Source organism: Equus przewalskii, chromosome 3 (genome assembly GCF_037783145.1).
Source record: "Equus przewalskii isolate Varuska chromosome 3, EquPr2, whole genome shotgun sequence".
NCBI classification, from domain to species: Eukaryota; Metazoa; Chordata; class Mammalia; order Perissodactyla; family Equidae; genus Equus; species Equus przewalskii.
The window spans coordinates 98351770-98611688 of record NC_091833.1 but is presented as its reverse complement, the minus strand read 5'-3'; the positions used below and the strand labels follow the sequence as shown (position 1 = coordinate 98611688).

General features: G+C 39.4%; 2 protein-coding genes and 3 long non-coding RNA genes across 12 annotated transcripts; 2 read left to right on the top strand and 3 right to left on the bottom strand.

The window, feature by feature from the left end:
- Positions 1 to 17474: 17474 nt before the first annotated feature.
- CCKAR (cholecystokinin A receptor) lies at positions 17475 to 28462 on the bottom strand. Its single transcript, XM_008513790.2, has 5 exons — positions 28129 to 28462; positions 27200 to 27451; positions 23785 to 24046; positions 21794 to 21921; positions 17475 to 21040 (listed from the first exon to the last, which is right to left on the bottom strand). Exons 1-5 carry the CDS (start codon positions 28238 to 28240, stop codon positions 20508 to 20510), a joined length of 1287 nt encoding a protein of 428 aa, XP_008512012.1. The 5' UTR covers positions 28241 to 28462; the 3' UTR covers positions 17475 to 20507.
- A 31184-nt stretch (positions 28463 to 59646) lies between these two features.
- LOC139082331 (uncharacterized) lies at positions 59647 to 66212 on the bottom strand. The gene is made up of 3 exons (XR_011538231.1): positions 66176 to 66212; positions 65837 to 65995; positions 59647 to 61619 (listed from the first exon to the last, which is right to left on the bottom strand). It is a non-coding gene; the product is annotated as an uncharacterized lncRNA (long non-coding RNA).
- Positions 66213 to 72370: 6158 nt separating this feature from the next.
- On the top strand, positions 72371 to 74021 carry LOC139082334 (uncharacterized). Its single transcript, XR_011538234.1, has 3 exons — positions 72371 to 72494; positions 73400 to 73518; positions 73899 to 74021. It is a non-coding gene; the product is annotated as an uncharacterized lncRNA (long non-coding RNA).
- Positions 74022 to 94009: 19988 nt separating this feature from the next.
- TBC1D19 (TBC1 domain family member 19) lies at positions 94010 to 234270 on the top strand. 8 transcript variants are annotated; one of them, XM_070613022.1, is made up of 21 exons: positions 94010 to 94412; positions 119409 to 119481; positions 120704 to 120749; positions 126436 to 126511; positions 137320 to 137394; positions 138596 to 138659; positions 139639 to 139685; positions 142580 to 142690; positions 150716 to 150788; positions 161909 to 161947; positions 163526 to 163638; positions 177275 to 177349; positions 180914 to 180976; positions 198170 to 198254; positions 200709 to 200753; positions 214433 to 214465; positions 218950 to 219059; positions 221351 to 221442; positions 228105 to 228220; positions 232985 to 233055; positions 234062 to 234270. In XM_070613022.1, exons 1-21 carry the CDS (start codon positions 94314 to 94316, stop codon positions 234134 to 234136), a joined length of 1581 nt encoding a protein of 526 aa, XP_070469123.1. In that variant the 5' UTR covers positions 94010 to 94313; the 3' UTR covers positions 234137 to 234270. The 8 variants fall into 8 exon arrangements, with proteins under 8 accessions (XP_070469123.1, XP_070469126.1, XP_070469129.1 ...); XM_070613026.1 differs by lacking the exon at positions 94010 to 94412 and adding an exon at positions 94517 to 94677; XM_070613024.1 differs by lacking the exon at positions 94010 to 94412 and adding an exon at positions 94739 to 94927.
- Positions 155595 to 157247, bottom strand: LOC139082333 (uncharacterized). Its single transcript, XR_011538233.1, has 2 exons — positions 157091 to 157247; positions 155595 to 155792 (listed from the first exon to the last, which is right to left on the bottom strand). It is a non-coding gene; the product is annotated as an uncharacterized lncRNA (long non-coding RNA).
- Positions 234271 to 259919: the final 25649 nt, after the last annotated feature.

Below are 259919 nucleotides of genomic sequence, written 5' to 3'. Positions count from 1 at the left end.
AGAAATAAATGAAAGCACAGGTCTGTGCACAGCCCTGTGGGTGTTTAGAGCAGTTGTATTTACAATGTCCTCACCCTAGAAACAACCCAAACATCCATCAACTGACTGAAGAGTGAGCTGTGGTCTATCCGTATGAACGCATTGAATGGTGGCCCCCCAGGAGTTCTATCAACATGCTGATCCCTGGAGCCTGTGAAGGTGAGCTTTTTTAGAAAAGAGTCTTTGCAGATATAATTAAGGATCTCGAGATGAGATCATCCTGGGTTATCCAAGTGGGACCCAAATCCAATGACAAGTGTCCTTGTAAGTGACATACGGAGGGAAGAAGAGAAGGCCATGTGAGAAGGGAGGCAGAGACTGCAGTGATGCAGCCACAAGCCCCAGATCGCCTGGAGCCACCAGAAGCTGGAAGAGATAAGGAGCTGAATCCTCTGGAAGGACTGTAGTCCTGCCAACACCGAGATTTCTAACTCCTGGGCCTCCAGAATTGTGAGAGAATAAATTTCTGTGAATAAATTCTGTTAGCAAACTTACAAGAAATAGACAAGTTCATGGTAATCCTTAATATAATGTAATGCTACTTAGCAAAAAGGGAAAAACTACTGAAACATGTCACGATTGGATTGATCTCAAGTGCACTGTGCTCCAGGGGACTGTTGGAGTGAGGGGAACATTCCACATCTTGATTGTGGTCATGGTCACACAAGGGTACGTATTGGTCACACCCATAGAACTACATAAAAAGACTGAATATCGCTAGATGTAAATGGTACCTCAATAAATCTAATTTATTAAAAAGTAAAGAAATGCCAAAACAGGGTTCTCAAAATTGCGATATATTTCATCTTTACCTCGAACAAATCAACGCTTTTGTAACACTCAGAATAAAAACAATGGCAGGGTATAGTCTTAGGTGGAGGTCATGTCAAGGGCCTAAATTTGTGGCCAAGTGTAAAGGGGAGACTTAGCGTGAATAGTCCTGTGACCCCTGCCCTGTCACAGGCCCTTGCTAGAGGGCCTGCTGGTCATGGCCATAGCCTCCTGTTGGATGCTCCCTTCCGTGGAGACCCTGCCTCCATGTCCAGCCTTAGGAGCCTCCCCCGGAAGGTACCTAAAAACCAGGACAACAGGCAGGAGGCCTTGGCCCGGGTGCCCTCCTGGCCTGGCTGTGGAGCCCACGTGTGTCTTAGACTGCCGTCTTCACGCTCCGAGTTTCTTCCCAAGCAGTTCCCTCAAGCCTCAGTGTTGCCCCGACTCTGGGCCTGGCATGTATGTGTGGCCTTTTCTTATGTGTGATGTTGTGATTTATAATAAGAAATGTATATTGGTCTTTATCCCTCTTTCTGGCACAGAGCCCCTAAAACCCTTGAAATTTCCTGTGATGAGATGGCTAAAAAGTCTTTTGTTATGTTAATGTGGTGACTTCTGAAACCCACCTAAGGATGGGGGCTTGTTGCCAGGGGAACCAAACGTGTGATTAGAGGATGGGGCCTTTTCAGTCCCATCTGCCTGGGACTGGAGATTGAGTTCAGTCGTCAGTGGCCAATAATTTAACCAATCATGCTTATGTAAAGAAGCCTCCACTAAAACCCCAAAAGGAGGGGGTTCCGGGTTGGTGAAAATGTGGAGATTCAGGGAGAGTAGAGCACCTGGACAGGGCCTGGGAGCTCTGTGCCTTTTCCCCACGCCTTGCCCTGTGCTTCTCTCCCATCTGGTTGTTCCTGAGTTATATCCTCTTATAATAAACTGGTGATCTAATAAGTAAAATGTTTTTGAGTCCTGTGAGCTGCTCTAGCAAGTTAACCAAACCCAAAGAGGGGCTCATGGGAACTTCCGATCTATAGCCGGTCAGTCAAAAGCACAGGTGACAGGGGGCCAGCCCTGTGGCCGAGTGTTTGGGTTTGCGCACTCTGCTTTGGTGGCCCAGGGTTTCACCATTTCGAATCCTGAGCGCGGACATGGCACCACTCGTCAAGCCATGCTGGGGTGGCGTCCCACATGCCACAACTAGAAGGACCCACAACTAAAAATACACAACTGTGTGCCGGGGAGCTTTGGGAGAAAAAGGAAAAATAAAAAATCTTAACAACACCAACAACAAAAGCACAGGTGCCAAACTGGACTTCTGATTGGCATCTGAAGGAGGAGAGCAGTCTCGTAGGACTGAGCCCTCAACCAGTGGGATCTGATGCTACCTCCAAGTAGTTATGTCAGAATTGAATTGAATTGTAGGACACCCAGCTGGTGTCCCAGAATTACTTGGTGTGAGGGGGAAACCCACACATGGAAATTGGGCGCAGAATCTCATTATGCCTGCACCCGCTTTCTCTGGGTCTCTGACTTCCACCTGTATGACCAGTAGCTACAACTCACAACTCACAGATACCTCCAGGAGATATTTCTCCTTCTCTCTCTCCCTATTTTGCCAGCCCTGGATCTGCCATCTTTCCAAAAAAACATAAACGTCGGGTTTTCTGGATTCACCAGTTGCTAACTGACACTTTTCAGGCTTGGAGCAAAGCCTCAAGCTTGAGGAACGGGGATCAAAATTCTGCAAGTGGGTTCCTGGGAGTGATGGTGAGAGGGGAAAATCCTACTTCCATCCTTTGGTTCCTGAACCTGAGGGTCCTGTCTCTAGGGAACACAGTAGCATATTTTGGTCTTTGATTCAGTGCATGTACTACATCCTGATGGACAGCACCCCATCCTCACAGAGTCTGCTTTGAGCTGGCATCTTAGCTAAGCCATTAATAGTCCTTTTTATTGTTCTATTCGTTGCTTCTGGGTGACACACTGTTATGGGTGGACCAGTGGATCTCATGGTCATGCACCCACTGCCGCACCTCTTTGCCATAAATTGGTCCCTTAATCTGAAGCAATGACATGCTGGATGGTGGTGCTAGCAGGGAAGGCAAGCTTCCATCTTGTGTAGTTGTCACTTCCAGAAAGGACTAATAGCTCCCCCTTCCAGGATAAAGGGAATCTGAGGAAACCCACCTGTCACTAAGGTTCCCTAGTCTCATCTGCAGCATCTACTTTTTAGAACCACTTCTGGGACCGATTGTCTTAGCCTGGGTTCCCTCCAAAACCAGTGCTCTAGACAGCAACTTGCAGGCAGATAGTTTATTTTGGGAAAAGATCCCAAGAAACAGTAATGGGAGCTGAGACTAGTGTGAAAAGGAAGGGGAAAAGCTATGTTAAGGTGCATTATCAAGATGATCACTGCTGTGGGCAACTGAGGTTCATTCCACCAGAAGCCAGCTTGAGAGCCATATAGAATGCAGCTAGAATTGTCCCTTTGAGGGAGGGAAGGGAATAACATTTCTGCCCTGGATCCCTGCCCTATTGGTCAAGGATTTCCCCAGGGTGTTAGCACCCTCCCATTTCTAGTTTTGTAAAAATGTCACAATGGCTGAGTGTGTCCCCTTAGGCGGAGGAGCCTGAGGACAGAAATTGCAGCTGAGGTGGGGCACTGTCAGGTGGCACCTGTGCCAGCTGGCTGTTCCAACAATGGCCACAGTAAAGAGCAGAGCGGGTACAGAGGAAGTGGGACCAAGCATGCGAGGCTGCTAATGCAAAATGGCTACAAAATGTGATGTTGTCGACCTAATTAATTGTCCAGTGTAACACTCAAACCTTTTTACTATATTTGGAAACAATCTGTAGGTTAGATTTTCTCACTTGGCTAGGATTTTGGGGTATGCCTGATGATTGCCAAGAAACTGTGACCATTTGTAAATTAAATATATTAAACACAGATGTAGCTAAATAATTTGAAAGGCAAAATTATAAACCTTTCCATTTTTTTTTAATTAGAAAACCATATGGAATGTAGGATGTGGATATTTTATATGAATGTGGGGAGTGGCCTCCAAGAAGAACCAGCGTCTAGGGCCTGGGTGGGAGGAGGTTGGTAGAAAACACATTTCTGGATCTGCTCTGGTCACATAGCTGCCTTGTTGACTTGCATCCTAAACAGTTCTTGACTGTTCATTGCTACGCTTTTCCCCAGCCATCGCTCTTGTCCAGACCTCCATCATCTCTTCAATGGATTTCTCCAGGAGCCTCTTAATGATTCTCCCTCACCCACTCTAGTTTTCTACACAACAGCCAGTGGGACCTTCTAAAATTGAAGATGGAGCACATCTCTTTCTCTTAAACCCAGTAGCCATTACTGGATTGTCAGTGTCCTGGTGTGAAAAACAACATTTCCAACAATTCCTACAAAGTCCTGTGGGGTCAGGCCCCTGCTTATCTCTCCCTCTCTGCTCTGCCCATACTGCCTCTGTCAATCCATGTCTGCCTTGTCTCTTCCTTCTGCCTGAATGCCTTTCCCCTCAACCCACTTCACCTTGAACTCCCACTCACTCTACTGAGCTGGGCTGGAATATCACTTCTTCTGGGAGCTGTTCACTGTCACTCCCTCCCCGCTGCCAGCCCTAACTCTACCAGCTCCCTCATTTCATGCTCTCTTAGGTCCCTATCCTCTCAGTTATGTGCACAATTATTTGGTTAATGACCGATCCCCCAAGAGAGTCTCAGCTTCATAGGGGATGAGCAGATGTGTTGTGGGAGAAAGGTATGGGAGAAGAAATCTCGTTAAACCCCCGGCACCTGAAAGAGTGACTAACAATTGGCAAGTACTCAAAGAAGTATCATTGCAATGGATAAGGGAATGAGTGGACGACTGAATGGATGATGCTGTGTGTACTACCCTCACCCCGGCGGTCCAGCTCAGACCCAAGCACAGGGCTGACTTAGGAGAAGCACCAACCAGTAGAGCTGCTAATTCCAAGCTTGGGCAATGCCCTTCTGGTGCCCAACAGACACCCTGGACAGGAGAGGGACTAGCTCCAGACCTCGGGCTTTCTCTGTCCCCACCACCCTCAGAATCCAGGGCCCTCACCTGCACTCTGTTGGGCAGGTGCCTGCTTAGATCTGGGAGTCTACAGCATGTGGGTCCTGGCACCCTTGTGCACTGTTTGGCGAGTGGCATAGATATGGTCTCTGAAGAAAGCTTTCCTAGAAGAGCAGAGCTGGGAAACGTTATCAAGATCACCCAGAAAAGTAGTTTCTGGAATTGCTGCCCAGAGTAAAAATTTAAGGTGGATAAAGGAGTAAGAATCCTCCCTAAGGTGAGGAGGAGAAGACGTTTCTCCCAACCATGATCACTGTCATTTTCCCCTAAAAATAAAAATGTCAGCACCCACTATGTACTTCCAGCCCAGGAGGATATAGAAGCAGTATAAAATATTTTCCCAGAAATCAAGTCACTTGCAGTCTGAGGATATTAAATACACATGGGTGACACCAGGGCACCATTTATTCAACTGACAAATAGTGAACACCTATTGTGTGTCAGGACTCCGCTTGGCACTGGCTGTCAGCTGCAATGCTACCCCCCAACTTGTCCCCTTTCTGAGCTTTCTCAGCAGTTTTTACATATGTTGCAGTTAAGTGCACGAACTTCGTAGCTGGAAGCCTGGATCTGAGTCCCGTTTCTGCCATTTTTTGGCTGTGTAAACTTGGGCTAGTTGCTTAACCTCTGCATGCTTCTTCATCTGTGAAGTGGGGACTAAGGATACGATCGATCCATAGGATTGTCAGGGGGTGATCGCATTAGTATTTGCAAAGTGCTTAGAATGGTCCCTCATAGAAGTTAGCCCTCTATGAATGTTCCTCATTATTATGGCTATTAGTACCATCTCCCTGTCTCTGACAGTACAAATCATTTGTATTTCCACCCCTGCATCCCTTCCCCCTTCTTAATTTATATAACAGGTTTTCATACGGGGTTGTCCCCCTTCTCTGCTCATCCTTGTGGTCAGTGTGCGGCTGCATTTCAGGGATAGGGATGGAGCGCATGACCCACGTCTAAGCCAATCAAAACACAGCATTCTCCCCCTCCCCCAGTGATTGGCTCAGGGCTGGTAACGTGATCTAAGCTGGGCCAATCAGAGTGAGTCCCAGGACCTGGCTTTCTCTTGGGAGGCTCTGTCGGGGCTGCAGCTGCTGCGAGCGTCTTACCTGAGAATGAAACAAATATGGTGAAAGCCAGAGCTCGGAAGCGGAGAGCCCGGACTTCTGGGTTCTCCACAGAAGTCCCGTGTCCTCTGGGCGGAAAGCCAAATCCAGTTCCCAGTCCTGCCATTACCAGGTCAAGTTTTCTTTTGGCTTAAACCAGAAATTTTCTGCCCATTGCGACAGAAGGTCCGAATAGACACATCACATATCCATGTAACAGCCATTTATGGAGAACTTGCTACCTGCCGGGACCTGAGCTGGGCGCTGGGAGGTCAGCATGTGAGACGGACCACTGTTCTCAGGAACCTCTAGTTCTGGGATAAGACAGACCATGAGAGCCAGGCACCGTCTGTCCGCCTCACCCTGCCCGCAAGGGCTATGTGCTCTCAGGACATTTGGGAAAGAAAGCCTTTGTCTTGCATTTGGGATCAGCTCAGCTGTGGGCCATGGGGCTCTGTTCACCCTCTGGAACCCCAAAATCACATGCCCACCCCCTGACTTACGCGGCCACCTGCTCAGGGGAGGCAGGGACGTGGGGAGGTTCCCCTCCCCCATGCCAATGCCCCATGGGGCTGCACAAAGCCCTCAGACTCTAAAGGGGCCCGGGTAATTAGGACACATGGGTCTAAGTTGAGAGGGATTGAAAATGATACACTAAGAGTGACTGTCCGCATAGTCAGACAAGAGAAAACACTTCACTGGAGACCCACACAGGCACACTCTGGGTCTTCACCTTCCTTTCCTATTAGCTGATACACTGTCTTCTGAAAGATTCTCTTTTGCGAGTCTCCACAATAGGAAGGAAAAGTCACCATTTATCCACAAAGGCTGGTTTGGTCCTGGGATCCATCTTCCAGCCCTACTCACTGCCGCCTCCCACACATCGCTCTTCCAGGTAATACACAGCACTTGCTTCTTCCCATAACGATTCGACTTCTTGAAGAGCCAGGACTCCACAGTCACACAGCCTGGCTCCACCATTTGCCAGCTGGATGACCTTGGGCAAGTCGCTTAACCTCCCTGGGCCTCAGTTTCTTTATCTGTAAAATGGGGGTAATAATAGTAGTTACTTCTTGGGGTCTTTGGGAAGCTTAGTTGAGATAATGTGTGTTACATGTGTCCCTTTGGTTCCTCAAACATGCCAAAATGTTCCTACCCCTGGACCTTTGCATCTGCTGTTCCTTCTGCCTGGATTTCTCTTCCCAGATCTTCGCATGGCTGTCTCCATCACTTCATTCAGGTGTCTGCTCAATAGCACTCTCAGAGGTGACCACCCTAATGAACCTCTCTCCTCCAGCCCTCTAGCTAGGTCACTTGTTATCTCATTCCCTGTTTTACTTTCTGTGTAGCCCTTATCGCTCCCATGTTTACATACTTGTGGATTGCCTCTGTCTCCCTCTAGAAGGCAAGCTCCAAGGGAAGGGAAACGGCGCCTGTCTCATTCATCACTGTAGCTCCGGAGCCTAGAACAGCGTCTGTAAAGGCTACGTAGAGATTTATTGGAGGAAGTTGTGGATGAATGAGCTCTGCGGGCCCTGCCCGGTAGGTCACTGGGTGGGGGGGACTGTGCCATCCCTGCCCATGAGAAGCTGTCCAAGAGGCAACTCTTAACTCAAACACACACACACAAGCACACCTGTTCTCAAGGATAAACATTAATTCTCAGAGGCACTAAATCTGTTTTCAAGGAGGGAGAACATTTCCTGGACTGCAGTGTAGTCTTCCTCCCTGCCTCTGGCCCTGCTTTTTGTGGTTCTGTGGGGCAGTGGCAGCTCTGATCGGTATGAAAAATCAGCAGCAGGACTTTGGGTCTATCGGTGTTTAAAATGAGGGCCCATTCCAGAACCGTCAGCTTCTTAATGGCCATTCCTGAGCTACCCCATTCTCGGAAGAATCTTTGAAATTAAGGGTGTGTGTGTGCATATGTGTGCATGTGTGTGTGTGTGTATGTATGTGTGTGTACGCATTTTCTTTCTGGGGCAGTTTTACTTATTGTGCCAGACTTCCCTCTGATATGCATTGGGGGGTAGTGTGAAGGGACCTATTGTTCTCCTTTCAAGGACCCCTCCATGACAGTTCAGATATTTTTTTTTTTAAGTATAGAAAATACACACACACACACAGTTTTTTGGTGGGGAACAGGGAAGACGGACTTCCTAGAATATTTTACTGGGTGGGCAGCTGCACCTGCCAGACTTTCCTGACTCTGTATGTTCTGGGCCTGAGTGTCTTCAGGAGACATTCTCTAAATTTCAGGCCTAATTTGCATTTCCCTAAACTCATGGACTTTGAAGGAGTAGCCATAAAACCCAGCGGAAGCAGCACATCTATCAAATGAGGGTATATATAATTTATTGATTGGAAATTCATTGAGCTCTAATTTATAATCTAAGCTTTTAAAACACTATTAATCCAAAACGTAGTTTATGTTCATTCTTTTGAAAATGGAATATTGCTGCCAAGTCTTTATAATAGATCGTGTTTCCATAATTTTCTGCAAATGTTTTACATTTCACACAGGCTTAAAGTTTAAATATATGCAAGTAAAGATAATGTTAAAGATTGGCCAGTAGATGGCAGCAAGTTTGAGCTTGGCCTGGGAAAGATTTTCTCCAGTTGGATGTAACAGATCAGGCAAGTCAGCCCTCTCACAGGCAAGGCTTCGAGGCAAACAGCCCTGGATGAAAACAGGAGCCGTAGGTGACCTCCAACCGTTGTTGCAATGAGCATCTTCCTAAACGCCGTTCACATCTCTGTGCTTTATGGCGTTTATTAAGAGATACAAATCGAACTCCCACTTTGCCCCCGGTTGGGAAGGTCACGGAAGCCAGGGTCTCCGCCATTGTGAAGTTACGTTTTAGCGCGATCAGTTGGGTTATCATCCCAATACAGGTGGTCTCTAAACGATGTTTAAAGGCAGGTGTATTGAGGTGCAAAACAAGGGGTTCCAGGGTGGTGTGCACGGCGTTCTCATTTCAGCTCACTTAACAAGCCCAAATGGGTCCAGTCCCCAAGAGTGAAAAGGCAGCCTCCACATCTCACTAAAGTGAGTTCCGCACCAACTAAGAGAAGAACATTTAGTTTCCGGAAGGTTCAATCGTGTCTTAGAAACGAAAAAACAAATTTTTATGACATCCTGGGCTCAGAGTTCATTAATGAGCCCTGAGCGTAGAGGGGCCTAGAAAATGTTTGATGGGCTGGTAAGAGTTTGTCCTCTCTTGTACCTCTGCCGTTGGGGTTTCTTTTTGTGGTTGATGATTCAGAAAGGAGGCCACCTTCCATGGTCAGTCAGAATCCTGCTCTGTTTCCTCAGGAGCAGCAGGTGAGCAGGAGGATGGTGAGCGGAGAAGGCACATCTCACAGGGAGCTGTGACACTGGTCAGCCAGCCGGCCGGGCTCGGGCGCCTGTTGTGCATGATGCTACTGAATCCTCCAAGCCCGGCTGATTGGTCCAGTGTGGACATCTAATCCAGTGGCTGTCAATTCACCAAGGGCCCAGCTAGGAGTGGCAGGAGTCTGAGGCGTGGCAGCCAGGAAGAAAGTCAGCAGTGAGATGCAGAGGCCCAGGCAGCCGGTACCACAGCAGTGGTTGGGGTCCATGCATTTGGAGCAGTGTAAGGGAGGTGGGAGCCTGGACTGGAGCACGTGCAACCTGACCCCACTTTGTCTTTGATGATAAGAATCACCCGGGATGGGGGGTGCTTATTAAATATACGGATAACCAGGCCTCTTCTCCAGAAATTCTGATACAGTGGTTCTGGGGCGGGGCTTGAGTTTCTTTATGTCTAACAAGCTCCCACGGGATACGGATGGGCTAGTCCTTGAGCCACACTTCAGGTAACAAGGGCTTCGAGTCCCTTCCAATTCTAGCTTCTGCAGCGCGTTCCTGTCCCTGGAACCACTCTGGCGGTGTGTGTAGTAGGGAAAGAAAGTTGGACACTGACGTTTCTGCAGGACCTGCCCTACAGCGGCCTTGCTCTGGCTCTTTACAAACACTCTTTCAACACGCAACCTTGTGATTGTCTTATAGTCCTGTTGTACAGAGAATGAAAGTGAGGATCAGAAAGGTCAAGTAACTTGTCCAAGGTTGAACAGTTAACAGGTGAAGGATTTGGGATTCAAACCAACATCAGATTGGTCCAATGCTCATTAATTAGCTAACTAATTCATTAGTCCAGAAAGAATTATTAAATATATCTGTGAATTAAGCACTGTATGAGGCATGAGGACATAAGGTGAGCAGAATAGATGGGGCACTGGCCCTCCTGGAGCCTTAGCAGGAAAGGTGACATTTAAATGAGAAGTAAGACCGCAGAGTGGAAACAGATCCCAAAGCGGCCCCTTCTCACTGCGTCCATTGCTGCCTCGCTTGTCCGCGCCTCCCTCATCTCCTGCCTAGAGGACTGCGAGGATCTTCCTGTCCCCTTGTGTGGGACACTCTTCCCCATCTCTTTACATGGCCATCCCCTTCCTATAACTCAGGCTTCTGCTCTAAGATCACCTGCTCCGTGAGGCAGTGTGTCACATAGCGGGTAAGAGTGCAGACCATGGCGCAAATACCTGGGTGTGCGTTCCAGCTCCTCTACCTATCAGCTGTGTGATATAGGGCAAGTTACTTCACTTCTTTGTGCGAGAGTTTCCTGATCTGTAAAGGGTGGTGACAGTACCTACCCCATAGGGTTGCCGAGAGGATGAAATGGGCTCACGTTCATGAAGTCCCTAGCGTGGTGTCTGTCATGGGGTAGGCGGCATGGAAGCTCCTGCTTGTGTGACTCCCTGAGCACCCACCTAATGTGATGCACCTCTACGTATTCTCATGTAGCTCATCACCTGATTTATTTTCTTCATAGTCCTTGGTACCCACCCACTATGTTTACTTGTGCTGTCTGTCTCTCCACCTCCACAGTCTAACCAGGGGACCTGGGCATTGTCTGTACTCCATGTGTCTCCAGGTCCTGCAGGTGGGCCTGGTACACAGCACGTTCTCAGTGACTCTTTATTAAAGGAATGAACGGTTGCACATGAAGTCTGGGTTCTATGGAGAACAGAGTGGTGTCCTCTAGCCAGGCCAGGTCAGGAACGGTTGCCTTCTGCGGAGCATGATTTTGACCCAACTAAGTGCTATTAGCCCAAGAGGAAAGCCACAGCATCTGGTGTTAAGAACAGATGATAGAAAGAAGTAGATGGGCCTTGTTGGCCTCTGTTGAACTCTTCCTTGAGTAGTTTAAGCCTTCCCAGAAAATCTTTATTTGTTTGTTTATTTATTTATTTGTTTGTGAGGAAAGTTGGCCCTGAGCTAACATCTGTTGCCAATCATCCTCTTTTTGCTTGAGGAAGATAGTCGCTGAGCTGATGTCTGTGCCTATCTTCCTCTATTTTATGTGGGATGCCACCACAGCATGGCTCGATGAGCAGTTCGTAGGTCCACACCTGGGATCTGAACCTGGGAACCCCAGGCTGCCAAAGCAGAGCATGTGAACTTAACCATTACGCCACTGGGCTGGCCCCTTCCTGGAAAATCTTTAGCAGCTTGAAGCCCAGATGTGACAACTTGAAGAACATCTAGCTGTTGAAGGTCAGAGCCGGCTGTCTGTCTCGGATCGTGTTGGTCTGTGTCACACCCTTGACATTATATTTAAACACGAGTTTTTATATTTAATAAACAAAAGGGCCCTGAGAGACTCTCCGGGGCCTTCTGCTAACATTAGTCATCTTCCCAAACACATGCTGCCATTTGGACAGGGGATCTGGCCAGACTGTAGGGGAGGGTTGGAGAGGAGAAGTCCTCAGACACCCAGCTAAAATTGCCAACCCATGCTTCAACTTTTTCAGAGCAAATGACAGGATGAAACAGATGCGTGGCTTTTGCTGAGCTCTTCTTTGAGTATTTTAGAGACTTCTCGAAAAATCAGCTATATGTTGGGGTCTATCTCACCCAAGGCTGCTAGGAATATGAAATCAGATCAAGAAAGGTGTCCCCAGTCTGTAAATGCCTTTCTGACCTGCTGCTGATTCCTGAAATCCTAATAGCAAAGTCTTTCTTTCTGCAAAGAGACAGTGATATGAAAAGCACTTATATTTGGGAGGGGAAAGTCTATGATTGAAGTTTAGTCTGTGAGGTCAGGGGTTGACCTCAGACCTTTTGGGTTGAAAGGTTTTGATAGGGATAAGGCAGAGGAGAAAGGGTGGGAGTCACAGAGAGAGAGAGGTAGTCAGAAACAAGGAAAAGGTGGTACATCAGCCAGCCATTGCTACAGTAATGCTGCGTAACAAATCGCCCACAACTCAGTGGCATATATGAAGCATTTATTTCCTGTTCAAATGTCTGTCAGTCAACGTGGGTTCAGCCAACCTGTGCTAGGCTCTGCTGGCTTGGTTCCAAGTTTCAGGTAAGGTCCTGATCTGCTCCATGTGTCTCTCATCCTTCTCGTACCAGCTACAAACTAAGGAGTGAATAGAAACATTCAACGCCTCTTCAATCATAGGCTCAAACTTGCTCACAATCACTTCCACCCTCCACCCGCTCAAATTCTGTTGGCCAAAGCAAGTCACATGGTCAATCCCAATGTCCAGGGGGCATGGAAGTGTATGCCTCCCATGGAGGAGGTGGTGGTGTCAAGAGAAGGGTATTTGCCGAACAATGATTTACTCTTCCACTGGTAGCCTGGGTGTTGAAGACCACCTTTACCAACCTCACAATGTACCTTGTATTGCGCTAGTCCTGTCTGGTTTTACTGGGTCCTCACAGAATTAGGAGAATGAATCTCAGTGAGGCTCAGGGTCTTTAGGTCATGTTACCCTCTCATGCACCATAATTTATTTCTCCAAACACTCCCCTCTCCTCAATTCTCCTCCCTTTCCACCACTCACCTCAAACTCCAGGAACTCCAGATCCCACTTACTTTACTTCTTTGGGTCAAAAGTGATCCGATTCCATTTCCTTCTCTGGACCTTTATATTCTTGCTTCAGATACTAGGGGGCCAACACCACCCTCCCCAATAACAAACCAGCTGTTGTCCAGCATACCTAAACTTCTCAAAATTCCCCTTGTGAAAACAAGAGGTAAGGGGGCCAGGAGCTAGAGTTTCAGACTCACCTTAATGAGATTATCTTTCCCACAGGAAATTCAATAAAAAAGGTTATTTTCATAGTTTTGTTATTGCCAAGCTAAAATTTAAAAATTGACAGACCAAAACTAACAACAACAGACCTAAACACACTTACCCTGCAGTGCACGTGCCCAGAGTCTCTTGCCTTTGGCTTTGATCTTGCAATTTGCTGGCAGCTCAGTTCGGAAGCATCCATGTGGGGAAACAAGAGGAATGGAACCAGCAAGGGCTGCGAGACACAGCAGCAGCATTTTTCTTCCTCTGTGGGCTGGTTCCTGATTACAGTGGGCAGGAGCAGTGGCCTGCTTCTGTTTCAAGCCTCTAATTTGTTAAGCAGCAATAGGAAACTAACATAACTGGGTTTCTTTGACTTGACTCCTAATGAGGGGCTGCAGGGCTGGGGTGGTGACAGTCTCCAGCCCCTCCTGCCCCAGCCAGAGACGCGTCACCTGGAGTCACTCCTTTCCTTCTTCCCAAATTGGTTCAGCCTATTAGAGGCCAGTACCTGTCATCCCCTCTGTGTGTGCACCGCTCGATCGTATGTGATTTCTCACCTCTCGGTCAGTTTCTGCCCTTCCTTCCCCACCCCTGGCACCCACCTCACTGACAGCTCCCAGATGAGGTTGCCGGATTAGCAAATAAATATACAACATTGCACTGGACATGCTTATACTAAAACATTGTTCATTGCTTACTGAAATTCAAATGTGAGTGGCATCTTGGATTTCATCTGGTAACCCCACACCTGGAAGGCACCCAGGAGAACACCTGCTGCAGTAAGTCTTTCCACCCTGGGGGAGTTTCCAGCTGAGCTGAAACCCCCTTAGACGCCATTCGCATTCTCGCTTGCCCATTTGGTTATTTTCCCCATGAATGCTTGTTTTCGTATTGCAGCTGCTGCTTCTGTGCTTAAGGGATGTGACTGAAATAAGAGCCTGAGAGGGAAAGACAGGGCAGTTGAGGGAGAAGAGACCTAGCAGCAGCTGTGAGGACTTAGCTTGAGCTCTCAGAGTTCTGGCGGGTGCCAGATCAGGGGCATTTCTGAGCCTCTGTCTTCTCTGACTGGCTTGGGCTGGTTCTGGGCCTTAGGAATGAGAGTGGCCCTCAGAGCCCTTCAGAAAGAGGAGGTGTATCAGTCAGCTAGGACTGCATAACAAAATACCACAGACTGGGGGCTTAAACAACAGGTATTTTCCTACAGTTGGAGGCTGGAGGTCCAAGATCAGCAGAGTTGGCTCCCTCTGAGGCCTCTCCTCGGCTGGCAGATGCCACCTCTTGCTGCCTCTTTACATGGTTGCCCTCTGTACACCGGTATCCCTGGGTCTCTCTGTGTGTCCAAGTTCCTCCTATGAGGACACCAATCAGATAGGATTAAAGCCTGCCCTCACAGTCTCATTTTTTTCTTAATTACCTCTTTAAAGGTGCTATCTATAAATACGGTCACATTCTGAGGTACTGGGGGTTAGGATTTCAACATAAGAATTTCAGGGGGACGCAATTCAGCCCATCACAGGAGGCATGTTGGACCTACGATCCTGGGGTCTCCTCACAGCTGACTGTGGTCCATAGGGAGGGGTTCATGTATTTCTCACTGCGGGACCTCCGCCAAACCACGCGGCTCCTTCCACTCCGGGCAAGAAATGTGAGTTGTATTAACTAGTGATTGAGGTTCTGGCTGCACAAAACCTGGGAAAGGCACTCGGGTTGTTGCTGATGGGCTGAGCTGCTGTCATAACATGCCCAGTGGGAGGGGCCTTCTGAAAACTTCCATCAGGGCTGAGGAGTCCCAATGGTGGGAGGTTGGGATAGACCTTCGGTCAGAGGCAGTTAATCCTCCCAGAGGGGAGTTGGAAACTATGAAATCACAGTCCTTTAATGCAGGCATACAGCCCAGTTGGGACCTTTATTTTTCAACTGGAAAGACTGGAAAATTCTGGTCATCCCAGCTGGCTTGAAGAATCCTGTGGTGACTGCTTGGATGGGCCAGTCTGGGAAAGACTGACTGTTAGGATGGGGTAGGGAGTTGTTCTGGTCACTGGAGAGACCACTCCCAGGCCCCAGCTGGCTGTCACTGGGCCAGTGCATCCCTGGCAGGAAACTACACAGGAAGAGTCTGGTAGGATGGGCCTGATGGGCCTGAGTGATACATGAAGGCGCTTGTAGTTGAGAGCTTAATGGAAAGTGGTCTGCTCACTTGACAAAGACAAGGGCACAGCAAGGCTGGAAGTGAAGGCGCTGAACTCATGAGGCCAAGCTTATTTGAAGTTACTGGCTAGTCCTCATGGAAGACAGGCTGATATTATAGGTTCTAGAATCACAGATTAGTAGTCCTGGAATGAAGCTAAATTAGCGGTTTTCAAATCGTGTTCCGTGGAATCCAAGGGGTTCCACTAGGATTTCAAGGAAGTGTCTCAAAGCCCCCATTCCTTCAACTAGAACAGCTATGCTATTATCTCTTTCCCATTTGGACTTCCGTACTGAATTGCTTTGGCAGAGGGTTGGGGTGGGGGATGGGGGCAGGGTGAGGTGGGGGTATGGAGTGGCAGAAAGAGGTTTCTCTGTGTTAAAAATTTAAAGCTACCAGTCTAGTCCAAACATTTTATTTTATGGGTGAGGGATTCATTCATCAAACATGTTTGGAAGAGTTTCATGCGTGATAATCTGTGCTAGATTTTGGGGTTGTTTGTTATTAAAACACAATGTGCCAAAAACTAACAGGGCTAAGATTGGGACACAGATTTCTAGAGCTGAGGCCCAGAGTATATCCTCTTTACCCACACTGCAGGTGTTTATGGTCAGCGCCGTCGAAAGCGGGCTTTGCTGGACTTCGTGTACAGTGTGGCGGACTGGACCCAGAGTGTGGCTGCCCAGGCAGCTTCCCCCTTTGTCAAGCACTCCTGCACACTCTGTTAGGATGGCATGCCCTCCACAAAGCCAGGAAAGGACTGGCGTGGAAGAACAGCTCCATTCAAATGTATCCGTTCTTTCACTCATTGATTCATCCCCCAGACGCCCACTGAGCACGTGCTGTGTGCGATGAACAAGGGTGGGTGCTGGATACTTTTTATTTGCCTGATCTCTCCTCTTGGGCAAGAAGGAGGACCTGAAATTCCACCCAGGCTGGGCTTCTAAGAACTGGGGAGGGGTGTGGAGTTGTGGGGCTGGCTGTGGGAGCAGGGTTAGGAACCTGCAATCTATGTTCCACTTGGGGGTGGCTAGGAAGCCAGAGGGGCCAGAGATATCCAACGCAAGGAAGCCAAAGGAGGGAGCAGCTCCACTGGAGCTGAGACACTCCAGGGGTCCTGCTGGAGAGCAATGGGTGGGAGGGAAGAGCTGAGGGGCCCTGTGGGCTTCAGTAAGGTTTATCAGCCCTAGGGAGTGAGTAGAGCATTTAGCATGGATTAAGATGTGGTGATGGTTTTTGACTGTTCTCCTTAAAGGGTAGGGAGGAGCCTGTGAAGGGATACCACAGACCAGTGGTTCCCAACCTTGCCCCCCGTTTTTATTGTTAAAAAACACATAACATTGGGGCCAGCCCAGTGGCTCAACACTTAAGTGCGCATGTTCCACTTTGGTGGCCCGGGGTCCACCGGTTCAGATCCCGGGTGCAGACCTTCGCACCGCTTGGCAAGCCATGCTGTAAAAGGTGTCCCACGTATAAAGTAGAGGAAGATGGGCAGGGATGTTAACTCAGGGCTAGTCTTCCTCAGCAAAAAGAGGAGGATTGGTGGCAGATGTTAACTCAGGGCTAAACTTCCTCGCACACACAAAAAAATTTTAAAAATAAATTTAAAAAACCATGTAATGTGAAACTTACCATTTTTACCATTTTTAATTATACAATTCAGTAGTGTCAAGTATATTCACATTGTTGTGCAACAGATCTCTAGAACTTTTTCATCTTGTAACACTGAAACTCTGTATAATGCTAATTCTCCGTCCTCCCTTCTCTAGCCCTTGGTAACCACCTTTCCACTTTCTGTTTTGATGAGTTTGACTACTTTAGAGACTTCATATGAGTGGAATCATACAGTATTTGTCTGCTTCAAGGCTTGTTTATCGGTATCTTCACACTGTTCACAGGCACAACACCCTCCCATTAGTAACATCTCCAATCACGCACACACACACACACACACACACACACAGGAGGAGACAAAAAGGGGAGGGAGAGACACCAGCAAATGCTCACACGGCTGAATTTTGGGTGGGGATACATATAGAGTTGGAAAAAGCCCTCTAGAAATTCTGATACCTTCCCCGACTCCCAAGATTGCCCCCCTTGTTGAGAATCACTGCTGTGGATGGAAAGAGAGTCCCCGAAAGCACAGGAGGCAGAGGAGAAGTCAGTCACAACATTTATTGAGCACTCACAGCGTGCAGACTATGGGGCAAAACTACAGCGGAGGTTCAACAGCTATTGTCACTTGCCTCGTGAAGATTACATTTTAACTGAATGGAGGGGATAGCTGTTAAGCGGATGTGAACACGTGTAACCAACCACATGGGTACATGCACTGCTCATTCACTGCTGCAAGTTTATTATGGGCGATCACCACAGTCACTAGGGCCCGAGAAGCCGTGGGGACACGTGGTTTAAATACAGATCGAAGACACATTCCTGTACTCTGTGGTGAGTAGAAGCTACCAGAAGGCACTCAAAAATACCAGAAACTTGGTAAATCTGCTTTTTTAACTCAACTGGCCGCTTGATTTTGAATTCAGATGAATAACCCTCTTTAACATGAAATAAACACAGTTGACTCAACACAGCACTAGAACAGCTTTATGTTAAAAAAAATTTTTTTTAAGTAAACTCAGCCTGTTGATAGTACCAATCCCAAAGTTCAGGCATAGATTCTGAAAATTAATAGTGTTTTTCTTCTTTTTTAACAAAGCTTCCATTATGTGAAAGAGCGTCCAATAAATTTAGTGAACAGCGGCATTTTACTGCTCTATATCTGGGAAATCTTGTTTATATTTTTATATGCTTTTTGAACTATTTTAAAGTATGGGGCTGCTGGATAAAATACAGGACATATTTTAGTGCATGGGATATACTCATACTAAAAACATTATTTGTTGTTTAGCTGAAATTAGAATTTAATGGGACATCCTGTATTTTATTTGCTAAAGCTGCCAACCTTATTTTTAGATTAATGCACCTTTGAAACTTCCAGAGGTTCCAATAATGGGGGGCCTAATTTATTTTCATTTTTATGCTACCTCTGTCAGAGGCAAAGTCTTCTTCTGGCAAGAAAATTGTAGATTTTGTAGCATTTTTTCAAATATTGGAGAAGCTTTTATTTCTGACACCTTTCTCATTACCATTTTGGCAGTGTGTGTTTTAGTTGAATTTTTACCTTGAAATCTTTGGCCGAGATGACTGGTTATAAATATTAACACTACATTGCAGTCTGAGCAATAGAAAAACTAACATCTAGATGGAAAAGTCCCCCGTCGTAAATGGCCACGTCCTCAATAATTTCTTGTCTGTTTCTACATGACCATTTTCCCCCTAAAAATCAAACGGGGACATTCACATCTTGTTAAATTACATGACGTCCCTCCCCTATTCTTGATCACTTCTTGCCACTGCCCTCCCTGTCCCCCTTCCACATTGATTTGTTTCGATAATTGAAATCACTGGCCCTGGTACACCACCAAGAGTGTCAGGCCTGGGTCAACGGGTGGTCACAGCCCCACAAAAACAAGAAAAAGAAAAGCTCACCTGTCAGATACTTGGAGGCAAACAAGCTATGAACTTTGTTTGTTTTTACTTCCTACGCTTGCATGAAACTGCTTCTGGGGCCTGCCTCATGGCTGAGTGTGTTAAGTTTGTGCACTCCACTTCGGCAGCCTGGGATTCACCAGTTTGGATCCTGGGTGCAGACCTACACACTGCTCATCAGGCCATGCTGTGGTGGTGTCCCACACAGAAGAACTAGAATGACCTACAACAATGATATACAACTATGTACTGGGGCTTTGAGGAGGGAAAAAAAAAAAGGAAGTTTGGCAACAGATGTTAGCTCAGGGCCACTCTTCCTCAATAAAAAAAAAAGAAAGAAAATAAGACAAAAAAAGAAAGAAATGTACTTCCTGGTATCTAAATGTACAACTCATGTCCTATTTTAAATTGTGATTTCTAAATTAGAAGAGAGAGATTTCAAGACTGATTTTGCAAAGAAAATAAGTTCATATGAAACTCCAGGTGCTGTGAAGGAATGTAACATGGTAAGATCTGCTGAATTCCAACATCAATTCACTATCCTCTTTTTCTTTTTTAAAACACACCAAAGACCATACTTATATGTAATGAACATACTTATATGTTCGGTTTACATATATAAATAAAATCAATACAATTATTAACAAATCCATAGATTATATTTAATGCATAGACAGCTTTGACATCCAAAAGTTATTTGTTAATTGAGTCTGCATCTGCCAGTTTTCATTCTGGGCCTGACTACACACATTCCCACCCTTGGCTAGGTGCACACAGGTTACAACTCTCCTTTGTACCTAGAGATCTTTCTGGAAAACAGAAAGTGCCAGATGAGTATGAGAAATTAAGTTGAGGCAAAGAAGCCAAGGGATTTCATATCACCCCATAAAGGTGGAGTTAAGCAATACATATTAAAGTAGGAAAACATATGTCTATGCACATTCTGGCACTTAACGTTCCTTGTAGTAAGACAGCATTGCATCCAGCTATTTGCCTTGTAATCTTTGTTATGCTTAAAAATGTAAGTGCCAAATTCCATCTTTGAGACAACCTTCCTTACGCTATTCTGATGACGACATAAACGATGTCTCTGAATGTCCTTGACTGACCTCAAGAAGAAAAAGTCAAGCTGTTCTCTTACTACAGAAAATGGCCAGAAGAGGGTTTGCTTTGTTTTCCCTCTTGTGGTCATGATGAGGGGGGTGGCTCCAGAATGTACACGGCAGAGTGATAGAGTCCCCAGGGACAAAGCAGTGTCCACAATTCTGCATCAGCAGAAGAAGCAGAGCATAGACGTGTGTCATTATGGGGAGTGAGAGCTCACCTTGGATGTTCTAGAAGCTTCTAAAGCTCAGTAAGTTCCACATACCCATTTGAACATGTGCTTGGCGATTACATTTACAGCATGGTGAATGTTCTTGAAAATTTCCTGCCTTTAACTGCCTGGAAACCAAGTCATGGCCCCACCCTCATAGTGTTTCACAGGAACATGAAGGATGAAAGGCAGACAGTGAGTAGTTCTCACTGGAAATGGAGACTTCCTTCTCCTTCACTTCCTGCCTCCTCCTACTCCTGCTTTCTTCTTCTTTTCCTCCTCCCACAGTCCCCTTCCTTCCTTCTGCACTGGAGGGCAGGGGACAGCTCACAGGGGTGGGGCAGAGGTACTCATATGGCTGTATGAGTACCTGGACAGAGAGGCCCTTGTGGTCCTGCCTTCCTCCTCCTCGCCCACCTCTCCTCTCACCCCTGGAGGGCCAGGGTTGGGGCAGCAGGGGAAGGTGGCCATGAAGCCGAGGCGGAACCGTTTGTTCATGAAGCAGTAGATGATGGGGTTGACGCAGGAGGAGGTGTAAGAGAGCAGGAGGATGAAGGAAATGGGGGTCCCTGAGAGGCGGCGCTCGGCAGAGGCGGGGTCATAGGCCCGCCAGGCATTGGCGCTGAAGATGGGCATCCAGCACAGGAAGAAGAGGACCACGATGACCATGAGCATGCGGATCACCCGCTTCTTGGCCATCAGGTTGGCTGCTGAGCTGCTGCTCCTGATGCGGTTGACCCTGCTGCTGCTGCTGGCGGTGGACAGCTGCTGAAGCTCCAGCTTCCTTGGGTGCTTGGACTTCTGCAGGTAGCACCCGTCACTGTCCTCGTATCTGCTGCTGCTGGTGCTCAGTTTCCTTTCTGGGTGGGCAAGTGACATCACTTATTGGTGGGGATGGGTCATGCCAGGCAGAAGGCATGGAACCCCTGCGCCCCTCCATCGAGTGGGCCAAACCAAACTTGAACTGGAGAACTGGGCGGGGAACCTTGGCCCTGCACTGATATGAAGAAGTCCTTTCCTTCAAATAAAAAGCTACTTAAAACCAATAAAATAACGTATAATATATGATATACATAATGTATTATAATAAAAGAATATTTTATGTATGTAGATTATAAGGATAAAAACTGAATGAAGGGGTGGAGTGAGGTGGGAAAAGAGTTATGTCCACGAGGGTGTTGGGGCCAATTTTAGCAGCTAGTGGATTGTCATGAATGGACAAAGAGGGAGTCTTTGCAGCGACTGCAATGTGACAATGAAAGGGAGGAGGAAGGATGCGCACTGGGATTACAATTAGCTTTGGTTGCTGGAGGAGGTCTATTTGAATGCAACATTACAGAAAGTCTGGGGCACATGGGCCCTCAGCTTGTAATTGGGTTATGTGTGTATTATCTCATTTTATTCCACTCAGCGCCCCTTAGAGAGGAATGATTTCTCCATTTTACAGATGAGGCAATAGAGACACTAAGTCTCATGATGGTGCCTTATGACACAGAGTCTCCTAAGAATACTTTTGAGAATTTCCAGTGTACGCTCTGGGTGTATCTATGTAAGTTTTAGGAAACAAGCTGTTGTGACATCCTGGCATAAACATACAGCCAAAAGATACTCACCTCGAGCAGACTTCTTCTGGCTGGCGTCAAATCTTATTCCTTGGTAAAGTTCCACAGAGATCAACCCATAGGCCACCATCATCACGATTCCAGGAATAAGAAAGAGGATGAGTAACAGGAACGTGTGCCTAATAAGATGAAAACAAATCCATAACCAGCAACTCCGGTATTTCAGACTCACATGAGGTGGAATAAATAGGGTTCATCTCCATTTTAACTGATCAGAGCAAACACGTTAATTACTGGTATTTAACATCTTTGGGAAGTCTACGTCTGGAGATTCATCATTAGAAGTTGTTTACTTCTTTTCTTTTTTCCAGATAAGGTCTCTTATGAGGGACTAGTTAAATTGGAAAAGTTCGATGTAATTCAGTGTCTAAAACAAGTCTACATGTAAAACTAATGAGAACTTAAAAAAACCGAAACAGTAAGAGTATGTGAATTATATCTCAATAAAGCTGTCACCAAAATAATGATAAGAATAATAAATACAAGACCTTACATTCATTGAAGATTTATTAAATATGCTACACAATAGGCTAAGAATTTCACATATATATATATATATATATATATATTTATATATCTGACTACATTTAACTCCCATAATAACCTTTGAGGAAGGTACTAGTATCACAATACCTATTTTACAGAAGAGGAAACTGAGAATGAAAGAGATTAAATAATTTGTTCAGAGTCACACAGCTAGGGACAATGGTGGGATTTGAACCCAAGCAATATGATTCTAGAACCTATGATCTTAAGCATCACACTACACCGTTTGTTGGCTTTATAACAACAGAATCATCAAATGCGTAGGTAGGAATGATGGAGAAACCTCCTTGGTTTTGCAAACTATGGCATTCGGGCTGTTTCTGACCCACTGGCACAGTGGCACGCTCGTTTTAGTGCCTGGCAGGGCAGAGCTATGCTCTCTCTAAACATGCCAAGTTCCTGAAGTCGCGCAGCCTTCTCCTTTATGAGCCTGGCCCCTGAAGTCACTCTTGCAGTCTGGCACGTGTAAGGTTACACAATTAGACCATAAAATTGTCAGAGGTTCATGGTGGCTGGGCCATTGTTCATTTCAGTTGGATGTGTTTTGATAAGATTTCAAGTCTTGGATATGTCCCTCTCATTTGCAGCATAATTCTTTTTTTGTCTGTGTTGCTTGGTTGAAATAAAAAAGGAAGGCAAAGAAAGCAGTGATTATCTCAGTTCGGAGTCTTCTTGAATGTCTAGCTTCCTGCTTTTCAAACATGCTTGGAATTAGTAAACATAATACCCTGCATTTGTGTAGCCTTTTTTAGATGCTTAATGACATTTTCTTACATGTACTCTCATTTGAATCTGACAGCTACCCAATGAGGCAGGTGAAAGATATCCATACTATTAAAATCCTTGTACAGACAAAGAACCTGAACCCCAGAAGGGTTACATGAACTTGTCCAACGTCCCCCAGCGAGGAAGCAAAGAAACAGCTGTTAGAATCTTGCCTTGTTATTTCTCGCCAAGTGCTCTGTGCAAATATCATAGCTGCAGCTCTAAGAAAAACCACAGGGATTTGGGACTCAGCCTCTGCTGTCTTCAATTCTTAGGAAATCGTAGCCCTCCAAATCATCTGGCCGAGGCCCCCACTAGACCATCCAGAAGCATCAGAGGCCCTGTCTCTTCTAGGTTTGTGACCCTGAGCAACTCACTTAACCTCGGCATGTCTCAGTTTCCTCATCTGGAAGATGGGGACAATAACAGTCCCTGCCCTATAGGGTTTTGAGAGGATGAGCTGGATTAACATACGGATGACATTTAACGCAGAGCTCTCTAAGTGTTTCCTGTCACTGTGGTCCTAGAAAGAGGTGATCCTTGTCAAAGTGATCCTTGTCAAAGTCTCCAGAAAACTGGTCTCTCAGCCACTCTGGACCATACGTTCCAGTTTTTATCAAAACTGCAAAGTTATATCAAGTTGTGTTAAACAAATGAACAGCACCCCTTACCAGGACTGCCGCAGAACATCATTTGGCAGTAGGAAGCGGCACATATTCGCGGTCTGGTTGTTACTTTTGGTAAAAGGCACCAAGTTGCTGTAAATGGGGTACGGAGTCATGATGGTGAAGGAGAGGCACCAGGTTGCGGCAATCACCTTCAGAGCGTGGGATTTTGTCTGCCAGACCCGGGACTGCAAGGGTTTGCAGATCGCACTGTATCTCTCCAGAGATATGGCGACCAGATTAAAGGTGGATACACTCACAGAGGTGCCTGGGAAAGGAACAAAGAAGGCGGTTATGTCGGCTCTGAGATCCAGCGTTTATTTGCACATGAGCTTAAGCACATCTGACCTGCATGGGCTTCATATCAAAGGAAAACACTCAAGAGGGCAAAGAAATATTGTGTATGTATATTTTTTAAAAAGGGGTTAGCTCCAGCTTTCTTCCCAAAAGGATTTCAGGCAGTTAAAGGAATGTATTTGCAAATACATGTTATTGCCAATTTTTTGATAAGCTTGTTGAACTTTGATTACAACCTAATTCCTTCTTAGGTTGCAGGTGCTTGTTAATTAATGACCAAGGGGATGAAATATGTTCCTACTCCACAGCAGACGAGTTTGAGTAACCCCTAGAAAAGCTCTAATTTTGAACATGGTGTGCATAGTTAGGCTGACCTTATAACCTAAGTCGCAAGGGCTGTGGCCCCGGAAGGTCACTGGGGTCTGAGCTGAGGGCATTCAAACTTCCTGAAAATTTCTAGTACAGACTGTTTTCTTAAGAGTGAAACATTCTAACTTTCGAAATACAGTTTATTGAAAAAACACACAGTCAAACGATGAAGGGGGAAATGTCCACACTGTGACTAACGGTTTCTCTGGGTCGGAGGACCAGGCTCTTCCTTCTCATTCTCTTCGCTTTTCTGTATTTTGTAGAATGAGCAGGCATTATCAGTGAGAAAGACATCAAAACACCTCACTTAAAACGATGGACTTAGGCATAGCCAGACAAGCTTAATTCTCCTTAATTCTTGTATTTTGTGTGTGTATACTTGTTATAATGTCTTTTTCCCTTAACATTCCCTTTAATTCTTCGTCCATGAATTCTGTCAATTCTTCTGATTCTCTCTTGCCATGATTTCTTAAACCTTAGAATTAATCTAAGTTTGGGAGTAGAAGTTCTTAGCCTGAGGTCTTTCATGGATATAAATTAATTCTCTGAACTGATGTATAAAATCCTTCTTTTTCTAGGGAGAATATCCATAGTATTCCTTACAGACTTAAAGAAATCTATAATCCCAAAACCACTAAGTAAAAACTCATGTTCTGAGACAGGGTTTGCTGCGTTTTACTGGACTTTAAGGAGTTGATGACATTTAGATTAGAGAGTCTAGCCCCAAACTCCTCAGAGTCAAGTCTATGTAACGGGTCTGTAATTATCAACCCACCATCAGGCAAACACTGCTTTTTTTTTCCTTTTTTGAGTGTATGTTAGGAATTTAATGAATGTTAACTTAAGAATAGCATCAAGGAGAACACAAAATGAGGGAAGAATTGAAATCACTGGAATCAGAAATCCACCGAGCGGCTGCCCGATGGCGCAGTGGTTAAGTAGACACATTCTGCTTTGGTGGCCCGGGGTTTGCCGGTTCAGATCCCGGGTGCGGACCTACGCACCGCTTAGCAAGCCATGCTGTGGCAGGCATCCCACATACAAAGTAGGGGAAGATGAGCAAGGATGTTAGCCCAGGGCTAGTCTTCCTCAAAAAAAGAGAAAGAAATCCACTGAAGCCATTGTGGTCTTGCAAACACTTTTCAGAATTCTCTTGCTTTTCATTTTAGCCATTTTTAAAACTATTTTTCTATTGAAGTGAAATTCACATAACATAAAGTTAACCATTTTAAAGCAAACAATTCTGTGATGTTTAGCACATGCACAATGTTGTGCAACCGCACAAGCAGTCGTTTTACGTCTCCTTTTGCAGACCCTGGTTAAGATTCTGAAATCACATTATTGTAAGATACACGCGGATGGGTCTCGAAAGCCTAAAGCACTATGAAATGCTATTATTATGATGTTATTAAATACTAAGTGTTATTAATATTGCTTCGTTGTTTAACAATGATCCTTTTCATCTGTGAGTCCATCTTTATTTTCAGAGGACTGGGACACGGGCTGACACCTTCTGGGTTATTTGTGGGTGGCATGCAGACCAGTCATACCTCATCACTTTGTCAGAGCTGGATCCCGCTTCCTCCGTCGGGAGAAATAAAGGCTTTTAAAGCTTTCCGGACACTGAGGACTGCCCTAGCCCAGCTCAGCTCTGCATATTTTGCAAGGCTTAAGTCAGAACAAAAAACAGCTCCCCTTCATTTCCCTCCTCTCCTTCTCCCCGCAGCTAGCTCTCAGAACCGGCGAGGGACAAGGCAATTTGGCAGACAGAGGGGACCAAACGACATGTCTGTTCAGCTCAGGAGAGCCGAAGCAGTTGGCAAACTGAGGCAGTGTACTCACTCACCACTGAGGTGACTACCGACCTGGGTTCAGATCTCAGCTCTGTGGCTTACCACCTGTGTGTCCTTGGGCACATTATTAACCTCTCTGTGCCTCTGTTCTCTCCTGGGTGAGATAGGGAAGAATAACTGTATATACTTCATAGGGTGGTTGGGAGATAAATAAGATCATGGAAGTAAGAGCACTTATACAACATCTGGTACATAAAAAGTACGCCAAAATATTAGCTCTTGTGATTTTTATCACTGTCATTATCACTTTGATCGGGAAAGGCAGAGAACTACATATCTCAGTCAATCAGGGTCAGCTCAGCGAGTCACGGGCTCCAGGAGCAAATTCGGCTCCTCATCCAGCAGCAGAGGCCTCGCTCGCTCTCTGCCTGACTCGGTCCCAGCTCCTGGGGGAACAGGCTGGGAAGTGAATCCTGAGAAGGGAATCTAGAGCTGTAGTGAAACTGATTTTCTCAGAAACACACTTTTCCCTTGAAAAGCAAGAGCAACAACGGAAAGGCCCCTCTTCACCACCCTCGTGATCCCCCAAAACCATGACTTGAGTGGGTAGAGCTCAGAATACAATCAACAGCTTCCAGGGGGGGACAGAGCAGCTTTACCCCTCTTTCTTTCTAACAGAAGCAAGCAAAACCAACTGCTTCTGTGGTTTCTCATCAACTTATTCCACACTGAGAAACTGACCTGAGCAATGTATGACCGGGGTCCGACTTCTGGGAAGTTCTGAGGACTGACATACCGGAAAGCCAGCACTTGTGTCCTTGCACAGAGCGCTACACAGCCAGACGTTTTGGTTTTTTACACTCAGCAGGGGTCCTCCACTGAGGCTGTCAGGGGTTTGGGAAGGTCTGGGGCTGAGTGGGGTCTGGGGCAAGCTCCAGAAATAGTTACCAGCGGCAACTCACCCATGAAGTAGGTGGTGGTCTTGCAAACAGCACTCCCGAAGATGAAATCCTTGAGCAGGTTGGGGATGAGATTGAACGGCATGCAGAAGAGACAGAGCATGAGGTCGCTGACAGCCAGGGAGAGCAGGAAGATGTTGGTGACAGTTCTCATTCTCTTGTTCCGAATCAGCACCGTAATGACCAGTGTGTTTCCCAGCACGCTGAGCAGGAAGATCAAGGAATACAGGAGGATCTGTACCGCCGGCTGCCACTCTGCAAAGAGGAACAGGGACGAGACGGAGGCACGGAGGGTATGAGAGCAGAATGCTAAAACCTCAGCACATGAAGCGAGCAGTTATTTCCTGCCGATCGTTTTTTCAGGGGTGCACATCATGGAGCCCAACTACTCCCGTACTTACAATATTTTGCAGAAACAAACCGAGGAGAGCACGGAGTGATTCCGCGGCTCCTAAAAGATTGGTTTGTTAAAGGACCTCTCAGGGAGCCACTTTTTCTTAGGAACAAAGCTTCTCCAGTCAATAGTGATTGCTTGCTTTCTTAGCTGCCAAACATCATTGCACTTTAATCACTTCTTCACGCCGGATTTCCCCCGAGAAAAGGCAACAGCTAGACTGTGACAGTACGTTTTCTGCGATGCTTGTAAGTTCAAGCTTCGACACTTGTACTCCCTTCTTGTTACACCTCAGGTCCTCATCCCTGCTTTTGTCCCCCCAAGTCCTATGCATTAATCCCCACTCTCCCAGGAGAACAAGAAGAACATTTGACTCAGTTGTGCTTTTTGTTCTCTTATCCAAACTTCTGAACATATGACTTTTTCCAGCCCGGTCTCGTGAGAACTTTGTTCTATTTTCTCTATCAGCCTTGCCTTTGCTGACTTCTCCCTCAACTTAATAGTCGGCTGAACTGAAAGAGCAGTCTCTGACACCTACCTCTGGAAGGACGGGGCTCATTCAAGCAGGAGAGCGTCTCATTTTCCACCCCTAGTTCGCAAGGAGGAGGGATGTTGCTTCCATTCACAAGAAGGCTGTCATCTACGTCCATCCTTGCCTGCTGCTCTCACCCAGTGCTGGAGAGCTGGTGAGTGGCTCACTCTCGGCTCAGTCCTCTAACGACCAGAGAAGCTCCCAAATGCAACCTGTCGTGGAGGGGCAGGGCGGGAGCGAATCCCACGTGTGGGCTTTTTCAGCCATTCCTAAAGGCGACTGGTGTTCCCCCCACTCAGGCCAGCTGGGCAAGCCTTTGCACTCCTGTCTTGGAAAAGGCAGTGAATGCAAGCCAAGTCCACTCCACCTTCTAGGCCCACCCCTCCCACTCCTGTGCCAGCCTCAGGGCCCCGAGCACAGGCCGCCTGACTGCGAGTTAACCCTTCCCGGAGTGTCGCTGCTTTTACACACACGTGTGCACACGTAGTCACACACGTGCACAGACACAAACACACACGCTTCCCCAGTACCTCTCTTCTCTGTGTAGGAACCTGTCCCCATCCCAGACATACGGAGAATAAAGCCCCAACTGGCTGCGTGAGACAGGAACAATGAACACGGTAACAGATACGATAATGCAGACCATCAGGACTAAAGGACACGGAGCAACTGTGTTTCTACCTCCTTATATAAAAGCAATTAGTGCCTTTTTAGCTTTGGAACCATGCCCAGCAGTGTGTGTGGATACAACTGCTGGCTGGTTGTTAAGTTGTTACCAACCACGGTGTTATTTCTTGTGGTCTCTGCCCTTCTTCCCTGAAAGAAGGGGATACTTTTGAATATAGGTTCCTGGATCCTCATTACAAAAACAGTTAGTATGATTTTCCATTCATTCATTGACTCATTTGTTCACTCATTCAGCACATAGTCCTCGAGAGTCAGTCATTTCTCAGGCGCTTTTCTAGACACATAAGCAAATAATGAGCAAGATTTTGGATAGTGTTAAGCACCACGGAGGGGATAAAGCAGGGAAATGTGATGGAGAGGAACGGACTGGGGACGCTAATTTAGACGAGGTGGTCAAGAAAGGCTTCCCTGAGGAGGGGACCGTGATCTGAGACCTGGATGACAAGGAGGAAGAAGGCTTGTGAAGATCTGGGAAAAGTTTCTTCTAGGCAGGAGGCACAGTATTTTTGGCAGAAGTCACAGCAAGTGCAAAGGCCCTGAGGTGGGAATGAGCTTGGCCTGTTTGAGGAATGGATAGAAGTAGGAGTGAGTGAGGGACAAATGGTGGGTGGTGAGGTTAAAGAAGGGGATTAGCCCCGGGGTTTGGGTCTTCTGTGAAGCTCGGGGGTGCCGGAAATCCCCTCAATGCCCATTGCACAGATGGTCTCCTCAGTTCAGATCTCTGGGAAAGCAGATGACACAAGGGGACCTATGTTTGTGACATGCTTGGCTGGGCTGAGACTTGGTCTACTTGCCAGATACCTCTGGGGCCCCTTGTGTATGGACAACTCTCTCCGTTGACAGAGCTGCAGGCTGTATCTTTGCTGAATACAGATCAACTAACTGGCATTTTAACCTTGGGGGCTCAGGAGGGGTTGCTGAGAAGACTGACTGGTGCCTCTTTATTGTGAAATCATGAGCATCTCATGTTTGAGGCAGGTCATCATAGAGACAAGAAGTAGAAGGGACATTGGAGAAGCTACTAAGAGGACGGGCTTTGGCATCAGACAGACCTGGGATCAAATCCTGGCCTTGATTACCTGCGGGGCAATACTTGGCAAGTTTCTTAACCTCTCTGGGCCTCATTTCCTTCTTCTGTCAAATGGAGATCAAAATGACTTCATAGATATTTGTTATAAAGATTGGCTGATTGCCTCAAGACAGTGCCTGACACACAAAAAGTGTTCACTAAATTACAGAAGACAGTTTCAATAGACGTCTAATAAAATTATTATTTTCCTTTTATGTACAAGGAAACCGAGACTCAGAGAGGCCCCACCCTCACACCACTTTCTTCATCATCCTGCTCTTGTGGAGCCCGTTTGGAGCTGGGACCCATGTCTCTGCTCCTCCTTCCTGCCACATGTCCTGTTGCTGAATCTTCCCAGTCTGCAGACAGAGAGGGACCCTGTCCACCATGAGGGGACCCAGGGCAGCACTGTCCTGATTTGGGGAGGGATAAACATCCAGGTTTTGAGCCCTGGGTACAGCCGAATTTCACCTCACTGCTGTTCCCAGCAGCTGGCTGCCTTCACTGGGCGCACCCAGCCATCCATCCAGGGTGCCGCCTACGGAGCTTCAGCAGGCCCGCTGGCAGCCGCTTCAGCAGCTGGGGGCACGTGCGGCTGCAGGTGCAAGAGCAGAAGAGCGGCTGGCTCCGGCCGACCCGCCCTGAACCGAAAAGGAGCCCAATCTGGGGCAAGTTTCTTCCTTCCTTCCTTCCTACTGTTCCTCCCTCCCTGCCTCCCTCCTCCCCTCTCCCCTTCTTTCTGTTCTGTTCCCGGTTGGCAGGAAGGTGGAGTGTCGGAGGGTGGGTGCCAGGGAATTTGTGAACTCCCCAGGAGCAAGTGTGGCACGTTTGAGAGCTGTGCTTTACAAACTGTAGTGCACATCAGAATCACCCAAGTTAGTGGTTAAAAACTGAGAATTTCCAGGCCCCCCCCTCCCCACCGCCCCCGGCTCCTGGGAAAGCTGATCCTGCACTTCGGGCCTGGGAATCTGCATTTTTATCCAGCATCCCTGGTGATTTGCAGGCCAGTGATGTCAGGATAACCTCTCAGGAAGCTCCCTGGAAGCCATGAGGGCAGGCGTCAGGCTGTAGGAACCTAAGCCTGGCTGTCACCATTGGTCAGCTATGGACCTGAACAAACTATTTCACCTTTCTGAGTCTCAGCTTGCACATTTGTAAAGTGGGCACAACATAACACGGCCTGTAAACAAAGCAATACATGGAAAGCACTTAGAACAACGCCTGAACCACAGTGTTGAACTCTAATTGTTGTTATGAACAGAGAAGTTTAATTGCAGGGATGCTCTCTTTATCCCCATCATCATGGCCAGGTTAAGGATTTGTATCTCCGGTCCCCTAGCACAGTGTGTGTTTGGGAATGTGAATGCATAAGGAGTGAACAACTAGGAGGGCTAATATTTCACTGATTACTATACCCTTTTATAACTCTATTGCACTGATGCTTTTTCTGGCCAACACTGGAGTTTTCACTCTGAGTGTCTGAGCCAGTGTTCCCTAAGAGTTAAACTAAAAAAGAGAGAATTCCAACTAGAGATGTTAGAGCTTTCAAGGGAAGAGCTGATGCATTCTCCAGGGCCTTAGCCCTTCTTTCATTCCGAACACATGTTTATGGAATGCCTCCGAAGAGCCAGGCACTGTGCTAGGTGCTGGGGATAAGCAATGAGCAAAGCTGGTGGAAATCCTGCCCTCGTGAAATTCTCACTCCACTGCAGAGACAGGCGACAAATAGACTGGGCAAAATGGGAGTGCCCTTCTCGCCTCGGAGCCCTGTTCTCTGATCGGGCACAGCTCCAGGCAACTTGATAAAAATTTATAAAATTGAGTTGAAAATGGTTTAAGTGCCTCTCCTCTCTCTGAGATGCACAGCACGGGGCAGCGCGCAAGCCTGGCGCCTCCTGCAGTCCACTAAGCCCTTGGGTACTGGGGACTCTGATGAATACGGCCCTAGACAGAGCAGGGGCAATCTCAGGGGGTTCCTGGGTTAGGGAATTGTGAGCCACTCCCCAAACCCTTCTCCACCTTAAGAAACAATTGTTCTAAAACACCTGCAAGATTTATATGTATATTTTCCTCATTATAACATTAATCACATGCTCATTGCAAAATTCTTTTTAAAAAAAGAAAAAGACAAGTATAATAGAACACGAATAAATTTCAGAGCCCCACATGGTCTGTTCTCAATATGGTGCCCCTTTCAGAGAAACACAGTCCAGAAGCCAGAGGTTGTTAACAAGCAACTGCATATTGTGGGATATGATACCCAATTCGTAGGGCGGCCTGACATTTCTTAAAATTAGCTTGCCTCTCTTCCGCAATTCCCCTGCGCTCTGCTGCTCAGAATGTCACTCTCTCAATTCCTTGTTCCTCATTCTCTTCCCAAACTCACCCAGACAGCTGCCTACTAGGGTTTTCCTCTTTTCCTTCCTCTAATCATCTCAGACTTCTGGAAGTGACTGCCTGGGACTTCCCTCCCTCCCTGCCCCTGCTGCACTGGCCGTACTGGATCACTCCTGGGGTCCCAGGTTCTGGTGCACCTCTGATCCCCACAGAGGGCTGCGTGCAACTAACTGCCCCTGAGGTTCTCCTCCCTGGCTGTCCTTCCTGGAGAAACCACAGTGGATCCTTCTGATGAATAAAGCCCCTTTTCACCGTGAAGGAAGGAGCCCCACATCCATCTATCACTTAGCAAGCCACAGCTGGGGTTGCACAAACAGCTTTGTCTTGCTCCGTCTCCATTTCCTCACCTGGAAAATGGGTTAACAGAGGCAACACCTGCCTCCATGGGCTGCTGGGACATTGCATGTCCCAATGTGTGTAAAGCACGCAGCAGAGTGTTTGACATGTCATAAGGGCTCAGTAAGTGATAATAATAATTTACGATGTTCCGTGTTGATGGGAAATTAAAATCCTTCTTGATGCCAGTGCCTCAAGACACGCTTGTTAACGGTTTAGTTGGATATCCTTCCAGCCTTTTCCTCTAAATACATTCTTTAAAAAGAAAATCTGGAATCATACCATATATACATTCATTCTACTTACCACTTTTTGAAAATGTAATTTAACGAAAATATTCAAAACGAGAAATATGGCTTTTGTAGGGTTCTGAAAAAAAATGTGTGGCTTTTTTAAAGTTAGATAAGAAAGTAAAAGAATCTATAACCCCAGCATCCAGGGAATTTAAAAGTGTTTCACATACATGCTATTTTGTATATTCTTTTTTTTTTACTTAGCATTATTTTATCCTCACATTTTAGTACTTCTCCACAGTGTTTTTTTAGTGATGTCTATTATTTCATTAAGAATATGTACTCCAATTTACTAAAATATTTCTGTACAGATGGATATTTAGTTATTATTTTTAGTCTTCTGCTGCTATAAGTGACACTGTAGTGAACACTTATGCACACACTTTGTGGCATTTTGTGTACATGGGTGACATCAGGGCTGCCATCACCCCAACTCCAAAGGCAGCATTCACGTTGAGCACAGTCAGTGCCAACCCCAGAGCTGCCAGTGCCACGCACACGACCTCCTGGGCCGGTCGCCGGAGGCCTGGGGAAATCGCTTTCCAAAAGATCAGACTCATTTGTGAGGCTGCTATTTATTAATACTGGTTTATTATACTTTTATCAGCATTTGATATTATTAGTTAACATTTTCATTTCATTTAATAATTGAAAAAGGTACCTCATTGTTGTTTTGCTTTGCATGCCTTTTATTACCAAAGATGCCCCATATTTTCCATGGGTTTGTTTACCAGTCATATTTCTTCTTTTGTCACTTATATAAATCGAAGATAAGCCGGAGCATCTTTTATGAATTGTTTATGTGCTTTGCCCATTTCTTTATCCAATCAACAGATATTTCTGGAACATCTACTGTGTGGCAGGAGCTGATGTAGGTACTGCTCACAGCAGTGAATGAAACAAGGTCCCCCCCTCTCCCGAGCTCTCATTCTAGTGAGGGACGCACAGTGAACAATAGCTGAGCAGAGTCCAAGCGTCAGAGAGCGACAAGTGCTCTGGAGGGAAACTAAGCCAGACGAAGGGATGGAGAGTGAGGGTGATCAGAGGAAGCCTTGCTGGGGAGGCGACATCTGAGCAGAGTCTGAATGAAGTGAGGGAATGAGTCTCATGACTATTTGGGAGAAGAACATTTCAGACAGAGTATTTATTCTGGTCTTAATGTTTTTCTCATCACTTGATAGGAACTCTACTTAAAGAGATAATGATGATGTTTAATTTAAAATGACTGTCATAAACTGCGTAGCAGGGACTGCTTCCCCTTTCCCCTTCTTATATAGTGATTAGACTCCCAATTTCTAATTGAGTACATGGCCGCCTAGAATTAATGCTATGTTTTCCCGCCTCCTCTGCAGCTAGATATGACAAGGTTCTGGCCAATGGACTGTAGGCAGAAATGAATGTGCAGCTCTTGGGAAGGGTCTATACAGAGAGCGAGCCTACTCTTTTCATCCTTCCTCAGCTAGAATGAAGATGTGATCACTGGAGCTGGAGCAGCCATCTTGTACCCCAAGGTGGGTGCCATGTGTTGAATGTAGCAGAATAAGATACTAACAGGAATCTAGATCCCTAATGGTCTTAGAATTTATGTACCAGCCAACTCTAGATTGCTTACTTTCAGACTTCATTTATGTGAGAAAGAAAAATTTATCTTGTTAAGCCAGTTTTATTTTGGATTTTTTGCCACTTCAAACATAATCCTAACTAAAACATCATGAATTCAAGTCTGCATATTTTAGTTTGTGATCTTTTCACACACTGCTCCTTAACTGTATTCAGGATACATCATGGTAGCTTTCATCTCACTGCCTCTGATCATACTTACCAGCCACTAGTGCACCTGTCGGATCCCTTACCACCTATCAGGATCTACCATTCTTTACGGTCCAGCTTCATCCCATCTCCAAGAAGCCTTCTCCCCTTTATGGCCCTCATTGCTCTGCATTTTCTCTTTAGTCACAGCTGCTGCCACTGCTCCCACTCACTGGGACTTAATCAAATTGTCTTCTTCTTTCTCGAGTTGAAGATAGGTTTCCGTCCAATTTTTCCATTTCTCTCCATCTCCACTGCTATACACCCAATCCATGTGACCCTCATCCCTCACATGGAGACTTGTAGCCCCCTTAACTCAGCTCCCTACCTTTCCTCTGACTTCTCCAATCCCTTCTCATGAAATAACTTGAGAGGTGTTTTTAAAATGTAGACCAGAATGTCCTTGCCGACATAAAACTCTGAATGGATGGCCCCCATCTCTCTCCATGGCTTCATCCCACACTCTTCCTCTTCCTCCCCCCATCTGTGTGTGCCAGACGTATTTTCTTCTCCCTCCGGTGCCGTGCTCCTGGCCCACTCCCTTCCCCAAAACCCAGAGTCTCTGCACACCTTGTTTTCTCTGCTTGGACTGTTCTGCTTGCTATCTTACTCTTATTAACTCCCAGCCACCGATGCCACCTCCTCAGGGAAATCTCCCCTTGGACTCAAACTAGAACAAGTGTCCCTGATGGATGTTTGCATGGCTCCCAGGTCTCTTCTTGCACTTACTGTGCACTTGCATAGCACTTGGTATGGTTTGTAATATTACATTTGTGTGATTGCCAGAGCATCATCTATCTCCCTACTAGCCTGAAGCTCCACGAAGACAAGGGCCATGTCTGTTTTGCACATCACTGTAGTAAACTCCCCAGTGTCAGTGTCCAGCAGCATTCCTCGTAAGTTATAATTATATATTATTATAATTTCTTTTGCATGGCGATGACAAGTCTCAAAGAGATTGTAAATGTGGCCTCAGTATTCGGACCCAAGTAGGATGGGTGCCAACATCTATGCTCATTTCATTACACGGCTACAGCATAAATCCCACCATAACAATTCTCAGAGTCTGATGGGAACAGAGACCAACAATTGACTTACTCCCACTCCTGTCTGCTCCTCAGCACAGTTTTGGAGGAGCTTGTAAGTCTTTAAGACCCAAGGGCGTGAATCTCAGAATGGAATTTCACAGTGTATGACACAGGCTGGGGGAGACATTTGCGGGCAGAGGCTCCGGTAACTTGAGAGTCAGAAGGAAGACAAAATAGAATTATCTTAGGATTGTCTCAGTCTTTCTTGGGATTTCCAAGGACCACTCAGAGAAGGACTCTAAGAGGCGACTGCTGTGAGGTGAACACAAGAGGACCCTAGAGTGTGTCCTTATTGTGCCATCTCCATGGTCTGACCCCAATCGTGCTCCACCCTTGACCTTTATCCTCTGAGTTTCCAGTTCCTCATCCATAAAGTACAGATCATGCTATGAACCTCATAGGGCCACGTGAGGATCCTGCAAGATGGGATATGTGTGTGAAAGTCCTGTCTGAACTCTAGAGAGACATGTAGTGATAAAAACACCGTTTACGGAGCACAAACACTCCCATAGGTGCTTTATTCTGTGTTTCTATTCCTCACACAATGTCGTGAGGTGGCTTTTATTATCCCATTTCCCAAGGAGGAAACTCAGAGTCTCAGGAATTAGACCTGCCGCCCCACCAAGGAGCATCCTCCAGTCACGTATGGGAGTCGTTAAAGCGGGTCTCAAGTGCACTTGGATCCCACCGTGGACATCCACTACTCTTGCAACCACTGGAATACCAGCATGAGAATGCCACAGTGCTTGGAAAGGACACTGTCTTCACATGTCCCAGCAACGGCCAGTCCTTGGGCACCAGCATGCAGAGGTGGGAACCAAGCACCCAAATGAGTCCACATGGGCCAGAGCCTCAGTAAGCCTCCTGTGAAAACAGTTTCTTCAACTCTGGTCCTCAGATCCCATCTAAAGGCCCACCTTGGCCCTCCATCTCCCTGCTCTCCTGCTGCGCTGCCCCATCCGAATGCCCTTCCCCTCCCTGAGTTAAAAGACAAAAGCCTCCAGCAATACCAGTGGATGCAAAGAACTGGGTGTGCCTCTCCGGGAGTGGTGGGGAGGTCTGTGTCCCAGCTTCGCCAGCCAAATGTCCTACTGCATTATTGTTATCATCCTTCTGTAATACGTTCCAATTATACCAGGGCGAGGCTGCGGCACACTTTTAGGTCACTAAAAACTCGAGGTTCACATGCCTCAGAGGTGTGGGGAGCCAGCCACATGGCTCTTACGGGAACCTTTTAGAGTTGTGCCGGCTGCCACCTGATTCCCCCACGTGTCCACTTGCTATTTTGGGATTGCAACTTCTATCAAATCCATTAACCAGACTAAAAGCGAAGGCCATTGGAAGCACAAGTGCCTTGAAATGTTTAAGCACCATAATGCTGATCTGGCCTCATTACTGCTGAAAGTGGGGTCAGAACAGAAGTCTTGATCTCAGCCCCCATCATGGCCCAATAAATCAAAGGAGAAATGTCACATTTAAGGACTGAAAAATATAATTTCTATGCCTGTGAAATTTAGTTATCTTAGAAAGGCACTAAGAAGTCACAGAGTGATGATGGAGCGTGCAGCATCAGAGCCCCCTCCACAGTGACATGGTCCCCGTCACTCTGTCTCCGTCAGCCATGTTCGCTGCAATTATATCTCCAGCTGTTCCTACAATGCCTAGCGCGTTGTAAGCATTCACTAAATGTTTGTTGGGCCTAAGGATGAACAGATGGGAGGAATGATGTCATTTAATGTCATTTTATGATTCTCATAGATGGCAGAAAATTTAGGAGTCTGAGATTGTGGGATTTTCCAGACTGGATGGAATCATCTCCCTTATTTTACTTGTGATGTAACTGTTTTAAGACCTCAAGTCTCTTGAATGAAATGCTCTTTCTAAGTCATTAGTAATAGCAGCAACAACTAAAGTAACAGTAATAGCCAGAATTTTTGACTTCTGTTTCAAGAGCTTTATCCACACTGACTCCTGGAAACCTCACTCAACCCAGTGAGCTAGGAACTACCATGATCCCCATCATCCAGAGAGGTTGAGTAACCTTCCCAAGGCCACAACAGAACAGGAACACATTCCCCTAAAGTTATTCTTGACCTTCATTGAGTCTTGAATCCCTCTTAGGAATCTGATATTGTGAATCCCCACTTAAGGAAAAATGTGCGCTCCTCAAGACACACTCAGTTGTGTGTGCACAGTTCATGAACTTTCTGAAATCCAGCTATAAACCACAGGTTAGGAACCAATGTGATCATATCCTTAGGCTCTGGAGTCAAACACACCTGGTTTCTTTTTCTAAAGTATTAATTGCTAAGGGGTAGTGCAGAAGTACATGTTCTTTAGTGAAAATCCAAACATTGGAGGTAATGTCTAAGTTTCCTTTGACCAGTGAATTCCAGGACCCTTCCTAGAAGTAACCGTTGTTATTGGTTCATTTTGTATCTTTTTTCTATACATTAAATACCTATCCATGTCCCCATGGAAATTGCTTGGCACGGTTGTGTGTTACTGGGGAGTTTATGCAAATGATATTGCATTGCATCCATTTTTCCTCAACTTGTTTTTTTTTTTTTTCACTTTCAGCCTATGTAGATCTACCATACCCTTTTAAACTATTGTGTAGTATTCCGCATATTGGATGTGCCACACTGTTACCTATTCTCTTACTAAATGCTTTTAGATTGTTTGGAGATTTTTGCTCTTTCAGATGAAGCCTCAGTTCACAGTTTTATACACACTCCTCAAGCACATGAGCAGGTGTTGGTCTCGAAGAATACCAAAACTCTGGGATTCCTGAGTCATAAAATATGTTCATTTTTAAGATATAAAAGATATAACCAACTTTCCCTGAAATATGATGGTGCCCATTTGCACTTCCTCCAACAATGAAAAGATCCGTATTTACTCACATTCAACCATTACTTTTATCAGTCTTTTCAATTTTCCCCAATCTTATGGATGAATAAAAGTATGTTGTTTTTATTTTGAATTTTTGATTTCTAGTGATGTTGAACATCTTTTTTCATCTTATGGATCATCTGTATTTTTTCTTTTGTGAATTACCTGCCCATTTCTTTTGCTCCTTTTTCTATGTATTTTCTTTTTTTCATTGATTTATGAGCTCTCTAGTATATTCTGATACTAAACATTTATTAACTATGTTACAAATATTTTCTCTCAATCTATCTCTTGTGCTCGTAATTTACTCACCTGGACTGGAATTCTGGCATTAGTGTCGACTTTCTGGATGACTTGGATAAATACTTACCCTTCTGAGCTTTAGAGTCCTCAGCTGTAAGAGGAAAGCAGCATTTACCTTTAGGGTTGTTTTGGGATTAAATGAAATAATGGCTATAAAATGCTTGACCCAGCGCCTAGCAGATAATAAGTGCTCAAAAGTAATTATTATTATTATCCACTGCTAATCTTTAAAAGATTCTTCCATCTGTGACCCAACTAATGCCTACCTTCAACTTTTACTCATTGGTTTTGATCTATTTTCTACAAAAAAGCAAAAACGAAAGTCTGAAAGATCTTTTAGGGTGAATAGCAGAAGAAACATCGCATCTGATTTTAGTTTTTATCTTCTACAATAGGTCTGTTTTATTTTCACTTCCAGCCAATGTTGTAGAAATGATATAGTTAGCACAGCAGGGAAAGCCTGAATAGAAGTAACATTCAATTTTCATTGAAAAAACTTTTAAAGAAAATTTATAAAAACATTGTTCACGACAGTCTGGGAAGACGCAGAGACATTCTGTCTTTTTCTTTCCCCTGTAACATTACCTGTAAAATCATCGTTCTTAGAACCACTCATTTGTTTTGAGAGAACAAATAGATCCTTTTGAGTCTGAATGATCGTAAGACTCACCGTCTGACCGTGCTCTACAGGTCACAGACCTTCTTACGGTTCTCTCCCAACAATCCTCTAGAATAGGTGGGGCAGGAAGAAATATTTCCTCCAAAGTTCCAAATGAGGAAAGAGAGACTCTGAGGGCAAAGTCATCTTTGATCTTCGCAGTCTGACTTGGGGTCCCCTCCTGGGTGCCTCCAACCCTCCATGTACATATCTCTATCAAACCACATTCAAGTCATGTCTCCTCCATTAGACAAGTTCCTTGTGAGCAGAAACTCTGCCTTCTACCTGTGCATCCTTATTACCTGCCTAGCATGAATGCATGCATGGATGGGTGGATAGATGGATGGATGGATGGATGGGCAAATGATGGGTGAATGGATGGATGTCATACCTGCTAAGAAGTGGTACCCAGGTCTTCATAAGCCATATCAAGCACTCCTTTGTTTAGATGTATTCAAAACAATGTTTTAATGTCTTAAATGATTATGCAATACAGTTGACTTTTTGGGGAGTGTATATAGAGTTCTATAAATTTTAGGACATGTATAGAATCATGAACTCACTGCCACAATCAAATGACAGAACAGTTCATCATCACAAAAGCTCCTTCACGTTGCCCTTTATAGTCACACCCTCCCCTACCCCAACCCCTGGCAACCACTGATGTGTTCTCCATCTCTATCATTTTCTTTCGAGAATGTCATATAAACGGAATCATACAGTATTGACCTTTTGAAACTGGTTTCTTTCACTCAGTATAATGCATTTGAGGTCCATTCAAGTTGTGTGTATCAATAGTTTGTTTCTTTCTACTGGTCTTTTGTGTGGCTGTGCTACAGAACATTTGTCCATTCACCTATAGGAGACAATTTAAGTTGTTTCCAGTTTGGGGCAACTATGAGTAGAACTACTATGAACTCTCATGTACAAGTTTTTATGTGAACTTAAGTTTTAATTTCTCCAGGGTGAATTCCCTGGAATGGTATTGCTGAGTCTTATGGTAAGTGTATGTTTAACTTTTTAAGAAATTGCCAAACCGTCTTCCAGAGTGGCTATATCAAGCATTCTTACCGTCATACCATACAATGTCTTAAAGAAACTTTCTCCCTTTTTTTCTCTATTGGAATAGGATCCCTTTCCCAGGCTTCCCTTCCTTTAACTTGCCCTCCCTGCACCCTTTAGAAAGCCAGGCACCTCCCTGAACTCCAGGGCCGAGGAGGCAGTCATCCATCGTGGTGTGCAGTAAGGGGCATTGGAAGGGGCACCCCCTCCGAGCTTCTCCCTCTTGGCTTTCCAATGCCCTCCCTCCCACAGCACCAGATTCTATCTTTCTTCTTTGTTAAAAAGCAGATGGTCTGGACTGGGACACAGTGGGCTCTTATCAGTCATACGTATTCTCCCTTAGAACAAACTACATTCAGGGCTCTCCCGAGTATGGACTTGGTCTGGGAAATGGAGCAACCAGGAGGGGTTGGGCATCTGGAGGGATGTAACGGAAGGCAGAGGATGCCCAGCCCTGCTTGTCTGTCACGTGGCAGCTTTGCTCACTTCACTCTGACTCTGATGATGGACTAAGGTGACCCACACCCAACCCTTCTTTTTCCTACAATCTTCTATCCCTTCTCCCCTCTCACTTCACCATGATGAATGCAGTACCACTGGTTCCTTTCACTCAGTCTTTCATATTGTGTGATTAGCAGAGAGAACCAAGTTAGACATTTCTGGATTAAAGGATTATAAAGTCCCAAATACAATGGCATCTCACATTATGGCTTCCTTCCTTGGGTCCGATGATGTATCCCTCCTAATTTGACACCAGGGAGGCAGTGAGGAGACAGGGGCATCCTGACATGACAGGCTATAAGATGGAAGATGGTCCTGACCCCAACACTTGGGAAGAGGCACCACTGCCTCTCAAAATAATCTCTGTGTGTGTTTCAAGCCTCATGCTCTTTATTTTATCTGTGATTTTAAACATACCCCTGGCAATGAAGTCTGATTATGTCAGACCTCATAGTTACAAATCATGATGTTATTTGAGTTGCTTCATTCTTGACAAACTTCACAAACACAGGGGATAGAAAGAAGAGGCTCTTTTTGTCTTTCTTTCTTTGTGAAATCTTGACACAATGCAGATCCCATTCCTCTAACGGGTCTGTGGCCAGCCCAGTGGTGGTGTAGTCTGTCTGTGAATCTCACACTCGTGTCAGTCTGTGGGAAGCTGGGAGGGCCGCGTGGGCCCAGGCCTTCTCACTGGGGATGGTGTTTCAGGTAGACCCGCCATGCTGATCCCCTCTGACCCTCCTCCCCTGCTGGCTGGAGTGCTCCTCCCTGACTGGCCTGCTGTGATTTCTTCACTTCAGGAAGCAAATCTCTCATAGGCTTCAGAGCTCAGAGTCCTTCCTGTTATTGCCTCTCCTACACTGACTGGGCAATAGGCACCTGGAGCTCTTTGCCCCGCAGCTGGGCCTCATGACATTTCCTCTGGGGCGTATAGACTAGAGAGCAGTAAGGAGGGAGGACCAGGGTGTGGGATGAGGGTGTTTCTGGAGATGGTGAGTCTCATGGGGTCACAACACAAACATGCCATTAAGGGAAGGAGGGGAGAAGGGGCATGGGGGCACAGAATCTGCTGTGTGCTCTTGATCACTAGCCATTCTGGATGACCTCCACAAGGAGGGCCAGAGAAATGGCCCAGGACTCTCTCTGTTGGGTCTTTCCTGCTTCAGTGAAGCTAACTGCTTTCCAGGGGGAAAGATGACTCTTAAAATGTATTCTCCAAACAATAAGCTAAAGCAGGGAGCAGCAAACATTTTCGGTAACGGGGTAGATAGTAAATATTTGTGGCTTTGTGGGCCATGTGTTCTCTGCCACAACTACTCAGCTCTACTTGGAGCATGAAGGAAGCAAGATGATATGTAAATGAACAGACGTGGCTGTGTTCCAATAAAACCTTACTGACAAAAAGAGACAGTGGACTGGGTTTGGCCACTGAGTGGGCCATAGTTTGCTGACTCCTGCTCTAGGGGTGGCAGACAGGCCAGAGAAAGATTCCAGGTCCCCATCACATCAGCTCTGGATGACTTATATTTAGTCTGTTAGGTGAGAGAGAAATATCTATCTTATTTAGGCAGCTATATCGTGGGGTCTCTTTGTTACAGCAGCCTATCCCGTACTTGCTTGGCTTACACTTTTACTTTACCTAAAACTTGTGCTTGAATGCCACCTTCTCAGAGAGATCTTCCCTGACCACCTCATACAAAATAGCCTCTCCAGTTGTCTCTAGCCCCTCGACCTGCTTAAGTTTTTAATTGTACCTATTACTATGTAACATTAAATATTTTAAATAATTTTTTTACTGTCTATATCTCTCAGTCAGTTCTATAAGGACTAGGAAATTTTCCACCTTAATGTTGTATGTCCACACCTGGAACAGGGGCAGCATAGTAGGCACTCAATAAATATTTGATGAATGAAAGGTTGAAAAAAATGAATAACCTTAAAAGATCTGGAAACTTCGAAATATGAGAGACTAAAGCTGGTATCCAACTTCTTTCATCTATCCCCCATCAGCCCCAAATTTTTGCGTGTGTACTCCCACTATAGGTCTATTTATTTATTTATACCTTGTATAGGAAGGTTTAAAGGATACCATATGAAAAAAAAAGAAACAAAATTTCTTAGCCATCAAGGAATTGTCTCATGCACCCACTGTGGAGGCCACCGAATTAGAGGTGGTGGTCAGAGAAGCAGACCTAGATAAACGTTGACAATAGGGCTGGAGGGAAAGTATAGGCACCTGAGCAAATGCAGGAGGGAGTTACTGGATCACTCAAGAGATCTCTGAGGGCATTGTCTTTCCTCACATCTTTGCCAACGCTGCCTCTCACCCAGACGGATGGTTCAAGGAACCGAGGGTTCTTAATAACCAGTGTAGAATCTGGGAGATGAACCCAGCCACAAACCAACAAAAGCGTAAGCACAGGCTTTAGGACCCACAGGAAACATGCTGTACTTTTCTTTGGTGGAGGAGCTGGAGGGTGGGGGTGATCTCTTCTTTCCTTTAATTTTCAAATTGTCGAGAGTGCACATGTGCTTTTACTTTAAATGGACTAGCTCTCGTTCATTTATTAAACTCAGTCCCCATGGCAAGCACTGTGCTAAGTTGGGGGTTAAATTCAAACAAGGCTCTCAAAACCTTGGAAGCACCTTTTGAATGAGAAAACAAAAAAGCAAGAAGAAAGCACAGATCTGCAATGATCCTTGTCACTTAGAGAGCATACAGAGCATTTTCAAGGGAAGTGAACATTCTAGAGCCTAAGCTTGGTGGTGTTAGCACCACAGGAGGGCTGAGCAGCTGCTCCCTCCAGCTGCTGTCTTATTGGCAATTTACGTCTCTTGCAGGACTGACTACTCAGGCCATCCCAGCCTGCCCTCGTTTCAGGCTGCACTGAGAGGGGCTTCATTTGTGATAAACATTTTCCACGCTGTTTCTGTGCTCTGGATGTCTTTCTTCTTTGCTTTATTAAAATTGGATATGCTGGGGCCAGCCCAGTGGCCGAGTGGTTAAGTTCGTGCGCTCTGCTTCGGTGGCCCAGGGTTTCACCGGTTCTGATCCTGGGCGCGGACATGGGACCACTCATCAGGCCATGCTGAGGCAGCATCCCACATGCCACAACTAGAAGGACCCACAGCTAAAAAATATACAACTGTGTACCGGGGGACTTTGGGGAGAAAAAGGAAAAATAAAATCTTTAAAAAAAAAATCTTTCAAATTGCATATGCTAACATTGAGTGTTTTCATCTTTATCAATATATTGAAAAACAGCTTGTTATTATAATTCCTTCTTTCTGGGACTCAGGTATGAGTCCCTGGGGGCTGAGTCGGAAGGCAGACTGTGGGGGTGACTATGAGACCCCATGCTGGACTCAAGCCCTCCCTCCATGCTAATACTGCTGAATTTGGATCCTATTTGCTCACTTGACACTCCCCCAGGATGAGTGTTTTCTCGGGAGGATCCTCAGTTCCTCATGCAAATAGGGTCTTGATAGGATTCTCTCCACTGCTCCTCCCAATGCAACTGGATGCTAGAATAAACGCCCATGGGGGTCTCCACAAATAGACTTTCACGCACAGAGTGTACACGGTTTGGTTGAAATGGCATGGGCTTTGCCGTTGGCAAGATCTGGAATTCAGAGTGATTTCATCATGTGCTTATGTGTGACCTTGGCCAAGTTACTCAACCTTCCTGAGCCTTGGCTTCCTTATCTTCACGTGACAGAGGAAGAAGGAAAGATATCAGATTATGAACATTTGCCCTCTTCTACACACACACACACATACACACACACACTCCACAATGCAAACATCTGAAGTGAGCAAGGATCTTTGCCTTCTTAATCAGCTATTGGGCTTTGGATGGGTTCCATCAGGGTAGAGGTGGAGAAGAGAATTAAAGAAACCAAGTGAGGCCAGCTTACACTATTTAAGAGAGATATGAAGGGGCAGTGGTGAGACAGAAGGGAGCAAATGGAAGCCTTTTTCATGGCTAACTACAAGGACACAGGAGCTTTGGAGCTGAGCCTTAGATGATGTGTCATTTTGGATCTTCCAAGAAGCAGACACCAAGACGGGATTAGAAGTACAGAAATTTATTGGGGGAAAATGTGTGTAGGGTAGAGGAGAGAGGGAACAGGAGGAGCGGATGGGAAGCTTGACATCTGTGAAGAAAGAAAAGGAAGGAAGGAGGATTGATTAAGAAGAGTTTCAGTCTGCAGTGCAGCTCTGAGGAAGTCTTGGCCAGGCGGACAGGAGCCCCAGATCAAAGGTGGCCCATTAGAGAAGTGCCCTGTTGGGCAGGAATGGCCCGGCTCTAGTGCCCCCGCAGTGCTCAGTCATTGGCTGGGTGTAACCCAGGCAGGAAGTGTCCTTGCTGTAGATGTTGTGCCGGATCCTGAACGTGCAGTACTGGAGGCTTTCAGCTACCACAGTCCTCACAGCAGGTTCTCTCTTGAAGAGAGATTAGAGATCCATGCTCCCAGATGGGCTTACCCTATAAACCATCATGGCTGCAGGGTTGATGGTCACTGATGCTATGTTAGTGTTCTGTTGCTGCTATAACAATTACCACAAACAGTGGCTTAAAACAAAAAAAATTTTCATCTTAACAGTCCTGTAGGTGAGAAGTCCAACAAAAGTCTCACTAGGCTAAAGGCAAGTGTCAGCAGGACTGTGTTTCTTTCTGGAGGCGCTAGATGAGAATCTGTTTGTCCTTCCCAAGTTTTCGAGGCTCATGGCCCCCTTCCTTCATCTTCAAAGCCAGCACAGCAGACGGAGCCCTTCTTAAGTCCCATCACTCTGACCTCTCTTCTGTAGTCACATCTCCCTCCCTCTCTCCTCTTCTGCTTCCCCCTTCAACTTTTAAGGACCCATGTGGTGATGACATTGGATCCAACTGGATGATTCAGGATAACTCCCCATCTCAAGGTCCTTGATCACATGTGCAAAATCTGGCTTGCCGTATAAGGTAACATTTCCATGGGTTCCCGGGGTTAGGACATGGACATCTTTGGGGAGCCATTATTCTGTCTGCCATAACGGCTGTGAGTTTTCAGTTCTGACTATGTGCCCCATTGGAATCACATGCTACATTCTACGGAGCCAGCCATCAATAGAGAGAGGAGGAGTTTGGTTTTGTGGCAAAGAGGTAAACTGTAAAGTTGGGTTTGTATCAAGAATTATGCAGGAAGTTAATGAGGGAAAAGTCTTACAAGCTATATCCTTAAGATAGTTTTGTTCAGGCAAAAATGGGAAGGGGATAATCAATTTGAGGGCAGAGTTAGCTGGAACAAAATTCCTTCTGTGAAAAGAACACAAATGTAACAAGTTTGGGGGATGTTTTCATCTGAAGTTAATTCTTTTTGCCCAACAGGCTTTTCCCACAAGAACACATAAATATCATCCATACGATCAGCATTTCGAAAGAAACATAGTCACAATAAAGCATAAATTGTCTATGCGAGAAGGAAAATCTTGAAATGCAGTGAATTTGTAAAACAGTTAATTCTTTTGCTTAAGAGCAGTAATTTCATCCTGTGGGGAAATTCGATGAGAATAAAGATTATGGGATGGCCTTCATTAACATTCAAAGTTTTATCATCATCACAGAATTCATAATGGAATAAAGCTCTGAATGTAATGACTGTGGGCTCTTTAGCCATGGCTCTCGTCTTACTCAACATCAAGGAATAATGCTAGAGAAAAATGCTAGGCATATAATAAATGTGGAAGGTTTTTAGCCAATTTTCACACAATGAGCACTGGCTCACATAAAATTTGGGATTATGTTATTATTTCACTTGAAAGTAATTTAATATGTTGTATAAATAAAGATACTTTTTTTGGAAAAAAAAGAAGAAAGATATTGGACTACAACTGGGGGAAAAACACTTGCGAATGGAGAGGAGAGAGGGATAGGGAATGTCAGGTGGCTGAGAAAGTTTGGTGTTGGGAAGACGGAGAAGAGAAGATGAGATGAGCAGATCCTTGGTGAGCTGGATTTTGAGTTATGGAGGGTCCGCAGTGGGTGCGCGTGCAACAAAGTCCCTTCTTCTCCATCACGTACTTCCCCATCCTGCTCCCACCTTGATATAACTTTCAGTAAAGATTTATGTTGCTTTCAGTGACATCAGGTCAGATTTGCACTTCTTTTAAAGTGGCCTTGTTTTATTTGGGTTATGTGTAAAATGGCGATAGCATCTACTTTTCAGTATTATAAGGAATAAATAAAGCAATGCACCTGGAATTGCTTGGCAGACAACATATTGAACACCTAATGCGTACCTCTCACTATTCTGCGGTAGGAATGAAGCAATAAACAGGACAGATAGAGTCCTGGCCCTTATGGATCTTAGTAAGTGGGAATTTTTATCTTCCTTTTCTTAACCTCAGGGACCGTTTCAGTTTAGAAGAGAATGAATGAAAAGGAAATTTTTGATCTCATTGCAATCCTGATTTCACACCTACATAGAGGAGTAATCCCCTTGATTGATATGACATTGTTATGATACTAATAATCTTAGCTAATATTTGTTGCTTGTACTTTAGTAGTTTTCATGTGTTAATGCATTGAATCCTCACATCATACCTATAAACCAAATGTCTGTGTTACCCTCATTCGAAAGATAAGGAAAATGGAGCACAGGGGTCTTCACACGCTTCACAAGGTCTTGGCAGAGCTGAGATTTAAAGCAGATGTTGGCCTTCAAAGCTGCTACCATACGGAGACTCCATTCTCCGCTGGAGTGAAAAGGCCTACCACCTGCGGAGAAATAAGCACTATCTAATGACCCTGCTAACGCAGCCCTTAACAAGCTAAATGTTGGGCAAATGTTTGCCTTTCATAAAACAAACCTTAATGCCTTTATCTTTCCAAATGTGTGTAGTGCCGACCCAAGGCCATTCAGGGAGCCAGGGAACAGAGGCAGGCCGAGGAAGCCTTTATTTACATTTTGAGAAGAGAGTTCAGCATTTTTCTTGTCTACAGAAGAATGCTAACATCTGTCTTTGGAGCTCAGTTTGGGTCCCCACCGCTGTTTGCTCTTGCTGTCCCCAGTCCCCAGCTGCCAAGACTGAGCGCTCCCTTCGCCCTCAGGATGCTGAGACTTCCTTGTTCCCACTTATAGACAGATATCTCAATATGCCAATGTAAGGAATAATTCTTCAATACCTTATCATTTTAAAATTTGTGGCCCAGATTAATTTTTTCCCCTGCCGTATTCATTTCCCTTGTGAACGACATACTTTTTTTTTCTGGATTCTTCTCTCTACTTTTTTTTTTCTTTGCTCATTTAGTGTTTTCTTCCTGTTATTCAAGGTCAATAATGATATTAATTTTTTATGTTCCAATAGTGCTCTCTGAATTACAAGTACTTTAGGTTACATTACTTTAATCCTCTCAATGGTTTCATGAGATGGGTATTTTACATCCATTAACAGATAAGAAAACTGAGACTCAGGTATTTTTGGTGATCTGTCCAACGTGACGGTAGTGGACACTTGTTGTTTGCCTAGATTCCATTCCCCTTTTTTCTAATATCATCCCAATTTTTATTGGAATCAACTTCCCCAGTCTTTTACTGAACACGAACCTTGAGGAGGGGCCACAGGAGAAAAGAGGTGACTGAAAATAGAGTTGATACAGAAAAATGCAGAGCTGAAGACCGTCAGCCTCTTTATAACCTGCATCCAGCTGGAAGTTTCGGTTGAGAGAGCCAAGACACTCGCCCTCTGGCTTAAGCCAGGGGAGCTGGGTTTCTGTGGCTGAGTCCTGATCATACCCACATGCTCAAAAGTGACACAGCCAATGTGACCAGCTCACCTGGTTCACGACTGCTCTGTTTGCCCCTGCTCAGAGCAACTTTCAGAGGACCGGCAGTCCCACCCATCTGAGTGTGCCTGGAAAGCCAAAGGGGCCGCTTCCTTATGATATCATCCTCTCTCTTGTCCCCGAGAACTTCACATTCATCCTAACAGCTGCATTTCTACTTGCTTGAGGATCTTCTCTAATATCTTTCCAGTGACAAAAACAGAATTAAAAATGTCCGGGGTAGTATCCAAGGTCATCCTTTTTTCCATTTTGAGTAGAAGAGTGACATTTTCTCATTTTTTGAGAGCTTCCTTTATTCTTCTGAACTAAAAAATAATAGTTAATGGCTTTGCAGTAATATTTTCCCACTCCCTGAGTCCCTTAGAATAAATGCCCTCAGGCTTGGAGAGTGAGAATGTTCAGCTTCTAAACACTCTCGTTCATTTTCTCTATTTGTAGAGGAGAGATTAAAGAGAAAACAGTAAAAGCTCCCGACCTTCGTGATGATATTTTCCGTTTCTTTAGCTTTTTATTTTGCTTTTTGTTTTCTCTCTGATTTTTACTACAAAATTAATACATATTTCCTACACAAATTTCAAACAGTAAGGAACATAAAATTAAAAACATCCTCCCACCCTCCATTAACCCACCCTTCCCAGCCCAACTCTTCAGAAATAGTCACTGTTAACAAACTATATTTGAATCTTTCCTAATATTTTTTGTGCATTTCAAACATATTTTTTGGTTTTGGGGATTTTTTTTTTTAGGAAGATTAGCCCCGAGCTAACTACTGCCAATCTTCCTCTTTTTGCTGAGGAAGTCTGGCCCTGAGCTAACATCCATGCCCATCTTCCTCTACTTTATATGTGGGACACCTGCCACAGCATGGCGTGACAAGCGGTGCGATGTCTGCACCCAGGATCCAAATCAGTGAATACCTGGGCTGCCAAGAAGCAGCACGTGTGAACTTAACCACTGCACCACCAGGCCAGCCCCCTCAAACACATTTTTTGAAAAAAAGTACATATATGTATAAAAAAATATTCCTTTGCCCCATTCTCAATTTTCGCTCTCTTAGGGTAGCCATTGGGACTATTTTATACTTTTCTGCAATTGTTTTTATTTTTACTTAAGAATATACGATGGATACTTTCCAGATCAACATATATAGTTCTACCTCATTCTTTCTAAAGGGTGCCTAATAGTTCACAGTCTATTGATGCCATAATTTATTTAACCATTCACTAATTGGTGAGCACTTAAATTGTGTCTATTTTCTGTGATTACAAACAATAAAGCAATAAATATCCTTATACACATTTATTTACACACTGAGCACAAGTACTTCTGAAGGTTCAACTTCTAAAAGTGGAATTTCTGGGTCATAGATTAAACACATATATATTTTTGATAGATATTGTCAAATAATGCTTCAAAACGGCTTTATCAGCTTATACTGTCATCAGAGTATCTGGAAGTGCCTGTTTTTCAACATCCTTGCCAACACCGGAGATAAGCAATTTTTCGTATTTTTGCTAGGCAACAAGTAGAAAACGGAATCTATATTAAATTTATTTCTTTAAATTTAGTTTTATTCAGTAAGAGTTTGCTCCTTTTTAATATTTACTAACCATTAGTATTTCTTCAGTGAATTTTCTTAATGTATCATTTGACCATATTTACTTCTATTGAGTTGTTCAACTTTATTTTATTGATTTTGTGGGAACTCTTTAGATTATGATCTATGATAATTCCTTTACTCTAATTTGCCAAATAGAAAATCTCCCCCTATCTTTATGTAGTTAAGTTTGTCAGTTTTTCCTGATATAGTGGTCTTCTCGTCTCATTTCATCACTAGGAAAATCTATCTTAATCAATAACTGATTTTTCTCCAATATTCTTTTAGCATTTTTTAGTTTATTTTCATACTGTATGGTGTGAAATAGGAACTTAATTTTAATTTAATAAATTGGCCGCCAATTATTCCAACACAATCTACTGAATAGCACTTCATTCTTTCTCTTCTGATTCAAAATGCCACCTTTATCATATTTCCTAAACCTGTCTTTATTCTATTTTTGGGTTTCCTGTTATTACAAAATTAATACGTATTTCCCACAAAAATTTCAAACAAGATAGAGAACATAAAATTGAGGACACACTGCCACCCTCCATTCACCCATCTTCCCAGTGCAACTCTCCAGAAATAATCATTGTTAACAAACTATATTTGAATCTTTCCTGATAAATTTTTATGCATTTCAAACATATTCTTTGACAAAAAATAAAAAGTATATATATGTATAAAAAATTGCCCCAGCAATATATTTGTGAACATCATTTTTAAAATTCAGTGTAATTAAAATAATTTTAAATCTTGGGCCAAAGTCTATGCCGAATATTCAAACATATTTGTGTATTCTGAACTAGCACTGCAGTATATCTGGGCTCTAAATTATTCATTATACATACTATATAATTTAAAGTACAGGCTCTGGAATCAGCTTGCCTGGGTTCAAATCGCAACTATGCCACTTACTAGCTGTGTGACTTTGGGCAAGTTATTAATGTTTCTTGACCACTTTCCTCATCTGGAAAACGGGACCAATAATGGTATCAGTTTCATAATATTGTTGTGATGATTAAACGAGATAAGATATGCCATTTAGTTAAATGTAGTGCATTCCTAGGGAACTTCAACTTTGAGACCTACCATGTGCCCCTTTTGTCGGTATGTTTTTAAAATCTCCATTCAAAAAAATAATAAATATTATTTAGAAATATTAAAAAACTGTCCGGCTGTGTGATATGGTGGAACCATGGTTCTAAACTGTCTCATTATGAGATGTGCTCTTTCTGCTATATTATCCTCCTTTTAAACGCCAGGCCCCATGCAACGTGGTAATTTGTGACTCAACTTCTTACATTTTCTAACCATCATATTCTTGCTACAAGTCCCCTATGTCCGAAATCAGAACCATTGCTTTTTGCCCTCTCTTGACCCCCTGTTTTCCATGCTAAGGAAGGATGGATGCCCGAGTCAAAGTTAGTTCTCTTAAGGGACTTCCCATGGGAACAAAACAGCAAATCCTAAAACATAGTAATACATTTCCTATTCTAGTAATTTTCATAGCCATGTTACCAAAAAGAATATTCAGCATAGGCTTTGCCCAAGGCATAAAATTACTTTGATTCCACCAAATTTTTTAAATGATATTCCTGATAATAGATTTGGTCAGTATGTTCTTGGTCTGCCCTCTGCTCTGAGTTCCAGGTCATCCTACACCCTGCCACCCACTGCTGTCCTTGGCAATTTGTTAGACACCCTACCTACTTGGTTCCAACACTTCTGGGAGTGGTTCCTTCCCAGATCAAGGATTCTTTATGTTGAAAATCCACTGTGGCAGAGACTAGATGTTCATCAATCCAGTTTCCTCTTCCTAGACACATGGGAAAAATATGTTCCAGGCTTCCCTTGTGGATAGATTGGGGCCTGATGTTGAGTTACGGCCTTTGGAATGTGGTTGGAGTGATACACGCTGCTTCCAGGACTGACAATAAAGCATACTGTGCGTGATGGTTAATTTTATGCGTCAACTTGATTGGGCCACAGTGCCCAGATATGTGGTCAAACATTATTCTGAATGATTCTGTGAGGGTATTTTTAGATGAGATTAACAGAGAAATCTGTGGACTTCGAGGAAAACGGATTGCCCTCCACAATGTGGGTGGGCCTCATTCAATTAGTTGAAGGCCTGAATAGAACAAAAATCTGACCTCTGCCAAGCAAGAAGGAATTCTGCCAGCAGATAGCCTTCGGACTGTTTCTGCAGCATTGGCTCGTCCCTTCTCCCCGCTGCCCACGCGTCCTGCAAATTTTGGAATTGCCAGCCTCCATAACTGCATGAGCCAATTCCTTAAAATAAATCTTTTTCTCTGTTTATACACACATGTTATTGGTTATATTTCTCTGGAGAACCCTGACTAAAACACTGTCCTATTATCTAAGCTATTTTGTTCCCCAGCTGCGTGGCTAGAAGCAAAGTTCTCCGAAGATGATGGAGCCACGCAATGGAAGGAGCTTGAATCCCTGAGTCACCACTGAAGACATCTGCCCAGTAGCATCATCTGACTCACATCAGATTTTGTATGAACTCGAAATTAATGTTCTGTTGTTAAGTCACTGAGATGTCTTGCAGTAGATTTGAGTTATTTGTGCTAGCTAATATAAATACATATATCACTGTTGCTTAGAAAACTCAGTGCAAAGGCCTGGCTCTTTTGATGCCCTTCCTCACAATTAGGGATTTTGCTTGGAAGCTGTCCTGACCCTGGAAGTCTAACATACTTGAGTGATAATCCTGAGGCTGAAATCCTGGGTCCTCATAGTCTTGTCATAATAATAGCCATATTCTATAGTGGGCTAATTAAGTGATTTACAAATATTTTGTTAATTTACTCAAGAAGTATCTACAGAGTGCCTACCAAGTTCTAGACACAACAGTGAACAAGATAGACATGATGCCTGTTCCATGAATACACAGTCTAGTGGGGCATTTAGGTCTCGGAATCCTCGCAGGGTTCACATTATTATCTCTACTTTACAGATGAGGAAAATGAAGCTCACAGAGGTTAGGTAGCTGTGTTAAGCTCTTTCTTGCTTAGGAGACCTCTCTCGTTGACTCACTGAGCCATCCTAGATGTGGGCCTCCAGTGAGCAATACAGATTTCTGGATTCAGCTTCAAGTAGCAGTTGATTCAGGAGGAAAGCATTGTTCACCACTGCCTTTGCTTGCTTCTTCCTGAGCTCCTCCATTTTCTGTACAAAATTTAGTATCCAGGAGGCCATGGTAACCACGGGCTTCATTTGCACTGGTGTGCACGTCTAAGTGTACCATCAGCGTTCTGGATTATAAGCAATGGAAACTAACTTTGGTAAAGTGGGGCAGCAAAGGGAGTTGTCAGAAGGATATTATGTTTCTAATAGAAATGATGGAAAATTTAGAGAGCCTGTTGGAAAAAGTGGCAGGAACCTAGGTTAGCAGAAACAGCTATGACCACATCTCAGGCACTTTCTGGCTAGGCTATCATTGCCACTGCATTCAAAACTGCCATTTCTGCTCTGAATACTGTCCCTGCACCTTTGTATCATTTTCTGGATAGAATCATTGATTCTCAAAATCCGGGTCAGGTATTCATGCTGTAGTAGCCAGGAATCAGGGAGAGGGAACCCTTTGAATAGAAAAGATGGGGTGCACAGATTCTGGGTAGCCAAACGTCATGAATGCCTATCCCATTAACACAGTCCCAAGTGATTCTGGGGTACAGAGGAAAGGCACAATCACAAGAAACTTTAGGCATTGGTGACCCCGGAAACCAGGCATTGGCAGCATTTTAATTCTGAAGTGGAGGGGATCCATCAAGTTTAGAGCAGGTATTAACCAGGATTCTGGGTTTCAAGAAATAAAAACAAACTCAAATTACCTTAAGCAAGGGGCCAGCCCATTGGTGTAGTGGTTAAGTTTGCACGCTCTGCTTCTGTGGCCCAGGGTTCACAGGTTCAGATCCCAGGCATGGACCTACATACCACTCATCAAGCCATGCTGTGGTGGTGTCCCACATACAAAATAAGGAAGATTGGTACAGATGTTAGCTCAGGGACAATATTCCTTAAGCAAAAAAAAAAAGAGGAAGACTGGCAACAGATGTTAGCTCAGGGCCGATCTCCCTCACCAACAACAACAAAAAAATTATCTTAAGCAAAATAAGGAATTTATTGCCTGATGAAATTGAAACGTCCAAGAATATTTTGGCTTTAAATATAGTTTGATCCAGAAATTCAAATGATGTCACTAGAATCCAGTCTCTCCATCTCTGAGCAATACTCTCCTTTATGTTTGCTCTATTCTTGGGCTTTACTTGGTGGCAAGATGGCTACCAGATGCTCCAGGCTTACATTCTCCCAGTTCATAATAAGCAGAAAAGAGTGAGTGGCTCTCTCCAGAAAGTCCCAGCAAAGGCCTAATTATGTCCTATTGGCTTTTATTAGGTGACATGCCCAACCTGTAACTTGTCACTATGGTCAGGGAAATATGATATCTAATTGGCCAACCCCATGTCACATGCTCACCCAGAGCTGGAGAAAAGTCCCCTCGTGGCATAGGACAGAAAGTGGGGGAGGAATTGGTCCTTCAGAGAAAAACCAGAAGGGGAAAAATGTATGTTAGCAGCAAAAACAAGATGCCCAATCTGGAGCAGGACCCCAGACAGTGTTGGAGCATATAGGCCAGAAGGTCTAACCTCACAGATGAGTAGGGGTTTAGTCTAAGACGGGTGAAAACTAAGGAGTTGACACAGAAGGGACCTGGGAATAGAGCAAGCACAGAGACGGCTTATGGACCAGAAGCTGGCCTGGTTGGCCAGAGGTTTCCCAGGCCAAACACACTTGTCCTGCAAAACAGATCTCAGACTCCAGCTGCTGGCGGACGTGAGCTGACTGTCTGGTCAGCATCAACTCAGGAACTGCATGGGAATGAGAGATTTGGCTCCTGGGCAGCCAGAGAGGCTGGGACCCAACCCAGTTCACTCAGAATTAATTCTCATGGAAGGAGGAGGGCAGTGTAGGTAGCTAGAGCAGCAGCAGTAGCAACCCGGCTCCTCTGCCCCGCCTCCCTCGGTCCCTCGGTTTTGGTCTGACTTCTGCACGTAACCCTGCTCTCCTTGGTTAGTCTTGCTGACATCCCTGTTTCTCCCTCTTGCCTTACTTCTCAGTAATGAGCTGGGTTTCTTGCTCCCCTCCTTTAGCTAGGGGCTCTGATCCATAGCTTGTTTTGGCTCCCAGGCAACCAGATCAGAATGCAAGAATCAAGCACTGACCTCAGCCAAATTCTAGTCATCGATCTCTCCTTGTTCCTTGTAATGGATTGAATAACGTCCCCTCGAAAACCATGTGCACCCAGAACCTCAGAATATGACCTTATTTGAAAACAAGGTCTTGGCAGATTCAATCAAGTTAAGGATCTCAGAATGAGATCGTCTTGGATTTGGCGTAGGCCCTCTATCCAATGACTGGTGTCCTTATAAGAACTGGAGAGGACACAGAAACACAGCTAAGAAGGCGATGTGAAGATGATGGCAGAGCGTGGACTGATGCATCTGCCAGCCAAGCAATGCCCCAAATTGCCAGCCACTACTAGAAGCTAGGAGAGAGGCATGGAACAGATTTTCCCTTAGAATCTCTAGAAGGAACCAACCCTGCTGATACCTTGATTTTAGATTTCTGACCTCCAGAACTCTGAGAGAATAAGTTTCTGCTGTTTACAGCCATCCAGTTTGCCGTAATTTGTTGACAGCCCTAGAAAACGAACACATGCCTTCAGACCCTGCCGTGGCTGTTGTCCCCATATAGAGAAGGCTACATCCAGTTAGTGGTAGAATGGGATTCGAACCTGTTTCTTATGATGCCCTAATTAAGGCTCTTTCCTTTGGCTTGTAGGAGGATTTTAGATGGGAGCACCTGATTAAAGTGGGGAATGAGGCAGCAGGGAGCACGGAGCCCCTGATCTCATCAACCCTGACCATCATCCACTTTAACATAGAGTTGCTGCTTCAATACTCTTGTTGCTTTGTCTCCACCCTTCCTACAAGGAAAAGAGGAGAGCAAACTGACTGCACAATGAAATGAAAAAATTCTGTTCATCGCCTGGATTTTAATTTGCTAGTCTCAAACAGCTAAATAACAGAATTCTCTAATTGCCATTTTTTGCTTGACACAGGTCTGGAGACGGTTAGACATTTCCACAATTGGCTTTGTTGAGGAAAATAATTAGAGTGGTGACTCAGAATGTAAAAATCACATTACTTTAAACAATATGAATAGCAGTCAAGGCAAGAGCACAATTATGTGTAAGCGGAATCAGAAAGCGGAGATTCACCGTCACAGTCCAGAACAAGGTTTGTGGTCGTCTGCTTTCCTTCCTTTTAGAGACGATTTAACTGACCGTTGATCAATCAAACGCAATTGGGAGCTCAGAAACCAAGCCTGGGGTATTAAGAAAATATGTTGGTGTCTTTCACAGTCTGTTTGGGCTGCTATAACAAATATCAGAGACTGGGTGGCTTATAAACAACAGAAATTTATTTCTCGCAGTTCTGGAGGCTGGAAGTCTGAGATCACGGTGCTGGCAGATGGAGTGCCTGGTAAGGACCCACTTCCAGAATCACAGGCAGCCATCTTCTCCCTGTGTCCTCATGTGGTGAAGGGGCTAGGGAGCTCTCTGGGCTCTCTTTTATAAGGGCGCTAATCCTATTCATGAGGGCTCCACCCTCATGCCCTAATCACCCCCCAAAGGCCCCACCTCCTAATACCGTCACACTGGGGATTAGGATTTCAACAAGTGAATTTTGGGGGATCACAAATAATTCAGTCTATAGCAGATGGTATTTCAGGTTAGTCGGGGGAAAATAGATTATTATTATTATTATGCAATTTATATAGGAACAATATGAATATCTATTTGAAAAAAAATTAAGTTCTATTCTTGCCTCACAGCATACTTGAATTAGTCAGTGTTCTTGGTTGCAGACAACAGAAGCCTCTCTAGCTAGTTAAGCAGAAAAGGAAATTGCTAAATTATTAAAGGATATTAATTGGCCCTGAGGCTCTCTAAGAAGGCCGGGAGTCAGGCCTGAGCACTATGCGCCCAGGAATAGCCCAAATTACTGCACAGGCCAGCTCTAATGGACAGCCTGCTGCTTCCTTCCTAAGGATTGACCTCCAGACCCCGCTGCTGGCGCCACCATCACTGCCTCTGAGACCTGGAGGCCTGTCCACCACCCTCCCCAGAATGGATGTTGGAGGCCACTACTCTGCTCATCACTGGTTTCTAAATTTCACATGGATCGGCAGAACCTTGGTCACGTGCCTGTGCCCTATTTGCTAAGCTGGCTGGAACACTGAGTTTCCAGCTTCTGCCATGGGGCAAGGACAAACAGATAAAGTGAGAACACCCCCTACACACACATCACACACACACACACACACACACGCAGGCAAGCATGCATGCACACAGGAGGTCTCCAAGTTGCTGATCAGCCAAAACATAACATATGTTCACTATATGCTTTAGAATAAATTCTAGGAATTAAAGAGTTAACTGGAAAAAAGGAAGCCCTAAAGGGGCTGGAAGGTATAGGCAAATATTGAACTGATCTTGGGACTTTCTGAACATATAAGCAATGGAAGAAATCACAAAGGAACAGACCAACAGATTCAACTACTTAAAAATCCAATCCTTCTTACATCAAGCCAACCGTGGACAGTTTGACCGGTCACCCCTTGGTGGTGTTTGCCCCGTTTAAAATCTGCACATGCATTAGGATAGTCAAGTGGATAAAATAAATTTGGAAGGTCATCGGAGATCACACAATTTGAGTCCAACTGAAACTATTTCAGTCCTCTCAGAAGTGCCTAAAACCCAGCTCTGTTCTACTCCAGAAGATTGTTTGTATTTCTGAATTTCCAAATTTCTGAATTTCTGTATTTTGTTTTTCCCAGTCTCTTGAGAATTGCTCTTACATATTTGGAAAGTTTAATTATTTTATTGTCCAAATTACTTTCTGTCTTTTAGAGGAATTTAAGTTAATCCATGTCTAGACTTAAGAGATTCTTTTAATTAGGAAGAGGAATGACTTTGGTCGCAATGTGGATTTTTCCTCCAGTTCCCTCAGCCCTGTTTACAAGGTTATTGCTGAATGTATTATTGCTGAAGTGGAGGCTGACGCGGGGCAGTTAAGAAGAATCCTCTTTATTCCTTTTCATTACGGCTCCTGGAGAATGTTTGGACTTGGCTCTCATGGCTAGCTAGGGTCTGACAATTGCTTTTTACTGGCAACATAAAATATATTGCCTTTTGATTTCCTGCCAGCTTTAAAAAGTATTACTCAGATGATGATAAACTTAATCTGCAAAGCAAATGAAGAAAACAAGAGAGCAAATCAGAGTTTTGGTGCAGAGATGTGCTGACGGGTGCAATGCTGGTGGCCTGAGCCTGAGAGCGATGCAGAAGCAGGGGCACAGCCCCCACCTACTGTGGCCCACTCTCGGATGGGTGAGGGGATGAACAGTGTCCCACAGATGGCGAGGAGATCCAGAAGGGCTATCTGATCAACGAGATTTTTGTTTGTTTGTTTGGGTTTTTTTTTGGAGGAAGATTAGCCCTCAGCTAACTACTGCCAGTCCTCCTCTTTTTGCTGAGGAAGCCTGGCTCTGAGCTAACATCAGTGCCCATCTTCCTCTAGTTTATACGTGGGACGCCTACCACAGCATGGCTGCCAAGCAGCGCCATGTCCGCACCCGGGATCCGAACCAGCGAACCCCGGGCCGCCGAGAAGCGGAACGTGCGAACTTAACCGCTGCGCCACCGGGCCGGCCCCTATCTGATCAACGAGATATTAATTGTTTTGGAATTTGTGATCTGAGATTAAGCAAAAGAGAGCACTTGTAAGCAGATATGAAAATTAGGATCTGTTCTAGCCACTACTTTCCATCCTTTGCATTCCTACCCCTGTAAACCTACCAACGTACCCATTTCATCGCAAGAAATAGAAAAAGTCAGGAAACTTCATTCTGGCGTTTATATGCCAAGTACTTTGAATAGGTCACAGAAAAATAATTTTGCTACTGACAGCTTTTTTCAAGATGATGGGTGTGGCGGATTAAAGATGGTGCAAATTCTTGACTGCTTGTCCTCTTATTCGGAGCTGGCTCTAGCTTTGACCATAGAAAGTGGTGGAAATTTTTACTGTAGAACTTCCAAGGCTGTGCCTTAAGAGAGCTGCAGCTTCTGCTTCCAAGTGCTGGGAATGGTCCTTCTTGGAACCCACTTGGCTCCTTGTGAGAAGCACGAGCAGGTGGAGTGGCCACGTGGAAGAGAACTAAGTTCCTCCAGTTCAGCTCCCAGCAGGGGGCCACCACCAACCTCCCGGCCATGTGAGTGAACCATCTTGAACATTCCAGCCTTGGATGACTGTCAGGCCAGCTAACACCATGTGGGGCAGAGAAACCATCAGGCCAAGCCCAGTCAACCCAGAGAACCATAAGAGAGAGAATAAATGCTTGCTGTTACGTTAAGCCACTAAGTTTTTGGGTGGCTTTTTGCACAGGAATAGGTAACCAAAACAATGGGTCTTGAGAAAATACCTGGAGGGCCATTTTGGTTGAGCAGTGTGTCAAGTTTGCATGTGTGAGTGTAGAATTCAGAGCTGGCTTAGAGCCAAAGTCATATGGTAATAAAAGTTTGACGGAGTTGCTTGGGGCAAAAGATCTTGGAGGGAGGAGTCTAAAGCTGAGAGTGTATGTAGTTGGGGCAAAAAAGAGGAGACAAAAGGAGAAAGAGAAAGGGAGAGAGAGATTGACTGAGAGAGTACCTTAAACCACCACCCTACCCTGCCCCATCACCTCGGTGGCAGGTTAGCAGAGAAGAAAGCTGGGAAATGAAACCCTAAGTCATTTACTGCTACGATAAGTGATATGTAAAGCTCTTCCTCATGGCCCTACACGGTCTTCAGGACAGTCTATGTTATGCGTCTGTGCAAGTGCACTCTTTGGGGAAAACTAAAAAGTGATTTTAATTCTGCACATGAGAGAGTGGGGAGCAATCAGACACAGTGGCTGCTCACTGTTACTCAGGAGTCAGAGGACAAGAAGGCAGAGCACAGGGCACGGACATCACGCAGCATCTCATCTAGTCAGCAACCCTGTGAGATGGGTATCCTTCAATCGAGGCTTCGAGATGGGAGGTAACGTTTCCGAGGTAGTGCAGCCTAGAAGTGGTGGCACCGGGATTCTTACCCAGTTCTCTCTAATCCCATTGCTTGAATTCTTTCCACTTCGCCCTGTTTTCTGTGCTTCTTTTCATCTTTTACTGTTCAGGTAAGTGATCTTCAAGACCTAAACACGTGTTTCATATGTCTTTTATACCTAGGTTTCTCAAGCCTTTTATTCTCTATAAATGCAATCCCCAAAGAGTATTTAAAAGCTTTTTGAGAGGCTATTAGTCTAATGGTCACGTGCATAGATGCTGGAGCCAAATTACCTTGGTTCAAAGCTCAGCTCACTCCCTACCGGCTTTGTGATATTGGGCAAGTTCCTTAACCTTTATGTGCCTCTGTTTCCTCATCTGTAAAATGCAGATGATGTTTTCTATCTCTTTAGTTTGTTGGGAGGTTTCAATAAGTTAATGCCTAAAGTGCTTACGGCAGCACCTAGCACATAGTACAGGCTACACAAGTATTAGCCATTGTGATTACGTTTCCTGCACTGTTTCAGTCCCTTCTGGTGGATGGGACTTTTTTTTCAATTGTCCTGGAGTTTGGTGCTGGTTTGTATTGGAGATAAGGGGTGGGATGGCTTCTCCTTGCAGTGAGCCAACACCACCCGCTCCCTGAAGTGATCAGATTGTCCCCAGCAAGGCAATAGGGAATTCTGTCCCAGGGCAGCAACTGTGGACCAATGAAGAATCCCACTTAAAATGTCCTTTTTCTTTATTTGGGATGAAGAGAATAAGTTTCTCTGTAATTTCAGGAGATGAACACCTGTCGGGAGATCAAACAAATGAACTTACTAAACAAGATACACAAGGTCTTGTTAAACAAGAACTCTAAACTAGAGATTTCTGGATGACACTAATTTCCCTTCATTAAGGGAAAAGAGACAGTTACTTTGGTTGCCATACCTTGCTTAAGAACCTCATTTGTTTGCCTGAGAAGGAAACAGCATTATAATCTCATGCCAAAGGTGTCAGATACAGTTTGGGGATTTGTCTGTAGGATTCTCCCGTAAGAGGAAATATACAGAAAAAAATTCTGGAAGACTATTCATCAAAATATTAACAGTGTTGGGGCTGGCCTGGTGGTGCAGCAGTTAAGTTTGCACGCTACGCTTCAGCGGCCCAGGGTTTGCAGGTTCTGATCCCGGGTGCGGACCCATGCACTGCTCATCAAGCCATGCTGTGGCAGGCGTCCCACATATAAAGTAGAGGAAGATAGTCACGGACATTAGCTCAGGGCCAGTCATCCTCAGAAAAAAGAGGAGAATTGGCAGCAGATGTTAGCTCAGGGCTAATCTTGCTCAAAAAAAAAAATTAACAGTGAGAACTTTGAAGCTTTCCCATTATGATCAGGTACAAGACAAGGATGCATAGGCAGAGCACAGAGGATTTTTAGGCAGTGAAAATACTTGTATGATATTATAATGATGGATATATGTTATTATGCTTTTGTCTAAACCCAGAGAACATACAACACCAAGAGTGACCCCTAAGGTAAACTATGGACTTCAGGTGATTATGATGTATCAACGTAGGTTCACTATTGGTAAGAAATGTACCACTCTGGTGAGTGACGTTGATAATGGGAAAGGCTATGGGTGTGCGGGGCCAGGAGGTACATCTCTGCTCTACATCTTTCTCTCAATTTTGTTGTGGATCTAAAACCGCACTGAAAAATAGTCTTAAAAAAAATTAGCAGTGCCCGTCTCTTGTCGATGGGGTTATAGGGAAACTTATCTTTTTCCTTTATACTTTTCTTTATTTTCTGATTTCTTTTTAAAGAATATGTTTTGCTCTTATTGTCAATAGAAACAAGAAAGCCACTGCAAAGAGAAAAAAATAGTTCAGAACTCATTATTGACTTGGGATTTATGGATTCATCAAGAAGTCTCATTCCAGTAACAATCTTTGCTATACTCCCAGCTCAACCCATCTGTGCTTAGCTGACAGAGAGAATACCCACTCAGAGCCCTTAATGACAGTCTTTCTGCCTATTGGAAGGCTATTATGCAGTTTCTTCCTCTTTCTTGGAGGAAAATGACACGAATTTTGTTAGTCTTTTCTCCTAGAGCCAATTTTCCAAACCCTTTCATCTTGATAACACTTCCCAGTGGCAACTCCACCAACTACGAGAAAAAAATTACATTTCACTGGCCTCCATCAAAGCAAGTTGACCACATTCTGCAACAGACATTGGAGAGTCTGAAATAAAAGCTTACCAGTTCACTTGTATCTGAGAAAAGGCTAAATAAAGCATAGTGACTAAATTGGCCCCTGGTGGCCTCCAGCAGTGCCATCACTACCACACCTGTCAGCTGTTACTGCAACCCCAAGGGCAGGCTTTAATTTCTGTTATCATGAGACCAGGGGACCAGAATGCTCTATTGCCAATTTTTCTCCCTTAATAATACTAATAGTTCTGATTATTATATGATTAATAATAACAAAATAACTATATTGATATATTATTATTATTGCTATTGTTTCAGTTGGTTCTTATTATTTGCAGTAGTTATGTTCTATAGAGTTGCCAAGAACTTTAAATTAGTTGATACTGAAACATGATTCATGGGGGAAATTCAAGGTCAGGTACCTACAAGCCTCTACTCCCAACATTTTCATCAATCCATCAATACATCCCTTATTTCATGTGTATTTCTGTTTAAAGACGCCTTAGTTAGCATGTGCTGTTGACTGAACTCACAGCCAACAGCGCTAGAACTGAAGCCCAACGTACCTATCTAACACATGTTTTCTCTATAAGGCATATGGCAGCCTTCTTGCACTTAGAACACTGAACAGCACTTCACCATTACACATGGGGACTATTTTAAGTAGAGGAATCACAAAAATGCAAAAATCCTGCCACTAAATAGATTGCAAAAAGGACACATTTACAGCCTGAGAGCTGAAACAAGACGGCAGAGCATCGCCTTGTTTGAACTCAGCTGGGAATGTGTGCATTGAGCTCCTCCCTAATTTAAAGAGACAAATACACGGCAGAAGAGCAAATACATGCTTGCTAGAAAAGAATTCGTTTGTCTTATTTCTCAATTAGTTCGGAACTTATTGGGCCCTGGCACACACCCCAAAACTTGGTAGGAGCTTAGTCAAAGCCCCTGGAATCTGAAACAAGGAACATTTCCATCTCTGACTCCTGAAATTATCTGAGCGACCCATTTCTCAAACACATCCAGTTTCCCAGAAAAAGTAGATGCTTTATACGGCAAACTGTGAGAGAAACCACCCAGCAGATTATGGTAACCCTTCAGGCCGGGCTTATAATTTCCTTGTACTCTCTGCACACGCCAGGGGTTGGCTTAACACATCAAGACCACCCGTTTCACTGTCCTTGTGTGTGCAAACTTGACAGGGCTCCCTGGTTATGTCAGGACTAAATATTATCCAAACTCTGACCAGGAACCGGATTGCCCATTGCAAGCCGGATATATTTTCTTTGTATTGTTTCAGAGTATATTATCAGTCTCCTCAGGGCACTTTATATTCAGAAAAGATCTCCCCAGGGAGCAGAAGATAGCTTTGACAACTTGACAATGTTTATACAGGACCGGGTTTGGGGGTGGCTGAAATGGAGTAAAATCTAAACCTCGTTTTGTTCCAAGCTCTTGGTTTACGTTAAACAAGCGGCACGCTCCCTACAAAATAAGACCATCCAACCCAGAGAAGCGAGAAAGCTCAGTTAGATTTCTAGCAAATTCAGTCTCTTATTAGGGCCTCTCTTCAAAGCCACTGGTTAATTACAAATGTAAGTCTAAAACCGTTATTTATTTATGTACAGTTTAGAAGCAGCTTGGACATCTCCTAGAACAGACTGAAAGCAGAAGATCCTTGTTGCTGAACATTTAGTCTCTCTAAGCATGGTGGTAGATGCTTTCAAAGATAATGTTCCATTTAACCTCCACAATGACTCTGTGAATTGCATTTTATTGCTGAATTTTACTGGTAAAAAAAAAACACCAAGGTTCAAACCTTTAATGTAATTTGCCCACAGTAGCTCAGAAGAACTGGAAGGAATGTCAAAGTTTCTAAGACCAGAAATAGGATAAGAAATATTTTTTTACCCAGGGTCAAAAGAATGACTCATTTGACTACATTAAACAAACAAACAAACAAACAAACAACAAAAACCTTTTGCATGGCAAAAACACCAGAAACAACACAACATGTCAAGAACCTCTACATTCCAAAGTGAGATGCTAGATGTTCTATGCATGACTGGCAAAAGATATTTTGAAAAACCTATTTTGTGACGTCAAAATAAATGATCTGGAGAGTCAAAATTGAGGAGAGAGAGTTACACGTGCTGTGCATTCTGTCTTCCTTCGATGAGAATGAGGAGGACAGCGCTGCCTTCCCGCCGTAAGCCACATTCTTTAGGTTGCAAGAGAGCTTGGCGGGTGTCCCCTAGAGTTGAAGGAGCACAGGGATTTGTATATGACTCACTTTTGAAAAATTCTACCGGCAGATGGCTGAGTGATGCAGCCTGAGGTGGCTGAGTAGAAAGGTGGACACTGAGAACAGATTGTAGTTCACTGATGAGGAGCACAGACGCTTCCTGGAGGACCAGCTGGGGGGATTCAGCTTGAAGTCATCTTGGAATCTCCCACAGAGAACTTTTCTGGAAGGGTAATGTGACCCCAACAGAGGGAATGGGCAGTCAGATGTCCATGGCTTAGAGGGAATTATAAATAGCCAGTGAGAGGGGGGAATTCTCCACGTTAAGAAAGCTGTGATCACATGGGGCATCTCTGGGGAATCCATGAAAGCATCCCACTAGGAAAGACTCAGCTTTGGGAACTCGCATACAGCAGAGACAATGCCATGCTTTTCTTTTCAACCCCTCCAGGCACACAGCTAGACCCAGCTGCCCTTGCAGTTCGGTGGGATCATGTGACTGAGTCGCAGCCAATGGAGTGTGGGCAGGAGTATTATGACAGACACCTTCCCAAAGAAAGTACATACCACAGGATCCTCTGGGCTTTTTCTCTTTTTCACCAACAGCCGAGCAGGATGGAGTCCTGGAAAATGGAGAAGCCACAGCCTGGAAGAAGTGGGGCTTTGAGTGACTGTGTGGAGTGGAGTCCTGCCTCCCCACTCTGCTCAAACACTGACCCAGGTTTCCTGTGACATCGGTGAGAAGAAAACATTCGCAGTTAAGACACTCTAATTTGGGGTTTTCTGTTATTACGGTTAGTATAAATTCAACTAGCACACTCTGACACCTAGAGGACACTATTGCCAGATTGTGTCTGTGACAGACAACCAAGGCTTCTTCTGTCCATTTTCTTTCCTGTCTCTTACCCTCTCCTCAGCCCTCCAACCCTGGAGAAGTCCGAGGCTGACTCAGGGAGGAGAGGAGCCAGGAAGGAAAACAAGCAGCAGCCAGGCATGTCCCCTCCCCCATCACAGACTTCTGCCGTGTGGTTGGGGGAAGGGAATGCCCTTAAATAGGATAAGAAAATGACAATTTCAAATTTACTCTAGACTGGATATTTAGGCTAATACCATAAGGCCAGACTTGTAATTAAAATTACCAAAGGCATTTTTATGAAGTGTCTGGGGAAAAAGAAAAAAAAGAGAACAGCTTGTGATTTCATCCACTGACAGAAAAGAGCTAGCCCCACACTGAGAGAAAAAAGAAAATTAGATTTTATTGTATAGAATCAAGCTCATTTAACACAAAGGTCAACACACTTAGATTGTTTCCGGTTTATTGCTACAAACAAAACTTCAATGAATAACCTCGCACATACATAATTTTATAGGCATGTGAGTATAGCTAGATGATAAATTCCTGAAATTGGAATTGCTGGTTCAGATGATGTGTGTGTTTGAAATTACCAAATTGCCTTCCATAAAAGTTGCTCTCCAGCTTACTGCCCGTCGATAATGTGTGAGTGAACTGCGGTCCCCACACCCTCAATCATAGAGTTTTATATTAGTTTTCTGAAGCTGCTGTGACAAATTACCACAAACTTGGTGCCTTAAAACAAAAGAAACTTATTCTCTCACAGTTCTAGAGGCCAGAAGTCTAAAATCAAGGCATCCACATGGCTGTGCTCCCTCCAGAGGCTCTGGGGGTGGGGGTGGGAGTGGGGGTGCCTTTCTTCTTCCAGCTTCTGCTGGCTCCAGGCATTCTCTGGCTTCCTTGGCTTGTGGCTGCATCACTCCAGTCTCTGTCTCCATCTTCACATGGCCTCATCCTCTCCTGGCTGTGTTATGTCCCTCTACCTCACTCTCATAAGGACACTTGTCACTGGATTTAGGGCCCACCTGGATAATTCACGTTGATCTCCTCATCTCAAGATTCTTAACCTAATTATATCTGCAAAGATCCTTTTCCCAAATAAGATCCCATTCACAGGCTTCAGGGATTGGGACGTGGAAATATCTTTTTGGGGAGCCACCATTCAACCCGCTAGAGGTTTAGTAAAACTTATAAAAATCTTTGCCAATCTTATAGACAAAAAAATAGTATTTCTGTATAGTTTTATACTCCCTCCTTAAAATGCTCTTGTTTCTTGATCTCTGCGACATCACTCTCTCGAGTCCTCTCCTGGCTGCTCCTTTTAGTCACCTTTGCTGGTCTGCCCTCACTTCCTCATGTCTCACCCCTAAATGAAGGGTTTACTCAGATCTCTTATCTCCTCTGTCTTCATGCTTTTCCTCTGACTTCGACCAGTGCATGGTTTAAATGCCATGTTTATGTGCCCATGCTCCTGTGTATCTCCTACTCCAACTTTTCCCCTGTACTCCAGACTCTATGTCCAGACTCAACATTTCCGCTGGGATGCAGTACCATGCTGAGCAAATTGGAGCCTAAGGCAAAAGAAAACACGACAGCCCTGAAATACACTCATCAGAATGTACTCCAGCATTTTGAACCAAGTGGGAAAAGGCAAGAAAAGTTCTACATTTAAAAAAAATGACTATGGGGCCAGCCCAGCGGCATATTGGTTAAGTTTGCATGCTCTCCTTTGGCAGCCCAGGGTTTGTGGGTTTGGATCCTGGGAATGGACCTACACACTGCTCATCAAGCCACGCTGTGGCAGTGTCCCACATACAAAATAGAGGAAGATTGGCACAGATGTTAGCTCAACCAGTCTTCCTCAGGCAAAAAGAGGAAAATTGGCAACAGAAGTTAACTCAGGGCTAAACTTCCTCACCAAAAAAAAGAAAAGGGGGCTAGTCCCGTGGCCAAGTGATTAAGTTCGTGTGCTCCACCTCAGTGGCCCAGGGTTTCACCAGTTTGGATCTGGGCGTGAACATGGCACTCATCAGGCCATGCTGAAGCAGCATCCCACATACCACAACCCGAGGCACTCACAACTAGAATATACAACTACATCCTGGGGAGCTCTGGGGAGAAGAAGAAGAGAAAAAAGTAAAAGAAGATTGGCAACAGATGTTAGCTCAAGAGCCAATCCTTAAAAAAAAAAAAAAGACTATATGTAAATCCTTGTGTTGCCTGATCTGTTCAAATGCCATTGCCAGCCCTCATTAAGGGGGGCAGGAGGTGCCATCAGGAACCACCAGCTGATGGAAATGATTTCTCCTGTTGCATAATAATGCAGCGTCATAAAACAACAAAGATCAACAGCCTATCTTTATTTAAAATTTTGATATTTTGTTCAACATCAATTTTTTGCATTAACTTTGATTTTAAAAAAATATTTATTAAAATTTATCTTGATTACTAAGTTTTTTGATGCCCCTTATATTTTCTGCCCAAGGCAAGTGCCACACTTTGCTTCACTCTGATCCTGGCCCTGCCTGAACTGGTGAAACCAAACTCTTGATTCTCCACCCCATCCCACCCCCAGTCTCAAACTTGTTCCTTGTTCAACGCAGTAAATGGTGGCTCATTCTCCCAGTTGCTCAGGCCAAAACCCTTTGAACCACCCTTCATTCCTTGCTTTCTCTTTTCCTCCATATCTAATCCATCAGTAAATCTCATCAGTTCTATCTCCAAAACTACCCACAGTCTGACCATTTCTTTCTACTTCAAGCACTACCCAGAGTCTAAGCTACCGTTGTCTTTCAACTGTAATACTGCAAAAGCCTCCTAAATGGGCTTTCTGCCATTGCCCTCTAGTGACTTCCTGGCTCACTCAGAACAAGATCCAAAGCCCTTCCATGTCCTACAAGACCCTACATGATCCAGGCACCCACACCCCACCCCACCAACTCTCTGACTTCATCTCCTCCTCCTTCCTTCTCCCCTCTCCTGCCCCATGCTCTAGCCATACTGGTCTCTTTACTGTTCCTTCAATATGTCAAGCCGCTCCTGCCTAAGGGCCTTTGCACTTGCTGTCCTCTGCCTGAGAAGTGTTCCTACAGAGATCTGCATGGCCAGATATCTCACTCCATTAGCAACTTTGCTCAAATATCACTTTATAAAAATGGTCTTCTTGACCATTATTTCTAAAATAACACAATCCCCTCACCTCCCCTCTCATTGTTCTCTACCCTATCACCTGGTTTTATTTTCTTCAAAATGACCAATAACCACCTAATGTCATATATACAACTCATATGTTTATTTTTTTGTCTGTCGCCTCCCACTAAATTGTAAATCCATGAAGGCAGAAGGTTTCTATTACTCAGTCATAAATCCCCAGTGCCTAGAAGTGGATCTGGTTGGAGTAATTTCTCGGAGCTAATATACTCAAAGTTGACTCCCACCCCTAAGAGGAAGTTAAATATATTATCCTCTGTTTTATTTCTAGCTACCTACATGGGCTGTTCAAGTTTGGGTATTCTGGATGTCACTCTCTCTCCCCCCAGCACTGCTTCAGGCAGTTTATAAAAATCTGATGATGATAATGATTTTCCTCATTAAATCAGGAAGATGTGGCACAAGTAGACTGACAGGTGGCTGAAAGTCACCCTGGAGAATCCCGCTGATTGGTACCCTGTGAGACAGAGGTCGAAATGATTTAGTTCTCATTACGTGAATGAAAACATTTTAAAGCTTGTTTATATTGCTTGTTGATTACTCCACGGAGCCTGGTTGTTAACACATTGGGGAAAATAAATGATTCAAAGTCACCTTTATTTGGTAAATAAAGAGAAAAATGATCCATCAAGAATAAAAATAAACTTCAAAAGGAACAAGTGGGACAGTTTTTTGGGAAAATGAATGACAGTGACCCAGGTTGTGAAAGAGTTGACTGTACACAGGACAGATGGACACTTGGCATCTTAGTGCAGCTCACGCTGGACCTTGCACTGTAGAAGGATAGTAGCTGGGACTCGCTGGATCCTTTTTAAGAGAACTATGTGAAGAAAGCACACAAGCCAGTCTATTCCTGGCAGAGGAGGGGAGGGTTGAAACGATGTTTCCTAAACCCTCCTGCTCTACAATGATTTCTGACTTTGCAACAGAAAAAGGCATGGGACTGGCTGCTTGACTTAAACTTGAAAATAGGCGTACCATAGAATAGGAAAGGTTAATTGTAATATTTTAAAAACTGCATTGCATTTTAAAATAATTTGTCTGCTACACTCCTGGGGGTAGTCACAGGACAGGGACAAATGCCATTTCAATATCAATTTTCCATAAATTTTAAATGACAAGATGAAATTGGAATTCTAATGCAGTAGTAGGATTATTGTCTCCTGTATGTATTCTGTCAGTGCTCTTGTCATGCTGTTTTATAACTATTTGTCGAGCGTTTCCCCTCTTGACTGTGAGCATCATAACAGTTGCATCCACCTCTTTTTCATATCTGTAGTTCCAGGGCTACATCCTTTGATTTTATTTATAATCAACAATGACCACCAATTTTCATATTAATTAAAAACAAATTAGACCCCCCTAAAATCTGTTTGTGCATTGGGGTTGAGCCAGCTTGTCAGGACTCCGTCAGTGGTAAGGGGTGGAATTTTAACTCAGATTGACTGAAGTTAATTGTGTATCCTATAACGGATAGTTCAAAGATGAAAACAAGTCTTGTGGAAATCCTGGCAGGTCCAGGGGCATCCGGAGTTGCAACTGGACCCCGGTGCTCCAGGACTCTACGTCATCTGTCTGTCACATTTTCTGGTCTCTGTTTATTCTCACCTGTTGAAGATGAACTCTCTCCATCAGCAGCTCCAGTGTCATATTTTTTTTATCTCTTTGTCCCTTCAACTCCAAATGCAAAAATCCTAGCGAAAGGCCACGTTTGGCCCACCCTCGTTGCTTTCTCACCCTTGCACCATTCTCCATGGCCAGGGGAATGGGAGACTGTGCCTTCCACAGAGGAGTGGCTGAGGGACCAGGAAGGGTGTAGGAGAGAGGTGTCACTTGATTGGAGGAGCAAGATGCATTCCTCTACTTGGAGGGGATGGGCTGAGTGGGCAAAAACAACAGACAGTCACCTCAGAAATGTTTTGCTATTTGGAATAAGTCTTATATCAATACATATTTATTGAACTTCTGAAGTTCGACGCTGAAGGTTGGGTACAGCAAAAGTTTGAGACCCAATGTCTCTTTAAAGAGTTCCCAAATGAGTTGGGGAGGCCCCAGGCCACTGCACACGCTGATTTCACCCTCTCTTCCTTTAGATTACAGCTCAAATGTCAGTTTCCCTAACCTCTAAAACTAGGCACATCCTTTTGTTATAGCTCTTATAGAGTTCTGTCCCTTTCCTTATGGCAACTTGCATTTATACATTTGCTTGTGTGCCTTTTTTGAATAGGTGGGTGTCCTCCCACTAGAGGGTAAACCCTATGAAGTAGGGGCCATGTTGATTTAAGCTCTCCATTGTAAACCCAGCGTAGCACACAATACTTAGAACAAAGGATGGATGTAATTGCTGACGACATCATCATGAATAACCTGTTCGAGGAAGTGTGAAGAGAAAGCAAAGCTGAGAGCCAAGGACTGAGGCTTGGGGAGAGCCCAAATTCAACTGAGTAGGAGGAGGAAGAGGCGGATGATCAACCAAACAGAGATGAGCCAGAGGATGGAGATTTGGCTTATCAAGCATCTCTCTAGCCAAAATAAGATAAAGTTTCAATGAAAATGGAGAGATGGCAGTGTTTGCCACAGCGAATCACAAAAGGGTAAAAATTTAAAAAAACAAGAACTCTAGTTTCGTTTTAGAAGAGAGATGAGACTCAACTCATCACCACAACCCCTCCTGACCCAAATTGGGATTGGTCTCCGCATGGGTTAGGGAAAGCTCTCCCACTTAGAAAAAGCCCGAGCACGTCGCCTTGCGCCCAGCCAAGATTTTTGTCTGGGGTCTTTGCAGCCTTTAAGGAAAATGAATAATTTCAAAGATTCGCTTGTTATTCATTTTGTTAAATGTCACAAGTGGTAAAGGTCATTCACTTCTGGTGAGAAGGGAGTGATTAGGTCTGTAGCTATGCGAAAGAGAATGCCAACGCTTACAGCGGAATTGAGAAGCTGAAACAGGGAGCGGAGCACCTGGGACTTCTTTACTCCGGCTGCGCGTTAAACCACGTGGGCGCTTTTACGACACAACCTCGCCCTGACTGCAGTTCAGAACGGGTGAATCAGAATCTCTGCAGGCACGGTCCAAGCGCTGGAACTTTAAAAAGCTCCCCGGGTGACTCTAGTGTGTAGCCTGGATTGAGAACCACTGAACTAAATTGTTTACGTGATAAGGTGAAAGCAAGGCCTTCCCTGGGGGCGGAGATTGTACGAGACTTTGGGAAGTTTCGCTTCCTCTGCATGGAGCTGGAGATAGGGATGTGGAACTTGGGAGAGAGAGAGAGGTGAGAGGGAGGTATCCGATCTGATCGAGGAGTGGACCCTCTGCAATATGGCGACTCACCTAGAGCTAAGGAGGTAGACAGCCAATATTGGATGTTCCCTCAGTCCCGGTTCTACCTCTGCTCCCCATGAAAGGGCACAGTCAGTGAATTTTAGGATTTGTGGATTTGACTTACGACTGATATATATATATTTTCCCTCTGTGATAATTTCTCACAGTAACTTGTGTTAGCAAGGCCATGGGGAATGAAAGAGGAGGCTGTGTCCACAGGTGGGCAAGAGTGACAAGATGGCAAGAGGTACCTAACAGAGCAGCCTGGTACAACCACCTTGGCGGAGGTGACGAGCGTCTCTCACTCAGTAAACTTCAGCTTATATTTGACGAGACAGTGGATTTCCCACAATAATGCAGAATGAGGGCAAAAGATTTTATCTGAATATAGTTTTTAAAAGTAACATGGAAGGGCAATAAAGTTGATTGGGTACAAGGAGGTCAAGGACCAAGGAAAGATTTTTAGAATTGGCATTAAGATCTGTGGGAATACACAAGCCACCAGTTTCCTAGGCATGAAGTCACATTTGTAGGGTCTTACAAACTGGGTCTGTATGTGTATGTGTGTGCTGGGGGTGGTGGTCAGGACAAAAAGAAGCAATGGAGGGGCAATTATTGAAGCAACAGAGGCATCACTGATGCCCACTTAGTCCAGAAATTTGGCAATAAAAAGGAGAGAAACAGAATCTCAGCTAGAGGAGGTTACAGGATGAAACGATGATGCTCTTGTGTGTTTGATTTCAAGGCAGGATGGAAGTGTGCATGCTTGAGTAGAAAGCAAGTGGCACCAAGAGGAGCTAAACATGCCGGAGAGGAAGAGCATAGGTGTGAGCCCACAGACTGAGAAAAATGAACATCTTTTAGGTGAGTGGTCTTGAAACTTCTGATTGTGCCATTCCTAGTGGTAAAATATTTTTGAGGGTTTACTTTGGATACAAGTATGTTTACTTATTCATAAATTGCTTACATGTATCATTATTACATTATAAAATAGGGCAAAACGGACATGTAAAATGATATAAAAATAAAACAGTTTATTTATACATGAATTTTCACGCAAAATATTATTTATTTCCATTGCTACATATTATTAATAGTAATAATAGTATTTTTAGTGGCAGCAAAATGATTGAATATGCTTCACTATTTTTGAAAACCTTGATTTAAGGTTTTATATAATAGCAATTCAAAGGTCTGGTTCTAATTTCAGCTTATTTTGATACTTGATTTTGTGTCTATCACAGCTGAAAAAAGATACCTCAGAAAGATACGTAGATCTGACTGGAAATAGTGTATCTGCCTTGTGATGCTCATTTTTCATTCCTACCCGTCAATTATGCAAGGGCTGATATTGAAATTCAGTTGGTAAGTTTAATCTTTCCTGATGTCAGTCATTTGTTTTGTGAACCAACTGTACAATATCCTGTATCTATATTTTTAACAAATGGGTTTAAAATCTATTGAAATTATTTGCTTAGAAAAAAATTTTCCTAGCCAGCCCTGGTCTAGTGGTTAAGATTCGGCACTCTCACCCCCACAGCCCGGGTTCGTTTCCCGGTCAGGGAACCACACCACCCGTCTGTCAGTGGTCACAGTGTGGCGGCTCACACAGAGAACTAAACCAACAGCTAGGATACGCAACCATGCACTGAAGCTCTAAAAAAAGAAAAAGGAGAAAACTTTCCTTGATGTTGGGTGATACGCAGTAAAATACACTGATATTAAGCTCAATAGAAGATTTTTAAGCAGTAGAAAATTCAGTTTCCACGTTTTTCAAGTGTGCAGATATGGCTGCTTTTACATAAATAACATAAATCAACAAACATAAAGTTACAAACATAAGTTGTTTGGAGCACCAACATGAAATAATTGTGAAAACTCTCAACACCAGTTTCTAAACTGATCCCTCCATAGCATAAATATATTTTTAAAAGCGATGACTTTTTTTTCATCATCATTAAAAATCACGTTTACCTTGAAGGGATAGATTAAACATATTTATTTGTTTCAAAAATATCTACTAGATAGCATTCTAGTGACATTTACTTATCACAGAAAAGGTCAGCAGATTCATAACATGTTTTTTGTAAAGAAAAATTAGTATCATCTTTAAGCTTGACAGTGATTTTACTTTGAGATAACTGCATTGTCTGTGGGACACCTTATTAATCTACTGTAGCTGCAATGATGCTGTGTCATAAACAACCACAGGACCTCAGTGGCCTGTGGCATAAGCATTATTTCTTGCTCACAGGTCTGGGGAGACTCTGCTTCTGGCTGTGGGTGACGGACGTGCCTTGCCTCTGGGCTGTTCCATGCATCTCATTCCAGGCTGACAGGCAGCAGCAACTCAGGGCATATTCTTCTCCTGGCTACAGCAAGTGAGCAGGGAATGGCTCATTTTAAACCTCTGCTCATGCAACAGGCTCTGACATCCCATTGGCCAAAATGAGTCATACGCTAAGTCCAAAGTCAAGGGTGGAAAGAACACGCTGCCCACCATGAGTCCATGTCAAGGGTATTGAAGTGTAATTTTCTAGCAGGAGAATGAAGAATTGAGGCCAATGATTCAGTTCACCACAGGTTTCCAAGATTTTTGTAGTCACTTTTCATCTCACTAAAACCTATCATACAAACCCCACCACAGGCAGTGGTATCTTTGTCATCTTTCCCCAGAATATGTTTTGTTTACTCCCATCAGAGCTCCCGCTTCATCAGGAGTTACACTAACACAGCTTTTAACTCAAACATCCTTTTTTTTTTTTCTTTTTTTAAGTGGAAATCATTCCTTATTGAATTCACTATTGAATTCTTCTCCTGGATGCCTTTCCTTAGAGATTCTCACGCACACACAAAAGTAGTCCTCCTCTGTTCTTTAGGGAAACAGAACCCAGAAAACTCTGTCAAGTGAAGCATGCTGGCCACGTATGTGTTTTCCTCCGACAGAATAGCACACTTCCCAAACCACTTCACTTGTACTAATACAAATTTACTTAATTTTGCAGCAGTTTTATTTTTGTTTATTTATTTATTTATTTATTAAAGATTAGCACCTGAGCTAACATCTATTGCCAATCTTCTTTTTTTCTTTTTTGTCGTCTCCTCCCCAAAGCCCCCCTGTACACACTTGTATATTCTAGTTGGTTGTGCTATGTGGGACGCCACCTCAGCATGGCTTGATGAGCAGTGCCAGGTCCGTGCCCAGGATCCGAACCGGTGAAACCCTGGGCCGCAAAGTAGAACACAAGAAGTTAACAACCACTTGGCCACGGGGCTGGCCCCCAGCGATTTTATTTTTTTGTACATCTTCCAAAATATTTTCTGACAGATGAATGTGTATTTGTTTGTAGCCATATTGTTTTCAATGTATTGTCTCAGCCATTTTCACCACCATGGGAGGAAAAATGTTTCCACTAGTGGTGTGTGGCTTGTTTCGTTTCAGTTGTAAGACATCTCATATGAGCATTCTAAATATTTATCATTCAATTTAATGAAATGTTGTAAAGTACTAGAGTGGTAGCATGCGATTTTAATTTTTTTTTTTTTGAGGAAGATTAGCCCTGAGCTAACTGCTGCCAACCCAGTGGCGCAGCGGTTAAGTTCCCACGTTCTGCTTCGGTGGCCTGGGGTTTGCCAGTTTGGATCCCGGGTGTGGACCTACGCACTGCTTGTCAAGCCATGCTGTGGCAGGCGTCCCACATAAAATAGGGGAAGACGGGCACGGATGTTAGCTCAGGGCAGATGAGGAGATATTGTTTAGAGGGTGTAGAGTTTCAGTCTGCAAGAGGAAAAGAGCTCTGGATGTAATGGTGGTGACAGTTGGACAACAATATGAATGTTTATTAAATCACTGGACTGTACACTCCCTCACTTCCTGCATACCCATGTTTATTTGATTTTTCATGTTTAGTTGATTTTTGTAGTGAAATGTTTTAATTCCCTTCTCATTTCTTATTGTGTATATATTCTGTAGCTATTTTCTTTGTGGTTACCATGGGGGTTACATTTAACATCCTAAGGTTATAACACTGTAATTTGAATTTATGCCAGCTTAACTTCAATAACATACAAAAACTCTGCTTCTTTACAACTCCATCCCCACCACTTTCAGTTGTTGATGTCACAAAATTACATCTTTGTACATTGTGTTTCCAAAAACTTGAACTAATAATTGGGCCTTTTGAATGAATTGGTCTCTTAAGTTATATAGAAAATAAAATACGGAGTTACAAACCAAAGTTATAATAACACTAGCTTTTATACTTACCCATGTATTTACCTTTACTGCAATCTTTATTTCTTCTTACAACTTTGAGTTACTGTCTCGTGTCCTTTCCTTTCAACTAGCAAGACTCCCTTTAACATTTCTTGCAGGGAAGGTCTAGAGATAATGAACTCCCTCAGCTTTTGTTTATCTGGGAATGTCTTAAGGTCTCCTTTGCTTCTGAAGGGCAGTTTTGCCAGATATAGGATTCTTGATTGACAGGGTTTTTTTCTTTTAGTATTTTAAGTATACCAGCCCACTGCCTTCTGGCTTCCAACGTTTCTGATGAGACATTTGCTGATAATCTTATTGAGAATCCCTTGCATGTGACAACTTACTTCTCTTTCTACTTTCAAGATTCTTTCTTTGTCTTTCAACAGTTTGATTATAATGTGTCTCAGTCTGGATCTCTTTGGGTTCATCCTGCTTGAAGTTTCCTGTGTTTCTGGGATGTTTTTATTCATGTCTTTCATCATATTTGGGAAGTTTTTGGCTGTTGTTTCTTCAAAAAAATCTCCCTGCCTCTTTTTTCTCTCTTCTCCTTGATGGTGTCCCGTAGTTCCCTTAGGCTCTGTTCCCTTTCTTAATATCTTTTTTCTTTATATACTATAGATATGATAATTTCCATTGTCCTATCTTCAAGTTGGCTATTTCTTTCTTCTGCCTGCTCAAAGTTGTCTTTGAATCCCTCTAGTGAATTTTTTATTTCAGTTATTTTACTTTATAGCTTCAGAATTTCTTTTTTGGTTTTCTGTCCCTTTTTTGGTATTTACATTTTGTTCATACATCATTTTTTTGACTTTCTCCATGTCTGTCTTTAGTCTTTGAACATCTTTAAGACAATCATTTTAAAGTCTTTGTATAATAGGTCTGTCATCAGGTCTTTCTTGGAAACAGTTTTTTTTTGTTTTTTGTTTTTTCCTTTGAATGGACAATATTTTCCTATTCCTGTGTATGTCTTGTGATTTTTTGTTGAAAACTGGACATTGGAATTACATAATGTGGTAACTCTGGGAATCAGATTCTTCCCCTTCCCTAGGTTTTGCTGGGTTTTGTTTTGTTTTGATTGCTGTAGGCTGCGTCTGTGCCAAGGATCAGCCTGAGGTGTAAATTTGAGGCCTTTTTAGGTCTTTTCTAAGCATACGCCTTTCCCTGGGCGTGCATGGTGACTTTCTAATTTTCCCCATGTATGTGGCTGCTTTTGAATGTCCTAGTCTTTAATGTCTGGCTCCCAAAAAGAGGAGAAAGAGAGAAAGAGAGAGAGAAAACAAAGGCTCTAGTTCTTTAAATTCCCTGGAAGTCACTTCAGCTACAGAGGGAGACGGCTTGCAACAATAGAGGGAGGAGCAACAATAGTGACTACCTCTGTGTCTGCACCTTTGTCATCAGAAGCAGCAATCAGAATCAGAATACAGATCCCTAGTCTTTGGAGAACATGGTCCTTATTGCCCACCCTGGCTCCTACAAGCTGCATGCAAGCAGCTGCAGGAACACGTGCACAGCTGCCTGCCCAGAGTGGGTAATGAGTAGGGGCCGCTGAGCTAAGAGCTGAAACTGACTGAAATTTACCATGCAAGTACTCCCCTGGAAGTTGCAAGACTTCAATAGATGCCACAGTTCCAAAATACTTTCATCAGACAGATTCTGCTGGAGTAATTGTTGTCTGAGCGAGTCACAGATTCCTGGTGCTTCCTACTCTGCCATCTTTCCAGAGTCCTCCTTGCCTGCTTGATTTTTAAGGGTCTTGCACATTGTGATGCCTCAAGACTACCAATAACTATATACAAACGACAAGATACATTTAAGGTGAGGGTCATCATTTATAAGAGCGGATGTTAACCTATATTTCAAATAGACATTGATATTTTCGAGGAAGATGGCCAACTTCTAGTCATATCGTTGTTTTTTATAATGTTCTACATTATCATGTGGTTGACAAAGGTTTGTACTAGTGAGTCAAAAAATAACAGCTTTGCCATTTTGTGTGTGTCCTTAACATTATTAATACCATGTGGTTTGTCTATGATTTCTTTAAAGGTATCTTTTTGTTGTCATTGTTGTCATTGGCCCATTTGTGAGGGTTGATTTAGTTGAAACATGAGCACACAATTTGTAGATCCACTTCCCCCAGCTCAAGTCCATGTGTCCAAAACCACTGAAAGTGAAATGCCCAAGTCTCCCATGGTCAGCCCTTCTTGAAACCCTTCCCCCGGGACACCTCTCACGCTGAGGGTGCAACGTGGCCAGAGAACACATAGACCAAATATGCACAATCCTTATACTAAATAACACTGAGACTTTAATTTTATTTTCATAAGATAAATGCATACAAATAGAACTTTCAATATTGATTCCACAATCCTGTTTTCGAGACTGAAAATTCAAGCCAATAGTAACATAATGGTAAAACGGTTTCTTAACAGAATATTTTAATTACTTGTTCAAGATTAGTTTCTACTGGCTGGGTCCAAAAGGCCACCTCAAGAGGTCTGCTTCTCATTCTGGCTCTCTAACTCAGTAGGAGATCTCCTTCTTGGGCTGGTGTCTTCAGTAAGGTGAGATATTTTCAGTCTAATTCTCAGGGTTTAAAGTTTTCTTTTTCTTTTTCTTTATCAAGGTTATGCTAGCTTTGTGACCTAAACAAAATATAAGCTGTACAGTACAATTTAGAAGTTTCTTGAGTTTTTGTGCTTGACTAAATTTGTTCTTTTGAAAACAGGCTATGATTTTTCTTTGCTGTTTTATGGCAGAACAATCCACTTTCCTACAATCAGCTCTGGCCACATTGAGAGAACCATTTGAAATTAGCCATTTTTTTCCTTCCTGAGCTTAATAGACACCTATTTATGCAAAAACAGAGAAAAGATCTTTGCTTTTCCAGGAAATAGGGCAGATCATGAGACTGTGCAAATAGTGGTCCCAGACAGCAAAGTGCCTAACAGAATTTTATGCCATTCAGGAAATTGGAAAGCAACATGAGCAAGGTAAACAGCATATTATGAAGGATTTCTTTTTCTAACAAAGTGTCCAAAGAATTAGACAAGGAACATTAAGCTCCATAAGAAGAATGAAGAATAATTTGACCAGTTGAAGTAGCAGACTGAGTCATTGGAAATGAGCAAGGTTGGTCTTTAACCATCCAGCTTCCCCTGTTATTAATACCAATCTCTAATATTTTTACAGCACTTTGCAATTTACATAGAGCTTTTCTTGTTGGTGGCACCCTCCTTCTCATGTTCTCACCTGGCCCCTATGGGGTTTTACCAAATCTGATCTCAGAAATGCATTTGCTCAACCCATTCCCAGTAAGCAGCTTCAAATCCTTTATGAAATAAAGCAGGGTCAAAGTGAAAAAAATATTCATCTCAAAAAAGGTAAAAGTGACTGATAATGTTTAATGTGTGACCTTTCCAGAGGCATTTGTATTTCACCAGAAGATAAAGTCTTAAGTTAAACAGATGAATCAGTAATTCTATAGGTCAGACAGCGAGAGAGGTTTTCTGGGGGAAGGGAGGGCACAGGACTTGAAGTGTCCTTTTTGATATCCCTGAAATGAAACTATTTAGGAAGCCATTTTGCTTTCTGGCAGGATATTCTTCTCTCTGGATCTGCATAGGTGATAGCATACATTTCTCAGATTGGTTGAATTTAATTAATTAGAACCCAGTTGTCAAACTGTCTAAATGTGGACTCCTAGAATTTTAGAGATTGGGAAAATCTTAGAGTTATTTTGGCCAAACCCCTTATTTTATTGATGAGAAAATTGTGGACAAGAAAGTCTAAATCATTCTGATTAAAGCAACAAGATCCAAATGCTTTAATAATCAAGAAAGCTGATAAGGTGAGGACTAAACATTGAGCTGATCAAGAAAGTTTCTTGAGGTGTTTGTTGTTATTTAGACACAGGCCAGGTGCAGTATGCTTTTGTTGTTGTTTCTGTTGTTCCATAAATCCAGCTGAACTACATCTGAGCAGTAGGAGATGTTACTATTCCAGTGCCCGTCAATGTGTTGTTTTGGTCTAGCATAATCATTATCTCTTGTCTCTAGATTCATCATTAATTGCATTAATCTTTTATAATTCTCTGTATATTCATGAAATTGAATATATAGCAGAATACTAGAAAAGTCAGCAGGTTCTCTTTAACACTGTGTTCTTTCATCACATTGTCAAAGATGTCCTTCCTTATAATACAGTATTGTTGAGCCGCCAGACTCCTTGTTAGCCTTGCACCATCATAGATTTTTGATAGATCCTTAAAGATCATCTTGTTTAGCCATATCATCTTTTTAGATGGTGGACTGAGACCCCAATTGCCACACACCTACTTTGGAGAAGAAGCAGAATGAAAGCCTGGATACCCCGAATCCATGTCTACGTCTCTGTCCACTATACCACACGGCACCATTTTAAAACAAACTTAGAAGCCTCTGGTGGCTCCAGAAAGACATTTATCCCTTATACTTCAAACCTAGAGAATGTTGACTGGCATGGTTCCTTTGGAGTAAATCCAATTCTGGAAGAGGAGAGGAGACTAAGTTATTTTTTCCCAGCCTTCATGAGATCGCTGGAAATGCTCTCAGAAGATGTGTTAGACTCTAAGAGCTGGATTTTTCCATTCAGTTCCCTTTTGTTTTGCTTGGCCTTACAAGGAAGAAAAATGCTTAACTGAGTGATCAAGCCAATGAAACCTGAATCAGCTGTTTGTTTTATGTTTTCCTCATTAAGTATTTCCATTTTGTGTTTAAAATTCAGAAGCTTATCTTAAAGAGCAAAGGTTACATTCAAGATTAATGTCAAAGAATCCCTAAGAAAACTGCCTGAGAAACCAGGATCCTGGTCTTTAGAGGAACTGTTCTTTCTGAGAAGCCTGATGACTCATGCTGGTGGTAGAAGCTTGTAATCTGCCATGAAAATTAAAGCATTTACAATTCAAAAATTTCCTTGGTTGCATCTACACTGAATCTTCTGGAAGAAAATTGGGAAAAAACTCAAAAACCCAAAAACCAAACCAAACAGTCAGTTGTCTGGCTGTTTTGGCTACATCACGACAAACATATTGCTGTTTGCAAGTATCTCGTAATTGCCTGAATTTTTTGTCATCCAGATTAACAGTCATGGGCATAGTCGAAGAACAATTTATTTCCACCTGGAATATAATTGGAAATTTAAAGCACAGATTTTGATGATTACTAGCTTAATGAAAGAACATAGCTTAGTTGGATAGGAAACAGCATAACTCATACAATCAAAAATTAGTTGAAAGGAAAATATCACGTAAGAGAAAGGACTGAAGCAATCCAGCCACAATTTGTAATCAGAAGCCAGCATACAGTCGGCATAATGAGGTGTCTTTTAAAGGTAAATGCTCATTAGGACAGTCATTTGAAACATTTCGATACAAGGGCAGGGTCTCTGGAACACTGAGTCCTGAGTTCTACCAATTACTAACAGGAAGGGGCATCCGCACATAACTTTCATTTTCAAGGAGTCACACTCATCTGTCCCCAGGGTTCAGCAAAGAAATCACTGGTGCCCAGAAAACAGGAGGGAAAAAACACACGAAGCCGGCGATTGTGCTAAATGAGAAAGGTCAGCTCTTACCCACATCTATTCATCAGTCTTCAGAACCTTTGCCAAACTTCCAACCACTGGCAGCTTGGGCCGTGTTTCCTTTGTTCACACAAGCAACAGTTACCTTTAAGTTTGTATTCATTATTTGGATGATGAATATAATTTGATGTCAATGATTAAATAACCTGGGTCAGCCTTGTCAAATGTCCCTGCCTTGGGTGCCTTCCTGACCACCCAATCTACATGTCAGTCACCTTCCCCCCTCACAATGTTTTGTTTTCTTCCAAAGAACTATGATTATCTAAAATTACCCTTTGTAAAAAAAGAATTTGCTTATGTCTTTCCGGTGCATTTTCTCCATGGGGTGTCAGCACTGTAGGATCAGATTCCTTGATGATCCCGTTCACTGCCGGATCTCCAGCGTCTCAGAGGGAGCCTGGCACATAAGAGACGCTGAATAAATATTTGTTAAATGAATATCTGAAAGCCTAAAACACATGGCCTTCATCATCTCTCTTTCCTTTGGAATGAAAACTAAGTTCCAAGTTGCCATGCAAAGGAGAAAGGTCCTGTAAGACAAAAAGTGAAATTGGAAAAAGAATGACTAAAAAACAAGACTGAATAAAACATGCAGAGCCAGATGATTGAAAAATAAAGAAGAAAACTGAATGATTATTAATTAATTACTAAATGATTTAATTTAAATAATTTTACAGGTAAAAATTCAAAAGAAAGCAAAAATTGAAAACCAGAAATAGACGAGTGGGGAACCAAACCTGGGCTGCCAAAGCTCAGTATGGTGAAAACCACTAGGCTACCGGGGCTGGCCCTGGGCAGAAGGTTTGAACCACAGTGTTGGAATGCTCCCTGAAGTGATCCCCAGGAACTAGAATCCTGGATGGGTCAGAAGGCAGAGGATCTGGATCTTCCTGTGACCATAAATAAAAGCCCAATCATTGGAAACAGCTTAGATTCAAATTCTGGGAAGTGTAGATAATTCTGAGATGAGGTTTAAAGGAGCTAAACGTGTAAAAGTCTTAGGACTGTACCTGCTTCTTAGTAAGTGTTCAAAATTGTCACCTTTTATTATGTATTTTTAAATCAATCAGCAAAGTGTTGTTGAGCACAGCTGTCTTGCCTCCCTTCCTGCAGCCCATCAGCCACCAGGTTGCTCCTGAAGTTGAAGGAGTGGAGATTTGTGCAGAATGCAGCAATCTCCCACAGGCAACATTTTATACCATCTCCTTTCCTCCCTATTGGGCACTTGAGTTTGCACTAGAACTCTACATCAGGAATGGGGAAGAAGAATTAATAAGGATAAGGATTTCACTTGCAAGGTCTATACAGACACATGTAACTCATTGTCCAAGGTTCACTTACATCCTGTGCTATATCTTTGTCATAACCTCTACCTACTTCTGCTATGGCACTTAGTACCTGCAGCTGTGTTTATAACCTTTGCTCCTGGAGCAAATTCTTCCAGGGCAAAAGCCTGTCTTACTCATTGTTTTGGACTGAATTGTGTCTCCCCCAAATTCGAATGTTGAAGCCCTAACTCCTAGTGTGACTGTATTTGGAAACAGGGCTTTTAAAGAGGTAATTAAGATTAAATAAAGTCACAAGAGTAAAGCTATAATCCAGTAGGACTGATGTCCTTATAAGAAGAGGAAGAGACACCAGGGGTGGGCACCTGCACAGATGAAAGGCCAAGGGAGGAAATGGCAAGAAAGAGCCATCTGCAGGCCAAGGAGAGAGGCCTCAGGAGAAACCAAACCTGTCAACACCTTGATCTCAGACTTCCAGCCTCCAGAACAGTGAGACGTAGATTTCTGCCATTTAAACCACCTGGTGTGGGTATTTTGTTATGGCAGCCTTAGCTGCCTAATACATTCGTCCATAGTGGAAATGGTAGGTTGGCACACAGCATCCCTTCCAACCTCCTTCTGGTGTGTCCTCCTGTACTATAGAGGCCAGAGATCTTAAAATGTTCTTTTCTGGTCTCGAATGTAAATTAGTTTCCCCAATTAGATGCCCTCAAGGGAGATTTGGAAGGTGGAAGTGAGGCAGGGGCCGTCTTCGGGCTGCTGTGGTGTGGCTGGGACAAGCACAGTCATAAAGGTGCTGGGTTGCTCTGCAGCAGCATCCTCATCTCCAGTGCCTAGCTTTGAGGGTGTTGAGAGACAGTTGTGGTCGTGGTCGAGGGAGACTCTTGATTGCTAGATGGCAGCCAAGGCAGCATAGCCTCAAATTCAACAGTTCCTGAGGTAGCAGCCGCCTTAGTGGGCCACGTTGAAAATGTTCTGAGAGTCATTTCTGGAGCCCTGATCTAGGACTTGTTCCTCAAGTCTTTCCTACTATTCAATGGTCTGTATAAAATCTCTTTCTGCTTAAGAAAGCTAGAGTGGTTTCTGTTTTTTGCAACTGAAGCCAGACTTATGCATTCTTCTCTCTGTCTTTGGCATTGAGTACAACGCCTGGTATATGTAAAAGATGAACAAAGGTTTATTGTTGTTGTCTAAACCAGTGGTTCTTAATCTTTGATGTGTAGCATAATCACCTGGAAAGTTAATGAACACAAAGGCCCAGGGTCCTTGAGGTAGAATAGGGCTCTGGTCTTTGCATGTTTATCAAGTTCCTTAGGAGAGTCTAATATCCACCAAAGTTTGAAAAGCTCTGGTTGAAACATTCCTTGAGGCCCACCAGGGACCACGCATGCTTCTATGCGCTTGATACTCAGTGACTTGTTTAATTCTCATAATAACCTTATGAAGTCGGAAGTAGTATTTTCCCTATTTTATAGATGAGAAACTGAGGCATAGAGAGCCTTAGAAAAGTGCCCAAGATCTCACAGCTAGTAAGTAGTAGATCCTAGTATCTGTATTTAACCACAAGCACTAAGGGGCTTAGACTACAAGCCCCAAGATCAAGATCACTATACTTTTCTGCACAGATGATCTCCTCCCTTTGCAGAGCCTAAAGATGAATCTCATTTAAATTTAAATCAGATTCCTCCAAATAATTTTTTTTTTAACTTAGCAATATCCCAGTCTCTCTGATCAGGTCATTTAGTTGCTAAAGAAAAATACTGGGCTAACAAAAATCTTTCTAGCGAAACAATAGTCTCTTTCATAAATGCCAACACACTTCAAAGTCTAATAAAACCTATTTAAATCAAAGAATAGCTTGAAGGAATAATTGCTCTCAGATACAAAACTAATAATTCCCTGAATTTTGTTATTACCTCTGAAGTGAAGAATAGCAAAACTGACCCTTAGGTCCATCCATTCATTAAGAAAACATTGTACATTTTCAAGAAGAATAGATCAAAATAGTATTACATAGCTGCAGAGTCCCACACTCCTTTTTTCCTACTAATGATGTTTCTTACATTTTCAAAATTGCATCTCTGAGATTTAATAAAATCTTATTATCTTTCTAATGCCTAGAAAGTATTAATGTAGAGGAAGATATTAGAAGATGTCCAGAGGAACTTCTTATGGAGATGTGCAGAAATGCACAATGAATAGAAGGAAATATTCTCCCCTTTTATGCTTTGTAACCTCTTTAGTCAATAGAAGTTCTCAAATTCAAATTTATCATTATTAAAAGGGAGGATTACTGAAAACTTCTGGAGTTGTCATTTTTATCACTAGCTAGGCTTATAAGACAAAAATGGGACCAGAATATCTTCGAGGCAAAAATTATGCTCAGTTGTCCCAGAGGGGAAATGTGATGCTAAACAAGCGGGGTTCAAATCCCAGCTATGTTTATTGTTTATTGAACAACCTTATATTGACTTTTAACAAGTTATCCAACTTTCAAGTTTTGGTCTACTAATCTGTAAAATTTAGAGAAAATAATCCCTACCTTATGAGGTGTTACAAGGGTTAAATGAGATGATATTAGTTTCTTTCCCTCCATGTTGAATCTCTGCAGCTCTGGAGCTAGGAAGAAAGACAGAAAAGAAAAAGAAAGAAAAAAGACAATGACAACACATACACCAAAAATTAACATTCTGGAATCATGGGCACGCAAGGGATGCATTGTCAGAAAAATTGGGTGAGAACTTGGAGCTCTGTCTTCATATTATTGTGTGATTTAAAGCAATTCTCTTAACCGTACTCTTGGAAAGAGCAAATTTCACTCTTGTCAAAAGGAAATGAAGCTTTTGACTTCCCCAGTTTGTTCTAATTCTGATAGTCCATGTTGCAGGAATAGAAAAAGTAATTCTTAAAATTTATAAAACATTTACACCTTTACTCATATCCTGAAAACCTTAAAATGTGCTTTTCAACCATCCACATTTGCTGTCCCCTTTCTTTATTTGTATTGTCAAGTGAACTTGTTCCAGCAAATGAGTCAGCTGAGATGGAAACATTTATTTATCTGATGTAATGTGTCAATGATACTCTTCTAAAGTGTTTCCAGTATGTTTTGATGTTGAGTAACATCAAACACACACACACACACACTCAAAAATGGTCTGACTAAAATCCTAGTGGTGAATCGCAGCCACCCCTCCCCACTAGGGGCTGCAATTTGATTTTGCCACCTTCCCTTTCTCTTAACAAAAGTGCTGTTTGACATATATTTCATGTTTAGTTCCATGAATTAAACTTTGTTTTGTTTGGAGAATCTGGAGAGACTCTCACACCTCATTTGAGACCCAGTACAGTGGACCACTGGACCCAGATGCCTGCCAAGGGGCACCCTGGAAGGGGCTCTGGACCCAGCTCAAGAGGTCAGTCCCCAAGAATGGAGTCCAATTCAGCAGGGACAAACCAGGAACAGAACAATGCAGCAGGGTAAAGAGCCAAAGAGCCCCGTAAAACAGAAATTCACAATGGAAGGGCTATATGGACAGTCAGGATGTTAGGGAGACAAAGAGGTCAAAGTAGAATGGGACCCTGTGGAGGGAGGTGTGGCTAGGACAAGGGCTGTTACAGAACTGTGTTAAGAAGATGGATACCTCTTGTGATGATTAATTTTATGTGTTAATCTGTCTAGACTATGGTACCCAGTCATCCTGTCAAACACTAATCCAGATGTGAAGGACTTTGGTGGGTATGGTTAGCATCAATCACCAGTCAACTTTAAGTAAAGCAGATTACCCTCCACAATGTGGGTGAGTCTCATCCAATCAGTTGAAGACTGTAAGTGCAAAAATTGAGGTTTCCTGGAGAAGAAGGAATTCTGCCTCAAGACTGTAACCAAGAAATCCGGCCTGAGTTTCCAGCCTCCTGCTCTATGGATTTTTGGCTCAAGACTGCAACATCAACTCTTATTGAACTTCCAGCCTGCTCACCCGCCCTACAGATTTCAGATTTTCCAGTCCCCACAATCATGTGAATCAATTTCTTAAAATAAATATATCCATATATTTATATCTATGTTTATCTAATCTCCTATTGGTTCTGGTCCTCTGGAGAATCCTACTCATAATACCTCTGTTGTCATTCTTCTTCTCTAGTGCAAAGAGGTAAAGTTTGGAAGACTCTGGTGGGCTGGAAGGATGGGCTTAAAGTTGCAAGATTCCAGCCAACCAGCCCCACCTGGAGAAAATTGGACATGGTCATTCTTTCCTTTGACCAGCACTTAAGAAGTACCTGCTACCTTCCAGGCACCATATTAAGTACTAGATTTAGGTTAGGTTCCCCTAGAAGAAGACTCTGAAATAAGAATTTGAGTGAAAATAGTGTAATTGGGGATGATCTCAGTAGGGGAGTGGGGAAGTTGGACAGGGAAGGAAAGGAATGAGAAACAATGTACGTTAATGAATAAGGAACAGCTGTGGGCTATTAGGTTCAATGCCACCTTGACCTCTGGGACACTGTATGCTATGGGGGCATTCAGCTGTGTGCCAGGGAGTGTGCTGAAAACCAAGGATACAAATGGTGCATTAATTTTCTAGATACTGCATTTTAAAAACATTTCTATATTAAAATAAATGCAGGCCAGTTTAGGAATACCTGCATAGTGTTGTGAATTTTTGAGATAAAGCATGAGAACTCAAGGATATTTTGAGCTGTCTGAGAACCATTGTTTTAGTGTAGCCTGTCTTTTTCCTCTCTTCTGCTCTGTATCAAACATTTAATTCAATTTCCCATTTGAAAGGTTTATCCTTGTCAGGACACCCACTTTGTTCCAGTCCATGGCTTTGCTCCTTCCACTGCACAGAGCTTGTCTCAAGCTTAAGTCCTGGCAACAGACCCATTGGCCTCTTCCCCAGGCCCACTCCTGTTAACAGCATCTGCAGTGGGTCTGCAGGCTATGCCCTTGAGTGCTGCTCCTCACTGGCTCTGCTCCCAGATGACAGGGCCTCTGACATTTGGGTTTTGATATTCTTTCTAGGTCCATAACTTAATCATAGTCCCCCATCTGCATCCTTATGGATGACTTTTACCTTCCATGATGGTTAGGGACAGACCCCACTGCAACCTTCAATTTGATCTGAAGCACTTAATATTGTAGTTGTCTTATTCTCATATATATGCTTGCCTTGTACATGTTGCCATACCATCAAGAAAACTGGAACAAAAAAAAAGATGGCAGGTGGTATGCAAATTTCCCAGGAGGCAATGGAGGAAAAGCCATATAAAGTAGGAAAATGCAATGAAAAAGGAGACACGCTGGAGTAGAAATGTGTGTGCGCGCGCGCGTGTGTGTGTGTGTGTGGTATAGTTTGGATGGGGAGATAAGAAGACAGAGTTGTAATTAGAGAACTCAGGAGAAAATGAGCTGAGTAGATCCTGTTCTATTGTGTTACCTGAAACCTACAGGACGTGCCTGGAGAAACGAGGACATGACATTGCAGCAGCAAATGTCTTTTGCCCCCAAGAAGTACATATTGTATGAAAGAATAGATTATTTCCAATGTTCACTTTTGCTTATACAATGAGAGAGAATAACCTAGAATTCTAGTAGAATGACCTCTAGATATTGGGAAGCCTTTGTCAAAAGTCATTTATGAACAAGCTATTTTCCTCATGTCACTGATTTTTGTATTTTTTTTTTACAATAACACTCCAAATATTCTGTTCTTGTCACATAATCTTTTACTCATAAACCTTGTTTTACAAATGCGTCATTCTTATTTGTTTTTAGCTTTTAGAATGTCACCATGATACTGAGAAAATGCCACATCGATAAGTGCTATAATTTAGATTCTGGGTCCTGAACTGCACACAATCAACCCTGTGTGAATGGTAAGTGATCTGGATATTGCCTAACTCTAAGTACTTTAATTTATTTGTGGTCTGATTGGTCCAAATATCAGTCCAGGATGCTCACTTACAAGTGTTCATATCTTGGTTCATACAAGTACCAATCTTACACTGAAGTCATTTTGGACAACACAATAGAATCAATAAGCCATTCTTCTATTTCATCTTCCTCCCAGGATTGAGGATAAAATACCAGAACATTTCTTGCCAGACTCTCTTGTGGCTAGACGTGGTCATGGGACATGGCTTCAAGCAATAAAATGCATGGGAAGTTTTCTTGGTGGCTTCTTGGAACAATAGTCTTTCCTCAAAAAAGAGAGACATACCCGGTCATTGAGAACCCTTACTTTGTCCCCTTCTGGCTTGCCTTTGTAGACAGAGGTTGGAGAATGTGGTATTTGGAACTGCAGCAGGCGCCTTAAGACTGAAGCAATAAGCTGGACAGTGATAGCCAACATGTGAAGGATGGCAGAGTGGAAAAGAAAAAAAGAGTTTAGATTTTTGATAATGTTGTTGAGACATTAAACCAACCTTGGTACACCCCTCCAGACTTGTTGGTAATAATAAATATCCTATCATTCAAACCATTGTTATTTGCATTCCTTCCTGTGAGTTTTATATTTTGCATGAAGTCAACACAATCCCTGGGATTGTTCATGGAGCCAATAGCCCAATTCACCCCCCCACCAAACCCCACTGGCACACAATTGCCTGGGGCCAGAGGCATTTGTGGGAAGTGATGGACAAGTGGGGAAACTGAAGGACAAAGATGGGGCAGTGAAGGACAGCATGGTCTGACACTCGGCTGGGAGTCAGAAATGAAGTATTATCTCCTTTGTAAAAAGAAGTGGCAAGTAGAATCAGAAGGGTCTTTGCTCATGAGGTTTTTTTGTGAGCCTTGGGATTTAAGTACCTCTGGGTTTTTGCAGCTTTGGGAGGACCAAGAAGCAGCACCCTGGACAGTGGCTTTGGGGCATCTGAGATCCCTAAAGAAGGCAGAGCAGATCACAAGGAGACTTTTTCCGAAGTACACATATGCCACTTCCTGAGAACTCCCAGAAGTAATAGGAAGAGACTTTGAAGAGGAGCCTGAGGCCTCATTCCAATATGTGGGGGCTAACTATCCAGTGACAGGTAACGGATATCACTATGAGTTCATTTATTCCCGAAGACAGTGAGGCCTGTGACATTTGTGATACACACGGCACACATAATCATTTTTATTTACTTTAAGTAATTTCCTGACAACACACAGTACAATCTATTCTGCAGATCCAGCAAGCTAAAAGCGGTGTTTCCTTCTAAAACAACTGAAAATACTTTTCACCGTAGATTGTAGAGTTTATGCAAGCCACACTCATATGAATAAAGCAAAGACATGTTCCACTATACTCTGAAGTGTGCCTCATTTTTGTGTTAGGCTCGCAGGGAGTTTTTGATGTGGTCCACATCCTTGCTCATGTGACGCCACTAGTCAGTGGTTTTCAAATGTATCCCCCCACCCCTCACCCGCAGTGAAATCCGACACAACATTACATGTAAAATAGATCAAAGCAGAGCAGATCTGAGAAAGGCAGAACTGGGCCCAGAGTCTTACTCATGTTGGCCCAGAAGTGGCTTTGTTCTGAATTTGAGGGAATTTTGAGGAGAGCTCTCTCTGCAGCTATTTTACTTTTGTCTCTGTTTATATAGTTTTAATCACTCAGATTAGATTGGATCCCTTTTGCCATTTATCTTCTAGGCTGGGTCATGGTTCATTCTAAAATGTCAGAAATAGAGTGTTTTCCAATCCCTCCCCCCAACTCTGGGTAGAATAAGGATTTCCAAGGCAAAGTTTTCCCTTGTGGGATGAAGATGAGAATCTGCACCTTCTGTTTCTTATGGACAATGACTTTAAAGGAATAAGATTTCCAGATACACGGGTGAGAAACTACAAGTGTCTGTCTATCTGTCTACCGTTAAAGCTCTTTGTGTGCTGGCCTCACCATCTCTTTGGGAGTGAGAATTCCTTGAGAAAATGGACCATTTCCTACTCATTTTTGTATTCCTTGCCATTCCTAGCACAGAGCAGGTGTTCCAAAAAGTTTTGCTAAATTGAATTGGGGAAGGAGAACAGAGGGCATTTTAGAATTGACTTATACTACAATACACCTGCTTCTATGTATGTAAGAAACAATTTTTAATGTTACGGTTTTTTTTTTTTTGCTTAGGCTTGCCTTCAGAATCAAATCCAAACTTCTTAGCTGTTGCATTAAGACTGAAAATTGTTCTCTCCTTAAAAAAGAAACTTTTTAAAGCCTCTATTTGTGCAAAGAATTGTGCTGGGCACTTTCACATATATTGCCACATTTATTTAGTTACTTTCCATTCCCTTGTCAATAGTACTGGACATTATTTTTATTTACTTATCTCAATTTTAATATTTAATTTATTGATATTTATTGATATTTTAATACTGGGTACATTTGTTCCTCATAACGTCCCCTAAGGTGGATATTTTACCCTCTTGTTACAGATGAGAAAGCTGAAGCTCTGACGGCGAGGGACTCATGCAATCCCAAGGGTACAAAGCAGGAAGGGAGCCAGGCTGTTTTCTGAATCCAGGCACAGTGCCTTTTCTTCTGCTCCCCACAGTTTCATCTTTTTTCTCCTCTATGCTTTATGACCCTCCTCAACCTAAGCATCCTTATCTCTTTAGTTATTAATCACCTCACCACTTTCAATCTCAAAAGAACTGTCTCCGTAGTTTTCCTTTTTTGTTCAAAGTGTGGGTTGGAACAGAGATTGATGGATGGGTCGGATGTTGGAATGGAGAGACTGTAAAGATTTGAGAAGATTTATTCATCTGCAAGTTTGAGAAATTCCGAGGTGTGGGAGAATGTTTTGTAGAGAGACTACATGTTTTATAGTCTGCCATTAATTGCCTTTAAGTATTTTGGGTGTTTTTCCTGCCTACCTCTTTTCAAAGTTGTTTTAATCAACAAACCTGACCAAATGCGTTATTTGAAATCTGTGAAATCACAATATTCTGTACAGTGGTGGTATGAATGCCAGGGTGTTGTGCATAGACGCCAGAACTCCAGTCCCTTTGAATTTCTATGGTTTACCTGCTCTAGTCCTTTGCTATTCAGAATGTAGTCCTTGGACCACCGGGTCACAATCACCCGGGAGCTTGTCAGAAATGCAGATTAGCAGGTCCCACCAGAAGCCTATTGAATCAGAACTCTTGTGATTGCTAAGCACATTAAAGTTTAATGTCGTTAGGCTAGAGTAGTTTTTGCAGCAATCTTGGTCTGTTTTCTTGGAATCCTACCTTTGCTTTGCTTAAAATATATGCATAGGGGGCCCACCTCACGGCATGGTGGTGAAGTTTGGCAGGCTCCACTTTGGTGGCTCAGATTTGTGGGTTCGGATCTGGGTGTAGACCTACACCACTTGTCAGCCATGCCCTGGCCGGTGACCCACATACAAAGTAGAGGAAGACTGGCACAGATGTTAGCTCAGGATGAAATCTTCCTCAGCAAAAACCCCACCCAAACCCCCCATATATATATTTATATACACACATTGAAAATTAATTCTTGATAATTTTGGTGAGGTTATTCTAATGCGTGTATTATTCCATAGGCCTTTTTCCAGTTCTTTGGGAATGCCATTCAATTAGTTAAATCAGTTACTTCTAGTTCTCCTAAAAATCTGTGATATGTTTCCTTGAACGCAAGAACCACGTTTTATCTACCTTTGTGCCTGAACATTTTCCTGTACGTAAATGCTCAATAACTTGAAAGCTGAATGAATTATGCATAAATGACTGAATACATGGAAGAATCGGAATCTAGATGGTACATTCCTTGAAGCCTGGGACAATGCCTTAGTCATCCTTGAATTGCCAATGCTTCGCAGAAAACCGATCAATACATGCTTCTGGGTTAAGTCCCAGCTATTAGATGAGAAGACCTTGTCTATTTATTCCTGTCATAAGAACCCAGAGAATATAATAGAAGAATAAAAATAGAAGAAGTGGAAATAAAGTGGAGTGCTACATACAGTGCCGGACACCCTCACAATTATTACCTCAGCTAATCATCACAACATCTTGTGAATCAGGGATTATTTTACAGAGACGGAAAGTGAGTTCTGAAATGTAAGCACCTCGCCCAAGTCCACAAAGCTGGTGTCAGAGTCTGACAGTTCTTGGGAGTAATTTGCCATGTCACTGCCCTGTTTCTGCAGAGATTTTAAGGCGGAAGAAGAATGATCCTTTATAATAAAACACAAAAATACACAACTCTCTGACTTCCCCTTGTGCATCAGAGGCGCTGTTGCAACCAGAGACTATGCAGGAACAACAGAATGAAAAGCTCCCCCGCGCAGGTCGTTTTCCGCCGGCGGAACGCAGGTGCTGGGGCCCTCCAGGCGCGCGGGGGACCAGAGAGGGATGGACACACGGCCTGGCAGTTGCCTAGTAACGCGCGCTGGAGGAGTCCCGGCATAACAAGGTCCCGGAGAAGTGTCCCTGGCCCGGAGCTGGACCTTGTAGCCCGTGGTCTCCGCGCCGGCTGCCTGTCCCCGCGGCTGGGCGGGTTAGGGCAGGGGAAATGTTGCAGGAGGAGTCGGATCTGTCGCTTGTGATCGCCCAGATAGTCCAGAAGCTCAAGGGCTCCAGCCTGTACGCCCAGTTGGAACGGCAGGCCTGGGTAAGTGGGGCCGAGCGGCGAGGGCAGGACGCGGGCCCGCTCAGCTACGCCGCAGCCCGCCTCCGCCCCAGCTCCCTCCGGCGCACGGAAGACCTCCCTCCCGCGGGGAGCGCCGCCGGCTCGGCCCGGCGCGCGGGGCAGGAGATTTTTAAAGAAGGGCGGGGCGCATCACGCCTTTCCTCAGGCCGGGGACGCGCTCAGGCTGTTCTTTCATCCTCGGGTCCTTTACAGGGTCTGATTTTTTAGGGTGCTGAAATCAGTGGAGGTGGGTTGGACCACGCCTTCCCTCCCTTTTTCCGTCCTGTGGGTGGATTTGCCCCCCCCCCCCGGTGGCTTTTTGCTTTCGCGTCTTTTTGTCACTTTCTTGCCGTCTACCCTCCCTGCAATGATTCCCCCTCTGTCTGTCCATCCAGCATTTATTGAGTATTTTCTAATGTGCTGGGTTCTTTGGCTGCAGAGATTGACCAGGAGATCTTTGCCTTTTTCTGTAAATGTCATATAAATGGAATCATGTGGTATGTAAACTTTTGTGCCGTGTTTCTGTCATTTAGCCTAAGGCTTTTGAGAGTTTTCCATGTTGTTGGTATTTCAGTAGTGCTGTTCCTTTTTATTGCTGAGTAATATTTCATTGTTTGGATGTACTACAATTTGTTTATCCATCTTTTGGTTGCTGGGCATTTTCTTTTCTTGTTTTGTTTAATTAAATTTTTTTTTTTTTGCTGTAACACTGGTTTGTAACATTATGTAAATTTTGGATGTACATCATTATATTTCAATTTCTGTGTAGCTTACATCATGTTCACCACCCAAAGACTAAAATCCGGCAGGACACACATGTGCCTAGTCACCCTTGTCTTCCTCCTCCCTCCCCCCTTCCCCTCTGGTAACCACCAATCCAGTCTCTGTCTCTGTATTTGTTTGTCATTGTTTTTATCTTCCACTTATGAGATCATATGGTATTTGACTTTCTCTCTCTGACTTATTTCACTCAGCATAATATCCTCAAGGTCTATCCATGTTGTCACAAATGGCCGGATTTCATAATTTCTTATGGCTGAGTAGTATTCCATCGTGTGTATATACCACATCTTCTTTATCCATTTGTCCCTTGATGGGCACCTAGGTTGCTTCCAGGTCTTGGCTGTTGTAAATAATCCTGTGATGAACGTAGGGGTGCATATACCTTTCTGCATTTGTGTTTTCATGTTCTTTGGATAAATACCTAGGGGTGGAATAGCTGGATCATATGTAGTTCTATTCTTAATTTTCTGAGTAATCTCCATACTGTTTTCCATAGTGGCTGCACCAGTTTGCACTCCCACCAGCAGTGTATGAGAGTTCCCTTTTCTCCACAACCTCTCCAATACTTATTTCCTGTCTTATTAATTATAGCCATTCTGACGGGCGTGAGGTGATATCTCATTTGCATTTACCTGATAATTACTGATGTTGAACATCTTTTCCTCTGCCTGTTGGCCATCTGTATATATTTTTTGGAGAAATGTCTATTCAGATCTTTTGTCCGTTTTTTATTTGGGTTGTTAGTTTTTTTGTTGTTGAGATGTATGAGTTCTTTGTATATTTTGGATATTAACCCCTTATCAGATGTGTGGTTTGCAAATATCTTCCTGTTCTTAGAGGGATAGCTTTCAGTTTTTCTCCGTTGAGAATGATATTAGCTGTGGGTTTGTCATCTATGACCTTTATTATGTTGGGGTACTTTCCTTCCATACTCATTTTATTCAGAGGTTTGTTTTTTTTTTATCACAAATGGATACTGCATCTTGTCAAATGCTTTCTCTGCGTCTGTTGAGATGATCATGTGATTTTTATTCTTCATTATGTTAATGTGGTGTATCACGTTGATTGATTTGCGGATGTTGATTTATCCATTCATTGGTTGCTGGTCATTTTCAATTGTAGGGTTGTGGGTTGTTTCTGTTTACAGAGATTATGAGCACAACTGATATACACATTCTGGCATACGTTTTTGTTTGAATATTTGTTTTCTTTTCTCTTGAATAAATACCTGTGAGTGGAATTGCTGAATTCTTTAGTAAGCATATGTTTAATTCTATAAGAAACTGCCAAACTGGCCAAGTGGCTGTATCATTTTGAATTTCCACCAGCAACTATGAGAGTTCCAGCTGTTCTGCATCCTTGCTTGTACTTGATGTCAGTTTTTAATTAATTTTTTAATGCTTTTTTCTTCTTCTTCTTTTTTTTGGTGAGGAAGATTGGCCCTGAGCTAACATCTATCGCCAATCTTCTTCTTTCTTTTTTTTCCCTCTCCTCAAGCCCCAGTACGTAGTTGTATATCCTAGTTGTAAGTCACTCTTGTTCCTCTATGTGGGATGCTGCCACAGCATGGCTTGATGAACAATGTGTAGGTCCATGCCCAGGATTCGAACCAGTGAACCCTGGGCTTTTGAAGTGGAGCATGTGAACTTAAGCTCTCAGCCATGGGGCCAGTCCTAATTAATTTTTATTTATTAATTACAGTCCTCTGGTAGGAGTGTAATGATATTCTATTGTGGCTTTAATTGCATTTCCCTAATGACTAAAGATATTGAGCATCATATCATGTGTTTACATCTTCTGTGGTGAAGTGGTCTGTTCAGAAATTTTGCCCATGGAAAAAAATAGTCTTGTTTATTCTCTTATTCTTGAATTGTAAGGATTCTATATAAAGTCATTTATCAGATATACGTCTTGCAAGTATTTTCTTCCAGTCTGTGGCTTATCTTTTCATTTTCCTAACTGGCTATTTCAAATGACATGCATTTTTATCAATTTCTTCTTTTACGGTGTGTGATTTTGTGCCCTACCTAAGAATCTTTTACTAACCCAGGGTCTCAAAAGGTTTCTCTTATGTTTTGCTCTAGAAGTTTTATTGTTGTAACTTTAACATTTAGATCTATGATCCGTTTTGAATTAATTTTTCTGTATGGTGCAGCATGTCTTTTTTTTTTTTTTTGGTAGATGGATGTCGAGCACCATACCTATTTCCAGTACCTATTTGTTGACAAAACTGTCCTTTCTCCACTAATTTCCTTGGCACCTTTGTTGAAAATTGATTTAGTGTACACACACACACACACACACGACTATTTCTGGCTGCCAATAATGTTCCATTGATCTATTTGTCTATTACTATGCCAATACCATAGTGTTTTGATTTTTGTAACTTCATAGTAAGTCTTAAAATCAGATAGGTAGTCCTCCAACTTTGTTCCCCCTTTTCAAAATTGTTTTGGCTGTTCTAGGTCCTTTGCTTTGCCATATAAATTGTAGAGTCATTTTGTAAATTACTACAAAGCAACTTGCTGGGACTTCATTGGGATTATGTTGACTCTATAGACCAATATGGGGAGAATTGATTGAATTTTTTGCCTGATGAACATGATTTATCTATTTATTTATATCTTTTTAATTTTCTCTTGTCAGTGTTTTATAGTTTTAGTATAGAAATCTTACACCTATTTTGTTAAGATTTTCCCCCAAGTATTTTGTGGTTTTTGATGCTATTATAAGTCATGATTTTTTTCTCATTTCAATTTCCAATTGTTTGTTGCTAGTATACAGAAATATAATTGGCATTTGTATATTTACTGTATATCCCATGACCTTGCTAAACTTACTCGTTAGATACAGTACCTTTTAGGTAGATTGCTTAGGATTTTCCAACTATGTGTATCATATGCAAATAAACACAGTTTTACTTCTTCCTTTCCAATTTGTATGCGTTTTAATTTATTTTTCTGGCCTTATTGCACTGACTAGTGCCTCTAGTACAATGTTGTATAGATGCTTTTTGTTAGGTTGAGGAAGCTTTCTTCTATTTCTGGTTTTCTGAAAGTTTTATTTTGAATGGATGTTGAATTTTGATAAATACTTATTTTGTATCTGTAGAGATGCTCATGTGATTTTTCTTTTTAGTATGTTTGATATGGTGAATAATACTGATTGGTTTTGAATGTTGAATTAATTTTTCATTTCTGAGAAATTTCTCTTGGTTATGCATTATCCTTTTTATTTATTTTGCTTATATTTTGTTGAAGATTTTATGACTATATTCATGGAAGATATTGGTTTTTAGTTTTTTTTGTTTTGTCTTTTTTTGAGAAAGTTTAGCCCTGAGCTAACTACTGCCAATCCTCCTCTTTTTGCTGAGAAAGACTGGCGTTGAGCTAACATCCATGCCCATCTTCCTCTACATTATATGTGGGACATCTACCACAGCCTGGCTTTTGCCAAGCAGTGCCATGTCCATACCCGGGATCCGAACCAGCAAATCCCAGGCTACCAAGAAGTGGAACGTGAACTTAACCACTGCGCCACTGTGCCGGGCCCTGTAGTTTTTGTTTTAAACATCTTTGTCTGGTTTTGACAACAGATAATGCTGATCTCATTAAATTAGTTGGGAAGTCTTCCCTCCTGTTCTATTTTCTGGAAGAATTTGTGAATATCATTTCCTCCTAAATGTTTGGTAGAATCTCCAGTAGAGTCATTGGAGCCTGGAGTTTTCTTTATGGGAACATTTTTATATAAAATTTTAAACTTTAAAATATATGTAGGGCTATGCAGATTATCTATTTCCTCTTGTATAAGCTTTGGTAGTTTTTATGGTTCAAGAAATTGTTGCAGTTAATCTGCATTATCAAATTTATTCACATAATGTTGTTTATATTATTCCCCTATTTTCTTTTCAATGTCTGTAGGATTTGTGGTGATAGCCCCTCTTTCATTTCTGATATTATAATAGGTGTTTTATCTTTTTTTCTTGATTGGTCTGGCTAGAGAGTTACCAATCTTACTGATCTTTTCGAAGAACTATCTCTTGTTTTCATTGGTTTTTTAGGTTTTTCTGTTTTGAATCTCTTAATTTTTCTTTATTACTTGACTCTCCTTGCCTTGAATTTAATTTGAATTTTTTTCTGGTCACTTAGGTAGAAATTTAGATTATTGACTTGAGACTTGTATTCTCTTCTAATATAAAGCTACAGTTTTCCTCTATGTCCTGCCTTAGGTGGGTCCCATGAATTCTGATATATTCTATTGTCATTTTCACTCAATTAAAAATTTAAAACAATTTCTCCTGTGACTTTATTATTGACTTATGAGTTATTTAGAAATGTGTTGTTTAGTTTGCAAATTTTGGGTGATTTTGCTGATGCCTTTCTGTGATTTCTAGCTCATTTCCATTATGGCGAAGAACATAATCTCTATAATTTCAATTCTTTTAAATTTGTTGAAGTTTCTTTTATAGCTCACAATAAATTCTGTCTTGTTGAATGTTCCATGTGCACTTGAAAAGCATGAACATTCTACTGTTGCTGCTTTATAAATGTCAATTAAGTCAAGTAGATTGATAATTTTGTGTAATTGTTCTCTATCCTTACTGATTGTGGAGGCTTCAGTCAATACAGCCAGGAGTCAAGCTAGGTTTGAGTTCTATTATTACTGTCATTAGCTTCAGCATACCACAGGCTTCAAATTCAGTGGACTGCTGTAAATTTTTGCTTAGAAGGGGTCCTGAGGTACTGGAGGAGTTTTCTCACTGTTTCTGCTACATCCTCAGCTTTCTTCAGTCTCTGCTTGCTGTCCCACAAGGGAAGTCTCTCTTCATGCTCTTGTCCCTCCCTCAGCTGTAGTCTGCTGTTTGTTACTCAGTCTCAGACTCATGGTAGGTACAGGAGTTCTCTATTCTCTTCCTCCTGTTTCAGTCCACATGCCTTGGGGGGTGAGTCTTTCTCAGTGTTCCTTCCTCTTCTCCCTTTTGCAGACAAACTCTGCCTAGTATCTGTGGCATTTATTAGGTGAAAGCAAGATTGCTGCCCTTCCACTAGTGCTGGCTTACCTCTGCTTTGTACTGGTGTAGGATCCTGGGCCCAAGAGAGTTTTCTTATCTTCCCACGAGGAAGAGGGGTTTTGCATCTATCTCACCACCAGAAGCAGTGAATTATTGCCTTGTCTTCAGAGTGGGATGGTTTCTGACTCTCTCCCAGAGGTTTAAGGCCTTTTCTCACATGAGAGGAGACTTTGGACAAGGTGGCATGGTTTTATGCTTGTCCTGCAGTGGCACCCTATCCCTTCTTGTGTACCTGTGCCATGAGAATGGGCTCGCTTCAGTTCCCTGCTCTGCCCCCAGTCTTTTGTGTGGGCACCTGGTGGAGACCCAGGGACAAGAGCATATGAGTGAGTTTGAATTCTCCTTGTTTTGAGTTCCCAGTTATTCTAAACTGTTAAGCTAGCCCACATCTAGTCTATAGCAGTTAAAATTTTAGCTGATTTCTGCTTACTCGCTCATATGGTAGCTTGTTTTACCTCCTGTGCTCTGCCACAGGTGAAATAGTTTCAAGTCCCATTTGTCCTTGGGGAGGCTTGTTACTCTTTGCAATTCAGTTCAATTGATTGTCTTACAACTTCAGTTTTCTGATGGGTTCAAAAGTTATGATTTTCTATATTATACCACTTTTTCTCATTGTTAGGATGAGAGTGACATTTCTTGTACTGGTTTTCTACAGCCTGTGCACTAGCAGATCTCCGATAATAAGTGTTTAAAGATTGCATCTGTATCCATGAGAAAGATTGTTCTGTAATTTTCCTTTCTTATAATGTCTTTGACAAGTTTTATATCAAGGTTATACTGGCCTGATAAAATGAGTAGGGAAGTGTTCCTTCCCTTTTTATTTTCTATTTGCTGCAGGAGTTTTATGAGATTGTATTTCTTTCTTAAATGTTTGGAAGAATTCTCCAATGAAGGCTGTGTCTCAGATTTTTTGTGGGGAAGTTTTTGTTTTTAAATTAGTAGACTTATTTTTTTGGAATAGTTTTAGGTTTACAGAAAAGTTGAGGAAAAGGTACAGAGTTTCCATACCTCCCCTCTCCCTTTGCACACAGTTTCCCTTATTATTAACATCTTGCATAGTGTGGTACATTTGTTACAATTGTTGAAACAATATTGATACATTATAATTAAATAAAGTCTATAGTTTACATGAGGGTTCACTCTTTATGTTGCAGAGTTCTGTGGATTTTAACAAATGTATAATGTCATGTATCCACTATTCCAGTATCTTAGGTATAGTTTCACTGTCCTAAAAATCCTTTGTTTTCTACCTACTCGTCCCTCCCTTCTCTCCTCCCAAGCCCCTGGCAACCAATGATTTTTTTTTTTTTACTGTCTCTATAGTTTTGCCTTTAAGAATGTTATATAATTGGAATCAAAGTATGTAACCTTTTCAAACTGGCTTCTTTCACTTATCAATGTGCATTATGTTCCTGTATGTCTTTTTGTGGCTCGATAGCTTTTTTTTTCTGAATAATATTTTATTGTGTGGATGTATCACAGTTTGTGTATACATTCCCTTGTTGAAGGATATCTTGGTTGCTTCCAGGTTTTGCCACTTAGGACTAAAACTGTTACAAACATTCCTGTGTAGATTTTTGTGTAGACATAAGTTTTCAGCTCATTTGGGTAAATAGCAAGGAGCATGATTGCTGGATTGTGTGGTAAAACTATGATTACCTTTGTTAGAAACTGACAACTTTCTTCCAATGTGGCTGTACCATCTTGCATCTCAACCAGCAATGAATGAGAGTTCCTGTTGCTCCAAATCCTCGGCAACATTTGGTGTTACCAGTGTTTTAGATTGTAGCCATTATAATAGGTGTGTTGTGTCATTTTAATGTGCAATCCCCTAATGACATATGATCTTGAGCATCTTTTCATATGTTTATTTGCTCTCCATATGTCTTCTTTGGTGAGATGTCTGTTCAGATCTTTTGCCTATTTTTTAATTGGGTGTTTTCTTATTGTTGAGTTTTAAGAATCTGTTGTGTATTTTGGGTATAAGTCATTTATCAGTTATGTGTTTTACAAATATTTTCTCTCAACCCGTGGCTAGTTTTTTCATTCTCTTAACGGTATCTTTCTCAGAGAAGTTTTTAATTTTAATGAAATCTAACATCAATTTTTTCTTTTATGGATCGTGCTTTTGGTGTTGTGTCTAAAAATTAATCACCAAACCCAGGGTCACTTAGATTTACTTCTGTGTTATCTTTTAGAAGTCTTATAATTCTAGGTTTTACTTTTAAGTCTATGATCCATTTTGAGTTAATTTTTGTGAGTGGTATGAGGTCTATGTCTAGATTCTTTTTTTTGCATATGGAAGTCCAGTTTTTCTAGTACAATTGGTTGAAAAGACTGTCTTTGCTTCATTAAACTACCTTTGCTCTTTTGTCAAAGACCAGTTGAGTATATTTGTGTTGATATTTCTGGGTCTGTATTCTATTCCATTGAATTATTTTTCTACTCTTTCACTATTACCACTCTGTCTTGATTTCTGTAGCCTAATATTAAATTCAAGTTGGGTGGTATCAGCCCTCCAACTTTGTTCTTCTTCTTCAATACTGTGTTGGCAAGACTTTCAATAACAGATTCAATTTTAATAAGTAGAGAAGTATTCAGATTTTCTGTTCCTTCTAATGAGAGTTTTGATAAGTTGTGTTTTTCATGGAATTTGTTCATTTCATTTAAATGATATAAATCATTGGCCTAAAGTTGTTTATAATGAACTTTTATTTCTTTTTAATGTCTGAAAAGTCTGTTATAATTTCTGATAATGGTAATTTGTGTGTGTGTATGTGTTTCAACAGTTTTTGCTAGGGTTTATCAATTTAATTAATCTCATCAAAAAACCAGTTTTGGCTTTGCTGATTTTCTCTTAATTTTGGATCATATCTTTATTTTAATTTCCTCCTACTTTCTTTGGGATTGATTTGCTGTTCTGTTTTTTAGTTTCTTGACATGGAAGCTTAGGTCAGATTTGAAGCCTTCTTTTCTAAAATATGCATTTGAGGCTCTAATTTCCCCCAAGCACTACTTTAACTGCATCCCACTGTTTTAAAGGGTCATATTTTCATTATCCTTTTGTTCAAAATATTTCCTTATAGTTTTTGTGATTTTTTATTTCATCCAAGAGTTATCCTGAAGTGTGCATTACTTAATTTCCAAGCAGTTGAGATATTCTTTTTATATTTTTGTTATTGACTTTCAGCTTAATTTCAATGTTGTCAGAGAACATTCTCTGGTTGATTAAATATTTTAAAATTGTTGAGGCTTGCCTTGTAACCCACTATATAGTCAATTTTGCTGAATGTTCCCTGTGCACTTGTAAAGAATGTGTATACTGTCACTGTTTGGTCGAGTTACCTTTATGTTACTGAGGTCTAGTTGTTAATTATGCTGTTCAGTTCTTCTATAATCTTAATGATTTTCTTAGGCTTGTTTTGTCAGCTATTGAAAGAAATATGTTAAAGTTTCTCACCATGATTGTATATTTTGTTTATTTCTTTTAATTCTCTCAATATTTTGCTTTGTATATTTTAAGTCTATTTTATTGATTGTATACAGATTTATATTGTGATATTTTCCTGATGGATTAATCCCTTAATCATTATGAAGTGTCCTTCTGTATCTCTAATAAGGTTCTTGCCTTAAACTTTGTTTTGTTTGATGTTAGGATGTCAGTATAGCTGTACCAGCTTTCTTTGGTTAGTGTTGCCCGCCAAAATTGGGGTTCCCTGCCCAATGTGCATACACAAGCCAATTAACTATGGCACCAGCCTTTGAGGGGAGAAATCAGTTTTTTATTCTGCGAGATCCATCTCCAGGGAGACAGGGGGCGTGTGCCCTCAGATCTGTCTCCCCGATTCAGGATTTGGGACGAAATTTAAGAGATTAGGGAGCACAGGCTGGCACTCGGAAACGCTGGTGGGACAGGTTTTGATTGGTGGGCTTCAGGTATTTATGGTGAGGTTCAAAACGTTTACGACAGGGTTCTAAACATGCTGCGCGCGGTAGAGAAAGAACTTTAACAGCAGGTCCTCCTGAATGTGGGACCCCTCGCTTCTGAGAAGAGTCCAGCTTTCAAGTTCCAGTCGTGTCCCAGTCCTTGGGTTTCATGAGAAGGAGGATCTTTGGTTCTGAGGTCATTTCAGATCATGATTTCTTGTTTTGCGCATGCCCTGCCTGCGTGACTTTGCAGTTTTTCTGAAAGACGATCCTTAGTCATTTTTGTTGGTCAGAGTTGGAGGTCTGCTCAAACTGGCTCTAAATGGGCCCAGGGTTACAGTGAGGAGTGGCATGGTGTGACTCTCTCCATCCTTTAATTTTCACTCTTTCTGTGACTATATTTAATGCCTGTTTCTTGAAAGTATCAGCATTGTGTTGACATAAATAATCCATAACCAATCTATAAATCAGAACTGGGGTGAGTTTATTATGAGCCAGAGTGAGGATTATAACCAAGAAGGCCTTAGAAGGAGTTCTCGGGAAGCATGGTTTTCAGTACTCTTCTATCTTTGCAGGACAAAGAACATACATTAAACACACCCAAGAGACATTGTCATCAAAATTTCAAAGAGGTATTCAGTTGCACATTAGCAGGTCAACGTGACTATGATGTCAGGAAAGGGACTAATCCAGGCATTACCAATACAGTGTTACCAATAGGGCATAGGAGGGGAAGTATGCGTTCTTCTCTTAAGAGAGTGCATTCTTTACTTTAATGGTTAAGCAGATGTGCAATGTATGTTTGATAGGCCATAAGTCAGGCTTTTTAGTTCAAGCCAAATCAGTTTTGAACTCAAATAGTTATCCCATATACCTCAATATGTGAAAATCTCTTGTCAATCGTATAGTTGTTTTTTAAATCTAGCCTGACAATCAGTCTTTTAATTGTATTATTTAGTCGATTTACATTTAGGAATTTACTGATATATTTGGTTTCATATTTCTGGTCTTAAAATTTGTTTTTTTATTTGAGCTATTTGCTTCATAGTCTGTTTTCTCTCGTTTCTTGCCTTCTTTTGGATTATTCAAATATTGTTGTTATTCTGTTTTCCTCTCCGTTAATGTGACAGTTACACATTGTTTGACTGTTCTTTAGGTAGCTACCCTAGAGGTTACAGCATCTATTCTTGATGAATTATAGTCATAACTTATTACTTTTACTATTTCCTTGTAATGCTAGAGCTTAGAACACTACTCATTTATACCTCTTTTGTGTTATTTTTGTCATGCATTTTATGTATATTTTAAACCCCGCAAGACGTTGTTATTACTGTTTTGTAGCATCAATATTTACTCATTTTTAACCACATTTTTGTCTTTTTTGTTTCTTGTCGTTCCTCCTACATTTCCACCTTTCCACTCGGATTATTTCTCTTCTACCATGGGACTCTTCCTAGTATTTCTTTTAGTGCAAGTTTCGTGCTCACAGATTCCTCAGTTTTATTTGCCTGATGATGTCTTTATTTCATCTTCACTTTTGAGGGATTTTTTTTCTGCATTAAGATTTCAAAGTTGGCAGTAATTGTTTTCAGTGTGTTAAGACCTTTCATTGTCTCCTGGCCTCTTTGTTTTCTGTTGTGAAGTCAGCCATCAGTCCTTTTGTTGACCACTGAATGTATGTCCTCCACTCGCACCTGGCTGCTTTGAACATTTTCTGTCTCTTTGGTTTTCAGTAGTTTTGTTAAGATGTATCTTACTATTGTTTGTATTATTATTATTGTTTAACTTATTCTGGTTTGAGTTTGTGGGACTTCTTAAATCTGGGCTTGAAACTAAAGATTTCACTAGTTTGGGAAAATTCTTGGTCATTATCTGTTCAAATATTTATTCTGCCACATTTTTCTCTCTCCTGTCTTTCTGAAACTTCAACACTGAGACACATTAGATTTTTCACTGAGTCCCACTTATCTCTAACACTCTTTTTCTTTCTTTTCTGTAATTTTTTTTTTCACTGTGCTGCAGTTTGGATATATTCTTTTGACCTTCTTCCAATTCATTAATCTTGTTTGATGCTATTTTTGTATTTCCTGGTAAATTCATCTAATGAGCTCCTATTAACATAGGGTATTTTTCAGTCCTAAAATTTCAAGATGATTCTTTTTTATTGATTGCAATTCTCAGGTAAAATTATCTGCTTTTCATCTATTTTGTCCATTTTTTCCTTCTTTTTTAAAAAACATATAACTCATAATTATTTTAAAATCCTTTTCAGTTAACACCAATATCTAGATCACGTGTGGATCTTTGTTTATGGTGTTATTTTTTTCTTAGCTTTTGTTCATCTGATTTTGTCTGTTTACATGCCTAGTAAATTTTTATTTAATGCCAGACATTGTGTCTGAAAAACTGTAGAGGTTTTCTGTTCCCTTCTCTTTCTCTTCTGCTCCTGGGACTTCTATAATGTAAATGTTAATATTCTTAATGCTGTCCCAGGGGTCCTTTATGCTATCCTTGTTTTTTAAAATTCTTTTTTCTTTTTGCTGTTCCGATTGGGTGATTTCCACTACCCTTCTCCTCCAGATCGCTCATCTGTTCTTCTGCATCATGTAATCTGCTGTTGATTTCCTCGAGTGTATTTTTCATTTCAGTTATTGTATTCTTCAGTTCTGGCTGGTTCTTCTTTATATTTTCTATCTGTTTGTTGAAGTTTTCACTGCATTCATCTATTCTTCTCCTGAGTTTGGTGAATATCTTTGTAACCATTGCTTTGAACTCTTTATCTGCTAGATTGCTTGTCTCCATTTTGTTTAGTTCTTTTTCTGAGGTTTTAGCTTGTTCTTTCATTTAAAGATATTTCTCTGTCTCTTCATTTTGCCTAGTTCTCTGTGTTTGTTTCTATGTATTAGGTAGATCAGCTACACCTCCTGGTCTTGAAGGGGTGGCCTTATGTAGACGGTGTCCTGTGGGGTCTAACAGTGCAATCCCCCCTGGTCACCACAGCCAGGATCTCCAGGTGTGTCCCTGTGTAGGCTGTGTGTGTCCTCCTGTTGTGCCTGGGCCACAGTTGCATGGGTGTGCTGGTGTGTGGAGCTGGTGCTCACAGGCAGGAGCTGCTTTGGAGGGGTGCCGGCCAGAGCAGGTCTACAGGGGAGCACTGGGTGGTGGGGGCGGGGGCAAATGGTGCTAGCAAGGTAAAGGGAGTGTTAGGAATGGTACCCACCAGGCAGGAAAAAGGAGAGTGAAAAAAATGTTGCTGGGCAGTGCTTTTATCCCCAGAGAAAGTTCCAATAGATCCCTGCCCCTCCAGCACCTGCCCTAAAATTTGAGTCAGTGAATCTCCCTCATGTGTAACCCAGGCACTTTTCAAACTGCTGCCTCTGTGCTGGGACTCCAGTGAGTTTGTGTGTGCCCTTTAAGAAGGAAGTCTCGGTTTCCTGTAGCCCTCCAGCTCTCCCAAACGGAAGCCCCACTGGTTTCCAAAGCCAGAGTTAGGAGGGCTCCTCTTCCTGTGCGTGTCGCCCAGGCTGGGGATCCCATGTGGGGCTGAGACCCCTCGCTTGTCCGGGATGTCCTTGTGCCTGTGGTATCCCTTCCGCCTGTGTGTCGCTGTGCCCGGGGGTGGGGTGTGGGTCCTGACTAGACTGCTTCTCCGCCCCTCCTACCCTTCTGGAGGTGGCTTTTTCTTTATATCCTTAGTTGTGGGGAAGCTGTTCTGCTAGTCTTCAGGTCATTCCCAGTGGTAGTCGTTCTGTATGTGGTTTGATGTGTCTGGGGAAGAGGCTCTTCCTACTATGACATCTTGATCTAACTCCATAATATATTTGTAAACAACTGGCTGTTTATTTGTCACATTTAAAAAACTTAATCAGGAAGGCATTTTCCCACCACCAGCATTTTCTGAACTGCCTCCATTTTGTCTGTTTGAGTATACTCAGAAAGTGCTAGAACAGTGGCTCAACTTAATTAGAAAAATAAAATCACACAGAATATTTCAAAGCCAAATATAAATAATTCTTAGATATTTTTCCCTGCTACTAATGCTTCTCTTTTAGTATTATAATTAAACATCTATTGTATTTTAATATATCTTTTTATATATTGAAGTTTAATTCTTTAAGATCTTAGTGTGATAACGGAATTTTGTGTTTCTAGAAAGGGGTTATGTTTTTTTATTTTTGAGTTTTCCTTTCCTGAGTTACTTTGTTATGAAGTCAACCTGTATCTTAAGGTTGAATTTGCTCACTCATCCTCTAGATACTGGAGTGATAGCCTAATTCCAAATTTGATGTCTAGCACCAAATCGGTGTTGTTATTTTGTATCATGCATTATTTGTATTTGAAATGGATGTTGTATAAAACCTCAAATGTTATTTCCCTTTCATTAAGTGTTTAATAAGTCTTGTTGCTCAGAGTGTTATTATAAATAATCGAATTGTGAAAGGAAGGAACCTGAAAGAAGATAGGCTTTGGAGAGAGAAGGAATAATATAACTGATAGGATGTTGTCATAAGTCTAGAACCCCGGAGCATCTCAATGCTAGTGTCCCTTACAAAAAACTTATGAAATTATATCTCAAATATTATTTGTTTTTTATTCAGCGTTAACAGAAATACGTACCATGTATAGAGAGTTTAGAGATCATAAAAAGGAAAAAAGAAACTGAAATTTATTTATTTTAGGGAAATGAAAATTAAATGGATTTAATTAAATAGATTTTAATTAAATATATTTTCTAGAAGGCATAGATAGACAGAATGTATATTGGTAGCAAAAGGCCTGTGCCATAATTAAAGCTTACTATCTTGTTGTTTTTTTTTTTCTTTCTATGGTGGGATTTGGCATAGACTAGGGGGAAGCTCCAGGTTGGACTACTGCGGTTGATATATAAATTAGTAATTCAGGGACTCTCATTGTGTTTAGTGTGAACCAGGGAGTGGTATCATCCTTACCCATATCTGCATTGGCTACTGTTGTATCCTTTAATCCTGGAAAGTAAGACAGTGAAGAAATGAATTATGGTGTTCAGGATTTCAAAATAAGAAACCTCTTATCTCCATAGAATTTATGTACTTGAGGGATCAGATAACCATTAAAATGTGGATTTGCTTTGTGTAAGCAAATGTTCATGTTTTATTTCAACACTGAATTGCTTAGAGGAGGTTCTTGAATTAGGTAAGGCTGAGTCGGAATGACAGGGAAAAGATCAATTACTAAATGTGAACTGAAGTCTGTTTCAGGCATAAAGTATATTATGAAAGAGGCTAGGAAGTAAAGATGTGGAGTAAGGGGGATAAGACAGAGAAGTAGGTCAGCTTGGGGACGTCAGCAAAAGAAGGCCAGTGAGGGATCCATCCTCAAGTGAGAGAAACCAGAGCAGAGCTCAAATTATACAGCACGGACTGAGTCTAAGGCACGGTCAGCTTGCCCAGAGCCAAAATTTCCAATTTGAAACTAAGACTCATTCCTGGCTACAGTGGATGTCCACTGGGACTACTAGGATTACAGAAACAAATCTGGTCTATAGTTTTAGAAAGAACTAAAAGTATTAGGAAGAAATGGGAGTAACTAATTCCACATATTTTAATTGAGCCTCTCTTCTGTGGTGGTGATGGGCTCTTGAGAGAAATTAGACAAAGTTCAAAATAATTATGTTAATGATAACAATGTTTGGGCATTAATGTGGGAAAGGACCGTGTATCCTATTTCATCACACTTATCTATTAGCTTTTTGTTTATATCCCTCAATATACTGTGGGTTCCTCAAGAGTAAGGGAGGACTGTGTCTTGTTTTTCTTTTTATATCCAGCAACTGGCACATAGGAAGTGTTCAGTTAATTATTGAAAGAAGAATGTAAATGAATAGGCATATACTAAGGTATAAATACAGTACCGAAAGGAAATGGCTGGGGATGGGGAAGGCTTGCATAGCACTCAACGTGGGAAGATGAGCGTGACTTCCCAGTGTGGGAACAGCGAGAAGGCTAGGAAGCAGCTTCTGTTGTAGGGCACTTCTAGAGAGATAAGATTATATAGTCTGGGTGAGACTAGATTTTTAGGGGATTGTTAATGCCGGGATGAATTCGCCTTTTTTCTGTAGGCAGTGAGGGGTTATTGGGGTATAGGCGGTCCTTGATTTACAGTGGTTTGACTTATGATTTTTTGATTTTACAATGGTGTGAAAGTGACAACATTTAGTAGAAAGTATACTTTGATTTTTGAATTTCAATCTTTTCCTGGGCTAGTGCTTTGTGGTACAGTACTCTCTCGTCATGCCAGGCAGCAACAGTGAACCGAAGCTCCCCATCAGCCACGTGATCATGTGAGTAAATAATCAATATACTTTCAACCATTCTGTACCCAAACAACCATTCTGTTTTTCATTTTCAGTACAGCATTCAATAAATTACATGAGATATGCAGCACTTTATTATAAAATAGGCTTTGTGTTAGATGATTTTGCCCAACTGTAGGCTAATGTAAGTGTTCCAAGTGTGTTTAAGGTAGGCTAGGTAAGATAAGATGTTTGGTAGGTTAGGTGTATTAAATGCATTTTTGACTTATGATATTTTCAATTTACACTGGGTTTCTCAGGATATAACCCCATCGTAAGTCAAGGAAGATCTGTATCATGAGGAGGGTGATGACAGGAAGGTGGTTTTTAGGAACTTTAATCTGTCCCTGGTGAGCAGGGTAGATAGGAATAGGGGAGAGTGTTCCAGCCTCCTCCTCCACCTTATTCCTGCCTACATTCCACTGGAACTTTTGCTATTCCACAAACTGACAGTGCACAAGAACATTCCCGTGCCGTTGCCTAGTCTGTCCACTCAGCCTATACTGCTTAGCTCCTCTTTTCCACTTTCTTCAATTAGAATTGTTCCTTTCTCTATGGATGATGCCTCTGTTATAACATATTTTCTTTCTTATAATGGAGTTAGTTGTTTTTTGGCTGTCTTTGTTTCTGGGCTAAAAATTTCAGAGAACAAGGACACTGTCTTATTCATCATGTGTTTCTCATGGGATTTTGCAGGTGTGGGTCTAAAGACTCTTTAGTGCAAGTGCATTTATTGAAAACACATTTATGAAGTTCTTACTATGTGATAGCTATTGTGCTGGATCTTGGGGTAGAGAGATGAAAGATACTTGTCCTCAAAGAGCCTATAGTCTAGTGCAGTGGTTCTCGAAGTATGGTCTGTGGACTCTTAGTGGTCTCTAAGATCTTTTCAGGTCAAAACTATTTTATATAATATAAAGAATCTTTTTAAAAAAATTCATTATGCTGCTGTTTGCACTGATGGTATAAAAGCAATGATGATGGGTTTAGCTGCTAGTATCTTAGCACAAATCAGGAAATGGTATCAAACTGTACTAGTAGTCATTGTATTGTTCACCACCACACGTTCACAGTAAGAAAATAAAAAGCCAGTTTCACTTGAGGGTCTGTGATGAAACGGTAAACAATTATTAATTTTATTAAATCTCATTCCTTGAATACACAGATTTTTAATATTCTACTTGAGGAAATGGAAAGTGTGCATAAGGCACTTCTGCTGTATATTGAAATAAGATGATTATCTAGAGTAAAAGCACTCCTACGATTAATTGAGTTACGTACAAGCTGAATTGCTTTTTTTTCTTTAGTAAAACACCATTTTTACTTGAAAGAGCAATTGACAAACTGTTGTTATTCAGACTTGGGTATTTGGCAGATATTTTCTCTAAAATGAGCAAAGTGAGCCTATCACCCCAAGGAAAACTTGTGTGTGTTGCCAATGATAAAATTCAAGCTTTAAATAAAATTTAGATTCTGGAAAACTTGTATTCACCACTGTGAACTTGGTGGCCCAATGCTTAAAGACTTTTCTGATGATATTGTTGGTGAAGTTAATGAATGTTACTTTTTGATATTGGTTAATGAAATGTGTCCACTGCATCACTTAGTTAATCAATATATTCGAAATGATCAGAGCATAATGTTACAAAATCATGTATAGGTAGAAGATTGATTCAAAATGCAAGGCAGATGGATACAAGTTTATGTAATAAAGTATGAAAAGTTTATTGTTCAGATTCCACATTACAACTAATCTTTAGGAAACTACTACTTGTCAAATATTGATATACCATTAAAGGAAAGTATCCACAATGTCTGAAAAGGATATTACAATACCCTTCCCTTTTCCAGTTACCTGTCTGTGTGACACTGATTTGCTTCATATGCATCAATAAAAACAACATAATGATACGGATGTAATAGCACAGCAGGGTGACGAATCCACCTATCTTCTGAGCCAAACATCAGAGATTTGCAAAACTGTAAAACAATGCCTCTTTTTTCTCACTATTTTTTTCCCTGAAAACACAGTTCTTTTAGATAAAAATTATCTTAAGTTAATATGTAATGAGTTTATATTATTTCTAAAGAATCAATAAATAATTTTCATGTGGTAAAATATACATAAAATGTACCATTTTAACCATTTGTAAGTGTACAGTTCAGTGGCATTGAGTTTATTCACATTGTTGTGCAGCCATCACCACCATCCATCTCCAGAACTTTTTCATCATCCCAAACTGAAACTCTTTACCCATTAAACAGTAACTCCACATTCCCTCCTCCCCTTTGCCCCTGGCACCACCATTTTACTTTCTGTCTTTATGAATTTGACTACTCTAGGTTCCTCATACAAGTGGAGTCATACAGTATTTGTCTTTTTGTGACTGGCTTATTTCACTTAGCATAATGTCCTCAAGGTTCATCTATGTTGTAGATGTGTTAGATTTTTTTTAAAGCTGAATATTATTCCATTGTATGTCCTTACCACATTTTGTTTATCCATTCATTTGTCTGAATACTTGAGTTGCTTCCACATTTTAGCTAATGTGAATAATGTTGCTGTGAACTTGAGTGTACAAATAAATCTTCAAGTTCCTGCTTTCAGTTCTTTTGAGTATCTACCCAGAATTAGAATTGCTGGATCATATGGTAACTCAATTTTTAAGTTTTTGAAGAACTGCCATACTAATAAACAAATAGCTTTAATTTTTTCTGTATTAACTTCTAATGTTGGAAATACCAGTAGATATAATCCACATAAACAGAAGTACTTTGAGATCCTCAATAATTTTTAAGAAAGTGAGGGTCCTGAGACTTTAAAATTTGAGAATCAATGGCCTAGTGGAATGAGTGAAGTAGAGAGGTCACTTAGGAAGTTACTCCAGTAGAGGACAAGTTGGACTGGACTTTGCTCAGAGAAGAATGGCCAGGGTGGTAAGAAGAATCTGTCATGTGAAGAGAACCTGGAGAACCTGGAAATATATGTGACCTTGAAAAGAGAAGCTTTTAGGGAAGATACAGTAGTTCTCTTCAAATATTTGAGAGTCCCTCATGTGGATAAAAGTTATTTTCTGTGACCTTGGGGTGCGGTGGGGATCATGATGGTGGCAGATGTTAAGGGGAATCAATTTTAGCTCGTAATAAAGAATTTTCTAGCAGAATAGTTCAAAGATGGAATTGGCTAAGGTAGGGATGTAGTGAGTTTCTAGAGTGTCTGAGTTACAGTTTCTAAGCTAGCAAATCACTTGGAGAGGAGAGTCAGTCATTAAATGGGTAGTTAACCTAGAAGAACTCTATAGGCCCCTCTAACCTTGAAATTCTGTGATTCTTCAGGCACGGAAAGATAAAGTCCAGGATTAGCATGGTGGCATAGCGAGGAGGGAATTAAATGATCCTTGGAACCATTTCTGTAGATCTTCCTGTGCCCTGGTTTGTACTTCATGGAGTATTTAGCCTCAGTTTACCTCCAAGCTTCTTTGATCCATCTGTGACTTCAGCCACTTTGCTTCTCCAGTTTCCTTTACTCTCCAAGTTTAGAAACTTAAGACTGCCAGTGTCCAGTGCTTTGGATTCAGACTGTTCTGGTGGGAGTAGAAAGCAACTGGATTCGTGTGTGTGTGTGTGTGTGTGTGTTGGGGGAGTAGGGGTGGAGATGATCTTGTGTTTTTAGAGTATAGAATCATAGAGGATGTCAGAAATGTCAACATAAATGAGTGAGTGAAGGATATATGCAGGGCCATGACTAGGAATGTACTGTACACTCTCTTGCTGGATTATATTTTTGATTATATTCTTTACCAGCTTTTATAGTGAGCTAGAGGCATTTTGTTGAAAAGAAGGCCTGACTTTTGTTGTAGATATTTTAAAAACCTCTACCTCCAACAACTCCTTCCCTGCCAATCTTTTATGTTTAGTCCATTGCCATCTGGCACATCTTGTATTTTATAACATAACTTTAACTTATATTGGACTTCACAGCCTAAAAATAACTTTGAAAATATTTTTGTTTGAGTCTCACAATAACCTAGTTTAGGTATTATTTTCCCTATTAAATAAGGAAGAAAATTGAGATCCAGAGAGGTTAAGTGACTTGATCAAGATAATAAATAAGGCTGAGAGATGATTCTAGGTCTTTTGATGCCAAAACCCATTCTCATTTAGTCCCAAGTGGTTTTAAAACTATGCTCTGTTATAGTCAACGATTCTGAAAATGTTCTATTCATTTAAAAATATTTAATTTAAAAATTATATTAAGAAATAGCACTCTTTAAGGGGCCAGCCCCATGGATGAGTGGTTAAGTTCGCACGCTCTGCTTTGGTGGCCCAGGGTTTTGCTGGTTTGGATCCTGGGCGTGGACATGGCACCACCATATTAAGGTGGCGTCCCACATAGCACAACCAGAGGCACTCACAACTAGAATATGCAACTGTGTACTGGGGGGCTTTGGGGAGAAGAAGGAAAATAAATAAATAAATAAATAAATAAATAAATAAATAAATAAATAAAAATAAGATTGGCAACAGATGTTAGCTCAGGTGCCAATCTTAAAAACAAAAAAGAAACTTTCAAATGCGTTGTTTGGGACACTTACAAATGTGTCATTGATGAGGAAGGACATAATTCTGAACTGGTCTTTCAAAATATTTGGGCTTGTGCATGTCCGTTCATAGTATGTTGTACAAGTGAGGATACTACTGCAGGGCGTATGCAGTGCTTGGTGTTGGCCAGGCAGAGTGCAGATGCATCTGCTCAACACGAGCTCCCATCACGGTGTACTGCTAGATGTGGGACAAGTGAGCCAGTAACACGTTATGTGGTAGTAATACCATGGTATGCAGAGTTTTAGCTGTTATAAGTATTAGAAGCTCTTTATCTAATTTTTGTATTTATGACAAATAATTTTAGTGATTTGTCTCCTCAATAAAAATTTCCAACTACTTCTCTTTTGATTTCCCCTACCAGTTAAATTTGGGAATGTGCTGAGATTGCCAGGAAGGCTATTAAAAATGCGAATTTATCTCTGTGAATCAAGATTTTTCTTTATATTGAGCAACCAAAACAAAGTGCAAAAATAAATTGGATATTGAGGCTATATCAGAATAAAGCTGTACCTTTTTAATGTTTATTGTAACTTAGTCAATGAGAAAAGACTTATTGTTCTCGTTGTCTAGTAATGTCACCTTAAATGTGTTTTATATAGTAGGGTTCCTGACAGGGTTCAGATTTCGTTTGAAAAGAGTTATGCTACTAAAACATGTTTGAGAACTGCTGTGCCTTACCATATTGTCCTCCTGTCATGTCCTGCTTTTGATTTTCAAATTTCTCAAGATTTTTATAATTAGCATAGATGATTAGTGAATTTGGTTTGCCTTTGATATAAAAAAGTATATCTAGGAGGCTTAGCAACCTTGAAGTATTGAAAATATTTAGAAGGAATATCCAGTTTTTTCCCTTGAAATTCTTTAAATGGTGCTACCCCTGAATCATTTCCAAATACTGGCTTAGTAAAAGAAAACCTATTTCCTTTTGCCTTGGTATTTTTGAATAATGAGCAGGATTTTGCAGCTTTTAAAATCCTAAGAATAACAGACTGGAAACCAGTCTCTTCAGTTAAAAATAATTTTTATAAAGTTCCTTGCTTTCTTTGGGGGAAAATTGGTTAAAAAGATAGAACATGGTTTGGTCAAATAATTTTGTTAAGCAACAATTAATGCCAGGTTAATACTTGGGATGCGGAAATGAAGGAGACATGGTCTTTGCCTTTGAATTTAAGAGTCAAAAAGAGAAATAGGTGAACTGAAAATTACAGTATAATCTAATAAGTGCTCTAACAGAGGAACAGAGTGTACTTTCTTTGCAGGCAAGTTGGAGGTGGGGGGTGTGGGAAAGGAGTGATATTTGAGGGATGTCTTGGAAGCTGGTAGGTATTTGCCAAGGCAGTAAGGGGCCACTTGCATCTGAAGAAACAGCATGAACAAAAGGATTCCAACCCTTAAAATATTTGACAACTAGGGGACCAGTGACTATAGATCACTGTGACTAGCGAGTAGGGTGTGTGGGGTGGGGAGGTGTGAGGAAAGAGAGCATGTTGTTAGCTTGGTGGAGGAGCAGCTGATGAATTTGGAGAGATAAGTTGGCCGACCTTGTGAAGGGCCAGGTGTGCCCTGTTGAAAAGTGTAGACTTCTTGTGTGTGCTGTGGAGCTCCATAGCCAGGAAAGATTTATGTTTTAGGAAGAAAACGCTGAAGGGTGGATTGGAAAAGGGAGAAATTGGTTGATTTATTCAATAAACATTTATTGAGCACCTGCTGTGTGAAAGTAACTATTCTAGGCACTTGGGGTACAACAGGGAACAAAAAGACAGATACCTGCCCTAGTGAAGCTCACCCCTTCTGGTGTGGGGCCATAGACACCGTACCAGTAAACAAGGTAATAAGTTAATCACGCAGTATATTAGGAGGTAATAAATGCTAAGAAAGTAGAAAAAACAGAAGAAGGGGACGTGAGAATGCTAAGCGGGGGGTAGTTGCAATTTAAATAAGGTGGCAAGATGTCCAGTTCAGAAGCTGTTGCAGTGATCCAAGTGAGAAGTGATGAGGACTTCGACTTAATGTGGAGAAAAGGAATAGATTGGAAGACATGCTTTTCTTTTTCTTTTTTGACTCTTTTTATTGTAAAATAAAACACAGACAGAAACTACATAAAACAAATGTATAATGTAATGAATTATTATAAGGAGAACAACCTTGTAACAACCACCCTGGTAAAAAAGTGAAACTTTGCCGGCCACACCGGTAACCCCTCCATTTGCTCCATCCCAATCATAAATCCCTCCCTCCCTGACAACCCCATTTTTGTGGTAATCACTTTCCTGCATTTCTTGATAGTTTTATTAACCAAATGTGTATCCCTAGACACTAACTTAGTCTTGCCGATCAAAAAAGTTTTCTTGATGCCTTTTAAGTCTTTTTACATCTACAGGTTTTTTTCCGTTTACTTCTTTTTTTGATAATTTATCAGCTGAAGAACTGGGCTGTTTGACCTTTAGAATTTCTTGCATCGTGGATTTTTCTGGTTGCACACTCATGGTGCAACTTAATGTGTCCATCTGCTCTTCGTATGACTTGTAAATTGACTGCTGGACCCGAAGGCTTAATCAGACTCAGATGTCATCCCTTTGGCCTTGACTCTTGGAGTGGAATGTGCTTTCACTGAGAAGCACATAATGTCAGGTTGTCTTTTGCAATGTTAATAGCTGCTTCTGCTCAATGTCTTGCATTAGCAATTCATTAGGGGTTGCAAAATGCTGATATTCTGGTTATAGCATATCTGTTTTAGTTATTAGCTGGCATACTTTAATAAAGAGACATGTCCCCTTACCTATTATTTGGTTACCCAGTGGTATAGTTCCTATAGGAAAGGGAGGATAAAGGCCTTTTTCCTTTACTTACCAGTTTTCAAAGTAATAAGTTGGTTCCCTGTCATCCTCAATTTTTATTACTCTATCAGTATTTTGTCCTCAGTGTGGCATTATCTGGAAAGGGAACCCTGGTTGGTCAGTTTCAAGAATTCATAGGTGGTAGGATGCTCTAGTCTCTTCAGACCTCATCTGCTATGTTGGATTAGGCAAAGCCCCTCCCAGTTTCAGCTCCTGTTCTAAAATTGGCTAATTATATGTTCCAGTGGATGCTTGTTGGCTATTTTGGGGTTCTCCTGTTTTCACATCCATGAGATACCCCACTGCTTCCCTCTGCTTTTTCCTGCATGGGTGCTAATACTGTACTGCTCTTGTGGTTGTTGGTTTGTCCCCAACTGCTTGTATTTTAGCTTTGTGGGGGATGTCTTATCACCAAGTTTTGTTGTAAATGTTTTCCGTGGGATTTTGGTTTTGCTATCTAGTAGCTTGTTCTGTATTTATATGGAAATCAGGGAGATTAAAACTCAGTGCCACCAATGCCATCCTCCTAGAAAGGGGCTGAATCCTAGAAGAGTTAGAGTAGAATTGAGAATAACTGAAGTTTCTAATTTAGAAGATTTGGGGGATGGTCATTTCATGGATGAAAAAAATAGAAGAGAAGGAGCAAGATAGTGGAAGATAATTTTTTGATTTCTTAGGTTTGAAATGCTTGTGAGATACTCTAATAGAAATGCCTTCTCAAGAAATATGCTTCTAGAATTTGATAAAGAGAGCTAGGTGATGAAAGATAAATACTTGGAAAATAATTGAAGCCATTATAAGTTGGAGAAATTATTATTTTTGGTAAAAATTACAGTGTGAAAAACCAGTAGAATAGAAAGCATGCAGTTAAAGATGCAAGAGACATTAATAAGCATTTGTGAACCAGTAGCTTTATGTCTTTTCCATAAATATGCACAACAAATGCAGCTTTACACTGAATATCAATCCAAAGAGGAAGATGCTATTCAAAGATTCATCTCTGTGGATGCAACTGGGTTTTTGGTCATTAGGTACAGATGTAATACATGTTACATGTAATGTTAAGGGAATGAATTTATAAATCTGTGTTTTTTCTACTAGAAAAATAGATGTTAAGTATTCATAAAGGTAAAAATGCTAGATGAAGATGTTAAGTATTCCTAAGATTGAAGTTGTTATATTTTGAGCAGACGACAGTGTTCTATCACAGGTCCTCTATTTTCAGAATAGGTGAACAAGACCTTCTCTCTTAGGAACTGTTCTAGACGCTCAGGTGCTCTGACCTCAAAGGGGATTTTTTAAAATAGTATGCACCTTTGGACACTCCTTTTTTAAAAGTTTCATTGGCATTAAATATCATCCCAAATGACTTACTTTTGACCTCTGTCTTTTCCTTTTTTTTTTCTTCTTCTTTCTAAAATTAGGCCAGTCTTCAGAGACCTGAGATTAAACTTGAATCACTAAAAGAAGATATTAAGGAATACTTTAAAATATCAGGTTTGTAAGTTGCTTTTTTTTCCTAATTCTTTAAGGGAAAATAAGAAATACTTTATTTGGAGGGAATATTTTATCCTCAGCCTTCCAATTACTCACTCAAAATTGTGAAACAGTGGCTGGATAGGTTTCTATTTGGGGAGAATTAGAACTTTCAGACATTTCAATAAAATGCTGCAAAAATTCAGGAACATTGTGGGAATGACTGCTTTACATTAATCAGTTTTAAATACTGCTTACCTTTCTGCTCAAAATACATTCTGAGGGGCTGGCCTGGTGGTGCAGCGGTTAAGTGCGCACGTTCCCCTTCAGCGGCCCGGGGTTCGCCGGTTCGGATCCTGGGTGCGGACATGGCACTGCTTGGCAAGCCATGCTGTGGTAGGCGTCCCACATATAAAGTAGAGGAAGAGGGGCGCGGATGTTAGCTCAGGGCCAGTCTTCCTCAGCAAAAAGAGGAGGATTGGCAGCAGGTGTTAGCTCAGGGCTAATGTTCCTCCAAAAAAAAAAAAAAATCTGAATGTATTAAGAATCTCCTTAGTTAAGTAACTTGTCTTTTTACTTTTTATTTGTGACTTTTTTCTCTCTACACTTCTTTTCCCTCCTCTTTTCTACCCTTTCAAAGAAAACAAAAGAAAATACCAATTTTTTCAGAGCAAGAAGAAAGGTTCCCTAGTCCAGCCTTTGCACATGGGAACAGAGCTGTTAAGTGGTTTACTTACCCAGATGAGTTCAAGTACTTAGCAGCCAGCTGGTCTAACTGGTGGTACCTCGTAATAATCTGCTCCTGTTGTCCAGGAATTTACTGACTAGTTAATTGTAACTAATGACTTGTGATCTATCTTTGTCACGTGTCTGGCTGTTTCTTGCCCCTCCCTTGCACATTCTTCCTAGCACTGGTAGTACAATAGCTGAAGATTTTGGCATTCATTGAGCACATTAACAGTGGAAGAAGGAGATGTTCCTCTCATCTGAAGAAAATGATGTAGTGCTTTTACTTACAAAATAATATCGTGTTGGTGAATTTGCTACTCAGTGTTAGGCAAGGGATTTGGTAAATGTATAGGAAATAATTCCTTAAACCTTTACACAGCAATTGGCAGTTGATGAATTTCTTTCACAAATGCATATGATGTTAAAGTTTTAGCGAGATAAATTTAGTTATAATGTATGTTTATTTTTAAAACTAATCTGTCTGTATATTTTATTCTTTTTTTCTTTTAAATAGGTTGGGAGAAGAAACTTCAGAATGCTGTTTATAGTGAACTGAGTGTGTGAGTTTTTCCTACCTATTTTGAGATACTGTTACGTTTAGCTATATTTGCTTTGTATGTAATGAATACAGTATTGCTATGTACACTCATTGTGTTATTATTCTCATTAGTATTTACATAACATCTCAAGTAAATTAATACTGTTAAAAATTACAGTCTTGCCTGAGAATTAATGAATAGGTGGGCATTTTTTACTGCCCCAAATTTTATATTAACAAGTAATTTATCCAGTGTAATTAGGGATTAAGATATTTCTTCTAAGTTAGTATTTCAGATAACTTAAGGTTACCAATATTCTTTTTATTGTTGCCATGTTGGATATTGCCTTTTTTCTGCCTTTATAAACTGACTATAAACATTCTAAACATAATTAGCTTTTTTTGCAGAAAAAAATGTTTTTGTTTATCTGGATTTACCCTCAGACTCTGTTGAGGTGTATAGAACTATTTGCCATTACAAAAAAGATAGATCCAGAATGGTAGCTTTTGTAGTTTATTCAGTATTCCATTATTCATCAATTATTTATTGCTAGCACTGTGCTAGGCATTGGAAATATAGTATAGGGCAATAAACACAATTCTTGCCCTCGTGGAATTTATAGTCTAATAGAGTCCTTATGTCTGCTATTTTTTCTTTTTTTTTTTACTGCTATCAATGTGTCTGTGTCGCTAGCATTCTCTAGTCTCTAAAACTTCCATTTCCAATTTGCCCCTTCTAATCTGCTGTTAACTGGGAAACGATAACCTAGTTCACCAGAACTGCTTCTAAAATAAAAAGACTCAGATGAACGCCTGTGGACTTGTGCTTAGACATGCAGTTTTCAAATTAGTATTTGCTTCTTTGCTTATTGCCATCTTCCAAGTTGGTTTTTGAACTCTTAAACAGCATCATTTATAAGTACTATCTATTAATGAAAGTTGACTGTGACCATACCTTTGGTACTAGTCACCAAGGGAATAGATGTTTATCATGACAAATAAGGTTTTAAATTCTCAAAATGTAGATGCCACATTTGATTAAATGCCACAGGTTGATTAATAAGAACATGGTGATTTCTCTCTCTGCCTATTACATAGACAGCCTGTAACTTTGGTGTCTTTGTCTCTGATACTAGTGGAATAAGAGCATCTGTTGTGTATAATGCCGAACATTAAATCCTCATCTGAGGAGATATTACCGATCATTGCTATTTTTGTGGTATAATGCCTTCCTGGAAATTGTTCTGTGACACAGTGCCTTTTTACTTCATGGCAGGGACAATATTTCATTCATTGTCATGTCTTCAGTATCCTACACAATAGGCATTAAATAAATATTTTTGAATACTTACTGGGATATTTGAAGGAGTCCAGTAATACTGCCTTTTTTCCTCACTTGGGTTCTGAACAAATTGAGAAATGAGATGAAACTTAAAGGCAAATGAGAGATCAAAATTATACTTTTATTTCTGATGAAGACTATGTAGGAGGACATAGTTTCGTACAAAAGCTAAGTGAGTCCTTTAACTGAACTCCAGAATTAAATAGACTTAACCTTCCTGTTAAAAGTATTGATGAGCATGTTCAGTTTATTCTTCCAAAATTTAAAAGTTGGCTAAGGCATTAAACCTCTTCTGTGGTGTAGTGAGTACAGCCCTGGAGAGAGGCCAAGAATGTTACAGCAATGGAGCTCTTTCCCATGGAAGGACTCATCTGGAGTGGGAAGAAGTGTTTCCCCTAACATAAATCGGAAGAAGAAGTGGACTTCACATATTCTGTTGCAGTTTTCACTGGCAGAAACCACTAGATGGACAAGTAAAGAAAGCAAAAAATAAAAAGTAGATGTATTCGTTAGGTTAAATCATTGGAGCTTTAAAAAAAATGCTCTCATGCCTGATAGACGTGTGGACACATGAGCTATACAGATCATACCTGAAAATTGCTCACTTTATTTTACTTATTTTAGTAAATATTCCAAAGATTTTAGTCAGATTCTTATTTAACAAATAGAGCAGAAAAATTTCTGTATTCTATTTACATGAAACTTGTAACTCTAGCCCAAGTTAACTTTTCTCACTTCAGATTGCCTACTTTGTTTAACTATTGTTGTGTTAATAACTATTTAACATTATATGAATGATAATTTACATTGATTGAATGCTTATTTTATGTCGAGCACTGTGCTAAGCACTTTATATGCATTGCCCTATATAATATAATCCTCATAGCATCCCTATGAAGTAGAATTTATTATTAGCATCATTTTACAAAAGAGAAAACTGAGGCTTAGACCTTAAGGTTACCTTTAAGTAACATAATGACAATTGTGTAGCTAGTAAATGGCAGTGTTAGGGCTTTGCCTCTAGCTGTCTAATTCCAAAGCCCATACATTTTACTGCATCTCACATATATCTTATTTCTTGCCTAGATTAAAAGTGTTCTGAAGGAAGAATTATGTCTTATATTTCTTTTAGTATCTCCTATAGCATCAAATAAATGACATTGAGTCAATGTGTAGTTATTGAGCCGCCTACTAATGCTAACGCATGATAAATATTTGTTGAACTGAGGAAGCTCAGTGTAATTATTAATCCTAAACTTACTATAAATATTTAACTAAGACAGGCTTTACATGGAAAATGCACTGATTTCTTTCTGCGTCTTAGTCTTCATTTGTATTTTGTGTAGAGCAGTTTATAAAGAATTAGATGACGTATCATTTTCCTTTAAGGAACATAAAGAGGCATATAAGCCAGCATATAAACCTTTTTATTTAATCTTCTATATATATGTTTATATTATAAAATCATATATCATAGTCTACTGTTATGGTAGATATATGCAAGTGTCTTCCATACCTTGGAGACATGTCGAACAGTAGTGGGCCCCAAATGGAAAAATTTTGGGTAATGGGTACCTTACACTAGACCACAAGATTGGGTACATCTTTATAGACATTCATGGCATTTGCTGGAAGAGTGCTCAGGCAGTATACGTGGGTACCTTCAAAACGTCCTAATCAGTAATTCTTCTTTGCCCTCTTAGTTTCAAATGTTACTTTGTACTTGCTGTGTGTTATGCACTGAGCTAGGTGCTGAGGATAAGGAACAAGCTAGATAGTCTGCTTTCATGGAGCTGACATTCCAGTGGGGCACACAGACTTTAAAGAGGCAATTATAGTACAATAGAATAAGTGCTATGATAGGGTAAGTACAAGGAGCACATAGGGTAGGCACTTAACTCCAGATTGGTGTTGTCATAATGGTTTACTAAAGGAAACAATGTTCAGACTGAGATCAAAAAGCTAAGCTAGAATTAGGGGAAGGAGTGGAGAGGAAAAGTGCTTTAAGCAGAAGTGAACAACAGGCTCAGAGGTTTAAAGGTGGGAAAAGATGTCATACATTGGAGGAACAAAAGTTGTATGGCTGGATGGTAGAGGGGAAAGGGACAGGGTAAAGGATCATGCTAGATCTGTAGGCAGGAATGTGCTTCTTATTCAAGGCATTTGGTGCCATTTTACAATTTTAAGCAGAGTAGTGAAGTGCTCATGTTTGCATCTTACTCACTCAACAGCGTACTGGTTATCTAATATGGGACAGGCATTATGCTAGACACTAGAAATACAATCCCTGGTGAATAAGGAAGACATTGCTCCTGGCTACAGCCAGGCAAATTGGCAAATAGGTTGAAAATCATGTGGAAAGAGGGGAGGCTGCTTAAGAATCTGTCAGGTGAATGCAGGCAAGAAATGTTGGTTGTCTAAAACAGTATGAGTGGGGTAGAAAAAGATGAGAAGTATTTAGGGGATTTGAAGGACAGGAAGAGGGAAGAGTCACGAGTGATATGCAGGCTTCTGCATTGTTCCTATCTGATGACCCTCATTCTCCATATTACTGAATATGATCTCCATGAGGATAGAGATTTTAGCCTGTTTTGTTCACTGCTTCTCTTACCTTGAACACTTAGTAGGCTCTCATTAAATATTTCTCAATGAATAAATATCTAACTTGATTTTGGTTTTAATATTAATACTTTTTGGAGGGCCACTTATTGTTACCTGTTTTTTGGGATAAATTTCTTTGAGCATTAAATAACTCTTAAGATCATCAGTAAGTACTCTCAAGTTTCAATCCTAAATTTTTAAGTTTTATTCAATTTAGAAATAATTACCATTAAAATGGAAGAATTTTAGAGCAATATTTAATTATAAACCACATGTCCCTTTACAAATGATATATTGAGCAGTATGGAATATATAGTTTTTAAACTATCTTGCCTATAAGAAATACTGAGATATCCAGAGATTATCAATTTTTTTCATTTGTGAATAGGGGAAAAGTGATTTATTTAGGTACATAGAATGTAGATTTTCATGGAAAAACAGCCAGAAATAATCAGTTAGTGGAACTGTCTTATAGATTAGGTGGGTAGGTTATTTTTTATTCCAGAAATGTTTCTTATGGACATTTGAGTCTTTTATGTTTAGGTTCCAGGATAGATGCAAGTGGCTTATTATTAACCCTTTACATGGTAATGTCCCACTTTGGATGAGGAATTTCTTGAGAATTCAGTGTGTGGTTCTTGATTATTGGAACATGGTTGTTTTGCTGTATGCACAAGTCCTATGACTAATTTCAGTAGGAGTTATAGATTGTTGTGAAAGAGCTTGAAACTTCTAAGTAAATGCTGAACTATTGTGTTTTCCTATTGCTTTCTCTGTGATTTCATATCACTCTGTGCCTGGCATTATATTCCAACCATTCTAGCTTTTTCTGATTTTTAAACGTTCCAAATGTTCCTACCTCAGGGCATGTCCCTCTGCATGGAATGTTCTTCCCGCAGATCTTTGCATGGCTGGCTGCTTCTTTTCACTCATGTCTTAGTTCAAATATTAGCTAGACACCATCCCTGCCCTTCCAAATCATTTCTGTCTCATCCTGCTCTCATTTTCTCATGGTACTTGTTACTATCTGATATTATTCCATTTATTGATTTGTTTTTATAATTATTGACTGTCTCTCTTTACTAGAATGTTAGGTACATGAGAACAGGATATATTATCTTAATCACCACTGTATACTTGGTACCTAGAATGGTTCAAATATTTGTTGAATAAATACATCTGTTTTCTTAATAAAAACAATATTTTGAATATAAATTGTAATGTTACTTATTCTCTTTTCTATTTTTATTAAATTTGTGAATATGTATTATATATTAAAAGATAGCTATTATGAAAGATAGTATTTATATTATCATTTCAACTATGTAAAAAATATATAATCATATGGAAAAGGAGATTGGGAGAAATGAAAAGAGCTGATATGTTAGTAAGTTAATGAATTTTTTCAACCTTAAAAAATTCTTCTAAGTATTACAGTATCTATATGCTATATAGAACAGTTATGACAAATTTCATATGAGCATTTACAGAGCTAAATAATTTGAAAATTACCTCAATTTATAAATTCAGATTATCATGCAATTTAACTTTTAGCTAGTAATTAAATTGCTAATCTAAAACTACAATACTAATAGGATAAGAATTAAAGTTTTATTAGACTGTTGCACCTTATGTAAACATAAAACTGCTAACAAATATTCCATTTCATTTATAACATGGACTACAGAGGTGAGTAATTTCTAACCAAGAGAACTAGTTCACCAAGAATAATGCACAATGCTTGGCTGCCTCTTTTTGTCCCTAGGTTTCCTTCACCTAGTCATCCTGCTGCACCTCCTGAGCATCTGAAAGAACCTTTGGTATATATGAGGAAAGCACAGGTTGGTTATTGTTCTTTTTAATTTTATTTTTTCATACTAAGTTATGTAAAGCAGAGTGAAAGATCCTTATTGATGTCAGGAGTATATATTATGCATCATATGAAATCCTGGGTAAGAACCACTAAAGTGATGGGAATAATATTTGCATGCTCTTCCTTTCTGCTCTCAGTAGCTGAGGATCACACCTGTAACTATAATAATCCTAATGTGCTATACTGGCCTGAAATTTAAAGTATAATAAAAGTATTATGCAGCCGTTTGTTCCTCATGCTCTGTGATAATAAAGGAATGAAGTAAGAATGAACTGATTCACTCTTCCCTTAGAATTTTGGCTTTTGAAGCCAGTGCTACTGATACTGTATCTGAAATACATTTTTTCTCACAGCAGGTTGTTATTACTGATTGTATTCTGTTACAGAACTCAAATGCACCTTGTATCTAAAATGGACTGAAAACAACTAAAAGTCACTTTAAAAGAATTAAATAATTTAAACCGAAGAACTGTAAAAAGCTGTGAAAATGGAAACGTAGTAAGTTCTGTCATGTGCCCCTAACTCTTTTAACTGTCCTTGCCTTGGCCCAGCCTGGTCCACCTCCCTGTGAGCTAGCACTGTTTGTGAGCCTTCCTCATGCTGGGGACTCTGTGACTGCCACTGCTGAGGCGTTTAGTGGACATCACAGAGTCGGCCTTCTTTCTCCATCATAGTCTCAGAAATTATTATGAAAAATTTCATATGTACCCCAAAGAACTCCCACGAACCCATCACCCAGCTTCATCCAATTGTCATAGTGGTTCTGCTGCTCCTGAGGTGTGTTCTGCTGCTTTGAGTTACCACGTTCCACAGCAGTGGTGGTTAGGCAGATTTTTATTTTTCAACTTTTATTTTCATTTAAAAAACTCTCAAAGTTAGCTGGTGAAAGGAAGCAATATAAACAAAAAACTTGGAGATATTTGAGGAAATATATAATATATTTCTATCTCTGGGTGCTACCTGTGGGGCTAGTAATCAGACAATATTATGAATATGTCGTAAAGCGTAATCATTAAATGATACATGTGTGAAAGAATTGTTTGGTCTTTTGTTGTAAAGATATATATTCAAGAAAATAAAACTAAAAATATTGGGTCTAAATATTTTTTGGTGAAATTTGAAAATTTCCAAAAAGTTTAGAGAAAGTCTCAGTTTTAGCATAGTGTTAGAAATAAAACACAAAAGTTGGTTTCTTATCATGACTGAAAAGAACAGATAGAGAGGTAAGTAATAGGTCTGTTCTTAAAGCCTACTGCTAGTTGCTGAGAATATTCACGAATCGTAAGTTTATGTATTGTGAGTATGTGTGCTACTTCTCTCTTTTCTTTCCAGACTTGCCCACTAGATCAGGAGTTGACGCACTACAGCCCATGGGCCAAATCTGCCTTGCCATCTGTTTTTATAGTTGGCAAACTAGGAATTTTTTTTACATTTTAAACTGGTTGAAAAATCAAAAGAATAATATCCTGTGATACTTGAAAAGTGTAGGAATTAATAAAATATGTTTTATTGGAAAATAGCCATGCTCATTTATTTACATTTTATCTATGACTCTCTGCACTACAACGTCAGAGTTAAGTTTAGTAGTTGCAATAGAGACCTTATGACCTGCAAACCTAAAATAATTTACTATCTGCTTTTATACCGAAAGTTTGCCAATCCCTGAACTAAATTCTTCATTCTTTAAGAACAGAGACTCTGCTTTTTATCCTCAGCATCTAGGCACAGTGCCTGGCCCACAGCATACTCTCAATAAACGTTTGTTGAAATAATTGATTCTTTAACGATGGTCACACTAAATGCCTCCTCTAGCAGTTATTGTCTACCTATCTTCCTATATTTCTTCTCCTGGAGTCATCTAGTTCTTCAGCTCCCTGTTTTGTTGGGCACTTCTCCCCTTTGTGCACGAAAGCTACCTAGTCTGGATCTCGTGACTACCATTCCACCATGTTCTCTCTTGCACCTCATAATCCTCTTGCCCCATCAGACTTCAATTTGCCATTCCAGTCCTCAGCCTAAGGCTACCTCTACCATTTACTTTATTATTCATTATTCCTTATCTGCTTTCCAGTTAGGGTTTTCCTAATTTTTTCCATGCTTGTGTAGCCCCTATTTCTACCCCTATCACACTCATTTTTAACATGTTCCGCTTAATTTATTAAGAATATTCTGGTCATCTCATTCAAGCTTCCAGAGCTTTTGTTTGCTGCCACATCTTTTTTGGCTCCTGTTCTCTATGATCAGCTGTCTACTGCACATTCCTTCTGTGAGATCAAACTCAACTCTAAAATTGAGTTTGTTATATCATTCCTAAAATGAACATCTCTTCCTGACATTTTTATTTCTGTTAATTCGTTTCCATTTCCAATTTGGACTTGAAATATCTTTGATCTCAGTTTTCCATATCCAAATAGTCACTACGTTCTATAAATTATTTCTTCCCATTGTCTTATAGCCTTCTCTTCCTTTTCATTACCTAGGCGTTACCATAGTGATCACGATGATGATGATGACGATAATGACAACTGTCTTTTATTGAGTGCTTACTTTGTTTCAGGCGTTAATTCACATACTTGTCTTATTCTTACACCTCTCAACTTTCAGTCTATCTCTCTCCCCATCTACTTATGTACGCTCAATACTATAAACTTTAACTACGAGCAGATGAACCCTTATGGTGTATCTCACTGCCTTCTAACAAACCTTCGAAGACTCCCAGTACCTAACAAAAGAAGTTCCTGCTCCAAAACCCCACATTCAAGAGTGTTTACTGTCTGTCCCCAGCTTACCCTTGCACTTTATCAGTCTCTGCTGTCTTATATGTCCTCTGTACCCTTACAAATGAATCATTTTGCCTTTCGTCTTGCATCTTTAGCACTTTTCTTATTTTGTTTTCCTGTCATGGACAGCCCTTTTCGCCTGCTTTGCATTATGAAAATCCCATCTATTTTGTGAGGGTCAGCTCAGATGGCATCTTTTCTCTGATGCTATTATCCTCTTTGGAAAGGATCTCTCTCTCTTTCGGACTCCTGTAGCACACTATCATTTTATAGTCCTTATCACAAATTGCATTCTATTATGGTAATTTCTGTACACATCTCTCTGACTTTTGTTATAAGCCTGTTGAAAGCAGTAGCAATTGGAAAACATTTTTGTATGCCTAACATCTAGTATGCTGACCTTTCTGTACCACAAGCTTAGTAAGTTTGTGGTGAATTAATAGTAAAGGCATTTGTCATCTCTTCTACCAATTATTATAATATTTACTTAAGAGAGATTTACTGAATGCCTACAAGTAGAAGACATTTTCTGTGCTATGGAGATTCAGAAATAAGTTAGATACCGATTCTGCCTTCAGGGAACTTCATGGTTTAATAATTGAAATAAGACTTGGGCACCGTAGCTGTAATAGAAAGTAGAAAGTGCTGTGAGCTATAGGGGAGTTGGCTAGGAAGTTTGTAGGAGCCCTGGGAAGGAGCTGGGGACAGGTGGTTCCTTATCAGGGTGTTCTTTGCTCTTTACAATCAAAAACAACTTTAAAAAATCCAGTTAGGGTTTCCCTCCCCTTTTATTCAGTAAAACATATGGGCATAAAATATTTTGGAACTGCACCTTGGAAAATTTGATTCTGTCTTTTTTTCTATTAAAGTTTCATGAGTAATTTTAACTTCACTTCTCTCTTGACAGAGTTGGGATGTAAATCAGCTCTTTGCAGTTTTTGGCAAGGCAGACTGGTGTTTAATATTCCAGGTTGATGAGGGAAAGAGGCTTCTTATCCTGCATCAGCATTTCCCAGAGTGTTTTCCGCTGAATACTAGCCCTGCGAGATGCTCCACAAAAAAGGGTCCCATGGACAAATAAGTTTGGGAATTGAGGAAAACACTGCCTTCCTCTTGGTGAATCACAATTTATTTTATTATTTTTAGTAGACTTGATTTTTTACAAGAGTTTTAGATTTACAGGAAAAATTGGGAGGATAGTACGGAGAGTTCACATAGACCCCATACTCAGTTTCTCCTATTAACATCTTTCGTTACTGTGGTACATTTGTTACAATTAGTGAACCAATATTAATACAGTATTAACTAAAGTTCATACTTCATTCAGATTTTCATAGTTTTAACCTAATGTCCCTTTTCTGTTCCAGGATCCCATCCAGGACACCACGTTACATTTGGTTGTCCTATTTCCTTAGACTCCTCTTGGCTAAGACAGTTTCTCAGACTTTCCTTGTTTTTGATGACCTTGACAGTTTTGAGAAGTACTGGTCAAGTATTTTGTAGAATATCTCTCACTTGGAATTTGTCTGGTGTTTTTCTCATGATTAGACTGGAATTGTGGGTTTTTTGGAAGAACAACACAGATATAAAGTGCCATTTATATTCAGAGAAAGCCTTTTTGAAGAAACTGATATACAGTGTGAGTTTTCTTATGAAATAATATTAATAAACACCTAGAGCTCTAATTATGTGCCAGGTACCATTCTAGTGCTTTACAAGTATTCACTCATTTAATATTTATGACAACCCTGTGAGGTGAGTTACTCTTGTGATCCTAGAGAGATCCAACTTCATGAAACTATTAAGTGGAAGCACTGAGATTGGAACCCAGACAGTCTGGCTGCAGAGTGTATACTACCTGATGATATTCAGCCTATTTCTCTATCTATTCCAGAAATGCTCAGGCAAATTCAAGATATGCTGTGTGCTTGAATTTACCCTGTTCCCTGTCAATCCAGTAACCTTAGCAAAAACGTGAATTTTGTTAATTTCAATATGTGCTTCATCTCATCCCCTTCCTAATTGGTCTTTCTGCCTTCTGTATTGTCCCTCCATTTCTTAAAACTTCCAAGACTTAGGACAGAGCTCCAGTTCCTTACTTTTGCTTACAAAGCTGTAAATGATCTTGCCCTCCTTTTTATTGTTGGATCTCGTCTCTCACCTCTTCACGCTGTCCCTCCCCATCGTGCCTCTCCCCTCCCCACTACTACACATACATAAATTCTCTCTCTCTAATCATACTTGACCTCCTCAGTTGTTCCAGCAGGAGAACCTGTGCTCGTGCTGTTACTTCTACCAGAAACTGCCTCATCTCAGATGCCACGTGTTTCTGGCAAACTTATGCACATTCTTCAGGTATTAGGTTAGATGATAATTTCTTTAGGAAGGCTCTCTGATCCCCAGATCTCAGATATTTTTCTTGTGTTTCCAGTCCTCCATACGGGAGGTACCCTGTATTTCCTATGACAATACTCGGGTTATCTGTATCATCACCTAGATTCTGTAGTCTCTGTGAAGCAGGGCCAGTGTCTCTCTTTTCACAACTATATCTCCAACATCTGGCCTAGTGCCTGGGCCATGGTAGATGCTCAATAGATATTTTTTTTTAATGATAAGTGAATTGAATGAATGAAAAATGGAAAATGTCCCCTCCTAGAAAATACTCATACCCTTTTTCCTAGTAATTCCATTTTTAGACCTTACCTAAAGGAAAGAATCAGGGAAACACAGAAATTTATGTTCATGATAATAGTAAAAAATTTAAAAGAATCTAAATGAACAGCAGTAGGGCTTGCTTAAATAAACATCGTATCTCTAAAAGACAATGTTATACAGACATCAAAAATGTCATTTTTGGGGGCCGGCCTGGTGGCATAGTAGTTAAGTTTGCACACTCCCCTAGGTCGGCCCAGGGTTTACAGGTTGGGATCCCGGGCGTGGACCTAGCACCACTCGTCAAGCCACACGCTGGCGGCATCCCACATGAAATAGAGGAAGATTGGCACAGATGTTAGCTCAGTGGCAATCTTCCTCAAGCAAAAAGGGGAAGATTGGCAACAGATGTTTCAGAGCCAATCTTCCTCACACACACACACACAAATCTCATCTTTGAAGAAGTATAATGAAATAGGAAAGTACATACATTATAATCTTAAATGGAAAAAGCAAAATATAAAACAGTATAATTACACTTTAATTAAATATATATACATGTATGTATGTATACATACATATTTATCTCAGTTGTACCCATCCATGCATAGAAAAAGTGAAGAGAACAAAATGTTAACTCATTATGTTTGGCTGATGGAAATTTTTGGGTGCTTATTTATTATTTTATTCTTTGTCTATTGTTCTCTTTTCCAGATTATCTTGAATAAACTTGTTACTTTTATAATCAGAGAGAATTGCTAAAATCGTTTTCCAGTAGATAGCTGAGTTGTAATTATTTTGCTTTATTTTTTGTCTGAGTGAAGAAAGTAATTTTTTAAATTTTATAATTTCATAGTTTTTTACATGCTATATATTTATTATATGGTTTTTAAAGACTTCTTATGTACTTTCATTGTTATAAAAAAGTAGCAAGGCCATAGCTAATATCTATTTAAAGATTTCAGTATAATTGCAATTCTTTTGTAAATTTTTTGTCTCTTGTGGCTTAGCAATTACCTTATTTATAAAACACTTGAATCCTTTGAGTTAGTACCGCAGACTCCAGTTACTAGGGAAAGTGATTTGAAGGCAACAGTAATTTCATTTGGAGAGGATATGGGTTTAAGTAAAAGGTAATGTCTTCCTATTTAAACATTTTAAATGTAAAAGGCCGTTTGTTTTCCTTTTAAATAATGTTTTAAAAGCTTTTTATTTATTTTGAAGTCTTTTGGGTACAAACCATTACTTTGTTTTTGTTTTGTATTAGTGCACTGTCATTTTTCAGTAACTTATTTGCTACTTTCACTTTTTTTGTGTGTGCGCTAAGGGTACATTGAAATTTTTATTTAAATAATAGCATAGGAATAACTATGATTCTTTTTGGAGCATTTAGTTTTGAGACTTAGGGCTTATTTATTTGCCTCCACAAAGAGGACCTGAGAAAAGTTAAGTATCTGTACCCCTGGAGCGAAAGTGGACCTTCAGGTTGATTCAGCCCGACCTCTGGAGTTCATCTCCTTCTGCTCGAGAACCTCTGGAAACAGAGAACTCATGATTTCACTGACTTAAACCATTTTGGTTAAGTTTCTCAACTTGGAAAGTTTCTTTCTCGTATTAAATGGTCCTGTGCTTCTCGTAACATTTATTCACTGGTCCTAGTTTTGTGCTTGGCACGTAGAAAGCTTTCAATATGTGTTAGTGAGCCAGTGAGTCAACAGAAGAATGAATGAATGCCACTTAATTAAGATTACAGTTCTGAAGGGAACTTAAAGGATGCCCAGCTTGAAAGCAGCCACTTGCTTCATCTTGGATTTTCCCTCATTGTTAGGAAATTCTATTCCTATTTCTGATGTCTGTGGAAATGACTTCTATGACTATCTGATTGAAGCTTTTGCAAGGGGTACCTTGGAAAAGTCCTGCTAACCTTGTCATTGTGTCATAGATGTGGAACAGGGAACGGGGACAACAGGGCCAATGCCTGGGGTCACTTTTCTTTTATTATTTTTAGGGTTTTCAAGGAAGTAGTATGTGTTCTATTGAAAACCAGAAGTTTTGATATGTCTAGCTTTCTGTTTCTTTGTTCACTCATTTATGTTCTTTCTGTGGTTTATGACATATGGACTGAGATAGCCCTTATGAACTTTTTGCAACCTGTCCCATATTATTTGTGTATCTATCTACACCCCCACCACGAAAGTGATATGTTTCTTAGGGACAAGGACGCTCTTTTATTCATCTTTCAAGGCGTGTGTTTAATAGTGCCCAATAAATATTTGTTGAATCAATGTCTTTTCTTTATTTGAAAACTTGGCTGTTACACCTCATTTCCCCTGTTTTAGCCTTAAAAATTTGAATTTTTCTGAATAGAGCATCCCTTTCCTCTTTCTTTCTCTCAATTTTTAGTCATGTTCTTTCTTCTCTTCTGGATTATTTCTAAGTTCCTACTTTAGTTGTGGAACACAGAAAAAAATGCTAATTGAATTAAGATTTGCTCAGCATCGCTTCAGTTCTTACTATTCTTTCTCATTCTGCCTCCATATGTTCTTTTTAAATTTCCTCTTTCGTAAAGTGAGGGTGATGATACATATCTCACAGGATTAATAAACATGTGTAAACACATGTAAATAATATAGGTCTGTTTCCTAAACTCTTTTCACTCAGAGTGCTTTCTTCTGATGTCTAATTTCTGTGTAACTTTTTTCCTTAACTTTTTTCTCCCTAATTACATTTAATGCTAAATTTAAAGTTGATGAATTGAAATACTTAGTACATCTCCTAAATGGAGTATCCATTTAGGAGAACTATGATTGATCACTTAAAATTGTACTTTCTAGAAAATACCTGAATGAGATATTTTTGCCAAAATAATTTTTTAAAGGATAAATTAACAAATGTGTTTCAGAATATCTTGTCAAGATATAATTCCAGGAAGTGTCATTCCATTTTGAATGGTCTTCATATTTGAGTTTTTAGTAGGTTTTATGCTGTATTAAAATCGTGTATTGTTTGGGGGCTGTCCCTGTGGCTGAGTGGTTAAGTTCGAGTGCTCTGCTTTGGCGGCCCAGGGTTTTGCAGGTTCACATCCTGGGTGTGGACATGGCACCGCTCATCAGGCCACGCTGAGGTGGCATCCCACATAGTACAACTAGAAGGACCTGCAATTAGAATATACAACTATGTACTGTGGGTGCTTTGAGGAGAAGAAGAAGAAAGAAAGAAAGAAAAAAAGAAAAGATTGGCAACAGATGTTAGCTCAGGTGCCAATCTTTAAAAAAAAAAATTATGTATTGCAGTCTTGAAAATATGTACAGTATATGTTATGAGCCACACATTGATGTCTATTGTAACTTTAATTTTCTTTTTATATCCAACATTTGTTTTTTTTTTTTTTTCCTGAGGAAGATTTGCCCTTAGCTAACATCCATTGCCAATCTTCCTCTTTTTCTTTTGCTTGAGGAAGATTAGCCCTGAGCTAACGTCTGTGCCAGTCTTCCTCTATTTTGTATGTAGGTTACACCACAGCATAGCTGACAAGTGATGTAGGTCCATGCCTGGGATCCAAACCTGTAAACCTGGTGTTATAAATAATGTTTAATCATGAATTAGACACCAAATGTATTTAAGTCTTGGGTCTAAGAGAAATATTTACAGTAAAAAAAGAGAATTGAAAATAAGCCAGTAAGTGGAATTAGTTTTGGGGGTATTTCATGCAATGTATTAAATGTATTCTTTTATTCTTGAAAATCTATTTCTATATATTTAGTAAACTAAGCCTTATACATTTCACATAGCTCTATATTTCTCCTATAGATGAATGTTTTTCCTGTTCATTCATTGCTTAGGCCATTGTATCAAAATTTTAAAAAATGCTTGTAACATTATTTAGAGTAGAAATTTGTTCAGTTATTGAGAATCTATTATGTGCTAGACAAGTGTGATATGTGCCATGACAGGTGAAGGAAGGGATGCAGGACCAGGTAAGAGAAGGTTTAATAGAGGTGAAGACCTGAAAGGTGAATGAGCCTTATCCAGATAAAGTAGGAATAAGTACATTGGGGATGGGAGCAGAGCATGGGGAGAGTAATGTATTTAAATGTGTCTGTTAACGAAGACTATACTATAGTAAGAACTATCAATTATTGAATGATTCTTGTTGCCATTGTTATGTCACTGTTCAAAGCACTTTACATCTTTAATCTTTATAACAATCACAGAAAGGGGCTATTATTTTTCTACTTTTATTGACTGGTTATAACTGTCCTGTAAGAATAATGCAATATATAGTTCTCTTCTTTTCTCCTCATTTGTTCTGAATTTTGGAGCTATGGTATTATTTTATTTTGGTTTCAGTGAGTCAGTAGTAGCTTGTAGAAATATTTAGTAAAAAGACCAAAAAAAAATCATGGCATTTTAACTTGGCATTAAACGGAATAATTTACTAAAATGTAGTATATATGGATAATCAGTCTATGACTAACTGTTAAAATTAATGTGTTATTTCAAGTTTATAAGAAATATAGGGGATAGAGAAGGAAGATAATCAATACTGTGAAAAGAAATAAGACAAATCCAGATTGTGACACATTCTAAAAGATAACTGGCCTAGACTTCTCAAAAAAGTCAATATCATGAAAAAGAAAAGGACAAAGAGACTCTAGATTAAGCTACACTGAAAGAGACGTAACAACCAAATGTAATATAATACATGAATTTTTAGTGAGTCCTGGATTAAACAAAACTATAAAAGACATTTTGGGGACAGCTGGAAAATTTTGAATATGGACTAAATAATTGATGATATAAAACCTTATTGTTAGTTTTCTTAGGCGTGATAGTGGAGTGTGGTTATGTAGGAGAAGGTTCTTAAAACATTCATGCTGAAGTAGTTAGGGATGAAATGTCATATTTGAAAACATTGCAATGTAATAATTTCTGTAAATTTTATTTTTTACTAGGTCATTAATGGGATTCCTGACTATTAAACATTTATAAAATGCTTAAATTTAGTTACCCCTTTATTATCTGCTATTTTTCCTTAAAGTGTTTATCACCGTATGACTTGCTGATTTATTTTTTAATCTATCCTCATTGCCATCCTCCGCTAGAATGTCAGTTCTCTGAAGACTGAGGCTTTCTGTTATTCACGGCTTAATTCACAGCACTAAGGATAGTATCTGGCAGATAGTAGGCAGTAATCAAAATTTGTAAAGTGAACTAATGAATGAAGATGACCAATCTTAACCAAGCTCACCATTTCTATATAACTCATAATATCTTTAATTTTTTAAAATCAGTTTTGATATTTGTAGCCAGAAACAATAATACATTGTTCCTTATGTTTCAGGGAAGTTGGGAAAAAAGAATTTTGAAGAGTTTAAATAGTATGTGCACTGAACTGAGTATCCCATTGGCACGAAAGGTACTTTTCACACTTAAGTATTTTATTCCTAATCAAGTACTAGGACGTTTCGTGAAGTTATAACTGCTAGGCAGATTTGTCTTTATTTTTACTAGTATATCAGTTTGTTTTGAAACAAAAATCTGTAAAAGGCCAATTATGTGGGTGTATTCTATATAGATTTCTATTATGTGTGTTGTAATGCTTTTTGTAATAACCCTGTATCTTGAGAATAAATGGAAATAAAGTATAGAATCTACAGTATAGATTTCTTAGAGATTTGACTGTAAAGGTTATAAGTACATTTTAAAGATTTTAATTACCTTTAATCTCCTTGCTTTTTGGCTTATAGACACAATAGCCACATTTCTTGAATTAGAGATGGAGTTCAGGCATACTGTCGTCTTGTAATAGCCATTAGGGTATCTTCTTTCAGTATTAACATAGGGAATGAAAAGAGTCATTTGTCATCTCCCTGCAGAACTATTTGGATCTAATAGTATTGGATCTATTTAGCTCTAAAATGCAACATTTATTTGTCACTCTGTGCTTTGAGAGAGGAGAGATGAAAAAGGAGAGAAAAACCACTTGAAGAATGTTCTGGATTCTTTATTGCTGCTCGCAAGTAGGAGAGAACAAGTTTCTTTTTACTTCATTCTCCCTACCTGCTATTTATTCCCTGCTGTTGGACAGGATATAGTGGATATATTTTGGATAATATCCAAGGAAAGGTCACTGAAGGCACCAGAATAATGGTGTAAAAAAGGATAAGTTTATATGAAAAACTGTCTAAGTGTGTAGTATTGTGTAATATACTGTCTTTCATATAGGAAGATGATGCTACTGACTCACAGTCACACTCTCTTGGCCAGTCCCCCTTGTGATGCATTTCTGAGATTGCTGGACGGGGTAAGAGATGTAGAATGTGGCTGAGGAGCAGTTTTTCTGTGTGAAATTTACTGGCCAGTACAGATCATTTACCTTCTCTTCTTGGACTCATTAGCACCATATTCTAACTGAGCCATTGAGAGTAGATTTAATATAATAGTTAAATAAAAATAATTTAAGTGCAATTCCAAACACAATTCACCACATGTAATGAAATTATTTTTCCTTGTGTTATGGTAGCTTATTTAAACTTTTAGATAAGTATTGATTCTTACTTTTCAGCTGCATGCTGAACTTCACAAAATGAAACCAATTTTTAAATTACCTTTTTTAGAGGCCAGTTGGAGAACAGAAAGAACTTCTCAATAAATGGAATGAAATGGGAACTGATGAACCAGGTATATGAACAACTTTTTTCAAAATGTAGTAGTGGGAAAAATATAGCCTTCTTAATTGTGAATTCAAAATAATATTAACAATTCTTTTGGAAAGATAGCAGGTTTCTCTCCCTACTAACTTACTATCGTCTGTTTTAGTTGTTTAAACTTCTACTTTCCAGTTTAAAAATTCCTAACTTTGGTCAATTTTTTACATTATTTTGAGAATATTTAAATCAATTATTCTTTTTTAAAGCATCATTTAAAAACATTTTTATTAAAGAGTAAATTATTCAGTGGATTTCTTAGACTCATAATTAAGGTAAATGTTTTTCAAGCTTTAATTACATTAGATGTTAAAGATAGGTTAAATTGTGAAGAGTTTTAAGACATCTAAAATGTTTTTAAGAATTTATTGTGGTTCATTTTAATGTTTAAAATTGAGTCAGTCAATTTTATAAACATATAATGATGACAACAATATATCATTTACTATGATAAATAGATGTATATAATTGTATAGGTAGACATGTACATAATCCCTCACCACTCTTCCTTAAAAAAAACTATAGGGGACTGGGCAAGAGGTAAGTGCTATAATAAAGGAAGCAGTGTGTTATAGAAGTTCAAAAACGGTTCAGTACAACTGGAGGAATTCACTAAATTTACATTGTTTGTATTCTTTGTGCTTTGAGAATTCTCATATAGAACTTTTACGTTATATTGACATTATTTTTTCACTTCAGTTATAAATTATTACAAATTTATGAAAAGGAGACTCAATTTCTTCTAGAGTGTCTCATCTAAGCTGTCAAAGAGAGGGGCTGTCTTTTCATTTTTGTGTTTCCAATACTTAATGTCTGACAGATAATCGATACTCTGCAAATGTTTGGATTAATCTAGCTGTGCAGCAATGTATGAAAGAATCAGTAACATTTATTATTAGTAAGCCTTTATATAATAACTGAAATTTTGTTTTAACTTATCTTATTAATTCTAGATTTAAGCCTTTTCAGACCTGTTTATGCCCCTAAGGATTTTCTTGAGGTAGGTTCTATTAGATAAATGTATGTATATTGATGAGGGAAAAGTGTGAAAGAAATGACAATATAAGAGTATCTCCAGGCAGAGGGATCACCATGTAAAAAGCCCCAGAGCCACTGAAGCAGTGGAGCGACATGATCAGATTTGTGTTTGGAAATTGCTTTTGGAAAATATTCTGGAGTATGGAAAGATTAGAGGCAGTAAATCAATTAGGAAGATTTTGATTAAAAAATAGTGACTATAAATCATGTAGCCTGCTGCCTACCACATAGAGGTAGTCAGTGTATCTTTTCCTTTTTTATTTCCCTCCCTGTTCTAGTAGTCCAGGCAAGACTTGATAAAGATCTGAACTAAGAAAACAGCATTGGAAATGGAAAGAATTCAACAGATTTGAAAGAGATTTTAAGTAGGATTTGGGAACTGATTAGTATGGGGAGTATGAGAAAAAGAAAAGATAAAGATGACCTTTAGGTGTCTAAATTGGGCAGTTGGGTAGAGGTAACTTGCCCTTGAGATAGGGAATACCAGAGGAGGAACAGGTCCATTAGTGAAGATGATGAGCTTAGTTAAGTTGGAGAGGTGTATCGAGCATTCAAGTGGAGCTCTTCAGTAGGCAGTTAGAACTCACTCGTTATTTTAATTCACCAATCTTTGAGTCCACGCTTTTTCTTGTACCTTACATGTAATCCATCAGCAAATCCTGTCAGCTTTACCTTCAAAAAATATCCAGAATCCATCCACTTCTTATCACCACCACTCCTACCTCCCTGGTCCAAGTTACCATCTCGAGTGGACTATTTCAGTAGCCTCCTAACTGGTCTTCCTGCTTCTACCCTCACCCACCTGGAATCTGTTAGTGCACTTTCCAGAGGAAGCCTTTTAAGTACAATTCTGAATAAGCCATTCTTCTAGTATCCAGTAGCTTCCCATCTCATTCTACTTAAAAACCAGTCATGAGAGTGGCCTAAAATACCCTATTTGATATATACCCATTACCTCTCGAGTTCATTTCCTGCTACTTTTCCTCCTGATTTGTTCTACTCCATCTACTTTAACCTCCTTGCCTTCCCCTGGCTTCCTTCCATCTGAGGGCCCTTGCTCCTTGTTTTCTCTGCCTGCAGTGCTTTTTCCCCAGATACTTGTCTGCAGGTTCCCTCACTCCTTAAGTCTTTGCTTAAATGTCGCCTTCTCAACAAAGTGTTTCCTGGTACCCTGCCTGGAAAGCTCTTTTCTCCATAGCATTTATTGTTATAGAATATACTATTTTTCTATTTTGCTAATAGTCTGCCTTCTCCTATTAGGTGGAAGCTCCACAAGGGCAGGAGCTTCTCATTCTGTTTTGTTCACTGCTGCAACAATTATACAGAGTCAGATAATTGAAAAGACTCACAAGACTTCACAGGATACACCCACATAAGGCTTTCTTTCAGCAAAAGAAAGAAAGCACATGCAAATACAAAGAGACCCAAACTTCTAGGCATAGCTCCCAGGGCCCTTCCTCAGTTGCACAGGATGCACTTTGTCTTTGCTTATGAACCACCAAGATACAAGTAAGATACTTTGGTCTTGGGAGTCAAGGCACAAGTTTTCTGAGAGGCCTTTTGTACCCCCACTGGTAAATCAAGTGCAAACCAGCAGTCTGTACATTTTTAATGCCTATATTACCTATATTAATTGAGGCATATTACACTGTATTTTATTATATGAGTTAACCATAATTTAAAGTAATTCCCTCTAACAAGATGTTTAAGTCGTGTTATATTTTCCTGTTATAAACTGTACTTCATTAATGTTCTTTCTGTACTACCTTTGCAAACACCTTTAGTTATTTCCATAATCATCCTCATAGAAACGAGATTCCTAGATTAAAGGATATGCAAATATCTAAGACTTTTCATCTGCTTAATTTTGAAAGTATATAAATGGGTCTTTCTTATTAGCTTAGCTTCTGAAATTTCTTTTTTTCCTTTTGGGTTTGGTTTAGAGGCTATATTCTACAATGTTATTCCACCATCTTTCTGAAAACCTTACCAATATCTGTTTTTAAAAGGGTTAGAGTTGATTCTGAAATTTTCCCTGGTAAATATTACAATCAAGCAATTTTAATTTTTCTGTTACCTTCCCTGATAAAATATCATAATCTAACAATTTTTATTTTTCCTTACCATCAAAAAGTTTTTTTTTGAGCCAACCCTGATGGCCTAATAGTTAAAGTTCAACACTCTTACCACTTTGGTGGCCTAGGTTCATTTCCTGGTCATGGAACCACACTACTCATCTGTCAGTAGCCATGCTGTGGTGGTGGCTCACATAAGGAGAACTAGAAGGATTTACAACTAGGATATATAATCATGTACTAGGGCTTTGGGGAATTAAAAAAAAGAGAGAGAAAGGAAGATTGGCAACAGATGTTAGATCAGGGCAGTCTTTCCCTGCAAAAGGAAAAGAGCCAGCCCTGATGGCCTAGTGGTTAAAGTTTGGTGTGTTCCACTTTGGCAGCCTGGTTTCAGTTCCCAGGCATGGAACCACACCACTCGTCTGTCAGCAGCCACACTGTGGCAGCAGCTCACATAGAAGAACTAGAAGGACCTACAACTAGAATATATAACTATATACTAGAAAAAAAAAGTTTTCTTTCTAACTAAATTCTTAATATTTTAGAGTTGTATATGGTAGATCATCATTTGGAATATTAAACCATCCTAATTAAAAGCGTGTTTATGGTATTTTAACATTTCAATGCAATTTTATAGTATTTTAGAATGTAATTAAAGTATATGCATAACCCCAAATAGTTTTTAATTTTGTGGTGATACGCTGATATCACTGCCAATTTTGTAACTGTAAGCATCCTATAAAGAAACTAACCAAAAAATTTTTTGGATTTGTTTTTTAAGGTATTAATTAATCTTCGCAACCCAAATTATGAAAATGGTGATTCTCTTAGTTTTAGGACTCATTTGGGTTTAATCCAAGTTCCTCTGAAAGTAAAAGACATCCCTGAATTGGTAAGTATAAACATTTAAAAATAGATTAACAGGGGCTGGCCCCTTGGCTGAGTGGTTAAGTTCGCGCGCTCCGCTGCAGGCGGCCCAGTGTTTCGTTGGTTCGAATCCTGGGCGCCAACATGGCACTGGTCATCAAACCACGCTGAGGCAGCGTCCCACATGCCACAACTAGAAGGACCCACAGCAAAGAATATACAACTATGTACTGGGGGGCTTTGGGGAGAAAAAGGAAAAAATAAAATCTTAAAAAATAAAAATAGATTAACATACTTTAGAAATGAGCCATTAGAAAAATATTTTACTGCAGCATATATCTAAAGCAACAGGACAACTTGCTCATTAAATAAAAGAATAAGATGAAGAGTTTCTTCTTTATTGTAAAGAGGTTATATAGAGAGTGAATTGCTTTGCTAGTAGAACTAAAGATAAGCTTGTCTTGACCTATAAATGCTTTTGCTTATTCCTCATTTTAGTGAACAATGTAGATTTATAAGACAGCTCCTTGGGATACAGGTGCCTGATGTACGGCTATAAAACTGATTAAAACAAATTGTGCATTTTATATAAATTTTTTTGAGAATGTACATTTTATTTAATTTTTTGGATGATTAAATTAAATAAATTTAATCATGTAACATGATGAGGCACTGAGAGAGGTAAGGGAAAGAAAGGATGAGTTAGAGACTATCTTTGCTCTGGAGACTGTCACATTTCGGTGTGGAAGTTATTTTATTATTATTTTTTTAATTTTATTGAGGTCACATTATATAAATTTCAAGTGTACATCATTATATTTCAACTTCTGTATAGACTGCATCGTGTTCACCACCAAAAGTCTAGTTACCATCCGTCACCATACATATGTGTCCCTTTACCCCTTTCGTCCTCCACCCATCCCTTTCCCCTCTGGTAATCACCAATCTGTTCTCCATATCTGTGTGTTTGTTTATCTTCCTCGTATGAGTGAAGTCATGTGGTAAATGTCTTTCTCCATCTGACTTATTTCACTTAGCATAATTAGTATCCAAAATTTTTAAAGAACTCATATAATTCAATAACAAAAAACAAACACCCGATCAGAAAATGCACAGAGGATCTGAACAGACATTTTTCAAAGAAGGTATTCAGATGGCAATAGGCACATGAAAAGATAAGCAACATCACTAATTATTAGGGAAATGCAAATCAAAACTACAATGAGATATCACCTCACACCTATCAGAATGGCTATTATTAAAAAGATGAGAAGTACAAGTATTGGAGAGGATGTGGAGAAAAAGGAACCCTTATACACTGCTGGTGGGAATGTAAAATTGGTGCCGCCATTATGGAAAAGAGTATGGAGATTTCTCAAAACATTAAAAGTAGAACTACCAGATGATGCAACTATTCTAATTTGGATATTTATCCAAAGAACATGAAAACACTAATTCAAAAAGATATATGCACTCCTCTATTCATTGCAGCATTATTCACAAGCCAAGACTTGGAAGCAACTTAAGTACCTTTGATGGATGAATGAACAGAGAAGATGTGGTATACGTATATACAATGAAATACTTTTCAGCCATAGAAAAAGACAAAATCATCCCATTTGCAACAACATGGATTGACCAGGAAGTTAGTTCTAAAATAGAGTAATTGTAGAAAAGTGGAGAGATTTCCTGATGATGGAGTTAAGAAATTATCACTCCTTTTTCTTTTGTTAGTTATCCCCAAACAGTAAGGAACACAGAAATGTAAATGCTGTCTTTGGTAAAACTAGGAAACGACTTGTAACTCTAAGCTTTAATGTACTAAGATAGAGAACTGATGAGACAATAATAAGTGACTTAACCTTGAAAGAAGAAGGTCAAGCCTAAATGCTTCTAGAAGATAGGAGGTACGATGAAAAAATGTGCCAGTAGTCAATTTATGATCTTTCAGCTCCAAGTCTACCTTTTTTTATTCTGCTTTATTATATTGGAGTTGTATCTGGTAAACATTTCTCTTTTGCCAACTGGCTTGATGTTAGGATTTGTCAGTAGAGGGTTCTGGAGGGACACTGCAAGAACACAGCAGGAGAAAGGGAGAGAAGGGGACTTCCCTTCCTGTCCCATGTGTAAGAGCCAGCAGATAAGCATGCAGGAGGCCCTGCAACACTCGCCTCGGCAACCTTCAGCCAACTAGCTCTAGCCTATACCCTCTGGCATGTTTCTTCACCACTTCTGGTCTGCACATTCCTGTGGCAGCTCTCCTGAGAGGTCTGAATCTCAGTCTTGAGGGCAGGGAGGATCCTTTCCTGAGTTCTTCGTTCCTTCTTGATCATATTCTCCTTCAGACTAGAAGACATAGGCTGCATTTGCTAATTCTGTTTTTCCATGTCCACATTTCTGATATGGGTTCTAGTTCCTGACTGGACACTGCCTGATATAAGAGGCAAGATGATTTTCTCCAGAGAACTTTGGAAAGGTCCACGAATTGGAGACACCACATGTTATAGAAGAGGGCTGAAAATGGAGATTGTCTGCAAGTCTGTATCAGGAGGGGTTAGACCCCAGACTCCTACCACCCTGCTTATTCAGGTGATTCCTCCTCCCCCATGGGAGACCAGAGGCATATCACTAAAGAAGCAGAGTCAGAAAGGCTATGAACTCAGACACCTCAGATGTAGAGCAGGACAGGAATGAGGCAGTGTACTGAAAACAGAGGGATTACGTGAACGTTGACTGAATGGTGGGACTAGTACCCTCATCCACTACCACCACCACTATGCCTGCACAGTTCTCTCCTCTCCCACCATCCACTAACTCTAAAAGGCCAGAGAAAAGACAAACAGAGATTTGGAGAATCCTTAACCAGGAAAAAAAAAAAAGCTGGCTGGCTATAATATTGCTTCACAGTGAGCCCACCACACTCTATGCCCAATCTTTGCAAGACAGAGCTTTCAGTAGGTTGTTTATTGCCTCGTTCCTGAATATGACTGACAGCCTAGGATCTCCAGATATTTGAAATCTTCTAATTTGAAAGGCAGAGACCAAAACTAAAACAAACAAATAAAAATTAAAGATGAAGAAATAGCCAATTTAGGAAATGAGTACTTATCATGACCACTAATAGTTGTTTCAGCTTCAAATTTACATTCATACTCGATATGAATACATACATTCACACGATACAGTAGGCTATAACCTGGCACCAGGTTTACTTAGATTTGTAGAATGATACAAAGCTGAAAACATAGCATATCAGTATAATAGGTAGATCTTCATTGAGAGTCCTCACAGCCAACCAGATGCTACTTCCCAGCCCCCACAAGGAATGCGTGAAATTGGAAGTGACAAGTTGACATAGGCACAACATAGGGAAGTTTCATACCTAATAGGAACCATTTCTTGTAATGCACGTGAGCATAGCTTCCAAATCCTCTCGAGAGATGCCACACCAGGCAGCTAAGGCCTGTGTTTTCCAGTAGATTTTTATAGTCCACTCACAGTCTTCCATTTTAGATATTATTTACGAGCCAAGGGTCATTTCTTTTCAGTAAATAACATTGCTTAGTAATATAGCTGGGATTCCTCTCTGCATTTTGTGTGCAGATGTGTGATCCAGTATATTTTCAGGGCAACAGTGCTGGGAGAAGGTAAACCCAAGGTCATCTTTACATGGACAAAAAGATTGGTCTGTTAGCTATTTCTTCCCAATAGAAGACTTAAAGAAACTATTAATATTCTCAGAGAAAAGATACTGCTCTTGAAACAAGAACAGAATTTCATTAAGACAACAAAACAAAATATTAGAGAATGAAAAAGACCTTTTAGGGATCAAAAATATTGTATGCAAAAAAAAAAAAAAAAAGATCAGTAGAAGGATTGAAAACAAAGCTGTGATGAAATCTCTATCAGAAGACAGAGCAAAAGCAGAAAGCCAAGCTATGAAAACTAAGAGGGATAAGATTTTTCTGATTAGAGGAGCAATCCAGGAGGGCTAACTTCTGATCAAGAGGAGTTCCAGAAAGAGAAAACAGAGGTAAGGGAATTATTAAAATGTCCTCAAAGTGAACGACAGGAAGCTCCAGTATGAAAAGGTTCACCCAGTACCCAATACTGTGAATGAAAGAAGACCCATACCATGGTACCTGAAAAGGAGAATACGCTAAAAACTTCTTAGAGAAGAAAAACTGAGTACATAGGAAGTTTCAGATATCAGAGTGGCATCTGACTTCTCAGCAGCAAAACTGGAAGCAAGAAGATTTTGAAGTAATGCCTTTAAAAATTCGAATTGATTTCAAGCCTAGAATTCTATATGTAACCAATGGTCGATCAAATGTGAAGTTGGAATAGATATTTTCAGATGTATGTGATCTAAAATATTTACTCGTATTCAAGGAGCCATTGGTAGAAGTGATCCAAAACAAGGTCATAAACAAAAAGAGCGAAATAGAGGACCCAGGAAACAGGGTTCCAACCTAAGAGAAGAAGAGTTTCCAGAATGACAGTGAAGAGCAGTTCCAGGACAAAGCCCGTGCAGTAGGACTAAGCACAACCATCCAGACTGGAGAAAGAGGTTGGAGGGTTCCAGGATGAACGCCTAAAACACCAAAAGATGATTTGATCATCAAAAGATGATTTGACGGGTTTGACCACATGTGAAATTGTATTGAGGTGAGTCTTTTCAGAGTTGTTAAAGGGTGTAGGAAGAGGTACATGATTAGAGAAAATTGTGAAAAATGGTTTAATTGTGAACTGCATGAAGAAGAGTATAAGAAAGGAAATATATTTATAATATACCATGTGGCTCAGCAGTGAGTAATATTTAAATAGTCCTAATAATGCAAACTCTTAATATGGATTTAATCAAGAATTGATATATAATTATATTGAATGATGGAGGGAGGAAAAGAGAATATACATGAGCTGAAATCCTCATTTACCATAAAAAAATCAATAGATATCCGAAACTGGTGAGTTAAAAATAGCAATATATACTTTTTACTTGAAATATGGAGATAAATACTGGAAAAAAAGCTGAAAGTAGTTGTCCCTGGATAGTGGGCTAAATATGATTGTGTCTGTGTGTCTGTGTGTTGGGGAGGTGCATATAAGATAGAGAATTGCTATTTTGTTGTTGTTTTAAGTTTTTTAGCTGATTTGACTTCTTAAACTATTTGCTGCATGTACAGACAGTACAGCTTGATGGTTAGGTGATTAGATTCTGAAGGCAACTAACCTAGGTTTAAATTTTTGCTCTGCCACTACTAGCTGTGTGACCTTGGTCAAGTTTTCTTGACCTTGAGCTTCAGTTTTCTCATTTGTAAAATAGAGATAATATTATCTCATAGATAAGTTAAGATATAAGTTATGGGTTGAATTGTGTCCCCCCAAAAGATGTGTTGAAGTCCTAACCTCCAGTCCTTGTGAATGTGACCTTATTTGGAAATAGAGTCTTCGCAAATGCAATCGAGTTAAGATGATGTCTTACTGGAGTAGGGTGGGCCCTAAATCCAATACAGCTGGTGTCCTTATAAGAGGAGGAGAAGAGATACAGAAGAGAGACACACAAGGAGAATGTCCTATAACAACGGAGGCAGTGATTGGAGTGATGCACCTATAAGCCAAGGCACTCCTAGAAGCAAAGAGAAAGTCATGGAACAGTTCTTCTCTAGAGGCTTCAGGGAGAACGTGGCCCTATTAACACCTTGATTCTGGACTTCTAGCCTCCAGGATTGTGAAAATAAATTTCTGTTGCTTAAAGCCAACCAGTTAGTGGTACTTTTTTTTTATGGCACCCCTAGGAAACTAATATATATAAAGTATATATATGGTACTTGAAACATAGTAAGCAGTACATAACTATTAACCATTACTACTACAACTTTGATGAAAAAATGATTTTTAAAAAGTTATTTTTTAACAGTCCTAGCAGTTTGTACAAAGTGCTTTGAGTGTACAGAAGTGGAAGTGGCCAATTCTTCTCTTGGAAGTGGTGGGAAGTCTTCTCAGAGGTACTGCCATTTGAATTAGTGTGAAAGAGTTTACTAGATAAAGAAGCAGGGAGAGGATAATGTGCTTCAGCATGTGTGTGTGGGACTAATTATGTCTTCTGTCTGAGCGGGGACCTGGAGCTGATGTGGACTCATTCTTAGCTGTTGGAGAATCAAAAGCCAGTGGCTAATTTTCAAGAAATTGTGCTATGCCCACTAAGAGTGTGGTTAGTCCCTCTCTTCCTGAGGTCATTAAGGATAGTTGTCTTTGCCTTCCCTAAGTCGTGTGGCCTGGAGATTTAATGATTCTGACTCCAGGAGGCATGGGTTATCTGTGACCCCAGTCTGTCTGTGTAAGTATTGAACTTGCAGAGCAGTGAAATAGAAAATGTATGTTTGGAGTTCTGTTTATGCTCCTAACATGTCTTAGCATAAGTGTAATTCTCAGTTGTGATTACAGAACCTAATATTGAAATGTTTATTGTACTTAAGTCCCCTCTGCAGTACGATTAAATTTATTTAAAAAATTGATACGTTATCATTAATTTTAATGATTTCAACAAAGAAAGAATGTTTAAATAAGTAGAAGACAATGGTTGAAAATGGAAGAATAACATTTTTTACCTCTTTAGTCATTAAAAATTGGTAACATAAGGTGCAGTGCTTTTTTAAAGTATAGATAAAAATCAAGTTTGGTTAAAAATTGAAATATGACATCAGTTATTTAAAATCAATACAGGGGCCTGGCCCCATGCTGAGTGGTTAAGTTCGTGCGCTCCACTGCAACAGCCCAGTGTTTTGTCGGTTCGAATCCTGGGCGCGGACATGGCACCGCTCATCAAGCCATGCTTAGGCCGTGTCACACATGCCACAAGTGGAAGGACGTACAACTAAGAATATACAACTATGTAGTGGAGTGCTTTGAGGAGAAAAAGGAAAAAAATACAATCTTTAAAAGAAAAAAATAAAATAAAATAAAATCAATACAAAAATGAAATGTGTGTACATGTTAAGCTAAATAACTGTCTTGTGAGGGACATTAATAAATCACTAACAAATAATAATGGATAATTAGGAAGGATTAAAACTAATTCCATTTTTTAAATGAGAAGATAGTTTGGTTTTAGCAATTAGAATAGGAACAAAACACTGAGGGAAATATTAATAGAAATATTTAATTACTCAGGGAATAGAAATAATGTGAGTGCTATGGGGTTGTTATATATCTAAAAGTAACAGACAAACATGATTACTTTCCATAGACATTGCTAGATGAGAGGAAGTCTGGAGAAGAGATCTAATTTGCTCTTATTTTAACAGAGCACTTGATAGTCTAATTTTACTTAAAAATTAAGTTGTTTTGGATATTTGTGGTGTTTAGTTGATTAAGAGCTGAGTGAAGTGCAGTAACCTAGAAAGCACAGATACAGAATTATATTGGCAATTTTAGAAGATAAAATTGATCATTGCTGTGTATACTGTGTGTGTGCTTCAGGAAAGATTTGAATATTAATAGTTCTTTATGCAAAAGGATAATTATCATTCCTTACTTTACTAATTAGTCTATTACTTAAAAAGGGAAATTCAAGAACTATTTTTAAAAGCAAGGTTTTTTTTTAAACGATGGCATCACTCATTGGTTAGAAGACAAAGTAAAAACTTTTCTTAAGTAGGAAAAATTAGGGGAAAGAAAAATAATCCTAAAGGTGCTACATTTGGGGAAATATTGTGTGCTTAAATTTCTTTTCCCATTATATATACTAATTTTTCTTAAAAGATTTTATTTTTTCTATTCATGTTTATTTCACATGAAAATAATAAATATTACACAGAAATACTTGTAGTAAAAGAATCATAGTTGTTCTCCACCTTAATTTTGGACTAATGCATTACCAGTTAAAGATTCAATAACATCTGTTTCTTTTTTAGATAGTTAAATGAAGCAAAGACTCATTTTACATTGTGATTTTTATTTAAGATGATATTAGGTGAAGGTGATTTTTTAAAAAATATGTAGCAAAGCCTGAGATACATATGTTAATTCTATGTGTGTTATTTTTCAGAAAGAATTCTTTGTAGAACTTGGCTTAACTACAGGACAACTGGGTATAGATGATTCTACACAAGTGCCTCCCGGTTAGTATTTCTCCCATGTAGTATATAATTAATAATAAATGAGAGTGAGTTTCAGGTTTATCTTGTCATTTCTAAATTAATCTAGTAACTGTTTTTTGTATCTGAAAACTAAGCGTGCTTTTTTGCATCTCCTTGGTTACTATTAATTAATGAATAAAATCCTGTATGTTGTAATTATCAGAGTACAACTAGATTTTGTCTTCTTCTTTGAAGGTCTTTAACATAATTTTGAAAAGTCGTTAGACATACGTAAGTCATTTTGTTGACAAGATCTTCATTGGTAGCACTTAGATTTCCCTTTACTGGCCATCACTATCTATTTTTATTATTTTTCATATCACCAAGTCAAGCAAACACTGACATTCTATTCCAAATAAACTTAGGCTTTAAAATTAGTGTCTTTTAAATCTTAATCATCGAGAAAATTTCCCTAACTTTTCTCTTTTTGTGCATAAATACAATGTGTTTTCATAAAAGAGCAGATTGGGATTTAGGTATAATAAAAAGGGAGTAAAAATTGACTTAAAACGTAGGAGGTCTATATTGTAGTGGAAATAATACCAGACAGGAGCCAGGGAACTGTTCTATCTTTCCTCTGCCATGGCTAGCTGTGTGACTTTGACAAATCACTTTACGTCTCTGGATTTTTTCTTCCTCTATAAAATAAGAAGTTGGCTATTTATTACTATTATTATTATTATTGTTGTGGTAGTAATACTTCTACTTCCCATCATACAAGAAAATTAAAACCATAATGCAATACCACTGTATACCACTAGAATGACCAAAACAAAGAAGATGGAATACACCAAGCATTAGCAAGCATGCAGACCAACCTCTACTCTCATACATTGTTGGTGGATGTGTAAACTGGTATTACCACTTTTGAAAATTCTTTGGCAGTTAATCTACTAAAGCTGAACTTATGCAAATCCTAGGATGGAGAAATTGTTAATAGTAGTAATAATAATAATAGTAAACCGTTTTTGAGCATAGATTGTGTTCCATATATATTACCTCATGTTAACCTTTCAGCAACTCTAGAAGGTATATTTTTACCATTTTTTAAACTTTATTAAATTTTAAAAGGCATTTGGAAAGTGTATATTTCCTAAGGGAATAGCTCCATTTTTATGAATTGGACACACAACTATTAAAATACCACCCAGATCAATAAGCTGAAGCCCCTTCTTTCAGTCTTTATCCCCCATGTCAAAGATAACCACTATTCTGATTTCTAACAGCCTAGATTAGTTTTGCCAATTCTTGAACTTCATATGAATGGAAGAATGCAGTATATACTCTTTGAGTTTGACTTCCTTTTTTTTTTTGGTAAGCAGGATTCACCCTGAGCTAACATCCATTGCCAGTCTTCCTCTTTTATTTTTCGCTTGAGGAAGATTAGCCCTGAGCTAAGATCTGTGCCCGTCTTCCTCTGTTTTGTATGTGGGACTCTATAGCATGACTAATGAGAAGAGTAGGTCTGCCCCTGGGATCTGAACCCGTGAGCCTGGGCCACCGAAGCAGAGTGTGGAACTTCAACCACTGAGCCGTGGGGCTGGCCCCTGATATTTGACTTCTTTTGTTCAACATTATGTTTATGAGACTTAGCTATGTCGTTTGTAGATTATTTTGTATGCATGTGTAGATTATTTTGTAGTTGTATGTATTTGTAGGTTATTTTTTTTGCATTACAGTGTTCCACCCTCCTAATATACCACTCATTTATTTATCTATTCTATTGTTGAAGGGTATTTGGAAAGTTTCAAGTTTGAGGCTATTAAAACTAAAGCTGCTATGAACATTCTAGTATGTACTTTTTGGTGAACATATATATATACCCTTTTGTGGGGTATACACTCAGGAAAGCAATTTCTCTGTCCTAGGATTTGCATAAGTCCGGCTTTAGTAGATTAACTACCAAAGAATTTTCAAAAGTGGTAATACCAGTTTACACATCCACCAACAATGTATGAGAGTAGAGGTTGGTCTGCATGCTTGCTAATGCTTGGTGTATTCCATCTTCTTTGTTTTAGTCATTCTAGTGGTATACAGTGGTATTGTATTATGGTTTTAATTTTCTTGTATGGTGGGAAGTAGTAGTATTACCACCATTTTAAAGCTGAAGAAGTGGAGATGTTAAGTAACTTGACCAAGGTCACAAAGCTAGTACGTGGTAAACCAAGATTCAAAACTAAGCAGTCTGCCTCCAAAGTCTGCTGTAATGTGCTGTCTCCTCTCTCCCTCTTTGATACTCTTCTCATTTTATAAGACAGTATCAGATAGCTTATAGAAAGATATTGCTGTGGTTTGAATGTTTGTATCCCCCTAAAATTCATATGCTGAAGTCCTAATCCCCAAGGTGATAGTATTAGGAAGTGGGGCCTTTGGAAGGTGATTAGGTCATAAGGATGGAGCCCTCTTGAATGAGGTTAGTGTCTTTATAAAAGAGGCCCAACAGAGCTCCTTAGCCCTTCCACCACGTGAGGACACAGTGAAAAGTCGGCAGTCTGCAACCTGGGAGAGGACTGTCTGCAGAACCCAACCACACTAGCACGCTGATCTTGACTTCTAGCTTCCGGAACCATGAGAAATAAATTTCAGTTTATAAGCTACCCAGTCTGTGAGTATTTTGTTATAGCAGCCTGAATGGACTAAGACAGATATCTTATCTTATACTTCTATTCATGGCCAGTGTTAGCCATATATAACAAAAGGAAAAGGAAATAGTAACACACCCTTGAATGATATTTATGTTTTTCACTTTCGAAATAATCCTTAAGAATTATTTGAAATTATTTTAAACCTTATAGTAGCTATGCTTTAGAAAAACTAATTTTTTTCTTAATCTAGAGTATAGTTCTTTCTTCTTTGATTTACACATAATACAGTAAATGTGTGAGACCCTGCAAAGGGCCAGGGACTAGCAAATACATAGATATGACATAATCTTTGGTCTTAGGGAAGATATAGTAGAAAGCAATGTAACCACACTCAATGGGTGTGTACAGAGTACAGATCCAAAAAACACAACCAAGGCTGAAGTAGGTGAAGAAAAAGGTTTATTGCTTGCACAAGCAATCAAGAATACCAGGGGAAGAAGCTCCCAAAGCAGTGTCATGGTCCCCCCTACCTCCCTGTTAAATGCCAGTGGAGACTTTATACTCTGGAGTGTAGAGGATACATTAAATCTGTGTAACAACTGGGCCTAATCACAATGCATGCACAGGCCATTATGTAATGAGTTCAAGGCATCGTTACATGATGAGTTCAATGTAACATGCCATTACATAAGAAGGTCAAGGTATCATTGCGTAACAGGTTCAAAGCAACATGCTATTATGTAACAGGTCCATGGTAACTTTTGGACACTTAAGAGCTGGAACAGTTTGGTGGGGGGAGGGGGGGGGCGGTCCTGCTGCAACCATGTAAGTTTCACTGTAGGATGGCAACATTTGCAAAAACAGGACATCAGCTTCTTTAAACAGCACATTTAGTTTTCTCCTTGTCTGAAAAACATTTGACAGACTATGTTTAGTTATGGATCAGATTTTCAGTAACCGTTTCCTTTCCTGGTTTCTGATCACAGTAAGATTCAGATAAGGATCATTGTGGTGTTTGCTGTTATATACAAGGGGCAGTTGGAGCAGAGGAAAGAATGCATAAGTCTGCTTGAAGGAGGTTGATAATCTCTTTAGTTAAGGTAGTTATTCTTGCTCTCTCTATTTCTCAAAGCAGTAAAAGATTGGGATAAATTGGTGTTCATCCAATAAGACTGTTTTTAGTGGTATACTACTTGAATTTTTGCTTGACTTGAGAATCGCTGGTCAACAGTATTACTTGGAAAGAAGAATGGGATCATATATAACTACTTTTGCCTAGAATTCACTGTTATTTTTATTCTTTTAGTCTATGTCTATGGCTGTGGTTAAATTGGTAATGTAATGCTTAATGTTTGAAAATGTTGCTAATTCTTGTGTTTGGCTAGAGGCAAGTTTTATGTTTAGGATTAAGTTTTAAGTGTGACTTAAAGGAACTGTATCCTTCTTACTCGTCTTTAAAAACATGTTGCCTATGTTTTATCAATACTGTTATTCAATGATTATATTTGAAGTGCATTCCTCACTTACTAACTTAGCTTTTATATGAAAGTCAGAAGAAAAATCCTTACCTTTATAGGATATAAGAAATTTTTATATATTAAAGTATATGGGGAAGCCATTCTGGTTTAAACTTGATTTGGCCTAAAATTTATGTGAACAAAAGAAGCCTGACTTATGTCCTATCAAACATACGTTGTACATCTGCTTTAATTATTGTCTTAAAGAATGTACTCTTTGAAAATAAGAATTGATGCCTCTCTTCTTGTGACACCAGATAAATGTCCCTTCCCGTGACACCAGGGTCATGTTGACCTGCTGCATACGTGCTACTCTGTGACAAAACTTCTTGAACGCTTGCAAGAACATAACCCCTGTCATGCTTGATGTGTCTCTGTGTTTGGAAATGGTAGATAACTGTGCTGAAAAACACTCTTCTCTGGAGCGCTTTCTTCCTTTGCAAAGGCTGTGGCTATTGTCCTCAGTTTGGCTAACTCTCTCTCCTTTTGCGATAGAATGGTTATTGACTATTTGCGTTGACAGTAATATTGAATATTTAAGGATAATATAAAAGATTAGGCATATTCATTATTCCTACAAACTCTTGAATATGCATTTCTTTAAATACATACATGCGCACACACACACATACTTACTATGGAAACCATTTATGAGACCCATCCTAAAAGGGTGAGCAGAATCAGCATTCTTTCATAAGGCTTTATGATAAAGGGGGACTTATATATTTGATATTATTGTCTGAATATACATAATAATGAATCTTATTAGATGGGGCTTCTGCTAAATAGACATTTTCTACAGCTTGTTATTTCTAAAAGAAAAAAGCATCTTCAGTTAATATAGCATTTCCGGAGTGTGTTCCATGAAGCATTCATCAGACGCCCTGTGAGAAAGAGGATCTTGTCAAATAAGGTTGAGGAAAGGCTGTGCCATACCTTTGTAAGATATACTGTGTATGTTTCTATCTTAAAGACTATGAGAAGTCCTACGTAAACTTTTAGCTCAGCATCTCCTAAACTTATTTTATCACAGAGCCTTTTTCCAAGCAAGATGTATTAATTTAGATGCATCTATTAACATAGTGGTCCTCAGAGCATTCTTTGAGAAACACAGAATATAGATTAGAAATGGTTCTGAATTCTTTGGGCTTCTTATTCTTTTACTAAAAAATAGCGCTTAGAACGCAAAACCTGTTGTATGTTAATTATACGTCAATTAAGAAGAAAAGAAAGCAGGGGTTGGCCCAGTGCTGCAGGAGTTAAGTTCGCACGTTCTGCTTCGGTGGCCCAGGGTTCACCTGTTTGGATCCTGGGTGCGAACCTACGCACTGCTTAGCAAGCCATGCTGTGGCAGGCGTCCCACATATGAAGTGGAGGAAGATGGGCATGTATGGAGGGTTGGCAAAACGCGGAGGATTGGCAGCAGGGCCAATCTTCCTCCAAAAAAAAAAGAAAGAAAAGAAAGCAAAATCAATGTATTTCACATAATAGAGTAGGTAAATTTTGTAAAGAAGTCTTTTTTTTTTAAAGATTTAATTTTTTTCCTTTTTCTCCCCAAAGCCCCCCAGTACATAGTTGTATATTCTTAGTTGTGGGTCCTTCTAGTTGTGGCATGTGGGACGCCCCCTTAGCGTAGTTTGATGAGCAGTGCCATGTCCGCACCCAGGACTTGAACCTACGAAACACTGGGCTGCCTGCAGTGGAGCACGCGAGCTTAACCACTGGGCCACAAGGCCAGCCCCAGAAGTCTATTTATTTTTATCTCATACTACTTTCAGTGATAAAGCACTAGTATCATCCAGTACTATCATCCACTTTTATAAGAGAAAATAATTGGCTGAGACTTTTGATTCTTTGGTTACTAAGTCGCAGCAATCATAGCTAATTAAAATGAAACTAGTATTGTTATTTTATATGCAGTCTTTGAAATAAACTTATTTAAATACTTGAGCAATAGAAAATGATTGTATGTTAGTAGGGACCCCAAACGCTTTACTTGGTCATTGTATAATCTGCTCAGCTAATTACTTCAGAGCTATTAGGAATAGAATAAACTAAAAGAATAGGACACTGTAATTCAAATATTCAGGTATGTAAAACCAGCTTTATGGGTAGTCTTTTAAATCTAAAAAGATTATCTAACACTGAAAATATTAACAAATGGAAAATAAAAGTACAGTACCATTTTATATTTAGCTGGGCTAAACCTGGACATCACAGAACAAGATTTCTAGAAAACTGTGTTAAAATCTTAGCCCAGGACAGGTCTCCCTCTCTCTCTGTGCCCAGATATCACCACCAACAGGCCACTGAGTCTGGATAAGAACTCCAAAGAGACTGACCGTGAGCATTCTGCTCAGAAGAGAATCAAGTGCCAAGATGGCCGCCAGGTTGCTAGGGGACCCAGGCTCTAATTACCCAGAGAGTCACATGCAACTTCATAACCTTTAACACATAGTTATCCCATTCTTTAGAAAAACTTAACTAATCACTGTTGTAGAATCTAACAAATCCAGTTTGCACCTCTTCCTTTCTCACATGGTAGGGAGCAAGAGGAGAAAAGGAAACTGAGAAATTGATTTTCTCTGGGATGGGGAGGGGAGCTAAAAGTTGTCTGCCTCGTGGTTTCATAACCTGTTTTTGTTTGTTTTGCTCTAATTTTTTTTTATTGAAGTCATAATAGTTTATAACATTGTGAAATTTCAGTTGTGCGTTATTATTTGTCAGTCACTGTATAAATGTGCCCCTTCGCCCCTTGTGCCCACCCCTCAACCCTCTTCCCCCGGTAATCACTAAACTGTTCTCTTTGTCCCTGTGTTTCTTTATCTTTCACATATGAGTGAAATTATATGGTGTTTATCTTTCTCTGGCTTATTTCGCTTAACATAATACCTTCAAGGTCCATCCATGTTGTTGTGAATGGGACAATTTTGTCTTTTTTTTATGGCTGAGTAGTATTCCATTGTATATGTATACCACAACTTCTTTATCCAATCATCAGTCAGTTGGCACTTGGGTTGCTTCCACATGTTGGCTATTGTGAATAATGCTGCAATGAACATAGGGGTACATAAGTCTCTTTGAATTGTTGATTTGAAGTTCTTTGGATAAATACCCAGTAGTGGGATAGCTAGATCAAATGGTATTTCTATTTTTGATTTTTTGAGAAATCTTCATACTCTTTCCATAGTGGCTGCACCAGTTTGCATTCCCACCAACAGTGTATGAGGGTTTTCTTTTCTCCATATCCTCTTCAACATTTGTTATTTTTTTTGTCTTGGTGATTATAGCCAGTCTAACGGGTATAAAGTGATATCTCAATGTAGTTTTGATTTGCATTTCCCTGATGATTAGTGACATTGAACATCTTTTCATGTGCCTGTTGGCCATCTGTATATCTTCTTTGGAGAAATGTCTATTCATATCCTCTTCCCATTTTTTGAATCAGGTTGAGTTTTCTTTTTGTTGGGTTGTGTGAGTTCTGTATATATTTTGGAGATTAAACCCTTGTAAATGTGATTTGCAAGTATTTTCTCCCAGTTGCTAGGTTGTCTTTTTGTTTTCTTCCTGCTTTCCTTTGCCTTACAGAAGCTCTGTAGTCTGATGAAGTCCTATTTGTTTATTTTTTCTTTTGTTTCTCTTGCCCGAGTTTGGTATCCATTGTAATTTCTCCTCTTTCATTTCTAATTTTATTTATTTTACCCTTCTCTCTTTTTTTTCTTAGTGAGTCTGGCTAAGGACTTGTCACTTTTGTTTATCTTCTCAAAGAACCAGCTCTTTAGTTTCATTGATCCTTTGACCTTTATATACTGCCCCTTGTTGTCTCTCTTTACCTGTCTTGTGTTGAGGTCTACTTTGTCTGATATAAGTATGGCAACACCTGCTTTCTTTGGTTTGCCATTAGCTTGGAGTATCGTCTTCCATCCCTTCACTCTGAGCCTGTGTTTGTCTTTAGAGCTGAGATATGTTTCCTGGAGCCAGCATATTGTTTGGTCTTTTGTTTTTCAATCCATCCAGCCACTCTGTGTCTTTGATTGGAGAATTCAGTCCATTTACATTTAGAGTGATTATTGATATATGAAGGCTTAATTCTGCCATTTTATCACTTGTTTTCTGGGTGTTCTTTATTTCCCCATGTATTTCGGTAGGCCAATTCAGTTTGGTGGTTCTCTATGATGGTTTTCTCAGTTCTCTCTTTATTTATCATTTGTGTCTCTGTTCTGATTTTTTGTTTAGTGATTACCATCAGGTTTGTATAAAAGACCTCATTGTGGGTGGCCCAGTAGTGTAGCTGTTGAGTTCATGCACTCCACTTTGGCAGCCTGGGAGTCACTGTCTTGGATCCCAGGCACAGACCTACACACTGCTTATCAAACCATGCTGTGGTAGGCGTCCTACATATAAAATGGAGGGAGATGGGCATAGATGTTAGCTCAGGGCCAGTCTTCCTGGGCAAAAATAGGAGTATTGGTGGTGGATGTTAGATCAGGGCTAATCTTCCTCAAAAAAAAGAAAAGATCTCATAAATGAGATAGTCCATTTTCTAATAGTCTCTTATTTCTTTAGTCTGAGCAGGTTCCATCCTTTTCCTCTTCCCTATCTAAGTTATTGTTGTCACAACTTATTCCATTTTGTTGTGAGTTTGTGGTTAAAATGAAGTGATTATAGTTATTTTTGATGTTTTCCTTCCCTTTATCTTTAACGTTATAATTGTTTGCTAATCTCTTCTAATAGAGAGCTGCAATTTCCTGATTTTGTCTGCCTATTTCTCTCCTTGCTCAAGGCTTTGTAAACCCTTTCTTTTCTTTTCTTTTTTTTCAGGTATGAGAGCCTTCTTGATCATTTCTTCTGAGAGGGTCTCATGGTGATAACTCCCTCAGCTTTTGTTTGTCTGGGAAAATTTTTATTTCTCCATCATATCTGAGGGATATTTTTGCTGGATGTGGTATTCTTGGCTGAAAGTTTTTGTCTTTCAGAATTTTGAATATATCATTGCATTCTCTCCTAGTCTGTCAGAGATTCTACTGAGAAATCCACTGAAAGCCTGATAGGCGTTTCTTTGTAGGTTATTTTCTTCTGCTTGCTGCCCTTAATATTTTTTCTTTGTCATTGACTTTCTCCAGTTTTACTATTATGCCTTGGAGAAGGTGTTTTTACATTGATGTAGTTAGGAGTTATATTAGCTTCTTTTACTTGTAGTTCCAGCTCCTTCCCCAGGTTCAAGAAGTTCTCAGCTATTATTTCTTTGAGCAAGCTATCTGCTCCTTTCCCCCTCTCTTCTCCCTTTGGAATACCTATAATCCTTATGTTGCATTTCCTAATCAAGTTGGATATTTCTCAGAGAATTTCTTCATTTCTTTCTAGTCTTAGAACTCTCTCCCCCTCTCTCTGAAGCATTTCTATATTTCTGTCCTCTAAATTGCTAATTCTGTCCTCCATAATATCAGCTCTCTTATTTAAAGACTCCAGATTTTTATTTATCTCATTCATTGTGTTTTTCATCTGCAACATTTCTGATTGGTTTTTCTTTATAGTTTCAATGTCTTTTGTGAAGAATTCCCTGTGTTCATTGATTTTATTCCTGATTTTACTGAACTGTCTTTCTGAGTTTTTTGTTACTCGAGTTTTTTCATGATAGCTATTTTGACTTCTCTGTCATTTAGATTGTAAATTTCTGTGTCTTCAGGATTGATTTCTGGGTGCTTATCATTTTCCTTTGGTCTGGAGTATTAATATACCTCTTCATACTATTTGATGGACTGGATTTGTGCCTTCTCTTAGTGGTAGTATCTAGTCGCAGATTCCACCTGCCACCACTGGGTGGGGGGCAGGAGTTGTGTATTCTGAGCCCACCACAATCCCTGGCAGCTGTGCCTGTCCTTGGGAAGCTGTGCTTACAGAGCCCATCTACGTTTGCCTCCTTGCTGCTGCTGCTTTACAAATGCTCTGTATAGGTGCTGTGGCAGAGCTCCTTTGCTCTAGCAGACTGGCCAAGCTGGTGCACCAAGCAGGGGAAGGGGTGCTTTCTTTTGTGTGTATGATCCCGGGTGTGCTTGCTGTCTGCCGTGGGCTGCTCATTTTGGTGAATACACCCCTGTGATTGCTTAGCTTGCTTGGCCTAGAGCTTTCCCACAGGCTGGAGGCAACTCGGAGAGCAAAGGCGTTCCCACAGAGGACTACTCCCTCACCCTTCTCTCTCAGAGCTGGGTGCAGTCCCATGCCCTAGGTCACTGCCATTGGGGGAAACAGATGAGATCCCCTTACCTCCTTGCACGGCCTCCTGGAGGGTCCTGCACCTCCACCTTGAGACATAGGGCTGCATGGGTCTCTCAGACATCTGTTGTGTTGTGTGAATGTCCTCTGTTGGTTTATGAGTGTCCTTTTCATTGTATCTTAGTGGGGAGAGTCTAAGGAAAGAACTCACTCTGCCATGAGGCTGACATCACTCTCCAGCAGTTTTTTATTTTAATATGATCTAGTTTATGAGTCTTTTCATTATGATTGGTACTTTAAAAACAAATCTTTGCTTCTCCCATATAATCTTTTTAAATGGCATTTGTATAGTGGGATTTTACCTATATAGTATTAAGGCTTTTATTAGATATGCTTTAATGGCAGATTAATCTGGAAGTAGGGCTTTGCAAATAAAGCTGTCAACAAGTTTTGGGTGTTTTTTTTAAGGAAAAAAGCAAAGATGAATGGACAGAAACATTTTTGTGTTGTAAGAAGGTATTCTGTTTTAACACAGGAAAACTGGTTTAAGAAGTTTTTTTTTCTTCTAATTAAATGTACTTAAATTCTTTTTAATTTCTACAAGCTTTAAACAATTTAGAAAAAAAGATGTTTTTGCATATAAAGATAAATATTCTTATAGTTTTCTATGGAGCCATTCAGATTGAAAAATAATTAAAGGCATCAATACCAGAAAAAATATACCTAATATTGTTCTAAATGTGGCTGATCATATTTATGTCTAATAATTTTATTTTATCATTTTTAGAACTTTTTGAAAATGAGCATGTACGAATTGGGCAAAAAGGTAAGCTTTTGATTATATTTATTATGATTTATTTTGATTATATTTATTATAATTTCTGAAAATGAGACAGTCCTAAGTAAATGTCTGTATCATGTACCTGCAACTGAAGTTTAATCTCTGAAAAGCTAAAAACCTGAAAAGCAGTAATATTTAACTATGTGGACAATATAATGGAAATCTTTAGCAAAAGGGGAAATGCATCATTTTGGCTTTATCAATAAATGTGAGGTAAAGTAGTACACAGATGGTCCACTGAAAAGGAAATAAATGCAGACGCACATTCCTCAAGAATGTTAGCTTAATCCATTCAGCAGTAGAATTTCATTTTAAAATGAAAGAGGCAGGTTCTCTCTTTGATGCACCCACACACTCCTCATTAGTGTTAATGGGAGTGTGCTCCTGCATCAGGAGAAAATATAACTGTCACACTTCCCAAAGACTATTCACAATGGTAAGACTTAATAACCGAAGCAGCTCTTAGTGTTCTGGGGAATACTTTTTCCCCATCTTTTGAAGATTCTTTTCCTTGTTTTATAAGTCCTGTTTATCTTTGAAACATGAAGTGCAGATGAGTCTCTGTGTTAGAATGAAGCTTCTATGGCAATTATATTATCCTATTCTAAACTCCTGAGTTCAGTTTTTTCAAAATCATATTTGTTTAAAAGACCTCATTGTATGATTGCACGTTTTCACTAAACACAATTGGAAATTAAAGAATATGTTTCATGTCTTTTATTTGATATGATCCCTTTGTTTCTTTTGGTCTTGTCATTTTCATTTAGTACAAGATTTTCTTCCCTCTTAAAAAGAAAATATAAGAAAACAGGACTGTTAGATGAATATCAGCAGTTGTATAGCATGTCTTTTTTTCTTTTTGTTTGTTTGTTTGTTTGAGGGGGAACTTTATTTCCAGACTTAATAGCTGCCATTTTCATTAAAGAAAATAAAAATAAAAATGAAAGCAGAAAGATAATGTATTAATTTTGTGAACTTGGCTGCTTATAAATAATATTTGGCCTTCTTAAATGGTTATCAGATCTTTTTAATTTTACTTCTTAAAAAAAATCCCTCTTTTCTGTTGATTTTGGCAGATAGCTAAGAAATCATCTAACAGGAGGGATATCTTACATCCTATATAATACTTAGCCATAATACTTCAAGTTCCGTACTACTTCCAAATACTGCAACATTCATGACGTAGTAGAATATGTATAAGAAATTTAGGGTTTCTGTTGATATGACTTTACGTGATCATGGAATCCAAAAATTAATATATATATGCATCACTAGTTTCAGATCCATGGAGCTATAGTTAGAGCAAAGTGATCTCAAGGCACCTACATTAAAAACTTTTACCAAGTAAGGTAGGTGGTGGAGGAGCTTAAGGTTTGAAACTTATAGGGCGATAAATAGGGCCACATCAAAATTCAGAGAGTAAGAGGCGGTTGTCAAGACATGATGTAACTATGTTAGATATAAAGATGAAATGTTAGCTTCCCAAAAGATTTTAATTAAAGATTTCAGTATTATTTCTTCCGTTATGAGTTTTCTAATGAGGTTTTAAAATACTTTTGACAGTTCTAGCAGAACAAGATAGTGCTGCTGCTCAACAGTATATCAGACAAGGAAGTCCCACAGCACTGAGAGCTGAATTGTGGGCTCTCATTTTGAATATTTCCAGTCAACCTGAGGTAAGTGGAAAAAAGGATGGGCCAAATTTGAGCTATTGATATTTATTTTTCAAAGACCAGTTATTCGAAATAGAAATACTTTTGTTTCTTAGTCTAATATTTATCCCCACATTGACACATCATAATTACCCAAAGTCTAATGTGCAGCTTAGGTATCATCTTGGTGTTGTACATTCTGTGGGTTTGGACAAATGTATAATGACAGGTATCTATTGTTACAGTGTCATACAGATTATTTTCACTGCCCTAAAAATCCTCTGTGCTCTACCTATTCATCTCTTTCCCATCCCCCCACCACCCTGGCAATGACTGATCTTTTTACTCTCTCCGTAGTTTTGCCTTTTCCGGAATGTCATATAGTTGGAATCATAGAGTATGTAGCATTTCAGATTGGCTTCTCTCACTTAGTAGTATTCATTTAAGGTTCCTCCATGTCTTTTCATGGCTTGTCAGCTCATTTCTTTTTAGCACTGAATAATATTCCATTGTCTGGATGTACCACAGTTTATCCATTCACCTACTGAAGGACATCTTGGTTGCTTTCCAGTTTTGGCAGTTATGGATAAAGCTGCTGTAAACATCTGCATGTAGGTTTTTGTGTGGACATTAGTTTTCAGCTCCTTTGGGTAAATACCAAGGAGTGCAGTTAATGGATCGTATGCTAAGAGAATGTTTAGTTTTGTAAGAAAGCACCAAACTGTCTTCCAAAGTGGTTGTACCATTTTATACTTCCTCCAGCAATGTGTGAGAGTACCTGTTGTTCCACATTCTGGCCAGCATTTGGCGAAGTCAGTGTTCCAGATTTTGGTCATTCTAATAGGTGTGTAGTGGTATCTCATTGGTGTTTTAATTTGCATTTCCCTGATGATGTATGATGTGGAGTATCTTTTCACCTGCTTATTTGCCATCTGTATATCTTCTTTGGTGAGGAGCCTGTTAAAGTCTTTGACCTATTTCTTTTTTTTTTCTTTTTAAAGATTTCATTTTTCCTTTTTCTCCCAAAGCCCTCCAGTACATAGTTGTGTATTTTTAGTTGTGGGTCCTTCTAGGTGTGGCATGTGGGATGCCACCTCAGCATGGCTTGATGAGCAGTACCATGTCCACGCCCAGGATTCAAACTGGTAAAACCCTGGGCCCCCGAAGCGGGGGGTGCAAACTTAACCACTCAGCCACGGAGCTGGCCCCTGGCCTATTTCTTAATTGAGTTGTTTGTCTTCTTATTGTTGAATTTTAAGAGATCTTTGAAATTTTTTTCCACATCTAAAATTTTTTTTATTACATTAACATTGATTTATAACATTAAATAAATTATGGGTATGCATTGTTATATTTTGGTTTCTGGGTAGATACATCATGTTTACCATCCAAAGACCAATTACAATCCATCACCACACACATGTGCCTACTCACTCTTTTCACCTCCCCACTTCCCCTCTGATAACCATCAGTCCAATCTCTGCCTCTATGCATTTGTTTATTGTTGTTTTTATCTTCTGTTTATGAGTGAGATCATATCATATTTTGACTTTCTCCCTCTGACTTATTTTGCTTAGCATAATACCCTCAAGGTACATCCATGTTATTGATGGCAAGATTTCATCCTTTTTTATGACTGAGTAGTATTCTGTTATGTATATGTACCACATCTTTATCCACTCCTCCCTTGATGGGCATCTAGGTTGCTTCTAAGTCTAAGCTATTGTGAATAATGCTACAATGAACCTAGGGGAGCATACATCTTTATGCATTTGTGTTTTCATGTTCTTTGGATAAATACCCAGCAGTGGAATAACTGGATTGTATGGCAGTTCTATTCTTAATTTTTTGAGGAATCTCCATACTTTTTTGCATAGAGGCTGCACTAGTTTGCACTACCACCAGCATCGTATGAGAGTTCCCTTTTCTCCACATCCTCTCTAACACTTGTTATTTCCTGTCTTGTTAATTATAGCCATTCTGACAGGCATGGGGTGATATCTCATTGTACTTTTGATTAGCATTTCCTTGATAGTGATGTTGAACATCTTTTCATGTGCCCATTGGCCATCTGTAAATCTTCTTTGAAGATTTGCCTGTTCAGATGTTTTGCCCATTTTTTAATTGGGTTGTTAGGGGCTTTTTTTGTTGATATGTATGAGTTCTTTAATACATTTTAGATATTAACCCCTTATCAGATATATGATTTGCAGATGTCTTCTCCCAGTTGTTAGGTTGTCTTTTCATTTTGTTGCTGGTTTCCTTTGCTGTGCAAAAGCTCTTTATTTGATGTAGTCCCATTTGTTTATTTTTTCTATTGCCTCCCTTGCCAGTGAGACATGGTACTTGAAAATTTGCTGTTAAGACCGATATTGAAGAGTGTACTGCCTATGTTTTCTTCTAGAAGTTTCATGGTTTCAGATCTTACATTCAAGTCCTTAATCTATTTTGAGTTAATTTTTGTGTATGGTGTAGGATAATGGTCTACTTTCATTCTTTTGCATGGCTGTCGAGTGTTCCTAAAACCATTTAGTGAAGAGACTTTCTTTTCTCCATTGTATGTTCTTGGCTCCCTTGTTGAAAATTAGTTGTCCATATATGTGCGGGTTTATTTCTGGGCTCTTGATTCTGTTCCATTGATCTGTTTGTCTGTTTTTGTGCCAGTACCATGCTGTTTTGATTACTATAGCTTCATAGTATATTTTGAAGTCAGGGAGTGTGATACCTCCAGCTTTGTTCTTTTTTCTCAGAATTTCTTTAATTATTCAGAGTCTTTTGTTGTTCCATATAAATTTGAGGATTCTTTGTTCTATTTCTGTGAAAAATATCATTGGATTTTTTTATAGGGATTGCATTGAATCCGTAGATTGCTTTAGGAAGTATGGACATTTTAACTGTGTTAATTCTTCCAATACAGAGCACAGAATATTTTTCCATTTCTTTGTGTCTTCTTCTAGTTCTTTCAACAATCTTTTATAGTTTTCAGTGTACAGATCTTTCACCTCTTAGGTTAAATTTATTCCTAGGTATTTTATTCTTTTTGTTGCAATTGTAAATGGGATTGCATTCTCAATTTGTCTTTCTTTTACTTTGTTGTTAAGGTATAGAAATGCAACTGACTTATGTATGTTGATTTTGTATCCTGCAACTTTACCATATTCATTCATTATTTCTAAAAGTTTTTTGGTGGATTATTTGGGATTTTCTAGGTATAAAATCATGTCATCTGCAGATAGTGACAGTTTCACTTCTTCCTTTCCAATTTGGATCCCTTTTACTTCTTTTTTTGCCTGATTGCTCTGGTTAGGACTTCCAATACTATGTTAAATAAGAGTGGTGAAAGTGGGCATACTTGTCAAGTTCCTGTTCTTAGGGGAATAGCTTTCAGTTTTCTCCATTGAGCATGACGTTAGCTGTGGGTTTGTCATACATGAGCTTTATTATATTGAGGTACTGTCCTTCTGTATTCAGAGTTTTTATAATAAGTGGATGCTGCATCTTGTCAAATGCTTTCTCTGTGTCTATTGAGATGATCATGTGATTTTTATTCTTCATTTTGTTAATGTGGTGTATCAGATTGATTAATTTGCGTATGTTGAACCATCCCTGCATTCCTGGAATAAATCCCACTTGATGATGGTCTATGATCTTTTTAATGTATTATTGTATTTGATTTGCTAGTATTTTCTTAAGCATTTTTGCATCGATATTCATCAGTGATATTGGACTGTAATTTTCTTTTTTTGTTTTGTCCTTGTCTGGTTTTGGTATCAGGGTAATATTGACTTCATAGAATGCATTAGGAAGCTTCCCATCCTCTTCAATTTTTGGAAGAGTTTGAGAAGGATAGATATTAAGTCTTCTTTGAATGTTTGGTAGAATTGACCAGGGTAGCCATGTGGTCCTGGACTTTTGTTTTTTAGAAGGTTTTTGTTTACTGTTTCCATCTCCTTACTGGCCATTGGTCTATTCAGATTCTCCATTTCTTCTTGATTCAGTTTCAGAAGGTTGTAGGATTCTACGAATTTATCTATTTCTTCCAGATTATCCAGTTAGTTGGCATATAGCTTTTTGTAGTATTCTCTTATGATCTTTTGTATTTCTGAGGTTTCTGTTGTACTTTCTCCTCTTTCATTTCTGATTTTATTTATTTGAGCCTTTTCTCTTTTTTTTCTTGGTGAGTCTAGTTAAAGCTTTGTCAATTTTGTTTGTCTTTTTGAAGAACCAGCTCTTAGTGTCATTGATTTTTTTTCTGTTTTTTAAGTCCCTATTTCATTTATTTCTTCTCTGATTTTTATTATTTCCTTCCTTCTACTGATTTTGGGTGTTGTGTGTTCTTCTTTTTCTGGTTCCAGTAGGTGCACTGTTAGATCGTTTATTTGAGATTTTCCTTGTTTGTTGACGTAGGTCTGTATTGCTATAAACCTTCCTCTTAGAACCACTTTTGCTGTACCTCATAAATTTCGGCATGTGATATTTTCATTTTCATTTGTCTCCAGTTATTTTTTGATTTCTCCTTTGATTTCTTCATTCACCCAATAGTTGTTCAGTAGCATTTTGTGTAACATCCACTTATTTGTGGCTTTTCTGATTTTCTTCTTGTAGTTGATTTCTAGTTTCATTCTGTTGTGGTCAGAAAAGATGCTTGGTACTATTTCATTCTTCTTAAGTTTATTGAGACTTGTTTTGTGGCCTAATATGTGATCTGTCCTGGAGCTTGTTCCACATGCATTTGAAAAGGGTACATATTCTGCAGTTTTTGGATGGAGTGTTCTGTATATATCTAGTAAGTCCATATGGTCTAATGTGTCATTTAAGGCCAATGTTTCCTTATTACTTTTCTGATTGTATGATCTGTCCATTGGTGTAAGTAGATGTTAAAGTCTCCTACTATTATTGTATTGTGTCTATTTCTTCTTTTATGTCTGTTAATATTTTCCTTATATAAGTAGGTGCTCCTATTCCTATGTTGGGTGCATAGATATTTACCAGTGTTATAGCCTCTTGTTAGGTTGTTTCCTTTATCATTATGTATCATTCTTTGTGTCTTGTTACAATTTTTGTTTTAAAGTCTATTTTGTCTGATATAAGTATTGCTACCCCAGCTTTCTTTTCATTGCCATTTACATAGAGTAACTTTTTCCATTCCTTCACTTTCAGTTTGTGAATGTCTTTAGGTCTGATGTGTGTCTCTTGTATGCAGCATATATATGGGTCTCGTTTTTTTAATCCAGTCAGCCACCCTGTGCCTTTCAAGTGGATCATTTATTCCATTGACATTTAAAGTAGCTATTGATAAGTATATACTTATTGTTGACATTTGGTTACTGTTTTTCTGGGCATTTTAGTAGTTCTTCTTTGTTCGTTTCTTCTTCTCTTGCTCTCTTTCCTGGTGGTTTGATGGCTTTCTTTAGTATTATGTTTGAGTTCCTTTCTCTTAATTTTTTGTGTATTTGTTATAGGTTGCTGGTTCATGATTATCATGAAGTCCATGTATAATAACCTACACATGTAGCAATCTATATTAAGTTGATAGTCTCTTTAGTTTGACCTCTTGCTAACAGCTCTACTTTTTTACTCCCCTCCTTGCACATTTTATGTTTTTGATATCATTTCTAACCTCATTTTTTGTCTGTGTGTATCCATTACCCTCTTATCATGGAAATAAACTAGTATTTTTGTCTTTTGGCCTTCATAGTGGTTTCATAGGTGGTTGATCTGCTACCTGTACTGGATATTTGCCTTTACCAGTGATTTTATTGCTCTTTTTTTAAATACAATTTTCTTATTCCTATTTTTGGTCTTCTCTTTTCCACTTAAATAAGTCCTGTTAACATTTCTTGTGTGGTTAGTTTCTTGGCGATAAACTCCTTTAGTTTTTGCTTGTCTGAGAAACTTTTTTTCTCCTTACATTCTGAATGATAACCTTGCTGGGTAGAGTATTCTTGGCTCTGGGTTTTTTCCTTTCAGCACCTTAAATATATCATGCCATTCCCTGCTAGCCTGTAAGGTTTCTGCTGAGAAATCAGCTGATTGCCTTATGGGGTTTCTTTTGTATGTAACTTGTTGCCTTTCTCTTGCATCTTTTAGGATTCTTTCTTTATCTTTAATTCTTGACATTTTAATTATAATGTGTCTTGGTGTGGACCTCTTTGGGTTTATCTTGCTTGGTGCTCTTTGTGCTTCCTGTACCTGGATGTCTGTTTCCTTCCATAGGTCAGGAAAGTTTTCAGCTGTTATTTCTTCAGATAGATTCTCTGCCCCTTTCTCTCTCTCTTCTCCTTCTGGGACACCTATAATTCAGATGTTAGTGTGCTTGATGTTGGCCCAGAGGTCCCTTAGACTCTCCTTATTCTTTTAAATTCTTTTCTCTTTTATCTGTTCAGCTTGGGGGATTTACACTAGTCTTTCGTCCAGCTTGCTAATCCGTTCTTGTGTATCATCTACTCTGCTATTGATTCCCTCTAGTGAATTTTTCATTTCCAGTATTGTATTCTTCAATTCTTCATTTCTGATTGGTTCTTTCTTATATTTTCCAGTTCTTTGTGGAAGTTCTCACTGAGTTCATCCATTCTTCTCCTAAGCTCAGTGAGCATCCTTGTGACTATTAGGTTGTACTCCTTGTCAGGTAGATTGTTCATCTCTGTTTTGTTTGGTTCTTTTTCTGGGGTTTTGTCCTGTTCCCCTACTTGGAAAATATTCCTTTGTCTCTTCATTTTGCCTCTTTCTCCCTGCTTATATCTATGTATTAGGTAGGTCAGCTGTGTCTCCTGATCTTGGAGAGGTGGCCTTATCTAAGAGATGCCTTATGAGGCCCAGTAGTATGTTTCCCTCTAATCACCAGTTCCAAATGGGCTGCATTCCCTTCTGTTGTGGCAGGGTTGTTTATGCTGCAGGTGCCCAGAAAGGCTAGGCTGTCCCCCGGTCTGGCTGGTTGTAATGTTCAGCTGTGTTTGGCTGCTATGGACCTTCAGACACTTTATCAGGCGTGGGAAGCCCCAGCACAGTTAGCTGCAAGGTCTAATAACACATTATTGTTGCCGTTTTTCTATTAAGTGAGTAGTTCCCCAGCGTGGCTAGTTGCTAGGCTCAGGGGCTTAGAATTGCTGTAGGCCTCAGGCCTGCCACGCTGTTGCCAGCTCTCTCAGGATTGCAGCTGAGTAGGGCCGGCCCCAGGCATGGGAGCACCCAATTGTTTCAGGCTTTGTAAGGTGGGGCCAATGCTCTATGTGGCTGTTTGAGAAGCACAGATCTGCAGCTGACAAGCCCCACTGCCCACTGGGCCACACACCCTGTCAACATAGTCCTGCCCTGGGCGTGTGCCCCCACCCACTGAAGCAGACCCAGTCACCATACTGAAGAGGCTCCACACACTCCACCAACGCAGGCCTGCCACTTGGACATGCCTTGCTCTGCAGAGGTGGACCTACTAGCTTGGCTGCCAAAGTTCCAGGCTCCCTGCCTGTGCAGGCCCACAAGTTGCCCAAGGGCTTGCTGTTGGGTAGGGTCAGTCCCTAGAGCGGGCTGCCTGCCCTGGCTAAGCTGGATTAAATTGGTGCTCTAGTGGGTGGGGCAGACCCCTGGCTAACAGACCAAATGCAGAACTCCAATGGTGTCTGCCAGCATCTGGGTCAGCATGCCTGTACTAGGTCACAATAATGGCTGCTGCCAATGTCTCAGTCCCAGGAGAGCTTTCACTTCTCACCCAGATGCACCCAGAGCTTATCAAGTGAGTCTCTTTTCACCAAAGGATGGTGCACCTTTCTTTCTGGTGATTTTAGGTTGATTTCAGAAATGGGTGAACTTGTACATGGGCCCTTTCAGAGCAGGCTTTTTTTCCCCTTATGCCTGATAGCTTTTCTGGGGGGTAAACCCCGTTGTAGTTAATAGCTGGCAGAGACAGATATTATGACAGTTGTCTCAGTTGTGCTGAATCCAAAAGCTGCTTATTGTGGTAATGCTTCTCTGCCCAGATCCTCCACTCCTCCAGGGAAGAGTTCGCACTTTGAGATTGTTCCTGCCCAGCTGTGAGACACCACAGCTCGAAGGTGGCTTTTTTCTCTCCAGAAAGGAATTTGTGCATTTTTCACCTGAGTCAGCACTGTCCCTTGTCGTAGGTATTCTTTCTATCCAGTTTTCAGTTCTCTCTCAGGGTTAATTGTTCGAGTAGTTGTAAATTTGTTGTGTCTGTGGGAGGAAGCGAGTTCAGAGTCCACCTATGCTGCCATCTTGACACCATCTGTCCTATAGTTTGGATAACGGTTCTTTATCACATGTCTTTTGCAAGTATTTTCTCCTAGTCTGTGGCTTGTCTTCTCATTCTCTTCACATTGTCTTTTGCAGAGCACAAGTTTTAAATTTTAATGAAGCCAGCTTATCCATTATTTCTTTCATGGGTCATGTTTTTGGTATTATATCTAAAAAGGCATCACCAGATCTAAGATCATCTAGGTTTTCTCCTATGTTATCTTCTAGGAGCTTTATAGTTTTGCGTTTTATGTTTAAGCCTGTGATCCATTTTGAGTTAATTTTTGTGAAGGGTGTAAGATCTGTGTCTAGATTAATTTTTTTGCATGTGGATGTCCAGTTGTTTCAGCATCATTTGTTGAAAAGACTGTCTGTTCCCTTATATGGCCTTTGCTCCTTTGTCAGAAATCAGTTGACTTTATTTATGTGGGTCTATTTCTGGACTCTCTGTTCTGTTCCATTGATTTATTTGTCTGTTCTTTTGCCAATATCACACTGTCTTGATTAGTGTAGTTTTGTAGTAAGTCTTGAAGTGGAGTAGTGTCAGTTCTCTGACTTTGTTCTTCAATATTGTGTTGGCTATTTGGGTCTTTTGTCTTTTCATATAAACTTTAGAATCAGTTTGTTGATACCTACAAATTAACTTGCTGGGATTTTGATTGGGATTGCACTGAATCTATGGATCAAGTTCAGAAGAATGCACATCTTGACAGTATCGTCTTCCTATCTATTAAGATGGAATATCTCTCCATTTATTTAGTTCTTCTTTGATTTCGTTCATCAAAATTTTGTGATTTTCCTCATATACATCTTGTACATGTTTTTTTAGGTTTATACCTAAGTTGAAATTATTTCTTTGGGTGCTAATGTTAATGATATCGTGTTTTTAATTTCAAAGTCCACTTGTTCATTGCTAGTATATAGGAAAGTGATTGACTTTTGTATATTAACCTTATATCTTACAACTTTGCTATAATTGCTTATTAGTTACAAGAGTTTTCAGTCAGATCTTTTGGATTTTCTACATAGACAATCATGTCATTTGACAACAAAGACAGTTTTATTTCTTTCTTTTCAATCTGTCTACCTTTTATTTCCTTTTCTTGTCTTATTGCATTACCTAGAAGTTCCAGTATGATGTTGAAAAGGAGTGGTGAGAGGGGACGTGCTTGCCCTGTACCTGATTTTAGGGGGAAAGCTTTGAGTTTCTCGGCGTTAAGTGTGATGTTGGCTGTAAGTTTTTGTAGATATTTTTTATCAAGTTGAGGAAGTTACCCCTATTCCTAGTTTACTGAGAGTTTTTATTGTGAATGGATTTTGGATTTTATCAAATGTGTTTTCTCTGTATCTATTGGTATGATCATGTGGTTTTTCTTTTTTAGCCTGTTGATGTGATAGATTATGTTGATTTTCAAATGTTGATCCAAGCTGGCAGACCTGGGATAAATCCCACTTGGTCATGGTGTATAATTCTTCTTATGCATTATTGGATTCGATTTTGCTAATATTTTGTTGAGGATTTTTGTGTTTATGTTTATGAGAGATATTTCAAAAGAGTTTTCTTTTCTTCTAATGTCTTTAACTGACTTTGGTATTAGGGTAATGCTGGCCCCATAGAATGAGTTATGGAATATTCCATCTGCTTCTGTCCTCTGAAAGAGATTGTAGAGGATTGTAGAATTTCTTTTTTAAATGTTTGGTAGAATTCACCAGTGAACCTTCTAAACCTGGTTTTGCCTGTTTTTGAAAGTTATTAATTACTGAATCAATTACTTTAATAGATATAGGCCTATTCAGATTGCCTGTTTCTCCTTACATGAATTTTGGCAAATTGAGTTATTCAAGTAATCGGTCCATTTCATCTAGGTTATCAAATTTGTGGGCATAGAGTTGTTCATAGTATTCCTTTATTGCCCTTTTTAATGTTTACAGAATCTGGAGTAATGTCCCCTCTTTCATTTCTGATATTAGTAATTTGTGTCCTCTCTCTTTTTTTTCTCAGTTAGCCTGGCTAGAGGCTTATCAGTTTTATTGATCTTTTCAAAGAACCAGCTTTTGGTTTTGATAATTTTTCTCTGTTGATTTCCTGTTTTCAGTTTTATTTATTTATGTTCTAATTCTTATCATTTCTTTTCTTCTACTTACTTTGGATTTAATTTGCTCTTCTTTTTCTAGTTTCCTAAGGTGGAAACTTAGATTATTGATTTTAGATCTTTCTTGTGTTCTAATATATGTCTTCAATGCTATAAATGTCCCTCTAAGTACTGCTTTGACTGCATCCCACAGATTTTGATGTTACATTTTCATTTCCATGTAAACTATTTTGAAATTTCTCTTGAGATTTATTCTCTGACCCATGCATTATTTAGAAGTGTGTGTTTATCTCCATGTATTTGGAGATTTTCCAGTTATCTTTTTGTTATTGATTTCTATTTTAATTGCATTGTGCTCTAAGAGCAGACATTCTATGATTTTTATTCTTTTAAATTTGTTGAGGTTTGTGTTTTATGACCCAGAATGTGGTCTGTCTTGGTGAATGTTCCATGTGAACTTGAGAAGCATATGCATTCTGCTGTCACTGGATGAAGTAGTGTATAGATATCCATTATATCCAGTTGATTGATGGTGTTGTTGAGTTCAACTTTACCCCTATTGATTTTCTGCCTGCTACATCTGTTCATTTCTGATAAAGAGTTGAAGTTTTATTTCAAATGAAAATGCATGATTTATTTAATAAATGATGCTGATAATTAACCATTCTTCTGAAAGAAAACAGACGTTTTGTTTACTATATATAAAAATAAATTCCAGGTAGATTATAAATGTTTAAATTCAAAAATAGCAATTAGAAAAATAGGAAAATATTTATATAAACATGTGGTAGGAGCACCTTGCTTAAGGCAAGCAAGGAAACCCAAAGCCATATGGAATTTTTAAGAATTTGTCCATGTGTACCATAAACAAAAATCAAACACCACATATTATTTTGAAGAAAAAGTATTTGCAACACAAATGAAAAAGAGTTAATCCTCATTATAAATAGTCTGACAAATTAATAAAATAAATATAATCTAATAGAAAATAGGTAAATGTTGTGAAAGGCAGATCATTAAAGTGGAAATTCCAATGGCCCGTAAATATACGAAAAGATGTTCAACTTCATTGTTATTTGGGAAAGTGCAAATTAACACAACAATAAGATACCATTTTTCATCCATAAGAAAGTTAAAAGAGGTGAAGATATGGGTAAACATGTGTTGGTGGGAATTTGAATTGATACTTTTTTGGAAAGTAGTCAGGCAATCTGTAGTCCAACTATAGCTATATATAGCCTTCAGCCTGCAATCCTGCCTTTGCCAATTTATTCCATAGATATAAAGCATATGTGCATAGGGATATTTATTGCAGTATTATTTGTGGTGACAAACGACTGAAACAACCTAAGTGTCTACCTATAGGGGAAATGATTAAATAAATTATACATCTACAGCACAGCTTTAAAAATATTAAAGTGTATGTAGCTACTAAAAAGAAGGAGATAGACGTATATTTGTTAAAATAGAGAGGTGACTGTGATAAATCACTAGGTTAGAAAAGCTGAATAATGAGTTTGGTATGATTCCATTTTATGTTAAAAAAAACAACAACAAAAACCCCTATGATGATTAGGGGTTTTATATGATTGTACATTTGTATAGGCATGTAGAAAGGTATAGAAGAAGAAAAATTACAAATAATGTTACAAATGCAGTACAAATAATATTAGTTTCTTCAGGAAGGTAGGATGGAAGAAGAAAAGATTAGTAACTTTTCCTTTGACTAGCTTTAGATTATTTCACTTATTTTAATGGTAATATATCAGTTTATAATTTTAATCTTTATTTTTAAAAAGAGACATAACTGTAAAGTCTTTAGCTTTTCTACTCTCTTCACTAGAAAACATTAAAATACAATACTAGGCCCTTTGCCAGTTGTCAAGGGTTGGCATTGAATTAGGTGCTGTTCCTGCCTTTAAGAATGTTCTTTTATTCTAGCCAGAAAGATGGATTCAATAGATACAATAGAAAGTAAATAAAATAGTAAAGTAATTTTGCTTTAGTTAAGAAATGAAAGCATCATGAATGAGAACAAAATAAGGCTTTTTATTAAAATTAAAATGACTAAAAATAGGCAGTAAATCCCTTGAGTATCTTTAGGCAAAGAGAACTGTGTATTAAGCATTTTTCAAGATTAAGAAATCACATTTCAGGAAACATATGGTGGGACACCATCCTGCCATGGCAGCTGCATGCAACAGATATTCTTCTTTGTCCCAGACAACTCCATTCCACAACTCTTGCTTGTTTGAGGGAATGTCTTCAGAAAAAATCATACAGATTGATGGGTGCTAATGGAGCCAAGCAGTGTTTGGATATGGGCAGAAACCAGGGCTGAAGTGTCTGAGAGGTGAATGGAGGGATTCGGAGGAACACAGAGGTCAGCTAGAGCAATAAGATGATGTTTCCGTCTCTCTTTAAGACAGTCGCTACCAACCTACTCACTTGATCCTTACTTTCATTTTTTTTACCTTTATTATGAATGCCGTGACCAACTATCAACCTGATGCTTAACTTTGTGACAGTCTCAAGTCCCTCCTCGCTCTTTCCTTCCCTTCCTCCTTCCCTCTTTTTCCTTTTCTCCCTTTTTCTTCCTTTTCATCTTCTCTTCTTTCTTCAATTTCTTATTCTCTATTAAATTAAAATATTAGCCTAATCTTATTGCTGTAGAGTTAATCAGATTTTCTAGTATTATGGGACCGTATTCTAATATTAAAAAACCTGACTTCTTTCATATGCTATATGATTGCTTTTATTACCAAGGGTGATTTAATATGTTTAAACTTTTTATTTTATAACAATTTATGTATTAGAAAGGCAGTATAGAGTAGTCCTTCTGGGTTTTTGTATAGGTTCTGGGCCCAGGTTTCCTGAGATCAAATCTTACTACCTTTCTGGCTTTGGACAGCAAGTTACTTTTTGCTCTGGGCCTCAGTATCTCAAGTATAAATGAGAATAATAATCACTGAGCTATTTTATTTTGTTGGTATGGGATTAAATGAGCTAACTCATGTGTAGTGGGTAAAACAGTTCCTGGCACCTAATAATTACTCAATAAATACTGTGTTTGCTATTAAAGTTAAATTATAATCAATTTAGCAAACATTGATTGAATACCCACCAGGTGCCAGATCTGATCCTAAGTGGTGGGATTAGGTATAGTTATTGAGCACCTACTAATGGCCAGACATGGAGAAGGTAGTAGTGAATAAAATAAAGTCCCTATTCTCTTAATTAACGATTATTAAAGTTTGAGGCTGACTTTATAAATGTGATTGACCTTTAATTTTTTTTGTTTATTTTACTTTTAAATCTAGGATATCTTGTATTATGAACAGCTTAAGACCAATGTGATACAACATGACCTTTTGGTGGACAGTCTAATTTATAAAGTAAGTAAAAGTGTACATAGTTTTTTCATTTCATTAATATCAGTAAACAGTTATTGAGAATCTGCAGCATGCAGGGCCTGCACTATGTATGATGCTAGTACATATTAACCTTGAAAAATAATTTTAGGTTAACCTTCAAAATTTGCAGTTTCCATTCAATATTGTCCTCTCTCCCTTTGAAGCTGTCCTCATGATCTTTTCTGGGTCCTCCCATTTTTTGATTAAGAGGATGATAAGCATTTCTTGTCCTTATAAATTCAAGTCTTCCACACAAACGAAATACAGAAGCAACTGAAAGGAAAATCAGACTGTAATATTTTATCTTATTTATCTCATGATTCTTTAGGTCCTACTTATTTATTCTCTTGTATTGATGCCATTTTATATTTTTAATTTCTTTTAGTTTCTATACATATGGGTAAGCACATCTCAAGTTTTACTATAGGGATGCATTGAGTTTTTGTCTTCAGGCATCTGATATCAAGTTGAGAGTTGAGATGTAGATCCTGTAAGCATGATATAGGATATGACTGATTCTGAATTAATAATTAGGCTATTTAAAAGACTTGGCTTTTAAATTTAGAACTTGTAAGATAGAGGAGAAGGGCATATTATTCCAGGTCTCAGAAATGAAGGAGAGAAGATTACACGTTGAGGACCTGAAGATTTGTCTGGATTAAACGTGACCAAGGTTAATAATAACAACCACCACTAGCATTTACTATGTGCCGTACAGTGTCCCCAACTCTTTACTTAGATTGTCATTTGATCCTGACAGCTACCTTAAGAATAGCAGATATCAACATTTAGGCCATAAATGATAAATGTATTTTTTTCCTGGAAAAAGAACCCTTGGATTCTGCAAAATCATGCATTAAAAATAATAGAGCTTATGGGAAAAATAGGTTTGGATTGGGGTAGCTTTTGCAACTTTGTAACCAGAATACTAACAAAAACAATAATTGGTAGCTTGGGAGATGAATTGGACAGCTCAGGCAGGCTCCTCCCACAGGATACATTAAAAATTTACAAAAATAGGGGCCAGCCTGGAGGCATGGTAGTTGAGTTTGTGTGCTCCACTTCCGGAGCCTGGGGTCTGCGAGTTCAGATCCTGGGCGTGGACCTACACACCACTCATCAAGCCATGCTGTGGTGGTGTCCCACATACAAAAATAGAGGAAGATTGGCACAGATGTTAGCTCAGAGACAATCTTCCTCAAGCTAAAAGAGGAGGATTGGCAATGGATGTTAGCTCAGGGTCAATCTTCCTCACCAAAAAAAAGATTACAAAAATAATAAAGTAGAAATGCTAAAATAATACAGATGGAAGTGGTATGCTGGGCCACTGGGGCTGCTGGTAAGGTGGGCACAAGACAAACTGCAGCAACTAACATGTGCAAGACTTGGGGTGTGCCTCTCTGGAGGGGGAGCCCCCAGTGCAGTCATTCATTTTTAATTTTCTTGAAATACAGTTAGAAGGGTTTATGCCTGTGCAGCAGCTAACCTGAGGGCTTTTTCCTTTCCTGCTGAAGGTTATGATTCTACTCATGCTGTTCTGGCTCCCTCTTTTTAAAGAAAAGTTGTATATGAACCAACACAATTTCCATGTTATACTGACATTCCTTTACTTACCAGCCACATGTTGACACGTGTTATAGCAAAACAGGAATTACTATTATTTTACAGATAAGGGAACTGAGATAAAGAAAGATTAAAGAAATTTGTTTAAATTCACATATTTACTGAGGCCAACATTTGAACCTAGGTAATCTGACTTCACAACTGTACTTTTAACTGCTATACTCTATAGGCAGCAAAGATGAGGAGGATTAAGAGGACAGTCTTTTGATAAAAAGTCTTTGACTCTCACAAAGCTTTTGCATAGATTTAGATCACAGGTGCTACTATTAACTTTTGGGTCAAATGGTCTTCCTCGGTGGATGATTTTAGCAACAGCATAAGAGATCTTTTGGGCTTTAAAACCTTCAACCTCTTTTCTATTCAAATGAGAGAAAACTCACAAGAGAAGAAATTCAGAAAATCAGGGAGTGCCCGCATGAGAGTTCTCTTTGCTGCCAACATGAATTTCAGTTTGAGTTAGTAAAGAAAATCTGCTGTGAGAATGAGGTAAACAGTTAGTGTCTGAAGTATTGAATATGAGTTTTGGTAAAATCAGTCCTGACTGTCCAGAACATGAGTGTTTTTAGGAAGACAAGGCTCTCTGGTTGTTCCTGACTTGGGTTAGTTGAGTTCTACTGATCTTGTTGGAGTAACTTCAAACATTATTAAAGTCATTATTCCCTTGAGGGAATGAGCATTTAAGAACATTGTTTGAAGTTTCATTATGGCTCCCTTGACTCCCTTTAACTGAAAATAAATTAAAAATTATTTTAATGGTTAAAGGAATGAAAAGAACAAGGAATACTAAATACAGAACATCATCAAACCCTCCCTAAGCTAAATTACTAAATGGTTTTCTCTGGACCAGTTGTTTGTTTTTGTTTTTGTTTTTTCACAAACATGCCTTGTATCCATACCTTCTACAGTTTTCTACCATTTACTATGATCCGACAGTTTACACCAGGGTTTTACAACCTTTTCTTCATTATTATCCCCTTAAAGAGAATAATTAATCAATTTTTCTCCAATGTGAAAAATTAAATACCAAAGGATAAGATTTTGTTTGATAGGGGTGAGCTTTGGAGTTCCAAAAACCATTGTAATACCTAAAATTTTTTGGTTCCCATGAACCAGGTCTCCCACCCTTAGAGGCAATATCATCCCTGTTGAGAATGCATGATCTCTGCCTCTGCCCACGTTGCCTTCTGACTTAGAAGACTGGCCTCTTTCTTTTCTCTTAGTCTGTGTCTTTGGGTTTTTTCCCAGACTTAGCACACTCACTGCCTCCAGAGTCATGCATGACTCATTTCATCCTCCCCTAATTGCCACTTTGCTCAACAGCCCAATTGAATTTTGTAGACTAAGCAATATCATCATGGATTTCTGCAGTAATTCTTGTTAATTGTTCCCATATTTCTGCTATGTATGTTTTCCTGCTGGTAAGATGGTAGACTTCTTGAAGATAAACAATGTCTTTGTTTGTTTCTTGGGTAATAAGCAATGATTTGCAAGTGAATAATCACAAAGGCACGGAAGATTTTTGATATTATGAGGGAATGGCAAGACTGTGAACTTGAACGGTGGAGGATGAGACTGGAACAGTAATTTGGGGCCAGATTGTTATGGTCACTTCTGGATGTTAAGATTGCATCACTTTTCCAACTTTAAAACACCTAAATATTAGATTAAAAGAAGATAAAATTAAAATAATTGGTAAGGAATTACTAATAAAACCTAAAAAAGTGTTAGCAAATTTAGGTCGAATAATAGTGTCATATAATTTATTCCAGTAAATATATAGCAGTGATAAAATCTAATTGAGAAGTTTATAATCATATATAAAGTAATAGAATCATTGCAGTATTGTTTCTAGAAATTGCATTTATTCTTTAGTACTATCGACAAATTTGAGTTCTTTTCAGTACTCTCTACTTTTAATTATAGGATGTGAAGTTGACAGCAAGCAATGATGATTATTATTTTGTATTTGAAGATTATTTATATCAGGTAAGTTGAAAAATTAAAATATGTAACGAACCCAGGATACTTTAGGAGATACCTCTACTGTTAACTGAATCCGTCTGAAATCTAAACCGTGTTTATTTTTTATCAAATTAAATGTTCTGAGTTTGGGATAAGGTTAACTCTTGTTCTTATGTGGGATTAGATGGGAGAGTGAGTTCCCTGAATGAGGGTTTGGACTGTTCCTTTTGATCAGATCTGCTACAGCCAGGAGAGAGAGGGGCACAGATCGTTAAGGTGGATGTCAAATTCATATCTAAGCCATCCCAAGATGTTCAGAGAAAGCATTTTACAGGATAATTTTTTATTAAGGTATTGAATAATTAAATGCTTTGAAATCAGTTTGAAGTGTCATGATTATTCTCTGATCATTTCGTATGCTGATATTGTGGACGTTTGGGTCCTTACCTAGGTCATTTTCATATCTACTAAAATAAAAATGTTTTATCATAAATAGAAAATATGTAATTTATATAGAATTTCCTAGATGATCTTCTTTTTTTAAAGGTCACATATAAACTTTAATAATTTGATTTTGAGTGAATGTCAATATAAATGTCATGGAGAAATATTTAGATTCCACCTGACAGTCTGCTTGAGTAAATGTAAATCAGCCCTGGCTGTTTAGATTAACAGGTTTCTGTTTGGTGATAGTGGTGGTAGTATGTGTGTGTTGAAGAAAAAAGAGTTAAATAAGAATCTCTAAGAAGGTTTAATTAATCATATATTCCAAGAGTGAAATCCAAAGACTTTATAAAATTTACTTATAAAATTGAAATTTGAGAGCCAGCCCTGATTTAAAGTTTGGCACACTCCACTTTGGCAGCCCAGGTTCGGTTCCCACTTGTGGAACCACACCACTCGTCTGTCAGTTGCCATGCTATGGCGATGGCTCACATAGAACACCTAGAGGGACTTACAACTACAATATCCAACTATGCACTGGGGCTTTGGGCAGGGGAAAAAAAAGAGAGGAAGATTGGCCACAGATGTTAGCTCGGGGCAAATCTTTCCCAGCAAAAAAACAAAATAAAAAATAAATAAAGTAAAATAAAATTGAAATTTGCAATAACCCTAGAAATAATTTTAAGAGAATATCAATGATTTCAAATATACCATTTTTTTATTTTAAAAAATAGTAAAGATTTAAAATCCCATTATTTAATATAAAGTTAGTTATTAATTAAAAGTTGGAAAATATAAAAATCTTCTAAAAGTTTTTTTTACTTATGTAGCTAATAGTAGCCCAGTGCCTAATTCTTAGTATTCAGTAAAATTTTGAAAATACAGGTAAAGTTAATGCTTCATTTATATAGTAGTGTTAGTTTACTGATAACCTCTGTACTTAAGAAATATTGAGTGGAAATTATCACATCTGGAATGGCGGCATAAGGAGCTCCATGCAACTATACCCAGCAGAAAAACAATAAATGGTGAAAATAATTTAAAAATAAACCTTTAAAGTATCCAGAAACTGTCTTAAGGTCACATATCATGTCTGCAAATAAAAAAACGTTTATTCAAGAAAAGCTACTAAATCTCAATAAGAACAATCTGTGGCACTCTCTCCCTCCCCTCACCCCCAGATCAGCATGATGGAAGTTCAATTCAGCTGAGTGTGTCCAAGAAGATGGGGCTCCCTTTCCTTCTAGCTTCTAGTCAAGGGCTATAGTATCTCCATAGGAGGGGCAGGTAGCCAGTATGTCTTGTACCCCTCAGCTCTGTGTTGCAGATGGTAAATTCCAGAGGTGCTGACAAAAAGTTGGGGGCTCCCTTTTTCCACCAGCCTCCACTCATAGGGCAGACCCCTGTCCCAAGAGCTCTGCCTACTCTCAAAAGGCTGTAAATACTTGGCCCCACTACGCACACCCCATCTTACTCATAGTGGAAGTTCCATATTGGGAGAGGCAAGTTGAGAAAATCAGAGGCTACTGTCCCCACTCAGTGCCTTTTGCAGAAAGCAAAAGTGTCACTCCAAGAGAAGTAGGCCACTGTCCCCACCTCCAGTTCCAGAGTAGTGCCTCAGAGATTTTGCCCAGGGGTAGAGGCAGGCATAAGAAAAGAGAGTTCTGAAGCTCCCTTCAAAGAACTGACTTTAAATGAAGTATGGTAAAGTTCAAGCCTACTAAGGCTCTATAAAACAATGGAAATTTTAATGGTAGGCAATTAGGAGGAGGGAGTTAGCTCCATGAGAGTGAGAAGCTAAATCATGAGCAGCTAGCTTACCAGGGAGACCAGGGATAGAGACAACTAGGAAGAGTCCTTCTGGGGTAGGAACAAACCTCAAAGACTGGCCTCAAAAAGGACTTCTGCAAAGGATTCCAAATTTAATTGTATCACACTGTGGTATAATTTATGCCTGAGAACACTGTTGAAAACAATGGAGCAATCAGCTGGCAATTAGTGAAGCCTAGCCTCTGGTTGTGATACCACTAGAGGCAGAAAACTTAACAGAGAGATCAGAGAAAGAGCCATCAAAGAGAGCCCTGCTAAAACCAGTGTCATCAAAGAGTGACTGTGTGTATACCCAAGGCTGCCCCTCTGAGGAACATCAGAGGTTTCACACTGTGAGAGAAATAAACTTCGTTAAAATATTCCAACCAAATCACTAAGCAAATAAACAAGCAAACAACAGCATCAAGCTCCAGCTGCCTGTAAGAAGGCCTAGATGTCAGACTTGACAAAGACTTCAAAGCAGCCATTGTAAATATGTTCAAAAAACTGTATGAAACCATGCTTAAAGAAGTCAAGGAAGGTATGATGACAATGTCTCATCAAATAGAGATCCATAAAGAGGCAGAAATTATTTAAAAAGTACCAAGTGGAAATTCTGGAGTTGAAATTTACAATAACTGAAATGAAAAATTCACTGGAGGGACTCAGTAGACTTGAACAGGGAAAAACAATCAGTGGCCGTGAAGATGGATCAGTAGACATTATGCCATCCGAAGAACAGAGGGAAAAGAACGGAGATAAATGAATAGAGCCTCAGAGAAGCATAGGACACTATTATGCTCACCTACATATGTATAATGGAAGTACCAGAAGGAGAAAAGAAGAAAAAGGACCAGAAAACTATTTGAAGAAATAATGTCTGAAAACTTCCCAAATTTGACAAAAACCTTTTATCTACATACTCAAGAAACCCTGTGAATGCCAACTAGGATACATAGACACCCAAACCCAGATATGTCTAGTCAAACTATCCAAAGACAAAGGCAATGAAAGAATCTCAGAATCTTCAAGAGAAAAGTGATTTGTCACACACAGGGATCCTCAATAAGATTAAGAGGTGACTTTCTCATCAGAAACCATGGAGGCCAGAAGGTGGTGAGAGAATATAATCAAAGTGCTGAAGTAAATATTGAATAGTATCTTTTTCCTTCATTTAACTCGTGTTCCAGTAGTTCTCTCCTCAAATGTCTTTGTAGCCTTGGGCAATTCACGATACCTCCATGGGCCTTCATAGCCCTATCATTAAAATGAGGTTTGGATTAGCCTGTCTTGAGGACTCCGTTATGATTACATTAAGCCTTTAAAAAACTGCTATTTGACACAAGGCAAAGCAGTTCGTTTTCTTGCATAAACGTATTGATTACAGATTCTGGTGTGGTTTTTTAAACCCAGATTTTAAAATTCTTTTTTCTCAAGAGTTATTAGTTTCTTGATTCTGTCTGTTGAGATTTTCATAATTTCATATGTAAGAAAATTCTATTGGTCTTGTCCCAAAGACAGAATAATTTTATTTGTGTTAATCTGTGGGTCTTTATTACATTTCTTTACTACAGCTAAAAAGTGAATTAGTCTTCTTATTCGTCTCTCTTGCCTAATACTGGCCACCTTTAGTCCATTTTGCACACTGAAGTCAGAGTGGTCTTTTTTTATTTGCTATTTTAACCACTTACATTTTAACATGGTTTGTTATATAATAATACACAATTGAAACAGGCTCCTGTAGCCAAAGATGGGACAATTTGAACATCAAAAAGTATAATGTCTTGTTCCAAACACATCAAATACGTTAAAATCCATGAGTTCATTAATGAGATCTTTAAATAAAAGCTCATTGGTCATTTTTGGAATTTGCTAGAGCACTAACTTATTATTCTGAAAATTGGTAAATAAAGGAAAACATCAAGCAGATATCCTATACCATCTTGCTTTTCCCATACAAATTGTTTTCTAGGATAACCAAATAGTTGCTGAAGGAAATTTCATATTGTTCCCCCATCCTTATTGATATATAATTGACATACAATATTGTGTAAGTTTAAGGTATATAATATGTTGATTTGATACATTTATATATCACAAAATGATTACCACCATAGCATTAGCTAACACCTCCATCCCATCACATAATTACCATTTCTTTTTTGTGGTGAGAACATTTAAGATCAACATTCTAGTATATGATACAGTATTATTAGCTATAATCCTCATACTTTACATTAGATCCCCAGACCTTGTTAATCTTTTAACTGGAAGTTCGCACCCTTTGACCAAGATCTGCCCATTTCCACCACCCTTCAACCCTTGGTAACCGCCACTCTACTCTCTGTTTCTCTGAGTCTGGCTTACATATAAGTGATATCACACACTATTTGTCTTTCTCTGTCTGATTTATTTGACTTAGCATAATGCTCTCAAGTTTCATCCAAGTTGTCGCAAACGGCAGGATTTCCTTTTTTCTCATGGCTGAATAATATTCCATTGTATGTATGTATATTCCATTATATGTATATATTCCATAATAATATTCCATTATACATGTATATATATATACATACCACATCTTTATCCATTCATCCATTGATGGACACTTACCTTGTTTCCATATCTTGGTTATTGTGAATAATGCTGCAATGAACATGGGAGTGCGGATATCTCTATGAAATCCTGATCTCAGTTCCTTTGGATATATACCCACCAATGGAATTGCTGGATCATGACTTGGCCTACCCCTCCAGCCTCAGCATTCACCTCTGCTCTCCTCTGACACTCTGGCACTATATATTCCAACTACCTTAATCTTTCAATCCTGAAGTTCACTATACTCATTTCTACCTTAGGGCCATCAGACTTGCAGTTCCTTTGATGTAAAAGACTGTTACTCTCTCCTTTTCTGCTTGTAAATTTCCATATTTATTTCGGCTCTTAGCTAAAATATCACTTACTCAGATACATCATCCCTGGCCTACTTTCTACTTTCTAACACAAACAGCAAGGTGATGGCCATCTAAAATGTGCTTGTAAACTACTATGTAGTACTTTCCATGCTTTTTATTTATAGTATTCATTATAGTTTATTTGATTATTTTGTAATTGTCTCTGCCATCTAAATTTCATAAGTGTTTTGGTCTTCATTGTTAATTCTAGTGCATAGCATACTGAATAAAAATTTATCTTAACGTCATATACTTTTTTCCATTGATAGGGTTTTTTTTTTTTACTGAGAAGGAAGCTTTCTTCTTTTATCTGAAAGCTTAATATAGGAATTATTGGCTGACTAAAGTTTTACTGTCGTATGAAGCTCTAGATTTCCTTCAGTGAAGAGTTTGGTTCTAGATATGATGGATCCTTTTTATGAACTGACTCCTCAGGGAAACAGATTAGTTAATGTTGCACAGTATTAAACATAAAACAAATGAAACCAAATAAACTCAATATCTACTGCTTGGCAAAATTTAACTAGTTAAATTTTTTTGTTCTTTTTATGCTAATAACTATTTTGATCTTTAACATGAAACTGTTATAACACTAAACATGTGAATACATAAAATATAATATTAACCAAAGGCCAATAATGGCATGATTTATGGTGTGTTGGCTACTCTACTTCAGTGCATGGAGTGTAAATTTGACAATTTCATCCCCATTGGTGACTGGAGAGAAGAGGATTGTCAAATTTGAAGTTACAACTACAAAGGCTCTTTGGTGGTGGTAAAAGGGACTTGTCAGGTAACAAATCTGCCTCATTTGGTGAACAGGGTCAGTGAGGGTATCATTTTAGATGAGAGCAGTAACACTTTCTCCAAAGAGTGCCAGAATTAACCCTTGAGGGTATATTCATTTTTGCCTGTCCCACATAAACTTGGAAAACTTAAAAGTGACTAAGTCTGACAAACAGAATTATTTGCAAACAATGGCTGCATTCTCTGAGAAAAAGCAGAATAATCATCAGTAAATATTTATTGATCTTTATATGTAAATGATACGACCTTTCATGGGCTTATATTCTAGCAAAGGAGGCAAGACATGAAGGTAAAAAAATGTTTTGAAATTGTTTTAAAGTGTTTATGTATAGCATTGGATGTTAAATTCATGTCACAGACAATAAGTACTATAGGAGCTTTAACTTTCATTTTTCATTTTTGTCAATATTTTAGTCCAAATTATATTATTTTTAGGTTTCACATAACTTTTTCAGTCACAGATCTCATGGCCTCTGCTGCTTTTAGTACTTTGGAAATGACACTAAATAAGCTTTAATGTGGGTCTTTATTCCTATAACATAAATAAAAGGATAATTACAGTACCTCTGTCTTTGGAAATTATGCAGAACTAAATTTTTCTCATGTGGATACTACTAAGAAAACACTTTCCATGATCATACCTTTTAATTGTTTACTTTACATTTAGTCTGAATTATTAAAGTTAATTTTAAGTAATATATGTAATTGTATGCATTAAAATCAATATTCTGTTATCAGAAATTGAGTTCTGATTTTCTCTGGGAAAAAAAATTTATTCATATATGTGCACACATGTTATGTGTGTATATGTGTGTGTGTGTGAGATAAGACAAAAGAAAGCCTTTTCTTATCATTAATTACAGGCTTTCCTTTGGCAGAGCTGCCTAGCAACACAGCTGTTCTATGGGAAAATTGTTGGTGATAATGGAGTGAATTTAATGTTCTCGGCCACACGCTGGGTCATAACCCATTTATTGGGTTTTGTGACTAGACTACAAAATTAGAAGGTGTGTGGCATGCTATGTCTATATATAGATGAGAAAACCTCCAGTAATCCCTCTTTAAGGAAAATCTGGGCCTGTGTTACAAGGATACACAGGCACTGCTCCCGAGTGACTCATGTTGGTAACCTAAATTTTATAGGCAACAATAATGAATATTATCGAAATAATGTTTGAGTAAGAAGTCAATTTTTTAATAATCCAAAGTTTAGTTTTTATCTTGCATGAAATTCTTAAAAATACTTAGTGATGTTGAAAGTTTTACGTTATGTCAGAGTTTTAAAATGTGTTTAAACAGAAGACACCCTTTATTCCATGGAAGTAAATTGCATAGTTTGACAATATCATTTTTGGGTTCCAGTACTTAATGGTATCATGACAACCTACAAGAGTTAACTTATTGTCCAAAGAGTATAAAATATCCATAGGGAAGAATTCCTATTTAGTAAAGTGAAGAAGTGGAATTTATTCTTTCTGTTGTGCAACAAATCGTCTATCATGTGCTTGGTTTATCTAGCATATGCTCAGTAGCAGTACTGACATATTAAAGTATGCCATAGTAACTGATATTTTAATGCCATTGCATGGGTTTAAGAAAGGCCCAGATGCAGTCAGATATCCTTTATTCACATATCCATTTAGTCAAAGTATTCAGAGTCTGTTCTGATACTGGCACTGTTTTAGGTGCTGCACAAGATGTTTATTAAGCTCACATTTGATTGGAAAATGAGGAGAAAAGCAAATAGATAGTTATAATACAATTTGATAAAGGCTCTGATAGAGGTTTATATAATGTTCCATGCAAATACAATTAAAAGGGAAATAAATTCTGGGAGTAGTACAGTTTTAGCACTAGCTTCAGAATAGAAATGCTATAAGAAATGTCTGGTTCTTAAAGGCAAGGAATTAGGAAGAGAATGGGAAAAACAAAAATAGACATGAACCTTGTGCATGCTGTGATTGGTGAGGAGAGACTAGCTTAGCATAGCAGTGAACAGCTCCAGCAGTTCAGGTTAGAGTTAATGAGCACCTGATACAGAGCAAAGTCTGTGTGAATAGATAAGAGAGAACAAATGTGAAAGACATGTTAGTTCCATGACCTATCGTTATAATCACTTCCTCTTGAATACTTGTTCAGCTCCCTTGCCCTTCTTTTGCTTTCTAATAGTAATTACTTGATAAAACCTTAACTCTAGTTAAATACAATTCTCCACCAATTATGTGGCTGCAGTGTGCATTTGAACACAGCTGGAGAAAAACATGCAGCCATGATTAGTGGTTTTACTTTAAATTCATGACTGCTAACCTCAAGAGAGTCAGCCATTCCTCTTCATTTCCCTAGTCCAATCATTCATCCATTCTCCTAGATGGCTTTTCACACCTCCTCTTTCTTCAGACCTCCACCTCTTCTCTCTCAGCTGATGACTTAGAGTCCTGTTTCTGAAAAAAAAAGCTCTGCGAAAAGAAGCCGCACATACTCTCAGCACCACGTGTAATCCACCTACCTGCGTCTGCACCTGTATACTCAGCTTTCACTTCCTGTTATTATGGGTAAACTGGCCTTGCTTTTATTTATGATAAATCCAATCCCTCCATTTGGACACTAAAACTCATCTCCCCTTGGTACTCAAAGGCAGTGCAATTGCTGGTTTTTCCATTGTCAATTTTTCCATCTCTATTGGATCACTCCTCTCAGTATACAAATAGGCTGTCATTCCTCTCATCTGGAAAGCAAAGCAAAATAAACAAAAATATTTCTTAATCCCATATCCCTTCTAGCTACTGCCCCATTCCTCTGTTCCCTTATTCAGCAAAACTGTTTTAAAAATCTGTGGATATTGTTTCTAATTCCTATCCTCCTAGTCTTTCTTGAACCCTCCTTAATCAGACTTTTTTTGCCCAACTGCTCCACTACCGTCACAAGTGACGTCGTATTGCTGAATCCAATGGTCAGTTCCCACTTCTCATCCTACTTCATCTGTTTGGTCATTCGGTTAATCCTGCCTTCTCCTTTATTTTCTTTACTTGGCTTCTAAGATATCATGCTTTCTGGTTTCCTTCTATCTTACTAGCTGGCATTCTCATTCGTCTTTGCTGTTTCTCCTCATCTCCTTGTCCTACCCTAGAGTACCCCAAAGACAAGTCCTTAGACCTCTTTTTTCTTTTCCTGCCCTTGCCATTGGTGATCTCATCTATTCTCGTGGCTTTAAATACCTCTTATACACTGACAAATCTCAATTTTATATCTTTTTCTAGACCTCTCCCTTCGAACATCTTATTGCTCAGGCTCATTTCCTGACCACTTTTAGGTACCTATTTAAAATAGCAAAATTCTCCCAATATATACATGTGCATGTGCACATGCATTATTCCTGTGTCTGCATTATTTTTCTCCATAGCACTTAACCCCATATGACATATGATATATTTTGCTTTTTTTCCCCCTTATCTCCCTTTACAAAAACATAAACACTATGAGGACAGGGATTTGGGGGTTTTTTTTGTTGATAGCTGTATTCTCAATGCCTAGAACAATGCCTGCCACACAGTGGGTGTTCAATAAAGACTTGTGGGAAGGAGGGAAGGTAGGAGGGAGGGAAAGAAGGAAGGAGTTACCAAAGGTGGAATAAGGGAGGATTTTGGAGACTGGCTAAATATGCAGGTTGAGAGAGATGGAAGAATCAAGAATGACTGAGTTTTTAGGCTTTGGATAGTTACAAGCACGATGATACGGGAATTAAGATTAGAAACACAGGAAGGATATATAGGTTGGAAGTCAGAGGGACAGAGAAAGGAAGGATTTTAAAAGTTTATTTTTCTCCATAAGAATGTGGTGAGAAGATGAGAGCCCATGCCTAAGCAAGAAACTAGACTGGAGAAAAGGTTTTGGTTTTTTATTTTTCTCCCAGTATTCTCTAATCATTGCAGGTGTGATCATCAGCACTATCTTTGTCGTTTATTTATGGAGAGCTTTAGGTGCCAGGATCTGCTCTAGACGCTTCCTGGGTTTTATATCTAAGTCTTACAACAAGCTGTATGGTAGCCTTATTCCCATTTTACAGATGAAGAAGCAGAGGCTCAGAGCCCCAGCTCAGACAGCTGCCAGAACTCCAGGCCAGTCTGTCCAATTTTCAAGCCCTGTAAGCCACATTGCCCTTTAATTTATGGAAATTTAAATCAGGGCAGAGTGTTTCCAAAAGTCATTCTTAAAAATTTATCATTTGAAATTCTCCAAATTGCTTTGGATAAAAATGCAAGAGCACCACAAATGAAAAAGTTGTGTAATAGTTGAAGTTAAAGTGATTGTCCAATTGATAGCCATCATTTCTTACATACTTTTTATTAATAACTAATTTATTTCTCAGAAACATTCACCATAAATATATTTTCAAGAGACTAAAGAAGGCTATAGGCCCAAGTAAATCTTTTGCAGCTATATGCAGACAGTTTAGGTATAATTCTGCTGTATAAACCATAATTTAGACTTACACATCCAATTTCTTACAGTTCTTCTAAATAAAGTAAGTCACTACCATGTATAACCTCATCTTCATAAAGATCAATTTTTTACTTAGTAAGTAATCAAAGTTAAATTTTCTAGTTAATTGATTGAAATTGTCATCTTCATATAATCATAACATTTTCTAGCAAATTTACAGTTGGACTATCGCTTCCTTCTGGATACAAAATTGGAGTGTCGGAAGTTAAAACAACAACTCAGGTTAGAGTAGGAGTTGGCAGCTCTTTGCTTGCATGCTGGAGTGGCATCCTAGTACATAATGTCTGACATACCACCTCTGGCATTGTCACCTTACAGTCACCAATGTTCTCTTTAGAGCAGTCTCAGATAGCTTGTCTTCTCTAGGGCAACAGGGACTCGAGGAGCACAGAGCTTGTCCTAACATGACTGTGTTCCCATTAGCCTACTACGGGAAAGTAAGTACAAACATTTCTTTAGGAATTGTTTCCCCTCTAGGCAATCATAGAAAGATATTTGCAAGTATATTTTTCTTTTGCATCATTTTTCTTTAATTGTATTAGTTTATTAGTAGTTGTATTCATTTATTATTTTATTAGTTGTGTTACTTTATTAGTTATTTAATTGTATTAGTTTGTTATTGCTGCTATAACAAAGTACCACAAATTTAGTGGCTTAAAACAAGAAATATATATTCTCCTACAGTCTGAAGATCAGAAGTCTGAAATGGGTTTCAGTGGGCTATAATCAAAGTGCTGTCAAGGCTGTGTTCCTTCTGGAGGCTCTGGAGTAGAATACGTCACCTTCCTTTTCCAGCTTCCAGAATACACCTGCATTCCTTGGCTCGTGTTTCCTTTCTTCATCTTCAAAGCCAGCAGATGACATTTTCAAATCTCTATCTGACTCTGACCTCTCTCTTTCATTTATAAGGATTCTTGTGATTACATTGGACCTAACAAGATAACCTAAAATAATCTCCTCATCTAAAGATCTTCAACTGAATCACATCTGTAAAATTCCTTGTCGTGTAAGGTGGCATGTCCGCAGGTCCCAGGGATTGAGATGTGGGCATCTTTAGGGGCCGTTATTCTCCCACCACAGTGGTACAGGAAGGTTTGACAAGAGAAGAGTTAATAGTATTTACTCATCGGATAACACTTTATAGATTGAGAATTTTTTAGAACCTAATGATTTTACTCAATTATTGACAAATATTCATCACATTTATAGGTCTAAAAATAAAAATATGATTATGATCATTTCACCATATATACAAATATCAAATCATCATATTGTACACCTGAAACTAATATAATGTTATATGTCAATTATATCTCAATTAAAAAATGGTATGAGGGGCTGGCCCAGAGGGGTAGTGGTTATGTTTGTGCACTCCACTTCAGTGACCTGGAGTTCACAAGTTCAGATCCTGGTCACAGACCTAGTACCTCTTGTCAAGCCACACTGTGGCAGCATCCCACATAAAACAGAAGAAGATTGGCACAAATGTTGGTTCAGCAACAGTCTTCCTCAAGCAAATATAGGGGGATTGACAACAGATGTTAGCTCAGAGCCAATCTTCCTCACACACACACACACAAAATATATATGATTATATCAATAGATGGCCAAAACATATTTGAGACTGTATTTAATAACATCTATTTTTTTGTTGTTGAGGTTGTGATAGTTTACAACATTGTGAAATTTCAGTTTTACATTATTATTTGTCAGTCATCTTATAGGTGTGCCCCTTCACCCTTTGTGCCCACACCCCACCTCCTTTCCCCCTGGTAAACACTGAATAGTTCTCTTTGTCCATATGTTTGTTTGTCTTCCACATATGAGTGAAATCACACAGTGTTTGTCTTTCTCTGTCTGGCTTATTTCGCTTAACATAACACCCTCAAGGTCCATCCATGTTGTTGTGACTGGGACAATTTTGTCATTTTTTGTAGCTGAGTAGTATTCCATTTTATATATATACCACATGTTCTTTAACCAGTCATCAGTCAATAGGCACTTAGGTTGCTTCCACGTCTTGACTATTGTGAATAGTGCTGCAGTGAACATAGGGGTGTATAAGTCTCTTTGAATTGCTGATTTCAAGTTCTTTGGATAAATACCCAGTAGTGGGATGGCTGGGTCATATGGTATTTCTATTTTAGTTGTTTGAGAAATCTCCATACTGTTTTCCATAGTGGTTGAAACAGTTTGCATTCCCACCAGCAGGGTATGAGGGTTCCCTTTTCTCCACGACCTCTCCAACATTTGTTATTTTCTGTCTTGGTTATTATAGCCATTTTAACTGGTGTAAGATGATATTTTAGTGTAGTTTTGATTTATGTTTCCCTGACATCAGTAATGTTGAGCATCTTTTCATGTGCCCATTGGCCATCTGTATATCTTCTTTAGAGAAATGTCTGTTCATATCGTCTGCCCATTTTTTGATTGGGTTGTTTGATTTTTTGTTGTTGAGTCGTATGAGTTCTTTATATCGTATGGAGATTAACCCTTTGCCAGATATATGATTTGCAAATATTTTTTTCCCAGTTGGTGGATTGTCAACATCTATTTTTTTAAATTGTGGTAAAAAAAAACCATAAAATTTACTATCTTAACTATTTTTAAGTGTACAGCTCAGTAGTGTTAAGCATATTCTCATTGTTATGAAACCTAACGTGCTTTTTTTGCACTAACTGTGCACTAGAATGGAAGTATATTTTTTGACATATACATAATATTTTTGTGAAATCAACATTTGCCCTCTTAATGTAGATTAATGTTAATTAATGTTGAACTACTAGAGATATTCCCACTAAAACAAGCAAAGAATATGAGTCATTTTGGAATTTCTAGCCAATGAATAAGATAAGAAAAATAAGAGTTATAGATATCAGAAAGGATACAAAATTATTGTCAAGTATAGGTAAATAAAAATTCAAGGGAATTAACTGAAAACCATTAGAACTAATAAGATAATTCAGTTAAATGCCTGTTTACCAAATAAAGTATTAAAATCATCTACTCTTTTAAATTTGAGAAATAATCATTTAGAATATATAATGGAAAATTAATAGCCAGGCAACATAAGGGATTGAGCTTACCCATATAGCCCCCTTTCTACTACAAACATAAAGAAATGCTAAATAAAAGATAAAAAAATGTGAATACATAGCCAAATATTCGTCACAGTTTTCAATGCACATACCCTTTGACTGGGCGATTCTATTTCTATATATTTGTCCTACAGAGATATTCATATATGTGTGAAATTACACAGTAAAAGGCTAATTATTTTGGCATTGTCAGAAATAGGATAGAGTGAAAATTATTTAAATGTTTGTATGTAGGGAACTAACCCATTAAATAAATTTTAGTGTATACCCACAATGAAATACGACGTAGTCCTTAAAATGAAGCAGTTCTATATAAACCAGCAGTATATTCAGATATACTGGTATGAAAAGATCTCTAAAGTACATTATTAAGTTAAAAAAAAAAATCAGATACTGAACATGGTGTATGGTGTCCTACCATTTGAGCTGAAACTGCTATTGTCAGGGTCACCAATAACTAAATCCAATGACACGGCTCAATCCTCCCCTTAACTGATCTCTCAACAGCATATGACCTAGTTGTGCCCTTTCTTCAATTGCTTTTAAGACACCACACTGTGGTTCTTCTCTTACTTTACTGGTCACCAGAGGCAAATTCAGCATTTTGAGAACCTAAAACTTATACAATTTTGGAGGGCCTCTTTAAGAAAGACAATATAATATTACAAACACAAAATCAGTTAAATACAAAATCAAAAACATGTATAATTGTTGAGAATAAGGAGAAAAATCATAACAAGTTATTAGAACCATAAGAAATTCAGGTCCCTTTTTTCTGAGACCCTATTAGGCAGTTTCCTAGAAATGCATATATGGAAATGCTTTCTGATTACAACCTGACTTCTTCTCATTACTTAAAATACACCATCTCCCAGAAGTTCTCAGCACTCAGAGGGACCCATGCTAATGAGGGGTCCTAAAGGCCCTTCATTAGCATCATGGGAAATCAGCCTCTCTGGGTTACTCCTCAGTCTCCATGACTGGTTTGTTCTCTTCTGCCTAATATCTTAATGTTAGAGTGTCACAGGTCTCAGTTCTTGGTCTTCTTTTCTCCAGTTACCCTCACCCACATGGTGATTTCACCAAGGTCACCTATCTTATGGCTTTCATTACCATCTGTACGTTGATAATTTCCAAATTTGTATCTTCAGTCCAAACGTTTCTCTCGTACTCCAGACTATTATCTCCAACTGCCTATTCAACATCTCCATTTAGATAATTTGCAGATATCTCAAACTTAGTATATTGAAAACTGAGCCCCTGATCTCACTCTCAGAATTCTTCCACTCAGCTTTCCCTGTCTCAGTTGATGGTAACTCCATCTTTTCACTTATTCAGAATCAAGTGCCCTTCCACTTGGCATCATTCTTGATTCCTAGCTTTCTTTCACACACACCATCCAATCAGTTAGTAAAATCCTCTTGGCCCTACCTTTACATTATTTTTATAATTTGACCGTTTTCCCCACTTTCACTATGTTGCAAGATGAGTTCCCAGGGAAGCAGACTCAGATGGAGATCAGTATGCCAAAGATTTATTAGGAAGTGCTCTTTGGATCAACACCTGTAGAAGGGCAGTGAATGAAGCACGATTGAGCAGAGGGAGAAGTCTAGCTGCAATTCGTTGTAAGTGGAAGTTAATGCTGCAGAGAGATCTGAAGATGGGATGAACCCTCAGACCTGTCCTGAGATGGGGGGACAAGAGGGTTGGACCTTTAAGTCATGCATCAGTCATCATTGAATGTGGGCCGTTCCAGAAAAAGGGCGTGATCCTTGAACAAAACAGCTCTCTTCAGCAGACGCCTTCCCTGAAAGGAGCTGACTGCTGAGGGCAGCACTACCAACATCTGTAATAAGTCCTTTATTCCTGAAGAGGGATCCGGGTGGCACATCCCAGTGCCCACCACACACTGCTACCTGGTCCAAGCCACTATCAAGTCTCCTAAAGGGTCTCCCTGCTTCTGCCCTTGCCCCTCATGGCCAATTCTCTTCACAGTGGCTAGAATGATCCTTATAAAATATAAGGGATATTATTTTGCTCCTGTGCTGAAAACCCTGCAGTGGCTCTCATTTCACTCCCAATAAAAGCCAGTGTCCTGACAATGGCCTGCAATGCCTTGCATAATTTGGCCTCTCTTTACCTCTCTCATATCTCTTCCCACTCTTCTGCTCCAGCCACGCTTGTTTTCATGCTGTTCCTCCATCAGGCATACTCCTGCTTTAGCACCTTTGCATTTGTTGGTTCTTCTGCCTGGAATGCTCTTCCCCCCAGATATCTATATATGTTAACTTTTTCAAGTCCTTTTAGGTCTTTGATTAGATGTTTCCTTCTTGGTGCAGCCTACCTTGACCACTGTCTTTAAAATGGCAACCACTCTTCCCTGTTTCCTCTTTACTTTTATTCCCATAGCACTTACAACATAATATACTATATAATGTAACTATTTATAATGTTTGCTGTTTATTACCCCCTGCTATAATTAAGCTCCGCAAGGGAGGTTTTTGTTTGTTTGTCTGCTGCTGCTGCTAGTCCAGCCCTGATTTCGTGCCCCTCTTCTGTTTACTGGGGGCTTCTGCCTTTTCCTGTCATTCTCAAATTCTTTTCTCAGTAACTTTTTTTTTTTTGGTGAGGAAGATTGGCCCTGAGCTAACATTTGTTGCCAATCTTCCTCTTTTTGCTCAAGGAAGATTGTTACTGAGCTAAGCTCTGTGCCAGTCTTCCTCTATTTTGTATGTAGGATGCCACCACAGCATGGCTTGACAAGCAGTGTGTAGGTCCATGACCGGAATCCAAACCTGCAAACCCCAGGCAGCAAAAGCAGAGGGTGTGAACTTAACCACTATGCAACCAGGCTCGCCCTCAGTAACATCTTTTGAATGCCAGGTCTTCTAATAGCAGGACTCAGATTTCCTGTCACTAATCACCTTTCCAGGGATTGGCTCCCTGCCTCCAAATTCCAGGCAAGTGTCAGCAATCCACTTCCTCCTAATGGACATCCTTGATTCTGACTTTCTGCCCTACCTATCCATCTCCAGGAAGTGTTGCCACACTTTACCTGCTGGTCAGTACAACTAGCTTCTAACCTGTAATGGGTTGCTGCTTATTCTACTGCTGCTCCCATCCCTTCTAGATACCACGAATTGCCTTCCCTCGCACCCGGACATGAGCATTGGCTCAGTGCGGCATCCCAGAAATGAGTCTAGTTCCAGTTTCTGGCACTTCCCATATTGCTCTATGCCACTGTAGTTACCCAGGGCCACTCCTATACATTTCTCATCTTGTTCAATTTCTCCAAGCTGTTTCTCTTTTCCATAAAGAAAGAACAATAAAAGAGTCAGCTGGTAGTTAGTAACTTGCATTTTCTGCTGTTGTTCAAAGTTTAGGTGGCCACCAGTGAGAAATCTTTGGATGAACGTTGGCCATCACACTTGGCATCCACTGTGATACTCACCATAGGTGTACCAATAGAGAGCACTCTACCCACTGAGAGGCGCAGCATTGAACTTGAAAGATTCTACACCAGTGCCTCCCAAGCAGGAAATCGCATTGAAGTATCTGTCATAAAATGGTGCTTAATTGTTTCTTTTTTCCAATGTTATACGCAGGTATTACTTTGTTTTTCCCGGGATACATCTGTGTTGGGTCACTTTGCGTACAACAGTGCTTCACCACCGAAATCATACATAAGAGGTAAAATTTTAGTAGCAAAGGAAGTATTCTTTAAGACTTACATAATCATCCCAAGGCTGTTATATTTTATAGCATATATTGGTGTCATCAAATATTTTATTGTAGGGGCCGGCCCTGAGGCCGAGTAGTTAAGTTCCCGCGCTCCGCTTCAGTGGCCCAGGATTTCACTGGTTCAGATTCTGGGTGCTGACATGGCACCACTCATCAGGCCATGCTGAGGCGGCATCCCACATGCCACAACCAGAAGGACCCACGATGAAAATATACAACTATGTACTGGGGGGATTTGGGGAGAAAAAAGCAGGAAAAAAAAAGATTGGTAACAGTTGTTAGCTCAGGTGCCAATCTTTAAAAAAAAAAGAGGAAGATTGGCAACACATGTTAGCTCAGGGCCAATCTTCCTCACACACAAAAACATTTTATTGTAAATTAATATGATTTCTCTCAGATTATTGTAACCATCCCTTCACTACCACTTCAGTCAGTCCCCAGGCAGTCTATCACAAATTGCAGGAAAGTGATTCCCAAAAGCAGCTAAGTTTAAAGTTACCTTTTTCATCTCTTCTATTTGCTTTCTCCTCTTTTGCTGTTTTTGTCATATCTCTTGACTTTTAATTTCCCTTCTATGAGTTTATCACATGAATTGGCTTTTTCTACTTTTTTTTACTTTCTATGTTCCTTCTCTCAAAATTTTCTGCCACACTTAAAATTTCCATAATTTATATGCTTTTAGTTCTCTAATTTCTATTTCAATGCTTTCTTCTCTCCTTTATCAGTAGCTGCCTACAAGATATCACTATTTCAGTATCCTGCTGTCACCTGACAACTGACCTAATTTCAGCTGGACGCCTTTCCTAGTTTCTCCTTTGTATTAAGTGGTGAACATCCAACACTGAAAGCTTACAACCCATTGTGTATGGTTGTTCTGCTGTTCCCATAAGGAAACCTTCTCATATATCTCCTAAGTCTAACTTTCTGCCCCATTGCTCCAACCCCAGCCCTAGGACAGGCTTACATTACCTGGTGCTGGGTTCAGGCTCCCCCGAACATGGGAGTTCTCTCGGTTCCATTTCTTCTAAATTGAACTTAGAGAAACCTTTTGTTTGCTTGTTTGTTTCTTTAATATCATCTTCTGAAAAACGGATTATGCAACTTAATTGTGGAATGGGCTCACATCTAAACTCAGCTGGAATTTTAAGGCAGCCTCCACCAGTTGGTCCTGTCTTAACCTAGTTAAATTTGATTCCCTGATCTTTCCACATTACCCTGTATTCATTCTAGCCTCCATGTAGTCCCACATATGGGAAGATTCCCAATCCTGTTCCCTAAAACTCATAGGTCCTTCAGGAACGAGCCTAATCTCACCATGTTCACCAATCTGTCATCAATTTCCCTCTCCTCTTAACCTCTAAAACAATTAAAGCCTGTGGCAGAAAGTTTAGCAAACATATCCTAATGTTTCATGTTTTATGTGGATTATAAGCCACATGGTTGAGGGACCATATCTTATATTTATTCTGTTTGCCTCTTGGCCCCTATCCCAATACTGAGTTCCTAGCAGGTATTCGCTCGCATCCATCATCCATCTATCATCTATTTTTCATTATTCCATTCTCTCCTTAGACGCAAGATCAGTGCTTGTTGTCTCCACCCTAACCTAAACTGCTCATACTTCTTATTCTTCATTTCCTCTCTGCCACTATCCCCAACAAGAACAAAAAAGATAAAGTATTTTAATTAAAAATCTTACCTTAAAGCAATAGACTTTTTATTGAGATTTTTTTATTGAGACTTTTCAATAGACTCAAAGGTGTTAGAAAAACTGTCAAGCTGAAAGCTACCTAAAGGTATTCAGTGGAAGTGGGTAAAATTCAGAACCTTAAAAGTTTTGAGGAAAAGCTATTTTTAGAAATTCCTTTAAACGTTTGATATGGTGAATATATTTTAATTTTCTGAGATGATTCTGATTTCAAATATTTAGCCTCATTCTCGGAGCATATGAACTATTTTGGGATTCAGAAAATATAGTTAAAGGCATTTAATTTTTAACTTTTCAGCCCTTTCCATAAAAATATGAACTAATGAGGCATTGCAGAGCCTTGCTTTAATGAATAGATTAGACTGGTTTATAATTAGCAAAACAATTCTATGCTTGTAAATAGATACTTCTCTTCTTAAGTTCTTAAGGGTCTTGAAGACATTTGTTCTTTTAATTATTTTGTATCACTTGTCTTGTACTTAAGTTTATATTATTGACTTTGATGAAAGGGTTTGCTAATATCAAAAGATTTGCTGACGTATTTTCAAATTAATTCCATATCATGAAATGAGATGAAATTGTACTATAGCAATTTTTAAAATTGCGTCAATTATTAATGCATTCACAAAATTAGTTAATTTTTAAAGTTTTGTTTATTTAATCATCCTGAAACCCTCTATGGTTTTCTCTTATAGGAAAACTAGGACTAGAGGAATATGCTGTCTTTTATCCACCAAATGGTAAGAGTAATGCTATTGCTTCCTCTAGTGGGAAATAGGAAAATTACAACTTCTGCAATAGGAATTTGACTTTCTCATTCTCTATCTTTAAGTGGATAATAATTTATTGTCTAAAATAAACCTTCTATAGAATACCTGTTTTAGTTAACTTTTCCATGTTTGTGATAGGTTTGTGCTAAACTGTGCATACCCTCTCTAGTTTTCCTTGAGAGCAATAGTAATATTTGTGAGAAAGCTAAGTAGACTTAGGTATCTAAGTACAGGGCGCTTAGTTTTCCTTTGAAGGACACTAACTTGTCCATCCCGGACTTTCCTTTTGGCTTTATTGGAGCAGTGCTCTAATCATTTGAGTGGATTGCCTTGTGTTACACCTTATTGTTCTCATTGAAATTTGACAAGTGTAATATTTATGAAACAAAAAGATTATGAAGAAATATATCACCAAAATAATCTATTTTTATAATATAAAGTGATCAAATATATAATGACTTTGTTAGATATTAAATATTCCTTTGAGACTACTAATTTTTCAGATATGCTTCTTGGAAAAGCAATTTGTAGCAGTCTTATGATGATAATATTAAGCTACATCCTGAAGAAGTTATTTTACCCCAGCAGAGTTAAGAACATGGGCTTTGTAACACAGCAGATCTGGGTGCAGATCCCGGTTCTGCCAGCTCACCCTATGATCTTGTGTAAGTTACATGACTGCCGAATTTCAGATTCATCATATACAGCATATGGATAATAGATTAAGTGAGATACAATGTGTAAAATAGCATAGTGCCTGATACATAGTGAGTGCTCAACATATGCAGCTGTTACAAGTCTGTTTAGCTTCTCTGTTGACCACCCCATCTGAAACTCAGACTTGGCTTTCATGGCGCTGTTCTCTCCCTGCACCTCTCAGTGTGGCGTCCCAGGGTTTTTCATGGACCATCCACCTCTGCCCTTCTGTAAGCACCTGTGCTCTCCAGTGTCTCACCCACCCTTGTTCTGCTGCTCTTCTTTTCACACATTTTCCTGGGGCTTTCCCTCTGCTTTCTTGCTTCTATTTGTTAATTACTCTAAAATTCATGTGTTCAATTCTGACCTCTACAATAATTAATTCAAAGTTAACATATCTCAACCTGAACTCGTTAATATATCTTTCTATGCCTACTATTCAAAAGAGAAAAAAAACAAATTTAAAAACAAAAAAAACCCCTCCTATTTCTCTGTCAGTTAACTGTACTCTCATCTACCCAGTAATTCAAGGCCTAAAACCTCATAGTCATCCTTGATTCCTCTCAGTCTGTACCCCTCCGCCATCTAATAAGTCACCAGAGCTGTCTAATTTTTATCTCCAAAATATATCTGGAACCCCTCTCTTCCACACCATAGTTGCTGCCTTGCCCTCATTCAGGCTTTGCTATCTCTGTGCTGTTAATTGCAGCAGATGCATAACTGGTTTCTCTTCTTCCAGTCTTTTCTAGCTTTGCTCTATCTTTCACAATGCTGTCTGCATTATGCATCTAAAAGGAAAATTTGAAAATTGTCATTTTTCTCCTTAAAGTTTTCTTAATGGCTCCCCATCTCTTTACAAGTACTTCCAAGCCTCTTGTCGTGGCATACGAGGACCTCTCTTGACTCTGGCCCCTATTCAGTCTAATTTCCAGCTTCGTTTCTCACCATTTCCCATGTCACTTTTTTTTTAATCACAGCAATATCAAACTCTTAATTCTTCACACACACACACCCTCCACACCTGCATACTCTCGCAAAAGCACTATGCTTCTTCCTCCCTCATGACCTCTCCTGTTCCCATACTTGGAATAGCCCATTCAACCTTCCTTCACTTGGCCGTCCCCAAGGCTCAGTTCAGGCAGGAGTCTCTTCAGGAAGCCTTCCCTGAATCCCCACGGTAGGTTAAGGGTGCTTTCTCTAGGCTCGCATAGCACTCAGTGTGAAAATCTTTGGTCTCTCTTATTACATTATCTTGACGTTGTTTCTTTATGCCTCATCTCTCCTCTAGATTGCAAGCTTCTTGAAATTCAGGATCATATCACTCATTTTTCTTCCTCTGGTATCTAGCACATAGAAGGAGCTTAATGAGTATTTATTTGAACTAAATTAGAAGCTTTATAATTTTAACATTTGTATATAACCTTTGTTACACCTATCTCCCCCAGAATCTTAATTTTTTGATAACTTTTTATATTTCTCTAAGAATCAGAAAATAATAAAATACCTCTGAAGAACCAAAGGAGATGTCCATGGAGTCAAATTCCTTCTCTTTATTCATGGGAGAGCTTTTCCAACTTAGTTTAGAACATATTAGCTTTTACTTAACACACATATCTAACAAACTTGGTTTACTGGTTTTTATGCCCTCTGTGAAAACAGATGCATGGAAAGAGGCTGATGGAGACAGGAAGAATGACTAACAACAAGTGAAAATCAGACAGCTCACAAAGGAAATAGAAAAACTATAAAACAACATATAAAAGCACTCTAGCAAACCAATGCCAGACCATTTTATGTAAAAGCCAGTAATCCTATAACATTTAAAAAGGTATCACTGGGTTATAGCATATGATAATAATTTAAGACTTTTGTAATGAGCTCAAAGCACCAAGAGAAAAGTATTGCTATGATAATAATAATAACAGTAATCACAGCAGCAGCAGCAGCTAACATTTTCCAAACAGTACCATACACTAGGCAGTGTGCTAAGTACATTACATGTATTAGTTCATTCAATCCTTACGAGAACCTTCTGAGGCAGGCACTAATATTATCCCTATTTATAGATAAAGAAGCTGAAGCACAGAGTGTTAACTTGCCCAGCGTAAGTAGCAAAGCCAGGCTGTGAACCCCAGCTCTTTGACTTCAGAAGCAATGTTCTTAATCACCATGCCCTACTGCCTCAGGAAATGTTATGGGGGCCCACACAGAGGGGTTTGCCTGCACCTCACTGACTTACTCTCTGTCCCTGACCAGGCAGGTCCTTACAAGGGGGCAGAGAGGTTTGCACACTCAACAACCCCCCAGCCTGTGATCACCTTTCCTAGGATGGAAATAACAGGTGATAGTGGCATCAGACACTACTTTCTCACCTCATTTACGGCCTTGTCAATGGACAGACTTTCTCTGGTAGATTCATTAAACCACTGGTAAGCAAAATTCCTGAGCTGACAGAAACTCCTGACAGGAATTTCGTAAGCTTTTCTTGTTTTTATTCCTATTCAACATGTATAAGTTGTCTTTATTCATTTAATAAATACTTACGGGGCCAGCCTGGTGGCATAGTGGTTGGGTTCACATGCTCTGCTTCAGCGGCCCAGGGTTGGCAGTTTTGGATCCCGGGCACAGACCTAGCACCACTCATCAAACCATGCTGTGGCAGCATCCCACATAAAATAGAGGAGGATTGGCACAGATGGCTCAGCAACAATCTTCCTCAAGCAAAAAGAGGAAGATTGACAACAGATGTTAGTTCAGGGCCAATCTTCCTCACAAAAAATAAATAAATAAATACTTATTTAGCCCTGCTCTGGCTCCGTCTTCTAAGTGAATAATCCACAGTACACAACACACATGAAGTACCTGCTGCCAAGGACCTTACATTCTAGTGAGGGAGACATCCAATGAACAAGTAAATAAATAGGCAATGAAAACAATTTCAGAGAGTGATGAAGGGAACAATGAAAGGGAACGAAGTTAATAGCTAGTAGATGGGGGGGGGAAGGCATGGCCATTTTAGATAAGGTGGTCAGGAAAGGTGCCTCTGAGGAGGCAGAGTGTGAACAGAGACCAGAAGATGCAGAGTGAGCCATGCAAAGAAATAAAAGAAGCATTCCGGGGGAATACGCAGCATGTTTAAAGGCGTAAGAAAAGAACACACTTGATGGTTTGAAGAACAACAAGATGGCCAGTGTGACTGGTGACAGTGAGCAAAACAGAAACTTGTACAAGGTGAGGTAGGAGAGGTGGACAGGGACCAGCTCAGGTAGGGAGACAATTGATTCAAAGTCTTGTCTTTAAATCAATTTAACGTAAGTCCAATATCTGGCCTTCCTCAGGGACAGTTTCTATTAATTTCCTGTTTTCCTGTGAATGGACTATACTTTCTTATTTCTTTGTATCCTTACTAATGTTTTTGTTGATAACTGGATATCTTGAATATTATAATGTAGTAACACTGGAAATCGGATTCTCTCCCCTCCCCAGAATTTTTTGTTGTTGCTTGATTTGGGCTGTAGTTGTTTGTTTAGTGACTTTCTAAACTATTTTTGTAAAGATTGTCTTCTTTGTATTGAGTGCCCACCGAAATCTGTGTTCCATTAGCTTACTGGTTAGCTAGTGATTTGACAGAGATTTCCTTAAATGTCTGAAACAAACAAACAAAATTCTCCCAGTCTTTGCAGATTGGCTGTGTGTTGGAGTACTCCTTCAAGGCTTAGCCAGGCCATTTACGGCTCTACCTTAGCCTTCACTTCCTGCTTGCACAGAGCCCAGAGTCAGGCAGAAGTGAAAGTTTAAGGTCTACTCAGGTCTTTTCTAGATCCCCCTGAATACACAGGAGCTTTTCAAAGCTTTTATCCCTTCATGTGTCTCCCTCCCCAGCCTCTTCCTTGACAGGCTTTTCAGTCTGTCTGCTGCTTGCCCCACTGTTATCCCTTGCTGCCCCAGGTGGCTGAGGCTAGTATATTTACATTTAAATGCTTTTGATGAATGCCTCCTGACCCACCACTGCAGCCCAATTCCTCAGACTAGACAGGTCAAAATACACAACCGATCTTTTTGATTCAAGATCCATATTGTCCCCTCTGGCCCCAGCAAGCTGCACCAGGAATGTGAGCAGCTGTCTTCATAGCTGCCTCCCGGCTGGAGAGTGGAGGATGATAGGCAGATAAATTAAAACACTACAATACTCTCTTTACAAAATTCAGCAACTGCTTTCTTCATTAAGCATTTCCTTGGTTGTTGCAAGTTTTGTATTAGATTCCAGAGTTCAAAATACTGATTCTAACAGTTCTAGCCAGCTTAACCTTTACTTTAGTGGAGGGATGGAGTTTTTGGAGTTCCCTACTCCACTCTTCTCACTGACATCTCTTCTCCAATTCCTGATTAATATTTTTAAAAGGTCATCCTGACTACTGTATAGAATAAAAGTGTCACTTGGATGTAAGCTCCAAGAGAACAAAGACCTTAATAGTTTTGACGATCAACATATCTAGCATCTAGAATCACGCATGGCATTAAGTTGCTGTTCAGTAAACATTGAGTGAGTGAGGGAATGAATGTAGAAGAATATAGAGGAGCAAGAATAGAAACAAGGAGATGAGACTTACAGGAAAAATGCACATAGATCTGACTCAGACAAACAAACATCATAATTTCCTAATACCATTTGTTTCCTACGAGACAAGAGAAAATAATTAATTGCTAGTGAACATTAGGTAGAGGAGTTTCAGGACTCTAGAGCAGTGGTTCTCAACGAAGGGCAACTCCCCTCCACCCCTTCAAGGAGCATTTGGCAATGTCTGAAAATTTGGTTGTCACAGCCAGTGACTGGGGTACCACCAGTATCTCATAGGTAGGAGCCAGGGATACTGCTAAACATCCTATAGTGCACAGGCGAGCCTCTTACAACAAAGATTAGAAAAGGCTTTTGGAAGAAATAATGAAAATATGTTGTTTGAGATCTGCTTGTAAGTGTCAGCTTGATAAATAGCAATGTACTTTGTCATCTGTATTAATTAAATAAATTTAAAACATCTCATAATCCAAAGTTAATTTGATGTGTAACTTTAGACATAAATCAAAAACCTAATTAAAATTTTATTCAAAGTACGATTTTTAGATTGATATTTAAATATGGTTAGGTTCTGATGTTTTGGGTAATTTTAACTATGAAATAAAGTAACAAAATCATATCCTGAAGTTCTAATTCAGAAAGATAATGGAAATAGCTAGAAAACAACTTAGTCATTCTCCTAATCCCTACTCTTACTGACCTGTAGGCTACATGTGAAACAAGAATAAACAGAGGAAATGCTTATTTCAACAAATGAATTAAATAAACTGTATTAAGTAATCCCAAATGAAAGCATGTAAAAATTTGCTTTCAACTGGAGTGATGTTGAAATGAATCAGATGTGAGAGTTATGATACAACTATAAATGCTAAGTATTAATAGAGACAGTGAGGAAATGAAGGGAAAATATTTAGTAAGTGCAAAGCATGTTAATATTTGGGGTATTTTCTGAGTCATATTTACTATTTATATCTCATCCAGTTCAGGATTTATTTTTGTTGATGATGTTTACCATTCTGAGCTATGTCAAAGCCCATTAACTCATTACTTTATAAAGTTATTCCTATTGAATAGAGTAGGCAGTTAATATTTTAGACTTTCTTCAGATGGATAAGAGAAGTCTAGGATCTTAAAATAATCACTCATAGCAGGCTCATAGAGCTCTGAGGCCAGATAAGAGATGGTGTCTCAAGTAGCCTGATGCCTCTTAGAAGTATACTTTTGGATGATGGCCAAGTGGATGAAACTTGACCCTTAAAAGACTGAAGTGATGAGAGGCAAAGGGAAGGATTTTGAAAAACTGGCCAAGAACATGACAACTTCTGAGATCAAAGAAATGTTCTAGGTGATATGTGCCCTAAAGCATTAATGGATTCTTCACTGCTTCTTATGCTTCCTACTTTTGCTTGCCAGAATCTGACTTTGTCCTTCTTCAACAGAGCAGACTGTGTATCCTTTTTTGGAGTCTTAAGTCCTGGCTAATCTTGATTAAGCTGAAATGAACCCTTATTTAATACTGACAAAAAAAAGATTTTCTTAGGTTTAAGCTGATACTTAGATGTGGTACTCTCCCTTCTGAGAGCAGAAAATAGCTACAGTTATTGCACAGCTGCTGTGTACTAAACACTGTACTGGTGCAATTTGAATATGTTAACTCATTGGTGCTTTAGTAGCTTCAACCCAGTGAAGTTGGTCTTATTTATCTCCATTTTCAGAAATGAAAATAGAGACTCGGAGAGTATTGATAACTTGCCTGGAGTCACACAGAATTTGAATTCATGTCTTTATGACTTCGTTGGGCATTTTTAATTTCAGTATTGAGTTATTGAGAGCCTCTTGTCCTATATGTCAATTACATATTCATAAATGAATCTTATACTTTAATATTTTATTTACAAACCTTGATTATATTTATAAATGCTCAAATTTCCATCATTAACCATTTCTATTGAGCATCGCACTTGTGGAAGACACTGTGCTGGGTGCAGAAGATAACACACGGTATGAATTGTGGCCTTGCCTCAAATAGCTTATAACCTAGGTGCTCATGGAGCAGCTAAAGATTTCAGAACTTGGAGGAAATATAGTGAAAGTGTGATTAACCACAAGTCATCTTAATACATGAACCCCTTTTTGCTGCATAGCTGTTCACTAATTCACTCCCTGTAAGCTTCCTGATTAAAAGTGCCTTGTCCTGAATAAGGTGTTCCTACACTTAGCAGATCCTCGATAAATGTTTGTAGAAGGTGAAAATAATAATAGTATGGTCTTCATTTCTGACCACCTTAACCTGCTTGTCCAGATGTTTCTGCAGCAGCTTCACAGAAGAAGGCAAACATGTTTTTGCAGTAAGAATATAGGGATTTTTTATAATAGCAATTTGCTTTGAGATTTAGTATTTAGAAAGATATAATGTGTCCTTATATTTCTGTAAGGCATTAAAATATGCCCTCTATTTATTAACTTATTTTTCTCTCAGTTTTGCTTTCACATGTCAACACGATTATTGTAGAAAATTTAGAAAAGACAGATATTTTCATTATTTGTTAAAAGTCTGTAATCAATAAAGAAAATAAAATGAGGCAGCAATTAGGGAAGGTAGAAAAAGATAGGTGTTCACAGAAAGAAAAAGAGACTCAACTAAAGATATAAAGAGAGAGAGAGACTTGAAGAAGAAAAATGGTCATTGGGCCCTGCTTCTAAGTGCTTCATGGAACTGGAGCCAGTGGCTACAGCGTCATTGGGGATATTGACTTGAAATGTGAATCTAATCTGGTTTTGAATTTTTTCAGTTTCTAGAAAGCAAAACACCTTTAAGTTGGTAAAGAAGCTTACCATTGGAAGATCCTCATATGTCCAGTTTTCTGCGTGTCTCACAAATTTTTCTGTATTTGCTCTAGATATAATTGTTAGACATAGAATTTTAGAGTTAGATGATATTTCAGAGGCAACTGTAGTCCCTTTGCCTGACAAGCAGTTACTGAAGCTCAGGAGATTCAATGACTTTCCTAAGGTTATCCAACTCGTTTGTGGTAATCCCATAATGGAATCTTGTCTCCTGACTAGAGACCAATACCTCTCTTGCTGCTTCTCTATTCATTATTTATTCATCTATCCACCCATTCATTCATTTATTCAGCAAACATGTATTCATCATGTTCATGGCATCATGAAATGAGTACAGAGATGAATAAAACACATTTCCTATCCTCTGGAGCAGTCTGCTAAACAGCTAATTATAACATAAAATATAGTGATGGAAATATGAACAAAGTGCCATCAGAACACAGAAGAATGAGCTTTTAATCATGATTAAGAGATCAGGATCTGTTTCTCTGAGGTAGTATCTGACGTTAGTAAGGTTTTGATAGGCTGAGTAGAAAACAAAAATCATTTCAGGGTATAGAATTGTCAAGTTGAAAGCTACCAAAGCATGAAAGTGCATATGAGTTCTAGTGATGATAAGTAATTTAGTGTATCTATACCACAGTGGGTACAGAGTCAGGATAGTGTGACAAGGGGGAGGCAGATATATCTCAGATTGCCATCATGAATGGTTGAGACCAGGCCAAAGGTTTTGAATTTCACTCTGTAGACACTTAGCCTATATTGCAAGGCTGGAATGTGAATTCCATAAATATGGGGAAAATGTCATATTCATTTTAATATCTCCAGAGGCTACAGAGTAGGTTTTTAAATATTGGTTAATTAGATGAGTAGAAGCTCAGCAAATATTTGCTGGATGGATGGATGGTCGGTGGAAAACCCTCAATAGATATAGAGGTCTTTTTCATGGTCTCTGCAGCATTTTTAGAAGATAACCTGAATTATTACAAAAGTTGGCTGGAGGGCTAAGAGTTTGGGGGAAGTGTTACCAATTAGAAGGCTTTTGCAGAACCATACGTAAGAGTTCATCAGAGCCTGAATTCAGGCCCTGGCAGTTGGGAGGAAGTGAACGGGTGAAAATGGTAGAGGTAGATTCTCTAGGGCTTTGTGTATTCAAGACACAGATATTTAACGAGTACCTCTTATATTCTGGGCCCTTTCTTGCCTTTAGGGATAGAGATAAATAAGGAATAGTTTCTGTGCTCAAGGGATTTATTTTATTGGAAAAGAGAAAAACAAAAGATATTCTAATACAGTATGATAGGAGAAGGAAAGTATCATTCACTAAGTACTGACTTTGCGTCAAGTGTTGTGCTAGGCACGTAACATGCATCATCTTATTTAATCCTTACAACCTCTTTGGTGTTGTCCCCATTTTATAGATAAAGGCAAGTCTATTCCTAACGTTTGCAGGGCCCAGGGCAGGAGTACAATTGGAAGCCCACCTATCATAAGTCTGGATATTTAGAAGTTATAAATCAAACTAATAAACTGACAAAGTCTACTCTGTTCTCTTGTCTTGATGAGTAAACTTTTATAACAATCTGGAAGGTCTGGTTCAAATTCAGAATTGTTAGACTCCTCAGCAGTCCCCAGCTTGTTGTATCCCCATCTGCTTCTCATCCATGGCTCCACCCCTCACCTGGACAGGCTTCATGCACATGCATGTGCAGGAGATGAGGAAACAGGTTAAATAACTGACCTAAGTGTACAATAACATTTAGGTATAACGGCTGAGGAAGAACTAGAAAGTAAAGATGGCTCAAAGCTTTCTTCTCTGGAGACTAAGGAGATGAGGAGTCATTTACAGACGTAGAGAGTCCAGAAGGAGGCGCAGGATACTGGGCTTTTACTGTTTGAACACTTGATTTGTAATAATGAGAATACTGGTAGAAGGAGAGAGAAAACAAGTATGGCAGAATCTTGGCAAATAGCTATATTTAATGAGTGGGCAGAAGAGAGAACTGGCCAAAAACACAAGAAAACAAAAAACTGAGCAGCAGAAATTTCTGAGAGGTGATGATCCACTTAGTATCATCTGTGCCTGGTAGGCTCAAGTTTGGGAAGACTTTCAGTTGCTTGGGGCCAGGACACACACACAGAGGAGACCCCTGGATTTAACAATCAGAAGTTGAGGTCATAGGAGTGGAACCCAGTTTACAAGGAGTCGAGGATATTTAGTGAGGAAGTAAAGGAAGTTAATTTAGATGGTTTTCAAAAACTTAAGCTTGGCTTCAAGGGATGGAGAGAGATTAGAGATTTGTTTGATGGGAAAGTCAGTTTCAGGGAAGAAAATGGACTTCTCTTCCTTCTCCTCTTCCTTATTTTCTCCTCCTCCTCCTCCTTCTCCTCTTCCTTTCTCCTCCACTCTCCTCCTGTCTCCTCCTCTTCTCTCCTCCTTCTCTCTTCTTCTTCTTCTTATTAGTGAAGATATTTATAATATCCTTGGCTGAAAGGTTGTAGTGAAGCAGGAGAGACTGAAAATAGGAGTACTTTGAAAGGACCCACACGCTTCTCGCCTCTACTCCTCCCTTAGTAGGAGTGAAGAGCAGATGCCACCACTATCTGCCTTAAAACCAACTAACCTCAATAAACTTCTCCCTCCTTATGGCAATCAACCGACAAAGCCCAGGGCTTCCAGGTCACCCCTTATCCAGTGACCCTCACCTCCATAGCTTCGGTGGCTTTTTTATCAGTAAGGCCTTCCCCCCTCCCCAGGCCTTGTCCTCTCTGTCCCTCTCCCCTCCATTATTTCTCTTCATAGCACTTATCCCTAACTGACATATATTCACTTATTTTATCATGACTTTTCGGTCCCTAATAAAAAGTAAGTTCTAGTTCTTAGAACAGTGTCCGGCACATAGTAGAGGCTCAACAGATATTTATTGAATGATGCACATGAAGCGAGAAGGTGGAGAAAATTGATAGGGCAGGATTCCCAAGCAGAGGTTGGGAAACTTTTTCTGTAAAGGACCAGATGGTAAATAATTTAAATTTTGCTGACCCCAAACAGTCTCTGTCACATATTCTTCCTTGTTGGTTTTTTAAAAAATAATCCTTTAAAAATGTATAGGACATTCTTAGCTCATAGGCTGTAAAAAAACAAGCTACAAACCTGACTGTAGGTTGTCAGCCACCATGAGAGAAGGTCAGGGAAGCAGGATGAAAAGCACAGATGAAGACGTTAGCTCTGAAAAAGACAAAGGAAAAAGTCTTCCTCTGAAGACCTCCCTAAAGGAAATGAGAAGAACATTTGAGGTAAAGAACAGATGAGTGAGAGAGTTCGTGTCAGTGGCATCAGCCTCCTAGAGAGCAGGGAAGTGAGTTCTATAACTGGTGATAAACACATGAAGAATAGGAAAGTTTTGAAAGAACAGGGTGACTAATCAAACAGAGATGAACAAGAAGATTGATAAGGAACACAGGATTCAGCCAAAGTTGGACAACATGAATCTGTGGTGTGTTCTGGAAGACTAGGGAAAAATGGGAAAAGGTAAATCCTGAGAATTCTAGCTTGTGGGGCTTAAAAGTGATGCTGCACAAAATTCTAAAGATAGTTGGCCTAGCATACTAGTTCAGAATAATATTAGGTTTTCCTTATACTCGTTTTTGATAAAATTACTTTTAGAAACAGCAAAGAAATATGAGCTAATTTGTGAATGATAACATCAACAATTAACTTTTATTAAGGGCCTAAGCTATTTATTAATGGCTAAGCTACAGCCGTGATCTCATTTAATCATATTATATAGGTTGTAGCATTATCTCTGATTTACAGATGAGGAAACTGAAGCTTAGAGAAGTTATAAAACTGACCCGAAAGCACACAAGGTTCTTAAGTGACAGAACTTAGATGAACCCAATCAAGTCTGTCTGACACCCAGTCTGTGGTCTTCACTTGCCATGATAGGGTGCTGACTAAGGAACTGCTATCAGTGTGGAAGCAGGTCTCTAGTGACAAGTCCTGTCCTCAGTCTGTCTTGTTCAGCATGTTTATAATGCTTTAGATGAGGACGTAGATAGTGTACCTATCAAATTTTCCAGTAATGTGGAACCAGGAAGAATAGGGAACACGTTAGATAACAGAATGAGAATACACGATTATCTCAAATTGGAACTGTTCACCAGAGAAGAAATGCAACAGATAAGAATACAATCCTTAACTTAGGTCCAAAACAACTGCCCAAGTGCGCTGTGTCTTAGCTGTGGGGTGTGTAGGGAGGAAAAATGCTTAAAAGGTTGTAGTCACTTCACCTTAAGAACTGTGGTGAACTATGGCTTGTCCAGAGTAAATAGAATAGGGAAGCTGTTCCAGACCACTTCTTCTGAGGAACCATTAAAGAAGTTGATAGACTCTTAGAGAAAAAAACTTGGTGGTGATGGGGGTAGGGGGAGAAAAGAATGTCTTCAGATATTTCTGAAAGTTTTCATAGACGATAAGTTAGACTTATTTTACGTGACTTTTGTGGTCCGAACTACAAATAATAAGTGGGGATTACAGGGACTTAGAGTTTGACTCAGTAAGAGAAATAACTTCCCCCAAATTACACTTGTTCAAAATTGTAATTGGTTGCATTGGGAGTTAATGTGTCCCCTATTGCTGGATGTGTTTTAAACTGAGACTGAACAATCATTCATTAGAGCTTACTCTAGATGACCTCTAAAGTCCCTGCTAAACTGAGTTTTTGCCTCTGAACATGTCAGATGAATAAAGCGTTTTTATACTATTTTTCAAAAAAGTAAACTTCTCAGCTTTTTTCTGTACTGTGTTTGCAACCTGATTTAGTACAGTGTTAGATATATGGTGGTGTATATATCACAGAACTTCTGTTTTGAACCTAAGCTGTACAATTCTAATTTTTCACTTAGAATGTGGCAAGATGTTTAGCACACCTAGTTAGGCTTCTATTATTTCTTTGAATTGGATGTGTATTTTACTTGTGTATAATTCTTGCCAAAGATTACACTGAATTTACACTATATTCCTGCCAATATTTTTTCTAAACCACATCCTATGATATAATTTTTAGCAAGTTTACAAAGGAATCCATCTATGCTAGAGGTGCCTTGAAATGCCCACTTGTCTTTTAATGTATCAGATTCTAGTATACAGGATGAAGTTGTTTCAGGAAGGACATAATCTATTGGCTTTCTGTGCCCATTAGAATTAGTTCTTAAACTTAATTCTGTGATCTCCCTTGTTCTGTGTTTGTCCTGTTTTTGCAACATATAATCAGGTTTTTAATTATTCAACATTATTATCAATAGAAAGTTAACTGGATATATATTAAAAATCTCTAGTTTGCTTTTCTAAAAGTATTAAAAAGCATGTCTTTTGGTTAGTTACCATCACTAAGTCTTTATGACATTCATGAACAAAGTTAAAGCAAAAATAGGAAACTTTTCTCTTTTTGGTTTTAATCCTCTAAAGTTTATCTAAATAATTCAGTGGGTATAGTAATTGAAAAGAAATAATTTTTTATTTTTTTAGGTGTAATCCCTTTTCATGGATTTTCAATGTATGGTAAGTTGGGCTTTAAAATGTTCACTGTCTTCATTACACTTTAGAAAATTAAACATGAAGATCACCTACCACTTAAGTTATCGTGAACATTTTTAAACATGGAGTTTAATATTTGTTTATATGTCCACTTAAAAAAATTTAAATAAAGAGTCATATAATTGCTCAGATGATGATTGCTTGACAAATCAGAATTCGAACATACTGTGAAAGCGATTCTGTGGTTTACCATTTTCTAATGCAATGAAAACTAGAGATATACGTTAATAATATTTAGTTCTAGTAGGTGTAAAATGAGGTTGTTGAAATTCCTGAACTAATTCTCATAAATCTTTTTAAAAAATAATGTCAGAAAGAATGAGAAGGGAGTGACAATACCAAGTTTGAGTTTATGATTTCTCCAGACTTCTGGCATGCACAGCAACAGCTACGTTGAAGCATTCAGTCACCCTGGGGTACACAGGAAAAATGCAGGTGCAGGCTGGAGAGCCCTGAGTGCCTTTCTGGCCCCAGTGTCACTGAATGAAGAAGCAATAAGCTAATGAAGATTAGCAAGAGGAGGAATGCTCTATACCTTAATGCCGCTTAATTTTTAAATTTTCATATATAACATAGGAATTTGTTGAAGATTGTTGTCCCCAGTATTGCTACCTAACCCCCCAACCTTAAGACTAAGCAGAAATACTTTAATGTTTTAATTTAAATAAAGTAAAAAGAATCAGCAATAAATTAACACTTTTCTTTGTAAAAATCTCTTCAGTGTTCAACATCAGACAGTCATGGTGAATGACGTAATATAAAACTTTTAAAACCAGCACACAGTGAAAAGGATTCAGAGTACCTAGTAACTGTGCGTTATGCTGCCCCTGATGATGTGCTCACGGGCTTGAGTTCTAAGGCACTCTGCTTTATTCTCTTGAGCAACCCAAATTTCCTAACGTAATGCATACTGTTATAGTAACCTTCCAGCATATTTCTCTTTTATAAATATGTGAGGTATTTAACATGGAAAACCTAAAAAAGTTATAAAGAGATATATATATAAAAGAATATAGGGGCCGGGCCTGTGGCCGAGTGGTTAAGTTTGTGCTCTCCACTTCAGTGGCCCAGGATTTCGCTGGTTCGGATCCTGGGCGCAGACATGGCACCGCTCATCAAGCCATGCTGAGGCGGCATCCCACATGCCACAACTAGAAGGACCCACAACTAAAAAGAAATATACAACTATATACTGGGGGGATTTGGGGAGAAAAAGTAGAGAAAAAAAAAAAGGAAGATTGGCAACAGTTGTTAGCTCAGGTGCCAATTAAAAATATATATATATAAATTTTTACCTCTACTAATACAATGTTAGGCCTTTTATCCTTCTATTTCTGTAATTCCAACCAAGGATTTTTCAGCTAAACAGTTTTTAAGAGGTGTAATTGAGTGATTTGGAGGACAGTTAATGATGTCATGAAAGTTTAAATCTTTTAACAATTCTCAGGGTACAAATTACATCATTGACTCCTGCCTGCTCACATTTCTGGTTGTTTAAATAGGCTAAAGCTTATACACACCAGGAGAAAATGTTCACTAAGGAAGTGGATGATACTAAATGTTTGATACAGAGTTTATTGTTCTATTTTAGAAAAATACGATAAGCATCCACAAATACTTTAGCAGCAACGACTTATTTAGAACCAGTATACTAGAATAATCATAAATCATCCCCAAAGAACTCTGATTAGTACTTTACCACTATTTTTAGTTACTTTACTTCTTTAAAATTATAACACCTCTTTTAAAAATAGATTCAAAACTTTTCTCTAAATTAAACTAGCCTTTCCCTCTCCCATTTATGCAGATTAATGAAATTTTATTGTAGGTGTGGTATATTAAGATTTCATAAATAGGGGCCGGCCCGGTGGCACAGCGGTTAAGTGTGCACATTCCGCTTTGGCAGCCTGGGGTTCACTGGTTCGGATCCCGGGTGCGGACACGGCACCGCTTGGCAAGCCATGCTGTGGTAGGCGTCCCACATATAAAAAAGTAGAGGAAGATGGGCATGGATGTTAGCTCAGGGACAGTCTTCCTCAGCAAAAAGAGGAGGATTGGAAGCAGTTAGCTCAGGGCTAATCTTCCTCAAAAAAAAAAAAAAAGATTTCATAAATAGATTCCTATAGTATAGGTAAAAAGATAATGAATTAATTCATTTTTATGAAAGAACCAAATAGGGAAAGATGCTTAAAATAGTAAATAAAGTCATGTAGAAGATTTTTCGCATATGATATATAATGGACTAAAGCTTTTCCGTTTCATAGCTATATAAGAGAACTCAACATAAACAATTGTGGTATCTTGAATAATAAATTATTTTAAACATTTTGTATTAGGTATGTTTGTAGAAAAGTGCTGATTTTAAAATTCTCCTTTTTATTCCTTCACTGGGAATGGTCATTAATGATTACTGAACCCATAAAATCTTTAGATGCAGATCATAGGTTTTTACATATCAATAACTTAAAAAATTAGGAGACAAAATATGCATCATTAAAACAATTAAATAAATTCCAAATCTCCACTTTGAGTTTATAATAATACTGTAATTTGTGCCACATTGCTTTTTCTTAGGTTGTTGCAATTAGAACATGAGTTAAATTATTTTTAAATATATAGAGTACCTTAATTTGGGCTATTCTAATAAGTACCAATTTATTTTGATAGTAAAATTAGTTTTGAAGTGAAAGGGCATGCCTGTCAGTTTTTAAACATGTATATAATATTAATTTTTCTATAAATATAAAAGTAGTTTTTTGTATGTATTTAGATATTTCCCCCTAAAATTGATTTGTCTCTCTTTTGCCCTCAAGAAAAAGTGAAATTTCTCACTTGCAGTGCTAGTTTTTGATGATTTATTCATCAGTAATACTGTGCACCACCATTTATCCCAGATAATTGAATTTTTGTACTTGTAAGACGTTAAAATATTCTATCATTTTTCCTTTCACTTTGTCAAAAAGAAGTCAGCGGAGCTGGCTCCTAGGTTGCCCTGCTGCTTACTGTTTCCCGCCTTCAGGGCTTTACTACCATTCTAGAGCCTGAGAACTTCTTAACCTTTCCAATTTAGGTCATAGTTAAAATGACCCAATGAGTAAGTCATTTTTCATTAAAATTAATATTTAGGTAATGTAGTTTTATGTCTCTGCATTATAAATGTGTTTATGCTGCCTACAATCCTTGAGGCTTTAAAGGTTGGAAAGCATGACCGTGTTTATCAGTGCAGAATGACCACATCGTCAGGTCGGCATCTGAGATTAGGACTTTCTGACATTCGGCTGTGGCATGTCTGGTTGAGATGACCCCCCTTGCTTAACTGCCAAGAACTGGGTGCAAAAGAAAACTTAAATCAACATTTATTAGAGAAATAAATCCTCTACCCAAGTTAAGTCAGTGAAAACTGTATTGATACATACTGATATACCAATATAGACCAATAGTCTAAACTGTTAATCAGAATTTTTATTTTCAAATTAATTTAGTTGAAAACCCTATGATTCTAAAAGCTGCTCATAAATTATCTTATATTTTATTTACCTGACTTCCAAAATTAAAAATTCTGGGGCCAGCCCCGTGGCCAAGTTGCTTAAGTTTGCATGCTCTGCTTCAGTGGCCCAGGGTTTCAATGGTTTGGATCCTGGGTATGGACGTGGCACCACTCATCAAGCCATGCTGAGGTGGCGTCCCACATGCCACAGCTAAAAATACACAACTATGTAGTGGAGGGCTTTGGGGAGAAAAAGGAAAAATAAAATCTTAAAAAAAAATGTTAAATTGAATTGAATTAAAAATTTTGAAAAGTTGTGTGGATCCTTTCTGGAACAAAGTAAAAATGAATTTCCTGATTGTCACTTTCTTACGACTTCAATTTTTTAAAAAGGACACTTGAGGGACTGGCCCCGTGGCCAAGTGGTTAAGTTCGCGCGCTCCGCTGCAGGCGGCCCAGTGTTTTGTTGGTTCGAATCCTGGGCGCGGACATGGCACTGCTCATCAGACCACGCTGAGGCAGTGTCCCACATGCCACAACTAGAAGGACCCACAACGAAGAATACACAACTATGTACCGGGGGGCTTTGGGGAGAAAAAGGAAAAAATAAAATCTTTAAAAAAAAAAAAAGGACACTTGACTTTATGTAGTTTTTAAAGTTTACTTTGAATTTTTAATATCCCTGTATAATTTCATTGTGTCGTTCTTATTCTCCTGCTAAGTTGGGATTATAATAGTTTATAATTTACTTCTTTCTTTATAATTTTTAATGACTTTGAAGTTTTTACATGTGCATAATTCCCTTTTCAACATGAAAAATAATATATAAATATGGTTTTAAACATGTCTGTGAATGAATATTATTACTATAAAATATCGATTTATTCTTTCATGTCATAAACTTATTTTTAAAATTTTAGTGGTTCTGCAATATTATCAATTACTTCTTTTATTCTTTCAGTTGCACCACTTTGTTTTCTATACCATGAACCTTCCAAATTGTATCAGATATTCCGTGAGATGTATGTGCGTTTTTTCTTCAGACTCCATTCCATCTCTTCTCATCCTTCTGTAAGTTCATAAAAAATTGGATCAAATCAGACTCTAACCTGTCCTTTCTTTAAGAAGTAGTCTCCTACTCCATTATTTTACTTACCTGACTTCCAAAATTAAAATTATATTATCAATTAATGTATCAATTATATATCAATTAAATTATAAAGCAATAAATTTTCATTTGTGATGTCAAGCAACATGTTTCTATGAGATAAATGAAAGAGAAGAAGAAATTGATATTTAAATATTTTTGTAATAATGCGAGAGGAAAAAGTCTTTTATCCATTGCATTTAAATTATCTTTTACATGTTAAAAGAAAAAACATAGGAATGTCTGTGTTATTCTCTTTGACAAAAAGGCCTGCGTTCTTTGAAAGCTGATTTCCTGTCTGTGAAATGAGGTTAATAATGTGTTTCTATAGTGCTGTAGAGAAGTCCACAAAGCACCTGGGTCGTACTTGGCTCATGGCAGGTGTTCAGTAAATAAATGGCTGCTATTTTTGTTGTGTTTGTTATGATTATCATTATCATAGCTCTTCTTTGTTAATGAAAATCAAAGATTTATTTATCAGTTATTTTTCAATTTCATACTTAGCTAATTATCAGTTATCATACTAGGTATTTTCTTTATGTTTATTCTATAGATAGTTCCTTTGGCCTCAGTGTGAAAGTCAAAGAGAAGAATATTGGGAGTTGAACATTTTTATCTGTTTTATTTTGACTGGTCATTTATCGTATCTTTTGTTTTTTCCCCACTGAGCCTTGTTAAAAGTAGTGTTTATTTTATTTAAGTTATACTTTTTCCACCTCTCGGCCTGCTTTGGTCTACTTGTGGGGAACGTGACTGACTCTCCAGAAGAAACATTAGTTGGAATGTGTTGGGGTACCAAATTTCCCCAAAGAATAGACTCTGTCGCTGTTGCTAAATTAAATGGCTGTTCTTTATCTTTCTGGTTTAATCCTGTGCATTCCTATTCCACCTTCTTCTGTCTCCAGCTTTGCTCTCATACATTGCTAGGGTAAGCTGGCAAATAACGGAAATCTAGGATGTCACAGATGAACAAATGAAGCACCACCAGTTATCTTGGGTTTCTTCTCTCTGAGACAACTTAATGTAGTGGTTCTCTTACATTAGTGTTTACTCTAGGATAACGAGAAATATATTAATAATTCTCATTTCTAAGGCCTCATTCTTAGCATCAGATTTCTAACTCTTGTATTTTTGTCCCATTTTATGCTTCAGAGTTTTTTTAACTGGCTGCCTAATATACACCCATGGTGCTTTCCCTGTGCGGAGAGCACTGACGCTGACCCTGAGAAGCCCTGGATATTCCTTCTCTATCTCCAGGCTGACCCTGAGGTGTCGTTTTTCAGCTAATTGGTTGGGCCAGCCCTGCCTCTGCCCTTTCTTTATTCAGTGGAATAAAGACTTACAGGCGGTCATCTCCTTTTCTGGCTTGCAGCCAGAGTGAACTTTTTGGAAGCATGACAGCCTTTTTCTTTAGAAACTCACAAAGAGGATTAAAACTTCCTTACAAAGATCAACCCTGAGGAATGCTGAGCTGCAAGAAAGACTTTATTCACAGTTGTCGAGTAATAAACACACTTGAAAAACCATCTGCTTAAATCACTTGCTTCTTGTACTCTACAAATAATGCCCTTTTAAAAAAGTAGATTTCAGTAAAAAAAAAAATATATGTATATATATATATATCTTTATACTAAGTAATCAAACATTCTTGTTTGATAACTTCCTAACGCAAATTTCAAGCAGACAGCAGTCAGTCTTTCCCTGGGGATAGATATCAAAGAAAGAGTGAAAAAAGCAGGAAATATTTTCCCTGTTGGGTGAGGCAGCTGAAAGGGAAGGGACTTATGGAGGAGAAAGTAAAGGGTGTGGTGATAGCACCAGAGAAATACTGGAAACTGGAATGCATCCAGAAAAAACTAATTTTGCTGGGCCTAAGTGATAATATGTGGCTTACAATGTTGCAGGTTTTCTATAAAATGATGTTTTCCTTGGACTCTGAATATTACATGCCAGGTTATGTGGGAGGCCTATTGTGTTAAAAAGGAAGCTCCTTAGCATACCTGTACGAGTGGGTGTCCATAAAGAGGGATAAAATTTATCTTTAAACACAGCGTTAGAGATCACTAGTGCATTTCCTGTTTTTGACTCTTAAATAATATAAAAAATTTTTATGTCAATAATCTTTTTCTCATTTCCGTTTGAATAATTTGTTGGCAGAGTTCATTTTTAAATACTAAAATAATGTATTTCTCTTGTGATTTATTGTTGTATCCAGGGTATTGTGTCACTCTGTTTGCTGTTTGAAACTCTTCTTCAAACTTATCTCCCCCAACTCTTTTATCACCTACGAGAAATTGGGGCTCAGCCGTGAGTATTTTTCTCTCCTAAGTGAAGAATAGTTTAACATCATTGACATCTTTTGTTCATCATTGTAAAGCAGTTGCAAAGATGCGGTAATTCTTCAGAGAAATTAAACTAACAGTTTCCCCAATAAAACAACAATTATCAAGTAGTAGATTGTAACTCTACATTGTGCCAAAAATTCTTAGAAGAATTACCAGAATCCTAATAAGTTCTTATTTGCTAGGATTTTTGTGCCTGGCACAAGAATCATCAAAATGAACTAATTTCTTTTCATAATGAAAGGTGTTGGCCAAAACTGAGGCAAAAATTTGTGGAAACAAATGATACCTGAGAAATGTGATACTACTACTGAAATTAAGTCAGTTTAGGCTAAATTTATCAGAGAACAACTTACGAAACCTATCTAGGTTAAAATTTGCTGTCTTTTGTTAAAGGAAACTGGATCAATTACCTACCAATACACTGTACACTGTGATTTTTCCTTTCAAAAGTTTGAATATTTGTTCCTTGTTCTCAGTATGAATGATGGGTGAATATGTAGGATAACTCTTTTTTAAATAACAATGTCTAAGGCCGCAGAAGTTTTCCAGATGGCTTGTCAGTGTTTTGTTGCCGTCTTCCCCGCGGTGCAGCTGTGGGAGAGGAAGAAACTCTCCCTACCCTCCAGGTTCTTCTGCCTACTGTAAGAATTAAATTGACCTGAGATAGATTAATAGGAGAAAATCAAATTTAATTAATTTTGTACTATGGAAACCCCACCTACATGAGAGAGTCAGAAACCCCACATACATGAGAAGTTCGGAGACAAAGTGAGGTATCTATGCAATCTTGTGCTAAGGAATGGGGTAGGAGCCTGAGGCTTCAGAGGGCAGGGGGGTAATTCATGAATGATAAGAAGAGCACATGTTCACTAAGTAGAGGTTTGTCCTATCCTACAGATAGGTCAAAAAAAGGTTATTTCTGGTAGTTACTCTCCTTATAGGCAAGGCCCTTAATTTAAATTCCTCAAGGGAGAGGTCAAAGTTTCCTCTGAGCCCACAGGGCCTTGATTGCCTTCAGCTCAAAATACTCCACATGCCGAAGTGGCACATCTTGGGGCGGCCTGTTCTAAATCCCTTCACAACCATTTTCCCCTATTGAGGAGGGTATATTTGAAAGAAATGTTAACTCATTGAGGACACAAAAGGAGTTAATGGACGATAGAACAATTTAGTATTCTATCGTCCATTAACTCCTTTTGTGACAGTTTAGTATTTGTCTTCTCCACATTTGAATCCACAGCAGATGGGTGGCTGGATGGATGAGTGGGTGAGTTTAAGAGACAGACCCAGATTCAAATTCTGTCTCCACTAAACTGTATAATCCAGGTAAAGTTATTTAATTTATCTAAGCCTCAATTTTTTTTCTTTAAATCAAGATAATTCAATTTCCTCGTTTAAAATCAAGAGAATTCCTACCTCATTGTGTTGTTTCAAGATTGAATAATGTTGTATATATTCTTTCTATAAAGCACCATTGAATTTCAGACATCTTAGATCTTAGAAATGCCATTTATAAAACACTTCATATCATCCATTGATAATACCAAGCTGATATTCTTTCCTTTGTAGCCATTAAAAAACAGGATTCTGTTAATGCTTAAAATTATAAAACAAGAATGTGGCAGAAATATTTTATATTGCACGAAAGTCTTTTTTTCCTTAAACTTATGGTAAATTGACCTCTTTCTTACTATTCTAAAATGAATATTTGAATATAACTATGCTTTTCTTTACTGGGATGAAGACATTTAGTATATTGCTAGATACCAAAATCTTGATATTTTTTCTAGCCTATTTATACCCTTTAATGATTAAAAGGAACAAATTTATTTCAATGACTTATGATAAACGTTAAAATTCTTATGTAAGAGAAAGCATAAAAATTCAGTTGTCAAGCTACAAATAAATTTTTAAGAGCCTTTCATGAATTAAAACTGATGCTGTTGGAAGGTTTTTGATTTAGAATTTAATTTCTTTTTTTTTTATTTTATTTTATTTTATTTTTTTATTAATGTTATGATAGATTACAAGCTTGTGAGATTTCAGTTGTACATTTTTGTTAGTCATGTTGTGGGTACACCACTTCCCCCTTCGTACCCTCCCCCCACCCCCCCTTTTCCCTGGTAACCACCGATCAGATCTCCTTCTCAATATACTAATTTCCACCTGTGAGTGGAGTCATATAGAGATCGTCTTTCTCTGACTGACTTATTTCGCTTAACATAATGCCCTCGAGGTCCATCCACGTTGTTGTGAATGGGCCAATTTCGTCTTTTTTTATGGCTTTAATAAATATAGGACTATTCAGATTATCATTTTCATCTTGAGTAAGCTTTGGTACTTTGTGCATTTCATCTAAGTTACATTTATGGACATAAGGTTAGTCATAGTATTCTCTAATTATTATTAATTAGCCTTTTCATATCCATAGAATCAAAATGACATCACCTCTTTCATTCCTGAGATTGATATTTGTATCTTCCCTCTTTTTTCTTGATTATTCTGACTAGAGATTAGTTTTATTCTTTGAAAGAACCAGCTTTTGGTTTCATTGATTTTCTCTGTTGTTTTTCTGTTTTCAATTTCATTGATTTATACCATTATATTTATTATTTCCTTTCTTATATTTGCTTTAGGTTTATTTTGCTCTTGTCTTTCTCTACTTGTTCAAGTTGAAATTTAGATCATTGATTTGAAACCTTTCTTTTTTTCTAATATAAGCAATAATGTTATAAATTGCCCTGGAAGCACCACTTTACCTCCACTCAACAAATTTTAATATGTTGTGTTTCACTTTTATTCAATTCAAAGTGTTTCTTAATTTCTCCTGTGACTTCCTTTGAACATGGTTTATATAGAAATATGTTGCTTAATTTCCAAATATTTAGAAAGATATGATATCTTTCTGTTCTTGGTTTCTATTTGAATTCTCTTGCAGTTAGACAACATGCTTCCTAAGATTTCAGTTCTTTTAAATTTGTTGAGGTTTGTTATATGATCAGAATATGATCCATCTTGGTAAATATTTCATGTGCACTTGAAAAGAATTCATATTCTGCCAGTATTGGGTAGAGTATTCTATAAATGACAGTGAAGTCAAGTTTGTTGATTTGTTCAAGCCCTCTGTACACTTGTTAATTTTCTGTGTATTTTTGATCGTTGAGAAACAAATGTTAGTGTCTCCAATTATATTGTGAATCTGTCTATTTCTTCATTTATTGCTTTATGTATTTTTACCTCATGTATTTTAAGCTTTCTTTTTAGGAGAATTTATCTCTTTATCATTATGTAATGTCTTTATTCCTGGTAATAAATCTACTACACCTGATATAGTTGTTCCAGCTTTCTTTTTATTACAATTTGCATACTATATTCTTTTCTGTCCTTTTGCTTTTAACAAATTGATTGTCAATGTCTATTTCTCAAATGACTTTCTTGTCAAAAATATAGTTGGGTCTCCTGGTGTGGTAGTTTGTCTTTTAATTGGTATGTTTATTCCATTTACATTTAATGTAATTGATATTATTGGATTAAAGTAATACCAGATGATATTATCTACTATTTTGCTAGAGATTTTCTATGTTACATGTGTTCTTTAGTCATTTTTTCCTCTTTTCCTGACTACTTTTGAACTGACTATTTCTTATTCCATTTTATCTCCACTCCTGAATTATTATGGACCCTCTTCTGGGTTGCAGACTGCTGATTTTTCCTTGTATCCTCACATGGTGGAGAGCAGAGAGGAGAAACAAGCTCTCTTGTGACTCTTATGAGGGTACTAATCCCAATCATGAGGGCTCCACCCTCATAACTTCATCTAATTCTGATTACCTCCCAAAGGCCCCACCTCTTTCCTGTTACCATCACATTGCAGGGTAGAGTTTCAACATATGAATTTGAGAGGGAATGGGGGACACATTCAGTCCATAACAGTGACCTAGGGCTTACAATATATATCTTTAATCACATTCTACCTTCAAATAAACTCCAGGCCTAGCTGGCATCACTTGCAAATTCCGCGAAACATTTCAGGAAGAAATAATATCAATCCTTGTTTTTCTCTGCCTATTATCAAGATCTTTGTCTTTACTTCTCAGAAGTTTGATTATGATGTATCTGGGCAGGGATTTCTCTGGGCTTATCCTGTATTCGAGATTTGTTGAGCTTCTTGAATCTGTAGGCTTATTTCTTTTGCCAAATTGAGGAAGTTTTCAACCATGACTATATTCAAGTTTTTTAGTTTTTGTTTTTTGGGGGTTTTTTTTGGCACCACACTCATTCTCCTTTTCTTCTGGGATTCCAATGACACAAATGTTAAAACTCTTGATCTTATCCCACAGGTCCCTGAAGCTCTGTTCCTTTTATTTTCAGTCCTTTTACTCTGTGGTTCAGATTGGGCACTTTCTATTGATCTGTATTCAAATTCACTGGCTCTTCCCTCAGTCCTTTTCATTTTGCTATTGAATACATCCAGTGAGGGTTTTGTTTTTGTTTTTGTTGTTGTTGTATTTTTCAGTTCTAAGGTTTTCATTTGATTCTTAACAAAACTCATAGAACTGTGCATTAATGAGGGTAAATTCTACTATGCATAAATTATACCTCAATAGACTTTATTTCTAAGAAACTGATTCTGTGCTCTATATGGGGGGGGGGGGGGCACAATGTGTGGCACTGTTGTTTTAATAAGATACTACGAGAGATCCAGTAAAATGAAACTAATTGAAGTTAATGATTTAGACTTAAAAGTCAAATGAATTTTTTAAATTTAAAAAATCCAGTGACCAAAAGTTTCTTTGGCATCTATAAACAGAAATTGTAAAACCAACCAAAAAGCTTAATTTCTCAATACCACTGCCAAGATGTACTTTCTTATATTAGAACAGTAGTTATCTAGAATTGAGGAATTTCTGAAACTTGAGAGTTTTTCAGTCTTAAGAGAATTAATAGATACCAACAAGGGCAATCTCTAGGTCCCTTTCTCTCTTTTAAGAAAATAACACAATCCAAAAAAAATTAAAATACTAACTCAAAAAGATATATGCACCCTCATGTTCATTGCAGCATTATTTACAATAGCCAAGATATGGAAACAACCTAAGCGTCCATTGATGGATGAATGGATAAAGAAAATGTGATAAACATGCACATGCACACGCACACACACACACACCAGAATATTATTCAGCCATAAAAAAGAATGAAATCTTGCCATTTTCTACAACATGGATGGACCTTGAGGACATTTTGTGCTAAGTAAAGTAAGTCAGGCAAAAAAAGACAAATACTATAAGATCTCACTTATAAGTGGAATCCAAAAAAAAAAGCAAACAAAACCAAGCTCATGGATGATACAGAGAACAGACTGGTGAATGCCAGAGGCAGGTGGTAGGGGGATGCGTGAAATGCATGAAAGGAGTCAAAAGGTACAAACTTCCAGTTATAAAATAAATAAATCATGAGGATGTAATGTACAGCCTGGTGACCATAACTTATAATACTGTATTGCGTATTTGAAAGCTGCTAAGAGAGTAAATCTTAGAAGTTCTCATCACAAGAAAAAAAATTCTGTAGCTGTGTACAGTGATGGATGTTAACTGGACTTACAGTGATGACCATTTTACAATATATACAAATACTGAATCACTATACTGTACACCGGAAACTAATACAATGTTGTTAGTCAACTATAACTCAATAAAAAAAAAACTTTAAAAAGGAAAATAGCACAGATATTTATCTCAATAATACTATAACAGATCCAGCAAAGAGTTTGGCTAGCACCTCTCATGGGCAGTCAAGTGATGTTTAGATGCTAATAGCACAGAAATGTGAGAGACTAGTTTATCTCTTGAGGCACCAAAGCCGAAGAGTTTGTTTTGTAATTCTAGAGGTAAATTGTTATTGTAACATAACCTGCTTATAAACAGTGGGATCTCATACCTCTTAGGGGTTTTTTTTTTTTTGACAAAATGGAATTCAGTTGAATATTCTGGTTGATCTTTCAGAATTCTGATAACCTGCTCTTTAAAATGAAGGGTTTTGAAATCAGAAATCAGATGAAAATGAAATCAGAAATCTATTTCTAAGGTCCCTTATAGTTTTAAAACTATTTTTCTTTGTCTTCAAAAACTCCTACTAGTTGTTTTATTTCATTCATCTTATATGGTCATTTGACTGAAATGTAGAAATATAATTAATTGAATTGGAAAAATATGCAGCTGTCAAGCACTCTTTCAAGTATTTTGAACAAAAATTTGAATGTTCATGGCTTGCCTGGAACTATTAAGACTATAAGATCACCTCATTAGTAGCAAATTAGTACACAGCCTGAAAAACAGAATGTAGAAGTGAATTTTCTAAAGACTGAACTGTAACATAAAGGAGAGCTCAGCAGATAGAATTCTTCTCAATACGTTGAGACCACTAATTTGAGAACTCGTGGTTTCTCACCATTGCACTTTTGCAGGTTTTTAAGAGACTTCTTGAGTTTTGAATGCCCGGGTGATTTCTAAGACTCACAAAGGAGTTACCTTAGCAATAGAATTCGTTGGTTCTTCTGATATTGCCTTTTTGTGAGAAAAGATTCCAATGGTAAAATTCATTTTCTTTTTTCTTTTCATACAGGCTTCGCATATCATTTAAATGGATGGTTCGAGCTTTCTCTGGTTACTTAGCTACAGATCAGCTCTTGCTTTTGTGGGATAGAATCCTAGGGTACAACTCTCTGGAAATTCTTGCTGGTAAGAGTAAGTGTGTGTTTATAAAACGTGCTGTTTCTATAGTAAAGCCCCTTTCCCTTCTAACATTCACCGTCTGTAGTTGGTGTTTGAGTCTACAGTTATCTATCATTTCTAATTTATGAACATTTAATAGATTTGTCTGCCTTAGAAGACAAGTAGTGAGATTTTGCACTCACTCTAATTAGATACTTCTGTGTAACCGCCCAACACCAGTCTATCCCTAGTCTTTTTTCTTGGCTCCCAGAAAAGTCCATTTTCCCTCCCCCACTTTTAATTCATCCAGGGCTTAGTCTCTCTCAGCACCTGTGAGGTCTGTGCAGCAGAGTGTAGATATGCTTCCATCCTACTCTGGACTCTATTTTAGGGCTCTCCTCTGTGCCCCTCTCAACTGCCACCCAAAGTCGGAACTGAGCCTGAGCTTCCCCACGTGGGTGAAAGCTCGGCTCTTCTGGACTTCAGTTTATGAGGAATTCAGAATGTTTTTCTCTTTGCTAACAGTCTGTGCCTCTCGCTGTGGTGGCTCAGTTTCCCCTCTTAGGCATTCTCTTAGGTATCTTTTTTTCAGGAAGCCACAGGTTTGTCTCTCATTTAATAATTAATCTGTTCTCACAACAGATATACACACAAGGCAACTGTGTGATAACACATAGGGCTCAGATTTCTGTTTAATTATATTATTTGGCTTCTCTTATGCAAAATAGACTCAGTTATTTTTATCATTGGGAATATTGGGAAATTCAAACAAATATTACAAACTTTTCAGAACAATGGATGGAGAGCAGAAAAGTTGGGAGAGTGATGGGTCCGAGCGTCTCCAGTTGAGTTGTATTGAACAAATTATTTAACCTGTGTGGGCCTTTGTTTCCCTGCCTGAGAATTGATAGCATTGTAAAGACACCTCTCTGGGCTATTGTGGAAATAATGCTTAGTTGAAGAAGACCCTTTTCTTGCAGAAGATTCTCTAAGTACCATGTTAACATATTCTTGAATGCTGAGGGGTCTAGACCAATTGGGTGGCATTTTGAAAGGGAAAATTAGAGTAATAATAAAGTACCATGAAGATGAAAGTCGCCCCTGGTATAATCAGAGATATCACTTACTGACATTTTTAACAACTCCTAGTATCCTCCTATCTCAGTTGTTTTTAAAGCCCATACAAATAAGAGTTAGAAAAGACTGGTCTGCTCTCGTCTGGTTTGGCTGAAGGGCAGTGATACATATAATCTAGAGATAGAACCTCCTAGAGGTCGTCAGGTGTAACTTCTTATAAATATTTCTGGCAGGCAGTCCTTGTCCTCTGTGTGAACACTTCGGTGTTGGGTAACCCTCTCTTAACAGCTAGCCCATTTCATTTCTGGCTAATACGACTTGCTAAAATGTACTTCTGTTAAACAAGGGTCATCGTAAGTTTTTTCTGTTCCTGCATCCTCTCCTCTCCCCTAAAGTCTTCTATTTTCCAGGCTAAGGAGGCTTGTTTTCTGCTACTGTTTCTTAGGCAACAGGATGTTAGACTTTCCACCAAATAACTCTCCTCTGAGTTTGTCATAAATTTTAGAGTATTGTATAAAGCTTTTTGTATCATTTCAAAAAGATGTTAGAGCATGTTAAAGAAAGGGATTCAGTGTAAGAAAGTACTTTCTAATAATTAGGACTTTCCAAAAGTAGAATGAGCTTTTAAACTGTCACCTAAAGGGTTAAAAGGTTTTCTGCTCTGAAGGAAATGTTGAATTGGAAGAACTTCAAGGCCTTTTCCAGTTGAAATGCTTTCGTTCTATGACTTATCACCCCTCAGCAAACTGAAGTGAAAGAGAAATAAATGAATGTGAATACTGCATTTACTCAAAGCCAGGCACTCGGCTGTGAGCTCAGTACATTAACAAAAACATTACTGACAGGGGCTGGCCCCATGGTCTAGTGGTTAAGTTCAGTGCGCTCCACTTTGGTGGCCTGGGTTCACTTCCCGGGAGCGGCCCTACACCACTTGCCAGTGTCCATGTTGTGGTGGCGACCCACATACAAAATAGAGGAAGACTGGCACAGATGTTGCCTCAGGGTGAATCTTCCTCAAGCAAAAAGAGGAAGATTGGCAACAGATATTAGCTCAGGGTGAACCTTCCTCAGCAGAAAAAAGTTACTGATAAATAGGTAGTAATGCAGGTCACAAGGTTGCATCCATCTACTTTCCCTGAGTGCTTTTTTTTAAAATTAAGAGAGAAGAACTGTAGAACATCTAGAAATGGAACTAGACTGATGGGAGCTCCCCTACCACGGAATTCAGATAAAGAGCCACAGGGTAGATAATTTCATGTAGATGTATACAAATTAGTTTTTATTATTTCATACAATTTTTGGTGTGAATGTTTTAGGACCACCTTTTTTGCTCAAGTGAGTTATTATATAGTCTTTAGAAATATTTTAATAAATATTACTGGCTTTAATTGTGAATTAATTAAAACCTTTTGAAGAATAATTTAAAACAAAGGTGGCTTATTGTTTGTGATAGAGTTGCTTAGAATTAAAGTAATGAGAATAGTTTAAAAGATAAAAAGTCAATATTAAAATTTCTATATTTCATATGAAACATGATTTCAGTTGAAAATATCCCAAAGTATAGACCTTTTCTCCTTGACAAACAAACCTGTTCTGCAGAAGGGCTGGGCCAACCAAACATGAAGCAGACAGAAAGGAACTTCTGTGATGTGACACCAAGATAAATAAAGGTGATGAGCACATAAGCATTTCGGATGCCAAGGTCAATTAGTGAACTACTCTTTCTTTCCGCCTCTTATCTACGTTTGGAAAAACAATTTCCCACCATGTAAAACTCTTTCCTGCTTTTATATAGTAGAAAATTTGACCATCCTGTCAAGCTTTCACCGACTCCTGTTAAATTGTACACAAAAAAAGGAAGTAGTGGTCATACTCCTTAGCCTCTAAAACGTCTCCATTGTTAAACATGATTCCAGATATTAGGAAACTTAAAGAAGTTGATGGTCCACAGAAATGGTGTTCTTTTATATTCTTATAAACATAGAAGCTCAGTGACTTTAAAGCACTTATGTTTTCACCCTTCAATTAAAAGGTAAATTCTTTGTCTCAGATCTTTTATATCCCTTGTTACCTATTAAATAATCCCAGCTGACTTAATTTTTTAAATTTTGTTTTACCACTACCATCTTTTTCCCCCAGAATTTTCCTAACTAATTCAAATGCTTTTTTTCCAAACTGTCCAAAATCTGTTGTCCCCTAGAAAAATGCCTGAGCTTCCCAGTCACTGGTTGTACTCTGCCTCTGTCTGGGGAAATTAAGAGGCCTGGATCCTGACTTCTACTCTTAAGGCACAACCACCTGTCTGTCAGAGCCCAGGACCACCACGGCATCATTCTGCATGCCATCCCTGGAAAACCGTTCTGAGGGACTGCAGAGAAGACAATTCTAGGAAAGCACACAGAATTCCATGTCAGGGATGAGTCATTACTGCCTACGTTCAATCTCAGTAATGTCATCACATGGTGGTTAGGTGCTCGGGCTCCAGAGCCAAGGTTGAGTATTCACTCTACTATTTTCTACCTGTGCAACTCTGAACATGTCATTTAAACTCACTGTGCCTCAGTTTCTGCATTAGTAAAATTGGGCTAATGATAGTACTTAACTCATAGAATTGGTATGAGAATTAACTGATATCATCATCGTTATTGCTATTCCCATAGTAAAAATGTATTTAAAAATATATATATATATTTGCATTAGCTGTACAGTATACTTAAAAACCAGTCTTCCAAATAATTTCAAAGATTCCTTACCTTTCATTCCCTAAACTTCAAGGACTTTTTGGGAAGGGAATGCACAGCCACCACTGGTGATGGAAACAAAGGGGAGAAGTCAAGAGTCATTTCCGGGCAATACCATCTCCTTATCAGGGTGGCCTGTCTCTTACGTGGGTCCTTCCATTGTTCATGACTCATTCCCTCACGTGACGCTTTATGGTAAATTATATAACAAGCATTACGTGTTAGCATTACTCTCTTCATATGCATATGGTTGATGGAAACAAAAATCCAAATGTCGTTTTCTGCTCAGTGTATGCTGTTATTGACCTTCAGAATGTCCTATAATGGTTTGTTTGATTTTTCTTCAAACTTTCAACTTCTTTTTCCAGTAGCAAACATTAATGTCAATGTCAGGATCAATCCCACAGCAGCCCTCTCCACAGACGTTGCCATTTATGACACTCCAAGAAAGTCAATGCTGAATATAAAAATACAAATATAACAATATTATAAAAAATATTTTTTAATAAAAGGTTTTATTGCCACATTTCTATCAGGATACCCCTTGAGACATATGAAATATGATCTGATATATTTAAAAATTGTCTCCACATAACTTTTCAGAAACCTCTCTGTTGTATTAGTAAGAAACACCAGCATCAAAATAAACTTTAATTTATAAAACAATTATTAATTAGATCTTCATGCCATTTAAAAACTGTTATAATTTAAGTTGTAGGTACGAAAGAAACAATTTATAAAACGGCTTTTTTAAGACCAATGAATTTTCATTTATCAGTTCAGTTATCTAGCCATCGGGCACTATTCTCCAGAGAAGATAATTCCCATTCATCACAGACCTTATGTCAGAATGCAGGCGTGCGGTTGCATCCAGCACTGGCTCTGAGCTCTTGTAGTGGGTCGTGGGCATAGCAGTAAATTCGTCAGGCTGATGAGTAGGCTGGCAGTTGAAATAGTGTGCATTGTTTTCCAGTCCTGGCAGCTGCTGTGTTTGCTTTCCGAGCAGTGAACCTGATGGAGGTGACATCACTGGCTGCAGCTGAAGTAAGGATATGTTTCACTCCGACGGAATGGAAGTAGTGCCTGAGAGGCCGCCACACTCGGCACTGCACCTCAGGCACATGGGACACACAATACTCGTAGCCTAATTTTTTAATTTGGGTAAAACCTGTATGTTCCAAGCTAAGTAATATTAAGTACTTGAAATTCCTTTATTGCTTGAAAACAATCTTCTTGTGAAGGAGACATAAACAAGATTCTTATAGGAAACCATTATGGGACACAAGATGCCAAGTAATTTTAACAGAAACTATTAGAGCTTATGTTGCATTTTCTTCTTATTGTTCACGCTCATGTGTTATGCTCATAGAACAAAGAAAAGCTAGTTGACAGTTAAAGAGCGTGTGTTTGAATGATGTAGCACAGATACATAGGCTTTTTGGTTATTTTAATTGTGAATTATTTAGAGCTGGTTTCTTGTCAATAGTATAATTTATACCTGAAACATGGTTCAATTAAATAGTAGCTTAGCATATTACTCAATTCGTTCTCTCTCATAGAAGTGTAAATTTTCCCCTTAAAATAGCTGCCTGCGTTCTTTGTTTAAGGGGAAGAGGATGTTTATGTGTTTTGCAACTGAGTAAACATTAGTTCCATCTCAAAATGATTTCCTGAAGTCACTTACTCCTTATACTAGCACAACAGGACTAGGATTCATAATGTACGTTTATTTATAGAAGCAAGTTGAAATGTTAGACCTCTTATAAACTCATACTACCTTGTATATTTGAAGAAGGCTCAACGCTGAAGTCCAGGTTATTTTCTACTGCGCATTTTAGCATTTTGCCCATGTTCTGACGTTTAGAAAGTCAGAAATGAGAAGGAAAGTTGTAGCTTCAGTACAGAGACTTAGGACAGATCAGAAGAACTTAGAGTGTGTGTCAAGGCCAGAATTATATTGTCATGGTGTTTCCGGTGTGCCTTATTTTATAGGCTTCTCTTTGCTGATTAGAATACTAATATTAATAATTCTTTTTGTTTTTTTTTCCAGGCAGTTCTTGCTGACCTTTCCACTTTAAAAGTTATGCCTCTTCTTCAAATTTTTCTGTTTGCTACTGTCACCTGATCTTCTTCAAGGTCACTGACAACACATCTAGTTTTTTCGTTAGAAACTAATCATGAACTATGCAAACTCTGCATAAAACCAAAATTAAACTTTGCATATAAGCCAATAAAGATCATGTTCCTTCCTCAGTTAAACCTAAGTAGTTTTTCACTTTTTGAAACAATAACGGTGCACACCAAATATTGCACTGCATGCTGCTGATTTTCACAAGAGAAGCAATAGACATCACTCCTGCTAAGTCAAGCATACTATATATAGTCCTGACTTGTAAAAGGCATGTAACAATATATGCAATAAGAACTAAAGATACTGTAATAAACTTGAAGAGGTAATGTAGCCTCTGGCACAATTCCCTTATGTCAGTTTGTAAATTTATCTCTAGATAATGTATCATTTTGTCTTATAAATTGCTCTTCACTCGGAGCCAGGATGGGATATGATGTGGGAAGACTTGAAAAAGATAGTGCTTTGAAGTAGGAATTCAAATGGACTTTAGTGTTTGTAATTTTTCTCCCATCAGAGGTCTTCCAGATCCCTCTCCAATTTATTTCTCCCTGAAGCTCAAGTACAGTTGTCTCCATCTCACGGTATTTTATTCTTCACTTTCTGAAAAAAGTCAGAAAATTTTGGCATGATTCCTTCAAACTTCTCAACCTTCCATCTCTTGGTTAGAAGACATGACACTGCTGAGGCCTGTTGCCAGATTCTGTTACTTAGGAAGTATACAGAGAGTACACCCAAGGATTCAATGAAGGGAATGAAAAATCAAAACCATACTCACTTTTGCTGAAGCTTGGTTTAACCAGATTTACTTCTAGGGCAGAGCAGCTGAGAGACCAGAAGTAGGAACTGTTCATTCATTCTAGAACTGAAAACATTATGCAAGACATCGGTCTTATTTTGGTCTTTGTTATAAAACCTTATTTTATATTACTTCCTAAAAACCTACCATTTCTGTAATATGGAATCATATTATGTGAAAAGAAGTCCAAAAACTATTGTTTTTCAAATTTAAACTCAAATTCAAGATGCTGATCATTTCAACAAAACTCTAAATTAATAGATTGATACTCTTAGCTAGAATTGTATTAAGTTTTATCCAAATGTATTTCCTGAGTCTTTTATTTATAGATTACTTATTAGGAAATGTATGAAATTTAGCACAAGACTACAACTGTGGTGGAGTTTGATATAACTAGTTATTAATTTGAAAATCTGTAATATTTGCTTTTATTCATCAGGTACTTGACTTATTGAGGACTAAATAATAATTTATTCAGTGCTTGATTCTTAGTAAACCCCATTGCATGGGCTGGCCCTACGGCTGAGTGGTTAAGTTCTTGCGCTCCACTTTGGTGGCCCAGGGTTTCAGCGGTTCGGATCCTGGGCGCAAACATGGCACTGCTCATCAGGCCATGTTGAGGTGGCGTCCCACATGCCACAACTAGAAGGACTCACAACTAAATAAAATATACAACTATGTACTGGGGGGATTAGGGGAGAAAAAGCAGGAAAAAAAAAGATTGGCAACTTTGTTAGCTCAGGTGCCAATCTTAAAAAAAATAAAAAATAAACCCCATTGCATTGCTTTTGAAGGTGATACGCTTATAATCATATGCTTTGCCATTCTGTGTATCCAAAGACACATTCATCAGGAGGATAAGTGCACACCTATGACTATTATTTCCTTCCTTCCCTCACTCTAAGAGAATGAGAAAAAAATGTTAGGAAGAGAGAAAATTTTAAATGATTAAGGTCAAATGTGTACAGGTATGCCCTTCTTTGGCTTTTCTTTAGGAGAATATTCATAAGCCTTTTTAAAAGCAGCAATGTAGTGGTCTAGTAGAAAAAAAGTCTAGACTGGAGAGTTCTGGTCCCAGCCAAAAGTCCCTAGAGAATATAATCTCTCTTATCTGTAATTTGGCAGGTTGGGGGAGGTGAGGAAGACAGACAGCAGGTATTGTATTTGCTCTGTTTACCTTACAGGGTTGAGTAGGACCAAATAAGAAAATATATTTGAAAGTCATTTTTTTCAACTGCAAAGCACCAAGCAAATATAAGATGTTGGTTATTAATTTTAAAGATGACGTTTTAAGGTCAAGCAGTACAGGATAATATATGAAGAATGCCCAACTTCATTAGCATTTGTATAACTTTATTTGATCATTTGAGACTGTCTATAAAAAATGAATGGACCATGGCATAGCAGATCCTTTCATTTGGAATAGGTGCCTCTAGCCAGTAGTTCTGAATCTGGATCCCAAAGCCAAACCTGGTAGGCTGCCACACATTTTGCTGCTGTCACAAACCTCTTTCAGCCATGTGCTGTCTTGGCTGCGTGTTAACATACTGCAGCTGGGGCAGACAGGCTGTCTTGCCCACTCCATCTCCAACTGCACCTCCTCACACTACCTCTCTTGGCTTCCTTCTTCCTATATTGCTCTTCACCATCTCCTGCCAAACCCTGACATGCCCTCACATCTGCTTCTGCCAGTGAAGGATCTGAGTGACCAGTGGTAATTCCATAATTGTTCTACCAGTGGCATTCACACTGATGGTGAAAAGCCTCATAGACAAATTGTATTTGACTCGTCTGGATTTCAGTTCACCCACTAATGTAACATGACCTAATAATTATGAGAGAGTTTATTGAACGATCTTCTTGATCAGAATGCTTTGGTAATGCAGTGTTCTAGCTAATTGAAATTTCCAGCTCGTCTTAACTGCATAGTACTCCCATACTCAGCACGTCCTCTCTCTTCCTATTTCACAGGGAAAATAGACTATTGGGCTTGAACTCCCTCAGCCTTCCACTTCAAAACTTAGCTTTACCTCCCCATACTTATTTCCTTCCTTCTTCTCTCAAGTAGTATCTAATCTTTTCCTACAGCTCACTAAATAGAGATTTCATTGTGTCGCTTCCATGCTTAAAAAATTAAACAACACCATATTGCTTAAAGGAAAAAGTCCAGGCTCTGTAGCACAGCGGGCACAATTCTCCACAGCTTGGTCTTGCCATTCCTTTGCTCCCACACTGATCCATTATCTTATACTTCAGCCTCAGCAGATTACGTGCTGATCTTCAGCCAGCTATGATCCTGTGCTTTGTCAGAAGGGCCTTAATTTTTCAAGGCCTCAGTAAAAAAAAAATCTCTGCTGTGAAGATAACCTTGGAGCCTGTAAATTAGAATTAATTATGCCTTTCTCTTTGTTCTCATAAAATTGTTCATCTACTAATATGGTGCTTAGAATACTGAGTGGTAGTTTTTTGTATGTGTGTTGATTCCCACGTCACTTTTCTCTGAAGTCAGTTTTCATTGACTAGTCCTAGGTATGGAAATGAAAGAAGAAATTTGTCCATATGTGTTTGTATCCCTTGACTTGTTCCAAAAATTGTTGGCATCTGTTTTTCTTAAAACGTAATTCCTCCTCAGTATCTAGTCTCCCTTCTTCCACAGAGGCTCTAATTTTTGTTTGGAGATCTGTCCCCTCCTGCATCTGTTTCAGATGAGGCTGACTCTCACCTCCAGGATCTCTGGGTTCTGGCCAAGCTGGTCACCATGTACCATTCCTCTGGTCACAGGGATTGCTTCAGAATCCATGCAAAATCTGAGACCAATGAGGACCAATGAAATTTGATTATAAGGCTTTGGTTTAACCTTTCAGGAAAGCTGGATATGAAAAGGAGAGGATATGGGGTCTGGAGCTGCTAGAGGCAATGAATGGAAAGAGTGAAAAGCTGTTCTGTTGACCTTATTGATCCTCAGGTCACACTATACCCCTGGACTGTTTCGTTGCGTGAGCCAAAAGGTTCTCTTTGCAACAGAAAGGATCCTAACTGAAGGTAGTTATTTGACCTTTTAGATGATCCATGACAACATAGGTATCATAAGCTACACGCTGCTTAGAGGAATCTTTTTTAACTTTCAGTCAAGATGCACTATGCCCTGATAAGCATGAATTCTCTGTTCCAGACCTACTAAGCTACCTAAAGTACCCTGAACCTATGGTATGTCTCTCTCCTTTGGCCCTTTGCCCATACAGCACCCTCTGCTTGGAATCCCATCCCTTCCCTCTTTACCTGACTCTTACTTGTACCTCAAAACCCAACTCAGGTGTTGCATCATCAGGGAAGACTGCTTCTTTTATGAATTCTCCTCATACCTAAATATACATAAGCTGTATCATAATCATATGTTAGCTTGTCTTTCTCTTCCACCAGATTGTAACTCCTTAAAGGCAAACATGGTTTCTTTTGCAGCTTATATCTCTAGAAACCTGGCACAGTGCTTGCCCCATAGTGGCCTTTTAATGTTTATAGAATGAACAAATGAAGTCACCTAATCTAGTTCACTTATTTTCCTGATGGGGAACTTGCTCAGTTCAGAGTAATAACTTACTTATTAAGTTACTTACTTAGTTACTTACTGTCACACAGCTGTTTTACCCACAAAGCTGATTTGTGGAGTTGCCTATAGAAGTCCAAAAGGGAAGAATATTTTGAGAGAAAAAAAATGTAAATGCTTCAGCTCATTTTTTTTCATTTAAATCAATTTTATTAAGGTATAATTTATGTACAATAAAATGTATACATTTTAAGTATACAGTTGTATAAGGTTTGACAAATGTGTATACCCACATCACCACCACCACAATCAAGGTCCAGGACAGCTCCATCACCTGAGACAGCTCCCTTTATACCCCTTCCCAGTCAGCCTCCACAAACACCTTCACTCCAGACAACCTCTGCTCTGCTTCTGTCCCTAAGATTACATGGGTCTTTTCTAGAGTTTCATGTAAATGGAAGCATACATGTGTACTCTTTTGTTTCTGGCTTCTTTTGAGATTCATCCCTGTTGTTGTGTGATTAGTAGTTCATCCCTTTTTATCACTGAGGAATATTTCATTGTATAACTGTTTCACAATTTGTTTATCTATCATTGTTAATGGGCATCCATGTTGTTCTCATGTTTTGGTGTATTATGGATACAGCTACCATAAAAATTTGTGTACAAACCTTCATGTGGATAGATATCTTCATTTCTTTTGGGTAAATAGCTAGAGTAGAATTGCTGGGTTGTCATATGTAAGCATAAGTTTAACTTTCTAAGAAAGCTCCAAACTCTTCTGAAGTGGTTCTACCATTTTACAGTCCCACTAGCAATGTAGAAAGTTCCAGTTGCCCCAAATCCTCACCAACACTTGATATTATCATGTTAGTCATTCTATTAGGTGGTATTATTTGCATTTCCCTCCTTACTAATGATGTTGAGCATCTTTTCATGCTTATTTGCCGTTTACACATATTCTTTTGTAAAGAATGCGTTCAAATCTTTTGCCCATTTTTAATCAACTATCTTCAAGTTGTAAGAATTCTTTATTCTTGATACACCTATGGTTTGTAAATTTTCTCCCAGCCTGTAGCTTTTCTCTTAATTTTCTTAACTATCTTTTAAAGAGCAAAAGTTTTAATTATGTTGAAGTCCAATTTATCCATTTTTTAATTTTATGCTTAATATTTTTGTGTCCTAGCTAAGAAATCTTTGCATAACTCAAAGTCACAAAGATTTTTTCCCCTATGTTTTCTTCTAGAAACTTAATTGTTTTAGCTCTTACATTCAGGCCTATGATCCTTTTTTTTTAAAGTTAATTTTTGTGTATGGTACAAGTTTAGGGTTGAGGATCACATTTTTGCATATGGATATACAATTGTTCCAGCATTGTTTGCCCTTTTACATCAGTACCTCTCTATAAAATCAATTGATCATATAGATGTGGGCTTATTTCTGGACTTTCTATTCTGTTTCTTGGATTTATGTCTGTCCTTATTCCAATACCACACTGTCTTGATTTTTATAGCTTTAGAGTAAGTCTTGAGTAGTGTAAGTCCTCTAATTTTAACTATATCAAAATTATTTTGGCTATTCTAAGTTTTTTGCATTTCTGAATAACTTTTAGAAATCAGATTGTCCATTTGTACTGCCCACCCCCCCGAAAAAAAGCTGCTGGGATTTTTATTGAGATAGTTTTAAATCTCTAGATCAGTATAGGGACAGTTGAATCTTAATATTGAGTCTTCCAATCCATGAACATGGTATCTCTCTCCATTTATTTCAGTCTTCTTTAATTTCACTCAGCAATATTTTGTAGTTCTCCATGTACAGGTCTTGCACATATTTTGTTAAAATTATTCCTAATTATTTTTTTATGTTATTGTAAATGGTACTTTTAATTTCAATTTCCATTGGTTTGTTAATATATAGGAATACAATTGATTTTTTTATATTTATCTTGTATCCTGAGACCTTGCTAAACTTACTACTTTTAGTATCTTTTTTGTAGCTTCCCTAGGATTTTCTACATATATAATATGTCATCTATAAATAAAGACAACTTTACTTTTTTCCAAATCTATATGCCTTTTATTGCTTTTTTTCCCTGTATTCACTGACTAGAACCTGGAATAGAACAGTCGAACATAGAAGTGCAGCTCAGCTCACCTAATTCTAAATTGTGTACTTCTTTCTTGAATAAGTGCAACCAATATTTTAAATATATATCGATTTAATAGTTTGGCCAATTTAGGGATAAAACAGTGGGAGGAAAGGAAACAGATTCAGACTGAGGTGGGGCGAGATATTGATACACAGTTAAGATACTTTGGGTAAGTTTTATGTTGCTGTTCATCCAAATGACTTCTTCAAATCATTCTTTTAACTTAAGAAATTGGCTTCAGGTATTATCAATGCCTTTGTCATGTTAATTAGGTAATTGTTTTTGTATCACTTCTATTCTTTATCCATAGATATGTGGTATGCACATATTTATTCAGCAAACATTAAATTCTTACGCTGAGCAAGGTACTACCCTGGGCATTCAATGTTTATATATATTCGTATGTTTACTTTTTCAGTAACAAATGTGGTAAGAAACAGTACTTCTTATGGAAATAGAATACTAACACCTCTTTTTTGAAGGAATGGTACCATCCCTCCTGTGGTAGGAAGAATAATGGTCCCCCGAAGATGTTCATATCCCAATCCCTGAACTCTGTGAGTATGTTACCTCACATGACAGAAGGCACTGTGCTTATGTGATTAAATTAAGGATTTAGAGATGAGGAGTTTCTCCTGGATTATCAAGTGGACCCAGTGTAATGACAAGAGTCCTTATAAGGGAAAGAGGGAGGCAGGCAGGAGTGTCAGTGTCAGAGAGGGATTTCAAGATGCTGTGCTGTTGGCTTTGAAAATGGAGGAAGGGGCCATGAGCCAAAGAATGCAGGCAGTCTGTAGTAGCTGGAAAAGGCAAGGAAATGGATTTTCCCCTAGAGCCTCCAGAAGGAGCTAAGCCCTGCTGACCTCCAGAACTGTAAGATAACAATTTTGTGTGGTTTTAAGCCACTACGTGTACGGTAATTTGTTACAGCAACAACAGGAAACTAATTCACCTTGTCTCAGATAAATTGGGTTCACCATATCAACTATCACAGGTGACAATAACAAGTTCACATTGCTTCAATTCTCTCACCTATAGAATAGGTGATTCTACCTGTCCAGTTTCTGTCATGTGGCTTTTATCATGATCAAATAAGATAAAATGTGCAAAAGTATTTTGAAGACTACCTTCTGCCACTCTGGTGTTGACAGGGGAAAGACTCCAGAAACTTGGGCTTTTATAAGGCAAGTGGAATGGAGGAAGAGAGCTATTGGGGGGAATATATTGCCAAGTGCTAATGTTTCTTTGCATGCAGAGAGAGTTCACTGCTGTAATTCTCCTCACTCCCTCCTCCTGTGGAGAGGAGTGAATTACACTATTGATGAGGTTAGGATTGGTGAGTGGGCATGTAAAGCCAACCCCTTTCTCTCATCTTTCTCTTGGGATCCAGCAGCCCACAGTGAACATATGTTCTGTACTGCTCCTCTATCCCTGAGCTCTGGAGTCTGGACCCCATGGTATGGGGGAGAGGAGGATGAGAGGGGGTGGCTGCAGTTGTTCAGTGCATAAGCTTGAGACTCAGTTTTGAAAAGCTCATCCTTGCTTCAAAACTAAATCACATTTCCTGGGATTAACTTAATCAGTAATAAAGATGATGTCATCATTTGCTTTCATCTGCTAGGTTTTAATTTTCTCTCAAGAACTTAGAACTCAGGCAGGAAGAAGGGTGCTATTTTTTGGACCTCCAAACCTCATTCAACAGGGCAAGGAAGTTAAGCGCTATAAAGAATAAACTATAATGATGAGTCATGGAATATGAGCTAGAAAAGAAGACAAATGAAGGGTAAGAAGGGTTTGGTGATGGATGTGGACAAAGAGGTGGATAGATTGAAGGTCACAGCAAAAAAAGAAGGAAGGAAACTTCAGCAAGTAACTTTGGAAGAATATCTGTAGTCGGAATGAGATATTTGCATTTGGAATTTTGGAGATGGTGCCATTTTTGTTGATGCCAAGATCTAAGGCATAATGGATAGCTGAGGTAAAGTAGATGAAAACATCATTGAAAATATGAGGAAGTCAAGAAACCCAGAGTCCATGGTGTTGGATGAATCATCAGCATACACATTGAAGTCACCAACAAGGATGACAGGAGTAGGGATAAAGAAGAAAACTGAGTTGCAAGTTAATTATCATCCTCATGAAAATGAGGAGGAAGAACCCAGAAGCTACTAGTAGGTGACTAACATGGAGGAGGAAGAGTGGTATAACCAGATGGTGTGAGCTTCAAAGGAGCAGAAGGGGGTTGCAAGAAGAAAGGGGGAATAACACTCTAAAGCTGGCATTGAGGAGTGAGGCTGGCGCTGAAGCACTTTGGGTAGAAGAGAAAGGAAATCTTCCTTATGAGAGAGCTGCAGAGAAACCATATCCCCAGGATATAACCTGCTTTTAGTTAAGCGAGGCGCTGAATAGAACCTTCAATGAAGAGGCTGAAAAATACAGGAATTGGCAATTCCAAGAGGCAATGGGGAATGGTTTACTAGGGAGGAGAATAGGAGTGAGAGGTGGGAATTAGGTCCGATTAAGGGAAGAAAGATTAGGTAATTGATGACTGCGAAGCTGGGAATTCTGATAGAGGGTGAGATAAACGGATGCGTGGATGGGCTGATCCACTCAGAGGGGATTCAGCAATCAGTTCTGCTGTGGTCCAGACCGTTTCTGTCTGTGATGAGGCAGCTGCTCCCTCAGGCAGCCTGAGGTTCGTATGGTCTAATTATAGTCAGCTGCTTCTTCAACAGCAGGAGTTGTGGTTTTCTCTGCTCTAGCACTGCACTAGTTTGGTAACTTAGCTGTTTGTTTTCACACCCAGTGAATTTGGTTCTCCTCTCTTCCTCTTTTGGCTTCTGCCTGTTTATTGTTTCAGCTTTCTCGTGGCTTAGGGAGAGATTATGTCAATTACTCAAACAAAAGTATCCTTCCTGTATAAATGAAATCACTGCAAAGTTTTTATGAAAAGAAAGCAACAAATTATCTCCAATAGAGAACCTAATTTGCATCCATAGTATGCACAGTGATGGATTTGATTCATGAAGGGAGGGGGGAGAGAGAGAAAGAGAAAATGAATGAATGAGAGGACTGGAATGTCAATGATAAGACTACAGGAAGAAGTAGGCAGGTTTTTCCCTTCTCCTCTGTCACCTTTTGTAGGACTGTGTCTGCCTTACCCTCAAAGAAAGGCATCCTATTTTTTATGTTGATGGGCTTCCTCCTTGAGTATAGGAGAAAAGTGGCTGAATGATTAAACATTTCATGTGTGAGAGCCTAAAGAATATGGAAAGATCTGAATACACGTATGGAAAGAAAGATTTAGGTCTATGGACAGGCTGATAGGACTCCATCCTGAGAGAGGTCCCCAACTCTGTCAGAGGTCTGGCTAGTGCTAGGTTGGTGGCTAAGTACAGAAGTGTTGTAAGGGGGCATGGTAGGAGGGACAGGAACTCCTCTGGACAGAAGGCCAACCTAGGGCTACAGCCCTAGGACAAAGTCAGTGACCTCAACCAGAGAGTAGGAATGACGATTCCTTCCAGACTTCTCTTACCAATATAAATACTCAAACACTGTGTGAGGACGCCTCCCAGTATTACCCTCAAGACTCTCTCTGCTCCTAAGGATCCAACAGACACCTATTTCATGTGAGATGGTTGGAAGGGAGGGAGAGAGTTCCTATACTGGTGCTTTGTAGATAACCATGCACATTAGGAACTCCTGTGCTGGAGACAGAGGAAATAGTCACCACTGTTGAAAACAAATATTTTCTCAATAGCCCATATTTTTGTTTATACTGTGCTAGACGGAGACTTGAATCCCAGCTCCACCATTTGCTAGCTATGTGACCTTAGTAAAATTAGCTAATCTTTTTCTAAGCCTTAATTTCTTCATCTCTAAAATGCTTATCAGTACAAAACAGGGTTGGTTACTTTGAAGATTAAAGGAGATCATGCATATAAAACATTTAACATTAGACACTTTGACTACCAAGAAGAAAAGAAACTGTTCTTGTACATAGTCGTGCAAAAACTGGCAAGCCCAGAATAGTAGGACCCATCAAAGGTCTTTGCCACTTTTGGGGGTTTCATGATCAATAAATTTGGGAGATGTTTAGTACTGTATTTTCCTTTTGGAGATTTACACTGCACATTAGTCCCTTAGAGACTCCAAGAACTCTTGCAGTAAAAAAACCTGATCAACTACTTAACCCAGAGTTTATCAATCATATACACACAAACTACTAACATCTTACAGATTTTAACTTCCTCAAAACACAATTTGGGGAGACTTCTGCTTTTGTCCAAGATGGATGTTATGGACTGAATGTTTGTGTAGCCGCCAAATTCATATATTAAAGCCCGAACCCTGAATGTGATGGTATTAGGAGGTGGGACCTATGGGAGGTTAGATTTAGTCATGAGGGTGGAGCCCCTATGATGGGATTAGTGTCCTTATAAAAAGAAGAGACCAGAGCTCTCTGCAGGCAACAAAGAAGAGGTCATGTGAGCACACAGAGATATAGCTGCCATCTACAAGCCAAGAGAAGAGACTTCAGAATGAAATCCACCTTGCCAGGACCTTGATCTTGGACTTCCCAGCCTCTAGAACTAAGAGAAAGAAATTTCTGTTGTTTAAGCCCCCCAGTCTGTTTCCTTAGGTATTTTGTTATAGCAGCCCAAGCAGACTAAGACAATGGAGTAACTAGAATCAGATTTACTCTTCACCTGAAACAACTGAAAAACCAAACTAAATAGACAAAACAACAGATCTCAAGATCTGGGATATCAAGCACTAACGACAGTGAGCCTTACAATTACCCCAGCTTAGCACCTATAGAAAGTTTCCATGATGCACCAGAGGAAAGGGAAACCCAGTAAGAACTTGGTGGTCTCCTTGAATTGAAGAGATGAAACTGGGAGTGGAAGGAGGCCAAGGCAACATGAGTTGGCAGGAGAGAGTACTGGAGAGGAGGGAGATGCACAAAGAGGGAAAACTAGGGATCTACGAAAGATCCTCCTCAACTATGCAGCTGGGAGCTTTCCTCTGAGCATGCATGCAAGGAAACTACCCAACGCTGGGAAAACAAACTTCCCAAAAGGATTAGAGGGAACAATCCCAGGAGCTCACACAGGACCAGGATGGTGTCTGTTCCCGCCAGCTGAAGTAGGAAACCTCATAACTCACAAGGCATTGGGCGGAGTACTTAGAGAGTTTTGCTTCATTTGTGGGGAATATTAATCCTAGATTGACTACTGCTCTGGTCCCACCTAACAAAGCTTAAAACAAGACTCAAGAGAATCAAATGGTTTCCAAGTAACTTAACCCCATCCCAGAAGAGCGCTCAAGAATACTTATAGGAATATAAATATATGCAGCACCCCAAAAGGTAAAATTCACAATATTTGGCTTTTAGTAAAAAAATTACCAGGCCTGCAAAGAAGCAGGAAAATTCAACTCATAATAGGAGAAAAATCAGTAAATCAAAACTAGTTAAAAATGACACAGATGGTATAATGTATAAACAAGGACATTAAAGCAATTTTTTATAATTGTGTCCTATATGTTCAAGAAGTTAGGGGAAAAAATGACCATGTTAAGTAGATACATGGAAGATATTAAAAAATTTCAAATTGGGGCCAGCCTGGTGGCATAGCAGTTAAGTTTGCACTCTCTGCTTTGGCAGCCCAGGGTTCGCCAGTTCAGATCCCAGGCACAGACTTACACATTATCAAGCCATGCTGTGGCAGGCATCCCACATATAAAGTAGGGGAAGATGAGTATGGATGTTAGCTCCAGGCCAATCTTCCTCAGCAAAAAGAGGAGGATTCGTGGCAAATGTTAGCTCAGGGCTAATCTTCCTCAAAAAAGTTTCAGGGGCCAGCCCTGTGGCCAAGTGGTTAAGTTCAAGCACTCTGCTTCGGCAGCCCAGGGTTTCACCAGTTCAAATCCCAGGTGTGGACATGGCACCGCTCATCAAGCCACATTGAGGCAGCATCCCACAGGCCACTAGAAGGACCCACAACTAAAAATACACAACTATGTACCAGGGGGCTTTGGGGAGAAAAAGGAAAAATAAAATCTTTAAAAAAAAAGTTTCAAATCAATTTTCTAAAGAAAAAAAAATCTGAAATGAAAAATAACTAGATGTTTTAACAGTAGACATTTCAGAAGAAAAGATTAATGAACCATGAAGACACTGCAATAGAAACTATTCAAAATGAGATACAGAGAGAAAAAAGACTGAAAAAAATAAAACAATAATGAACTGTATGTCAACTTTAGACAACCTTGTATACCTGTAATTGGAATCCCCAAGACAGGGAGGGGTGGATATCTGAAAAAATAAAGGCAAAAAATTTTCCTAATTTGATGAAAAATAAAAACTCTCATTGCAAGATCAACAAACTCCAAGCACAAAAAAACATAAACCTGTAATAAGGCACATAATAAATTTAGTTAAAGTCAGTGATAAAGAGAAATCTTAAAAGCAGCCCAAGAACTCCCATTCTGTGCAGAGGAATCAGGTTAAGGATGACAGCATAGTACCTATCAGAAATATGCAAGCTAGGAGATGGTGGAGGAATTAAAAAGTACTGGAAGAAAGTATTTTCAGTCTAGAATTCTGTACCCTTGAAAATATCTTTCAAAAGTCAATGGACATAAAGATTCTTTTTTCACACATTCAAAGCTGAAAGAATTTCTTACCAGCAGACACACCTTAAAAGAAATGGTAAAGGAAGTCCTTAAAGCAGAAGAAAAATGGCACCAGAAGGAAACCTGGAGCTACACAAAAGAATAAAGAGCACTGCAGATAATAACTATATGCGTAAATATAAAGACTTTTTTTTTCTTATTATTTAAATCTATTTTAAAAGGAAACCATGTAAAGCAAAAACAATGAGTTTATACAGAAGTGGAAGGAGAATATATGACAAAAATAGCACAACAGCAAGTAGGGTAGCAATGTGAGAATAGAGCGTAAGGTGCTTTGGTCTATATGTGAGTAGTATGATATCACTTGAAGATGGACTGTGATAAGTTAAAGATATATATGATAAATCCTAAAGAAACCACTAAATTAGAACAACAAAGTCATAGTTTAGAAGACAAAGCAGGGGCTGGCCCTGTGGCCGAGTGTAAGTTCGTGCGCTCTGCTTCGTCAGCCTGGGGTTTCGCAGCTTCAAATCCTGGGCACAGACATGGCACCACTCATCAAGCCATGCTGAGGCGTCATCCCACATGTCACAACGAGAAGGACCCACAACTAAAAATACACAACTAGGTACCAGGGTGCTTTGGGAGAAAAAGGAAAAGTAAAATCTTTCAAAAAAAAAAAAGTAGAAGTCAAAGCAGATCAAATGAAATCATGAAAACATTCAGTTCAAAAGAAAAAAGAATAAAAAGGAAACAAGATCATATGGAGAATATAGGAAATAACAAAACGGTAGATAAAAACTCAACCATATCAATAATCACATGAAATGTAAGACTTAAATGTAAACATTTCAATTAAAAGGCAGAGATTATCAGATTAGATTTAAAAAAACAAGACCTGGGGCTGGCCCCGTGGCCGAGTGGTTAAGTTCGTGCACTCTGCTGCAGGCGGCCCAGTGTTTCATTGGTTCGAATCCTGGGCGTGGACATGGCACTGCTCATCAAACCACACTGAGGCAGCGTCCCACATGCCACAACTAGAAGGACCCACAATGAAGAATATACAGCAGTGATTATCAGATTAGATTAAAAAAACAAGACCTAACTATATACTCCCTACAATAAACCCATCTTGATATAAAGACATAATTAGGTTAAAAGTAAAAGGTTGAAAAAAAGATATAGCATGTTGACACTAATCCAAAGTAAGCTGAAGTGGCTATAATAATAGCAGACAAATTAAATTTCAAAAGCAAAGAACATTACCATAATGATAAAAGATGAATTCATCAAGAAGGCATAACCATCCTCAGTGTTTGTGCACATAACAGAATTTCTAAATATAGGAAGCAAAACTGATAGAAATGCGAGAAAAAAACAAATCATAAATGATAGAGATTTCAACACCCCTCTAACAATTATTTATAGAAAAAGTAGGCAGAAAAATCAGTAGATATAAAAGAACAACATTATTAACTAACTTCATCTAATTACATTCATACAGCATTCCATCCAACAACTGCAAAATTTGCATTTATTTCAAGTGCACATAAAACTTTTATGAATATAGAACATATTTAGGGCCGTAAAACAAATGTCAATAAATTTAAAAGGATTTAAGCAATATAAAGTATGTTTTCTGTTACAATGAAATTATATTAGAAATCAATAATAAAGATATCTGGAAAAATTTTGAACTATTTGGAAATTAACACACTGCTAAATAACTCATGGATCAAAGAATAAATCAAAAGGAAAATTAGAAAGTATTTGAAGTGAATGAAAACACAACATAACATTTTGGGAATGCAGAACAAGCAGTATTTAGCAGGAAATTTATACTATAAATGCCTATATTAGAAAAGGAGAAAGAGCTCAAACCAATTATCTTAGCTTCCATTTAAAAACTAAAAAAAAAGACAAAAGTAAGTAGAAGAAAGGAAATAATAAGGATCAGAGCAGAAATCAATGAAATAGAAAAACAAAAACAATACAGAAAATCAGTAAAATTAAAAACTGGTTCTTTGACAAGATCACTAAAATTGATAAATCTCTATCCAGACTGATCAGGGAAAAAAAGAAAAGACAAAAATTACCCATATCAGAAATGAGAGAGAAGCTATAACTAACTACACAAAATAGTATGAATGACTTCAGGCCTACAAATTTGACATCAGGTAGTTCTAGCATTCCAACTTTGTTCTTTTTCAAAGTTGTTTTGGCTATTCTGGTACCTCTGCATCTTTTTATTGAGGAGTCTGGCTCCTGGCGCAAAATCTACATGTGATTTTTTTCAGGCTCCACCACAGGCAATTACAAAGGCTTTACCTGGCAGGCCGCATGGGGGAAACGGCCCTCCCCACACCAGACTAAGCCCACAGCCAGGACAGCGCAGCCTCTAAAGGGAGGTGCAGTCATGGACTCGGGCGCCCTGGCTGGCCAGGCCCTTAGAATAGCTTCATTCCCAGCCCGCCGCGTCCATTCGAAAGCTCCTTTATCGAGGGCCTGGCACGGAGGCTTTCCTCAGGTGCCTCTGCCAAGACCTCCGCAGGAGGGTGGTGGGGGTGGGGAGGACTTGACGACACTTTTCCACTCTGACTCAGTACTCTTCCACTCCTATCTCTCCTCTTGGTCCGGGTCCATAACACTGCAGGAGCCTTTCTTTTGGGGCTCCAGAGCATTAAGACAATTTCCCACATCTGTGCTGATCCATTTCGCCTTCAACCAGAGCTGTTTCATGGGGAAAAACTGGAAGAGGAAGGTGGCGCCTTCTCCGGTTTAGCCTCTTGATTCTACTATTGCAGTAAGTGATTAAAGGCTTGACTGTGACTTGCGTTTTGGCTTGTTGCCTTAATCAGCCACTCTGACACCTGGCAGCTCAGTGCTCTCTCAGCTCAGCTCAGCTCTTGACACCTACCAATTATAGAATCAGTTTGTCAATTCTACAAAGAAGACTTCAAGGATTGTGATTGAGATTTCATTGAATCTGTAGATCAGTTTTGGTAGAATTGACATCTTAATATTGAATCTCCCAATCCACGAACAATGTCTATGTCTCCATTGATTCAGGTCTTTTTAAATTTCACTCAGCAACGTTGTCATAGTATATCTCTGTATTTGTTCTCAGTGTGCGGGTCTTGCACATCTTTTGTCAGTTTTCTCTGTTTCATATTTTTAATGTTATTTTAATGTTATTGTCTAATTTCAATTTCTGATTGTTTGTTGCTAGTATATAGAAATACAATAGATTTTTGTATATTGATCTTGTAGCCTGAAACGTTTCTAAACTCACTTAGTACTTCTAATAGCTTTTTGTAGATTCCCTGTGATTTTACACATAAATGATAATGTCTGTGAAGGAGGACAGTTTTACTTCTTTCTTTCCAATATGGATGCCTTGTATTTCTTTTTCTGGCGTTTTTGCATTGGCTAAAACTCCCAATAAAATGTTGAGTAGAAGTTGTGAGAGTGGACATCTCCCGTTGTTCCTAATCGTAGGAGGAAGGCAGTCACTGTTTCTCCATTAAGTAGGTATTACTTAATGTAGCACCTACTACTTGAAGTAGTAGTTTTTTATAGATGCCTTTGATCAGGTTAAGGAAGTTATTTTCTACTCCAAGTTTGCTGATAGTTTTTATTAGGAACTGAAGGTGAATTTTATAAAATGCTTTTTCAGCATCTATTGAAATAATCATATGGTTTTACTCTTTTAGTGTGTTAATCTGGTGAATTGTATTTGAATAATTTGATACAGTACACATAGGAAAGCCAGGATAATGCTTGATTCTTTCCCTTTATCATTTACTAAGGCAATAGTTTGGTTCATTATAATTCTTCAAAGATGATCAGTTGTTCTTTATTTTTGAATTTTTTTAATTAATTAATTCATTTATTTATTTTTGTTGTTGTTGAGGAAGATTTTCCCTGAGCTAACATTAGTGCCAATCTTCCTCTGTTTTGTATGTGGATCACAACCACAGCACGGCTGCTGAGTGGTCTGGGTCCATGCTGAGAAACCAAACTGAGGCCACTGAAGCAGAGTGCACTGAACTTAACCGTTAGACCATGGGGCTGGCCACCTCAGTTGTTTTTTAAATATCATTATGAACATCATAGATTTAAGTATGATATATTATGAGTTTCAGTTTTTATCCTTATTGAAGTTCAAGTTGCCCCATCTTTGGTCAGTGACAGCCCCTTCAAGGAGACTCCTTAGTCCTTTTGACATGACTCCAGTCATCACTGGAAGCTTGCTTACTATCTGATACGACAAGATGTTCCAGGTTCATCTTATATGTTTCTCACTCCAAATTTGAAATCAGCCAGTTCTCCAAGAAGTTCTGGTATCCTTTAGAGGAAAACAATATGTCAAAGCCACAACCTGGTTGCTAGGGCTACTCATTGCTACTAGGTTAATCATTGTCACTAGGCCTTTTCACGTGTTCAGAAGTCATTTCCAATTCAAATACAGAGTATGGTATTTTCACTTTAGCTCTTGTATGTTATATCTGTATCTCCTTTCTTTCACACTGATAATCATGGTTTTCAAGGACACAGGAGATGATGGAATAAAATACCTCTGATCACTCATTTATCCAAAAATTCACATATCATAGTCTCAAAACAACAAAACTATCACCTGAACACAAGAGTTTTTAAATGTCTTTGTCATATGTTCTCCCCATTCTTGCACTATTATTTAGTCGCACCATATCTACATTATCGGAGCATACAGTCAGAACAGACTATGTCCTCTTCCATTTATCCCTTATTTAGTCGTAGTTCTACAAGTAACTATAGTGAATACTCACTATCAGTACTTACGTCAAGGCCTTGCTAATCATTTTGGTTGTCTGAAGCTTGTTTTCTAGCAGATGCCTCAAGAAGTGCTCACGGGAGGACAATAATCCCCAAAGCCTGCATGTATCCTTGTTACTTGAAAGTACGTTTGGCTGGATATAAAATCCTGGCTCATAGTTTCTTTCCTTGAATATCTTAAACATGTTACTCTATTTTCTTCTGCCTAAAAATGAGATGATAATCTAATTTTCTTTCTCTTATATGTTACTTGCTGTTTTCGCCTATATTTCCTGCAGATTTTTTTTCTTTCAAGCCAACTCATTGACTAAAATATGTCTTGGTGTTGGTTGTTTTGTGTTGAACTTTTGAGGTTCGTGGTGTGCTCTTTCAACATGTAATTTCAAATCTTTTTTTTTTTTTTGGTTTCAAGATAATGTTCTTAAAATATAATTTTCTGTATTTGTTCTGTATCCTTGTCTGGGTTTTCTTCCACAGGAACCCCTGGGATGGTAGATCACCTTATATCTTTACCAGATAGGCCTCTTTATCCCCATTCTTCAGTTAGGGAAACTGATGATCAGAAAGATTACGTAATTTATTCAAGCTTCCATACTGGTAGGGGGGGAAAAGGACCTCTGTTTGCTTGACTCTGAACCCTATGGGAGGTCCTTCTCCCACACTACCCTGCCACCCAGGTCCAGGTATGGTACCACTGGATTTCCAATGGTCACTCTCATATGTCTTAAAACCCTGCTTCTCAAAGTAAGTTCCTTGGACCAGCAACATTGGCATCACCTGGCAGCTCATTAGAACGGCAGAATCTCCGTTGCTTCAAGACTACCTAATGAGAATTGAATTTTTACAAGAATCCCTGGTGATTCCTCTGCCTCTTAAAATTTGAGAGGCACTGGTCTAGGAGAAAAAAAATCCGAAGGTACTCTAGGCAGTAGTTCTCAAACTTTATTGCATATTAGAATCACCTTGAAATTATTTAAAAATCCTGATACCCAGGCTACAACGCCTATCAATTAACTCAGAATCTCTGGAGATGGAGCCCAGGCATCAGTATATTTTTAAACTCCCCAAAAGTACAGCAAGTTTGGGAACCAGTGCTTAAGGCAGTGCTTGCCAGTCCTTAAGGCTCCTAGGAATCCCCTGGGAGCATCTTAAATTCCAGAAGCTGATTCAGTGGGTCGGGGTGGGGCCTGGGATTTTGCATTTCTGACAAGTTCCCAGATGAGAGATGCTACTGGTCGAGGAGTTTCTGGAGTAAAATGAAACTACCTGGGGTTTCCTTCAACAATGCCAACGAGTACCGATAGCACAGAATCAAGATAAGCTTCTCTAAGGCACAGTCCTGGCCTGCTTATCTCAGAGTGAGATAAAATAAGGAACTCTGGGAGAAGGGGGTGCTGTGGGCTCTTCCAGGGCCTGGCACGTTACCTCACACCTGGTTCTGGGCTGGGCGGCCGCACCTAGCGCTGCACGGGCCTCTGCTCCCAGGGCTGAGCGGGCGCCAGCATCAGGCTGCTGCGCTGCGGCCCCAGGGCAAGAGCTCTTGCAAGCACACACTTCTCCCTTCCGGCTGCCTGCACCTTCCCCAGCTGTCTACCTCTTCGTCCCCTGGTCCAGCCTTCCCGGGTCGAGGCTTCCCAGCCGTCCCTAGGGACGTTTGCTGGTCCCTAGTGTGCTTACTTGGGCTTGGGACTAAGTCAAAACTGCAAAAGCTCAGGCCATAACGCTGAGGAACGTAAGCCAGGAGAATAAGGGCCGGGGGCTGAGAGCCTGAGAGGCACCGGCGTGGCGGAACTTGATTTGTTTTTCATCCTGGCTCCGTTCACGACATGCACGATTCGGTCTGACGACTGTGGCTTGGCAGGACCCGACACGCACTGCTCCCACTCTAGCTTATAATTTACATATTTTTCTCCCTTGGCAAGACCCAAGCAACTGTCATCAGCAGGTTGTGTGGGACTCGCCGAGTGCGAGGCAGGCCTGTGTGGAGTTCAGCTGCAGCCCAGAGCTTGGACTCAGATCCCCTGGCCTCGGGCAGAGTGGGGATGGTTGTTGTTGAAGCAAGTTCTCAGCCAGGGCTTCCCTCGGGCCGGGCGGAGGCCGAGGAGCCTCCCCGACAGCCGTCACTGGCCCTGGGACACGGACGCGGAATTCCAGAGGGCCAAATTTAACCTCCGCACTGGAGCAAACGCAGTCACTTGACTCTAGGTTTGAAAAGGTTTGTTCCTAGAAAAGAACAACAGGAAGGGAGGGGAAAACAGACCTTAGGAGGGCCAGTGTGAAGGCAGCCGAGCAGAGATTCTTCGAATCTCAGTTCCTACGTTGGGATCGGCCTGTGTTTTTTATTTGGGGCTTGTTCTCTGACATTTTTCCTAGCACTGCTTACAACGCATTTTACCACATGCCAGATACAACTCGTCATCAGAACACAACCTGTTTACTCTCTGGAATAACATTTTTTTTTTTCCAGATTCTTGAGACTCTCTTTAATTTCTTGCCAGTTTCTAAGGATTCAGAGAAAGTCACTCTGGGACCTCAAAGAGTTAATGTGGCTCAAAGGCTGAGTGGGTTTCTCCTCTCTACTGATAGCCTAATTTGTGCTTATTGTTCCCCAAAGGATAGCCAAGGGAAGGCTTCATTCCCAGCTGATGTGGTTGAACGACCTCCCCAGGACCCTATCCCGGCTAGTCAGCAGCCAGGTACCCACACTGCAGCCCGTGGGTAGGACCCGGCCGCTGGGGATAGCCCTCTAGTCTCCCATGACTAGTCTAAGCAGACTTAAGATCCTCTCTTCACTTCCCCAAGCCTAATAACATCCCCTTGGGGGTACTATTTAAATGTAGGTGTTTGAGGGCTGAAACAAAAGAAATTTCCCAGCCCATAAGCTAGTAATTGGCCTAGTGAAACTTCAACTGGGGGGTTAGCTAATTAAACAATAGAGAGCAGACGAGGAAGCAACTCTGGAGAAGTCCCTGAGACGGAGAGAAACAGCCCAGTGTTTGGAGACTGGCAGTCTAAAGGACCATAAGCTTCACTGTGGCCTCTCAGGCCCTCTGACAGCATTAAGCATCCGATAAATTAGAGGAACTCCTTCAGGGCTCTAAGATCCAGGCCTTGAACCATTCGCCCTGGGAAGCCCCAGAGTTAAGGTCCTGCTCTCACCTGCTGGCTCTCAGTGTGGTCTTCAGGAAGCAGCAGCAGCATCGCCTAGGAACCCGTTAGAAACGCACGTTCTCAGGCACCATCCCAGACCTACTTAGTCCAAATCTCTGTTGGCGGGATCCAGCATCTGTGTCTTAACAAGCCCTCCTGGTGATTGTGGGTCAGGCTGAAGTTTGAAGACCACTGCTCTAGTAAAAAACATCATCTTTGTTCAGTCCCTTTAAGTCAAGCTGAATCAGGACCAGCCATAGGTAAAGGGGGCTGGGGGTTGGGCCACACAGGGGGGTTTTCAAGTCAGATCGCCTTGTTCTGAATATGAGCTCTGCAACTTCCTAGTCATGTGACCTTGTATATTAGTCCCCTCGGCTCTAAGATGGGGAATTAACACCTCTTCCACAGGACGTCATGAGTGTCTGGCGTACAATAGTCTGTCTCTTCCCCACCCCAATGTTTCTAACAGGAAATTTACAGAACATGACCTACTGTCCCCAGAGTGAAAATCTGCAAGACAGGGAATGGCCACACACCTGCAAGATGCTAATGTTAATACATTTTTAATTAACATTTTTAAATGATTCTAGGTTTAGAAGAGTTCAGTTCAGCCTTTGAGTCCTGAGGATAAGGATTTTGTTTTAGCAGAAATGTATGCCCATGCTGACTTTCATCCAAATAGTTTCAAAGATTAGATTAAAACTTTCCTGAAAAGTGAAACTTCACGCAATTATGCTTCCTCTTTTTTTTTTTCTTTTTAAGAGAAAGGGGAAGAACAGATCATGTGAGGCTTGGTTTGGGGTTTTTGTATATGTAATTCAGGATTAGGGACAGTTAACAAAACAAATCAAAATGATTCGAGCTTTTTCCTTCTTTTTCTTAAGGCAGAACATTTTTTACTTTATATTGCTTGCTACATTGCTGTTTGCTTATATCTAAAAAAGTATATCTTTATAGCGGGAATTTTAGAAAACACAGAGAAATATGAAGAGGAAAGAAAACCCCTATATCCTACCGCTCAGAGATAATTGCTGATAACGTTTCAGTCTATTTCTTTGTGGTTTGGTTTTCTGCTCACAGGTATAATTATTAATATGTGGACATATATAAAGACTTTTTAATAGGATTATACTACATTGTTGTGCACACTCTGCAGACACTTCTCCCTCCACCCAAAATTTGGTTCAGATGTCAAAACTGATGATGCCACACACACACCAAAGGTTCATTACTCACATTATAAGGCATTCTGGGGAGTGCAGGGCAGGCTTCCAAGGAGGTCCAAAAATGGCTCAAGAGAACAGGGAAAGGAGACCGGCTTGGGGTTTTTATTGTGGTTAAAAGATGGGGCTGAGTGAGGGATCCAGCACACAGACCGAGCCTTGAATGGTTTGAACTTCCCTCTGGTGCCAAAGGAGGGTGACCCGGGCCTTCTCTTCAGCCTGCCCGGATGTGGGGCAGAAAGGGAAAGCGGAGGGCTTGGCTTGAAAGTTAGCAGCAGCCAAACATCAACACTAGAGTGATACGATTTATGACTTGCACGGCTTGGCATCTTTGTCTTAAATTTAGCGTTGTATGTTCTATGTTTAAGGGTAACCAAAAGCTTTATTGTCAAATTAAATTTCTTTTGACACCGGCGTCTTGTGGCAATGCCAGTTTTCCCTATAACCGATCGTTTATTTATTCATATTCCAGAAGGATGTATGGATTAAAAACAACATTGATTTTTTCTTATAATCAAAAAAAGATTATGGAAGGATAAAACATAGCATATGTCCTGAAAGCAATGCATCAGTAAGTTTTCCTTGAAAATAAATACAGCTTAGCTTGCTCAGGGAAGGGAATACAGATAATTTTCCTGTTTGTGAGTGTGTTTGCATTTTTGATGATCGCACATGACTCTCACTATTCTGCAAAATGTGACTGCAGCTGTGTGACTCATGCATCTAATCTGCTGTTAAATATTGGTCCTAAAGGACGTAGGTACGTGTAATCCTACAGTTGGAGTCCACACCTTGTGACAACAAAAGACAGCTCAAGTCAGCTTCAAACAGGAATCATCAGTAACCGTGGAGCTATTTTTTCCATCTGTAATAAAGAATGTTCCAACATCTTTAATGACCGAAGATAATCCTCTGTCGTCATCTTGTGCTTCTAGGTTATAAAAATATAGACAGTGCTTTGAAGAAAAGTTCTGGTCCACTGATGTCAAGTGAAGATCAGATTATGGAAAACTGGCCTTGTTACAACAAGAAATGAAGCCTACCCATGGTTTCTCTTGGTATTTTGAATAAAGAATCTCACTACAAGGTTTCCAGCTTGAAGATTTAATTAAAGGCATGAAGAGAGATTGGTTCTCGACGCTGATCACTGAGGATGACTTGTCTGCAGTAGAGAAACACTTTCTGTTGAAATGTATGAGGGAAAAAACCTGGCTTCAGATTGCAGGACGACTGGAAAACATTTTGGATAGATCAGAAAGATCAGAACAAATTGGAATATCTTATTCCAAGATAAAAAAGCACTGTTTTTTTTTTTTTAAAAAAAAAAAAGCTATTTGGTAGAAACATTAGGCAATCCTATTTTTTACCTTTAATGCGAAAGAACTTGTTATCCCTGAGAAATAAAATGGGTATGCTTTCTGACCTGAACTGTAAAGATTGGCAATACAGTGTCAAAACAATAGCTAGACGGGGAGAAGATGAGAGGATGGAGGTGGGGGTGGATAGAGAAGAAATGCTCTTCATAGTTTTTAATTTAGAGAAGCGAGTGCTCCGCATACTTCCCCCATGTGACTTCCCCCGAGAGGAAGCTCCCCTCAAGCTTCTGTGCTGGTCCCCTGGGAGCTGAGGCGGAGCTGACCTCACCATCCTTCCCCCTGAGAGCGCTGTGAACTGACCTTAATGAGAATTTTTAGCTACCAAATGGCTTTGGCTCCAGATTGCCTCTCCTGTTTGCCACCATCTTTACCAGGGATAGAAAGTAGTGAATGAACTTATTCGCGCTAAGCTGGGGGCAGGGAGACTGACGCTCTCCCTTCTCCTCTGCCCAAGTTGAGATGAAGGCTGCGGTGACTGACAGCAGCAGAGCAAGGATCACCAAGAATCCCCCGGGGCCTTTACCCCAAGTGTTCTCTCAGTAAAGAATCTCGGAGGCTGTGCCTTTGCTGGCATCTTTGTGCTCCATAAGTCCAGTGCGGGGAAGCCAGGGAGAGATTAAAGACTGTGGTCCAAGCCTCTTAATCTCCCAGGCCCGGAGTTACCTTGTGACTGCCCGAGGCACTTGGCAGGAACCCCGGAGCCCAGCCTGGGATGTAGGCTGGGCCTGGCCTCACCACCCTGCCTCTGCAGGCTGTTGGCAATGCCGGGGCTAGTGAACGACAGGACAAAACACTCAATTGCAACCTAAAACACAACAGAAACTTTTGTTATGGTCATCCCCAAAGTTTGTCTTTTGATGTACCCAAGAGACCTTCCCAAGGGCCCTCTGTCTGTCTCTGCTTCCCTCCACCCGCAGAGCTCCGAGGGCCTCCAGCTGCTGCGGGGCAAGAGCTCTATGTGGTTGTATTAACTCCTGACCCAGAACAGGAATTTCTTTGGTGACCCTAATCTAAAGTGGGTCCCATGAGTCTTCTGAAGATGTAAAAGATCTTAACCCTAGACCAAAACAACATTTGAGCATCCTTATATCTCTTGTATGGCAAGTCCACATTTTATGTTAAGCACTTTCTGTATTTATGAGGGGAGCAGTAGTTCCCTGCCTTGGGGAATGTTGGCTAATTATTTATAGAGAATTAAAAACTGCCTTGACATACTTGTATTATGCTCTAATATTAAAGGGTGAGTATTGACCATGAAAATAATTTTAGGGGCTGGCCCTGTGGCATAGTGGTTAAGTTCTGCACGCTCCGCTTTGGCAGCCTAGTTTCACAGCTTTGGATCCCATGAGTGGACGTATAGCGCTGGTCAGCCATGCTGTGGCGGGGTCCCACATACAAAATAGAGGAAGAATGGCACAGATGTTAGCTCAGGGCTAATCTTCCTCAAGCAAAAAAAGAGAAAGATTGGCAACAGATGTTAGCTCAGGGTGAATCTTCCTCAGCAAAAAAAAAAAAAAAAAAGAGGAAGAAGAAGAAAAAATAATTGTAATAATAGCCAAAATTTATTAAACACCTACTTTGAGTCAAGCACCATGGTAGACACTGTGCCTACATTCACCCTAGTTTTCCCAACAACACCATGAGACACATTTTATCACCCCCATTTCACATTTGTTAAAACTGAGGCTCAGAGTGCTGAGGGGACTTGCCCAAGGTCACATAGCCTGTCAGAGGCAGTTTCACACTCAGGTCTGTCTGTTTTTTATCCCCCCACGCCCTCAAGCTACTATTTTTTTTTTTAAGATTTTATTTTTCCTTTTTCTCCCCAAAGCCCCCTGGTACAGAGTTGTATATGTTTTAGTTGTGGGTCTGTCTAGTTGTGGCATGTGGGATGCCACCTCAGCATGGCTTTACAAGCTGTGCCACCTCCGCACCCAGGATCTGAACCAGTGACACCCTGGGCCGCCAAAGCAGAGCACTCTAACTTAACCACTCGGCCACGCGCTGGCCTCGAGATACTGGTTTGACATTGCATTGGCAATCTTCACAATTCAGTTCAGAAAGTTTATATCTCAGGGATGA

Excerpts from the sequence above, each read along its gene's own strand:
- CCKAR (XM_008513790.2), bottom strand. The coding sequence starts at position 28,240 with ATGGACGTAGATGACAGCCTTCTTGTGAATGGAAGCAACATCCCTCCT. Across the intron at positions 24,047-27,199 it reads GACCACCACCTACTTCATGG|GCACCTCTGTGAGTGTATCC; the intron begins GTGAGTTGCCGC and ends TTCCTTTCCCAG. Across the intron at positions 21,922-23,784 it reads GATGTTCTGCGGCAGTCCTG|GCACACGTTCCTGTTACTCA; the intron begins GTAAGGGGTGCT and ends TCATCTTATTAG.
- TBC1D19 (XM_070613022.1), top strand. The coding sequence starts at position 94,314 with ATGTTGCAGGAGGAGTCGGATCTGTCGCTTGTGATCGCCCAGATAGTC. Across the intron at positions 139,686-142,579 it reads CCCCTAAGGATTTTCTTGAG|GTATTAATTAATCTTCGCAA; the intron begins GTAGGTTCTATT and ends TTGTTTTTTAAG. Across the intron at positions 198,255-200,708 it reads ACCGAAATCATACATAAGAG|GAAAACTAGGACTAGAGGAA; the intron begins GTAAAATTTTAG and ends TTTCTCTTATAG.